Source organism: Nomascus leucogenys, chromosome 3 (genome assembly GCF_006542625.1).
Source record: "Nomascus leucogenys isolate Asia chromosome 3, Asia_NLE_v1, whole genome shotgun sequence".
In the NCBI taxonomy this organism is placed as follows: domain Eukaryota; kingdom Metazoa; phylum Chordata; class Mammalia; order Primates; family Hylobatidae; genus Nomascus; species Nomascus leucogenys.
Window position 1 is genome coordinate 111,129,220 of NC_044383.1, and position 278,450 is coordinate 111,407,669.

General features: G+C 37.7%; 1 protein-coding gene and 1 long non-coding RNA gene across 2 annotated transcripts; one reads left to right on the plus strand and one right to left on the minus strand.

The window, feature by feature from the left end:
* Positions 1-32,223: 32,223 nt before the first annotated feature.
* Positions 32,224-87,531, minus strand: LOC105739559. Its single transcript, XR_004029345.1, has 7 exons — positions 87,327-87,531; positions 72,506-72,673; positions 69,892-70,032; positions 58,991-59,100; positions 55,705-55,747; positions 44,198-44,258; positions 32,224-36,839 (listed from the first exon to the last, which is right to left on the minus strand). It is a non-coding gene; the product is annotated as an uncharacterized LOC105739559 (long non-coding RNA).
* RNF217 (ring finger protein 217) lies at positions 86,971-223,376 on the plus strand. Its single transcript, XM_030809632.1, has 6 exons — positions 86,971-87,930; positions 173,358-173,591; positions 185,910-186,074; positions 207,396-207,597; positions 212,169-212,240; positions 213,592-223,376. Exons 1-6 carry the CDS (start codon positions 87,049-87,051, stop codon positions 213,663-213,665), a joined length of 1,629 nt encoding a protein of 542 aa, XP_030665492.1. The 5' UTR covers positions 86,971-87,048; the 3' UTR covers positions 213,666-223,376.
* Positions 223,377-278,450: the final 55,074 nt, after the last annotated feature.

Consider the following 278,450-nt stretch of genomic DNA (forward strand, 5'->3'; position numbering starts at 1 on the left):
AGAAAATACAGTCTATCAATATCATAAGAGCCTTTTGATATGACCTAGTAAAGCACTGATGGTGATCAATATACAAAGCAACCAATGCAGCCACTTAAAGCTGTTAGCATTCATAAGTGGTTGTGTCTGCAAGACCTCTGTTTCATTTTGAAAATGGAATTATATGTTATGTGGAATGCTGAATCGCAGTTATGACTATCTTATAAAATCTAAAAGATAAGCAATGAATCATATCCCTCAATTGGCAAGGAAGAGTCAGAAAGGTCCTGAAGACGTTTGGAAAATGTTGCAGACAGACACAACCTTGGCACAGTGGGAAGAGTATGGGCATTAGGGTCAGGCAGAATTTTCTTCCAGTCCCTGTACTTGGCAATTTACAAACTGGTAACCTTGGGCAAGTTGCTTAACTTCTCTGGACCTTAGTTTTCATAAGTTTAACATGTGGATAATTAGAAGGACATATAATACATTTTCTGAATCAAGATTCTTCAAAGAGTGAAATAGGGGAGAGGGGTACTGTTAATAACTAAACCAACACAACAAGACTGACCAAGACTGTGAGAGAGAGGCAAGCCAGGATGCATGGCCATCCTATCAGGATCATTAAAAGTTGGTGCCTACACTGACAACACTAAATGCTGGTAAGGATGTGGAACAACAGAAACTCTCATTCATTGCTGATAGGAATGCAAAATGGTGCAGTCACTTTGGAAGACAGTTTGGCAGTTTCTTGCAAAAGTGAACACAATTTTACCTGAAGACCTGAAGATCCAGCAATTGTGCCCTTTGGTATTTATCCAAATAAATCGAAAACTTATGTCCATATAAAAATATGCACATTGATGTTTATAGTAGCTTCATTCATAATTGCCAAAACTTAGAAACAACTAAGATGTCCTTCAGTAGATGGGTGGGTAAACTTTGGTACATCCAGACAACAGATTATTCAGCATTAAAAAGAAATGAGGTATCAAGCCATAAGAAGACGTGGAAGGAACTTAAATTCATATGACTCAGTGAAAGAAACCAATCTGTAAGAGCTACATGCTGTATGAATCCAAATATATGACATTCTGGGGAAAGACGAAACTATGGAGACAGTAAAAACATCAGTAGTTGCCAGGGATTAAAAGCCAGGAAACAATGAGTAGGCGGAGCACATGCATTTTTTAGGACAGTGAAACTACTGTTTGATACTATAATAGTAATTACATGTCATTATAAATTTGGCCAACCCCATAGAATGTACAATACCAAGAGTGAACACTATGTAAACTACGGACTTCCAGTGATTATGTGTCAATGTAGGCTCATCAATTGTAACAAATGTACCATTTTGGTGGAGGATGTTGATAGTGGGGAAGGTTGTACATATGTAGGGGGAGGGAGTATATATATGTATATACACATATATATATACACACATATATATACGTATATATATGTATATACACATATATATACGTATATATATACATATATACACACATATATATATACGTATATATACACGTATATACATATATATGTATATATACATATATACACGTATATATACACATATATACATATATATGTATATATACATATATACACGTATATATACACATATATACATATATATGTATATATACATATATACATATATATGTATATATACATATATACATATATATATGTATATACACATATATATACACACATATATATACGTATATATATGTATATACACATATATACACACACATATATACGTATATATATACATATATACACACATATATATACGTATATATATACATATATATACACACATATATATACGTATATATATACATATATATACACACATATATATACGTATATATATACATATATACATATATACATATATGTATATATACATATATACATATATGTATATATACATATATACATATATACATATATACATATATGTATATATACATATATACATATATATGTATATATACATATATATGTGTGTATATATATATGTGTATATACATATATATACCTTCTTCTTAGTTTTGCTGTGAACCCAAAATCGCTCCAAGAAATAACATCTATTAATTTTTAAAAAGGAGGAAAGAAAAAAGTAAATGCCTAATACCATGAGGTTGTTGTGACAACTAATATAAACAAAATACATAAACACTTAGCATATAGTCGACACTAAATAAAAATTAATCTGTTTCTTTCCCTCTCTTTTGACCTTGAAAAACACAAATAAGAACACAATTTTAGTACTTATAACAATGAAGAGATTATGTAACATGTAACAGTATTTATAACTCAATTTGCCCATTAAAATATTATAAATTAGAATCTATTTTAACAATGTATACTCTACAATCCACAAATTTAATCATGCTTGTTAAATGAGTGACTGAATAAATAAGTCACAAACTCTTTTCTACAACACTCTTTTTGCACTTGACTCTGCTGTTCTTCATGTACTAGTGGACAGAGGACAGGACCTTGATGTCTGAATTTACCAGCTACATGAGCTTGGGAAAGTCACTTAAACTGTTTGTACCTCAATTTTCTCATTTGTCAAACCAGAAATCATTAAACTCTTTGAGATAATGGCTGGGGAATACATAGTACTTTGCTTAACATATAACTACCTGATAACATTACCTTCCTTCTTTCTTCTATCCTTATGATGTTTCCATTTGACCCCTAAAATTTTGTCTCCTAAATATAAGAATTTTTTAGAGGTTTCTGGTACATACAAATTGTCCCTGGTTATCACACATTGTTTTTCAGGTAAACTGGTTAATCACTAATTATCAAAAGTAATAAATTACAGTTACATTTCAGAAAGTTAATTGTAAAAATATGGATGTAGGAATTCTGACCTAATCTTGGAATCCATTGATTAAAAACCCAGGATTTCCCATATCTACCAGTAAGCAGAAGAGGGAGCTCTAAGCCTGGAATTCAAGCTCCAGCTTTCTTAAAGCTAAAACTTGATCAAATTTTTGAACCTGTATAAACAAACTCTAAACCAAAAATACCTAAACTATATAAATTCAAGAAGACAGTAAAAAATTCTGATCCATCATCCAAGGATTTAAATATGGAATAATTTATCTTTTGTCCCAAACTCAATATAAACTCCTTTAATGCCATTAACATGAAATGCTTGCTTTCAAGGCATGTTTATTTTTAAAAGTCCACTGATATATTTAAATACATACAAGTATTTGTAAGCTTTTCCTATGTATGATAATATAGCCTTTTTGTGTATAAAAATGTTCGAGAATTCGTAAAGAATGGGGTCATTTTTCTCTTTGTTACAACTTTCTTCTAGTCTAATTCTCCATGTTGCTAAAACTTACAGACACATTCCTAAGGCTATACAAATGTCGAATCTCTATGATTCTTGGCAGAATTAGTCTTTTATCCATTTATGGCCAAATCTGACTGGTTCTTATTGTTTTTAACAGCTATATTTATCCTTCTCTCTCTCTCTCTATAATTTTATCAGTTCAGACCTCACAATCTATATATTAGTAATTTTTCAGACATTACCAGAAACTATGAAAACCGTAATTATTTCACAACTTAATTCCAGCATAGTTACATACAAAAGAGAAGGAGTAAAGGATTAGAGCATGTACTACTTCAGTCAATTACATTATCTGAAGCACCAAGAAAAGAAAAAATCCATCTCCGTTCAATCAATATTATGGCTTAATCACATTTTCTATAAGGATGTAAAAATGAGGGACTGGGGATTTGAAAATGGCTCTGTCACTATCTTTGTGACACTTGAAACAGAATTTTGCTTATCTTTTTAATGAGAAGAATAATTACTATTCTACAAGGCTGTTGGGCAGATTAAATGAGATAATACATGTGTACAAGTTTCTTACACAGTGCCTGTAACACAGCTGCTCCGTATAAATGACTGTCTTCTTTTCGAATTTTTTAAAGCCTCTATCATTAAAGTTTGTGCTTTAATACAAACCAGGCTGGGTGCGATGGCTCACGCCTGTAATCCCAACACTTTGGGAGGCCAAGGCGGGCAGATCATGAGGTCAGAAGTTCAAGACCAGCCTGGCCAACATGGTGACACCCCATCTCTACTAAAAATATAAAAATAAGTCAGGGGTGATGGCACGTGCCTGTAGTCCCAGCTACTCGGGAGGCTGAGGTAGGAGAATTGCTTGAACCCAGGAGGCAGAGGTTGCAGTGAGCTGAGATCGCACCGCTGCACTCCAGCCTGGGCAACAGAGCAAGACTCCGTCTTGAAAAATAAATAAATAAATAAAAATATACAAACCACATACAGAAAACTATCAGAAGATTTCCATATCAAGGCTTTCTCATACATAGATTGGTGGTTGATTATATAATGATAGCACCAAGGCAATGTCAAATGCTAACAAAACCTAAAACTTTTTGGAGCACTAACTGCCTATGGGGCATTGTATATCACAGGCTATAGTTAATTTAATCTTCATTATTATCCTTCGATATACGTCCTGTTATTGTCATCCACTTACCCATGAAGGCATGGAGAGGCTACTTAAGTGTCTCAAAACCTCACAGCTACTGCTCAACAAAGCAAATGTGTTTGACCACAAAACCAGAATTCTTAAACCATTGCCCCTCACTGCTCAAGAATCTTCTGAAACAGGAGGTTTGCGTACACATGATTTGCATAGGGTTTCAACTCTCAATACATTTTAACAAGCTCCTAGGCAAATTTATTGCATATATGTTCCAACCCTGCTAATCTGACTAATCTATACATCACAATCTCCAGCCCCATTATTTTAGATAGATTCCTATACCATTACCTACTACGATTTTGTCCTACCAAACAGAAAATCTAGTAAGTAGAAGTAAATTAATAGTAAAGTTCTAAATGTATTGATACTGACACAGCATGTTAATGTATAAATGAGTGAATATATCCTTTTCATTCATTAATGCTTAAAACTCAACAGATATTACTTGCAAAAATGTTCATTCTGTTTGAATAATACTGAAAATGAAATTATGTTGGCCAGTGATCACCTCCCTAAAACCATCATTAACTCTAGCAGTTTGCTCCTTACTCTTCTCAAGAATAACCTAGTAACTACCTCCAAAGCAGGTAATTTATTTCATTTATTCTCTAAAAATAATTATACTTTAATGATCTACTTTTCAGGGTAAGATGCTCATTTATTGCAGTGTATCAAAAGCTTTTATGTAACTGAACCATTAGGCTGCACCTTATCATACGGTCCTCTTAAAAGTCTGGGCAAAAACAAATACTTTTAATACTGATTTATATCTACTCCATGTTTGGCTTGAGTTGGTTGTCTCTAAATCAATCCTTCTGACATGTAGGTGTAAATTTCTGCTCTTCCACTTCAGGAAAGTTTCCACCACGTTTCTGGGCTTTAGTTTTCTTCTCTGTAAAACTAGGTCTTTCCAGTGTGTTGCTCGTCCCTGAAGCCCAGGTTCATAAACATAACTGAATACTGTGCATCATACTGAAATTTTCTGCAGATACCTCAAATTCCCAATGTCTTCCAACATAAAGATCTCACACCCACTGTCAATCCCCTCTCTCACAATTCCCACATACCTTGCATAATCAAACTCTAAATTCTACCAGTGTCTTGAATCCATTCTCTTCTTCCTGTTCTTTAATTACAGCTTTTATCGTCTCTTATTTTTTTTGTTTTTACAGTTTCCATGTCCTTATCTTTCTGTACTACATTCTGGTCCATTTCCTCATATCTCTCATCTAGTCATTAAATTTATCTTGAGTTTTTTTGATCTTCTATTTTAACCTCTTCACAAAATTCTTTATTAGATACACTTTTATAGCTATACTTTCTAGTTGGTTCTTTTTTCAATCCTCCTGATATTTTTCCAGAATATTCTTGTCATTGATTTATGGCTTTTTTCCCACCATTTCCTAAAAAATTTTAGATGGACAAGTTTGACAGGTTCTTTTCAAATTCTTCCATCTTGAATAATTGGATGTGAACCTCAAACGTATTGCATCTTCTGACATTCTTTTGTAGTGGTTCATTTTCTCATGAGCCTTACAGTTTTAAACATGCAGTCCTTTTCAGCAGTGTTATGGAGCTCTCATGAATGGGGTTATGCTCTTAAGAAGGAGATCCCAGAGAGCTATCTCCCTACTTCTGCCATGTGAGGACGTGGCTAGAAGATGCCATCTGTGAACCAGAAAGCAGGCCCTCACCAGACACCAAATCTGCCAGTGCACTGATCTTGAACTTCTTAGACTGTAAAATTATGAGAAATAAACTTCTGTTGTTTATAAATCACTCAATGGAAGGTATTTTGTTATAGCAACTTGAATGGCCCAAGACAGAGTTGTTTTCATGAGCTAAGAGTGTGAAGGGGCTTCTTATTGGAAGCATTTCTATACAGTAGCTTCTCACTTTTCTCTGCCAAGGTGCTACTGGTTTTGCCAGTGCAGGCCAATTTTTTAAACTGACATTCTTATTGAGATAATTATAGATCCATGTGCAGTTTTAATTATACTGACAGATCCTCTGTACATTTTACCCAGTTTCTCTCAATGGTAACATCTTGCAAAATAATAATATAGTTTCACAACCAGGATACTAATATTGTACAATTCACTGAGTTTGCTAAGATTTCCCCAATTACTATTCTCATTACTGAATGTGTTTTATATATTATTTACATATATATGCTTATATATTTAGTTTTTAAATTGTATCTATTACATTTAGGTCCATTTTAATTTAAGTTTTGTATGAAGTGTGAGGTTTAGGTAGAGATTCATTGTTTGTCTGTGGATGGTCAATTGCTTCAACACCATTTGTTGAAAAGGCCATCCTTCCTTCACTTAATTGTTTTTGCACCTTTGTCAAAAACAAGTTAAGGACATTTGTGAGTCGATTTGTAGTTTCTCCACTCCCTTCTATTGATCTGTGTCTATCCCTCTGGCAACTCACTATCTTGATTACTGTAGCTCTATAGTGAGCATAATCGTTAGGTTGGGTAAGTCCTTCTACATATTCTTTGTAAAGATTATTTTAGCTATTCTAGGCCCTGCATCTCTCCATATAAATTTTAGAATATACTTGTATGTGCCTAAAAAATATGTCACTGTAAAATGTAAAACCCAAGGCTATAAAATCCCCCAAAGACAACCTAGGCAATATCATTCTGGACTCAGGAAAGGGCAAAGAACGAAGATGGCAAAAGCAATTGCAATAAAAAAAAAATTGACAAGTGGAATCTAATTAAAGAGTCCCAGCACAAAAAGGAAGCTATCAACAGAGTGAATAGACAACCTACAGAATGGGAGAATATTTTTGCAAACTGTGCACCTGACAAAGGTCTAGTATCCAACATCTATAAGGAACTTAAACAAGTTTATGAGAAAAACATAAAAAACTCCATTAAAAAATGGGCAAAGGATATGAACAGACCACTTTTCCAAAGAAGACATACATGTGGCAAACAATCACATGAGAAAAAAAGCTCAGCATCACTGATCATTGGAGAAATGCAAATCAAAACCACATGAGATACCATCTCACACCAAATTGGCTATTATTAAAAAGTAAAAAATAACAGATGCTGGCAAGGTTGTGGAGAAAAAGGAATACTTATACACTGTTGGTGGGAGTGTAAATTAGTTCAACCATTGTGGAAGACAATATGGTGATTCCTCAAAGACCTAAAGAGAGAAATACCATTCAACCTAGCAATCCCATTACTGGGTATATACCCAAGGAAATATAAATTATTATATTATAAAGACATAAGTACTTGTATGTTCATTGCAGCACTATTTACAATAACAAAGACATGAAATCAACATAAATGCCCATCAGTGACAGACTGGATTAAAAAATGTGGTGCATATATACATAAAATACTATGCAGCCATGAAAAAGAATGAGATCATGCTCTTTGTGGTGATGTGGATGAAGCTCGAGGCCACTATCCTTCACAAACTAACACAGACACAGAAAACCAAACACTGCATGTTCTCACTTATAAGTGGGAGCTAAATGATGAGAACACATGGAGACATGTAGGGGAGCAACACACACTGGTGCCTGTTGGAGGGTGGAAGATGGGAGGAGGAGAAGAATCAGAAAAAATAACTAATAGGTAGTAGGCTTAATACCCAGGCAATGAAATAATCTGTACAACAAACCCTCATGACACAAGTTTACCTATATAACAAACCTGCACATGTACCCCTGAACTTAAAGTAGAAATTAAAAAATAAAAAATAAATAAATTTAAAAATACAATAATGTCACTGGAATTTTTATTGAAATTGTAATGAATCTGTACAAGGATTTGAAGAAAACTGCCATATTTTACTGTGTTGAGCCCTTCAATCCACAAATGGAATATGTCCATTATTTAGGTCTTCTTTGAGTCCTTTCATTAACAATTTTAAAAATTTCCATCATATGGATACTTTACATGTTTCATTAAGTATATACCTAAGTATTTAGTTTTCTCTTGGGTGTTTATAAATGTGGTTTTTATTTTTTTCTGTATCTTCATGCATGTGGAAATTCCATTAATTTTTGTGTGTTTTTCTTGTATCCTACAACCTTGTTGAACTCACTTATTAATTCTAGCAGGGATTTTTTGATGTTTTGTAGATTCATTGGCATTTTCTACATGGACAATTATTTTATCTTCATACAGATAGAAACCACTTTATTTCTTCATTTCTAATCTGTATGCATTTTATCTGTTTCTTGTTTTATTATTGTGTCTGGAATTTCCATTACTATTTTGAATTAAGAGTCAGAATAAAGGGCACCTTTGCCTTGTTTCCCATCTTATTCAGTCTTTGAAATTAAGTGTGAAGTTAGGTATGGGTTTTTTTTGTATGTATTCCTTAACAAGTTGAGGTAATTTTCTTCTAATCCTAATAGTTAGATTTTTTTTTATCATGAACAACTGTTAGTGTGTGTGGGACTCACACTTCTGCCATGGACCTTTGCAACCCTAGGCTTGGGAGAACCCCTGTGACTACCACCTCCCCACCCCCTCAGGCCTTCAGACTGACAGGGAGAGCTACATGGAGTCTGGACAGAGCCACCATTCAGGCACATGAGAAGTCTTTCGAGCCTTGGATCCCTGGGCATCCTGGCACCAGCAGCTGCAGCTCTGGAGCCAGGGGAGGCCAGGCTCCCTCACACAACCCGATAGGGGCTGAATCCATGGGGCTGAGCAGCAGAATCCATAGGCCTAGCCTCCACTGTACTTCATCAGGTAAGGCCCAGTGGCCTGGGACTCTACTGTGGCCACCCCAGCCCTGCCTGAGATTTCTGGCCAGAAGCAGCTCTGCATTTCCCTGGGATGGAGCTCCCAGATGTAGCAGTCAGGGTGCCATTTTTTCTGCTCCACAGCCCTAGCTCCTGTTACCCTCAGGCTCTAGAAGGAACGCAGTGATTAGAGACTAATATGGGTTCCCAGCACAGAGCAGCTGCCTTACAGAAAAGTGGCCAGACTGCTTTACATGCGGGTCCCCACCCCACTACTCCTCAATGGACAGGGTCTCTTGACCTGGGCCCCTCATCACAACCACCTTGCCCTAGCCTGAACATTTCAGTTGGTGGCAGCTCTGTGTTTCTCTGGGGAGGAAATCCCAGAGACAGCCCACAGCCCTCTGCCTTTGCAGCTGCAGTGACTGCCCTTATTGCCCTCGAGCTGGGGAGAGAACTAAGAGCCTGGTCGCTATGCTGGCACCTCCAGCATGCCACAGCCACTGTGTGGAAAGAAACCCAGTCTCTCTTCTCTGTGAGTCCCCAGCCCCCACTAGATATGAATCATTCTACCATAAAGACAACGTATGTGTGTATTCATCCCAGCACTACTCACAATAGCAAAGACATGGAATCAACCTAAATGCCCATCAACAGTAGACTGGATAAAGAAAATGTGGCACATACACACCATGGAATACTATACAGTCATAAAAGAAGAATATGATTATGTCCTTTGCAGCAACATGGATGGAGTTGGAGGCCATTATCCTAAGGAAACTAACACAGGAACAGAAAACCAAATACTGCATGTTCTTACTTATAAGTGGGTGCTAAACATTGAGAACCCGTGGACACTAAGAAAGGAACAAGAGACACTAGGATGTACTTGAAGGTAGAGGATGGGAGGAGGAAAAGAACTGAAAAACTACCTATTGAGTACTATGCTTATTACCTGGATGACAAAATAATCTGTACACCAAATCCTCATGACATGCAATTTACCTGTATAACAAACCTACACATGTATCTTTGAACCTAAAAGTTTAAAAAATAAATTAAATTAAATTAAATTAATGGACACAGGATGAATCATTCAATAAATATTTCTAGAAAAAAATATTTTCTGGCCTTATTCTTACAGCTTGAGCAGCCTTAATAGCTTCTAGCTTTATAGAGATAGCTTAATTTTGGCTCTCTATGTGCACATGTCTTGAAGCTTTGCTTCTTCATCTCTTTATTTCATATTATTATACCAATAATATATAATAAATAATATTATTACACCAATAATATGTAATATAGCCGAGCTGAAAGAAATCCATAAATGAAAAGCAATGATGCATACCACATGGTTCATGTTCTCTGAATCTTGAAGATTGCATACCAGACTCTTACCAGGAAAATCTATCTCTGACATTAGAAGACCTGAGGACTGGAGGTCAGCCATTAGAATCAGTTGCTATTATGAAAATGTCTTGAGGATAGAGACCATACCTTAGTACCTCCAATGCATGCAACATTTATGTTATTAAAGGTGAGGATAAAAGAAATGGACAGGACAGTTCATTCAGTCTTTTCTTTTTATCCAAGAATAACAATGTTCTCTTTCATCCAAAGCTCCTGCTGAAAGCATCCGATTTATTCATTTGCTTATTCATTCATTCATGCTCTCCTTCAATAAATATTATATGATTAGGGTTCCTACCTTAGGCAGGCAGTGTCCTATGTGCCTGAGACAGAGAAAGAGCAAAGCAAAAAACATCCTTTCTTAGGTAACATGCCCATGTCCCCCTCCTTAGAAGTAAAGTCTCCTGAAGTGTAAGTTGAACACATTAGGACTGTAATTTCTCCTGTTTTTGCTTTTGCTTAATGCAAAGCCTTATTAGTCCATCAAAGAATTCAACTAACTTTCAAACATCTTAAATATCTCTTAGGTTAAAGGTCAAGATCCTCAGTCAAAAGAACAAGGAAGAATTACGGTCTTTAAAACTTTGAACTCTGTGATATAATCTTAAGTTATCATGTTCAAACTTTCTAAGTGACAAAAACAGCAAACTTGGCTATAGAAGGAGAGAATCAGATTTGGGAAATGCAAAACTGGCTGGCCTTCTTTACAAAGAAAAGCAACTTGAGAGTGAGTCACATTTGAATACCCAGTAGCCAATATAGACAAATTCATATAATATAAAAAGGCATCATTTTCTATCCCTGAACTACAATAGTAATACTTCCTTCCATGCAAATTTGAACTACAGCAATTGATTAATTTGCTAATTCTTTATTCCCAGGTGACAATAAATGGCCCCTATCCTGCCCAAGGATGGAGTAGGTTATAGGGTGAACATAAATGGTTGAAAGTTATTGGAGAATAGGTATGCTGTGAGATTACCATTTACAGAACTGACTCACTGTTTCTTAGACATCCTGAATAGGTTCCCTACTTATCACATGGGGTTCATAGAACTTGTAGGTAAAAATATATGGACCTTCATGTAAAATTTAGTACATGGCATCTAACACTCACACAGTAATCATATTATTATCCAAATTGGAATTGACTTTGTGACAGATTCCAAATAGCAGAGTCCTGCAAAGCAATTGCAACACGTCTGCGCATTCCTAGCAAATCTGAAAGCACATTCAAAATACTGATGCATCTGGTTTTCCCTCATGCAACAGCTGCAGCTGCTCAAGTTTGCTGGAGAGTCTGAAGTGACAGCCCCCTCCTGGCTGGCAGCATCGCTGTCATTCAGAAGAGAGATCACAGAGCCTATATCATTTCTGCCTTTGATGTGCATCTCCTAGACATCAGCAGGAGACCAGACAGCTTGTCAGGAATGAGATTAGAAACTTGCAAAGCAAGAACCTTCTCCTAGGTATGGAGATTTTTCAACTATCCCTTTGTTACTGGACAGACTCAGGAAAGAGAGAAAAATGCATCTGAAATCTCTACCTTCTAAGGCTTTCGTTGAGAAGAAGAAAGCAAGCCCAAATGTATGAGTCTTTGTGCTGAAATCTATGTGAAAGAAAAAGGTAAGAAAAGAAAGAAAGAAACAAAAAAAAAGAGAAAGGAAGGAAGGAAGAAAGGAGAGAGAAAGAAAGAAAGAGAAAGAAAAGAAAAGAAAAGAAAAGAAAAGAAAAGAGAGATTGTATCTTAAATGGCTCCAGGGTGGGGCAGGAGAAGTTTAAGAAAACATAAGCAGGCTACACTTTTCCCCTCTTTTTTCAGCGACTTTTTTCTGCACAGGATTTCCTGGTCACATCATGAGGAACTATGTAAATATGCCCTCTTTGACTCAGTGGAAATAATCATTTCCTGTCAAGTTCTTTCAAGGAAGGAAAAAGACCCCCAAACAGCCAAAAACAGAAAAGTACAAATTGTCAAATGACATTTCATAAGGGACAGTTTTCAAGTGAGTCAAGCATTATTCTGTAATTTGTTCTTAACTTGGTTGCCTTTGTTTTGTATCGTTTTGTTGGTCAAATACATTACTTACATTGTGAAATACCCTGGCATCTCATCTCGTAATCATTGCTCAAAATAAAGTTCACTTCTTGAAAGGTTTGGACTTTATACCAAGCCTGTAGTGATTCACGGTTCAAAAACACTTCCTCTTTCTGTCCATTCTCATCCTCACACTGTTTTGTTTATTGTGAAAGTGGTACATACAGGTGTGAGTGTCTAGCTTACGACAGGAAAATTTTTCCACACTAGAACAAAACAAAATTAACTCATGGAAATAGATTGATCATTTGCCTTTTCATCTAGACAATTATCTTTCTCTCTTTCTCTCTTACTCTACCACTAACTTAGAACATTTAATACTTTCATATCTGTGCTACTCAAATCTTTTGAGCAGTAGCCTGAGGGAGTCAGCCATTTCCACCTTCTTGAAGTGTACATAGTATTTCTTTGCATATCATTGGCAAACAGAGGTAATTTGACATTCTCTTTTCCTATTTGGATGCCTTTTGTTTCTCTTGCTTGATTGCTCTGGCTAGGATTTCCAGTACTATGTTAAAAAGGCGTGGTGAAAGTGGACATCCTTGTCTTGGACATAAAGATGGAAACAACAGACACTGGGGACTCCAAAAGGGTGGAAGGAGGGAGAGGGACAAAGGTGGAAAAACTACCTGCTGGGTACTATGTTCACTATTTGGGGCTCAATAGAAGCCCCAAACTCAGCAGCATGCACTATACCCATGTAAAAAACCTGACAAGTACCTCCTGAATCTTAAAAAAAAAAAAAAAAAAAATCCTGGCCAGGTGTGGTGTGTGGTGTGTGGTGGCTCACACCTGTAATCCCAGCACTTTGGGACGCCGAGGCGGGCGGATCATGAGGTCAAGAGATCAAGACCATCCTGGCCAACATGATGAAACCCCATCTCTACTAAAAATACAAAAATTAGCTGGGTATGGTAGCACACGCCTGTGGTTCTAGCTACTCGAGAGGCTAAGACATGAGAATCGCTTGAGCCTGGCAGGCAGAGGTTGCAGTGAGGCAAGATTGTATCACTGCACTCCAGCCTAGCAACAGAGTGAGACTCCATCTCAAAAAAAAAAACAAAACAAAAAAAATCCTTATAGCCGTTCACTGCTCCCTTAGGTAAATGGTCTCTCTCTCTCTCTCTCTTTCTCTGTTTCTCCCTTTCCATCACATCCTGGGAAGCTGTCTCTTATATTGGCACTCACCTGGATATAAATTATAGAGGCACTTACTCTTCTGTCATCCCCTGATTTAAAAGAAAAAAAATTTAAAAAAAAAAGATTCAGGCAAGCTGATATTCCACAGCGCTTTAAAAAAAAAACAAAAAAAAAAAAAAAAAAAAAAAAAAAAACAAAAAAAAAACGACAACAGAGAGATTTTTAAAAAATGTCTTTGAAGAATATTCATTCATAGCCTGGCTAGCAAAAATGAGAAGATAGAGGCTGCAAACTTAGTCTTTATACACATTTGCTTGACAGAAAATGTTACAACTGGTATAATATGTAGTGTAGTTGTAGGGAACTAAGTTCTTATAAAGCTCCTAATTTAGAACACCATTTCTCAGTGTTTTGTTAAACAACAGTACCCCTAGATACATTACAACAGAGAGAGAAGAGGCTCTTGTCAAGAAAATTTAAACTGCTTTATACCACATACATCTCTTGGAGATTTATAATGCACATTCGGGTAGGAAAAACAATACTAGAAAAGCCACCTTAATTCTTTTTAACCACATTTTTCCCAAATTTGACAATGAAATTCTTTTTAACATAAATCTTACTAATATTCTACAGAATCTGTGTTTTATTAAACTCCCCTTTAGGAATCACAAATTTAGAACACATCTAAACTGCACTAGAAGAAAACAGTCTAATCAGATTGAAAGCATTTGGCATTCATTTCTAAGATTATAAATTATGTATATTTTTCCCAATTAATCTAATCCCCTTGGCTTGCTATAATGCTTGCTACTAAAGTAAATGATATCCAGAGGCTTTATTGTTCTTCCATACATATTCTTCCACTGAAGTAACTGAATGATTCCACCACCGCAAGTGATCCAAAACATAAGGTGTATGCCTTATTAGATAATGAGACACCAAAAACTAGCTCACTCTGGTTGAACTGTTGAAGTCAACTGTACATCAGCTATTTGAAAAATGGAAACACTAGAGCGAATTCTTTGGAGACATAAACAAACCCTGCTAGTTTGCTTACTCATCCTTAGCCTGTCCTCATACCTCAGCCCTTTTCCAATTCACCTCACACCAATCCTATAGTCATTTCTTTCTTTGGCAGCCAGCGGGTTTATAGATTAAATGATGTTTGGTATTAAAATATTTGGAGGCTGTCACCCAACCACAGAGATTATTCAGGCAGGATCCTTTACCTCAATGAGCTTAAAAACTAGAAGCACAGAAAATGCATAAACAATGAATGGAGTAATACCCATTACGGTAGGAGTTTCTAGGAAGTTCCCTGCAAGCCCAGTAGAAAGTGGTTCAGTGTTATGAACTGAATGTTTGTGTCTCCCCAAACTTCACATGTTGATATCCTAACCCCTAGTGCAATGATATTAAGAGGTGGGGCCTGTCAGGCCTCTGAGCCCAAGCTAAGCCATCATATCCCCTGTGACCTGCAGGTACACATCCAGATGGCCGGTTCCTGCCTTAACTGATGACATTCCACCACAAAAGAAGTGAAAATGGACTGTTCCTGCCTTAACTCATGACATTGTCTTGTGAAATTCCTTCTCCTGGCTCATCCTGGCTCAGAAGCTCCCCCACTGAGTACCTTGTGAACTCCTGCCCACCAGAGAACAATCCCCCTTTTTCCTTTACCTACCCAAATCCTATAAAACGGCCCCACCCCAGCTCCCTTTGCTGACTCTCTTCGGACTCAGCCCGCCTGCACCCAGGTGATTCAAAACTTTATTGCTCACACAAATCCTGTTTGGTGGTCTCTTCACATGGACGGACGCGCATGAAATTTGGTGCCATGACTCGGATCAGGGGACCTCCCTTGGGAGATCAATCCCCTGTCCTCCTGCTCTTTGCTCCGTGAAAAAGATCCACCTACGACCTCAGGTCCTCAGACCGACCAGCCCAAGGAACATCTCACCAATTTTAAATCGGGTAAGCGGCCTCTTCTTACTCTCTTCTCCAACCTCTCTCACTATCCCTCAACCACTTTCTCCTTTCCACTCTTCAATCTCTCCCTTCTTATTTTCCATTCCTTTCATTTCCTGGTAGAGACAAAGGAGACATGTTTTATCCATGGACCCAAAACTCCGGCACCAGTCACGGACTGGGAAGGCAGCCTTCCCTTGGTGTTTAACGATTGCAGGGACGCCTCTCTGCTTATTCACCCATGTTTCAGAGGTGTCAGACCACGCAGGGACACCTGCCTTGGTCCTTCACCCTTAGTGGCAAGTCCCGCTTTTCTGGGGGAGGGACAAGTACCCCAACCCCTTCTCTCCATGTCTCTATCCCTTCTCCACCTTTCTGGGGGGCAAGAAACCCCCAACCCCTTCTCCTTCACCCTGAGAGGCAAGTCCCGCTTTTCTGGGGGAGGGGAAGTACCCCAACCTCGTATCTCTGTGCCCCAATCCCTTATTCCCACACCCCGACCTCGTATCTCTGTGCCCTGACCCCTTCTCTGCTTTTCTGGAGGGTAAGAACCCCCCACCCCTTCTCCGTGTCTCTCTACTCTTTCCTCTGGGCTTGCCTCCTTCACTATGGGCAAGCTTCCACCCTCCATTCCTCCTTCTTCTCCCTTAGCCCGTGTTCTTAAGAACTTATAAACCTCTTTAACTCTCACCTGACCTAAAATCTAAGCATCTTATTTTGTTCTGCAATGCCGCTTGACCCCAATACAAACTTGACAATAGTTCCAAACAGCCGGAAAACGGCACTTTCAATTTTTCTATCCTACAAGATCTAAATAATTCTTGTCATAACATGGGCAAATGGTCTGAGGTGCCTGACGTCCAGGCATTCTTTTACACATCGGTCCCTCTCTACTCTCTGTTCCCAATGCAACTCATCCCAAATCTTACTTCTTTCCCTCCTACCTGTCCCCTCAGTCCCAACCCCAAGTGTCACTGAGTCTTTCTAATCTTCCTTTTCTGCAGACCCATCTGACCTCTCCCCTCCTCCCCAGGCTGCTCCTCGCCAGGCCGAGCTAGGTCCCAATTCTTCCTCAGCCTCCGCTCCTCCACCCTATAATCCTTTTATCACCTCGCCTCCTCACACCTGGTCCAGCTTACAGTTTCCTTCCATGACTAGCCCTCCCCCACCTGCCCAGCAATTTCCTCTTAAAAAGGTGGCTGGAGCTAAAGGCATAGTCAAGGTTAATGCTCCTTTTTCTTTATCCCAAATCAGATAGCGTTTAGGCTCTTTTTCATCAAATATAAAAATCCAGCCCAGTTCATGACTCGTTTGGCAGCAACCCTGAGACACTTTACAGCCCTAGACCCTAAAATGTCAAAAGGCCGTCTTATTCTCAAAATACATTTTATTACCCAATCTGCTCCCGACGTTACATAAAACTCCAAAAATTAAATTCTGGCCCCCAAACACCACAACAGGATTTAATTAACCTCGCCTTCGAGGTGTACAATAATAGAAAAACGTTGCAATTCCTTGCCTCCACTGTGAGACAAACCCCAGCCACATCTCCAGCACACAAGAACTTCCAAACGCTGAACCGCAGCAGCCAAGCATTCCTCCAGAACCTCCTCCCCCAGGAGCTTGCTACAAGTGCCAGAAATCTGACCACCAGGCCAAGGTATGCCTGCAGCCAGGATTCCTCCCAAGCCATGTCCCATCTGTGCGGGAACCCATTGGAAATCGGACTTTGCAACTCACCTGGCAGCCACTCCCAGAGCCCCTGGAACTCTGGTCCAAGGCTCTCTGACTCCTTCCCAGATCTTCTTGGCTTAGCGGCTGAAGACTGACGCTGCACGATCGCCTCGGAAGCCCCCCCAGACCATCACGGACGCCGAGCTTCGGGTAACTCTCACAGTGGAGGGTAAGTCCGTCCCCTTCTTAATCAATACGGAGGCTACCCACTCCACATTACCTTATTTTCAAGGGCCTGTTTCCCTTGCCTCCATAACTGTTGGGGGTATTGACAGCCAGGCTTCTAAACCTCTTAAAACTCCCCAACTCTGGTGCCAACTTAGACAATACTCTTTTAAGCACTCCTTTTAGTTATCCCCACCTGCCCAGTTCCCTTATTAGGCCGAGACACTTTAACTAAATTATCTGCTTCCCTGACTATTCCTGGATTACAGCTACATCTCATTGCTGCCCTTCTTCCCAATCCAAAGCCTCCTTTGCGTCCTCCTCTTGTATTCCCCCACCTTAACCCACAAGCATAAGATACCTCTACTCCCTCCTTGGCCACCGATCATGCACCCCTTACCATCTCATTAAAACCTAATCACCCTTACCCTGATCAATGCCAATATCCCATCCCACAGCATGCTTTGAAAGGATTAAAGTTTGTTATCACTCGCCTGCTACAGCATGGCCTTTTAAAGCCTACAAACTCTCCTTACAATTCCCCCATTTTACCTGTCCTAAAAGACAAGCCTTACAAGTTAGTTCAGGATCTATGCCTTATCGACAAAATTGTTTTGCCTATCCACCCCATAGTGCCAAACCCGTATACTCTCCTATCCTCAATACCTCCTTCCACAATCCATTATTCTGTTCTGGATCTCAAACACGCTTTCTTTACTATTCCTTTGCACTCGTCATCCCAGCCTCTCTTCGCTTTCACTTGGACTGACCCTGACACCCATCAGGCTCAGCAAATCACCTGGGCTATACTGCCGCAAACCTTCACAGACAGCTCCCATTACTTCAGTCAAGCCCAAATTTCATCCTCATCTGTTACCTATCTCAGCATAATTCTCATAAAAACACACGTGCTCTCCCTGCTGATCGTGTCCAATTAATCTCCCAAACCTCAATCCCTTACGAAACAACAACTCCTTTCCTTCCTAGGCATGGTTAGTGTGGTCAGAATTCTTACACAAGAGCCAGGACCGCACCCTGTAGCCTTTCTGTGGAAACAACTTGACCTTACTGTTTTAGCCTAGCCCTCATGTCTGCGTGCAGTGGCTGCCGCTGCTTTAATACTTTTACAGCCCCTAAAAAGTCACAAACTATGCTCAATTCTCCCTCTACAGCTCTCATAATTTCTAAAATCTGTTTTCTTACTCACACCTGATGCATATACTTTCTGCTCCCTGGCTCCTTCAGCTGTACTCACTCTTTGTTAAGTCTTCACAATTACCGTTGTTCGTGCCCCGGACTTCAATCCAGCCTCCCACATTATTCCAGATACCACACCTGACCCCCATGACTGCATCTCTCTGATCCACCTGATGTTCACCCCATTTCCCCACATTTCCTTCTTCCCTATTGCTCACCCTGATCACACTTAGTTTATTGATGGCGGTTCCACCAGGCCTAATCGCCACACACCAGCAAAGGCAGGCTATGCTATAATACAAGCCACTAGCCTGCCTCTTAGAACCTCTCATTTCCTTTCCATTGTGGAAATCTATCCTCAAGGAAATAACTTCTCAGTGTTCCATCTGCTATTCTACTACTCCTCATGGATTATTCAGGCCCCCTCCCTTCCCTACACATCAAGCTTGAAGATTTGCTCCCACCCAGGACTGGCAAATTAGCTTTACTCAACATGCCCCGAGTCAGAAAACTAAAATACCTCTTAGTCTAGGTAGACACTTTCACTGGATAAGTAGAGTCCTTTCCTACAGGGTCTGAGAAGGCCACTGCAGTCATTTCTTCCCTTCTGTCAGACATAATTCTTCAGTTTAGCCTTGTCGTTCCCTTCTGTCAGACATAATTCCTCAGTTTAGCCTTCCCACCTCTATAGTCTGATAACAGACCAGCCTTTATTAGTCAAATCAGCCAAGCATTTTTTCAGGCTCTTAGTATTCAGTGGCAGACTAATGGTCTATTAAAAACACACCTCACCAAGCTCAGCCACCAACTTAAAAAGGACTGGACAATACTTTTACCATTTTCGCTTCTCAGAATTCAGGCCTGTCCTCAGAATGCTACAAGATACAGCCCGTTTAAGCTCCTGTATAGACACTCCTTTTCATTAGGCCCCAGTCTCATTCCAGACACCAGACCAACTTAGACTGTGCCCCCTAAAACTTGTCATCCCTACTATCTTCTGTCTAGTCATACTCCTATTCACCATTCTCAACTACTCATACATGCCCTGCTCTTGTTTACACTGCCGGTTTACACTGTTTCTCCAAGCCATCACAGCTGGTATCTTCTGGGGCTATCCCCAAACTGCCACTCTTAACTCTTAAATAAATAATCTTTGCTGGCAAGGCTATTCTGAACCTCCTTAGGCATGCTCTAATTAGATGTCCTAGGTCTTCCCAATTCTTAGTCCGTTAATACCTGTTTTTCTCGTTCTCTTATTCTGTTTAGTTTTTCAATTCATACAAAACTGTATCCAGGCCATCACCAATAATTCTAAATCACAAATGTTTCTTCTAACAACCCCACAATATCACCCCTTACCACAAAATCTTCCTTCAGCTTAATCGCTCCCACTTTAGGTTCCCACACTGCCCCTAATCCCACTTGAAGCAGCCCTGAGAAACATCACCCATTATCTCTCCATACCATCCCCCAAAATTTTCGCCATCCCAACACTGTACCACTATTTCATTTTATTATTCTTATTAATATAAGAAGACAGGAATGTCAGGCCTCTGAGCCCAAGCTAAGCCATCATATCCCCTGTGACCTGCACATACACATCCAGATGTCCGGTTCCTGCCTTAACTGATGACATTCCACCACAAAAGAAGTGAAAATGGCCTGTTCCTGCCTTAACTGATGACATTGTCTTGTGAAATTCCTTCTCCTGGCTCATCCTGGCTCAAAAGCTCCCCCACTGAGTACCTTGTGACCCCCACTCCTGCCCACCAGAGAACAACCCCCCTTTTTCCTTTACCTACACAAATCCTATAAAACGGCCCCACCCCAGCTCCCTTTGCTGACTCTCTTTTCTGACTCAGCCCGCCTGCACCCAGGTGATTAAAAACTTTATTGCTCCCACAACGCCTGTTTGGTGGTCTCTTCACAGGGACGCCCGTGAAAGGGCCTTTGGGAGATCATTTAGATCATGAAGCTACAGCCCTAAAACAATGGGATTTGTGCCTTCTAAAAGGGACTCCAGAGTACTCTCTTGCTCTCTTTCTGCCTGAGGAACCAAGAACAAGTCAGTCTGCAGCCTGGAACAGGGCCCTCAGCAGACCCTGACTATGCGGGCACACTGATCTCAGACTTCTAGCCTCTAGAAATGGGAGGAGTAAATTTCTGTTGTTTATAAACCACCCAATCTATGATATTTTTTATAGCAGCCCTAATTGGCTAAGATTCTCAGCCTCGGCAGGGTGCAGTGGCTCACGCCTGTAATCCCAGCACTTTGGGAGACCCAGGTGGGCGGATCACGAGGTCAGGAGATTGAGACCATCCTGGATAACACGGTGAAACCCCGTCTCTACTAAAAATACAAAAAAATTAGCTGGGCGTGGTGGCGGGCTCCTGTAGTCCCAGCTACTCGGGAGGCTGAGGCAGGAGGATGGTGTGAACCTGGGAGGCGGAGCTTGCAGTGAGCTGAGATGGTGCCACTGGACTCCAACCTGGGCAACAGAGCCAGACTCCATCTCGGGAAAAAAAAAAAAAAGATTCTCAGCCTCAGCCTCAGCCTCAGGGAGGTCCAGAAGATTCACAAGGAGGTGAAATTAGATGTGGATCTTGAAGAATGAGTAAGAGTTTGCCAAACAGAATACAGGGAGAAGGCTCCAGACAATGCGAACTGTGTATTGCATACAGAGGCATCAAACACAATTGTGCATTTGGAGCTTTGCATTTGGAGTTTTCCGCATGGTTGAAATGGAGAGTACATGTTAAAACTGGCAGATGATGAGACTAGAAAGATAAGCTGGGGGCAGCCAATGAGGGACATCCCTTTGCAAGCTAAGCAATCTAGACTTTCCAGGAGGAGGTAAGAGCCGCAGGAAACCTTTAACCAGAAAACTGACATGAGGAGGCTGTCCACCTTCTTTAAATTGTTTGTAAAGGCTTTCCCTTAGTTTATCTTTTTAGAATCTTAAATCAGACTTATTGCCTCTGACTCCCCTTTTACATTCTCTAATGCACACAGCAGAAACAGAAATTTTAAAAAGTTGCTAATTCATGTCTCCAATGAGAAAACTGCTCTTGATTAAAGCTCTCAAATAAGAATTGCTGCTCTGTTTTACTCTTAAAGTAATGTACTTCTCTCAACACTTTTTGTTTTTTTGTGGGAGTTACTAGTAAGGTACAGCTTCATCTACATAAAATTTTACTTTAATACCCCAAACCTTGTTGCTAGCAGTAGGGGCTGGAACTTCTCATATACTTCTATGACAAAACAGCCTTGGTAACATTAGAAAGACACAAAATCTACCCTGGCATAAGGTACCTCCAATAGGTTTAAGCTAAAATATAAACCAATTTTGTGACACAGAAACCTTAAGTGTTAGTACTTTGGAAACCTCTCATTTCTATTTTTTTCAGGCCAAGGATGAAATTTTAGAGTATTACATAGTTCTAGGGCAAATAGATTTTGGTCTGCAAAATTGCTGGTGGGTCCAAAAAAACCAGACAGGTGTAAGCTTGTTGCTGTAAGAAAAACATGTTACACAATCCCTAAATACAGCCTAAGGCCTGTGGAAATAATACAGGAGTGCTGGGAAGGGAAGAGCGTGGTCCCTTTAAATAATACGGAAGTGGGGAAGGGAAGTGCCGGCTAGAGGAGGGCATGGTCCCTGGGTAGGGCTCCAGCCCCGTGGACCTAGGTAAGGACGGGCACTCCTGCCTTCGTGCCAAAATGTTGCATTTCCCAAGACCATCCTGGGCTGCCACACCCCCCATCCTGTGCCCATAAAAGCCCCTGGAGACGCTAGCAGGCAGATACACAGGAGGCCAGACGTCAAGAGCGGCACATTGGCAGAAGAAGATTCAAGAGGCTGGTTGTCTAGAGTGGGCATCCAGAAGAGCACGCTTGTCAGCACCAGCATGCAGTCAGGCCATCCACCAGTGGGATGAGGTAGAGTTTGGCCAGGGCAGTCAGAGGAGAGCTGGGGCCCAACTCCACAGGAAGACCATCTCCCTTGTGGATCCCCCATTGGCTAAGAGCTACTTCCACTCAATGAAACTTTACACTCATTCTCCAAGCCCACGAGTGATCCAATTCTACCGGCACACTAAGGCAAGAACCCCAGGATCAGAAATCCTTCTTGTCATTGTGATAAGGAGGGGGATCTAATTGAGCTGGTTAACACAAGCTGCCTATAGATTGGCAAACTAAGAGAGCACCCTGTAACACACGCTCACTGGGGCTTCAGAAGCTGTAAACATTCACCCCTAGACACTGCTGTGGGGTTGGAGCCCCACATTCTGCCTGCCTGTATGTTCACCTAGAAGTTTGAGCAGCGGGGTACTAAAGAAGTGAGCCACATCCCCAACACATACCCTGCGAGGGGGACAAGGGAATCTTTCCTGTTTCAGAAAGAAGGACTGAAAGGACTACAGAAGATAAAGCTGACATTTAGCTTGTTGTCTGTTGCTTCCTGTTATACCCAGACAAATAATAATCTTCTTACCTCAGTTCATTCACTGACCATCTGTGAAATGGGAGTGAGAGTAGTGCCTTCTTCACAGGCTGCATGTTAGAGCTTAAATAAGATAATATGCTCCAGGAAAAGACCTCTGGAAACAATAAGTACTTTACAAGTTTTAGTTCTTACTGAATAACTAAATGTATGCCTCAGCTCTTTTAAACTCTGGCTTAATCATTGAACCATATACCCTCTGATGTCACCTCACAAATTTGTGTGCATATCTTTCTTATATGAAAAGTCCCATTTCCAGAATTTTCTATCTGGTTCACCATATTTTAGGGCCGAAGTATTTCTTGCCTTCATATTCAAGCACTAAGAGAAAAGTTTTCAGTGAGGTAGTTAAAGTTACAGATCTACTTATTTTCTATTTTTATCTCAAAGTTTTTTTCTACCCATGGTTCTCTGTGTTCCTTTCCCCTAAGATCTTCCTACTAACTTTCAGAAGTGTCTGTCTTCTGGGCGTTTCACACCTTACTGACACTTTCTTTTGCATTCCTTTTAACCTTGCTTTTCTTTCCTCTCACTGAGCAGAGGGTCCCTTCAAACAAGGATTCTGTTGATTTTCTTCCTTCCTTGAGAAAATCCATCTGTTTCAGGTCTTTTGCTTTCTTTTTTGGTGAATGATTTACTCACTGACCCCTGGCTGCACCAAATCCCACATTTCTTCCTGTTTTCTGATGGTGACACACTCTAAACCACCCTCTCAGTTGAAAAGCATGAACACTCAAGTGTCTGTTTCCTCTTAAGTTTTCACCAGTCACGAAAAGGACACTTCTCAATTGCACTAGCTCTGCAGAATTACCTCTCCTTTCTCTTCTGTCTTCTAGGAGCTTTTGTTTCCTTATCACATTTAATCAGTTACCATATTTGGTTGTTATTTCCTCTGTATTATCTCGGAGGTCTGCCTCTTCCTCTCAATGCTCAGAGGAATACCTGAATCAGATTTTCTCATCTTTGACTAAATAGTCTCTCGTTTTCTGATGAGCCACGAGTCCTCATTTTCAAGGTTTCCAATTTTTTTTAAGTTATCCCTATCAGCTTTTCTACCTTCTTATTTGTTCACATTTTCCTGCAACCTTTCTTTTCACTCTGCAGTCAGTTCCCAGTCATTTATTCGTACGTGGTTTGGAGATCTCTCTCCAAAGCAATCTGCAAACACTATCTGTTTTCTTCATACCCTTTTCCTTTACAATCTCACTGAGAGAACTTTCTCGACTACATCATACCTAACTCAATTTGTAGCCTGAAGATAACATCAATGTTTGTAATTCCACAGCTAAGATTGGGTTAGATCAATGATGTCCAGTAAAACTTTCTCAATGATGCAAATGTCCCATATTTGTGCTCTTCAATATGGTAGGCACTAACCCTCACTGGACACTTGAAATGTGGCTACTGCATCTGGGGAACTGAATTTTTAATTTTCATTAATTTAAATTTAAATAGCTGTATGTGGCTAGTCGATACTCCATTGAACAACAAAGCATAAGTCTAGGCCCTAGAATATCAAATTATACTGTAAGAATTGAGCCCATTGTATGTAATATAAACTTTTCAAGGACCTAGGAAAATATATGAGATCTGAAAATAATATTATTGCAAAATTTAAACAAGTCTCAGATTCACAAATAATAAATATTTTGATATAACATAATTAAATATTATTAAGCATGTTCTGTCAGTTTTAAATATTTTTAATATTTTTTTTTGAGGCAGAGTCTCACTCTGTCTCCCTAGAGGGCAGTGGTGTGATCTCAGCTCACTGCAGCCTCGACCTCCCGGGTGCCAGCAATTCTCATGCCTTAGCCTCCTGAGTAGCTGGGATTACAGGCATGGCCCACCATGCCCCAGCTATTTATTTTATTTTATTTTATTTTATTATTTTTAGTAGACATGTGGTTTCACTATGTTGACCAGGCTGGTCTCGAACTCCTGACCTCAAGTGATCTGCCCACCTCAGCCTCCCAAAGTGCTGGGATTACAGGCACCAGCCACCATTCCTGGTCATATTTTTAATTTAAAAAATTGAACAAATTACATTGTTTCCAAATAATTTGTTGGTTATATTTTTCCTTTTCTAAAGAATTTCCAAGTATACATAATAATTGCAAAAAAAAATCAAATCATAAATTAAATGAGAGTTTCTCATTGCCAAATTTGAGCAAGAACAAAACTACAAAGATGTCTCAAAATTTTTATAGCAAAAATTAACATTTACTGTGGTATATTTTTGATGTTTGATGTGATGTGAGGTGAGATGTCTACAAAGGTGCCTAGTCAATGTTTGACTATAACTTACTGTTCTTCTCCATTGTAAATAGGCGTAAACTTAGCACCCAGTCATCCTTTTATTCAGGCCTACTTTTTTTTTTTTTTTGAGACAAGGTCTCACTCTGTTGCCCAGGCTGGAGTGCAGTGACATGATCTCACCTCACTGCAACCTGTGCCTCCCAACCTCAAGGGATCCTACTACCTCAGCCTCCCAAGTAGCTGAGATTACAGGCACCTGCCACCACACCAGGATAATTTTTGTATTTTTTGTAGAGACAAGGTTTCACTATGTTGCCCAGGTTGGTCTCGAAGTGTTAGACTCAAGCAATCCACCTACCTGGAGGCCTTCTCTTAACATTTGCAGGAAAAGGCAAAAATATAAATTCAGCCTCCTGCCCCATGCCCACCTTCCTTCCCATCCCACTTCATCCCGGACAAAGAAAAGCCTTGCACTAGTATCTATGTACAGCTCAGTCCAGCCTCCCTGCTTTGCCAACAGTCCTGGGAGTGTTCACCCTTGTGGCTCTTGGCCCCAGGGAGGCTTTGTAAGCAGGGGTGTGACAGCAGGGTAACAGTGGAGCCCTTTAAAGTACGAGGCCTGAGTAGTACCACTCTAACATTTGTATATTTCTATTATAGGATTTACTACTATCTAAAGTATTATTTTGCTTGTTTTATCTACTTTTAAAAAGATTTCTTACCACTGCACTAAAAGAAGACTATTGTACCTAGAATTACAGGGATTCTGATGCTAGAAGAGCATCTCCCTTATAGCAGATACTAAGTAAATATTTTTTGAAAAAAATAATTATTTTGATATGATTTTCTTATGAAATGATGGCATTCATATTGGAAAGAATAAAGGCTTTGCAACTGAATAAACTTTAATTCCATCTCATCCCATTATTAGCCATGATTTTAGTACATGGGGACAAAATTAAAATCCAGCCAGAGGATTTTTTTATTTTCTCCAAATTTCTATCTTTCAAAATTTTCCTGCCTTAGCTTGCTCTGTATATCAAACTGTGGTTTGCCACCTGATAGTGTGTTGTCAAAACAACTTGTAGTTCCCAAAGTGTGGTCTATGGGGCCCTGGGGGTCCCAAGACTTTTCAGGAAATCTATGAAGTCAAAACTGTCATAATAATATTAAGATGCGAGTTGCCTTTTCCACTATGCTGACATTTGCACTAATGGTGGTACCACACTGTACCAAGTATTGATTCTTCACTGCTGTAATTCACAGTTTCAAAGAAAAATGACTTTCACTTTAAAATGTCCTTAAAAAAACAGAAAATGTATTATTATTAATCTCAAACTTTGGTATGTATCTTTCTAATATTCTTTGTGACAAAATGGGAATAGTGAAGTACGATTTTATCTTGAGAGAAATTATTCCATTCAGCTGCAAGCTGAACTAGGTACTTTTTTTGGTAGAACACCATTTTTACTTTCAAGAATGACTGACACTGTTATGCAGACTAGGATATTTGGCTGATATTTTCTTTAACATGAACAAAGTTATTTTGTATCATTTTTGCCCACGAGAAAGTTTAAGTTTCAAGGAAAACTGGAACTTCAGAAACCTTGTATCCAACACTGTGAGCTTGACAGCTTCCCAAAAACTTAATGACTCTTTGGAAGAGATAGATCATTAACCAATGTGATTTTTAACTATTATATAATGAAGTTTGCAAATATTTGGAAAATCATAACTCAGTGAACCAGTATTTTCCAAATGACCAATGCATGATAATCCAAAATCATACATGGGTAAAAGATACATTCACAGTATAAGATAAGCCAATGAACTTTAATGAAAATGTACTTAAAGTTTATTGACACAGTTTTAGATTCGATGCTGCAAGTAACTTTTAAGAAAGCTTTTTATGGTCCTCAGCAATTTTTCAGTGAGTAGAGTTCCTGAGATCAAAATGCTTGAGAATAACTGATTTAATGAATTGTGACCAGGATTTTGAAAATGAAGTACAAAATAACATTGTATTTTAATACTATTAAGGTCATATTTTAAGTTTAGCTTATGTTTTATATTATTATATATTGCATGGGTAAATATAGTTTTTTTGAAACCTTTGTTACAGTTATGCAAACACAAACATACACATGTGGGTACTAGGGCACAAGATAAAATTTAGCTTTTACTCTTGCAGTAAAAAGTTTGAAAAAAAATATATAGATGCCAAGACCAGCTCGGTCGGGGAGACCCTAACCCAGTAGCGCTAGAGGAATTAAAGACACACACACAGAAATATGGAGGTGTGAAGTGGGAAATCGGGGTCTCGCAGCCTTCAGAGCTGAGAGTCCCGAACAGAGATTTACCCACGTATTTATTAACAGCAAACCAGTCATTAGCACTGTTTCTATAGATATTAAATTAACTAAAAGTATCCCTTATGGGAAATGAAGGGATGGGCCGAATTAAAGGAGTAGATTGGGCTAGTTAACTGCAGCAGGAGCATGTTCTTAAGGCACAGATCGCTCATGCTATTGTTTGTGGCTTAAGAATGCCTTTAAGCGGTTTTCCGCCCTGGGCAGGCCAGGTGTTCCTTGCCCTCATTCCCGTAAACCCACAATCTTCCAGCTTGGGCGTTAGCGCCATTATGAACATGTTACAGTGCTGCAAAGATTTTGTTTATGGCCAGTTTTGGGTCCAGTTTATGGCCAGATTTTGGGGGGCCTGCTCCCAACATATAGATCATCTGCTTTTTTAATCTTTCTATGCCAAGATACTTAGCACTATGTCTGATACATATATTGACTCAATAAATATAGAATAAACTGCCTCTTATCTCTCATTTTCCACATCTTGTATTAGCATATCCTATCACCTCTGGCTTCAAAACCTTCATTCAACTTTCCCCCTATAGTCTATTCTTTTTTTTTTCTTTTTTCAGACGGAGTCTCGCTCTGTCTCCCAGGCTGGAGTGCAATGGCGCAATCTCGGCTCACCGCCTCCCGGGTTCACTCCATTCTCCTGCCTGGAGTCCATTCTTAACACATACACTCGAGTGATCCTGTTACCTCTCTTTATTTAGAAGTTTACCTATTTTTGATATCAATTTACATCTTCTTTCCATTTGCTCATTCCTTTCTGTCTACCCTGGCCTACCCCTTGTTCATAGAACATACGGGCCTATCACTAGGACTTAGATTTCATTATCATAAATTCTCCATTTGTATCAAGAACAACCAATTACCACCCCATGCCATTGCTGCCTTTATCACCTGCTTCTGTATACCACACTTTCCATCAGTGACGCCATGTCTTTTCATGAGTCCTTCCACTATTCCCTTGAACTCTACATTGCCATCTGTATTCATCTTAGTACTGAATCAATGGTAATAATCATGCTTCTCATGAATCACCTCAACTAAATGCTAATGAGAGGTTGGCAGAAAGCAGTTAAGAAACTGCTTGCATCTGGATATTGTCTGTAAATCAGCTCTCAATATACATCAAGAGGGAAGTTTAGCTGAAATAATATGAAATTCAGTAATAGGCCAAATACTATTTTCTGGTATGAAAAGCAAAATTCTTCAGATGCACCAGTTCTAAAACAGACAATAGGAAAGTTAGAAATGTGAATCAAGATTTTAAGGAAACAATTTTAACAAATTATTCTGTGTCTAAATTGAGTGAGCTCTGAGATTGTTGATAAACTGATGCTAGAAAAAAAAATGGTTAGGCACAGAGAGGTGCTGTCTCTCTATTCTTTCTATCACATCAACCAAGTTCTTAAAGTTCTTATTATTAATATTGTAAAAGCAACTGTATTAGGGTGTTCTTGCATTGCTATAAATAAATACCTGAGACTGGATAATTTATAAAGAAAGGTTTAATTGGCTCACCGTTCTGCAGGCTGTACAAGAAACATAGCAGCATCTGCTTCTGGGAGGCCTCAAGAAGCTTCCAATCACGGCAGAAGGCAAAGAGGGAGCAGGACATCACATGGCAAAAGCAGGAGCAGGGTGGAGGGGTTGCACCACATTGTACAACAACCAGATCTTGCTCGAGCTCTCTCACTATCACAAGGACAGCATCAAAGGAATGGCGCTAAACCATTCATGAGAACTTCACCCAGATGATCCAATCACCTCCCATCAGGCCCCACTTCCAACATTGAGGATTACACTTCAACACGAGCTTTGGGTGGGGCAACTATATCAGCAACTTTGAGTTTAGATGTTAAATTGTCTGACCAACTAGTGTTAAAATAATTTTTTTAATTATACTTCTATATTCTCTGAATTTATATATATCCTTCTGCCAAGAGGAGATAATAGAACAGCTGCTTTTCCTGGAATTAATATATAATCCTAAATTTAATTTCTGTGATAATAGAAAGCTGTTAAATAATTAAAAGCTAGTATTACTACAGTATTTTTTTAAAAAATCTTTTCAATATTGAAAGTAAATTTTGCTTTCAAAACTACCATAATTCTTTATTGCAAAATAGCCAGAAAATCACAGAGAATAGATTTAATAGTTATTTCCCAGATTGCAGCAAATGAAATGCTTTTTTATACATGACTAACTAGTAGTCCTATTCCAACCCCCAAATGATTATAAATCACATCCGATTTCTGCAATGTTTATTTCACATAATACTATAATTGTACTTTATGAATACTTTTAAAGGCTTGGTTATGATTATAAATCACATCAGATTTCTGCAACATTTATTTCACATAATATTGTAATTGTACTTTATGAATACTTTTATAGGCTTGGAGGAACAGAAAATAATGGTAGAAGAAAATTTTACCTTATTTATGAGAAAGGAAATGACCAAAAAAGAGAAAGTGGTGGGGGGGGAGAAAAATGAACAATCAGAATTAATATAAATTAATGTAAAAAAAATACTGATTAAGATGGTTTAAGATAAAGCAAGATCATCATAGAAAAAAAAGACCAGTTTTCAAAGAAGTCTGGTACCCACTGACGTCACCTTAAGCCCACAACTTAGTCCTTCATTCTTAGTATGTTAATTGTTCCACCTCACTCTAGAATATCACCGAAGTGTTCTCTTACCACCTTTAATCAATCCCTGGGGTAGTCTGGAATTTTTGTTTATTTGTTTGTTTTTTTTAAATGGACTCTCGCTCTGTCGCCCAGGCTGGAGTGCAGTGGCATGATCTCAGCTCACTGCAAGCTCCATCTCCCGGTTCACGCCATTCTCCTGCTTCAGCGTCCTGAGTAGCTGGGACTACAGGCGCCCGCCACCTCGCCTGGCTAATTTTTTTTGTATTTTTAGTAGAGACGGGGTTTCACCGTGTTAGCCAGGATGGTCTCCATCTCCTGACCTCGTGATCTGCCCGCCTTGGCTTCCCAAAGTGCTTGGAATGTTCTTAATCAACACAGGCAATATAACTAAAATTATAACACAGAATTATAACTAAAAGTAAATCTGTTTTCATAGAAACAGAGATATTGGGCCTGGGATAAAGGGATGCCCAAAATTGTGGCATTATTGCTCTAAGGCCCTTAGACAACACTTTTTTTTTTTTTTTTTTTTGAGATGGAGTCTCGCTCTTTCACCCAGGCTGGAGTGCAGTGGCGCAATCTCGGCTCACTGCAGGCTCTGCCCCCCGGGGTTCACGCCATTCTCCTGCCTCAGCCTCCCACGTAGCTGGGACTACAGGCCCCCGCCACCTCGCCCGGCTAATTTTTTGTATTTTTAGTAGAGACGGGGTTTCACCCTGTTAGCCAGGATGGTCTCGATCTCCTGACCTCGTGATCTGCCCGCCTCGGCCTCCCAAAGTGCTGGGATTACAGGCGTGAGCCACTGCGCCCGGTCAGTTTTTGTGTTTTTTGTAGAGACAGAGTCTTGCCATGTTGCTCAGGCTGGTCTTGAACTCCTGAGCTCAAGTAATCCTCCTGCTTTGGCCTCCCAAAGTACTGAGATTAGAGGCATGAGCCACTGTGCTTGGCCCAAAATTTTCAATCACCACCGAGCACTGAGACATACCCACCTGGTGTTTGTCTTCCATGAGTTGACTCATTTAAGGAAGATGACTCTGCTTAAGTGAGATGATGCTACAATATTATAGTCACCTATCCCTAAAAGAGGATGCATTTTGGAATCAGGAATGATATGGGGCTGTACCACATGAGCAAGCTGTTTGGTTTCCAAGTGGCTGACTCTGAATCCCTACTATTGTATTACAAACTAGAGTCTCCCTGCCATCTTCAGATGAGGCAGGACATTAAAAATATGGTATCTTTCTTGCCTGTGTCAGCGAATCTTCAGATAGGAAATTGTTTTTAATTTCCTTGGCCTAAAAGGAAGAATTAGTTTCCTCATCTGGAATGAGTATCATTATGAAATTATTACTAGCTTTGCTTTAGTAAATTATCTATAAAATATGAGAGAGAAGATTTGACTATAAAGCTAGTTTCAGCACACAGATTCAACTATGGCATCTTTTTAATAGCTTTATTGAGATATAATTTGCGTACCATACAATTAAACCATTTAAAGTATACAACTCTTTGGTTTTTAGTATATTCATAGTTATACAACCATCACCACAATCAATTTTAAAACATTTTCATCACACTGAAAAGACATCATGTATCTATTAGCAGTCACTCTCCATTTCCTTCCAGAATCTTCCTGGCCAGGCCTGGCTAGGCACTATTCTACTTTCTGTCTCTATAGAGTTCCCTGTTCTGGATATATCACATAAAAGGCAGTACACAATATATGGCTTTTGTGAGTGGCTTCTTTAACTTAGCATAATGTTTGCAAGATTTATTCACTTTGTAGAATCCATGTTGTTGAAGCATCAGTACTACATTCATTTTCAGACAGAATAATATTTCTGTGTATTGAATATATAATATTTTGTTTATCAATTGATAGACTTTGCGTTGTTTTCACATTTTGCCTATTATGAATAACGCTGCTATGAAGATTTATGAACAAGTTTTTATTTGAGCATATGTTTTGCTTTCTCTTGGGTATATACCTAGGAGTGGAATTACTGGACCACATGGTTACTCTTTTTAACATCTGAAGGAAGTACAAGCTGTTTTCCAAAGTGGCTGTCCAAGTTTACCTTTCCACAAGCAATGTATAAAAATTCTAATTTCTCTACACCTTTGCCAACCCTTGTTATTATTGGTCTTTTTTATTATAGTCATTTTAGTGAATATAAATTGGTAACTCATTGTGGCTTTGATTTTTATTTTTCTAATGACTGATGATGTTGAGCATCTTTTCATGGGCTTTTTGTCATTTGTATGTCTTCTTTAGAAAAATGTCTATTCAGATTATTTGCCTATTTTTTAATTGGGTTGTCTTTTTATTGTTGAGTTCTCGGTGTTCTTTTATATTCTAAATTCAAATCCCTTATCAGATGTCATGATTTGCAAATATTTTCTTTCTGTTTCTCTTCACTCTCTTGGTATTGTCCTTTGAAGCACAAAGGTTTTTTATTTTTAATAAATCTAATGTATCTATTTTTTTTGTTTTATTCCTTGTGTGTTTGGTGTCATATTTAAGAAATCATTGCCTAACAACAGGTCACAAAGATTTATGCCTATATTTTCTTCTAAGAGTTTTCTAGTTTTAGCTGTGACATTAGAGTCTTTGATCTATTTTAAGTTGATTTTTTTATATGGTGTGAGCTAGAAGTCCAACTTCATTCTTTTGCAGGTTGATACCCAGTTGTCCCAGCATCATTTGTTGAAAAGAATATTCTTCCTCCATTAAATTGCTTTGATGTCCTTGTTGAAAATCAGTAAGTCATAAATGGGAGGCTATCTTTTTGGCTCTCACTTCTATTCCATTCATCTATATGTCAAATTTTATGACAGTTTCATAATGTCTTGATGATTGTAGCTTTGCTGCACATTTGAAATTGCAAAGTGTGAGTATTCCAACTTTTTTCTCTTTCAAGACTGTTTTGATTATTATGGGTTTTTTCAATTCCCATACAAATTTTAGAGTCGGTTCATCAATTTCTGCAAAAATGTGAGCTAAGATTTTGATAGGGGTAGTAATGAATCTGTAGATCAATTTGGAAAGTATTATCTTCTTAAAATATTGAGTCCTTCAATCCATGAACATGATACATCTTCCCAGTTATTTAGGTCTGTTAACATTTCTTTCAGCATTATAAATGAGAATATAAGTTTTGCACTTCTTTTGTAAAATTTATTTCTGTTTTATTATTTTGGATGCTATTGTAAATAGAATTGTTTTCTTAATTTTATTTTCAGATTGTTCATTACCATCGCATGAAAATATCGCTGATTTTTGTATATTGTATATTGATTTTTGTATTTTGTTTAGTTATCTTATACTTCACTGAACCTATTAGTTCTACATGTTTTTGGTATCTCAATGCAACAGTTTTTATTCTTTGTGTAACCCTATGGAAATAATTTTATTTTTCTTTTGGAACTACAATACATGGTTGGTTTCATTTGCTAAGTAAAATTTTTTATGAAATTGGAGCAGCATATGTTAGGACTTGAAAATCTGCATCCAAATATTTGAAAAGCTGCTGTAGATATAGGCTGCATACTGGGCATCAGTGTGGGCCTTAGTGTGCATTTTACAGAGTTTTAAAATGCAAACTATTTTTTAATCTAAAAAAAGTACTTTTATGTAAAGGATTTCATTAATTCTTAAGTACTTGTTAAGGAAAGAACTTGGTTAAAATGATAGTACAATTAGATCAAATATATATTTAGAAAATAATTAAGACCATTTAGTTTCACTGAACAATGAACAGCCAGCTTATTGTTATTTCTCTATTAGTTCTTTTACCTATTTGACCATTCAGTGATAACCTATTATGTGCCTACAACTCTAGTTAGAGAAGCAGAGATGAGACAATGTTCTTTTCCTCAAAGATCTTACAGTCTAGTGTCTGGTTGTAACTGGAAACCCCAAATTACTGTAGCTAATAAGTTTCTAATAAGCATAAATAATTATTAATAAGCTTGCTATTTAATACTTCTTAATCTTTCAAATACTATACAGAATACCTAAGAATAATATCTCTCAGCACAATTTCCCAGACATTTGAGGCAGTGATTTGGTGAACAAAATCTATATATAAGAAAAAAGTTTAAAAAGTATATAGCACAATTTTATAGTTTTGGGGTTGTGATAGCATGGCCATTCTGCAAATTTCGACTGCTCCATTTTTTAGAATAAAAGAATCAGAAATAATAAGAGGATCATTCCACAGGACCATCTAAAAGTAGAAATAGCCTCTGAAAAAGGTAAATCTAGTATCATTTGCAGTTTAGCATAACCCAGGAAGTGACCACTAAAAGATCCTTTTGAAATTTCCTGAACCTTTGCTCCTGCCCGACATATTATTTCTGTTTGTTTTTCTATAGTGAATATCAATAAAACCCTTAAAATGGAAAGAATCACCAGGGAAGGGAGATCTGAGAGATACGTGCTTTTGTATGGCTGACCCTGGAGAGACAGGAGCCACAACGGAGAGGGCAAAGACCTTGGACTGAGGAGTCTGTTGAGGAGTCCCTTTAAAAGAGGTCTCTAGGCTGGGTGTGGTGGCTCATGCCTGTAATCCCAGCATTTTGGGAGACTGAGGCAGGCAGATCACAAGGTCAAGAGTTCGAGACCATCCTGGCCAACATGGTGAAACTCCATCTCTACTAAAAATACAAAAATTAGCTGGGTGTGGTGGTATGCACTGTAATCCCAGCTACTTGGGAGGCTGAGGCAGGACAATTCCTTGAACCCAGGAGGCGGAGGTTGCAGTGGGCAGAGATGCTGCCACTGCACTCCAGCCTGGTGACAGAGCGAGAATCCATCTCAAAAAAAAAAAAAAAAAAAGTCTCTAGGGCAGTGGTCCATGACCTTTTTGACACCAGGGACTGCCTTCATGGAAGACAATTTTTCCATGGACGGGGTGGTGAGTGGAATGTTTTCACCTCAGATCATCAGGCATTAGATTATCTTAAGGAACACACAACCTGGATCCCTCGCATGCACAGTTCCCAATAGTGTTCATGCTTCTATAAGAATCTAATGCCACTGCTGATCTCACAGGAGGTGGAGCTCAGGTAGTAATGTTAACTTGCCCACCACTCACCTCCTGCTTTGCGGCTGGGCTCCTAATAGGCCACAGACTGGGGTTGGGTACCCCTGCTCTAGAGGATTACTCCAGCTCCTGTGCCCCTACTTATTTCTTTTCATATGTGTTTCCATCTCTCAGGGGAAAATATTTATTTTTTTCTTCAAGACTGTATTTCCATGAAACCCCTGCCTTGTGTTCTGATGAATTCAGGAAAAGCAAACAAAAAACAAATTCATTTTTTCCTTATGGAATAGATCACTTTGGATTACATAGAAAAGACTAACATTGATAGACTGCATATCCCATGCCAGACACTCTATATTTGCTATTTCACTGAATCTCCTAGGAGCTCTATGGCGTATGGTATGTCCTGCAGTTACACTCAATTTGCAGAAGACAGAAGTGAATTGTTTAGTGTCCTTGGTCATACAACTACTGAGTGCTATGGCTAGGAATCAAAGGCTTCATAATCTTAAAACATAACTGCCTTGAAGCTTCTTTCAAGCCCCTTCTTAATCCTGTTTTTCTAATGGCTGTCTTGTTTACTGAATTCATCAGTACTTTGCTTTCTTGGCTAATATGATTTGCCCAAGTAGTACACAGACTGTAAACCTCCCAGCTTCTGTTAAAGCAGTAATGCCAAGGGACTTACTGCCTCAGAGAACAGCTGTGTTATCTTCTCAAGTCACGATATTCCCCCAGGTCTCCACATCTTTGTCTGTGAAACTCAGGAGTTAGATTTGATTATCTTTGAGCTCAAGGATTCTGTTGCTGATTTTCCGTTCTGGGAAAAATTATAGACGTCACAAATGCTTCCAGAGTATAATTGATTAAATCTCACTAGATCATTTTTGTTCCAGAACAAGGTCCAGAACGACCTTGTTCATCAAGAGAAAATTTTAAGGTCATTAAGAGAAAAATTTTTCTTATCAAATCTTCTTATTAGGCAGCTAGGAAAATAAAAAATGTAAGCCTGAAAAAAAAATCAAAATTTTTGTAGTAAAATATACAAAACATAAAATGGGCATGTTAAGCATTAGGCACACGGTTCTTTGTCACTAAATACATTTACATTATTTTGAAACCATCACTATCATCCATCTTCTGCCATCGTCTTCTCCACTGAAACTGTACCCATTAAACACTAACTTCTGATTTCTCCCTCCTCCCAGCCCCTGACAGCCATATTTGATTTTTTGTCTCTATGAATTTGACTCCTCTAGGAACCTCATATAAAAAAATGCAATCTTTCTCTTTTTGTGACTGGCTTATTTTACTTACCATAGTGTTTTCAAGTTTCATCTGTATTGTAGCTTGTGTCAGAATTTTCTTCCCTTTTAAGGCTGAATCATATTCCATTGTACAGCACATATACATACCAAATTTTGCTTATTCATTCATCTGTTGATAGACACTAGGGTCGCTTCCATTTTAGTTATTGTGAATAATGCTGCTACGAACATGGGTGTACAAATATCTGTTTGAGTGCCCGCTTTCATGTTTTAAGGGTATATATCCATGTGGCATTTATATTTTGCGATAATTCTATGCTAAATTTTTTGAGGAACTGCCATACCATTTTCCACAGTGCTACACTGTTTACATTTCCACCAACAATGCAGAAGGGTCCCAATTTCTCCACATCCTTGCCAATACTTGTTACTTTCTGTATTTGTTTTGTTTTGGTTTTGATAATAGCTATCCTAATGGGTGTAACATGGTATCCCATTGCGGTTTTGATTTGCATTTCCCTAATGACTAGTGATGTTGAGCATCTTTTTATCGGATTGCTATTTGTATATCTTTTTTGGAGAAATGTCTATTTACGTCCTTTGCCCATTTTTAATTGGGTTATTTGGTTTCTTGTTCTTGAGTTGTTAAAAACTACTATAGTTTGAATGTCTCCCCTCCAAAATCCATGTTGAAACTCAATTCCCATTTTGGCGGCGTTAAGAGGTGGGGCCTTTTGGAAAGTGACGAAGTCATGAAGGATCCACCTTCAAGAATGGATCCGTGTCTTATAAAAGTGCTGGAGGAAAGTAGTTTAGGCCTTTTGTTCTCTTGTTCTTTCACCACCTGAAGATACATACACAGCATCATGCATGAGAAATGGGCCTTCACTGCTTGCTCTTGATCTTGGACTTCCCAGCCTTCAGAACTGTGACAAATAAATTTATGTTCTTTATGAATTACCCAGCTTGTGGCATTTGGTTACAGTAACACAAATGGACTAAGACAGTAAGACAGGAGTTTTTTTAAAAAACTTATCTTTTTTAAAAAGATATATCTTTTTTTAAAAAGATATTCTTGATGTTAATCCTTTATCAGATATATGACTTGCAAGTATTTTTTCCCATTCTGTGGGTTGCATTTTTCACTCTGTTGTTAGTATCCTTTTATGTACAGAAAGTTTTAATTTTGATGAAGTCCAATTTATCTGCTTTTTAAATTTTGTTTCTTGTGTTTTGGTGTCATATCCAAAAAGTCATTGCCAAATTCAATATTATGAAGGATTTTTAAATTTTTCTTCTATGAGTTTTATAATTTTTATCAGTTATATTTAAGTCTTTGACTCATTTTGAGCTCATTTTTGTATATGGTGTAAGATAAGCCTCCAACTAAGTTTTTTTCTTTCTTTCTTTCTTTCTTTCTTTCTTTCTTTTTGCATGTGGATATTCTGTGTTCTCAGCATCATTTATTGAAAATATTGTCTTTTTCCCATTGAATGGTCTTGGCCCACTTGTCAAATATATGCAAGCTTGTCAAATATATGCTTGTGAAATATACACTTGACCATACATGCAAGATTTTACTTCTGGTCTGTCTATTCTACTCCATTCCTCTATGTGTCTGTCTTTATGGCAGAACCACACTATATTGATTACCATGGCTTTATAGTAAATTTAAAAATCAGAAAGTATGGGATCTCCAAACTTGTTCTGAGTCGATTGGTTATTCGGGAAAAGTTAATTTTTTCATGTGAAAGTAAACGAACTTACAATATGATTAAAATAAACATTTTATCACAGGAATACAATTACATATTTTATTCATGAATGAATGGGAACTTGTTGTCAAGGACCTATTTCTTTGGTGGGGGAGATGTGTTCTAAATGAGATACAAAGTAAACGTGAAGTAAAAGAAACTAATAACCAAGCAAATTTCAAAGAAGTAAGAAATTATTTCTGCTGAAGATTAACAAAGAACATTTCCTTGAGGAGGAAGTGAAATTTGAACTCGGTACAAAAAACTTAGAAAGCCAAGTGGGGTAGGGGTATATTTGTTAATTAATTTGTTATTCTACTTTCTACTTCTACTTTAGTTCTATATGCAATGTTGGATACTTCTAATCTGTTTTTACATTATTTTTAAAGCTGTGGTTAAAAAAGAAAGCTCAAATAGCTACTTACATAGTATCTATAATTTGTCTCTTCATGTACTTTTCCAACTTTGAAAAATAATTCCACAAATGTTTTCAACATGCTTTCAGAATTAATGATTTTTAAAGTCTCATTTAAAAAGACTTATTTTGAGTTTCTATTTGGGGTGATAGAAGAGTTCTAGACATAGATAGTGGTGATGATTACACACATTTTAAATGTATGTATTGCCACTGAATTTAAAACTTTAAAATGGTTAAAATGATACATTTTGTTATATCTATTTTACCACTATTTTTATAGAGACTAATTCACTGTCTCAGATATAATAATATTTTATGAAATGAAAACTTCTTTAGATGTTGTCCAGAATAAAAAGAAACTATTATGTGTGTAGTTGACTACCTATGGGAAGTTTGAAACTTATTATAGGGAACATGGAAATATTGATAATTTCTGCTTTTATGGGTGGATTTATGCTTCAAGGTAGGGAAACTGATGATGTGGCACTACAAATAAATAAAAGGGCATCCAAGAAATTCTGGAAAGTAAACTGGAAGATTTTTGTTTGTTTGTTTGTTTGTTTGTTTGTTTGTTTTGTTTGAGACAGAGTTTCGCTCTCGTTGCTTGGGCTGGAGTGCAATGGCATGATCTCGGCTCACCACAACCTCAACTGGAAGATTTTTATGTAAATGATACATTTAAAAGCAACTTAAGAGGAAAATGATTATTTAATTTCTCCAGATAAATACTAGAAGATATATACCCAAGTTGGAAAGTCAAGTAGATTGAGTAATTTTTCAAATGAAAATGAAGAGTCAGTACCTTGTGCCTAGTCAAGATTTTTTGCCCCAAAAATGCAGAGGGCTTGAAGAGAGAAGTCAATCCAGGCCTGGTGACCAACCAGAAAAGACCCCAGAGATCTTTGGCTTTTCCTCAACTCTATGAATTCTCTCTCCCTTGTGGGTTCTTTCAAAGATAAATCATAATCCTGAACATCAGATCCCCTTTTCTTGGTAGTCTCCAAGCAAGCATTCTAGATCAAAATGTCAGAAAGACCTAGAAAGAATTATTCAGCTCTTTAAAACAACGGCAGATTGCCTGAGATGAATAAGGCTGAGGCACTCCTTCTACTCCACAGTCAGCCTTTAGAATGTGCTCCTTTCAAATGTCTTATGTAGAAGTAAAGGGTAGCTCTACGTTTGACTAGATTAGGAGCATGCCTGTGTCTATGAAATATTGGTTAAGGCCTACTTTGTGTGATGTAGAGAAAAAAAATGAGTGAGACAAGGAGGCCACTGTCTTCAAGGAGCTTTGAGGAAGAAAAAAAGGAGACAAACTGACATAATAAATATTTGCAAAGCAGTTCAATAAGTATTAGACTCATGGTGTATTCATTCATTCAGTGCTCACTGATTAAGCGTCTTCCATGAACTGTCACTGGTTCTAGGATATGGGCTGATATAAATGGGTAACATGCACTTGTGCAACTACATATAGAACACTGAAAGTGCGCTGCAACCAGAGAAGTGAAAAGGAGCAACAGCCCTGGATAACTAACATGCAGCATTTATTGAACCTTTTCCATATTTCAGTCACTTTACTAAGTACTTTTCTTTTAACTCATCTATTCCTCATCAAATTTTTTGAAATAGGAATTAACATCCTCACTTTATAGTTGAGGACACTAAGGCTTAAAGAGTTTAAGTAATTCACTCACATAATTGCATAATTTTCAGAAGTATTTTTGTCAAACAAATATAATCTGGTTTTTGTTGTTTTTAAAATTAGTATCTACATGACAGAAAAAAGAAGATATATGAAAAAAGTTCATAGGGACATACTGTAAATATGGTTTTGCCTGGGCAATAAAACTGAAAGAGAAAATAGATGATCAGTTTTTACTGTTTGTTTCTGATATAGTTGGGTTATTTTTCCCCACCCAAAGCTCACGTTGAATTGTAATCCCCAATGCCAGAGGTAGAGCCTAGTGGGAGGTGTTTGGATCATGGCAGTGGATCTCTCATGGCTTTGTGCTGTCTTTGCAAATGAGTGAGTTTTCACAAGATCTGGTCATTTAAAAGTGTGTGGCACCTCCCCCACCCCACTTTCTCTCTCTCTCTGGCTCCTGCTTTGTCCCTGTGATGTACCTGCTTCCACTTTGCCTTCTGTCATGAATAAAATCTCCTTAAGGCCTTCCCAGAAGCTGAGCAGATGCTGGAGTTATGCTTTCAGCCTACAGCCTGCAGAACTGTGAGCCCATTAAACCTCTTTTCTTTATAAATTACCCACTCTCAGGTATTTCTTTTTAGTAATGCAAGAATGACTTAATACAATTTCTTAGTGATGTTTTGAATATTTTTATTACAACTGTCATACATTATTTTGTAGTAAAAAATGTTTTGCTTTAAAAAATGGGGAGGTGGGGAGTTCTCTAAAGTCACACGACAAGAGTTATTCAAACTCTGGGTTTTTTTACTGCAAATATTATATCATTAGGCACCACATTGTTTTGCATCCAAACTCCAGTATAAAATATGTATAAGCCTCTACCTCCTTTACCTTCTGTAGGACAGTTCTCTGGGTGCCCCTTTGGACAAACCCAGTTCTTCTGCCTTCCTCCCTTTTAGTTCTCAAGAATAACTGTAGAATATGCTGGGATAAGGGGGAGCTAGTCCAAATAGCTCTGGCTTGTTCTAACCACCCCCGGAGAGGATGTTCATTAATACTGTAGTTCAGCGTGTCATGATGCCCTGGGGCATTAAACCAGGGAAGGCTGTTTTCTGGGGTTTCTCAACTGCCTTGGGCAACTTTCCTGAGCCTTGAAGAACAGGCTCACAATGAATCCCAGGTTTCTGTAAACTTTTATCTATAATAAAATATCTAAATATAACTTGTGTGAGGGGTATTCTGTCTCACTAGATTCAGACAAGTTGGTAATCAATGCACAGTGAACCTGTTTCACAACCCTTTTTGAATAATTCATCAGATATAGTTCTAGAGGCCCTGTTTGATGATAATAAAACTTTGTTAATTGAAAGAAAATTAAAAAGCTCTTACTATATTAAAACATGTTCAAACATTCCTACTAAGTCTTTAGAGGCTGCTAATAGCAGTCCCTTAGGAGGCCTGAGTTGCAGAGATTTTGCCTTGTGAGAGACATAGAGCAGACATTATGCTCAAAGAGTGCACAAGAAGTTCTGTGGCATTCTTTAGTTGTTACTTTGGTTTCGGTTTTGTTTTCCTGACAGCAATTAATCTATATAATTCTCCAGGAATTATTTACTACCACTTCCATAATGAAGAAGGAAGCGAATGTGGCAAGAGTCTTTTACATTTATGAATTTATATTCTCTGTAGAAAAATAAAAGTCTATTTCTTTTGTCTCCTCCATCTAAGCTAGGTTAGAGTTATCTTCTCTTAGAAATCAAAATAATGGGAAAATGAAACAATTGGCATTCAATTGAAGCAAAAAAAATAAATACATGAGTATTAAGTTTGAGAAGCTTGTTGTTCATTGGGTCTAACCACGAAGTGATTAGCTTTCTATATTTAGTTGTCAGAAGAGGGATTTTCACTGGATACAAATATTTAAATGGCTTATTAATGGAAAAAACCAAACTAGAGATTTCAGGATTTGGGATGTGACTTCAAAATAGCAGTAAGAACATTTATTAAATGGTCAACTTTTTAAAGCACAATTAAGCTTAGAATTAGAATACTGTAGTATAACTTCTCTTGAGTGTCCTTGTTGCACTTGAGTACAAGCAATCATCACTGCATCCATTTTCATTTTCCCTTGAGCTTGCTTTCCCTAATTAAGAGAGTTAGTAATGGCACTTACATTTCATCTAATCTGGCTTTAAGTAATTATGGTTCATTGCAGCAATTACAAGTTACATTTATAATGAACAATAAAGGGGAAAACCTTTCAAATGCAGTTTATTAGGCTTTGAAAACCTGCTACAGAATAGACACTCAATATATATTTACTAGGTAATCAAATACTTTAGTGAGAATATGAATTAAGACTAAGAAATTCACATCCATGACTCTCTTTAAACTGTGACTCCAAACCCATTTCCTCCACAGTACTCTCCTAACACCAGAACAGCACAGCCACTCTAATGCTTCTTCAGCATTGCATATAGACAACCCATAATATTAATTAACAGTCCATAAAATATGGTTCTTTTAAATATTTCATGTTTTCTTTTCTGTTTATAGTCTTTTCATTTATACATAAGTTCCATGAGGACAGAAATCATCATCTCTATTTATTTTGCTTCTTTTGGCAGCTCCTATGCAAAGTCTGCCTTGTGCCTTCCTTTCTCCTCACATTTCATTTAAACTCCCCTCCCACTTGGTCATCTTAATATCCTACTAGGGCCCTATTCTTTTGATACGGCCTTCCTGACCATTCTAAAACTGGTTCCTTACTCTATTGATTGCCTACAACATTTTCCACATCTACTACTTTGATTCTTATATTAGTCTGTTCTCATGCTGCTAATAAAGACATACCCAAGACTGGGTAATTTATAAAGAAAAAGAGGTTTAATGGACTTACAGTTCCACATGGCTGGGGAGGCCTCACAATCATGGCAGAAGGCAAAGGAAGAGCAAAGGCACATCTTACATGGGAGCAGGCAAGAAAGCATGTGCAGGGCAACTGCCCTTTCTAAAACTGTCAGATCTCATGAGACTTATTCACTGTTACAAGAACATCATGGGAAAAACCTGCCCCCTTGATCCAATTACCTCCTACCTGGTTCTTCCCATGACACATGGGAATTATGAGTGCTGCAATACAATATGAGATTTGGGTGGGGACACAGCCAAACCATATCATTCCACTTCTGGCCCCTCCCAAATCTCATGTCCTTACATTTCAAAAATAATCATGCCTTCCCAACAATCCCCCGAAGTCTTAACTCATTCTAGCATTACCTCAAAAGTCCACAGTCCAAAGTCTCATCTGAGACAAGGCAAATCCCTTCTGCCTATAACCCTGTAAAATCAAAAGCAAGTTAGTTACTTCCTAGATACAATGGGGGTAGGGTACAGGCATTGGGTAAATGCACCCATTCCAAATTGGGGAAATTGGCCAAAATGAAGGACTACAGGCCCCAGGCAAGTCTGAAATCCAGCAGGGCAGTCAAATGGTAAAACTCCAAAAGGACCTCCTTTGACTTCATGTCTCACATCCAGATCATGCTGATGCAAGAGGTGGGCACCCACAGCCTTGGGCAGCTCCATCCCTGTGGCTTCTCAGGGTACAGCCCCCCTCCTGGCTGCTTTCACAGGCTGGCATTGAGTGTCTATGGCCTTTCCAGATGCACGATGCAAGCTGTTGGTGGATCTACTACTCTGGGTTCTAGGGAATGGTGGCCCTCTTTTCACAGCTCCACTATGCAGTGCCCCAGTGGAGACTCTGTGTAGGGGCTTCCACACCACATTTCCCTTCTGCACTGCCCTAGCAGAGGTTCTTTGTGAGGGCTCCAACTCTGCTGCAAACTTCTGCCTGGACATCCATGCATTTCTATACATTCTCTGAAATCTAGGTGAAGATTCCCAAACCTTACTTCTTGACTTCTGTGCACCCACAGGCTCAACACCACGTGGAAGCAGCCAAGGCTTGGGGCTTGCACCATCTGAAGCAATGGCCTGAGCTGTACGCTGGCCCTTTTAGCCACTGCTGGGACACAGGGCACCAAGTCCAGGGGACTTCACAAAGCACCAAGGCCCTGGGCCTGGCCCACAAAACCATATTTTTCCTCCTAAGCCTCCTGGCTTGTGATGGGAGGGGCTGCCCTGAAGATGTCTGGCATGCCCTGGAGACATTTTCCCTAGTGTCTTGGTGATTAACATTTGGCTTCTTGTTACTTATGCAAATTTCTGTAACTGGCTTGTATTTCTCCTCAGGAAATGGAATTTTCCATTCTATTGCATTATCAGGCTGCAAATTTTCCAAAATTTTATGCTCTGCTTCCCTTTTAAATATAAGTTCCAATTCCAAACCACATATTTGTAAATACATAAAACTAGATGTTTTTTTTAACAGCACCCAAGTTACCTCTTGAATGCTTTGCTGCTTATAAATTTTTTCCACCAAACACGCTAAATCATCTCTCTCAAGTTCAAAGTTCCACAGATCTCTAGGCCAGGGGCAAGAACATAGCAAGAGTCACCTTTATTCCAGTTCCCAAGAAGTTCCTGATCTCCACCCAAGACCCCCTCAGCCTGGCCTTTATTGTCCATATCATTATCAGCATTTTGGTTGAAGCCATTCAACAAATCTCTAGGAAGTTCCAAACTTTCTCACATCTCCCTGTCTTCTGAGACCTCCAAGTCTCTAGGAAGTTCCAAAGTTTCCTACATTTTCCTGTCTTTTTCTGAGCCCTCTAAACTGTTCCAACCTCTGCCTCTTACCAGTTCCAAAGTCATTTCCACATTTTCAGGTATCCTTGTAGCAATATCCCACTCTATTGGCACAAATTTACTGTATTAGTCTGTTCTCACACTGCTGATAAAGACATACCTGATACTGGGTAATTATTAAAGAAAAAGAGGTTTAATTGATGCACAGTTCCACATGGATGGGAAAACCTCACAATCATGGCAGAAGGTGAAAGAGGAACAAAGGCATGTCTTACATGGCAGCAGGCAGGCAAATGTGTGCAGGAGAACTGTTATTTATAAAACCATCAGATCTCATGAGACTTATTGACTATCGTGAGAACGGCATGGGAAAAATCTGCCCCCGTGATTCAATTACTTCCCACCATGTCCCTCTGATTACACATGGGGATTACGGGAGCTGCAATTCAAGATGAGATTCGTGTGGGGACACAGCCAAACCATATCAATTCCTATAATATATTGTCTTATATTATTAAGGATTGTTAACTCCTAAAGGAGAAAAAAAATACTGGCCTATCTGCCCTGTCATGTGTTATGAAACCTTGTCCATTCATTCAAAGAGTATTTATTAATTTTTTGTTTCAATCTTGAGCCCTCATCCTTTCCATCTGGACTTTCTCTGTAGCATAATCATATATACTTGCAGGTCTTTAACTACCATCTACAGGCTATTAACTTCCAATAACTCCAACTCAGACCTCTCTTGAGAGATCAAGGCACGTATATCTAGTTTTCTCTCGATATCTCCAATCAAATATTTCATGGACACTTAAAATTCAACCGATCTAAAACTGAAGTCATCATCTCTCCCCCCACCCTAAACATCCCCTTCGTTGTTCAAGCTAGAAGCCTCATACCACCTGCCCTCTTTTATTACATCCAAATCTGACTGACCTTTTTCAACCATACCTGTTGTTCTTTGCATCTGCCACTAGTTTAGCCTATGGATATCTCTCAGCAAACTATTATCATAAGTTCCTAACTGTTCTGCCATGGAAAGCTGTAAATAAGACCAGCATTTTTTTTCTGAGACAGAGTCTCACTCTGTTGCCCAGCATGAAGTGCAGTGGTGTGACCTCAGCTCACTGCTACCTCAGCCTCCTGGGTTCAAGCAATTCTGATGTCTCAGCCTCCCAAGTCTCTGGGATTACAGGCATGTGCCAACATGCTCAGTTAATTTTTTCTACTTTTAGTAGAGATGTGGTTTCACCATGTTGGCCAGGCTAGTCTCAAACTCCTAGACTCAAGTGATCCACCCACCTCGGCCTCCCAAAGTGCTAGGATTACAGGTGTGAGCCACCTTGCCTGGCCTAGAACCAGACTTTTTTTAAATGTCCTACAAAACTCAGATGATCACACCCTTCACTACCTTTCTAACCCATCTTCTGTCATTCCACCTTGCTAACTATGGTCTAACCACTTGAGACTCCTTTCATTTCCTCTAATACATCAGGTTCTTCCCATATCAGCCTTATACATGCTATTTCCATACCTGGAATGTCCTTCTTTCCCCCATCCATCAAGCTGACTCCTCTGTCAGTTCTCAGCTTCACCTTCTCACAAACTAGGTTATACCATCACTAAACACTGAATACCCTTTCATAATACCTATCACATTCAATATTATCTTTGTGTATTTTCCTCTTTCCCACTAGGGACAAAAACACTGCTGTCTTTCTCACTACTATATTCCCTGGACCTCAAAAAGTGTCTGGCAAGTAATAGGGGCTCAATAAGTATTTGTTGAGTGAGTAGTTAATAATTTAACCAACTATTTCATAATTTCATACTATGTCTGCTGTAGACTAAGTGAGTCCCCAAAAATGCATGTGTTAAAACTTAATTGACTTTGTAATGGTAATAACAGGTGGGGCCTTAGGTGACTAAGTCATGAGGGTACAACCCTAATGAATGGGATTCATGACCTTATAAAAGGTGAGAAAAAGCTGTTCACCACTACATTCTTTGCCCTTCTATTTCTTCTACTATGTGAGGATACCTAGATGATGTCATCTATGAGGAACGGGCCCTCACCAGACACCAAACATGGCTGCACTTGATCTTGGGCTTCCTCACTTCCAGAACTGTGAAGAATAAATTTCTGTTGTTTATTAATTACCCAGTCTCAGATATTTTTAAATAGCAGTATAAACAGACTAAGACAATATACTTGTATATGTTTCTTTTCTCAGTGCCTGAGTTTCCTCATCTATAAAATGCAGCCATAAACAATACCTATGTTAGAGGGTTGTGGTTAGAATTAAATGAGTTAAGGTATGTAAAGAGTCAAACAATATCTGACCTATAGTAAGTGCGATATGCTTTAGTTAATATTATACTGTTATTGTTTATTTTTTAAAATCATCATGTAAAACAAAGCTGTTATAAGTGTATTTTGCTGAACTTCGTTACTTTTTAGACAGCTAAATGATGCACATCTTCCAATTTTCTATCCACAGATGGAAGATTGATTGCATAGAGAGGATTCTTTACAAAATTTTCTCCAAGTCCAGGTATTTTCAGTACTTTTTCCTGTTAAGAACATTTAACATGAGATCTATCCTTTTAGCAAATTTTTAAGAGTGCAATACAGTATTGTCAACTACAGGTACAATGCTGTACAGCAGAACTCCAAACTTAATCATCTTGCATAAGTTAAACTTTATTCTCATTGTTAAAAGATAAACTTTGGCATAAACTTTTAAAGAGTTTATTTGAGCAGACAGGATTCATAAATTGGGCAGCTTCAAACTAGAAGCAGTTCTGGGGCTCTATCCAGGGGCATGAGGAGAATGCTTTTATAGGGTAAAGATGGAAGCAAGCCAAAGAAAATATTTGATTGGTTAAAGAGGAGCGGTATCCTTATTTGGATCATTCCAGTGGAAAGTCCGTATTTAGAGGTGAGTTGGTGCTTTCTGATTGGTTAAGACAATTTATGCAGAGTTGGGCTTCAGTTTGCTTACACAGGAACCCAGGGCACTGGAGCCATCTGAGTCTGCCAGCCACACAATTAATTATTTTAAACCATTTAATAGCAGCTCCCCTTCCTCGCCACTCTCACCTCCTGGTAGCTTCCACTCTACTCTCTTTCTGTGAGTTTGAATATTTTAGATATCTCATATAAATGAAGTCATGCCGTATTCATCCTTCTGTGTCTGACTTATTTCAGTACAATGTCCTTCAAGTTCATCCATGTAGTCACATATAGCAGAATTTCTTTCTTCTTTCTTTTCTCCCTTTTTGCAGAGAAAAGGGTCTCTCTGCGTTGCCCAGGCAGGTGTCGAATTCCTGGGCTGAAGTAATCTATCCACCTGCTTCTGTCTGCCTCCCTAAGGGCTAGGTTTACAAGTGTGAACCACTACACTCAGCCAGAATTAATTTCTTTCTTTCGTTTTCTTTCTTTCTTTTCTTCCTTGCTTCCTTCTTCTTCTTTTTTTTTTTTTTTTTGACGGAGTCCCGCTCTGTCGCCCAGGCTGGAGTGCAGTGGTGCAATCTCGGCTCACTGCAAGCTCCGCCTCCCGGGTTCACGCCATTCTCCTGCCTCAGCCTCCCAAGTAGCTGGGACTACAGGCGCCCGCCACCACGCCCTACTAATTTTTTGTATTTTTAGTAGAGGCGGTGTTTCACCGTGTTAGCCATCTCCTGACCTTGTGATCCGCCCGCCTCCGCCTCTCAAACTGCTGGGATTAGAGGCGTGAGTCACCGCGCTTGGCCTCTTTCCACTGTATTCCATTGTTTACATATACCATATTTCCTTTATCCAAAATTTTAGTTAAATTTTTGAGTTACAAATGTAAACTCAAAAGTGAAGTATATATTAATAAAAATTCCTTTAAGTGTTTCTTCTATTATTTTTCAAATGCCTCTTACAATTGATACGGTAAAATTTTAAATCGTTCTACTAAATTTGTTCTTCAGTATATTAAGTCACTGTTGTGTTATCATGAAAAATATAACTTAGTAAATTCTGCCTCTGCTACACGTTCTGTTGTCAAAATATTGCTTGTTATTTTTAACATTATGTAAACCTTAGGGAAAGATGGATTTTTTCCCATCTCTTTGAGGAAAAAAATCTTTGATGTTGGAATTTGAAAATAAGATAATTATTACATTTTCTCACCCTCACATGCCAAGAACTCATCAAAATCTTGTCACTTGGCATAAAGTCTCTAACCACTTATCAAGGATGTTAAATCATACTTATAATATAGTTTTATTATGGCTGCTGCTTATAGAGTGAAGGGTATCCGAATATGCCACCCATAATATGTCACTTTGGCAGAGGCAATTGAGAATCATCAGATGCACAAAGAAGTTTCCCTTATCTGACTAATAGCAGCATATTCTGAGAAATAGGGCTACCATAAATTTCCTCTGCAAGATGGATGTAACCTTAGAAGGGAGAAGGTGAATAAAACCTACATCAAATCCCCTCTCTAGTGAAGTTTTATGGCCCTGAAAGAGAGGAAAAGACTATTCAAACCTATACAGACAAATATTATCACGTTCTTCTTCCATTTCTTCTCCTAAAAAGAGAAGATCTATTTATCTTTCCCATATATGCCTTTTGTCCCCACTCCCTTTCTCCTACTAAGGTAGGTATATGAGTCTCTAACCATTTAAGGAGCTGTCTTTCATTGGCTCCCATGTGCATACAGAAAAATTATTTCTCTTGTTAATCTGTCTGTTGTCCATTTAATTCACAGACCCCAGGAAATAAACATAGCAGAATAGAAGAAAAGTTTTTTCTTCTCCTACAAGGTTTAAATTGTATATTCCCAAATAACAAAATTAAATAATAGACTAATAATCATGCTGACCTTTAAGTTCTGGCCATGTGACTGCCTTTTGGAAGAAATCACTTAGAAACCAAATTAATCTATTTGATACATTAACACAGCACTTTGCTGGATGAGATCCAACATTGATTTGAGTGAGATCAAAGTCTATTCAGTGCAGGTAGTGCTAACACACAAGCCTCATGTCACTTTTAAAAAGGACAGTCTCCATATTGGCCATGCTCATGCTTAGGGAAGGAATCGTCCTGGCTAGCAACCCCTACTGTCCATGCAGCTCATGGCCAATCGTGTTTTTGCTGTTTGGCCCCTCTTCTAACACACTGTCAAGTGTCCTCTGTTCCTATGTCCATTGTCATCTACGATTTTTCTTTTAAATATTTAGGGCCCTGCAGACACAACCCCAGACATCTGATACATAAAATGTACCCTTTATATATATTTCATTTTCAACTCATCTGGGCTTTAAAGTTAACAGTGTGAAGGATTTTGCAAATAGATAAGGGAGAACATTTTTCCTTCTAGTTGTAGGTAGCATTTCTTACTCTCATCCTGTCTGAAAGGGAAAATGTATAGCAATAAACATGTTAGCTTCTTCTTTTTACTTGGGCTTTTTTTTTTTTTTTTTTTTTTTTTTTTTTTTTTTTTTGAGATGGAGTCTTGCTCTGTCGCCCAAGCTGGAGTGCAGTACAGTGGCGCCATCTCGGCTCACTGCAAGCTCCGCCTCCTGGGTTCACGCCATTCCCCTGCCTCAGCCTCCCGAGTAGCTGGGACTACAGGCACCCGCCACCATGCCTGGCTAATTTTTTTGTATTTTTTTTTAGTAGAGACAGGGTTTCACCATGTTAGCCAGGATGGTCTCGATGATCTGATCTTGTGATCCACCCGCCTTGGCCTCCCAAAGTGCTGGGATTACAGGAATGAGCCACTGCGCCCGGCCACTTAGGCCTTTTTTTACTCTCTGAAATGTAGTGCTTCAAACACTAAGTATTTGGCTTTAAAGTTAGCTTGTTTTGTAATATTAAAAGGACAGAAGCAAAATTAAGTATGAGAGGCTACTAAATACAGAGCTCCAGAAAAGCTACATGAATGTGTTTTGCCCCATTAAACCCCAATAATGTAGTAATGTTGTTAATGGCTTGGAACTGCTGTTGGGCTATGACTCCAATAGGACTCGTTTGATCAGCAAATTATGTCAAAGAACACAAACAAGTGACTTGAATAAATGGAACATCTTTAAACCTTTTAATTGCTTGTGAAACTGAAGTCTGGAAGCAGTAAAATTGTAACCAAAAATACACAACAATTTTAGTCACTTTTCTGCTTTCAAAGAAATAAAATAGTTGTCTCATACCTACCTCACACAACAAAGCTTTCTGTTGATCATCTAGCGAGAATCTTTCTGTTTTCAGTTAATAAGAAGCAGTAGTGTTTAGAATTATTCCTTAAGGGTCTGACTGCCAGTTCTACTTAGAAGAAGGACATGAAATTGGAGAGTCTTGTTCAGTATTGACCATAAAAGCCCTTTGTTCCCCATGAATTAAGGTTCCAGGAGTCATCAATAGTCATCCGATGAGCTTTACATGTACCTTGCTGGACACTAGTACACACACCAGTCTGGAAGACACTCTCCATTCTATAAAATCCCATCTTATCTAACTTAGGACACGCCTATATAATAGACCTATTTGTGCATTTTGAATCCATTGGCCTTATAAATCTATTTAAATTGAATAGCATTGAGACCTTTCAAACAAAGTATGCCTGCAGTAAATGCTGTAGAAGTAAAATAAGTGGTCACACATGCAATTGCCTGTATTCTACAATGTAGAACAGTGAAGGAGAGCAGGCCCAGCATTGCTGAGGCATAGCAGAGCTTACAATGGGGTTTCTTTCGAGAATGTGTGAGCTGTTTCTTGTGCTGCACTCTAAATACCATGCAGAATGTCAGGATTTAATTTGCCAGCCTTCCATTGAAGGGTAATTTGAAGCCTGCTTCTTATAGTCTCCCCTCCCCCAATGTGATGAAATTTAGCCCATAGAACATATTTCCACGAGAAAGAGGCATCTGTAGTTCTGCCATTACACAGGCGTCACCTCAGCATTCCTTTCTACCTACAAAAAACTTTTGGAAAAAGGGATTCATTTAATCTCCTTTTTAATGTGACCCAATGTGTTTTCACAAATGGGAGATTTTCTCAAATGTGGCATTCATAACACTCTGTGTGGGTTTATGTGGCATGAGTAAATCAAACAGGAACCTCACCATTTTGACAGTCTGATTTAACTGGACCATTTTAAAGCACTAAAGCAGCCAAGAGCAAACACAGACAAGCCAACCAAGGAATTTTTAAGCTGGTCCAATTGAACCACATGTTTATTCACACAGACAACCTCCATCACCTGAAAAACTCCGAATTTAATTATGTTCCATGGTTTTAAGGATTTCATTAGAGATTTTAAAGACAAGAGTTACTCTGTATCCTACCTATCAAAAGAAATATTTGTGGTTAGCAGAGCTGCGCCTGCATGGTCTAGACCCATCATTGCCACTCTTAATCACTACATCATCATCGAAAAATCCCGAGAGCATGCTTGGGCCAGTACTAGACATAATTGTTTGGTTAATTCCATAGGAAGCTTGATTCACTGAATTTAATTGGAGCCAATCTATGCTATTGGTTTTCTCTTTAAGCACCAAGAGGCAAATGAGCCCATTGTGTTTCATGTAGAATAATCAGCTTATAATCTGTTCATTTAAGCAGAAGGCTGACTTAGACAGACTAGCTTTGACCAGACTTACTCAACCACGATGAATTCAACTTCCATCCCAGTTCTACAATGTGGTGACTTTGTATCTGATACCGCAGTGTTTGTGTTGCCAGTGCTTAGTCCTCTGAAGATATACTTCAGTCTACTTGAGGATCCCAAAGAGATGACCAAGAAAACAAGCTCACTTAAGAACAGTTAGCAATTTTCCAGCTACTTAAGAGATAAAAGAAATTCTCTCATACCTTTCAGTCAGCTCTTAAGTTTCATGGTCCATGTAAAGGGAGGAATTGGTTACTGAGAAATCAAAGGATCTCTTTACTGCCAGTGCAACTATGTAGAACTAGGAAATCTATAACCAAAATGAATTATGATACAGAAACACAGATCTTTTGTTCTCTGAACTCCACAAAAACGCTGAACAACAAAAAAAGAAACTTCGGACAAAAAAAAAAAACAAAAAACTAAGTATAGGTTAAAAGGGGGCAGAATTTATTTGGCCAAAGGGAAGAAAAGAAAAACTGACTCCAAGAATACTTGATACATGAAGAGTTCCTTCTTTGTGGTATCTTAGTTATTAACCTTAATGAACCAAGAAGCCAGGGAATGAAGAGCTCTTAAAACATTTTCCACTTCTAAGAATCCAAAATTCTATATTCAAACATGATGATATAATAGACTTGAAAATAGTATAAACAATTTTGTGCATCAATTTAGCAAACACAGTGATGTGTTGCTTAACAATGGGGATACATCCTGAGAAATGCATCGTTAAGTGAATTCATTGTGCAAACATCATGGAGTGTACTTACAGAAAGTAGATACAGAACCTACTACACAGATAGGCTATACAGTATGGCCTATTCTCCTAGGCTACCAACCTGTGCAGCGTGTTACTGTACTGAATACTTATAGGCAATTGTAACACAATACTAAGTATTTGCATCTCTAACCATATCTAAAGATAGAAAAGGTACAGTAAAAAAAAAACTATAAAAGATAAAAAAATGACGCACCTGCATAGGGTACTTAAATGGAGCTAGCAGGATGGGAAGTTGCTCTAGGTGAGTCAGTGAGTGAATGTGAGGACCTAGGACTCTAGACTTTATAAACACTGTACACTTAAGCTATACACATTTACTTAAAATATTTTTCCAACAATATATGAACCTTAGCTTACTGTTACTTCTTTACTTCATAAACTTTTAAATTTTGTAACTTTTTGACTATTTTCTAATCACACAGCTTAAAACACAAACACAGTACAGCTGTACAAAAATATTTTTTTCTTTATATCCTTATTAATATAGTGTGGACATTTGTCCCCTCCAAATCTCATGTTGAAATGTAATCCTCAATGTTGGAGGCAGGGCCTGGTGGGAGGTGTTTGAATCAGATTCCTCATGAATGGCTTGGGCCATCCCCTTGGTGATAAGTGAGCTCTAACTCTAAGTTCACATGAGATCTGGTCGTTTAAAAGTGTGTGGTATCTCCCACATGCCCTACTCTCTCTCTCGCTCCTGCTTTCACCATGTGACATGATTGCTGCCGCTTCACTTTCTGCCATGATTGTAAGCTTCCTGAGGTCTTGCTAGAAGCTGAGGAGATCTAAGGGCCATGCTTCCTGTAAAGTCTGCAGAACTGTGGGCCAATTAAACCTCTTTTCTTATAAATTAGCCAGTCACAGGCATTTCCTTATAGCAATGTAAGAATGGCCTAATACACTTATTCTATAAGCTTTTTTCTATTAATTTTTTTTTTTTTTACTATTTAAACTTTTTTCTTAAAAATTAAAACACAAACCACACATATTAGCTTAGGCCTACACAGGTCAAGATCATCAATATCACTGTCCTCCGCCTCCACAATTTGTCCCACTGTGAGGTCTTCAATGGCAATAACATGCATGGAGCTGTTATCTGCTGTGATAACAATGCCTTCTTCTGGAATTCCTCCTGAAGAACCCGCCTAAGGCTGTTTTACAGTTACTTTTTTTTTCATAATCAGAAGGAGTACACTCTAAAATAACAAGTATAATATAGTAAATACATAGAGTCATTTATTATCATTATCAAGTATTATGTACTGTACATAATTGTGTGTGCTATGCTTTTATACGGCTGACAGCACAGTAGGTTCATTTGAGCCAGCATCACCACAAACACGTGAGTAATGAGTTGCGCTGTGATGTTAAGATGGCTACAACATCACTAGGTGATAGAAATTTTTCAGCTCCAATAAAACTACCATCACATATGTGGTTCGTCATTGACCAAAATGCTGTCATGCAGTGCAAACTTTATTTTTAAGAGCTTATTACATATTCAGCTATGTTAATCTTCAACAATGTAATATTTTATTTAGTGTTCTGTAAAAATTGTCTTTGTAATTCTAGTCCTTGAGAGTCATGATACCTGCATTCTGCCTTAGCTCTTTCACTTTGTATATATGAGTATTTATGTCACTTACATGCCGTAAAATCCCATTTCTTATATTCTTTTCAGCTCAGGACCTAAAGCCAAAAAGACCTAAGTTTGAATCCTGTCCCAGATATGTAATAACTGTAATAAAATAACACATTTTAAACATCTAGAAGCTTCAATTTCCCCACGTGCAAATGATGATGATAATAGTATTTTCCTAATAAGGTTAGTGTGAAGACTAAATGAAACAATGCATGTAAAAGAACTTATAATGCAGAAGTCATAGTAAATGTAAAAGAAATCTTACTATTCTTATATAAGTGAAAACACATATGTTTTTGCAAAGTATTAATTTCTGCCCTTATAGATGTTATATCCTCATGGGGGAGGCAGGCAATAGATAATATAATTCCAGATAGTGGTAAGTGCTGGGCAGGAAAATAAAACAGGAGAAAAATGTCAGACAGTGTGTGGAAGGTTGTTCTAGACAGGGAAGACCACTCTGCTGGGGCAACATGTGCACAGAGATCTGCATGGTGCACAGACATCAGCCATGCTTACATCTGGAGGCAAAGTCCAAAAGGCCCCAAGAAAAGTATTTAGGCCCCAAGGGGGGAATTAACTTGGGGAAAAGGGAAAATATCTATGGTGGAGTTGGAGGAGAGCAGGGTCACCTAAGTGGAGTCAGGCCAACCTTACAGGCCATAGGAAGGACTTTCTATTGAACTTAACTTTGGAAAGCCATTGAGCAATTTTGAGCAACAGCAGAACTTGATCTCATTTATTTTTAAAGATCATTCCAGTGGCTGCCTTCAGTTACTCTATTACAAATCAGAGCTGTACTTTTTGGTATTCTTTCTATCTTTCTTGTACTTTTGTGTCATTTTACCCAAACATCAATTTTCTTTCTGAAAAGGCTCCTGGGTCTGTCTCAAAACATCACCAGGAGAAAAATAAGTTTATATTTCTGACTGGGAAATAGGCTCGGTTTTAGCACGTCTTAGGATAAAATGGTATTTTTTGGAATGGAATATGCTACACTGACATTTTAAGATAAACTCTATCATTTTAGTTATGCCAATACAGCTTTTAAATAAGTTTTCTTCATATTGTTATCAATATTTATAGTATTTCTCAAATATTCATATGAGTGTATTCATTTGGAAATTTTGGGGAGCTAATTACCACAATTATACATGTAAAAACTTGTATGTTCTCTAATCACAATGCTGCAAGTTTATAACTATTTTTAACATTAGTGTTTATATAATTTATTTTTAAGGTATAATTTCATATTCTCTGGTTTATTTAGCACTTGATCAAGACCCAAGGAGTCAGTTTAACTGACTATGTGACAGCAAATTTCTTAACCATTTATGACTGGTTTCCTCATCTACAAAATAAGGATACTAGATTGAAAGTGATGGGGTTATTTTTCCTTCCACAAATGTTATTGTAAGCATTCAACCGAGCAATTATATATAAATTGTATGCCATTTATTAATTTACTCGGCTAGTCTTTTCATTTAGTCTGGCTTTCCAATACTTCCCTTAACTTATTGATATTTTAACTTTTTATATAGCCTCTTCTTTCTTAGTATCTGACTAGCTCCATATAGAGTAAAAATAAATTTAAAAATTTTTATTTATGTGCTGGTTTTTCTTACATTCCCCAAAATTAGCTTTCTTAATTTCCCTATATGACAATATATTGCCCATAGATTATCAATTGAAAATTAAATCTTAAATAAGTCCTTGGGAAATAATGTAATTACTGAATAAACCAATTTTGCCTAAAATTGGCTCCTAAACATTATGATTTTGGACCTAAACCAAGTCTTAGGCTCTGAAATGGCACTCCCTCCAAAGCTACTCGGATGGTCTAGATTCTAGACTAAGAAAAGAATGGAAGAGAAGAGAATACTCCAAATGCTGCTGTGTTTCTCTGCCCCTATTTTAGGAGCCTAGATCTAAAGATTTCTTAATTTCTCTTCTACTTCTATGATAAGGTACCTACAAAAGCTGGAGTTAATCCAAAGAAAAGCAATCATTGGTAACAGATTTAGTAAAAGGAGAACTTAAAAGGCTAACTACTCAATAGTAACAAAAAAGGGGAAATTAAGCAATGCTCACTACCTGTCTGGAAAATATTAAATGATGCAGAACAATGGGAAATTTAGATAGGGTATAAAAGCATAAATCAGGAGTCAATGAAAGGGATATATAAGCAGACTAGATTCTGGACGAGCATTTCTCAACTCTCACATGCTGTGTCTCATGGTGTTGCTGGGAATGTTCTCGGAACTGTGGAATTTTTCAGTGTGAAAAACTCATTTCTGTTAGAAATGCAGCTACATAATATTACAATGTGAGCACTTAGAGTAGACTTGACAAAGTGGGATACAGCTAGCACTAAGGAAAAGATAAGAAGGCATAATGTCCAAACGATATTAAAGAAAAGTTATGTATTTACAAGACTAGACAAGAAATTGGCTTTGTGACTGTAAGACAGAATGTAGAACAGCAAAGAGTTTTTCTCAAAGGCACAGTTCAGAAAAGCAATCAAATAAATAATGTGCTGTCCATGGATGCTTCTCAAAAGTCTGTGGGATCTTGTTATATGCAGGAGTGTTTTTATTGTAAATTTTTCTGATTTGTTTTGAGACTTTCAACTGTTACAAATTTTCAGCAACAGTTGTATTCAAAAGGGTGTCCCACATACAAAAAGATTGTCTACCAATTACATAGAAGAGTGATTTTAATTCAGGGTGGGGGAGATAAGCATCACCACATCCCTAGTTTCTTATATATAGCCCAAGCGACCAGGCCTCCGTGATTTTCCCCAGAATTATTGATGTGTTGAAGCAAAAAAATTAATTAATTAATTTTTTTTTTTTTGAGCCGGAATCTCACTCTGTCGCCCAGGTTGGAGTGCAGTGGCGCAATCTCGGCTCACTGCAAGCTCCGCCTCCCAGGTTAACGTCATTCTCCTGCCTCAGCCTCCCCAGTAGCTGGGAGTACAGGCACCCGCCACCACGCCCAGCTAATTTTTTGTATTGTTTTTAGTAGAGACGGGGTTTCACCATGTTAACCAGGATGGCCTCGATCCCCTGACCTCGTGATCCACCCACCTCAGATTCCCAAAATGCTGGGATTACAGGCGTGAGCCACCGTGCCCAGCCAATTAAATTTTTTTAAGTTTGAGAAAAATGTGCTCTAAAAAATATTTCTAACATTGTAATCAATCTGTGTATTAGTCCTTTCTCACACTGCTATAAAGAGTACTACCTGAGACTGGGTAATTATAAAGGAAAGAGGTTTAACTGACTCACAGTTCTGCAGACTGAACATGAAGCATGGCTAGGAGGCCTCAGGAAACTTACAATCATGCAGAAGGTGAAGGGGAAGCAGGAGCCTTCTTCACAAGGCAACAGGAAGGAGTCTGTGCAAGAACAAGGAAGTGCAACACTTTAAAACCATCAGCTTTCATGAGAACTCACTCACTATCAGAACCGCATGGGGGAAACTGCCCCCATAATGCAATCACCTCCCACCTGATCCCTCCACTGACACATAGGTATTACAATTCAAGATGACATTTGGGTAGGAACACAGAGCCAAACCATATCAATCTGTGATTACCTGACTAGCTTTTAAAAAAAAAAACACATCGTGAAATTATTTAAAACGAAATTTAAGGGATCTGTAGACCATATGCCCTGGCAATTAAACTGTTCATAAGAAATAGTAATGAGTCTATCAACTATAAGTTTTTTCCTTATTATTCAAAGATAATATAATTTTGCATTTAGTTATGTCACTTTAGGCGCTAACTTTAACTTATTGAAATGTAACTTTATTTGAAGAGCCATATTACAATTTGCACAGAAGCTTTAAAGGATAAAGTGAATTTTTTTTTTTTTTTTTTTTGAGAGGGAGTCTCGCTCTGTTGCCCAGGCTGGAGTGCAGTGGCGTGACCTCGGCTCACTGTAAGCTCCTCCTTCCAGGTTCACGCCATTCTCCTGCCTCGGCCTCCTGAGTAGCTGGGACTAAAGGTGCCCACCACCATGCCCGGCTAATTTTTTGTATTTTCACTAGAGACAGGGTTTCACTGTGTTAGCCAGGATGGTCTCGATCTCCTGACCTCATGATCCACCCGCCTTGGCCTCCCAAAGTGCCAAAGTGCTGGGATTACAAGTGTGAGCCACCACGCCAGGCCAGGATAAAGTGAATTTTTTTAGGAAGCAAATAGATTATATGAGATAAGATGATAAAGGAAGTTTTATTTTACCTACTCATATAAGAGTCCTCTTTTTAATCTAATTCTGAAGGAGAATTTTGCCTGAAGAAAACACATGTAATTAAATGGTAAATTTAAGCCATCTCAGGTGCCCATACATATTGACCATATTTAATTGCTTAATTTGATTACATTCTAGAATACTTTTAAAATTTTTAATATTGTGAAACATTCTGAATGATGAAAAGAGGTTTTATAATATTGCTACTATAAAGACACATGCACACGTATGTTTATTGCGGCACTATTCACAATAGCAAAGACTTGGAACCAACCCAAATGTCCAACAAAGATAGACTGGATTAAGAAAATGTGGCACATATACACCATGGAATACTATGCAGCCATAAAAAATGATGAGTTCGTGTCCTTTGTAGGGACATGGATGAAACTGGAAAACATCATTCTCAGTAAACTATCGCAAGGACAAAAAACCAAACACCGCATGTTCTCTCTCATAGGTGGGAATTGAACAATGAGAACTCATGGACACAGGAAGGGGAACATCACACTCTGGGGACTGTTGTGGGGTGGGGGGAGGGGGGAGGGACAGCATTAGGAGATACACCTAATGCTAAATGACGAGTTAATGGGTGCAGGAAATCAACATGGCACATGGATACATATGTAACAAACCTGCACATTGTGCACATGTACCCTAAAACCCTTAAGTATAATAAAAAAAAAAAGATTAAAAATAATAATAATAATAATCCCAAAAGGAAATGCAATTTCAGAAAGAAAAAAGGAAAAAAAAAAAAAAAATAATAATAATAATAATATTGCTACTCTTAATGAATGTTTTACACATGTTCAATGCTTAATAAGGTTTCAGGTAAGAAAAAAATACAAGGGAAATGATAAGAATAGCTGTTCTGTTGAGAATTATACAATATCTAATTTGGATAACACAATGACAGTCTTAATTTGTTTCAACATTCACTTGTATATTAGAATGAACAACTGGTTAATTTAATAACTTCTGTTATAATTCATTTGCTTCTTTGTTATAATTTTTGTCTGCTTGTTGTTTGTCATTTAATACCATGGAAATATTTAATTCTTAATATAAATATAACATTTAAAAATTGCACAAATATTTCCTTCTTCATGAAACAAAAAAAAATGTTTCTAGTATTTGGATTATTCTCATGTGATTGTAGCTCTCAATAAATTGAATTCTCATTTCTGACTTCTCCTAAAACTTTTCCAAAGAACATAAAATTGGACAAAATTATTTCATTCTGATTCCACAATTCTACTACTAAAATTAGGTTCTTATTTATTTGTTCATTTTAGTTATGACATAAAGTCAAGATGACCTATTTGTGAAAGTTTCTTCCATTTCTTTCCCAAAGCAGGCCATTATGGATAACAATAGTTTCTCTCGTCTCTTTATTTTTTTAAGGTCTCTGATGAAATTCTGTTGCTTTTATAACTAAATTCTTGAAGCACAAAGTCCTCTGTGCCAGAAAGCATTTACAGGAGTAAGTATAACACTTCAAACATTATTATATGGGATGGAACTGTTAGGTACATAGAAGAGGCCTCGTTAACTGGATCTGCAGTTCAATCAATGCACTATAATCCAACTGTTTCAAATTATTAATGGGAGACTTTAAAAACCATAGTTTATTAGAAAGGTGCATATGAGACCTGAGACATATTTCCTCTAACTACTGATCTGTAGCTTGGTATCTTAATTTCTTGTACCAATAAAATCATGAATGCCTATGTAAAGCAATTGTTGAATAAAATAATATGTTATTGGCTATCATAATATTGTTCATCTACTAAGCAAATTAATATCTATAATAGGCAGTAGATTAATATCTTCAATACACCTCAACCAGTAAGTAGAAAAATCACCAAAGATTATGATTAGGACTCTTCTCTCTTTCTCTCTCTCTCTTTTCTCTCTCGGCTTGTGGGCCTAAATAAAGAAAACATGCTTCTGTCTATACCATATCATATTATTTATGGAAATTCTTTTTTATCCTATCCTGACAGTAACCAAAATCATTGCCTCAACTCTCCCTTCTGTTTTGACTGTGAGGTTTTGGTTTTTAACAATAAGTATAACTTAAGAATTAACCAAGTTGGAAAATTTTTATTTGGCATTTATCTTCTCTTTTAGTTTTTGAAAATTCTGCTAAATGTGTTCTGTGTTTTGTTTATTTAGTAGTAAAGAAAAATTGCATAATTTTTAAATGGAAATAATTGAGAAATTCCAAAATCATTAAGGGATTTCAAAATGTGGAAACTTTAAGAACAGAAATGTTGTTCTGGACTAAATATCTAAACAGGAAAGCTAACAAACTGATGTTTTCCATTTCTGTATTTTATTATTATTTTTTTTTTATATTCAAGTTGTCTTCTGTGAAGGATGGCAGAATGTTAGATCTCAGCGAGATCTTAGAGGCCACCTAGTTCAGCCTCTCATCACTCAAACATGAGAACTGAAATCATGAAAGCTAGATAACTTGATTCAATTATATAACCAATTGATGACCAATTTGGCACTAGAACACCGTGTTCTTTCCACTCAACCCCAACTTGAATGAACTATTTAACTTCTTTGAAAAGAGTTATAATTCTATTTGCTTTTATACACTCGTCCCAAGGGTCTAATGTTCCAAGAAAGCTTGCTCTCCTCCCAGTTACCTTTACAAGACACCTTGGGTAGATCTTCAGTAGACACATCCTTCTTCCCTTCTTAAGGTAAGAATGGAAGGGTGGAATTGTTATCTACTATATCCTACCTTTTTATCTATAGACATTGTGCCTTCTCTGAGATCTCTTCAATATATTCCAATGAACTAGCATCACCACCAGGCATTTTAAAATGACTTTCAGCGTGGTGCAGAGGCAAGATGATAGCAAAAGAGAAGGTACTGAAACGTAGGAGGTTATCAGGAAATAAAATGAAATGCAGATAAATGGAGAACATCCAGATACAATTACATTTGAAACCAATAAATCTAAGGTAATAGAAATACATTTGTGTGGATGTTCCATCTGGCAAATTAGGTCAAACCATTTAGTCCATTAAATCACAATAATTTATCCAATATTTTGCTTGCTAAGGAAGTAAGGAAGGAATTTTTAATGCCAAATACATGGCTAAATACTCTCTTCCAGAACATTTTGTAATCATGTTTTGATTGCACAGTTTCAGAGAAACTGCTTTTCCTATCCAAATCCACTGCTGTTAACTCCTTAAAATTATACCCTGTTTCTATCCTAATAACTTCCCCACTCCCACCTTCCCCCCTCCTCTAAGTGAATACGCTCCTGTTTTGCTTCTGCCTTTCCTAATTTATCTCACAGAGTTCCTTGCCAGGATCTTCTGCTCCTCTTGGTACTCAACTGGTAGTGAGAATTTTACCTCACAGTTTCATCCCCATGTTAGTGAATCCCAATTTGAGTACCTTGTTTCTTTTTTTAAATTTTTTTTTTTTAATTTCAGTAGTTTTGGGGAAACAGGTGTTTTTTAGTTACATGGATAAATTCCTTAGTGGCAATTTCTGAGATTCTGGTGTGCCTGTCACCCAAGCAGTGTACACTGTACCCAATGTGTGGTCTTTTATCCCTCAACCCCCTCCCATCCTTCCCCCTGAGTCCCCCAAAGTCCATTATATTATTCTTATGCTTTTTTACTCTCGTAGTTTAGCTCCCACTTATAAGTGAGAACATACGATATTTGGTTTTCCATTCCTGCGTTACTTTCCATAGAATAATGGTCTCCAACTTGACCCAGGTTGCTGCAAATGCCATTATTTCATTCTTTTTATTAGCTGAGTAGTATTCCATGGTGTATATATACCATATTTTCTTAATCCACTCTTTGGTTGATGGGCATTTAGGCTGTTTCCATATTTTTCCTATTGTGAATTAGTACCCTGTTTCTTACTACAGAGTATTTCTATATTTCCAGCTGCCTAAAGAGCATCTTCTCTTGGAAGGGCAACCATTAAACAATCAACACACAAGGCCAGGTGCAGTGGCTCATGCCTGTAATCCCAGCACTTTGGGAGGCCAAGGCTGGCAAATCACTTGAGGTCAGGATTTCAAGACCAGTCTGGCCAACATGGTGAAACCCCATCTCCATTAAAAATACAAAAATTAGCCAGGCGTGGTGACGGGCGCCTGTAATCCAAGGTACTCAGGAGGCTGAGGCAGGAGAATCATTTAAACCCAGGAGGCCGAAGTTGCAGTGAGCCGAGATCACACCGCTATACTCCAGCCTGGGTGACAGAGTGAGACTCCATCTCAAAAAACAACAACAAAAAAAATCAACACAATCACTACTGAGGAGACAACGGTCAGAATTTTAAAGAAAAATAAGAAAAAAGCCCTAACCTCAAAGTACTTAAAATTATCTGTAGATCACAATAGATGGACTAACAGAGAAACAGAAAATAAGAAGAAATTAGTGGGTGATAATATTTGAAAGCTAAGTGAGGTTGCAGGCTGCAAATGTTCTCAAGACTCCAAAAATCAGTGTAAATATCAACAGGTGATGAGAGAAGACTGTCTTCTGTCTTTAGTCATTCATTAAACAAATATTTTGAGGCATATAAGGCCTAAATATCAAGCCTTCTTCTAAACACTGGGGCAGATTTTACGGTAGTGAAAAACTGTCACAGAGTTCTATTTCATATGGAGCCTTCATTCAAATGAAAAGTCAACAAATAAATAAGCGAAATAAATAAAAAAGATAATTTCATCTGGTGATAAATGCTATGAACAAAATAACTCTGGGTGATGTGACAGAATAACTGAATAACTGTGGAGGTTATATTTCGGCTGAGACCTGGATTCGGAGAAGGAAACAGCTATGCCTAAATTGGGCTGAATGGGGGTGGGGAAAGTACATTCTAAGCAAGGGAAATAGCAGGTGCAAAGGCCCTGAGATAGAAATAAGCTTGGCATATACAGGAGTGTCATAGGTATACAGCATAGTGTGAGAAAGTGAGAACATGATGGGATGAAGTCGAGAAAGTAAAATGAGCCAGATCATGTTTTTGCCCAAATAAGAGGTTTCAATATTCATTCTGACTGTTCATGAAAACAATAAATTGATAGCACTTCATTTTACAACATAAACAAATCTACTGAATATGTCATTAGAAATAGGATAACTAGCAAATAAAGCACATATTCAGAAACATAATATCTGTTAGTGTTTTAACCAGTATTGTTTAAGGCTCAGAGACATGAAGATGGTCACTAGAGAAATACGTTATTTGCAGACTAGGGATGCTTCAACAGAAGCTAGGTTAAATATATACACAAGCCATCTTTTGCTTAAAGCTTCAGTTTTTCACATACTTTGACACCAGGAAGGGAGATGTCCTAGAGAAAGACTTTAGCAATTTGGTACTTGAGAGAGCCTCTTGGAAATTGGTCTTTGGATCAAATTATAAATTAATACATTGATATTTACTTTGTTCTTCTTTTGTGGAACTCTACTTTGAATTTTTTTAGCTGTATTTCATCATGTAGGAAACTAGTTAGACCTGAGTGAATTAACAAAGTCTATTCATTTATTCTACAACAAACATTGTGTTCTGACCACATAACTGATCCGATGCTGTAAGCTTCAGTTATAAGATGTACAAATGATGGCCCTACCTTCAAGGAGTAGATGGTCATGGGGAAGAGAGATGAGCAAACAAATAATTACATGACAGTGAAATAACTGCTGTGTTGGAGGTAAGCAGTAGACCATGTGTGTAGAATATTGATACCCAGGAATAACTTCAAATCAAGCCAGAAAAGACAGGAAAGGAAAAATGAGGGAACCACTTGCTTAAAGACACAAATATTCTAAGTCACTAAACATTTATTTTTTAAAAAACTAAGAACATGGTGGTGTTGATAACCAATAAAATACAGTGCAAGACAATGAAAATTTTTATTTAAAAATGTGTATTTGGAGAAAGAAAATCTACCTAAAATCAGTAGGTAGATTTAATGAATGTTAGATTAACTTAAAATATTTGTCTGAAAATATTCCATGAGAAAAGCCGTACCTTCTGTGATTGCTCACACATACGATGCATGTCATAGGACTATGCCATCTGTTTAGCAAATCATTTATTGTCTTCTGGTTCAAGGGTAATTGTGAGATAGCGTACTGATAGCTGGAAAGTCTCTTTTCAAAGTAGTCTGGAAGAGATGCACAGGTGCAACAATTTACAATAATATTTTTAAAACAGAATATATTTCACTCTTTCATGTCTAAATTCCTATAGAGAGCCAAAGAGAGCAAGAAGATATTTGTTAATGGACAATGTCTTTGAGGGACTTGGAGCTTATTCCTATCAGGCCACGTTTCTCCCAGAAACCATCTTCTCTAGTTTTCACTCTGGATTAAATCTGAATTTCTGTATAAAACAATTAGACTTAGTTTGTGCTTTTCTCTCCTTTTCGTGAATAATTTAGTTTATCTGTAAATTACTAATTGGGTTATTGATAATTTTAGATTAATATCATTAGAATTACATTTTAAGATTATAAAGATTAATATGGAATTGAAATTTCCCCTGATGCTTATTTAATTGAATGGGGCACAAAGAAGCTTTCTAAAACATCTTCAAGCAAACCCAACAAGAGTTTTAAATAAGATTACATTTTAGTCATTCTCACAAATAGTTCTGATTTTGTTCCAACATTTTAACAATTTTAAATTGTTTCAACAATTTTATGAAAAGTTTTAAACGTAAAGAAAATTGGAAAGAATATTATGGTAAACACTCACATACCCACCACCTAAATACTACCATGAATATTTAACTATGTTTATTTTTCATTATCTATTCATCTATCCATCTTTCCATTCATTAATCCATCTGATGTTTTTGATATAATTCCAAATAAATTGCTGACATCTGTACTCTTCCTTTAAATACTTGAGCATGCATATTTAGAGTATTTTTTAAATTTATAAGCATTGGCAAATGTATGTATTGATATAACCCAACCCTGTACCAAGACTTTATCATCCCCTCAGAAAGTTCTCTCACTCTCCTTCCCAAGGAATCCCTTCCTCTACTGCCAAAGGCAACTATTGTTCTGATTCTTTCTCCTATGTTTTATATTGACCTGTTTTTAAAACTTCATATAAATGGGATAATATCGTAGGTGCTTTTTTGTAAGGTATCTCTCACTTAGTATAATCTTTTAAAAATGTATCATGTTAATGTGTGTATCACTTGCTTATTCTTTTTTTATTGCTGGATAATATTACATTATGTAAGTATACTACAGGTTTTCAAATACATTTCCCTATACTTCCAGGTTTTGACCATTATGCATAAAATGCTTGTTTTTGTTTTCCTTGGGTAAATAGGTAGAATTGGAATTATTGTGTTATAGGGTAGGTATGTTTAGTTTATATTCAATTGTTAGATCTTTTCATGTATGAGAATTCTACTTGCTCTGCATCCTTAACAATATTTGATATTACTAGTCTTTTTAATTCTACTCATTTTGACGGATGTGTAGCCCCTTGAGGTTTTAAAATGTATTCTTCTGATGACTAATGATGTGCATTTCTTTGTGCGTGTCATTCATCCATATATCCTTTTTGTGAATTTCTCTTTTCAAATCTTTTACTTATTTTTTATTGGATTGTTTAACTTTTTTAGTATTGAGTCATAGGAATTACTTACATAACCTGGCTACCAGTCTTTTTTTTTTTTTTTTCTGAGACGGAGTCTCGCTCTGTCGCCAGGCTGGAGTGCAGTGGTGTGATCTCAGCTCACTGCAACCTTTGCCTCCCAGTTTTAAGCGATTCTCCTGCCTTAGCCTCCTGAGTAGCTGGGACTACAAGCGTGCACCACCATGCCCAGCTAATTTTTGTATTTTTAGTAGAGACTGGGTTTCACCATGTTGGCCAGGATGGTCTTGATCTCTTGACCTTGTGATCCACCCACCTCAGCCTCCCAAAGTGCTGGGATTACATGCGTGAGCCACCGCACCCAGCCAACTTATGTAACCTGGATACCAGTCTTTTATTATCAGATATATGTTTTTAAAATATTTTCTCCCAGACTTCAACTTCATGGTTCATGTGTTCTTTTGATGAGCAGCTTTTAAGTTTAACAAATTGATAATTTATAATTTTCATTACAGTTATTACTTTCCATAATCTAAGACATTTTTGACTATGCCCAAGTCATAAAGATATTATTTTTTGATTTCCTTAAAATCCCAATGATTTAGGCTTTTATATTTAGGCCTATAAGACATTGCAAGTTGATTATTATATATGGAATAAGGTTCAGATGTACTGTCATTTTTTTCAAGATTAGTATCTAGATATTTCAGCACCATTTATTGAAAATACCTTATTCTTCATAGTATTGCTTAGAGACCACTGTCAAAGGTCAAATGGCTGTGTAAAGCATGTGCTTATTTCTGTGATATTTATTCTGTTCCATTACTCTATTGGTTGAACCTTATGCCAGTATCACATTGTCTGGATTAGTGAGAGATTTACAGCGAGTCATGAAGTTAGGTAATATGTTCTCCAACTTTGTTCTTTTCCAAGACTGCTTTGTGTATATCCAGGTCGTTTGCATTTCCATGTAAATTTTTAAATTAACTGGTCATTTTTTACCAAAAGAAAAAAGTCTTTGCAGTGTGTTAAATCTACGCATGTATTAGGGAGAATCAACATCTTTACAATAATGAGTCTTTCAATTCATAAACATACTATATCTCTATTTATTTAACTCTTATTTTATTTCCCTCAGCAATATCTTGTAATTTTCAGTATAGGAGTCTTCTATATTTTTCTTAAATGTACTGCCATGTATTTTAGTTTTTGATACTGTTATAAAATTTTCAGTTTCATTTTATGATTGCTTATTGCTTATATTTGAAAATACAATAAAGTTTGCATATTAACTTTGTAATCTATGGCATTGCTAAATGCACCCATTATTTCTAAAAACTTTTCCATAGATTTTGTAGGATTTTCTTTGTAAACAATTATGTCATCTATGATTTAAAAAAAAGCAGACTAACTTCTTCGTTTCTTCTAATATCACTATTTTTTTCTTGTTGCACTGGCTAAGACCTCCAATATAATGTTGAATATAGATGGTGAGAGTGAACATCCTTCCCTTGTAAGGTAGGGCATTTTAAAACTGAAAAAAAGAAGGGAATAAACTCAGAATAAAAAAATAATTCCCAGAAAGCATTGTTATAACTATTGCTTTAAAGACTATGTAATTTAAATAAATTGAAAATAAAACATTTTATATTTAAATAATACAATATTTAACATTTCTGACCCTCTTAATATTTTAGGATAACAATTTCTTTCTGGTGTCATTTCTATTCAGCCTGAAGAACTTTCTTTAGCACTACTCTAGTAGAGGTAGGTTTATTAGTGATGATTTATCTTAGTTTTCTTTGATCTGAAATGTCTTTACTTCACCTTTACTCTTGAAGGATATGTTCATTGAGTGTATAATTCAAAGTTGACAGTTGTATGTTCTTGTTGTTTTACACTTTAAAAATGTTATTCCAATACATTTTGGCTTCCATAGTTTCAGATAAAAAGGTCAGTAATAATTTGAAGCAGTGGTCTCCTTTATGTAATGTATAAGTTTTCTCTGGTTGCTCTAAAAATGTTACTTATATTTGGTTTTCAGCAACTAGACTATGATAAGCAAATACTAAATTTTCTTTATATTTATCCTGCTTGAAGTTTGTCAAAATCCTTGATTACTAAATTAGGGAAAACTTGAGATATTATTTTCTTAAATATTTTTCACTCCATGATCTCTCTCCTTTCCTTCTGAGACTCTAGTCACTTGCATATGAGATATTTTTCTCTTCCCTTACTGGCTCCTGGGGCTTTTGCTATTTTAAAAAATGTTATCCTCATTTTCAGATTAAATAATTTATATTTACCTGTCTTCAAATTTTATTGGCTCTTTCCTCTGTCATCAACATTCTGCTGTCATTCCCAGGAAATGAATTATTAAATTTCACATATTGTCTTCTTCTGCTAGAATTTTTATTTGGTTCTTTTTTCAAGTATCTGTAGTTTTGCTGAAATTTTAAAATTTATTATGAGATTTTCCTTCAACTCACTGAGTATAATTAAAATATCTGCTTTAAGCATTTGTCTGCTAATCCCAACCACTGGGTTATCTTGTGGTTGCTCTCTGTTGATTATTTTGCTTTCTGAAAACGAATCACGTTTACCATGTTGCTAATGTCAAAGAATTTTGGATTGTATCCTGAATATTGGAAATACCATGTTGTAAAAACTCAATTCTTTATATTTCTCCAAATTGTTGATATTTGCTGCTTTATCAAGCAATTAACTTGGCTAGATTCCAACTATCAGTGCTGTCTCTTTGTAGCAGCTTGCATTTCAGTTTAATTATTTTATTATTAGCTTGGCTGGCTGTAGTGTGACCCGTGCTTCTGTGTTTCAGGGTCAGGCAGGGATTTTGGCAGAATTAATACATAGAATTTATGGTTTACCCTTCTGGCTCTCTCTTTCTGGGATTTTCTCTTCATTTTCTGGCAGTTGATGTTGCCCTAAACTTTGTCCTCTGGGAATGCAAACCCGATTTTTCTATCAAGGTTTCTGCCACCCTGTACGGTGTAGACCATGGCCAGTTCCTAGGTAAAAGTCATGTAAGTACAAGACTCATTATGAGCCAGTTACTTCTTTATGAGCTACTTACTTCTAGAATATGCCTGCTTTTGTACACTATCCAGAGCTTTCAGGTAGTGTGTGTGTGTGTGTGTGTGTGTGTGTGGTTTCTACTTGTTTTATTTTTGGTTTTGATTCACTACGTAGTTGTTGCATGGGGAGGGTCAATCTACTAGGAGCTCACATGGCCATGAAAGCCAAATTTGGTTGTCATTTTTGGAATTTTAAAAACCTATAGAATTGTTAAGTCTCTAGAAGAAAAATGTCAATCGCAGTGTCTTAAATGTCAAGGAAAATATATATGTATTATAGAAGTCTTATTTTCTCTTGAACTAGCTCCCAGTTTACTTTCATAGCCTTCAGAAGAGTCAAAGTCATGATACGACCCCCTTGCAACATTTTATTGTAACAGTATACTTTAGACCTAGAAGGAACAGTTATCTACAGTTGAGCTAGTGTTGACATTTCAGAGACACAAATTCTGTAGAAATGGAATAGATTCAAGTGACACAGGTAAACCTTCTAATTTTACAGATGAGAAATTGAAGACCAAATGATTACGTGATTTAAACATTAGCATACATCAGAATCAGCTAAAGTTCACTGATGTCGCACATCCAATAAGAGCTATTTGGAACATATCTTAGAAATTTTACTTCCATAATATATCACTACATATTACTATCTCTCTTTTGGGTGTATTTACAGCTGTATTATTTTATGAGCTGCTAAGATTATCACGGGGGGTCTTGAGTGGTTGGTATACATAGGACAATAAAATCAAAAGGCATCTAGCTCTTCACCTATATGTAGCTTTGTCTCTGTCTCCTCATCTTTTAAAGAGAATTATAACACGAATCCAGGGGTAGGAAAACTTTATCTGTAAAGTGGCAGATAGTGACTATTTTAGATTTTGTGAACAACATTTCATTGTATATTATTTGTTCAACAGACCCTTAGAAATGTGAAAATCATTCTTAGCTTTAGAGCTGTACAAAAACAGGTGGTAGACTATAGTTTGCCAACTTTTGCACATTAGAATTCCTGCTGTAAAATGTTGAAGCATCAGATGAGGTAACACAGATAGAAAACATTGTAAATCATGTTATTCATATGTGTGATATTATTAATGGTAATAGTTACCCATTGTCATTTGGAGGGCAGTACAAAGGCCTGAGGGAATTGAACAGAGATAAGGTAGGTTTTCATAGGGGAATGAGGTAGGAAAATTCTAGAAAAATGGTGGCAGATACTATTTTCCAAGGAGTGGCATGATCCCTGCACTTATACCATGAGCAAGGTAAGGTAGGAAACACCCACACACATGTTGATTATTTCACAATATTTTTGTAAACCCAACCTTAGCAAAAAGAATCTGGTTGCTTTGGAATTAGAGAAGAATGGCTAAAATCAGCCATCTTATCATCTCTAGCCAAGAATATGCCATAACTTGACTGTCTCATAATTTCTTTTAATGTATTTTTTCAACAAACTTTTGAATTTCTCTCTCAGTTCCTGTTTTTAACTTTTATTTCATAGTCTTTCAAATGAGTATTGTAAATTTAAAGATGATCATGTGCTTGAATTTTCACTACTGCCTTTTAATGAACATAAAATAATTTTGTCTAGAGGATATAAAAATACTTTATGAATCATGATTTTCTGGGAGAAACAAGCAAGTTTTCTCAAGAATGAATTCTTAAGTCAAGTTCATTGACATTTATTACTGATAACATTAAAAATTACCCTAATTTTATTTATTTTTTTCTATGACCTTAAAAAGACTATTCTTAAAATAATAACATAGCATATTTTCTAGAGCAAGGGACTGAGAATTCTTACAGATCTGTTACCCACCATAATAACTGGAGATTAGCAGATCACGACCCCATATGCCTGTAGAATTTCATGCACACATGCCATTTTGAGAAAAACTGGCACCATGATGGACGGTCTCTTAGTTGCGAAAAGCCTGTGCTGTAAATCATTGTTGAGTTGTAATTTCACGATATCTCTCAGTCATGCCTAAAATTAGAAGTAAATAATCAAATAACAAATATCACGCATCACAGAACAAGCTGAATAATCATGTTAAACATATTGACTAATTCTTGAACTTAACTATTTGATGAAAAGAGGGGAGCATTGAATCAACTGATGAGGCATATGAATAATAAGACTATTACATGAGCTATGGGGAAAAAAAGCCCTAGAACTCCCAGCCACAACCCACAGACAGAACAGAATAGTATCAATAGAATCTGCTAATAGAATAACAGAATACAAATCAGAAGCACAATCTCAAAAATGTGTTTATGAGTCACAACCTACTCACATTTCTCATTGGAATTACTGATTTCTATGACTAACCTTGCGACTTTTAAAATGATACTGGAAATGACAAAATTACCCTTCAAAATGTAAAATACAAAAATAACTGGGTTAGCTCTTGTTTTAAAAGAAAGGCATAAAAATTACTTCTATGCAATCAGGTTAACCCAAGAGGAAAAACAACAACAAAAAGAAACCCTTGGAGTCATTTAATTCCTTCTCTGTCACTCTTTTTACTATATTACAGCTATCGCCATATTCGACAGATTCTACCTCTAATGGTGACTACCACCTGATAAATGTCTATCAAATACTTACTCTGTGTCAGGCACAGTTCTATCAACTGGGGCATAATAGGAGCGAAAAAGTCCCATTCTCATGGAGGTTAAAATCTAATGGGAGGTGGAGGTAAGACAATTAACAAATGAAAACATAAATACATACTACATCAGTCGGATGAGTACCATGAGGAAAAATAAGATAAAGGGATAGAGGTGACTGAGGATGAGGTGTTGGGGGTGGTGGTGACATTTTATTTAGGTTGTTTAAGGAAGGCTTTTCTGACAAAGGGATATATTGAACAGTGACCTGAAGAAAGTGGGGGAGTGGAAAAGCAACCTATGCAACATTGTGAGACCCTGTCTTTAAAAAAATAATAAAATTAGCTGAGTATAATGGCGCACACCTATAGTCCCAGCTACTCAGGAGGCTGAGATAGGAGGATGGCTTGAGTCTGACAGACTAAGGCCGCAGTGAGCTGTGATCATGCCACTGTACTCCAGTCTGGGTGACAGAGCAAGACGCTGTCTCAGAAAAAAATAAAATAAAATAAATAAAACGTGTGGGTGGGTGCATATGACAAGCAGCAAGGGCACTCCAGGTAGAGGGAACACAGATCAAGGCCCTCTGGTGAAAGCATGAATGGGACATTTGAAGAAGGTGGCAGTGAAAGTCTGTGAAATGATTGGGTGTGAGGGTGTGGCATGAAGGGTGTGTGTGGCGAAAAGATGGCACCATATAAAAGGCCTGAAGGAAGACTTTGGATTTTAACTTAGGAAGCCACTGGTGCCCCTTCCCACTTCATACCCTATTCATGTCTCAACATAGCAATGCAGCATAACAATTGGCATAACAATAACATAACACAGCATAACAATAACCTCATGTCTTGCCTCCTGGATCTCCTCCCTCTAGTGCATATTTTACTTTGCCACAATATCTGTTTGTTTTTTAACTCAGAACCGATTATGACTCTTCTATTAGGAATAGACAAAGTTTGGGTTTCGAATAAGAGAGAGCACAGTAACCTGAGATTAACAACCCTGGGAAGTTTTCATCCCCTGAAATGGGTTGAACTGTGTCCCCACAAAAGATATGTAAAGTCATAACCCCAAGTACTTCAGAATGTGATCTTTGGAAATAAGATTGTTGCAGAAGTAATTATTTCAGATAAGGTCATACTGGAGTAGGATGGGCTCAATCCAACATGACTGGTGTTTTTATGAGACGAGAAGAAGAAACACAGAGATAAGCACACAGGGAGAAGATGGCGGAGATTAGAGTGATGCAGCCACAAGCTGAGGAACACCGAGGATTGCCAGCAAGCACCAACAGCTAGAAGAGGCAAGGAAGGGCTATTCCCTACAGGTTTCAGAGGGAGCTTGGCCCTGTCAACGACTTGATTATAGAACTATGAGAAAATAAATTTTTGTTGTTTTAACGTATCCAGTTTATGGTACTTTGTTATAGCAGTCCTAGGAAACTAATACAACTCCCTTTGGCCCAAAGGGAGAAACTTTCAGAACCCAGATATGGTAGCACCTATGGCCTTCAATACAGCATACAGGTAAATGGCAGATTGAGAGCTGAAAAAATAAACATCCTCAGTCCTCTGATTACCTGCAGTTACCTTTCATTTGTTGAACTAAATTGAAAGACAGAGGGTAATTGAAGCCATTGATGTGTGCCTCTGTGGATCAGCCTCCAGGGGCACAGAGGGAGGACAAGGGAAGAAAGACAACCTAGAAGAAAATAGAACTATCTTGCACGAAGTCCCTGATATGGTTTGGCTGTGCCCCACCCAAATCTCATCTTGAATTGTAGTTTCCATAATGTGTTGTGGGAGGGACCCAGTGGGAGGTGATGGAATCATGGAGGAGGTTACCTCCATGCTGTTCTAGTGATAGTGAATGAGTTCCCACGAGATCTGATGGTTTTGTAAGGGGCTTTCCCCTGACTTTGCTCTCATTCCTCTCCTTGTTAGTCCCATGTGAAGAAGGGTGCATTTGCTTCCCCTCTGCCATGATTGTAAGTTTATTGAGGCCTCCCCAGCCATGCAGAATTATGAGTCAATGAAACCTCTATCCTTTATGAATTACTCTAGGGTATATCTTTATTAGCAGCACAAGAACGGACTAATACAGTCCCTAAAAAACTTTGTGTCAGCTTATCTTTCCTGCCTCGTCTCTTGTTCTTTCTTAACAAATAACGTGTAATCAGATACACAGGACCATTCGTACAATCAAGACATCAAGGACCAGTGCCACTCAAGGCACTCTATATGTTCTGCTATCATGTAGATTGCTTATATAGTCCATCTTCTAAAATACTTACTGTATTTTCCACCTTCTCCATCTGTAAAAATCTGACTCATCTTCCAGGCCCTCCATGAAGCATTCTAAGATCCCCCTAGGAAGAAATGACCCCTGCATTGCAACTCCCAGAGTCCTGAGTTTACAGTTCTCTAATTGTATCCATCAAAATCTGTCTGATATTATAGTTAAGGATCTGTCTTCTTTATGTAATTGCAAGATTCCTCAGGGCTTGAATTGACCATTTATAGGCCCTATGTGTACCACAACAATGTACACAAGTAGTGATTCATATGCATTAAGTTGAAAGTGATAATTTTAGTATTGAAATGAACCCTAGAGTCATCCAGTTCAATCTGCCCAATTTATAGAAGTAAAACATGAGGCCCAAAAAAGTGCAGGCAAATGGACAATTAATGGAACAATCGAAGTAGGATAAAGATATTTACTTGTATGGTCTGGTATCTTTCCCATACAAATATGGAACAAACATCATTGTCATAAAGCTCTTAATAGAAGCTCCAAAGTCTTACAAAGATAAGAAAAAATAATATGTAAACGAGTTAGGAATATGTAAGTAAAAAGCTTTTTAACATACTTGCATGTTGGGAAATTTTTAGAAAGTATTTGAGAAAATATTTTGAGCTTTATTGATAACACAATCTTTGTAAAACAGCTTGTGGTATTTAACATCCTGCAAAGGATGGCAGCTGGGTTCTCCCATTCCAACTTGGTAGCAGTGTCTTAAAAGATAAATAGATAAAATTATTTGCCATATTTTAAAATAAATACTACTGTATCACTTAAGCTGTCAGTTTCAAAACTTTCAGAATCATTTAATACTCTTGTTGATTTTGTCATGCAAAATGTCAAAACCAATTTCATGTAGCTCATAAATAAAAATGGCAGGTTTCTTATCTATATTACCTGATAAAATGAACTTTCTTGTATGACAAGATTGGGTATTTTTTATATTAAACTCATTCTTACATTAATGGATGCTATACCTTCTCAATGACATCTTTCTGCTGGGGAAAAAAAAATCACAAATGAAAACCTATAAAAGTTAATGATGTAGTGGTTAGTCAGTGGTAGTCAGGAGCTTCCAAGACTACTCTCAAGTTCAATACTGCTATAGAAGGACTCACAGAATTCAGCAAAGCTGTTTACCCACAATTATAGTTTATTACAGTGAAAGGACACAGATTAAAATCAACACCAAGAAAAGGCACATAAAGCATGGTCCAGGAGAGACCAGACAGAGTTAACAGTGGTCTTCTCCTGGTGGAGCTGTGCAAGCAATGCTTATTTCTCCTAGCAATAATGTGTGACTATGTGCATTGAGTATTGCCAACCAGGAAACTCACCTGAGCCTTGGCGTCTGGGGTTTTTATTGGGGGATAACCACCCACATAGCTGACCTTAGTTTCTAGCACCTCCAGAGGTCAAGCCTATACTGCCTGACTCAGGCCCCCACCATAAATCACATTGTTAGCACAGACTATGTGGCATGGCTCAAGGACCCCAAGTCAAATAAAGACACTCCTCTGGCTGGCCATTCCAAAACCTTCGAGGTTACCTCTCAGGAGCTGGGGGCAAGAGGCAAACCTTTCTTTAGGCGAGGTTGATCCTTTACTATACAAGTGTGCCTTGCAAATTTAAAATATAAATTTCCAGAGAATAGGGTCCCCATCCTGTTGTTTCTACCCTGTACCTGAAGTGTCCAACCCAAGGTTCCAAACTGTCTTGATTTATGGTGCTCTTCTCTTATTTTTCATGGTGCCTTTTAGGCCAAAAGAAATTCCTAATAGTAATTGGGTCCAAACAACATAACAGTAGCATTTGCATGTGTTGATAGGTAATGCTGTGATTCCCTCAAGAATTTTTAATGTTCCATGTGATCTTATGGGTTTGCTGCAGTGCTTCAGAACACCTCAACCCATAATTTGGAAAGTTCAGCTCCATATGATGCTTTAAGTTACTACAGAATAGAATTATTATATTGTTTCTTTCCTTTAAAAATGCTTTTTTGGGATCGAAATATGTGCAGAATGCCAGGAGCTGGGCTTCCATATACAGGCAAAATCTGCTCTGGAATGTTTGAAGTGTTTCATAGATGTTATAAAGTTAATAATAAAGGGAAATCTGGAGAAAGGATTATTTTCTCTATTAAACAAGTTAGTAAACTAAATTTTCCAGAGCTTGATGCATGATATAACAGACATCCAGGAAAAGTTTCAATTGTAAATTCAATTGTAACACAAAAAACGAAGACTTGCTTACCTTACTCTGTCTTGGATGTGCATGCAAATAGTAGCTTTTAACACCAAGCTTATTTCTCCGTTCATTGGGATGAAGATTTCACTCAAACAACAACAACAACAACAACAAGAACAACAACTTTCTCTTTCTTGTTCATTATAAAAGCAGAAATAGGAATTAGCATCAAAAATTAAGAAATATTAACTATGACCAAGTTTAATTTATTAGAACACTCTTGCCATTGGAAGAAGTAACAAGAAAATTCAAAAAAGATGAGGAAGGGAAACTGTCAGAACCTCACCTGAGAAAGAAAACCATAGCAGGTAATGCAAATTTGTAAGTACAGAAGGGGATTAACAGTTAATATTTAATTTTGCCCTTTTCATTTAAAAGAATATGCCCATTGATTTCAAAGTGTGATGTTATATATAGTTTTTTTAAATTCTAAAAAATCTCTTTAGAATGATGAAGGAATTCGATTCTGTCACATTCACACTATCTGATGGGATTATAAATTGGTGATAAGTTTCTGTGATAATGTGTGCCAAAAGCCTTGAAAATACATCCACCCTTTCTGCATCAATTTAATTCTTAGGACTTCATCCTGTGATATATTAGGAATGCATATAAAAATCGTTATATGTTAATATAATATATTCATTATATATACGATATATTAACATATATTTTATTAAAATAATGAATGATATATTTTTAATATAATGGAATTAGTTAAATTATGACATAACTATATAGTAAAACACTGTATGGCTGCGAATCATGATAATGTAAAGATGTATTAGTTGCATGAAAAATGTTGAGGATACATTACTAATTAACAAAAGCAGGAAAGGAGTGTTATTATTTTATTTTGGCAATAGTGCCACTTATTAATATATATTTTATACACACAAATGCAAACACTAGAAGGAAATATACCAATGTGTTAAAGTGGTTATTTTGGGTAATAAGTTATAAGTGAAGACCTTTTATCCTTCCTGCCTGACCGCCCGCCTTCCTCCCTTCTCCTCTCTTTCCTTCCTTCCCTTATTTCCTTCCTCCTTTTCTCCTCTTCTTGGTTTCCTCTGTGTTCTAAGCATTTGGGTTTTTATTACTTTTAAAATTTAAGCAAATTATACTGTTTTGCTTTATTTTTAACTTTATCTCATACAAGTTGGCTATTTGGATTTTTCCTTAGGGGATTTAGGTGGAAAAAGAAAGTGAAATGATTGTATTCCTCTCTTTTCCACATGATGAACCCTTTCTTTCATGATTCCAAATTCTCTTCCTCCACATATAAGAGGGAAGAAATAGGAAAGGCAGGATGAACATCACACTGCAACTTTCAGAAGCAGACGTAGAAAAAATTCCACCGCAGACACTGTTTTTTAGGAATTGTTTTTTTAATTAAATTATTTCTATATTTTATACCTATTTTGATAATTGAGAGATTGGTAGAAAAACAAGTCAGGTATTTGCTGTAATTGTTTCATGGCATTTAAATATTATGTATTTCTTCTCCACAATAGTTCAGAAGAAATTAGTTTTGGCTTTGATATGTAAAACTAAAATGAGTCATAGTTTTTCGGATATAACATTTTTAATGAGTTAATAAATCTCAACTCTTTAACGTCTCGATAAAAAATTTCGGACAGTTCAAAATGGCTAACCAGAGGCATCCAGCACTCATCTCCTCCACAGAGAAGGAGGAAAAGAGTAAGTAGATAAACATAGATTGAATACAGCATCGAAGAGAGAACACTGGAATTCAGCAAGGAAGTGACATGGAATATCTGAGGCATGGAAGGAGAGAGAAACAAGGCAGCTGGCCCAGCTGGGATCTGAGAGGAGCCAAAAGAGGCTCCCCACTGTGGGGAAAGGGTAAGGGAGAGATCCCTAGAAGTAGACTCCTGCAGTCCTGAGAACTGAGAATAGTATACGGAGCTGCCTGGGGTCCTTGCAACACAACTGTTCCAGAGGGGAGCTCTTGCTGGGTCTAACACATTCCCCAGACCCAAGCAGCGTGGTGCTATTTTGAGAGCCCCCACTAGCCTACATCCTGCCCTGTGGCCCAAAAGCCCTGCATCTTCACATTCCCGGAACGCTGCCAATATTGATAATCCCCCATGACAACCCAGAGCGCTGCAACACGGAGACGCTGGCTGAACCTAATGGTGCTGCTGCGTTCCAAGCCCTCTAGCCCATGCAGAGTCTTACATCCCAGGGAACAGACAGTGCAGCACACTGGGGAGGATGCACCCAGGAAGAAGTAAGGCAAAATGTGCACTCCCCAGAGCCTGAAGAACACCACTGCCACTGACAGCCAGCCCAGTCACCCCAGCAGAAGGGGCACCATGCACATGTACATGCCTTCAGTGGACCTGGTGACTGGTCCACGCAGATGTCATCCAAGGGCCTGAGGACAGGCCAACCTTGCTCACTGCTGCTATCACCCAAGCACAACAGCTGAAGGCTTGGGGACCAACCCACCCTGCCTGCTGCTTCTGCTATATGAATGCGTTATCAGGGGGCCTAACAGCAGACCCAGTCTACCTACCACTGGTGCCTAGGCAGGCTGCCTGGGACACTGGGGATTGCCCTGCCTCACACACTACAGCCTGTGCACACGTACACTATCGGGGACCCAAGGACAGGCCTGCCATGCTTGGCATCATGCTTGCCAGTGCTCGGGTATGCCATCTGAAGTCCTGAAGACTCACCTGCCCTGACTGAACCATTGGCATATGCACACAACATCAGTAGGTTTGTCATTGCCAGCTGGGCCTAACAACAGACACAGCCTGCCTGCCAATCGTGCCAAAGCATGCTCTCTGGGGGCCTTGGAATTGACGCACCTCATTTGCTGCCACCAGTGCCTATGCATGCCTTCCAGAGGCCTGAGGACAGGCCTTCCCAGCCTGCCAACACCTGTGCAAATAAACTGGGAGTCTGAGAATTGAACAGTCCCACCCACCACAGCCTGCACCCACGTGTAACACCTGGGGCCTGAGGACAGAACAGTCCTTCCTGGTGCCAGGCCTGTCAGTGCTTGCACGTGTCATCTGGGGGCCTAGGGATTGATTACACAGTCTGCCATTACTGATGTCTGTGCAATTCTCCTGGGGGCTTGAGGATGGGCCCTCCCAGCCTGCCACTACCATAAAGGCTGCCACCCACCAACGTGCAACCACAAGTAGTGCATGAGGGCCTGAGTATTGGCCTGCCACTGTTACTGTCATTGTCCATACCACACATGCCACCAAGGGGCCTATGGACATGCCCACTTGCTCGACCCACCTCTGCCACTGTTGGAACCTAAGCAAGCTGCCTGGCTGCCTGCCTGGACCTGCAAACACCAGTGACAGCATATACACCTGGGGGCCCAAGGATGGGTCCAATTGTCCTGCCACCGCCATTACCATCAGAGCTCAATAACCAACCCAACTGGTGTCTCCCATCCCAAAATAGCCTCACCACATCCTCCATTAACAATTGCAACCTAAGCCACTGAGGAAAACTCAAAGATACCACTGATGCTGATTATAGCTGAAGAAATCATACAGAAACTACACACACCCAGAATCAAAGCTAAAGTGCCCTACCCAACCAACACCATAGATACATCTATAGGAAAAAGTCTTTCCTTACAAAAGCCAATCCAAAAAATTAAGAAGTGATTGTTACATGACATGTGCACATATCAATGCAAGGATGCAAGAAACATGAAAAGGCAAGGAAACATGACACTTCCAAAGGAACACAATAATTCTCCAGCAACAGATTCCAACAAAAAAGAAATCAATTGACTGAAAAAGAATTCAAAATAATGAAATTAGAGAAGCTCGGTGAGATGCAAAAGGACATAGATTTAAAAACACAAACAAATCAGAAAAAAACAGTTCATGATCTGAATGAAAAACTCAACAAAGAGATATCATAGAAAAAGACCAACAGAAATCCTAAAACTGAGTAAGTCAATGAATGAAATAAGAAATACAATGTAGAGCTTCAAAATCCACCAAGTCAAGCAGAAAAAAGAAATTCTGAACTTGAAGACCCCTTTTGTGATAATCCCATCAGACAAAAAACAAAAAAGAATAAAAAAGAACAAAGCCTAGATAACATATGAGACAAAAAAGTGACCAAATATTCAAATTTTGGGTGTTCCTGAAGGACAAGAGATGAGTAAAGGCATCAAAGAAACTCCTAGTTATGATAGATAAATTCAGCAAAGTTATAGGATACAAAACCAACATATACAAATCAGTAGCGCTTCTGTACAACAATAATGAACTAGCTGAGAAAGAAATCAAGAAGATAATCCTGTTTGCAATATTTAAAAATAAATAAATAAATAAATAACCTATGAATACATTTAACCAAGAAGGTAAAAGATCTCTAGAAAAAAATCTGTGAAACACTGATGAAAGAAACTAAAGAGGACACAAACAAATGGACAGACATCCCATGCTCATGGATAAGGAGAACAAACATCGTTAAAATGACCATATTACCTAAAGCGATCTACAAATTCAATGCAATCTCTATCAAAATACTAATGTCATTTTTCATGGAAATAAAGAAAAAAATATAAAATTCAAATGGAACAAAAAAAGAGCCCAAGTATCCAAAGCAATGCTGAGCAAAAAGAACAAAGCCGAAAGCATCACACTACCTGACTTCAAATTATATTACAATGCCATAGCAACCAAACCAGCATGGTGGTGTTATAAACACAGACTCCAGACCAATGAAGCAGAATAGAGATCCAGAAATAAGTCTGCATATTTACAGCCAACTGATTTTTCAACAAAGGCACTAAGAATAAACACTGCGGAAAGGACACCCTCTTCAATAAATGGTGCTGAGAAAACTGGAAATCCATATACAGAATAATAAAACTAGATGCCTATCACTCACCATATACAAAAATCAACTCAAAAAGGATTAAATACAAATGTAAATCCTGAAATTAGAAAACTACTACAAGAAGCCATAAGGGAAATGCTGTAGGAGATTGGTCTAGGCAATAATTTTATGACTAAGACTGCAAAAACAAAGGCAACAAAGGGAAAAATAGACAAAAGGGATTACAGCAAACTAAAACACTTCTGCACAGCAAAGGAAACAATCAAGAGAGCAAAGACACAAACTACAGAATGGGAGGAAATATTTGCAAACTATTCATCCCACATGGGACTAATATCCAGAATATACAAGGAATTCCAAAAACTCAACAGTATAATATATATAATAATTGCACTAAAAATTGGGCAAAGGACATTAATAGACATTTCTTGTCTGTATAAAAGAAAGTCTGTATAAAACCAGAGAGACTCATAGACCAATAAAACAAAATAGAGAATCCAGAAATATTAGTAAGTCCACATATTTATGGCCAACTAATTTCCAACAAAGGTGCCAAGAATAAACATTGGGGAAAAGACATTCTCTTCAATAAATGATGCGGAGAAAACTGGAAATCCCTATGCATAAGAATGAAACTAGACACCTATCACTCACACAGTTGATCACAAAAATCAACTCAAAAGACTTTCTTTTATATAGACTTTCTTTCTCAAAAGAAGTCATACAAATGGCTAACAAGTTTATTTAAAAAATGCCCAGCATCATCAATCATCAGAGAAATGCTAATCAAAACCACAGTGAGACATCATCTTACCACAGTTAGAATGACTATTATCAAAAAGACAAAAAATAACAAATGGTGGCCGGGATGCATAGAAGAGGGAAATTTTATACACTATTGATGGGAACATAAATATGTATAGTCATTATAGAAAATAGTATGGAAGTTTCTCAAAAAATTAAAAATATAACTATCATATGATCCAGCAATCTCATTACTGGGTATTTATCCAGTAGCAGGAAAGGAAATCAGTAAATAAAAGTGACATCTGCACCCCTATATTTATTATAGCACTATTCACAATAGGTTGATATGGAATCAACCTAAGTGTCTATCAACAGATGAATGGATAAAGAAAATATGGTATGTATATTCAATAAAATACTATTTAGCCATAAAAAATGAAATTTTGTCATTTATAGCAACATGGATGGCACTAGAGATCATTATGTTAAGTGAAATAAGGCAGGCACAGAAAGACAAATATCACATGTTCTTGATATATGGGAGTTTAAAAAGTTGATCTCATGAAACTAGAGAGGATAATGATAGTTCCCAGAGGCTGGAAACATAGGGGCAGATGAAGAGAAGTTGGTTATATGTATACAAACATATAGTTAGATAGAAGGACTAAGTTCTAGTGTTCAATAGCACAGCAGGCTGACTATAGCTATATATTGTATATTTCAAAATAGCTAGAAGAGAATATTTGAAATGTTTCCAGCACAAAGAAATGATAACTGTTCGAGGTGATGAATATCCTGTGTACCTTTATTTGATCATTACACATTGTATGCATGTATCAAAATATCACATATAATCCCACAAATATGTTCAAATATTATGCATTAATAAAAATGATAAAAAAAATTCAAGGGAGCCAAAAACAAGTCATGTTTTAATGCCAGGATAAGAAAGGCAATAATAGAAAAAACAGCATTCTAAAACTGACATAGTTTTCTGATATTGAAGTCTGGATTTTAGGGAAGGTACACAGTTTACTGCAGATTAGGACATTTTGAAGCTTTACATTAGTAGGAGCGGAATATTAGTGATAGTACTTACGTTGTATCAACAGTTGTTTACAACCTGAGGTGGAGCAGATGGTTTGAGTTTTGAGAATATTAAGCTTGTGGCAGATAAATGGAATTTTTGCTAAAATATTAAATATTGGTTAATAAAATATTTTCAACCAATCCTTCTTTAAAAATTAATCCCATCAACGCAATCATTACTGGTGCTTCATGCACTTCAGAGAAAATTCATGGTGGAACCACCATGTTAACTTTCCAATTTAATTCATTTCCATGCTGCTGGAGTCCCATGAGCGCTAGATTGAATGCCAGGGGTGGTGGGTCAAGGATTCAGGCAAGTTTGGCCCAATGTGGAGGGTGGAAATAGGGAACCACATATTCTATTTTCACAAAGGCCAGATGAATTCTGTAGGTAAGAAGTCATGGCAAAATAAAGGGCTGCAGTTTTAAGCAGTAGAGATATGGGCGGCCAGCAGGGACTTCTAATGGGTTTGGTGTAGAGGACAGCCACTTCCAGTAAGCTGGAACCTAAGGGATAAGGCATAAAATGGTAAACACTGGAAGAACAAGTTCTCAGAATATGAGTGAAAAATGTGTGTGAGGAGGGCTTCCCAAAACTATAAGAGGACTTTAAGGGGTTTTATTCCAATAGACGCTGTGGGAATATACTTTTTGGCATCCATTATTGTTACTCTGGTCTTAGCCTGTTGTCACCTGGAAAACGCAGATTACTTTTATATCTCTGGAAAGAATAGTGGCGTGGTCATCAGATGGCACACTCAAAAGGCACATATAAGTAGGTTTCTTGTCTCTGTCTTTAAAACAATAAGCACTTAAAGTATCATTTGGAGAAAACAGCAGTTACCAGGAAATCACTTAGCTGAGATAAAAAAGAAAAGAATCCTCGAATAGCATTTAATCTTCAAAATAAGAATTTTCCATTATTGGGTCAGACCGATAGATGACATGGTATTTAGACATCGAATTCATACCTTTGCTTGCAACTGAGCCTCAGACACACATATATGATGGAAATGTTCTTTGGCATTACACTGCTTTCTTAGTTTGCATCGCTAGTCACCTTTGTATCATTTGCATCTGATTTGGAAAATATTTTAGAACAACCCAATAACAACTTCGAGATTAAAAAATAAAATTCTACACACTTTACAGTTCCTTGCTATCACATGAATGTGTAAATTGAATTCCCTCTCAGGAGAAAAAAACAAGGGCTGGCTTCCCAAAAATGTTTTCACTGGCTTTAGGGAACTAAAACACACCAGTGTCTGGGTGAGTAATACTTCCTGTAAAATAAAGATAGATCAACACATAATTAAGTCCTGGCTCACATATAATTGTTGTTTTGGAAACAGTTTTGAGGATAAATATGGTTATGCTAATGAAACTGCCCATGATTTCCACTAATGATCCAGTTTATTAATTAGGCCAGGACATTTTTCCACCTTGTGCTATCCATTTTGGAATGCTGAAAAGGGTTAAAAAAAAAAAACTTCTAAGAGAATACTGTAGGCGAAGAAAAAGAGACAAATCTTAAATTAGTTATCAACTCTTGTAAGGATTCCAGTTGGAGGAGTAGATCGAAAGTGCTTTTTCGATTATTTATGGGTTTCAAAGATTCTTCCTACTCCACTAGGCAGAAAAACAGAGTTGTAATATACAGCATTTAGAATTCATAATCCTTAGCATTATTTCTCTGAACTCGACATCTTAAATAGCCATCGTTTTCTAATTCCAGAGCTGAGTGTAGTTTTGTAGGAAGTTCTACTGAATGCGGAGACCAAAGGGGAGCCTGCCTGCTCTGAGGGTTTTGTTGAGGCTGAGTGTGAACTCCGGGCGAGAAAGCGCATCTCAGCTCTCAGATCACACCCACTCAGGGTGTGCGTGTGTGTGTGCGCGGGTGTCCGCGCGCGTGTGTACGTGTGGGGAGGTGTGCGCCAAAGGGGTGGGGTGAGGGGCGGCGAGGAGGGCTCTAGGTGAAGCGCGGGGAGAGGGAGGTCGCCGGCTCCGGCCTCTCCCCCAGGGGCCCTGCGGCTGGCCAGCGCTCCGGCTGCACCTCCTGGTGCGCGCCGCGGCGGCGCCACAGGCCCCTCGACCGTTTGACCACCGCCCTCCGGCCGCGCGTCCGGCAGCCGGGACCGGTGATGGCGCGGGACTGACGGCCGTCTCCTCCCAGACCCTTCTGTCCCGCCTGGGGCTGCGGCGCCGCCCCGAGCTGCATGTGGGGCGGGCGCGCCCGAGCCCAGAGCGAGCGGCCCTCGGCGCCCCCGAAGCAGTGCCCCGCCGCGCCAGAGTACGAGGAGGAGCAGCGGGCCGGGCCAGGCTCCCCACGCGCCGCAGCCCCGGAGCACGGGCTCCCCGGAGGGGACTTGGGGCGTCCCAGCCCAGGAGGAAGGACCCGGAAGCAGAAGCGGAGCTGCGCGTGGAGCCTAGACACTGCCCCCGCTGCCCGCCGGCGCCGGGTGGGGGTCCCGGCGGCTGGATGGGCAGCGGCGGCGCGGGCCGCGGGCGGCGATGGGCGAGGAGCAGAGCACGGTGAGCGGCGGCGGCGGGCCCCAGGAGTCGCAGACCCTGGCCAGTGGCACTGCGGGCCACCCTGAGCCCTCGAGGCCTCAGGAGGACAGCGCCCGGGCGCCCCCGCTGCGCGCCGCCTCCGCGGAGCCGAGCGGCGGTGGCTGCGGAAGCGACTGGGGCTGCGTGGACACCAGCGCCCCGGAGCCCGCGAGGAGCCTGGGGGCCCCGGGCTGGAGTAAGAGCCGAGCACCGGCGCAGCCTGCGGGAGTGGCACTCACCGGGCCTCTCAATCCCCAGACCTTGCAACTGCAGTTGGAGCTGGAGGAGGAAGAGGAGGAAGCTGGGGATCGAAAAGAGGGAGGGGATGAACAGCAGGAGGCGCCCCCCGGCGAAGAGCTGGAGCCCAGGACCCGCGCGGGGGCCGCCGACGGACTGGTCCTGGACGTGCTGGGTCAGCGGCGCCCGCCCCTCGCCAAGAGACAAGTCTTTTGCTCCGTGTACTGCGTGGAGAGCGACCTGCCCGAGGCCCCCGCCTCGGAGCAGCTCTCGCCGCCCGCGTCGCCACCTGGGACTCCGCCAGTGCTGAACCCTCCCAGCTCCCGCTCTTCCTTCCCTAGCCCCCGACTGTCCCTCCCAACGGATTCCCTCTCCCCCGACGGCGGCAGCATCGAGCTGGAGTTCTACCTGGCGCCCGAGCCGTTCTCCATGCCCAGCCTGTTGGGAGCTCCACCCTACTCTGGCCTGGGCGGTGTAGGGGATCCCTATGCGCCCCTCATGGTGCTGATGTGCCGGGTGTGCCTGGAAGACAAGCCCATCAAGCCCCTGCCTTGCTGCAAGAAGGCCGTGTGCGAGGAGTGCCTCAAAGTCTACCTGAGCGCCCAGGTAACTTCACCCCCTTCTCTTCCCCATTTATCATTCCAAATCACTGGCGAGGTGGTCCTGCTGTCGATCTGAACTCCCTGCTCGCGCGAAGAGGTGACCGACACACTTACTGAGGATCTCTGTTAGTTTCTCACGTCTCAGTTGTTATTTAAGTGTATTTTGACCTCACTGGTTTACTTAACTGGAATGTAACTTTGCTGTGAACTTCAGGCTATGGTTGGCAGGTGTAGAAGGCACAAGATACAAGTTGTTGCCCTCCTCTTATTTCTTATACAGGATTGCAAGCACAAGCTTGCTCAAAGGAGGAGAGCAAGAGACTGCCTCATCGGCCTGGTATCCCAGAAACTAACAAGCAGTGGGCATAGAATAAATATTTATGGAGCTGGTGGAGAAAAGAATTGAAATAAGTATTTCAGACCCATAATACATGAATTTGTAATTTTGCTTCATTTATATATTCCAGGAAAGAGTGAATGTTTAAAAAAATGTATCCCTTGGCCTTTGCCTACTTTTCAGTTTCCTTTTTCCACAGTAAAGTTGAAGTACTTTTTTTTTCACTGAGGTTTTAAGCCAGCACTCTTTAAGAGGGAGGCAAAACAGAAAGAGCAAAACAAAGCAAAGAGAGGCTAAGAGGTTTCTCAAAACAAGCACTGGTGAAACTTTCTTCTTCTGCTTTTATTTGAAAGCTTGGTTTTTTTCTTGGAAAGCTTGAGAGTGCACCAGACCAGCTTTCCTTCACTGACAGTGAATGCGTTCTTCCAGCAGTTCTCAATCTGTGATGTTTCTGCCAGTGTTTTGCACAATCCTGGATGCCCTTTGATCCTGTGTCCAATTGTCCTAGGCCTATTCATCTTTCAAAACCCTGTGTGTTCAGGTGCCAACTCTTCTGTGAAGCGTTGCCTCACCCTCCAAGTCACTGCTTATATACTTTCACAGTATCTTATATTATCTTACATGCACTGAAGTTGTTTCTTTCGTGTCTGCTTGTCTTGTTAGACTGTCTGGACAATGTCTTAGAGTCCCATACGTGGTAGCTTCATGTTGAGTCCCTTGCATATCATAGTGTTTTTAATAACATTGGCTGAGGCAAACTGAACAGGGCTCCATACCATGTGATTCCTCTATGTTTTGTGGCTAACTCATGCTTGGGTCTAGACTGAAAGTGTGTACAGTCCCTAACTGAAAATGCAAACAGAGACTTAAAACGATACGTTACATAAACAGTAAGTTGGCTAAAATAGTTGAGATTATTTAAAAGCCTCTGAGAGACTGTTGTTTCTTTCATGCTTTATCTACAGAGATTCTTAAAACAGGAGGAATGTCTGCTGCTGGTTGTGGTAATTTCTGTATCATCATCCTCAAACAGATTTCACTGCCCTGTGATGGGATTTAGACATTTCCAAAATATAAGCCGGGCTCCAGGGAAGTCACTGTGAGAGCAGATGTGTACATAAGAACAATACAACGTAGCATGGGATGAGATGTCAATAGAGTAACAATTCCAGATAGCACTTCCTGTTAAATGCTGGATACACATACCAGAAATTCAAGGGAGGTAGTCATTGTGGCTTGGGGTACTTTACCTAGCAGTTTGATTTCCTTATGGTGGGCCCTTTCCCCAAAGCAGTTTTCTTTTTCTTTATTAAACCTCATAAGTTAGTTTTAGGAAGTTTTAGTAATGGTAGTAGGGAGACAGAGGGACATAGTCAAGTGGTCATTGCAGTGTACAGTACAACCACTAAAAACTCCTCTGCAGTGACACAGTATCTGAAGCTTGTCTGCAGCATTTCTGGTTGTATGTATGTTCCTGACCTTCTTCCAAAGTATTTGCTGGGACTTTCAATAAAGAATAATGTACATTATTGGCTGGGTGTGGTGGCTCACGCCTGTAATCCCAGCACTTTGGGAGGGCTGCGGTGGGCGGATCACCTGAGATCGGGAGTTCAAGACCAGCCTGACCAACATGGTGAAACCCCATCTCTACTAAAAATCCAAAATTAGCTGGGCGTGATGGCGCATGCCTGTAATCCCTGCTACTCGGAAGGCTGAGGCAGGAGAATCTCTTGAACCCGGGAAGCGGAGGTTGTAGTGAGCCGAGATCACACCATTGCACTCCAGCCTGGGTGACACAGTGAGACTCTGTCTCAAAAAAAAAAAAAAAAAAGAAGAATATACATTATTTAAAATAATAAACAGCAACAAAAAGATGAGTCATAGATACCGGGCATGCTTTCACCTCAGGGCTTTTGTACTTGGTTTTACCTGTTCCAGGAAGGTTCCCTCCATGGCCCTCTTATCTGCTCACTGCACTCCTTTTCAGGGCTATATTCAAATGTCATCCCCTGTGACTTTCACTGACCACCCTTTTAAAAATTGAGCCTCACCCCACACTCTCTCTCTTTTTTCTTGCTTTTTATTTTCTCCATAGCACTAACATACTCTGTCTTACATTTAAGTAATTAAGTCAAGACAGAAGTTTTCACATGATTTGTACATGTCTGTATCTTTAGCATCTACAGCGTTGTCTGGTATATAACAGATGGGCAACCAAAGCCTACTGAATTTATGAAAATTAAACAAAAATTTAGTGTTTTTAATAACATTGGCTGAGGCAAACTGAACAGGGCTCCATACCATGTGATTCCTCTATGTTTTGTGGCTAACTCATGCTTGGGTCTAGACTGAAAGTGTGTACAGTCCCTAACTGAAAATGCAAACAGAGACTTAAAACGGTACGTTACATAAACAGTAAGTTGGCTAAAATAGTTGAGATTATTTAAAAGCCTCTGAGAGACTGTTGTTATGAGATTGCCCCAGAAACCAAGGCTAGGAAGTGGTGTTCTGCATTGGCACTAAATTCTATTCTGAGCTTCTTGATACTTAAGACAAAAGACAAAGGCTTAAAGCGGACAAAAGTAACAGGTTTGCTAAGTTTGTTATTAAACTTAGAATTGAAGAGCTTAGTTAAACTTTTAGCTTATACATAAAATAGCCTTTTTCAGTTGGGTAAAAATACAGGATTGTGGTTGTAATATTTTTGATCTGTGTCAATTCTATGGTCCCTTCTACTCAAAGGTTGTGTTTCTCTGTCACTTAACCTCTCTATGCCTTAATTTCCTCATCAATGAAATGTAATTGCAGACAATCTGTAATAACCCACCAGTTCCAAAGCAAAACAAAATCAAACTGCATGGTTATTTTGTTGCCCTACTGAACCACATCAAAAGGGCATAGTGAGTGCTTTCTTTCTCATCTTAAAAGGTCTCTTAGGTTTGACAGAAGCAAATGTGTCAAGCCTAAACTTTCAGGGTTCTTAAGACCTTTTGAAAAAAATGATGTATTGAGATAAAGAGTTATTAGTGACTTTTTTCCACCATTTCTTTTAGTTTGTGCCACATAATGCATTATTTAACAACATTTAAGAAAATAAGAGTCCCTATTAAACATTTTATGCCAACATTAAAATGCATATTAAATGTGAGTTGGACTGTTGCCTGGTTAACTGAATATTTTTGTAAAAGGAGATGCAGAGTTCTTTGAAAGAAGATGTGAACTTGGAAAATAGGAATATGGATTTTTAGACAGTATGTTTTCAGCAGTGCCATGGACTAATCTGTGACAAAGGCCAATTGGTAGGTGTCGTCAATATTTCAATATAGACATAGCAAATTCGATGGTGACTTAAATACCTCTATGCTGTGTATAAAATTATAGTTTTGTTTTTCAAAACATAGTTCTTCTCCAGTTATTGCCATGACTGTGGCTAGGGAGCCCTTCTTGGTGGAATAACTTTACAGTGCAGTAGCTGCCATCCAGTTTCTGATTGCCATGGTGAAGGGGTGAACTGATAGATTATAAATCTTTAGCACTACAGTAGATGTTGATTTAGAGGCTCTAGAGCTCCAGGGCAGAAATAGTTATATTATTCATATTATATTGCTCATGTACATAAATCTGGAACATTCATTTCAGAAGTACATTTCCCAGTGACCTGTGTATGCATGTGTGAATATGGCTAAAGTACGTAGTCCCAGGAATGTCTGCAATATCCTGCAGGTTCCTTAACCCTCCTAAGTATTGGCCTTCTCAGCTGACTTGGCCTTTACCACATTTTCCTAGGAGGAAATACTATCTGTTGCCTTCTTTGTTTCATAGAATGATACTATGTTCATTTCAGAAATCTTCCACCAATATTTTTCTTTCATGATTTGGTTTAGACAGCAAAATCTGCCATAAATATGAAATACTAATATTTAGTACTTTAGATGAAGAAAGGAAGAGAAATGAGGATGCCAAAGGGGCTTGCTGAAGGTGACAGCTGTTGTGGATTCCACCACTCTGCCTAAAAGTGCTAGAGATTGGCAGATGCATATAACTTGGAATGTATACACCTGTCCAATGAGTATTAATAGATACAAGCAACACATTTCTTCTACAGATTGTGAATAAAACAGCTGCTAGATGACTGTCTTCTGTAGTCACCCTAGAATCAGTGACCCAGAGGTGAAAGCTTATATGTCCTATTATTAAATTATGAGTCATCCAAATCTTCATGGGTAAAAGTGTAACGTAACATAATTTTTTTTTTTTTTCTTTGAGAGAGTGTCACTCTTGTCGCCCAGGCTGGAGTGCAATGGCTCGATCTCGGCTCACTGCAACCTTTGCCTCCCAGGTTCAAGTGATTCTCCTGCTTCAGCCTCCCGAGTAGCTGGGATTACAGGTGCATGCCATCAAACTCAGCTAATTTTTTGTATTTTTAGTAGAGACGGGGTTTCACCGTGTTGGCCAGGCTGGTCTCGAACTCCTGACCTCAGACGATCCACCCGCCTCGCACTCTCAAAGTGCTGGGGGATTACAGGCATGAGCCACCGCGCCTGGCCCCATAAATTCATTTCTTTTAAACCTTAAAGCACCCTGCATATTTTTGGAAACCATTGTCTTCAGTGTTGAGTTTGAATGCAGTTGTCTTCACACAGGTGAATTTATAGAACCTGTCATGCTGGCGTGATTTTGATAGTCCTGAAAATGTGAAGAATAGTATGAGACTGAAATCTGTTTTGAGGTCACTCTAAAAATTTGAAAAGTGGGAATTAAGGCATATTTAAACTTATCCTTCTGTGTGCAAAATGTGTGTGTGTGTGGGGGGGTGCAGTAACATTTGCTTTTATGCCTTATTCCATTATTTTCCTCCACTCTCTACATCATTTCTCTTTAATAATTTTTCTTTTTTCTTTTCCTTGTTCTTTTACTTTTTGAAATCTGATTTTAACCGGCATTTGATTTCTCTAGAGGAATCCTCTGTCAAGTGCTAAGCCCTGGGGCCAGCAGGACTTTTTCCGAGGCATGCTGCATGGGTATTTCCTTTCTCTTCCAGCTGTCTGGAGATGAGGCTACACAGAGAAACCTTGCATTGCGTTCCACTGCCTAAAATATCTCAAATAACATTGCAAGTACTACTGACCTAAGGCATGAGCTGATACCTTTAGAGTGTGATTTTTCCCTCCTAGAGCAGAGCTCAGCTTTTATACCTGAAGGCTCTTCCTTAACTCCTGATACAGAAGACATAAAAAAGAGATAATTAGAATTTAAACTCTCAGCTTTTTATTAAGGGTTTGTGATGGACAAAGTAGGCATACCTGAGCGGTAATTTCTTATAATTATTCATTTATCAGTGTACTATTTGTGCATTTAACAAACATTTATTGGGGTACCTGTATGGCAAGCACCATGAGATACTCTATAAATAATGTATTAAATGCCCTAAAGGAACCATCTTTTAGCCTTGTTGGCAGTATTTTCCCCAGCTTTATCTGATGGCATAAATAAGCTTTTTTTAGAAAAAGTTACTAGACAGCTATGGATCTGCTTTCTCTCTGGGAGATTTTTATTAAGCCAGTTCTGGGACACCAGCTAACTTTTTATTAATCTCATTTACTATTCCTTCTGTTATGTTTAATCCAAAGCTATAAATATGTTACTCATTTCTTAATATAAATATTTCTCAGCTATGTTTGATTGCTGGAAATATATTAGTAAATATAAAGATATACGTATTTTGTTCATTTCAAAATATTTTCTGCCTTTATATAAAAGAAAACACAATTTTGCTCAGTTTGTTTTGGATCATTCGTGACATACTTAAAAATGTTTATTTTTTTCAAATTCAGTTTGTCAGAAGGGTTTTACATTATAAACAAAATGAACCTTCCCAAATTGAATTTTTGCTTTAAAAATTCAATGTGTATGGGAGAATGACTCCTAGTTTATAATGTTCTCTATCAACTTTATCACTACTATTTGCCCCACCAATTTTGGGATAATTGCACTTGAATTTGCAAGTTTTTACAAATAGTAAGAAAAATCATTTATTGAACATCTATCTTGTAAACATTCTTACACGTATTTTTATTTAATTCTAATTCACTTACGTATTAAATACTTATTACATACAAGGCACTGTTTTAGGCTCTGGGGATACAAGAAACTAAAACATTTAAAGCTCCTGACTTCATGGAATTATATGCTAGGCTGTGGAAATGGAAAATGAGATAAGTAAGTTATTTAGCATATTAGGAGATAATAAGGGCTATGGAGAAGGAGAAACGAGGGAAGAGTGATACTGGGGAGGGATTTTCCTTGATAACTCTATAGTTTTGGGGGGAGTTGTCAGGGAGGATATGTTTTACGAAGGGATTTTTGAGAAGAGATCTTCGTGATGCCAATGAAGGAACAAACCATGAGGATATCTAATAGAATAATAAGGTGTAAAGTTCCAAAGGTAGGAGCATACGTGTGAGTTTCCAGGAATTGCAAGGAGATCTGCGTGGCTGAAGCATAGAGAATGAAGTGAGTAGTGCTAAAAAGAAGACAGCAGGAGGAGTGGAGAAAGCTGGTCGGGCAGGGATTAAGCCCATCAAGTATCTTCATTTCCCTAAAGTAAGATGTTGTAAGAAGATACTGAGCAAAAGACTAAACCAGATATGCCTTTCCCTTTAAAAGAGATTACTCCATCTCTTTGTGGAAAATATACTGTAGGAGTCAAGAGTGGAAGTAAAAAGATCAGTTAGAAGACTATGGAATAAATCAAAGGAGAGACAATACAGTTCAGACTAGAGTGATACAGGCGAACGCAGTTTGAACTGGTTGAATTTGGAATATATTGTGAAGTTAGAACTGACAGAATGCCAATGATTGCACATGGGATGAGAGAAAAAGAGTCAAGCATGAGTCAGGTTCTGAGCTCAAGCAATTAGAAAACTGGGGTTGCCGTTTAATAAGATGAGGAATAGTGTAGGAGGACTAGGTTTAGGGAGAATGAGAAATTTGATGTGCCATTTAGACATTCACGAAGGGATGTTGAGTAGGCAGTTGATGTCTGGCATTCAGAAGAGAGATCTGAGCAGAAGATATAAATTTGAATGTGGATGGCATATAGATGGTATTTAAAGCTATTAGACTGGATGAGGTCACCTGTGGAGTGTCAGTAGCTAGAGAAGAAGGATTGGAGATTGAGTCTGAGCATACCAGTGTTCACAAATATGGAGTCTGGGACATCAGAAAGAACAAGCAAAGAGTCTAAAAGGGAGTGGGCTAATTAGGCAAGAAGAGTACTGAGAGTACTTACCCAAAAGCCAAAGACAGTGTTTTAAAAGGGATAATCACCTGTGTCTAATGCTTCTGATAGTTCCAGCAGGGTGAGGTTTGAAATTGACCATCAGATTTCCCAACAAGGAGTTTATTGGTAAGTGTGAGCAGTGCTGTTTTCATTGGCAGCCATGGGATGGTTTTCAGGTTAGAGCAGGTTCAAAAGAACAGGAACAACTCTGTTTTTGTACTGCAGGTAGTAGAATGTTATATGAGGGAACTCAAGGTTAGAGAGATTAAATAACTTGCCCAAACTCTCAAAGCAAGGGAATGGCAAAGGTGGAAGTGAAATTCAGATGTTTGGCTCTAAAACCTATGGCTTTTTTACATTCTTTAAATTGATTATCTCATTTGTAAGGTAAACTTATATTTTTATTTTTCTTTTAAGTTGACACATATATTGTACAAAAAGCACAAGTCTTCCAATCCAAGAAGGAGAAGACACTTAATTACACGTTTTGAGGAAGCGAAAGGCTGCCGCTCAAACTTAGATCTAGCGATTACAGCTAAACTCAGCCTCATCTACATTTAAGGAAATCAAGAGGAATTTGGCTTAGGAAAGCTATGATTTGATTTGATTTACTGTTAAGTTTTGTTTGTTTGTTTGTTTTGAGACGGAGTCTCACTCTGTCGCCAGGCTGGAGTGCAGTGGCATGATCTCAGCTCACTGAAACCTCCACCTCCCGGGTTCAAGGGATTCTCCTGCCTCAGCCTTCCGAGTAGTTGGGACTACAGGTGCGTGCCAACATGCTCCGCTAATTTTTGTATTTTTAGTAGAGACGGGGTTTCACTATGTTGGCCAGGATGGTCTTGATCTCTTAACCTGGTGATCCTCCCACCTCAGCCTCCCGAAGTGCTGAGATTACAGGCGTGAGCCACGGCGCCCGGCCGATTTACTGTTAAGTTTTAATGGCAACATACTCTCCTGTTTTCTTCCGAAGTTTCTGGTCATTCCTTTTGTCAGAACTTTCTTGTATTTTATCATCTCTTAATGTTGGTGTCTGTGTGGTCCTGAGCTAAACCTCTTCTCTTCTCACTTTGTATACTGTTAGTGGGGCCATCTTACCCACTCTCATGGTTTCAAGTAACACCTACCTGTTGTTGATTCCCAAATCTTTGTCTGTATCCCCAGTCAACAGTGTCATATAGCCATCTCTCTCCTGAACAATTGTAGTGGATGTCCTATACATAGCCACCTTAAACTTAACTTCTCAAAACTAAATCCCCCTTTCCTCTTCTTGTTTGCCACGTGCTCAAAGCCTTGCTTCTTTTTTGAGATTCCCTGTTTCCATTAGTTGTACTCAGGTCAGAAGCTTGGGGGGTCATCATTGAGCTATTCTCCCTTATCTCCCACATCTAATTAATCACCAGGTCCTTTCAATTCTTCATCTTTAAAATATATCTGTATTCTTCTATGCTGATTCTATTTCTGCTGTCATTTCCCTCGCTCAGGCCTCTACCATTTCTCTCCTGGATTCTTACGAGAGCTTCCTACTTGGTCCCAGTGATGCTGTCTTGGCTGTCTCCAACTTACTCTCCACACATATGCCAGAGGGGTCTTTATAAAATGCTGGACCAGTCTTGGCACTCTCCTTCTTAGCCTTTCAACACCTGCTTCTTGCTAATAGATTAGAATTTAAACTTTATAACAGTATCTCATGTCCCTGTGCATTCTGACTCCTGTGTGTCCCTCTGAGCTTTCTTTCTCAACTGTCCCACTACACCTATAGAGATATTAAATTTTTCCTTCTTTCAATGCTCCATGACTCTGAATTATGAGCCTTTGCCTTTAGTGACATGAAGTTCTGTCTTAGGGGAATCCTCTTTCTTTGCTTGCTGCCCTAACTCTCTTTGCCCCATTCACACCCATTCTTCTAGTTCAGCTTAGACGTTCTTCTGAGAGAATCTTCTTGACCCCCTATATCTAAATTAAGCATCCTTCCTATATTCTTTGATAACCCTCTTTACTTAAGGTTATCAAACTATATAGGAATCTTCTATACAATTATTCTTGTTTCACTATATTTAAATCGCCTGTTTCCTGCTCTGTGCTTCCATTAGACTGCAAAGCTTGATGCATGTAAAGACATTATTAATCTGTTTTTTACTAACTAATTTCCTAACACTTTGTGTGTTATATATACTCTATAAGTAGAGTGGATGTTTAAATTTATTCCACAAATAATTAATACACTAGGAGCTAATATTGTCAATATGTAAACTATTTGAATAGATAGGCAAAGTGATATTTTTAAATGAAAATTTCAATATTTCATTTTCTTGTTTAAAAACCTGTAAGACCTCCTCATTGCTTCACATAGAGATCCCAGCTCATAACACTGTGGATAAGATTTGGCCTCTGCACCCTCTTCAGTCCCTTCTTCTATCACTCCAGCTCTCCTCCTTCCAGCCATGGAGTGTTCTTCTCATGGTTAATTTCGCTTCACTGACTCAGTCTTCCTTATATCACCAGCCTGAGTTAGTCCTGCTGTTAAGGTTCTTAGAGTCCTTTTTACTCTGCCACCACTGTATTTACCTCTTTTTATAATTATATGGTATGTGATAATTTGATGTTTATTACCTTGATGCTCCCCCATTATTCTTTGAGCTACTTTCATAACTAGCACCTAGCACAGAGCCCAGAAGAGAATAGGTGCTCAATAAATATTTGTTAACGCCTGAATGAATGATTGAAAATAAATTATAATATGTTTGCTATAAAAAGTAAGGTAACTATTTGAATCTGAACTTTTGACATCTTATTCCACAATTCATTTATTTAGATTGGTGCAAAAGTCATGGCAGAAACCGCAATGACTTTTGCATCAATCCAGTGAACTACTGTGGCCTGAGTCTTTATGCTAGCATCCCATCTATCACTGAGGTGTGTCTTCCTTAATTACAATACCTGTTCTGGTTCCTGGCTCCTGTTTAACAGATTCTTCCAGAACCTAAGAACATTAAAAAAAAAAAGAATGATTTTATTTTGATGATGACATTGTGGGTCAGGAATTTTGGAAGGCCTCAGCCAGTCAGTTCACTTTTGGGGTTTGTCATTCGGTTGTAGTCAGATGTCAGGTCACTCACTTGGCTGGCAGCTGATGCTGGCCGTTGTCAGTGAGCTCAGCTGTGGCTGTCTACCGAGTGCCCACACATGGCCTTGATAACATGGCAGCCTCAGGGCTTCTTACTTGCAGGCTGGCCTTCCCTGGAGCCAGCATCCCAAGGGATGTGGAAGCTGCATGACATTTTCTGCCCTAAGTTTGGCCCTCAGCATCACTTTGGTGAGGCAGTCGTAAGCCTGCCCAGATTCAAGGGGAAGGGACACTGACCTCAACTTATTTTGGGCAAGTGTCAGAGTATTTGGGGCCATATTTTAAAACCTCCACTACTTAAGAGAAAAATCAAGAATGTGGTGAATTAGCTTTTGAGCCTGAATTTTAATTAAAAAAAAATTTTATGTCTTTTCAATCATTTAATTAAATATTTCCAATTCATATCATTCTATTGGTAAATACTTTGGTGGTGTGTTTTTTGTGCTTTATCTTTAAATAATTTAATAATACAGATTCACTTAGTTTTAAAGAAAACTTATGTGAAAGCTATTATCTTTTAAAATTGAATATTTTGGGTAGTTCCACTATAATTGAAATACGTCAAGGTGTCAGGGTCAGCTTCCAATAATTCTGATTAACAACACTTAATATTATTCTGTATAGCATAATTTCCTTTCCATTAGAGTATATCAAAATTACAGCTTCAGCTGTAGTTAAAATATTTGAAAAACTTAGGAATATCTTTGTTAATAAAAGGAGTTCATGTAACAGATTTATTTTTGTAGTCTAGATATATTCTGTATAGGAATAGTGTTGTATCTAATGACACTGCAGAATTAACCATCCTAGTCAATCTTTGTGAAATTGGCCTACAGTTTGTTTGTGGTATTCTAGTTTGTGTGGGTGATGTTATCATGTGATTTGTATCTTCTTGAATAGATGGCTGTTTATATTTCCAGAAGCATAGATGTTGTCCTCGAGTTTCTTCCTGTTAGAGATCTGTATTCTCTGGAACAGAAGAGGCATATTGCTTTTATTATGTTTGCCCCACTCCACCTTTGCCCCCTGGCTCAGGTAACTAAATTCTGGGCTTTTTCATTCATGTGAATGACTAATCCCTTTTTAAATCTTTCTAAGCTATTTGCCTCAATAATATTCTCTACTGTAAGATTCAAAAGCTAATTATAGGCTACCTGGCAAATTGCTTCCTTTTTTGTGGTATTGATTCTTGCTTTATTTACTCACATGATTATTGGCCATACTCAGTGTTCATGAAACTCATGAGCTCTGAGTTGTATGTGGCAAGTTTAATCACCACAGCTTTCCCCCGGTTGCTTAACAATTTAAAACAGCAGGAAAAATGAAGCAATTGCTTGTAAGCCATTTTTCGTAATGTTTAGAGTTTAGCGTATTATTAATTTATGTTAGTCTAAGTAGAGCTATTGGGTGAAATCACAAGTGACTCTGATACGGCCAGATTGTAGCCCATCTTTTTCAAAGTAATTAATTAATGAATTATTCATTCATTCATTGAGACAGTGTCTCACTCTATTGCCTGGGCGGGAGTGCAGTGGCTCAATCATGGTTCACTGCAGCCTCTAATTCCCAGACTTAAGCAATCTTCCCACCTCAGCCTCTCGAATAGCTGGGACTATAAGCGTGCACCACCATGCCTGGCTAATTATTTTTTGTTTGTTTTTAGTAGAGATAGAGTTTTACCATGTTGCTCAGGCTGGTCTTATACTTCTGGGCTCGAGCGATCTAACCACCTGGGCCTCCCAAAGTGCTGGGGTTACATGTGTGAGCCACTGCAATCAGTACAGTTTTTTCATATGAATATATAACCAAAGTGGGAAAAGTGACTTCGATTCTCTCTTGGTGGAAAACAATAGGTGCAATCCCAAAATTCTCATTTAATCCTACTTTTAACTAGTTTTACTCTTAACTTCAGTGTTTTATTTTTGCTGTTATCATTTTTCCACCTCAAGATTTTTTAAAAATATTTTTCCTATGTTATCATTTTTCTTCCTCCAGATATTTTTTAAAACAAACACTTTGAAAACAGTAGGCTCCTAAAATTAAAGAAAGAAGTATATTCCATGTGTCTTCAAGTGTTGGTGCTTTATGTTAAACTTATATGGTATATGTGTATGTGTGTATATATGTATACATAGACATATGTATACATACTGTTTGTCAAGTTCTCACGGTTATTTTTGTGTCACAAGGGGAATATTTGCTGATCTTAATTTTTAAAAATCTAAGCCTAGTCATTTCCAGTTAATTTCATGTATTACAGGTGTAGTTTCTTCCCTCCCTCACTTGCTCCCTCCCTCCTTCCCTCCCTTTCTCCCTTCCTCCCTTCCTCACACTGTCGCCTGGGCTGGAGTGCAGTGATGTAATCTTGGCTCACTGCAACCTCCACCTCCTGGGTTCAAGCAATTCTCCTGCCTCAGCCTCCCGAGTAGCTGGGATTACAGGTGCCCACCACCATGCCCAGCTAATTTTTTGTATTTTTAGTAGAGACGGGGTTTCACTGTGTTGGCCAGGCTGCTCTCAAACTCCTGACCTCATGATCCACCTGCCTCGGCCTCCCAAAGTGCTGGGATTATAGGTGTGAGCCACCACGCTTGGCCTATTTATTTATTTTTTTAGATAGATTCTTCATAGTGATTCTCTTGCCTCAGCCTCCTGAGTAGCTGGGATTACAGGTGTGTGCCACCACACCCAGCTAATTTTTTGTGTGTGCTTTTTGTAGAGATAGGGTTTCACCATGTTGACCAGGCTGGTTTCAAACTCCTGGCCTCAGGTGATCCACCTGCCTGGGCCTCCCAAAGTGCTGGGATTACAGGTCTGAGCCAATGTATCTGGCCTCAGGTGTAGCTTAAATCAACCAGAATAGAAAACCCTTGGGTTTACCTTTCTTTTGTTCTTAGTTTTTATTATGTCACCTTTTGAATCATTGAGGCTTTTCCTTCGAGATGAAGGGAAAGCTTTGAAGGAATGCTAAGCAGGAAAACCCTGAAAGGATAGTAATTTTTTCCTGATACTTTGCTCGTTTTTTTGTTTGTTCTCAAGATTTTTGAAAACAAACTGTTCATACATGCTTTTCTCTTTAAAATCACTAGTATATCTACAAACTAAAAACTTGGAATCAGAATTTTCCATCCAGCTTAAAAATCATCCAAATGAAAGCTTCAGAGAGAGTTATTAGCCCTTTTTAAAAATAATATATGGGCCACATTTTCTTAATCCAGTCTATCGTTGTTGGACATTTGGGTTGGTTCCAAGTCTTTGCTATTGTGAATAGTGCCGCAATAAACATACGTGTGCATGTCTCTTTAATAGCAGCATGATTTATAGTCCTTTGGGTATATATCCAGTAATGGGATGGCTGGGTCAAATGGTATTTCTAGTTCTAGATCCCTGAGGAATCGCCACACTGACTTCCACAATGGTTGAACTAGTTTAGAGTCCCACCAACAGTGTAAAAGTGTTCCTATTTCTCCACATCCTCTCCAGCACATGTTGTTTCCTGACTTTTTAAGGATGGCCATTCTAACTGGTGTGAGATGGTATCTCATTGTGGTTTTGATTTGCATTTCTCTGATGGCCAGTGATGATGAGCATTTTTTCATGTGTTTTTTGGCTGCATAAATGTCTTCTTTTGAGAAGTGTCTGTTCATGTCCTTCGCCCACTTTTTGATGGGGTTGTTTGTTTTTTTCTTGTAAATTTGTTTGAGTTCATTGTAGATTCTGGGTATTAGCCCTTGGAATACTATGCAGCCATAAAAAATGATGAGTTCATGTCCTTTGTAGGGACATGGATGAAACTGGAAATCATCATTCTCAGTAAACTATCGCAAGGACAGAAAACCAAACACCGCATGTTCTCACTCATAGGTGGGAATTGAACAATGAGAACACATGGACACAGGAAGGGGAACATCAGACACGGGGGCCTGTTGTGGGGTGGGGGGAGGGGGGAGGGATAGCATTAGGAGATATACCTAATGCTAAATGATGAGTTAATGGGTGCAGCACACCAACATGGCACATGTATACATATGTAACAAACGTGCACATTGTGCACATGTACCCTAAAACTTAAAGCATAATAATAATAAAATAAAATAAAATAAAAAGTTTCAGGCCGGGCGCGGTAGCTCACGCCTGTAATCCCAGCACTTTGGGAGGCCGAGGCGGGTGGATCACAAGGTCAAGAGATCGAGACCATCCTGGCTAACATGGTGAAACCCTGTCTCTACTAAAAATACAAAAAAAAAAATTAGCCGGGCACGGTGGCAGGTGCCTGTAGTCCCAGCTATTCAGGAGGCTGAGGCAGGAGAATGGCGTGAACCCAGGAGGCGGAGCTTGCAGTGAGCCAAGATAGCGCCCCTGCAGTCCAGCCTGGGCGAAAGGGCGAGACTCCATCTCAAAAAAAAAAAAAAAAAAAGTTTCAAATTTTTATAAAGGGATTATCATTTTTCTGACCACACTTCCAAGTAGTTTTCTTTCTACTCTTTAAAAATACAATGACTAAAATATCAATGTTGAATAATAAGATGAAAATTTTGAATTTCATTAATTTTACACTAAACACAATGTTGTCCCATCACTATTAAGAGAAACATATGTAGAACTTGTAGAATTGACTTTGAAAGATGTGTTGATGCTCAAATTCAGTGAAAACCTTCATAACCAATATGGCAGTCTAGGAAATGAGTATGATAGTGTAAGTTTAGAAAAATAACTTTTGATTTAAGAAACTGTTTTAATTTTTCTTACAAAAGGAGAACAGAATCTCTCCTTTTATTTTAGAGATAATAAAGCAACTAGAAGGAAATGAAACATCCATACTGTAACTTGACTTTATTATCTTTACATGAATAAAAATTATACTAGTAAAAAAATAAAAAGATAAAAACAAAAATAATATAAAACATTAACACTTTCTGACTAGTTGCAAGATTGACATCAGGGAAAGTATAAATGTACTAGCTGAATTTCAGCCACAACCTTTGCATAATTGATAGATGAGACACCAAAGTAAGTATAATGATTTAGAAAGCACAAGCAGCAGTGCGTACTTGTGCATCTCTTTGCCTGTATGAGGTGTCTTTTCAGTTATAATAGTTGTTAAAACAAAGTATTAAAATAAATTGAACATAGACCTTAGAAGCTTAGGATCACTAAATGCTGAACAAAGATTATAAAATAATGAAGCCAGTTCTAAAACATTGCTTTCACAATTACTGGTGACAGCAAAATGTTTTATATCATTAATTCATGTATTAAAATTAAGATGCTGAAAAAATCATGAGAGCATTTAGATTGCTCTGTTCTAATATGCTTTTGGCTTATTACAATCTAAATGGATTTGACAGAGCTCTGTTGGTTTGCTTAGGGTGGTAAGGAGGTCAAGGTCAAGCAGGCGGTCTCCTCACAGCCTCGTTAACAGCATGCTGACCTGTGGCCATAAATTACCCTTAACCGTGCACAGTCATATCATAAAGTGTCTGCTTCTGGTCATAAGACTGTGACTGAAACAAGATGGAGAAATTACTGTTAATCTCATCACCTCTTCTGAAAAAACAAATTGAAGCACATGTTCAGGTTATTAGTGAGTTGCAGAGATTTTACATAGAGAAATCTTTTCTTCCACTGGCTAAGACATTCCTTCTTTTTACTGTGGTCAAACCTTGGTAGATCTGTTCTCTAGTATACAGTTGGTTTAAGAGAATCAAAAGGGAGGAGAGCTGGCATATTCTTATTCTGTTAAAGATAAAATGATAAAAACATTAAAAAAGTAAATACTGAGCACAAAATATTTGCTTAGCACCATGCTAATCATTATGATAAAAATAAACAATGTGTCCCTATAGAGTAGTCCATAGTCCAGCTTCTTAGGAAGGTCAGAGCTTTAGTAGGTTAAAATAAAGCTCTCCAGGCAAATATTGGGCCATGTATATGAATAAATTGTGTTACAGGATTCCTTCTGTGCTGATTCACCAGTCAGAAATCTCTTTGGCCACTGCTGCCTCTGCCTGGGCCTCACTCAGGGACTTCTGGGCTTGCTCCACCTGCTTAGCCTGGCAGGCTGCATTCCACTTGTGCCCCAGACCAGATCCTGTGCCCACTGTGGCTCTGCGCTCAGCCCATGGATCAACTAGACATGCTGTTAGCGGCTTCCGCCTTGGGTGCCAGCAACTAGATGAGGGGAATGTGGTGGCGCCTGATAACTCAGAGATGCTAGCTGTTGTGGAGCCCCAAGGGGTGTTACAGTTCTTGCTTGTGGAGTCCCAAGGTCTGAGTCCCCAAGAAATGTTACAGCTCTTCACTCCCATAGCTCATTGAGTGGGAACATGTTACAGCTTTCTTTTTCCCATAGTCTGACAAGCGGGACTGTGCTACAGCTCCTTTATTATTGTCGCCCACAGCTCAGTGGGCAGAAGGGAGGGTTACAGATCATTCGTTCCTGGTGCCTGCAGCTCAGTGAATGGGAGGGTTACAGCTCATTTGTTCTCACTGCCCACAGCTTGGCAAGTCTGGGCTGTTGTCCTGTGACCAAGAGGTATAAGATACTTGGACACCAGAGAGTGAGTAAGGCAGAGAATAATTTTATTGAGCAACAGAAGCAAAGCTGTCAGCGGAGAGGGGACCCTGAAAGCAGATCCCCTTTCTGCCTGTGTGGCTGAGTCCAAGGTTTTTATGGGCTTGGAATGGGGGAATGCATGCTGATTGGTCCATGGGTGGTCTTTGGAAAAAGCACCATTTGATTGGCTAACAGGTATCATCCAGAAGAAACCAATAGAGAGAAAGAGTGTGATGGTGATAGAAGTTCTCATTCTGGTCATTGACTATCCAGAGCTGGCAGTTTTGTTTTCAGGCTTCAGACTGTCTTGGCTTGAAGGTCAGGGTTCACCAGGGACCTGACCCTGTCTGCATACAAATTTGTCTGTCTCCTGTTATTATCAATTGTGTGATGCTGATTGTTGACTTAAGGTGTTCTAGGAAGAGAAAGCTGTCTTTGTAGGAGTAGAAAAAGTTAGAACTTGGCTATTGTCTAAAAAATGGTTGTTGCTGCACAGGGAGGGCAGGAGAAAGGAGTTAGGGGTGGTGGGCAGCTCTCTAAGTGAGCAAGCATGTGGAAATAGAGAAGGTGTGGAAGTGACCATGACTGGAGAGGGGTTCAGAAAGACAATGTGGCAAATACAGGTAGAGAGATGAGAGTGGAATGGTGACAGCAAGAGTCAGTAGAACAAAGATACCAGCACGGCATAGAGCACCAAAGGCAGAGGGACCTGAGCAAGTGTGCAAAGCCTGGGGTTGGCATAGGCATGGCATGTTTTAAGAACTGAAGGAGGCAATGAGGCTGCAGCAGCACAGAGAGCAGAGGGGAACCTGAAAGAGATGACTTACAAAGGTAATATGAGGGTCAGTTAGTATAGATCCTCCATGGAAATTATACTTTATTTCAACTATGATGGTAAATCTTCGGACGGTTTGCTTGAGCTGTAACATGACAATTAGTGCTTTAAGAAGATTCTAGCTTCTGTATGGAGAATGAATTGTGTTTAAGGGTTGAGTTGGCAAGAGTAGAAGCAGGGAAATGGGTTAGGAGGCAATTGCAGTAGTCAGAGGTGACAGTGGTTTGCACTAGTGTACAAGTGGTGGAGATGGCTCTGTCTCGTGTCCTATCACTTACTGGATCTTTGCCTTTAAAAAGTGTTGGAAGTGCATTGTCTTTAGTGTAGCAGAACGTCCTTGCAGCCTTTCTGTTGAGACATCCCAGGTTTTACAACTCTGTGTATCAGCTGCAGTTTTTATCTTTCAAGCAACGTAGGATTAGCCTCTGTTCAACTTGATTCTCTTGTATTTTACCCATCTTGGAGGAATTTTTTGTTTGTTTGTTTTTAATATTTGGTTTCAGAGACATGTAAAAAGTCACTGGCCAAAAAATTTGGAAACATCTTTTGCGAAGATGTCCATAATTATTTCACTGATTGTCAGAATCAGTTTTTTCAAAAAAGTTGAGCCATCATCTGCTTCTCAATATTTTGCAATTTGCTTTTTTTAGTCTTTCATTAATTTGATGCTCAACAGTTTATCTTCATTACTTTTTAAAACAAATAGGAACTACCACCCTTCCCTTCCCAGAAATAACAAAGGTCTTACTGGCCAACCTTCAGTTCTAAGGAATGTTATTGGAATTTTTTGGTAATTCTATTTAGTTCTTGTTTTTAGTTTGTTGAATTATTTTGGATAACTCATTTGCTTCCCCAGTTAATTCCTATTTAATTACACATATTCCTCTCTTCCTTCTAATTCTTTTTTTAGATAACAGTGTTCCCTTCTGGTGTGAGTTCCACATCCTCTACCTTTAATGGCAAAGGCCTTGGGGTCATGGCTTAACCATACAATAGCTGTTTTGATCGTGCCTGTCCTTTTCTTTGTTTTTGGTTAGAGTGATAAAGTAACAACTTAAAGATTTTTTGTTGATTTTATGCTGAATGACTGAGTTGCCCCTCCCTCCATGCTTTGATTTGTTAATTTCATAGAGTCCTGAAATTTCCCTCTAATTACACTCTATATTGATCATAAAACCAGTAGTATTTCAGTGGGAGGTAGTAAAATGTCAATGTGATTTTAAAAAAATTTATGAGAAAGCCTCAAGTATTTATCTTTAAAATAGAATATGTTCCATGTGCATGTTGTCTGTATTTTAGAAGAACATAAACTCTGTACGTTTGTTTAATTACTGATTTCTCAGTTTTCTCTGCATATCTGGATAGATGCAATTTAAGGAGCAGTAATTTACTCAATTTAAAATATTTTCAAATTAGATGGTGTGAGCAGTCACAGACACTATATGGTGCTTAAGAATATTGTTTATAATGTTTGTGAAAAGATTGATAAAAATTAAAGTAATTAAAAAATTGATTTTATATTTTATGTTTAAAACATTCATTGAATTTGTAATATCTCATTTAACTGGATATTACATAACTAGAATTTTTCCCCATGTGAACACAAAATATCCGAGACGGGTTTCAATTAATTTAGAAAGTTTATTTTGCAAAAGTTAAGGATGCACTGTGGCATATCCCCAGGAGGTCCTGACAATAGATGTGTCCAAGGTGGTCAGGGTACAGCTTGCTTTTATACATTTTAGGAAGACATGAGACATCAATCAGTATGTGACCAAACACTGGTTTGGTGGTGGCGGGGGGGGGGGGGGGGGGTGACTTCCAGGCCATAGGTAGATAAGAAACAAAAGATTACATTCTTTTGAGTCCTTGATCAGCCATTCACTGAATATACAATTTAGTGTGGCTCAGTGAATCTGCCTTTTTACATAAACAGCAAGGCAGAGAAAGCAATCAGATATGCATTTGCCTCAGTTGAGCAGAGGGGTGACTTTCTGTCCTGGACTTGTGAAGATACGGTATCATATATTGCCAGGGTGAAAATCAACACAGCTGTTTAACATACAGTAAAGATCTTGGTCGGGGGGTGGTGACTCACACCTGTAATCCCAGCACTTTGGGAGGCCCAGGCGGGCAGATCACTAGGTCAAGAGATAGAGACCATCCTGGCGAACATGGTGAAACCCTGTCTCTACTAAAAATACGAAAAAAAAAAAAAATTTAGCCGGGTGTGGTTATGGGCACCTGTAGGCCCAGCTGTTCCGGGGGCTGAGGCAGAAAAATCGCTTGAACCCGGGAGGCGGAGGTTGCAGGGAACTGAGATCGCGCCACTGCACTCCAGCCTGGCAACAGAGGGAGACTCCGTCTCAAAAAAAAAAAAAAAGATCTCGAGGCCCACAGGGAATTTCCTTGTGGGCAAATTGTGAGGGAGGTATGTAGCTATGTCGCATTTTTTATTTTTGTAGCTATCTTATTCAGGAATAAAAGGGGAAGCAGGTTTGCCTGATGTAGTTTCCAGCTTGACTATTCCCTTGGCTTAGTGATTTTTGGGGTCCTGAGATTTATTTTCCTTTCACACTCATATTAATCTTTCTGTCAAGAATCAACTCACTTCAAAGTAAATTCAATGTTTGCAAGAAGTTTTTCTGTAAATGGGATGGGATTTAATTTTTGGATCATGACAGTTTAGCATTTTTCCTCAAAAGTACCAACTTTATTGAAAATAGAAGATATTTCATAAGGTAATACAAGATACTTTTTCAATATTTATCTCACTTTCCAGATACTTGGATATTTTCTATAGCAAAAATGTGGTCATTTGTACCTCATTTATGGGAAAATCCTGTAGTCTAATCCCCACCCCCAGCCTCCACAAAAAAAAAAAAGGATTCCTGCATTGAATTTTGTTTCAGTAACACATTTTGCTTGATAACTTATAATCAATGCCATTTTGTAGATAATTTATTAATAATATATTTACATATGAGTCTATGCTAGATCTTGCCTGAAAACAAACTATTAATAAACAATTGCTTTATGCACCTACCCTCTAAAGGCATTTGGTTTCTAGATGATATGCAAACACTGGTTTCTCAAGTCATCTTTGGTATATAATTGATACATTTATAAAGTAAAATATGTCAAAAGTTGATGACTTTATGGTATGTGAATGTAATTTACTCACTTACTGGTGAGAAGAATAGGAATGGGGTTACATTATTCACCTGTGTTAGTTACCTTTGATGAATATATTGAAGAGCTGTGAAGGGAATTCATTCATCTTTCCTTGGCTAGCAGGTTTGCTGCTGGTTCATGAAAGGGAAAGAAAAGGGAAGAAGCACGTATAGGTGTCACAATAAAAGGATCACTTCATAGAGTAATTTGTTTTAAGGAAAAGCTTTCTATATATTTCTTCTTCAACGCTCCCCCCCAACCACAAATAGAGGTTCTTGAGAGTCTATTTGTTTATGTATTGTCTTCAGAAGGGTCATAAATGCTCTGAAATTTTATGTAAAATCAATTTTTATCTTATGAGTGGGCCCATAACATTTATTAAGTCTTTGGACCATTACCCAAAAAGGTTTAGAGCCACTGGTTTTAAAAGGCTTTTGTGTCTTGTGATGTAGAGACAATCAGATTCTGGCGATTATTTGGTTTTCATGGTAACTAAGATGTGGGATAGAACTCTGACTGTGTACTTTATTTAGTATACAGAGGAGGACACAAATATGAGAAGATTAAGGTAGAGAGTGAAATATGGTCAGGACAAATGTAAATTTAGAGCCTGAGTGGTGGTTTAGTGGATTTATGTCCTTACTTGTCACTAATGAAAAGGACCTTAGAGGTTATATAATTAAAGGTAGATACTAAATACTGAAACTAATACCAGTCATTCTATTCCATCTTCTGTGGTAGCCTTCGCTTTCATAAGGGGGTGGGGGAGATACATAATGATGTTTTCACCCCTAGTAAAATTGATTAATTGATAATTTCCTGTGGTGCTTTGTGGCTATATTTCAAATGCAGTATTTGCTTACTGGCTCAGTAGGAAGAGGCTTGGCGTTACATGATTTGGGTTTAATCTTTGCCCTGTAATAACTATAAGACTCTTGGAAAAGATATTTAATGGGTTAGTGTCTTAGTCTGTGCTGCTACAACAAAATACTGAGACTGGGTAATTTATAAACAACAGAAATTTATTGCTCACAATTCTGTAAGCTGAGAGTTCAGCATCAAGGCACCAGAAGATTCAGTGTCTGGTGAGGGTCTGTTCCTCATGCATGGCACCTTCTGTGCATCCTCACATGACAGAAGGGGCAACACAAGCTCTCTGAAGGCTCTTTTGTAAAGATATTTATCCCGTTTATTAGGGCAGAGCCCTCAGTAACCTCCCAAAAGCCCCACTTCTTAATACCATTCACCTTGGGTGTTAGGTTTCAACATGAATTTTAGGGAGAAGCAAACATTCACACCACAGCAATAAGTTAAATCATTTTGTATTTTTATAGGTACAAACAAATTACTGGAACAGGGAAAAGTGCTAATAATGAGACGCACTTGTGTATGGGAACTTGGGACATAATTGTGATTGTGCTATAGTCAATAAAATAGAGTGGCCAGGCACAGTGGCTCATGCCTGTAATTCCAGCACTTTGGGAAGGCAAGATGGGCGATCATTTGAGCCCAAGTGTTCGAGACCAACCCGGGCAACATACAGAAACCCTGTCTGTACAGAAAATACAAAAAAGTAACCAGGTGTGGTGGTGCATTCCTGTAGTCCCAGCTACTAGGGAGACTTGTGGTGTGGGAATCACCTGAGACCATGAGGTCAAGGCTGCAGTGAGTTGTGATCACACCTCCAGCCTGGAAAACAGACTGAGACCCTTTCTCAGAAAAAAAAAAGAAAGAAAGAAAGAAAAGAAAATAGAGTGGAGGGGAGGGGACATTTCAATAAAGGTGCAAGGATGGTAGGCTTTCCATATAAAAAATTAGGTTTTCTTAATCTCATCATATGGAGAAATGAAGTCCAGATATGTTAAAGACCTAGATGTGTAATCAAATTTTAAGTGTAGTAATAGAATTGATTTTCTGATGTCTCTGTAACTTTAGTGTGGAGAAATATTTCTTAGAACCTGAGAAATACAACTCTGAAAGGAAATGAGTAAGCTTTATTCCCTCTAAGCAAAGAATTCTTGCAGGGGGAAAATGATACTATAAACTGAGACAAAAGACAATTCACATCTGGGAAAATAGTTTTATAATATATGTAAGACATAAAAGGTTATTATCCAAAGTATATACAAACTCATACGAATCAGTAAGCAAAAGACAAAGCACCCAATAGAAAAGAAATGCAAAGTTTAATGACATTAATGGCCAATAAGTGTATACAAAAAAGCTCATACTCATTCTTAGGTCACATGATCCATACTAATAGGATAATGCAAGTCAGCAAAACCAGATAGTGTCCCACACTTAAAAGTGCAAGATCCAAAAGTCTGGTGTGTACCAAGTGCTGGTTAGGATAGGGGAAAAAGGGATGTTTACACACTGTTCCCAGAAAAACTCCTGGACGTGTGTAAGATGTATGTATGAGAATATACATTCCAACATTATTGGAAACAAATTTGTTTTTCTTTTTTTTATTTTCAATTTTGGTGGACACATAATAGGTATATATGTTTATGGGTTATATGAGATGTTTTCATACAGGCATGTAATACTTAATAATCACATCATGGAAAATGGTATATTCATCCACTCAAGAATTTATTCTTTGTGATACAAATAATCCAATTATACTTTATTTGTTATTTTGGAAGTGAATTTCTATAATTAGGAAATGGATGAGAGAACTCTGATATATTCATAAAGTAGAATATTCAACTGCACATAATCTTAACTAAATCTCTACATATTAACATGAATATATGTATTGAAAATACAATATTAAGGAAAAGAAGATCAAGTTTCAGAATTTAAGCAGTTTCAAAGCAGTGAGATTTTAAGAACACATAAAGCCACAATATATTGTTCAGAGAAATGTGTATAGTATAGTAAAAAAAACATAAATCAGATTTATGAGTATCTAGCTCTGGGAAAGAAGAGAGATATAGCAAGGAATTATATTCTTTATCTCTAAGGTTGTACTTTTTATATAAAAAACCAGGAAGCAGAATGATAAAATATTAACATTTATTAATAAAGGGGTGTTGTGAACATGTTTATGTTACATTAATCAACTTTTTGGTATTTCTTTGATTTTTGGAAAATAAGTGCTGCTAAGATCTGAATGTTTGTTTCCTCCCAAAATTCATGTGTTGAAACTCAGCCATCAATGCAATAGTGTTAAGAGATGAGGTGGGTCTTTGGGAGGTGATATAGGTCATGAAAGCTAATTTTTTTCATTGCATTTTAAAATGAATTCTAGATATGTCACAAAGGCAGAAATGATCTTCTCCATTAGAGGAGTATAATTCAGATTGCATTCCTCAATTACCCTTCCAAGTACAAATAATGCATTTGTTTTCTCTGCCAGGCTGGCATTAGTCTTGATTTGTAACTTTTCCTATTTACAAAGCCAAAGATTGCTATTTCTATAAATGCCTTACCTTCTTTTGTGACCTTGTTTTTGGTGATTGTCAGGTTGACCCTTTTCCCCCCACATCGAGAAAGTTTTGTGGTTAGAAGAAAGGGAGGGCAGCCATCAGGCAACAGACTTCCTTTGATGTCATATTCAAGTACTGATCTTAAGCTGTCCTTTGGGTTTTTACAAAGATACTCTAATGCATAGCTTCCATCTGATCCCTTCCTCCAGTTGTCTTCAGCCTTTGCTTTAATGTATTTTGATTATTGTGTGCCTTATCTTCATGTTAGTAATCATGCCTAATCATTTCAAATAGACTTTTTAAAAGTTGAATTAAACCAGTCATTGGTGCAATGGCTTTCTTTTTGTGTCTATTCAAAAGAATTTCATAAGATCTATCTCTTCTCTGTCTTATGTCAAAGGCTGGCAAACATTTTCTGTAAAGGGCCAGATAGTACATATTTTAGGTTTTGTAGGCCAAGAGGCAAAATGAAGAATATTATGTAGGTACTTGTAACACAAGAGAAAAGACAAATTTCCACATATTTTATTGAGAAAATTGAAAATGTAATAGTATTAGTAATAATAACAAAGTATCTTGAAATTTGTAATATAGATTTACTAATGTGAATAATAGAATTATTTCTTTTGAGATAATGTTTTGCTTGCCTGGGGTTGAACATTAATGTTTCCTGTCATCAGTATTAATTGTAAATATTCATCTGTCATACTGATCTGTGTTGAAATGTTACATATTTTATATTTAAAACACCTTTTCACACATACAGGTTTCACCGAATATAGATGTTAGTCTACTAGCATGTATGTACATTCATAATTGGAAGTTTTTTATACGATTCTTTAGATTCATCTCTTGATATTTGCCTTTTAGAATTTCATTACAGTGCAAAATACTTCCAATTGAAGATTAGGTGGAAACTCCTCAGTTGCAGTCAAATGGATTTTTAAAAAATTCCTTATTGAAATATGTTTCACGTATCATATAGTTCACATATTTAAAGTGTATAATTATTATTTAGTATATTTGCAGGATATGAGACCAGTATCACTACCTAATTTTGAAACACTTTTTTATTCCCCCTAAGAGAAGTCCCATACCCATTATTCATCATTCCCTGCCCTCACCCCAGGCCTCCTATCCCCATCCTAAGAAACCATGAATCTAGTTTCTGTTTCTATAGAATTGCTTTTTCTGGACATTTTATATAAATAGAATCATGCAATATGTGGTCTTTTGTAACTGACAAACGGATTTTGCAATAAGGAAATTCCTGTGCACTGCATCAAGGTCCAAAAAATGCTGTTGGAAAGTTAAAATCATAAATTGAGCTCAGAAAATGTATCTACTGCAAATTAGTGTGAAAACAGAGATCTTGCTTCTTGTTTTCTTAAATTATTATTTGCTTATTTTTAGAGATAGAGTCTGGCTATGTTGTCCAGGCTGGCTTTGAACTCCTAGGCTCAAGTGATCCTCCTGCCTCAGCCTGTGGAATAGCTGGGACTATACCTTGCCTGGCTCTTATTTTAATTTTTGACAGGATGAGAAGTTGATATAGCAGCTCAACACTTGAATCTTGTGATTCAAATATTAGTTGTTACAATGGTTTTACTGCAATATTAACTTATACATTCTGCGGTTAGTTGTGATTTTAGATTGGATTAATTAATTTACGTTAGAAAGTCTGCAGCAAAAGCTAATTTCCAAAGCCGTTAGATTAAGTGTCCCCAACCCAGGGATCAATCCCTGGACCGTTAGGAACCAGGCCACGTAGGAGGAGGTAATGCTCGGGTGAGCGAGCATTACTACCTGAGCTCCGCCTCCTACCAGGTCAGCGAAGGCATCAGATTCTCATGGGAGTGTTAACTGTATTGTGAACTGCACATGCAAGAGATCTGGGTTGCATGCTCCTTGTGAGAATCTAATGCCCGATGATCTGAAATGGAACAGTTTCATCCCAAAACCATCGCCCCTGACCCCCATCCATGGAAGAGTTGTCTTCCATGATACCAGTCCCTAGTGCCAAAAAGGTTGGGGACCACTGCATTAAATGGTCTATGGCAGTTTTTCATATTCTGAAAAGTTCCACCCTAAGCTCAAAATACTGCAATAAAACTTTACGACTGCTAACCCATCAAATTACTGGGTAAGGCACATCAGGATATTCAGCTTCTACTCATGACAGAATTCACAGAATGATTGTTAAATCCATGAAAGCAAATGAATTTTATAAGTGACACGTTGGTTCAATAACACCTGATAGATTTGAGTATTTTTCACAAAGTACTTGCTGATAAGTAATACAGTGAATAACCACAACCGTTAAAAACCTTAAAATGTTCACTAGCTTTTTAAATTTGTCAAACTAAGCCTTTTTCTATCCTACACATTTTTGCCACCATCCATTGTAACACATTTTAGCAGATTCTACTTGAGATTGTACTGAATTTGTGTTTTCTCAATTTGTTTAACCTTTAAACTTCTCTAATTAAAGTTCTTTAATCGTTAACACCTTTAATCTTTGCCTGTAGTTATTCCACAGAGAATGTTCATTCATAGAGACTGATTTTCCAGGTCACTTCAAACTCAGCATTGACTCCTCAAATAAACAATAACAGTTAAACCGTATCTGTATGTCAGTTGACATGTAAAGAGCCAAGGAAAACAACTTGAAATCATTTGCCTTGTTTTTAAATTGCATGTTAATGTTACTTCCAAGTTTCGCAGCTCTTTGGACAGGGGTATCACCAAAATGCTAATAGTCTTAAACCAGTTTTTTTTTTTGTAAGCATATTATCTGCTACAGTATAATTTAATTACCTTGCCATTGGTAAATAGCTTTCTTTGCTTGTCTAACAAATGTGCCATTTGAAAAGTTACTTTGGTGCAGCTTCATTTTTCATGTTTACATTTCGTGAAGTTCTGTGTGATGGAATTTTTTTTTAATTTACTATTTTTTAAACCATCACTTTACTGTTAGTTGGTAATATTTTGATGAGCACTTATGCTAGTAATGTTGTCATGTATTCTTTTAGTATAACTACAGTCTCACTGCATAAAAACAAAGTTATTTGCCATGTAAATACATAGCAAAATAATCCACACTCCATTGTGCCTTCAAAGCATGACACTTGAAGTTTATTTATCTTCTTTCTTCTTTTGACATATGCAATAGTAATGAAAAAAGTAATGCAAGAGTCATGGTAAGGTAATATGCATGGTACTCCAAATGCTGTCAAGTTTTAACTGTCACTGTGATTCATAGTGAGCTGAGCGATGGTGGGAATCAATGAGAATGTCACCTATGATCTCCGTCACCACTCAGCTCTGCCATTGTCACACAAAAGCAGCCATAAACAGTGGATAAATGATGAGCATGGCTATGTTCCAATAAAGCTTTATTTGTAGACACTTAAATTTGAGTTTGATATAATTTTCATGTTATCAATTGTTATTATTATTTTCATTTTTCTATTTAGCCATTTAGAAAGGTAGAAATCATTCACAGCTCGTAGGCTGTACCAAACAGGCAGCAGGTTAGATTTGGCCCATGGACCAAATAGTTTACTGAACTCTGTCCTGTATTATTGATTTTTCTCTTTATTGGATCTTTCTTATTAGCATACAAACCAGCTGTTATTGTTCTCTTCTTAAAAAAAAAAAACCAACAAAATAAAGACAACAAAACCCCCCTTGTATGGCTCCATTTTTCCTTGCAGCTAGTGTTCCTCTTGTGTGCTTTCTTTATAATGTTTTGCAAAAGTTGTCTCCACTCCCATCTCTTATTTCCTTTCTTTCCATTTTCTCTTGAACCCATTTCAATCAAGCTTTGCCTCTGCCTCTCCACTGTAACTGCTTTTGTAAGTATCTGACACAATTTATCACTCTATCGTCCTTGAAATACTTTCTTCACTTGACTTCAAGGACACCATAGTCTTCATTTTTTTCCTTCCACACTGGATATTTATTTAATGATTTGTCGTTAATTAATCTCCTCCTGAGTTACTTCTTAACTTTTGTTTTAACTCTTATAAGTCTTGGTCCTTTTATCTTCTCTATGTATGCTCACTGCTGTTATTATCTTATCCAATTTCTGGTAAGTATTCTGTATCTGCCACTGGCTTTCTAATTTATATCCCGAGCTCAGGCAATTTCATGGAACTCCAGTCTTGTTTATACATCTATGTAATACATCTCCAATTGATTTTATAAGAGATATCTCAAATTTGACATCTCAAAAACTCAGTTCTTTATATTTCCCTGTAAACCTGTTTTATTTATCATTTTCACCTTTTCAGTTGATGGCCATTCCATTTTTCCAGTTGCTTAGACCAGAACTTTGGAATCACCTCTGATTCTTCTTTCTGTCATAGCACATTCTTATTTTTCATGTGTGATTGTTAGATCTACCTTTAAAATATAACCAGAATTGAGCCACTTCTCACCATTTCCCCTGCTACCACTGTGAACCACGCTGCCATCATTCTCACCAGGAATCTAGCAGTAAAATCTTAACTATTCTCCCTGCCCTAGTACCTTTGTAGAGTGATCTCAAGAGTGAAGCTGAATTGAGCACGGTGGCTCACGTCTATAATCCCAGCACTTTGAGAGGCTGAGGTGGGAGGATTACTTGAGGCCAGGAGTTCGAGACCAGCCTGAGCAACAAAGCAAGACCCCATCTCTACAAAAATAAAAATAAATAATTAGCTGGGCACAGTAGCTCATTCCTGTAGTCCTAGCTACCTGAGAGGGAGGTGGGAAGATCACTTGAGCCCAGGATTTTGAGGTTGCAGTGAGCCAAGATCACACCACTGCAAAGCCTGAGTGACACAGTGAAGCCAGAGAGATCATTTAGAAATGTAAGACCTGACATATTGCTCTTTTACAATGGCTCCTCAGAGTAAAGGCCAAAGATCTCGCAGTGGCCTGCAATTCCCTATGTGATCCATGACTCTGTTCCCCCACGCTGTTTCCGTTCTGACCTCCCTGACTCCATTTTCTATTCCACCTGCCGTTGCTCACTCAGAACCAGCTTCTCGGTTTGCACTTTCTCATATCACACCCATGTCCACATTAGGACCTTTCCAGTAGCTGTTCATCTTTCCCCTAATATTTACATGGCTAGCTCTCAATCTGTTTCCAGTCTGTGCTCAAATATCAATTTCTCCTAGTGGCCTTCTTTTAGCACCCCATGTATAAATGCTACCAACCCTCATCCCCCCCATACCAGCATTCTTCTTCTTTGTTTAATCTGTTGTATTTTTTATGGCTTTATTATCTTCTAATAATGATGTGTTTTATTTATTATATTCATTTTTGTTGTCTTTTTCTCCCTGCAAGGCTGTAGGCCATGAGGATAAGAATTTTGTTTGGTTTTGTTCATTCATGAGGACTGAGTGCTTGACATGTAGTAGGTGATCAACAGACATTTGTTTTAAATAGTATCTTGAAAACAATTTTGTAAATCATTTTTTCTATATCTAAAATTGTAGGATTTTAGAGCTGGAAGGGATTTTATGTTATAGTTTCTAAACCTGTGCTAATAGCCACATGGTACTATTCAAATATAAATTAAAATTAAGTAAAGATTTAGTTCCTCAGTCCTAGTAGCAACTTTTAAGGGCTCTTGTGTTCAGTGGCTGCTGTATTTGACCACTCAGGTATAGCACTTTTCTGTTATACCAGAAAGCTCTATTGGACAGCCCTGGGCCCATGGATTCCCCAAGGTCATACAGGTCATTAGTCCATGACTGATATTGAATCCAGGGGACTCAAATGATTTATGAAAATTACAGAGTATTCCTTCTCATATAAATGCCCTGGGGATCTTGTTAACATTGCAAATTCTGATTTACTAAGTCTGAGATGGGGCCTACACTTTTACAATTCAAACAAGCTACAAAGTAATGCCAGTAATGCTGACCTGCAGCATGACACTTTGAGTAGCAAGGCTGTAGAATGCTCTAAAATATTAAGGAATAACTCCTTTTAAATTTTAACTAGGACATGTATTCATTTTTACCGCAAAGGTATGTTTTGTAATTAGAATAATGTTTCCTAATAAAACTAGTTGAAACCTTAAATACTGGTTTTGTACAAAGCCACATATATTAAAACATGTTCTCTATTCCCAAATGAAAACTTGATAAATAATAGTCAAGCAGGAGAAAACAAGAAACTAAGAGGCTATAGAACATTGATTTTAAGAATGTACTTGACATAGGCTGGTTTGTGGTTTACATTTCTAATGCTGTGTAGATGTAATGGCTATTCTGCTAATGTCTATAGCAAGATACTGGATTCGGTTAGCTCATTCTAGTGTATTATATAATAAAAGTTTAGAATAGTGAGAAGAGGGGAGGTTTTTCCTGTTGAAATTAACTTGTTCCATTTTGTTTCAGAATGTGGATTTGATTTTGCAAAGTATGGTACTATCTTTTGAATGATAAAAGTACATTGAATTTTTCTGTTCCAAATTTTGTAAAGAATAATTCTTTAGCAGAACATTCTTTGTTGCAGTGATTTTTTTTGTCAAATTCTAATTGTAAAGTAATTGGGTTACTTTAATAAATTACTAGTTAGTAAATGTAATAAGTTTACTTTAAATAAATTTAATAAATTTATCCTTAGTTGCTTATACAGATGACCACCCATCTTTTACCTAAAACGATTTATGTCTTTGATGATGTTACATTTAGATATCAGAAAAAGACATTGCCATGAAGCTGTCTAAATTTTCCAGTGTAATAGAATATTTGTTCATTTTATAGACTGAGAAACAACTGTCAGTGGTCCTGCCTACAGTAGTATTATTGGAAAATTTATAGAGCATAATCAAATAATACATATTTTGTAATAATTGAGTTCAAATTGTAAAATGTACTTGATATATGAACTTTCTTTTGGTCTCTACTGCTGGCCAGTTATGCCTAAAGTTGACTTACTATCAGCAACGCATGAGGCATCTATTAAAAAATAGATTCCTGAGGTCTTGCCCCAAGAAACTCTGATTTAGTAATTCTGGGATGTGTCCCAGGAATCTGTATTTTTAACAAGTATCTTGGGTTTTCTGACTAAGTGAACAATATAAATAGAGTGCTTAGAACAATAACTGGCAGATAGTAATTACAAGTAAATATTAGATCTTCTCCTCCCCTCCCCTCCTTTCCACTAAAATTATTATCATTAGCCCATCTGTTAACCAAAATTTGGTTAGGTTTTCCTTTCTTTGATGAAGAGGCTTAAGAAATATGAGAGAATAAGATCATTCCTCAGTTGCGCAAATATTCACTGAGGGCTTTCTAGTTGCGGCACGCACTATTCCAGATCTTGGCAGTGCAAAGGTGAACCTGACATGTTTTTAAGTCAGGGAATTGTAGCCTATTCGGGTAGATATATAAGTAAAATCACTTGTCTTACAGTGTAATTGGTGCTACATTAGAGCTGGGTGCAGGTGCTGGGCGGCACATAGGAAGGCCAGGTAGGCTGGCTGTTTGTCAAAGAGTTTTGTAAGGAATAGTGAGGCCTCAGATGAGATCTAAGGGTAAGTAGGAGTTAGCCAGTTAAAGAAGGGGCTGCGTAAAGAGTGTGTCAGGGCTAAGAGCACCACAGCTGAAAGAGCATACTTCTTCAGTGAATTGCAGTGGCTTAGTAGAAGCAGGGGATCCTCTGGAGAGGTGAGTAGGAATTTGAGCCATTAATCTATGACAGGGAATTGAGGCCCTTATTCTGCAGGTAGTGGGCAGTGATTGAAAGTCATTGAAACAACATTTTGCATTTGAGAAAACAAATTACTCTGGCTGGAGTGTGGAGAAGGGAATGGAAAGAGGGAAGGGGTCATGATGGAAGGAAGAGGAAAAAGCAAGTTCAGAAGAAGATGGAATTTTAAAATATTAGCCTAGAGAAAAAAATATATATAGGGGATGTGTGTGTATCTTTTTGTTTTATAAATGTTTAAACATATTTTTTAAATATAGGCAGAATAGTCTAACCCCATGTGCCTGTCACACAAGCACAACAATTAGTGACTTATGAGCTATTTTGTTGCATCTCTATTCCCACTCACTTCCCCTTTCCTTTCTTATTTTGAAGCAACATCCTGATGTGATTTCATCTGCAAATCTTTCAGTATGTATCTCTCTAAAGTAAGGACTTATTCTTTTGAACGGAAACATAATTCCACCTAAATAGTAATCATTTCTTAATATCATTATATATCTAGTCAGTGTTCAAATTTCCAGTTGCCTCATGAATGGTAGACTTCACAAACTTGTAAGTGAAATAACTAAGACTGTCCAGACTTCTGACTGCAGATGTGTGAATCTGTTTTCTCCCATACACAGCTGCTTTGCTGCTCCCAAATTGGAGAAAAAAAAGTTAGTTACTAGCATGATGTTAGGTAGATGCAAAAGTTTCTACAACCTGCTTTTTGTATATATCCTGAAACTACTACATCCTGAGCTGCCCAAGTGTTTTCTTTGGTGCTAATAAGTGCTACATTAGGCAGTTGTATGGCATTATATTTCCAACTATGCTTTCATCTTTTTTAGGAGTAAGAATTATACTTGAAAAACTGTACACCTGTTACTTGAGCCTGAATTTTATAGCTCCATGGCTGACTGTTGGCAGGCTCAGGGATTTGGAGCTTACTATCTAAAAGAGAGTACTGAGAAAGTTGAGGATATACTACAAGAATTTTTTATGATCCAGGAATAGACAACTTTGTAAATTCAGGCTACTAATGTTGTGTAAAAATGGGATGTTATGTATCCAAATATTAACCTATGGATAACTTATAGTTTCTATTAAGAAAAATTAAAACAAGATTATTTCTTGTTGTTGACTATATTTGTACCCTTGAGTAGGGAGATGTTTGTGGTTTGTCAGTTATTTATACCACCACCATCTTCATCCATATTTTATTAAAAGTTAGTGTACTTTTATTGCCCCTAAACTCTTTTACAAATTTTATTTTGTGAAATATTACACATACAAAAGAGTATAACACATGGTTATAGTTTTAAAAACAATAATAAAATGAAAGTTCACATAAAAAATGAATAGTAACAATATTAAAGGCCATCCTGGTGCCATCCAAAACGCAGTGTGCACTCTGATTCAGAGCTGAACAATGTCCTGGATTTTACCGAATTATTTGTTAATTTAGTTTCATTACAAATGTATGCATCCCTATACACTGTTGCTTAGTTGTACACATTTTTAATCACTTTTATAAAAATGAAAACATTCTTTGTATGTTTTTATAAAAATTTTACTTTATTCAAAGTTAACATTTTGAGATTATTTTATGTTGTTTTGGAGTTTGTTGTATGAATATAACCCAATTTACTTATACTTTGCCTATTGAAAAACATTTGGAGGGCGGGTGCTGTGGCTCATGCCTGTAATCCCAGCACTTTGGGAGGTCGAGGTGGGTGGATCACCTGAGGTCAGGAGTTCGAGACCAGCCTGACCAACATGGCAAAACCCCATCTCTACTAAAATTACAAAAATTAGCTGGGCGTGGTGATGGACATCTGTAATCCCAGCTACTTGGGAAGCTGAGCTAGGAGAATCACGTGAACCCAGGGGGTGGAAGTTGCAGTAAGCCAAGATCGTGTCATTGCACTCCAGCCTGGGTGATGAGCAAGACTCTGTCACAAAAAAGAAAAAGAATCAAGAAAAGAAAAACATTTGGAATATTTCTGGTTTTTTTTTCTATTTCTCTTATAGACTATGTACATGTATAAGAATTTTTCCAGATTTTTTTAATCTGAGAAAAGTATCGTTGCTTCACAAGGCCGTGAATCTTTAACCTCGCTTGGTATTGCCAAATTGTTTTCCAGAGTGGTTGTGCCAGTTGATACTCGCTCCCACAGCTGATGAAAGTTCCCATTGCTCCATAATCTCAACAGTACTTCGCAGTATATTTAAGTGTTTTGCCAGTCTGCAGGGTATGAATAAACATCTCGTGATTTTATGTATTCATTACCCTCATTTATAATTAGCTTGAGCTTTTTTTATTTTTGAAGATTTTTAATTTTGAAGATTTTTTTAATTTTTGAAAATCATTTATGTTTTCTCTGATGTGCTTCTTCTTATCTTTAGCCCATTTTTCTGTTTCTCTCTTGGGTTGTCTCTTACTGATTCATAGGAGTTCTATTTTTTATACCCTTAATACTAATCTTTTGTTAGTTAAATGTGTTGTGGATATCTTCTACCAATTCATGGTTTTCTTTTTCTATATTTATGATGTCTTTTTATGAAGAGTTTTAATTATCTTTAATCCATTGCAATCTGAATTCTGTACCCACAGCTCTATTGACATTGGCTCTTGAAGGCAAACTTCATAATGAGGGGAAGAGTAAAGTTTTGTGTAACCTGAAGCATATACAGTATGAGCATACTCTTTAAGACTAAGTTATAAATATAAAGTTAGATGCAGAAGTAAATGATTAGAATGAGGCTATAAATCACAGCAATTACAAATTTTAAAAGCTACCAAATACTACAGATATTGCACAGTTTTAAAATATAACATTCCTCTTAACTGCCTTGTATATCTTTATATTACTTATCTATTTTTTACTATATAAAGCCTGATTGCCTTTGTGTAATGAAAATTTTGTAATGTAATTTTGAAAGTTGGAATATAAAAATGATCCATATTTTCTTTAAATCATCTTATTATGGTTTAGTATTGACAGTTGAGATGCATAAAATATGTTCCTTTTCACAGAGACTTGTTTGTAGCACTCCTGCAAATTTATGTTCTACAAACATGGACGTGCTGGTAGATTCTATTTTTTCATCATTTCTGTCAAAAAAGAATTTGTTTTCTGTTTTGGTCCGGTGTGTTTTCATTTGTTAAACTGATGAGAAGAGAATTTCTGTTTTGACCAGGCATAGAAAAGAGAAGCCTCTGTTTAAAATGTTCTGTTTGATGATTGAAAGGATTTTTCTATAGAAGAGTTCATGGCTCCATATATTTCCATGTATGGCTGCTTCACTACTCGCATGTTCATGTTCCCCACCTTGAGCTTTATAGAACATGTTGTATTACAATCCTGGTGCTTAAGTCATGACTCCAGGTAAGTCAGCACAAAAGGATGGAAGATATTCCTGGAAATCATTCCTACCCTAAGGCTCTGCCAATTACTTAACCATACTCAAAAGTGACTGTAAATCACATAGACAGGTTCGCACAACTCAAGAGTTAATATATTCCGAACTCAAATGCTTCTTAGGCAAATCCGAAAAATGACCACTCATAGCTGTAGTAATGACAGCAGACACATTGATGGAGGGGAAGTCAGAGTGGAAAGTGACAGGGGTCTTAACCAATTGCAGTTAAATCTCTCACTCCTGCAAAAACATCTGACGCGTTAAACACATTCCTAGGTCCTTGGCAACAGCCTGTGGCGATGAGATACCCGGACACTAGTTTCAGGGTAAATCCTGCATCTTTAATCTGCTCACTCTCTCTACAGCCCTGAACACTTTCCCTTGCTTGTTTTCTTTACTTTCTCACCTTTAGTTGTCTCTCCCTCAAAGGCTTCTCTAGACTCTTCTAACTTAATGTATTTCTCCAATATCTGCCTTGCTTTTAATTTTTCCATCCTGTAAGTATCCCTTTGACCTTACGGATCCCACCGCTTGAACTGTCCTTATCTGTTCTTATGTGAGGGTGACTCCAAAATTTCCATGTTGAATCCTGGTATGTCTCCCAGACTCTGGCGTCCCTTTTCTGATTGTGAGCAAGGGGCATCTCCTAATTGACATGGCTCCTCAGATGCCTCAGATTATATATGTTCAGAGCAAAGTTTTAATATTTCTTCCAGACCATTCACCACTTCATCCTTCCATGTTCCAGTCATTTCTATTCTCAGCTCTGGTCATTTTCATTCTTTCAGTCATGTAGCCTCAAATCTTCATCATCTCTATTACCTCATTTTTTCACACTTTACTTCCCTCATTTTGCCCCTCTATTCTCCTGTCCTATGGATTCACCTTATATGTCATTTACATCTGCCTTTTTTCTTCCCTCAACTCCTTTCCCCCATTTCAGATTCTCTAACAGAGGTACAAACTGCTGTGAGATATGGACAAGGGGGAGTGAAGACAAATCCAACTTTTCCTAAAGTCTTATGTAAATCCATCTGCTTATCTCCATCTTCACTTTGTCCATGATCCCCAAATTCAGAATTTCTTTACCACTTTTCTATATACATTATTTTTATATTGGTCATAACATTTAAAGACTGTGTAGAAGGCCAGGTGCCGTAGCTCAAACCTGTAATCCCAACACTTTAGGAGGCCAAGGTGGGCGGATCTTGAGGTCAGGAGCTCGAGACCATCCTGGCCAACATGGTGAAACCCCATCTCTAACTAAAATTACAAAAAAATAGCAAAGCATGGTGGCATGCACCTGTAGTCCCACCTACTCAGGAGGCCCAGGCAGGAGAATCGCTTGAACCTGGGAGGCAGAGGCTGCAGTGAGCCGAGATCGCACCACTGCACTCCAGCCTGGGTGACAGAGTGAGACTCTGTCTCAAAAAAACAAAAATTGTGTAGTACTATTTTGTCGACATAAGATTATAAGCACCTGTATGGTTATAAACATGTAGTGGGCAAGGAATCTATTCTCACTTTGGTCCAGAACAATGCCTTACATGTAATAGGCCCTGAAAAAGTACATGTGGAATTGACTCCTTCAAAAGTGCCTTTTGCTGCCACTTTTTGTTTTCAAAAATAGATACATGTGTTTATACCTTTACATATAGTATAGAGCTTGCAGTTGAGTTATAGCAATGTTTGACTTAAAACACAACTTCTTTCTCAAGGTGACTTTGTGCCTCTAAAAAGCGTACTAGGAAAAACATACTGTGTATTATGCTGAAGACAAACAAGGCCTAGTGGCCCCTAGTCCAGTTCTGAGACTGGCTGGTCTTTGGGATCTTTCATTTTAAATTTCCTCTTGTAGGAATGCCATTCCATTTTTAGTCTGCCCGTGACATGAGTGGCTAACCGCAGGTGCACAGGGAAGTTGGCACTTCGAGCTGGCAGGGATTCATTTCTTCCTTAGCTGATGCCCCAGCAGATCCCTTCTCCAGTTTCACTGCATGCTTTCTGTCTTGTGAATTCCTGTATCTCTTCTCTCATCTTTCCCACTTCTTTTAGAAAAAGAGCAAATACAATTGGTCTTTACCTTTTTTTTTTCAAGCTTTAAAATTGTGGTTCAAACTTATTGTTATGTTTAGTGTGATCTTGTAGAAAATGCACTGTACTTTAGGCTCATAGACTGTAGTTCTGCCAGAGCCTAAAGTATAACTACAGTCAAGCCAGGTGATCTATCTGTGCCACATTTGCTCAATCTTGAAAGTGAGGGTGAGCCTTAGGGCTGTTCTCTGGATCAAATAAAATGATGAAAACTGCTTTGAAAAGCTTGGAGCATAATTTTTCAACATTGAGAAATGTTCAGACGACTTTTAAAGGAAAAAATTATCATGGAACCCTAGTGTTGACTTAGCACTGTAACGTTAAAAAAAAAAAAAATCCAGTTGTACTTTTCACATACTTTATACTTACTTATTTCTCTTATACAGATAAACAGCTATTAAACTATTAAATAAATTTACGAAAAAGGTCCCAGAACAGTTATACAACCAATAGCTTATTTACAAATTGACAAGATCAGTTTAATGAACAATATTGTTGTTTTTGCTGCTGTTTGCTGAAACTAAATTAGTGTAATTGAGCATTGTACTGATTACTGCCACTGGTCATGTAATGATTCAGTTCTCTCAAGCTATATCTCTGTTTAAGCTAGAGAAACCTTGGCTTATGGAATGCAGTCCCATTATTTAATATTTGCTTTCTGAATTTACATCTCTGTTTATTTTTCTTTAGTGCTTGGCAAATAGTATTAATAGTATAAAACCTTGCCACATCATACCATTATTTTGAATTTAAATTGGTGTTTTAGTTTATTTGTGATTCTAGAAACTAAAAATGTATTCTATTGAATGGTATTATAACATGAATTATTACTTAAAAATTTGTCTTAAAGCTGATTAAAGCAAGACTCTTACTATAGTGATAGTTGCTGTATATTAGGTTACGCTTCGAGAAACACACATAATGTTATATGATATGTTATATATAATACACGTGTGTAAATGTAAGGGGGCATTATAGGTATCAGACAATAGTTGTAAATTGTTCAGCCATTTTTATATGATATAACATTCTATAAAGAAAAATTATTTTTTGAAAACAACTACTGATTCATTCTCAAATATTTATTATTTTATAATTTACTAGGGAAATTTTGGTCCTCACATTAATCAGGTATTCTAGGAAAATATGGTACATTTCAGATTTGTGTGCATATTAGAGAAATAGAGACCCTAGAATATATTTTATCTCAATATATTGGCTGAAATACATGAGTATCTACCTGCCTACATTTTAAGGAAGTTTTCCATATTCCTGTTTCTACTAAGTTCATAGTCTAGCAGTGTGCCATATCACTGGAAGGGGTAGTCCTAAGTGGACAACTGTAGTAAAAAGATTTTTTAAAAAATAAAATAAGCTTTACTCCCTAGAATTCAAGCATAACATGCATACCACAGGGATTTTTTATTCTTTCTTTTATATTTAATGCCATGGATATTTCAAAAGTATGGAAGTATGATGTATGAGAAATGTCTTTCAATTACATATAGTGAAAACATTCTAAAATGACCTTGGAATATAGAGTCTGAAATATCCAATCACCAGCTCAAAGATTACCTTTTACTTATTGATTTGGCATTTTGCAAAATATTAATTTTTAGATTGTTCTTTGATTTTTCTATTGATTAATACCACCTACTGCTGATTTATGAGGCTTTTCTTATAAGGGAAATAAAAGAAGTCAAGTTTTTTGAAGATTGGAGTTAGTTATATTAGGGAATGTTGAATTTAGTATTTATGTGAAATTCTATGTAAGTTTTCTTGTATTTTTAATGTGTTTTCTCTTGTTATCAGTTTTTGTGTGTTTGTTCTCCCTTGCCTACCCCCCCCATTCTTAGAGGCTATGCTTTTTGGGTCAGTAGTAAATGGAGTTGTCTCTTCTAGATTTGTTGGACTTAATTTGAGAACGGTACAATGAAGGAACTAGTGAAGTCTGGGGCACAGAGAATCCCGTAGTAATGTTATCACCTGTCTTATAACATGGCAGGTAAAGATGTAATGATATGTTTTGTCAACTAGTAATTAAAATGTGACAGTTGAAATAATTGAGTAAACTTCCTGATAATTCCTAGAAGTATGGTGTTTTAGTGATAAAATATAAAGTTAAAATTTGAGTCACAGTTGTTAAAATTAGGGATTATTGCTTACTAATCCAGAGTTCACACACTTGTCTTGGTCTTTCCCTTTAAGTTTGCAATTTTGAACAAAGTATAGGATTTCTCCCTTGTGTGATAGGAACACATTGTAATGAAATCCTTCATGCATCACTGCATTGATTTTGTATTATTTGTGCTGAGAGTGGGAAACAAAATGATTATTTTCTAATGCTGAGTGCAATGATTCAAAGCAAAGATAAGTGAAAAAATGCATAGCAGCTGGAGAACAAATGTTACTCCCATCAATTATTCCCTGACAGATGAGGGAGTATTCTCAGGCAGACCTCTAGAATCACTGTTTCCATCTAGGCAGGGTGTACTAAAATAATTTCTCCACGTGTATTTTAGGTGCTGTTTTATTCTCCATATGAAATAAGATCTTTAGTTACAGATCTTTTTATGAACCCCAATCTCCTAATGGATGGTATGCATTGAATTATTTTCGTATTGTTAGAGCATAAAATACTGGACAGAATAATAATCTCCAGAACGGCCTACTTCGATGAGCCTAGCCAGGACATCTTTGTCTTGTTGTTAGCTTCTAAATGAAATGCCTTTCTGTCTGGTCTGTTGTTACTGAGTGTGAGGAATCTTGTTTGGCTGCTGAAGAATTTAGCTGCCACTTTCCAGGCACCGGAACAATGTGCCCATTCGTGGATTAAGGAAACCATGACCTCAAGCCTCCTAATCCTCCTCGTCACAAGCTTCATGATCTTTAACTGGCCCAAGTTACTTTTAATTACTGCCCCACTTCTGCTTCCATTTCTGTATCCAAATGCTGTCGTGCCCCCTGCACGCCCCTATCCCCATCTTCCCTTGAGACTTAAGAGAATTGCTTGCTTCTCTATGCTTTGTTTTGATTTCATTTCCTTATTTACTTCCAACCTGAATACCTTCCTTGACTTTCATCCCCAAAGAATTTTTGTAACCTTATTATCTACGACCACAGCCACCCTGTTTTCTTCTTCTTGCTTTTAATTGTCAGTGTCACGCTGGCCCCATATGTTCCTGTTTGAAGTCTTACTAGGTCTCTCTCCTCCTTTCTGCTTTCTGATAGTGTCTGCGTGATTTTTGTGTTGGCTTATCAAACTTCATATCCCTTATATGGAAACTTTTCCCCATTACACTATTTTTGTAACTAAGTACTTACTGTGTATCGTGGAATCTATTATAGCTAGATGAAGGAGAGACTCTTGCAGACTTTATTAGACAGAGGAGGCTACTTGGTATATTGTAATAGTTCTGGGTCTACAACATAAGGCAATTATATCATATAAATTCGAGCAACTAGGATGCTGTGGAGTCAGGAAATCTTGTTATTATCCTAATAATGAGAAAGTATAAAAAATTGACTGCATATTAAAAGGACTGATTTAGTAATAATAGTGGTAGCCAAAGATTAAATGGCCTACCTTAGTAAGTAGTGAGGCCCTTGTCATTTTGAACACACACACACACATACACACACACACACCCCGATTCACCTTCAGATTTGTAAAGGGGGCTAAAAATCAGATATGTGGGTGAGTAGAAGAGATTTAACATTTGATTTTCAACATAGGATCATAGGATTTAGTGATTAGCAGAATCGAGAGGCTGTATGGTTGTACAATCACTGATAAGATAGTGAAGTAAGCATATCACAGTGGAAAATAACACTGGCTCTGGAGTCAGACCAATAGGGATTAAAATCCCAGCACTGCTGGTTTTTGGCTTGTGACCTTGGAAAAGTTAGTTAACTTCCTTAAGCCTCAGTGTCTTCATGTTACAATGGTGATACAGTAACTACTACATAATAAATACTGAGAAATTATTAGATAGCAACATCATCATCATCATCATCATCCAAAGATGAGTGTAGCAATAAACTTTAGAGATGCACTGCACAGCATGGTGACTGTAGTTAATTTATATTTCAAAATTGCTAAAAGAATAGATTTTAAATATTCATAAACATATGAGGTCATGGATTTGTTAATTAGCTTGATTTAATCATTCCACAATATATACCTATATTAAAATATCATATTATACCTTATAAATATGTATATATAATTATTTGTCAATTTTAAAAATACAGGTAGTTATAGCAAAGGAAATACCCAATGTGATTTTTTTATTGTCTTTATCTATTATCAGAGCTCATACCATAAGAAGCTCATAGCTTCTTGTAGTCCTCATAATCTCCTTGTTAGGTACGTGGTTTTGAAGGAGAAATTGAGGTTCAGATATGTTAGGGAAGGCCTATCATGGGAACTCAGAACTAATTGATCAACATCTGTGTTTAAGCTTGTTGTCCAGTAGCCAAATGATGTCAAGTGCTGCAAAAATCTGCACCTAAAACACACTTTTTGGATTAGACTTTTTAATTCTAATCTTTTTTTAAACAAGGGATTAGTTTTTTTCTTTAAAATTCATCAATCAAATAAGATTGCCTTTCTTAGAGGCAGCTTTGAAATAAAATCTAAAAGGAAATATTAGACAAATGTTAAATTATATTAAAGAAAACAGGGCTTGCCAGTTATATTTCCCCTTTTGTTGTAAGGCACACACCTAATCCTTACCCTGTTACTGAGTTACAGTTTGATTATGACCACAAAAGTAATCACAGTCAACAGGAATGGCTGGCACAGGAACAGCTGGCATCAGGTACAACTTTCTCTCTCCTGCATCCTAGTTAAGTGCCATTACTTATGCCCTTACTCTTGGATTGTACCAGCACTGTCTAGCCAAGATAGTTTTCCTGTGGCTGATGAATGACGTGGTAAGAGGGATGAGGGTGGAAGTTGAGGGAAGATAAGCAGAGCAGTGAAGATCCTAGCCCTGGGGAGAATAACTGTCTGGAAAATTTAAGATAATGAGAATGACTTTCTTCCCTGCCTAGGAAATTGCCTCCAAAGGTAGGTACAGAGTGTTCTAAGTTGGGATTAGTATCACTGGGAGAAGAACAAGGCTTTTAGTAAAGTGCCATGAAGGCCTAAGTCTTTTTAAATGATCCTGTGTTTCACTTGTTGTTGAAAGGGAAAGTTAAAATTATAAATGCCTAAATATATGCACAAAGGACAAGAACCACAGCTCGTGTGTAAATATAAATTCTGGTGTGTTTCTTAGAAAGTCTCACTACTTTATATTAATAATTACACAAACTATACAGGTTTGTTTCAGTAGTTGACAAAAGGAAATAAAGGCACTTTCTAAAGGCTTTGTCTTAGTCCATTTTTTGCTGCTATAGCAGAATACCACTAACTGGGTAATTTATAAAGAAAAGAGATTGATTTGGCTTATGGTTCTGGAGGCTGGGAAGTCCAAGTGTATGGTGCTGGCGTCTAGTGAAGGCTTTCGTGCTGTGTTAATTCCATGACAGAAGGGCAAGCCAGGGTGCCAGGCAGAAAAGAAAAGGAGACAGAACTCCCAGGATAACAGCATTAATCTATTCATGAGGGCATAACCCTCGTGACCTAATCACCTCTTAAAGCCCCACCTCCCCATAATGTTGCAATGGTAATTAAATTTCAACATGAGTTTCAGAGGGGATGTTCAAACCATAACAGGCCTGTATGTTAGGTTTATAACTACGATGGAAAGGACTGATGTAAACTCAGCCTCAAACTTGGCATCTCAGGTCAGTCAGGAAAGTGCCTAAAGCTTCTTCACTCTGAAATATCAGCACATTGAGACATCAAAGGATAAAAAGTTCTGTGCAAAATGTTGACTCTGCAACTTAAAGACAAATATGGCTTGCATAACATAAGGGTACAAGGTGAAACTCTTTAATCATGATGAGAAAGCAGAAAGACATTGTATTTTGCAGGCAAGAGAATAAACTTGATCTCTGCAGGAAAGTCATGATAAAAACAGGTATGTTTGGATTGGGTTTTCAGTCATCAACTGGTCATCACTGAAGCTTCCTATAACAGCTCTTTAAAGTTTCCTTTGAAAATCTTTTGAAAGAACTTTTTTCTTAAATCCGTACCTTTGAAATCTTGAAGGAGCACTCAATTTTTAAGAATCTTTAAGATGTAATGCTAGAAATTCATGTACCATATTGCATTCTAAATATGATTTCATGTGGTTATTTATTCTGTTATTCTCTTAAATAAAACTGTATGCAATAGAAAGCTTTCAAATGTAGACTTGTTTAATTAAATATGGTTTTATATAGAACATAAGGTATTAGAGCATAGTTAGGAATTATGGCAAATTATTATTATTTATACTGGAAATTCAGGCTTGATTTATGTCACACTCTAAGAATAGTATTTAAAATTCAGATAAAAATCATTTATACTGTGCCAGCCTTGAGGAATAGGTCAGAAAAGGTGTTTGTTTTAAGAACTTGGTATTGGGCTGTTAAATAATTAAATAGTTTTTGAGGCACGCTGCCAGGCCCAGGAAAGTGCTTTCAAAGTCTGTACTGTTTCCATAGCTCCTGCAAATGATAAGAGGCTTGAGGATACTTCCCAGGAACTCCTGCTTTTTCTGAGGTGACTCTGTCAGTTAAAGTGTGAATGAAGAGTGGAGCATAAAAGTAGAGTATCCCTTTATGTTGGAGATGTTTATGTTGCAATAAATGAAGAGAAAAGAGTTATGAACTTTTGACTCAAGTTTCCAAAATTCACATTATAATTGTGATGCAGGAGTTGAGAAATTTCCATTAAAAGAGTTATTCAATGCAGGTGATTAATAATACTCAACTCCTAACCACAGGGCTACAGAAAAGTTAAAATTGTTTAATCTCACTTTCCTAGCACAGTTACTATTATAATGTTATTTTACTTGTATTCATTTTTTCTATTATGTTATACAGTTATAATTATTCCATAGAAATTTACAGCATGCTTTTTTAAACTTAGATTTATTTAACATTTTCCAATTTGCTTCATAAACTTCATAATTAATTTCAACGAAAGCATACTATTCTGAGCGAATATATAACAACCTAATAGTCTCCTATCAGTGGACATTAAAAATTATTTCTGAGTTTTGATTGTTATTATTAAAGTTGAATGCATGGGCTGGACGTGGTGGCTCACGCCTGTAATCCCAACACTTTGGGAGGCCAAGGTGGGTGGATCACCTGAGGTCAGGAGTTCAAGACCAGCCTGGCCAACATGGTGAAACCCCATCTCTACTAAAAATACAAAAATTAGCTGGGTGTGGTGGTGCATGCCTGTAATCCCAACTACTCGGGAGGCTGAGGCAGGAGACTCACTTGAACCTGGGAGGCGGAGGTTGCAATGAGCCGAGTTCGCGCCATTGCACTCCAGCCTGGGCGACAAGAGCAAAACTCCATCTCAAAAGAGAAAAAAAGAATGCATGATAGACATCTTTGTGTATATAGCTTTATCTGTTTTTTATTTGTTCTGTTACAGTAATTATTAAATATGTAAATAAAGTTCTAGACAATTAATTCTGAGATTTGTTATCCAGTTCACAAATTTTGTCTTCATCTGTATCTAGTCTATAAATCAACTTGTCAATTGAATTATTTCAATGAATGTGCTTCTTATCTAGAATTTGTATTGTTTACATCATTTTTTCATGCAGCCTTCTGCTTGCTAATGGTTTCTATTCTTCCTTTTTTCACTTTGAGCATTTTTTTTTTTTTAGATGGAGTTTCCCTCTTGTTGCCTAGGCTGGTGTGCAGTGGCGCGATCTCGGCTCACCGCGACCTCCGCCTCCTGGGTTCAAGCGACTCTCTTGCCTCAGCCTCCCAAGTAGCTGGAATTACAGGCATGTGCCACCATGCCCGGCTAATTTTTTGTATTTTGAGTGGAGACAGGTTTTCTCCATGTTGGTCAGGCTGGTCTCAAACTCCCAACCTCAGGTGATCCACCTGCCTCAGCCTCCCAAAGTGCTGGGATTACAGGCATGAGCCACTGCTCCTGGCTGACTTTGAGCATTTTAAACATAGTTATTTTAAAGCATCTTCCCATTTGTTCTGTTTTCTTCAGTGTTTGGGGTGCAAACATCTTTTGTTTGTGGTGACTAATGCTTCTAACATCTGTTTTCTTGTTCTTCACTTTGGCTTGCACTGTCTTATAGTCATCTTTACTGGGGGGAAACTAACTATTTTCCACAGACGTCCCTTATACTTCAGTTTAGAGAACCAGACAGTAGTTAGTACCTTTTTTGAAGGGGGCATACGTTCCAAGACCCCCAGTGGATACCTAAAATCATGGATAGTACTGAACACTATATATACTATTTTTTAATACATACATACCTGTTATAAAGTGTAATTTATAAATCAGGCAGAATAAGAGATCAATAACTACTAATAAAATTTAAAAGTTGTAAAAATATGCTATAATAAAAGTTATGTGGCCGGGCATGGTGGCTCATGTCTGTAATCCCAGCACTTTGGGAGGCCAAGGCGGGTGGATCACGAGGTCAGGAGATGGAGACCATCCTGGCTGACTTGGTGAAACTCCGTCTTTCCTAAAAATACAAAAAATTAGCCGGGCCTGGTGGCAGGCACCTGTAGTCCCAACTACTCGGGAGGCTGAGGCAGGAGAATGGCGTGAACCCAGGAGGCAGAGCTTGCAGTGAGCTGAGATGGCACCACTGCACTCCATCCTGGGTGACAGAGTAAGACTCTGTCTCAAAAAAAAAAAGAGTTATGTGAATGTGGTCTCTCTCAAAATATCTTACAGTAGTACTCACCTATTTTGGGACCATAGTTGACCACGAGTAAGTGAAATCATGGAAGGCAAAAAAAACCATAGATGAAGTGGGACTTCTCTACTTAGAAAGAAGTTAAGCATTAACTAATCCTGGACCTACCATCCTACCTCTTTTCTGCTCAGGGTCCATGAATCACATGCATACTGTGAGTCTGAATATCCCAGTCATCAGCACAGCGCAGGCCTTGGTTTCCAACTTCTTGGAGTGATTCTTTCTCTACCCAGTCAAGCTGATGAAAAGCCTTGTGCCCTTGACAAAGTGCTGATTAGTCCTGCAAATGTAGCAGCCCTCCATGGCTTTGTGCATTAAGGTCAGGTCAAGATTTCCTTGTGACTATATCATTTCTCATCCTTTGATTGCCCTCAGCCCCAGCTTGTATCTGTCTGGTCCTTTCCCAGGGGGTACCTTTTTTTTTTTTTTTTTTTTATCCTGTAGGTTTCCTTCTCTTTGTTTCAAGCTTAATTAGGTAGTAAAAATGTTGTGTTTAATACTTTTATGTGTGTGTTGCTGGTAGAGAGATTTTCCTTATCAGCTCAATTCCCCATATTGAACTGAAATCACCAAATTACTTTACTATGCTACCAGCAACATGTGAGTATTAGTTTCTCCATGCTGACATTAGCATTGTTATCATAAAATGTGTTTCCCCTGGTTTAATGGTTGAAAATGATATATTATTACATGAAATTTTATACCTCATTACATATAATTTTATATCACTGGTTCATAGAGAACAAGGAAGTAGATAGAATGTGCTTTCCTGAACAGACGTGTTAGAAATGTATTTATAAAGGGATTTGTTCTTTGACCTTTTGCCATTTTTTCTCTTCTCATATTCATAGGTCCATTGCTGGCACTTGAGTAAAGATAAAGAGTAGGAGAATCAAAGCTGTTGTATAATTAGTTCTCTTCTCATCCATACCCATAAACCAGTTCAAGAAAGGGATGAAGGTAAAGTACATAGATGAAGAAGCCACATTTATTTGTGCTGCAGTAGCCCTTGTAATCTCTTCAAAACACCTCCTATGAAGCCCTCTCACAGACATACAGCCTGGAAGAGTAGATTTTTTCACTTTCCTTGAGTATAAGTGATTTTCTTTCAGATGGTGCCATCTCTTTCTAGAAAGAATGTAAGAAGGCAGGAAAAAAAAAAAAAGAAAAACAGAGACTATTTACCATGGAGAGCTATATCCATGTAATCATTTATTATGATGATAGGATGTTGGTGCCTGGCAGCTGACTACTCTATTGCATTATAATTATAGGCTCTTTTTTCCTTCCTTTCCCTCTCTTTCTCCCTCCTGCCCTTCCTTCCTTTTCTATTTTTTTAACCTCTGTTGTATGATCCCTCTGAAAACGTAGACAGATATCAAAGTTTTGCTCTCCTAACTAGTATCAGAGATAAACTGCTGACAAGCTGCGTTCTATCTCCGTGCACATTCGTTGGGAGAACTTTCAGCAAAAACTATTTATATCCTCTCAATTTTATTTCCAGTTAACCTGACCCATGTTATATTACACAATCTTTAAAAATGTTCAGATTCCCATATTGCTTCAGCTATTTTAGGCTAGTTTCAGAAAATAGTTTTTTGGTTCATGCTTGTCGTTTTCGGTTCCCTTTTGCTAATGTGAATTGAAGACAGCTTAGCATTCTTTTTTTTTTTTTTACTAAATCTGAGGGTCAGACAGGTCTTCAGACAGCAGATTTGGCTTTCACAGAGAAAAGGGGAAGAGAAGACTGCAGTTGGCCAGCACCTTCAGGGTGTACTGCCTATTCTCTGCATTTGATCCATTTCATCTAACTGAAATGAACGTTTTCTTACATTATGCTCGTTCAGTATTTTGCTCTAAAGGAATGAAGATAGTGTTATTAAGGTGCAGATACTGGGCTGCTCAGTGTGACTGGTAATTATTTCCTCTTAAGAATTGCCAGAGTATAATAATTTACCATGTTTTTGTCTATTTTATTCTCGTTTGTTAGTGATCAAATATGTTCAATTTTAGTTTCAATTGATTCTTCTCATTATAATGTGCTTTTTGGGTATAATGCATGAAGTGACTTGATGTAAGAAGTTATAATAAGATTAGATATCTGCCTTACTGTAATTCTCTTCTAAACAAGCAATTCATGAAATAGCTCAAAGGAACATTGTGTTTGGCAGATTTGAGTGTCTATACCAATTTCCGCTTCTTCTGATGCAAACAATTTGACGTTAAATCTCCAGGAAATTTTGTTTAAATGTGCTTCAGTTTAAACAAGCTTAAGTTTATTTTATGCAATAAAAATAGTTCGTTGTGTTAAAAAAAAATAGATCTTTACAATTTACTAATAAACTACATATTCTACTTAATGCTTTAGGCAAAATTTACACAGAGGGTACTTTTTTGCTTCTTTGTGCCTAGTACCCTATTACCCACAGGTTAAACCAGGGACTCTGGGGTTCATGTGCATTTAGTAGTCTCCCTGATGCTGCTGTGCCTGGGTGTAGCAGAGAGAGCTGAGGAATGATCTAAGGTCTGCCAGCTCCAAAGTCCAGCCCTCCCAGGTCTACCATGGTACCTAAAATTCTGCAGTTATACTCAAAATTTCAGTTATGATGTACCTTCAAAAAGACAGGGGGTTGAATTCAGTTATAACCTGAGAAGGTTGACACACTAAGCCACTGGCATGCCAGACACATTAGCACTGACTCTTTAGATTTCTTAAATCACTTTGGAAAGCAATATTTTTGAAGGTAGTATGGTGGTGGTATAGGGTACCAAGAATGTTAAGAAAAGAAATGGAGCTGTTAAAAGGGAAAAAAGAAGAACGCCAAAGACAAGTTTTTCTTCTTTTAAAGTTTTGTCTAAGGCTGACTCCATAATAATTTTAACCTTTAGGGACAATAGAAAGCTAAATCTGAAAGGAAATAAATATTACGTGTAATTGGCTCTCACCTCCAATGATATAGGTAATAATATTATTACCTATAGTATTATTTCTTTCATGGAATTTTCCCATCTAGTTCTTTACTTTCCATTGCATTTCATTTTTCTTTTCTTTGCTCATTTTCCTCTGTGTCTACTTTGATCAGCTGTGATGTTTAAAGAAACTCTTCTTGGTGAGATAATAACTGCCAGCCCTAGCTTTTGGTGCTGAGTTCTTGACTCTTTCCTCTGTCTTCATATGCATTTTAGTGTGATTTGGAGTCCCCACCAGGAGGGGCTGGCCAGATGCACCTTTAAAATCAAAAGCCACTTTCTACTTTTAAAAGGATACTCATTGAACAAATATATACTGAATCTAATTAAAAGCCTTAGATTAAATAAAAGAGATAGTCAGAGGTAGTTTGATATGTAGTCTCGCAAAAGAAAAAGATACTTATAAAGAAACAATAAGAAACTACCAAGGAATAAGAAACTATGAGGGAATAGGAAGGAATTGAAGCACTTTAAATGTTTCCAAATATTTAAAATATAGCATATACAATACTAAAAATGAAAGCATTGCTAAGAGCTATCCTGGTAAGCACAAAAGAATGACTATTTTTCAGTTTGAATAGCTTATATGACAGAATTTGGATAATTTTTGCAAATTAACATTTACTGATGAATTTGAGATGTGTACCATGGATACTTTAAAGGTACTCCGTCATGTCTACAGTGTGTTTTTATGTATACCCATTTTATATATGCCCACTGAATATACCCATTATTGGGTAATGGTTCACAATTGTTTATACTACTTTGGATCTTCTGTTTAAAATATATTTGCATGATTATAATTTAACATGAACCTCATTGATAATGATGGATTTGTAACCAGAGTATTTGACATATTCCTAGAAAGCATTAGTTTTGTGTTTTGCAGAAATTTATTCTGTGCAGAATTTTCATGAATTTGTTCCTATGTTTTCCTTTGGTGCTCCTTAGCGTAATGTGGTAGCAGACAGCCTTGGGAGTTAAAGTTATATTTTACTTTTGTAATGTGCAAGTGTCACTAATATTTGAATAAAGTAGATGTGATGCTTTAATTTGATTCAATTTTTGGCTTTGTTAGCAAATCTATGTTCATCTTTGAATTTCTTATTTATATGCTTATGTTTTGATCACTATATTCCACTTCCTTTTCAAATCCTTATTTCATAACTCCTTAAATTGAAGGTATCTTTTCAGAACTTCTAGTAAAATATCTTTGAACAACCCAGTCTTTTTCATGGGTAGTTTTTCAGATATAGAATAGTAAATGTTTATTTCCAGAAAGTTAGCATTTCTATCTTGATTCTTCTTAAATGCCCATAAGAAGAAAAGAATTGAAACATACTTGAAATCATTGATATTTAGTTCTGATTTTTTTCATTGTTTCAGTATGAAGCAATATATTCACCTATTCATGTATTGTAAACTGTTCATGGTTCTGGGGATATAGCAGTTAACCAAAATGAGTCCCTGTTTTTTGGAGATTATAATTTAGTGAGAAGAAACAGGTTATAAACAAATATATGTAACAGGACAGGGGTGATAATGGTTAATATTACCAGAAGAACAAAGCTAACATAAGAGGAAGGGTAGGAATAGGCCAAAAAGAAGGGTAGGTGCTTGCGTGTTGTGTGTGTGTGTGTGTGTGTGTGTGTGTGTGTGCTGTTTTTGAGAGCGTGGTCATGGAACGGTTCTTGGATGAGGGGATGTTCATAAGAGACCTGAATGATGCAAGAGAATGAGTCATGAAACACCTAGAGGAGGAGCTTTCCAGGGAGAAGGTCAAGCAGGTACCACAGCCCTGAGGCCAGAATATGTCTGGGAAAAAAAAAAATAGTCTGAAAGCTTTGGCTGTTTTCTTTTAGTAAAGACTTATACAGTTCATATTCAGCTACCATATCTAATTCATGTTAAATAATACAGTAAAAGAGAAGTATGTGAATTCTGAGAAAATGGATATATAATAGCAAGAATACTCCATATATATCAATTACATCCTAATCATTCATTGTGTCATCTCACTGAGTGGTAACCAGAAAGAGCACAAGATTTTTAGTCTAGCAGATCTATTTCCAAATCCACATTCTTCTGTCATGTACCTACTGGGTGATGTTTCTAAGGTAAAGGACATGTAACAGCAGCAACAAATAAAAGCAGTTCTTATTTATTAACTTATGAAATGTGTTAACATAAATCCTAGAAACATAATGCCCCGCCGACTACATGTGCAAGTTATACTGTCATCCTGTCTCTGTTTATAAAAGAAATTTATTTTATTTAAGATTTTTATTTGTTTGCCTGTTGTTCTCTAAATGGGAACTGACTCTGGATTTCATTCAGGGCTAGTGTGTACACACATCCAGAGGATGCTGTTTGCTTAGACAGCTTCAGGTAGCACCATTTACATTGCTTTCCCTGGAGTTGGTCAGAATGGATGGTCATTAACTAAACCAAGTGATCCTGGAATAGACTGAAAGCTCTTGCATGCCTTTATCAAAATACCACCATAGAGTAGATGGGAAGAGATTTTGGAAATAATGATAGCAATCACTCACAGTTATTGAGTTTGTACTGCATTCCAGGCTGTACTCTAAATGGCTTGCATGGATTAGCTCACCACAGCCTCGGTACAATTCTTTGAGGTATATGTAGATGAGGAAACTGAATTACAGAGAGAAAAATCAAATTATAATTGATATCAAGCTCTGCTTTCCTCTTATTTAATGTTATCATTAAGTTATTTGGTACAGCTATTATTCAAACAGTGTATATGCCTTTCTGATGCAGGAAATGAGCTATGAATCCATCTCTGTGATGATTGCATCATCTCACTGTAGCTGGAGTAATCAGCCTCCAGAGATAACTGAATCTTTTAGCCAATTATGGTCAGAAGCAGTTCAAAATCACACACACTAAAACCAAACTTTTCTCATGGGTTAGAGTCTTAACATTCTGATAGTATGAAAACTTCCTTCTCCCAGTGATTCGTTCATTTACCTGGGATACAATCTTCCCATGAACTCATTTTTGTGATGAAAGGAAGTTACTTTTTAAAATAAAAATTAATACCATTTAATGTCAATATATCTCTTTTGTACTTTAGTGTAGTATTGTTAGGGACTCAGTCATGCATGTGCTTGACTGAATTTTTAAGCAAACCCAAAGCCCCTTCCTAATAAACCATGTTGACCCTGCTTAAACTCCTCTTCAGGCCACCTGTGCACTGAGATGAAGTGGTCCTGTGATTGTATAAATACATTTAAATATGTGTTCTTATTTTGCCAGAAAGCCAGCAACATTGCCATTTAGCTACTTCATGTCTGAAGTATATAGACTTCCACCTAACACTTAGCAATCACTTAGCAGTTTCCTTGATACCAATGTGTATGCTATCTGGTTTTTATCTGAAAGTCACCTAAAATAGTTGATATTCCAGAAAAGGAAGCAAAGGAACATATTATATAGTTTGAAGTCACATCTTCAGAAAGCTGTACACCTAAACTCTATTACTTTACACCTCTGTAAAAAAATCTCTTCATTAGATGTGTTGATTTAAAAAAATGGCTATATATTGGTTTTTTAAGACATCTTTTTTAAAGTTCACACTTGTAAAGTCAGCAGTAAGTTTTTCTATGAAAATAACCAGAAATGCCCACAAACAAATACACTAGGATATTCATCACTACAATATAGTAGAGAAAACATGGAAAACTCTAAACACTGAATGATAGAGATCAGTTACATAAATAGTAGGATGCCTGTATATGGAGGAACTTTAAGCTATTTTAGAAAAGAAAAGCGGTTATGATATAATAAACATAAATGCCAAGTTATGATAGTATGTAGAGTATGATCGCTATTTTACTTAAATTTTAATATATATACATTATAATTGTATATATATTGGTACTGCTACATCCAGTATATTTTCTCTATTTTCTACATTTTCACATGCTCTGAAAGAAAATAGTAATGTAAAAAGAGACATGACTTCTCAAAACTCAAGAATTTTACTTCTAATTCACACACGTAACATGTAAAGGGGCATTCATTGCTGTACTATTTCTAAGAACTAACATTTGGAAACAACTTCAAAGTCCAGCAATTAGAGATTAGATTAATAAAATATGGTATATTCATAGGATAGAATATAAGGTAGCATTGCAGCAAAAAAAATTAAATTTTTGTTCACCAGCATAAGTAGATCTTTAAAAATGTAGTGTGAAGAAAGCACAATACAGAGCAGTATGTGTCCACTGTTATGTCAATGGATTCACTGGTACATAAAAATATAAGGAGGCCCACAAATCTAATGACACTGGATACCAACTAGAAGAAGAAATGAGAATATAAGGGGAAAGGGTCTGGTTAAAAGAGACTTCAATAAATGGATAGATGAAGTCTGTAAGCAAACAAAACAACTTAATAACAGCTAGAGGTATATGGTTCTTTCATTATTTTTGTACTTTTCCAGGCTTTAAGAAATTTCTCAAAAAATTAAACACCTAATTGTAGGCAAGAAAGTAAAGAAAATTTAGAGCACTCAAATTTTACAGGGAAGGAGAGAAGAGAAAAACATCAGAAGCTTAGGAATACATTGTCGATAGATTTTTTTAAAAGGTGGGATATACTAAAGCTGTGTTTTGAATTGAGTCATGACTCTTTGATGGGATATGAACTCAATATAGTGGGTCATTATTGACCATTCCATTATTTTAGTCCATTATTTAATGGTTCCTCCATTATTTTTAATGGAATCTGTGCAGAAAAGAGTTAACAGGGTTGGGACTGCTGTCCTTAGAAAGTTCTCTTTGTAAGTTTGACACTTGGCTGATGTATGGGAACATGACTACTAAGGCTTTTCCTACCCTGATATAAAACTTTCCCTAAATGATAAGAGTGGCTCACAGTGCCTAAATTGTTGGTGCAACACAGTAATGCTGAAAACATGCCTTTCTTCTGGAATTCTGGAGTTTTAGTGCTTGCCAGACAGAGGAAGCCTATGTGAGCAGTTTCCAGGAAAAACCTTGAGTTGCAAGTCTCTAATGAACTTCCCTGATAGACGACACATCACACATGCAGGCACATTCTGTGTGACTTCACTGGGAGAAGACTCTTGGAAACTTGAGCCTGGTTTCCTGTGGACTTCGCCCCATGCACTTTTTCTCTTTGCTTCTTTTCCCTTTTGCTGTAGTAAATCGTAGCTGTGAGTACAACTTAAAATTTTTAAAAAGACATGGTCATATGAAAATATGTTTTGAAAACTTTTTATGACACTGCCTTTCAATATACTTTATGTAAATAGTCATATGAATTTTCTTAGAATTTTATGTATGGAAAACTTCCTCTAGCCCAATGAGTCACTGTGTTTTTCTTTATTGAACAAAAACAGTTATACACCATATTGTATTTTTCATTTGCCTTTTCACTGGGAAATTGTTAAATGTGGGGATTAATTGGTAGTTGTCCCAAGCAAGGTTTTTGAATCAGCAGTATTAGCTCTTTGATGAACTGGCAGGTGTTCCTTCCCGTCTTTGGTAGCTTTATTTGTGTCTATTGTCACAAGCTGCCTTGAGGTTGTTCTGTGGAATTATAAATTAGGTATACAAAACAAGTGTATGAATGGCTAAAATAACAAGGATAACCTATCTTGGGGAAGGAAGACTTCTGTATAGGTAATCTTATTATGAGAAGTGTTCACATTTCTCTGCGCTTGGTACTAGGATCATCTGTTCTATAGGCCTTTAAGCTCAAGTCTGTATAACCCTATCATTAAAATTTTGCTAGACTAAAAGCTCAAGTCTGTATAACCCTATCATTAAAATTAAAATAAAATTATCTTAATTATGTATATTTAAATTCCATTGACTTTGGAAGGTTATTATTACATATTAACTGAGTGTATATTTTTATTGTGGGCACTAGTCATTTTAATCTTTCTATTCAAACTGTGTTCAGTAGTTATTCTGATACAAGCATAGCATAATAAATGGGTTAACATATGCAGTGGTGAAAGGTCAAAATGAAACATAGCATTGCCAATACTAAGGGAAAGAATTCACTTTATGAAAGAGGGTATCACATATTTTCATGAATCACATTTTCTGATGCGTTTAAAATATTTTGGGTTACATCCAGTCTTCTAGTAGCACATAATCAATTGACTTAGAGTTTTTATAACAACTATCCATTTCTAACACTAGCTATTCAATAATTTGTTGTAGGGTAACATGGAATTGTTTAAGAAAAGTTGTATGTTTTTTATAGAGACATGGTATGAGGGCTCCTTACTTTCAAATTAGCATTAATTAGAGGTAGTGTAGAATCATATAATGCCACTGTTTTATATCTGTATTTTGTACAGTGTTTTAAGTAATTTCTTACTTAAGCCTTCCCCCTTTCATTTGAGGAAAGTTAACAATTATCTTTATTTTTTTAAGCTCAGGTGACTAATGGAAATCCAGGGGGCACTAGTATTGAGCAAAAAAATAGAATTATTTCTAGTATTTTCTTCAGAATTTGGCTTTAGTTATGCCACAGAATGATCTCATTTTATTTAAGGGACAGTTCTCTTTGAGCATAAGATTTTTGGTGAAAACATAGCATCTTGTTTGTTTTTGTTGAAGACTTTTCAAACACATTAGCATTTATAAAATTTGAGCTTTAACTCAAAGACAGTGAGAGAAAAGGAAAAGCCAACAGTGAACCAGAAATCAGATTTATTTTTAGGGGAAAAAAAAAGGATAGATGGATAAATTGGCTTAGCAAATCTGTTTGTTAACTTAGACGATTAAAAAAGGAATATCAACAATAAAGAGGCTAGTGTGCACCAGTGAATCTCAGAAAGTCTTTGGTAAAGATGGTAGTAGGACTAGTTGAAAACCTAAATAAGGAAGAGGAATGCTACCCTCCTCACCTCTCTTGACTATAACTAGGTGACTGCCCCTCTCCCAGAGTAATGAAGACTGGAGGGGTGCACTGGAGATACTGCAGTGTGGTGAGATAGAGGCACCATACTGAAAGTAGGGAATCTATGGAGAATCCATATAAAGGGTGGTAAATCTCCCTGGACTCCGTTTGGCCACATGTTCCAGCACTGGCAGCTGGACATACACCTCCAGGCATAAAACTCGAAGATTCTTCTCTGGGGAAAGTGTATAGCCCCAAGGAAAAGACCCTAGGTTACTACTGCTTGGGACACTTGATCTCCCAGTAAAAAAGCCTGCTTGCCTCTGATCACAGTGATGCAATTAGCCAATGAAGCTGGCTCACAGATCTTCCAGTTAGCTTCCTACTGCCTCTCTCTTAAATGCAGATTTCATGACACCTCCACGAGGATCTTCTCCATCAAAAAAGGAGACATGAAGCAAGAGGGCAGGCAACATGGAATCCAGGAGGCCAAGGGCTTCAGTGTTGGAGAAAAGTAGCAGGCCTAGCACCAGTAGGTGTTGGAGAGACGGAGGGCACCAGAAAGTGTGCTCTACGAAGGAAAAAAATGGAACTTGAGAAACTAAATTATTCGTCTAATTTGGTGGAAAATGATCTTCAGAGAGGTTTATAATTCAAGTGAAGAGTAAAAGGTAATAAGGATTAGAAATTAATTTGTAATTAGTATAGAAAGCTAAAAAATAAAAAGGGAAAAATTTAGGTTTAGGAATGTAATAGTCATGAGAATAACATATATATTGTTAGACTCAGCAATAAAAAGTGTTGCTTATATAGTCACAATATTCTAAATGTAGATTATTAATTAACAAAAAACTGTACTATAGCTATTGAGAGGATGGATGGAGGTGGGTAAAATGGTAAGAAAGACAGCAGAGTTGTAAGTTCTAATCTTTTGTAATAGGAAGTCAATCTCTAATATAGGAGCATAAGTATATTTGGAAACATTAAGGTAATACCAAAATAAATAGCTAAGATTGGAAAACTCTTTGCCTCTGAGGAATAAGGGTGAGGGTTGGATCTCTCTCTTTATTACCCACCTTGTAAGAATCATTCACTTTTAAAAAATAACATACATGTATAATATTGATAAAAATAGAGTAGGCAATACATGTAGGTGACTTACCTAACTGTGAATTTTAAATTTCTTAGACATGATTTTATTGCTCTGTGACTTTGAGAATGTTACTTACCTTCTGAAAGGTTTTAGTTTCATTACTTGCAAAAACAAGGGTAATAATAAAAAATACAACAATAAAATAACCTCAAATGAATATTATGAAGAGAAAACAAAACGATGCTTACAAAAGCAGTTGGTATCATGTTTGGAACATATTATCAATATTGGGTATTATTAACATTGTTTTGATATTTTACTACAAATGTATTTGACTATCAAATCTGTTAAGTTTTTGATAAGCTGTGAGAAATCAGATTGCATCTGAATAGCACTTTGGCTTTACTTTATTACCTTTAAAGTCAGAAATGATTGCATCTGGATGTTTAAGGAATTTCCAATTGAAGGTCATATCACTGAAAACATTGGTACTTCTAAGGCCAGAGTTATTTACTAGAACTCTTTGTTTGGAGTTTTCCCTTTTAAAGTGAAGCTTTAGCTTGTATTCTCTATTTTAAAGTGAGCCTTACCATTGACTTTCTTCACAGAATTAGAAAAACTACTTTAAATTTCATATGGAACCAAAAAAGAGCCTGTATAGCCAAGACAATCCTAAGCAAAAAGAACAAAGCTGGAGGTATCATGCTACGCGACTTCAAACTATACTACCAGGCTGCAGTCACCAAAATAGCATGGTACTGGTACCAAAACAGAAATACAGACAAATGGAACAGAACAGAGGCCTCAGAAATAATGCTACACATCTACAACCATGTGATTTTTGACAAACCTGACAAAAACAAACAATGGGGAAATGATTCCCTATTTAATAAATGGTGTTGGGAAAACTGGGTGGCCATACGCATAAAACTGAAACTGGACCCCTTCCTTACACCTTATACAAAAATTAGCTCAAGATAGATTAAAGAATTAAACAAAAGACCTAAAACTATAAAAACCCTAGAAGAAAACCTAGGCAATACTATTCAGGACATAGGCATGGGCAACAACTTCATGACTAAACACCAAAAGCAATGGCAACAAAAGCCAAAATTGACAAATGGGATCTAATTAAACTAAAGAGCTTCTGCACATCAAAAGAAACTATCATCAGAGTGAACAGGCAACCTACAGAGTGGGAGAAAATTTTTGCAATCTATCCATCTGACAAAGGGCTAATATCCAGAATCTACAAAGAACTTAAACAAATTTACAAGAAAAAAACAACCCCATCAAAAAGTGGGTGAAGGATATGAACAGACACTTCTGAAAAGAAGACATTTATGCGGCCCAACGAACATATGAGAAAAAGCTCATCATCACTGGTCGTTAGAGAAATGCAAATCAAAACCACAATGAGATACCATCTCACGCCAGTTAGAATGGCGATCATTAAAAAGTCAGGAAATGACAGATGCTGGAGAGGATGTGGAGAAATAGGAAGGCTTTTACACTGTTGGTGGGAGTGTAAATTAGTTCAACCATTGTGTAAGACAGTGTGGCAATTCCTTAAGGATCTAGAACTAGAAATACCATTTGACCCAGAAATCACGTTACTGGTTATACACCCAAAGGATTATATATCATTCTACTATAAAGACACATGCACACATATGTTTATTGCAGCACTATTCACAAGTGCAAAGACTTGGAACCAACCCAAATGCCCATCAATGATAGACTGGATTAAGAAAATGTGGCACATAAACACCATGGAATACTGTGCAGCCATAAAAAAAGGATGAGTTCGTGTCCTTTGTAGGGACATGGATAAAGCTGGAAACCATCATTCTCTGCAAACTAACACAGGAACAGAAAACCAAACACCACCTGTTCTCACTCATAAGTGGGAGTTGAACAATGACAACACGTGGACACAGGGAGGGGAACATCACACACCAGGGCCTGTCAGGGGGTGGGGGGCAAGGGGAGGGATAACATTAGGTAATACCTAATGTAGATAATGGGTTGATGGGTGCAGCAAACCGCCATGGCACATGTATACCTATGTAACAAACCTGCACGTTCTGCACATGTATCACATAAAGTATAATAAAAAAAGAAATAGTGGGAAATTAGAATCAATAAGGAAGTGTATAAAAAATAATGGTGTATTTTCCATGGGATACTACGTAGCCATAAAAATGAATGAGATCATATCCTTTGCTGAGACATGGATGAAGCTGGAAGCCATCATCCTCAGCAAACTAACACAAGATCAGAAAACCAAACACCAAACATGTTGTCACTTGTAAGTGAGTGAGAGTTCAACTCCCAATAAGTGGATATTGAACGATGAGAACACATGGACACAGGGAGGGGAACAACACACCAGGACCTGTTAGGGGGTTGGGGACAAAGGGAGGGAACTTAGAGGATAGGTCAATAGGTGCAGCAAACCACTGTGGCACACGTATACCTATGTAACAAACCTGCACATTCTGTACGTATATCTTGGAACCTAAAGTAAAATAAAAATATTTAAAATAAAATACACTTAAAAATTTAAAAAGCGAGCTTTTAGCTTATACCTACTTATGTTGCTAAACATTTCTAAAATTTGGTTCTAAGGCAGGTTTTCATGGTTTCCAGTGTTTTCTATGTAATAGCTCCTTGTTCTTCTCAAGTGCATGGCACATTGTTAGTGCTCATTTGATGGTTGAGAATAAATGCACATAATGACTACCATTTGTGTTAGAATTGAAAATTTTCTTCAGTTAGAAAAAAAATCTTGCTGTACTATGTATTTGGTAATGCAAAGCTTTGGAAGTTTATAGATTATTAAATTCCATGCATGATTAATCCGATTGTCAAATTCTGTCTCTAAATAACTCTTACAGATGTGCTAGAGAAGACCACCAGAATGTTTACTGACAGTATGTGTATTTTCTGTACTACTTCTGGCACCAATATTCTGCCTGGTACTCTTTAGCTAACTTTTATGTGAGAATTATTTATCTCTTCAATTAGATTAAAATACTTTAGGGCAAAATGAAAGAAAAATAGGAATATATGAACCTGTTTGCTTATTTTTCAAGAAGAAACATGAAAAGGATAAACTAGAAACAATGAAAGAGTTACCTATAGAGGTGAGTGGGAATGCTATGGAAGAGATAGTGTGTAGTAAAAATACTCTGAGTATACCTTTCTAAGTACAAATACTGAGTGAAAATACTCCTAGTATACTTTCCATGTAGTTTTGGCATTTGGACCATATTAATTTTTACTTAGCAAAAATGAAATTAAATCAAAAAGGATTTTTTTTTTTAGAAAGCAAGCCTGAAAAAAGAATAGGAACAGAAACCAAGGAACTAAGCTATTTATCAAATTGATTGCATAATCACACAGAAAAATTCATTCAGGCAATTTTTAAACACAGTTTTCTGACTATGTCTGAGTAGAAAAAGAATTTCAAAAAATCTTGGTCTGTATGTAGTCGTTTGTTGGTGCCAATTTGTTGGTACAGTACTTAGGAAACTTCTGTATATATTAGAAGATAAAGCAAGTTAATAAGTAAGTTCATATCTGTATTCTCACTGTGAGAGAAGAGAGTTACAAATATAGAATGAGGGAAGATGAAGGAGAACTCTTGTAGTATTGGATTAGAATTTGAGGCATCAGTGTGAAATCATGATTTAAAACAAAGGGAAGAAATCTGTATACAACTGATAAATGACTGATCACCGAAAGAGCCTACAGGCAATGATATTCTAGTAGAAATAAATGCATCTGAAGTGTGGACCTTGGCTTCAAAATATCATTCTCCACTAAAAGAAACAGGACTCTGGAGAATCAGCTGATCTGGGCTGCAGGAGAAGGAATCATTCAAGACTTAATGCAGACCCATCAGAAGGATCATGAGTTAAAGAGATCTCCACTGGCCAGATTGGGACAGTTTGAAAGAGAGTAATGGATTATAACATACGGAATAAAAAAAGATATTCTAAGTTTATGGTGATATTTTTTAAAAAGTGGCATGAAAATGCTTTTTTAAACAGAAGAATGTGAGCTAATAAATGTAGAAGGAATAATAGAACTAGAAAAATCACCATTTTGTAACCACCCATGCAGTGTTTGATTCAGGTCATCAGTGGATGGTGAAACCACTGGGTAAAGTGTTGTTGGGGAACAAAATATAGTCGCATGGTTAAGTGTCAACTACAGATTACATGCACATCACCAAAAATGATTAAATAGACTTTTATTTCAAGGAAATAATTGAAAAATTCAGATTGTGGCACATTCTACAAAACATGCCTATTTCAAATTTTTAATTACAGGTTATTTTTTATAAAGTGGAAGGATTAAAACAGATGAAAGAGAAATGACAGTTAAATGGATTGTGTGATCCTTGATTGGGTACTAAATATTTTTTTAAATAAGCCATAAAAAACGTTTGAGAACAATTGGAAAAATATGAATATGAAGTTTATATGAGGTTAAAACTACTTTATTTGTGCCAAGTTTCCTGATGAGATGATTATATTTTGATTAAATAAAAGAATGCTGCTAACTCTTAATGGTTATGCATAAAAGGAAAAAAAAAGGAGGGTTTGTGTATAGAGAGACAGAAAGAGGGCAAAAAAGACTTAAAATGTTTCAAAATAGAAAGCTGGAAATAAATAATTTGAGGCCATAAATATTATGGCCACATATGCATTTTTTTAAGTGCTTTAGTAAATTCTTTGCGAATTCAGGGACTTGGTGAAGAGTTTGAAGTTTTGATTTGACAAAACTCTTCACCTAAAATGGAATTGAAGGCAATCAACAGTTTTCCTAAAATGTGGGCTAGATGTTAGTTAAATGTTTTGAAAATATGTGATCCAATAGCATCGAGGCATTAGAATGAAAATCAAGGTTGCCACTTCAGTTGTACACCCTTTGAAAATCCCTTCCTTTGAAAATCACCTGTCATCATCTGTTTTTTTTTGCGGGGGAGAGTGAAAAAATCCTCTATTAAAATAATTTATATTAAAATAGCATGTTGCCATTTTTGCCCAACAGATTAAAGTTGCTGTTTGCCTCTTAGCTTAGTCAGCTTTGTGGAGAAGAGCACAGTAACCCTGGGCGAGGGACTCCAGGTGCTGTGAAGGCGTCCAGCCTGTCTCAAGGGGCCAGGTGCTGGTCTCTCTTTGTGCCACTTTTCCCATGCAGCGCTGCTGGCGTGAGTTCCCTGTGCCAGACTTCCCACCCTCAGCAGAACTTCAGACAGAGCTGTTCATGAGAATGATAAACAGCTACCAGTGCAATTCGCAGACACCCGCTGGCTTGGGCTCAGATGTCTGCCAAAGTCTTGATTATTCTATTTTAGTGTATTTCAACAAACAAATACTAAGTGCTTACTGTATGCAGGGCAGGGTCCTGGTGTTCCCCAAGATGCCAAGACAAATAAAATGTGGTATGTGCCTATAAGAAGTATATGATCCGGAGAAAGAGGGCTTGAGACAAATCAATATCTGTTATTAAAAGGGTAGAGAATGTGAAATGATTTGAGAGGCAGACAAACAATATTCTGTGAGCATCTGGCATTCACAAGTCCGCCTAGTTTTTACTACTATCATGCAGGTCTTTCTCAGAATGACGGGCTGGAGCCTAGTCATCCAGATGGTTTGGGACTTTGTAGAACCATGATTCATGGATGTGAGATCTGGCTGTTGTTGCCTTTTTTTTTTAATTGCCCTGCTTTCTGATGTTAATTACTGCAACTGGGCTGCCAAGTAAACATCTGTTCAGGGTAGGATTCTAGATAAAGGCTTGTTACTTTGGCTTGTCTTGTTGGAAACTATTTTTACTTCACATAGAATATTATATAATCTCCATGAATACTGTATACTCTGTATGGACTATTACAGGTCAACACATGCCTAGAAAATTCACAGAAGAGGGGAAAACAACAAATAAATACTCTAACATATATTAAAGCTTACAATTAGTAAGATACACACAAGCATTAAAATAATAAATATTGCCATTTTTGCTTATCAAATTAAAGGCAAAAGTTTTGGAGGGTTTTTGCATTTTTTTATTTGAATGCTTATTTTTCTAAATGATAGAACTCATCATGGCAAGTTGTATTTACTATCATGGAATGTAAATAAATATGGCTTTTAGAAAGCAGTTTGGCAGTATGTGTTAAAAGTCTTACAATAATCAGATGCTTTAACCCAATATTTTCAGTTCTGGGAATCTACCCTAAGGAAACACAGAATGAACTTTATGCAAAAGTTATTCATCCCACATTATTTATAACAGCATTAAGTTGGAGACAGCCTCCATGTGGAGTTTAACTGTGGTTCCTCTACTCTCTGAAGTATTATACAATGTTCAGAAACAATGATTATAGGCAGTAATAACATGGAAAAAGCTTTTTTTTTTTTTTGAGACGGAGTCTTCATCTGTCACCAAGGCTGGAGTGCAGTGGCACTATCTTGGCTCACTGCAACCTGCACCTCCCAGATTCAAGCAATTCTCTGCCTCAGCCTCCCAAGTAGCTGGGATTACAGGTGCCCGCCACCACATCCAGCTAATTTTTTGTATTTTTAGTAGAGATGAGATTTCACCATCTTGGCCAGGCTGATCTTGAACTCCTGACCTTGTGATCCACCCGCCTCGGCCTCCCAAAGTGCTGGGATTACAGGCATGAGCCACCGCACCTGGCCGGAAAATGCTTACCTTATGTTACATGGAAAAGCAAGTTACCAAGTTGAATTCAGAGTACATGTAGAATAAATATAATATATTCTACAAGGAATTATATGAAAATGTTGATATTGGCAGTATTAGGATGGTAAGACAAAGCCTGATTTTTTTCCCCATTTTTCTGTTTTCCCAGTTTCCTTTATAAAATCATTTATCAGCTGCACAAACACAGGTGACCTTACTTTCCTTGTATAACTGAAAAATTGACTAGGAAGATCAGACATTGTGCTCTTCGATAAGTAAGACCACCCACTCCCAGGATTGTCATTAAACATTTTCCCACGCCTTCCCCCCTTTTTTTGAGATGGAGTCTCACTCTGTCACCCAGGCTGGAGTGCACTGGCATGATCTCGGCTCACTGCAACCTCTGCCTCCCAGGTTCAAGCCATTCTCCTGCCTCAGCCTCCCAAGTAGCTGGGACTACAAGAACGCACCACCACGCCTGGCTAATTTGTGTTATTTTTAGTAGAGATGGGGTTTCACCACGTTGGCCAGGCTGCTCTCGAACTCCTTACCTTAGGTTACCACCTACCTCGGCCTCCCAAAGTGCTGGGATTACAGGCCTGCACCACCATGCCTGGCCTGTTTTCCTACTGGTTCTAGCAAGTGAGGCTCACAGCAGATCTATTTGGTTTACAGGAGAAAATAGATTTCTATTCTCCCTCAAAACATGAAGAGATTATTCAACAGTCACGTAAAATTTATATAGCTCCATTATATACAGTACGAATTCAGTAAAATTTTAGGCAGTAACAGTTTTGAAAATTAGCACACTAACAAAAATAAGTAACAATTAATGTTCTTTAACCTGAGCAGCCTAGGAAACTCTGGGGAAGTTAGACTAGGAAGGATGAGCAGACTGACAGGGCCAGAAGGGTTTTCCTTCTCTACATCTCTGCCCTTTTTCTTTCAATTAGCACATTGAGTGCAACAGCTGAACTGCAGCCAGCCAGGGGTGTGGTTGTTCCTTTAAGGGAGGCTGGGCTTCTGGCCTACATGTGGCCTCTGCCCTGGTAGTTAAGACTGAACATTTTTATCTTCTTATAAACCAGTGATCAAGGCCAATTTGGCTGTCATCTCTCCCCACCCCATGAACCCCTTAAAATAGTCCAGAACAGGATGCTGATTTTTCTACATACAATTACACGTTACACACTAGACAAAACAAACATACGCAATCACACTTCCTTCCCTTTAATTTATGTCCCCTGGACTAGTGGCCTGGTGCTCTCCTTTGTCACCTATGTCCCTGCTTGACCTTGAGTTTTCTGTAGCTAGAGATCACTATTTAGAAAAACCTCACACTATTTCTATTAATCTCTTTTTGAATTTCAACAATTATTTCTTAAGCACCTACTTTATGTCAGGTTAGCAAGCAAGGTATTAGAGATGCAAGAAAAAACAAGGCACAGTTTCTGCCCTCAAAGAATTTATAGGTTAATAGGGAAAACAAAGAATTTTGCTAGAATAGGATAAGTAAAAATGACAGGAATAAGCACAGATTGCTACAGGAGCAAGTCCTGTTAAGGATCACCTGTTACAGTTTTGAGGGATTACAAAAGGCTTCCAAAAGAACTTGATGTCTGAGGTAAGACCTGAAGGATTTAAGCAAGAAAAATATGTGTAAAGTATGTCCTGGGTAGAACAAAAGCATGCGGAGGACCCCAGAGGCAAAATCAAATATGATTGAGGCATACATAGCCTGCGATGGGGCAAAAGGGAGTCCAGAAAAGTCACATTTTCACATGGAGGGAGTTTTCACTTTATCCTGAACACAAGGGCATTATTGAAGTATTTTAACTAGTGGAGTTATTATGATCAGACTTGTGTTTTAAAAAGAGTGCTCCAGAGAAGAGGGCACCCTTGTATACTGTTGGTGGGAATGTAAAGTAGTACAGCCATTACAGAAGACAATATGGAGGATCCTCAAAAAACTTAAAATAGAACTGCCAGATGATCCAGAATCTCACTATTGCATCTATATCTCAAGGAAATGAAATTAGTATGTTGAAGAGATATCTGTACTTCCATGCTCATTGTGCCCTGTTCACAGTAGCCAAGATATGGAAACCACCTAAGTGTCCATTGATAGATGAGTGGATAAAGAATATCTAGTATATTTAACAATGGGATATTAATCAGTCTTTAGAAAGAAGGAAATATTGTCATTTGCAGCAATATGGATGAACCTGGAGGACACTATGTTGAGTAGGATAAACCAGGCTCAGAAAGACAAATGCCACATGGTCCCACTTATATATGGAATCTTAAAAAGTCAAACTCATAGAAGCAGAAAGTAGAATGTTGGTTACCAGGGGATAGGCATGGGGGGAAAAGGACTAAGGAGATGTTGTTCAAAACATGCAAAATTTCCGTTAGTAGGAATAAGTTCAAGCAACCTATTGTACAACATGGTGACTATAGTTAGTAGCAATGCATTGTATACTTGAAAATTGCCAAGAGAGTAGATTTTAAGTACTTTCACTGGAAATAAATAAATATGTGAGGTAAACAAAATGAAACAAAGAGTACTCCAGAGGCTGGACTAACTTAGTAGCATTGGAGATCAAAAGATGTAAATGATTGTTTGAAGAATTAATAAAGTAGGATTTTGTTGATGCATGAGGGAGAGAGGAAGCAGAAGAAAAGTCGGGAGGGGATATTACTTTGCTTTCTGTGCTGTTTTCATGATAAGGAACATGAAGGAGGCTGGGCGCGGTGGCTCACGCCTGTAATCCCAGCACTTTGGGAGGCTGAGGCAGGCGGATCACCTGAGTTCAGGAGTTCGAGACCACCCTGAGCAACACGGTAAAACCCCGTCTCCACTAAAATACCAAAAATTAGCCAGGTGTGATGGCGCACGCCTGTAATCCCAGCTACTTGGGAGGCTGAGGCACGAGAGAATCGCTTGAGCCCGGGAGGCAGAGGTCACAGTGAGCCGAGATCATGCCACTGCACTCCAGCCTGGGTGACAGAGTGAGACTCTGTCTCAAAAAAAAATGAAAGTGGGCAGTCGGGGACATGGGAAGTGATGAGTTTGTTTTTAGACTGTTGAGTTTGAGGTATTTGACTGAAGACATCAAGTAGGGAATTAAACGTAGATATCAGAAGCTTAGTATAGAGATCTGGACTGGTGTTTTAACATGTGGAAGCTTTCACTGTATATATATGTGGAGTTGAAACCATGGGAGTGGAAGAATAGCTAACCCTCAGAACAATTAACCAATGAGAACAATCTATTATAAATGCAACCTCAGAGACTCAGGAAGCCTTAAAGGATAGATGCAGGGAAAATCCACAAAGGAGGATACAGGGGACAGAAAGAAGTCAGGAAAATCAAGAATGTGCTAGAGGTCAAGAAAGAAACAGAACTCAACAGTGTCAGATGCTGCAAAGGAGGCAGTGAGGTAAGGATTCAAATGGACATTTAGTAACCAGAAGGGGATTGATAGTTTTGTAGAGAATGACTGAAAGTCATTTCAAGGAGGAGGTGAGACAGATAGCAGTGGGTTTTTAAATGTGGACATGAACACAAGAACATTAAATAATCTTTCATTTGGCTTGGCTGCAAATGGAAAGAGGATAAGGAGTGGAGACCAAGGCACACAATCCTAATGAGTTTTTTGTTTTCTTTTGCTTTTATATTGGGAGAAACTTGAGCATGCTTATCAGCTTGAGTGTCTGAAGTTAGCAGAGGGAGGTGATAGTCCTGACAAAGCAGGTGGAAATAATCATCCTAGAAATTTTGCAAAGTCCTGCTTTCTACCGAGGAGGGAGGGAGGGAGGAAGGAAGGGAGGAAGGAAGGGATATTTCCGAAGGAAGGAAGGAAGAAAGGAAGGAAGGAAGGAAGGAAGGAAGGAGGAAGGAAGGAAGGAAGAAAGGGAAGGAAGGAAGAAAGGGAAGGAAGGAAGGAAGGAAGGAAGGAAGGAAGGAAGGAAGGAAGGAAGGAAGGAAGGAAGGAAGGGATATTTCCGAAGGAAGGAAGGAAGGGAGGGAGGGAGGGAGGGAGGGATATTTACAAATGTACTCCCTTATGAGTGGGGAACAGAAAGTTGAAGGTGTTCTTAGCTGATCCTGTTGGATTTTTATTCCGTCAAGTACAAGGTGAAGTTTTTGACTGTGTGCGTATTGGTCAGTTGAAAGGAAAAGTTAAGGGTACGGCCTTGAAGAGGGAGGTGAAATGGTTCATGGGTAAGGAAGAAGCACCCCAGAGGGTCCAGAGAAGGCTGCTGCTCAGAGATGATAGCCCATATGAGCATGGAGACCATCTGCTTGTCCACAGCACTGAGGGAGATGAAAGTTAGACTGCTTATACTTTTCAAAGTATCACATCCAAAAATGTATTAACTGCCTTTGATGAAGTACTTAAGAATTCTCAGTGGCTGCAAGCAACATGGCATTATTATTCTAAGCAGCCAGTTTTGCAAAACCTGGGTAGACATCTGCAGTGACACAGTGGCAATGTGTCCAGGCTTTGGCAGTGACTAGCCTTGAATTAAAGCTTTAGTACTTTCTTTCTGGGTGACCTTGGGCAAACTAATTCTGAACTTGTGATCCTGGTAGGGTCTTTATCAGGAATAACTGAGGTTAATCAATGGAAAATGCTTAGAATAGTGCCTGGCACATATTAAACACTCAACAAATGTTAGCTGCTGCTATCATCATCATCGTCATCATTATCATTAAGTTTATTGTGATAATAGCATAAATTTCTAGGATGATACAATTCAAGCCTTTACTTTAGAGCGCTGAGAGTGTAAATGTGTCATCAGTACTCCACATTTCTGTGTAGAAAGAATGACAAAAGATATTCCTGTTTTGGGGAAGATAACTTTGAAGCAAGTATTTAAAACATTTCTCTGAAAGAAAAATAGGAAATCAAAGTTAGGTGCTATACAAGTCAGCTTTTTTTAAGTAGGGAAGGTTGCATATTCAGTCCTTAAACTCTGCATGAATTGTACTGCTTCCCTGGGTGACTCTTGACCCTGTGGAAGACAAGTGGGGTGTGAAATCTGCCCAAATCATCTCCCTTACTGGATGAAAAAAAATGAAAACAAATAAAAATGAACCATGATATACTAGTTATAGAGTAGTATTATTTTCACATGTAAAGAGTAATTGTGTTTTAGATATAGTAAATATTTATTAATATTAGATATATTAATGTTTATTGTTTTATTTGTTGAATGAACATGACATAATTTGTACTGTTCTTTTTTTAATTTTTTAAATTTTTTTAACATTTTTGTGGGTACGTAGTAGGTGTATATATTTATGGAATACATGAGCTGTTTTGATGTAAGCATGCAATGTGAGACAAGCACATCATGGAGAATGAGGTATCCATCCCCTCAAGTATTTATCCTTTGAGTTACAAAAAATCCAATTACATTCTTTAAGTTATTTTAAAATACACAGTTAAGTTATCATTGACTGTAGTGATCCTATTGTGCTATCAAATAGTAGGTCTTATTCATTCTTCCTGGGCTTTTTTGTACCCATTAACCATCCCTACCTCCCCGCCAACCCCCAACTACCCTTCCCAGCCTCTAGTAACCATCTGTCTACTCTCTATGTCCATGTGTTCAATTGATGTGATTTTCAGATCCCAAAAATAAATGAGAACATGCAATGTTTGTCTTTCTTTGCTTGGCTTATTTCACCTAACAGAATGATCTGCGGTTTCCTCCATATGTTGCAAGTGACAGGATGTCATTCTTTTTTATGGCTGAATAGTACTCCATTGTGTATATGTACCACATTTTCTTTACCATTTGTCTGTTGATGGACACTTAGGTTGCTTCGAAATCTTAGCTGTTGTAAACAGAGCTGCAACAAACGGAAGTGTAGAGATCTCTTCGATATACTGATTTCCTCTCTTTTGGGTATATACCCAGCAGTGGGATTGCTGGATCATATGGTAACTCAATTTTCATTTTTTTGAGGAACCTCCAAACTGTTGTCCGTAGTGGTTGTACTAATTTACATTCCCACCAAAAGTGTACAAAAGTTCCCTTTTCTCCATATCCTCGCCAGTATTTGTTGTTGCATGTCTTTTGGATACAAGCTGTTTTAACTGGGGTGAGATGGTATCTCTTGTAGTTTCGATTTGCATTTCTCTGACATCAGTGATGTTGAGCATCTTTTCATATGCCTGTTCACCATTTTTATGTGTTCTTTTGAGAAATGTCTATTCAAATCATTGCCCATTTTTTAATCGGATTATTAGATTTTTTCCTATAGGGTTGTTTGGACTCCTTATATATTCTGGTGATTAATCTCTTGTCAGAGGAGTAGTTTGAAAATACTTTCTCCCATTCTGTGGGTTGTCTCTTCACTTTGTTGGTGATATCCTTTGCTGTGTAGAAGCTTTTTAACTTAATGTGATCCCATTTGTCCAGGTTTGCTTTGGTTGCCTGTGTGTCCTATTCTTAATGCCAGATATAGTTTGTTAGTTTATCTTAATCCCCCTTTTTTGGTTCAGTACCCCTTTAAATATATGACAAAATCTAGGAGTATGTACTCCCAAAAATACACAAGTGAACAACATACAAAGATAATTTGAGGACCCCAAGTTAGGAGCACCTTTTCATATGCCTGTTTGCCATTTGTAGGTCTTCTTTTGAGAAATGTCTATTCATATCTTTTGCCCATTTTTTATTAGTTTATTATATATTTCTTTTGGAACTACACTGAGTGTATATAGTGTATACAGTGTATATTTTGGAACTATACTGAGTGAATATAGTGCAAAATTTCTTTTGGAACTACACTGAGTTTCTCAGTGTATATATTTAGTGTAGTTCCAAAAGAAATATGTTTCTAGAATATATATTATGGCAAAATGTATTATAATTCAGTATTAAAAAGTGGAAAGAGCATAAAATAAAACTGGAAATAATAACTAATGCAAAATTGCACTATATGAAAATGCTTAAATTATGCAATTATTCTCTTTTTACACTTGTACCTGTGTTTCACTTAAAAGAGAATGGTGTAAGAGCTTTTTAAAATAAGTTTTTTGTTTTTTTTTTAGTTTTACTTATTATTTACTCTGTTAAATTACTGTGATGTGTTCCACTGGGCTTTTTTTACTGCTTATGTAAGTCTTCTGATGTGCTGTCTTACTGCCTTTTTATATATTTTATCTTAGCTAGTTTTCTTAAGTACATTATTTCAATCAAACTTCATATTTGATCTATCTCAGTTGTAACATGTGAGATAATATTTACCTGGATGACCAATAGCAAAATCAAGAAGTTTTAACTGTATTGCAATTACCCAAAGAAATTAGAAAGCTCAGTTGAAGCAGAACAAGATTCTCTAAAATGTACTTTCAATAACAAGACATTTAAAACTGAATATTCCAATCCCTTTTCAACCTAATTACAAACTTTGCAGTAAGAGTTTGGAGTATATTCTTTCAGCATGGAAGTCTTTTTTGGACACTTCTCTAATCCAGTAATATTTTTAAGAAACACTGTTATACTAGAATAAGTTTTCTCCCTATTTTGAAGGTATTAAACATCAAAAGCAAAGACAGCTTTTTAAAAACATATATATTCTTTTCTTTTTTCATATTCAAATACACTTTGATTTAGTTCCTGGGGGGATGTAAAGGAAAATATGGTTCCTCTATACTAAATAGCATTTTATATTTGGAAGTAATGAATAGAAGCCAGGAAGGAGGAAATTATTTCTTTCTTTATTGAATCTAAAAACTCCAGGTAATGAACAGACCATTCGTAGAACTGGATGGATGGTGCACAAAGATACTTTGTTTTGGCATGAAAAGGCTCCGTTGAAATTTCTGTTAAAGAACTATGTTAACTTGGTTTAACATCTAAGAAGGCATTGATACTTGCCAATTTTGAAAGACCAAAATCTGTAGGGGGGAAAAAGTGTAAATGTTGTTGGTAAAAATGTAGAACATGCATTTTTTAAAGTGTCAAACATTGATTACCTCCAGGTTTGCAGTTATTATCATAAGAAATGATCTTGTTGTTGTATCTGTTAAGTAGTTTTGAAGAGGAAAAGTTTTGGAATAAAAAAAATTTTTTGAAATCAGCTACGTAAAAGGAACATTGCTTTCTGTGAATTAGCTGAGATGACGACAGCACTGTGTAGGGTGGGATTCACATAGGACTTAGTTTACTTGGGACATAGCTGCTTTGTTACTCCGTTTTCATGCTGCTGACAAAGACATACCCGAGACTGGGAAGAAAAAGAATATATTGGACTTAAGAGTTACACATGGCTGGGGAGGCCTCAGAATCATGGCGGGAGGTGAAAGGCACTTCTTACATGGTAGCAGCAAGAGAAAATGAAGAAGAAGCAAAAGTAGAAACCCCTGATAAACCCATCAGATCTCGTGAGACTTATTCACTATCACAAGAATAGCATGGGAAAGACCGGCCCCCATGATTCAGTTACCTCCCCCTGGGTCTCTCCCACAACACGTAGGAATTCTGAGAGATACAATTCAGGTTGATATTTCAGTGGGGGCACAGCCAAACCATATCATTCTGCCCCTGGCCCCTCTAAATCTCATGTCCTCACATTTCAAAAGCAGTCATGCCTTCCCAACAGTCCCCCAAAGTCTTAACTCATTTCAGCATTAACCCAAAAGTCCAGAGTCCAAAGTCCCATCTGAGACAAGGCAGCTCCCTTCCGCCTAAGAGTCTGTAAAATCAAAAGCAAGCTAGTTACTTCCTAGATACAGCGGGAATACAGGTATTGGGTAAATACAGTCATTCTAAATGGGAGATATTGGCCAAAACAAAGGGTTTACAGGGCCCATGCAAGTCCAAAATCCAGGGGGCAGTCAAATTTTAAAGTTCCAAAATGATCTCCTTTGACTCCAGGTCTCACAACCAGGTCACGCTGATGCAAGAGGTGGGTTCCCATGGTCTTGGGCAGTTCTGCATCTGTGGCTTTGCAGGGTACGGTCTCCCTCCTGGCTGTTTTCATGGGCTGGCATTGAGTGTCTGCGGCTTTTCCAGGCACACAGTGCAAGCTGTCAGTGGATGTACCATTCTGGGGTCTGGAGGACAGTGGCCCTCTTCTCGCAGCTCCACTAGACAGTGCCCCAGTAGGGACACTGTGTAGGGGCTCCGACCCCACATTTTCCTCCCGCACTGCCCTAGCAGAGGTTCTACATGAGGGCCCTGCCCCTGCAGCACACTTTTGCCTGGGCATCCGGGCGTTTCCGTACATCTTCTGAAATGTAGGTGGATGTTTCCAAACCTCAGTTCTTGACTTCTTTGCACGTGCAGGCTGAACACCACATGGAAGCTGCCAAGCTTTGGAGCTTCCACCCTCTGAAGCCACAGCCCGAGCTGTACATTGGTCCCCTTCAGCCATCGCTGGAGCAGCTGGGACACAGGGCACCAAGTCCCTCAGCTGCACACACCCCGGGGACTGTGGGCCTAGCCCATGAAACCACTTTTTCCTCCAGCGCCTCCAGACCTGTGATGCGAGGGGCTGCCATGAAGGTCTCTGACATGGCCTGGAGACATTTTGCTCGTGATCTTGGGGATTAACGTTAGGCTCCTTGCTATGTATGCGAATTTCTGCAGCTGACTTGAATTTCTCTATCACATTGTTAGGCTTCAAATTTTCCAAATTTTATGCTGTTTCGCTTTTAAAACTGAATGCTTTTAACAACACCCAAGTTACGTCTTAAATGCTTTTCACCAGATAGTCTAAATCATCTCTCTCAGGTTCAAAGTTCCACAAATCTCTAGGGCAGGGGCAAAATGCTGCCAGTTTCTTTGCTGAATCATAATGAGAGTCACCTTTGCTTCAATTCCCAAGTTTCTCATCACCATCTGAGACCACCTCAGCCTGGACCTTATTGTTCATATCACTATAAGCATTTTCATTAAAGCCATTCAACCAGTCTCTAGGAAGTTCCAAACTTTCCCACATTTTCCTACCTTCTTCTGAGCCCTCCAAGCTGTTCCAACCTCTGCTTGTTACCTAGTTCCAAAGTTGGTTCCACATTTTCGGGTATCTTTTCAGCAATGCCCCACTCTACTGGTACCAATTTACTACATTAGTCCATTTTCATGCTGCTGACAAAGACCTACACAAGACTGGGAAGAAAAAGAGGTTTAATTGGACTTACAGTTCCACATGTCTGGGGACGCCTCAGAATCATGGTGGGAGGTGAAAGGCACTCCTTACATGGCAGCAGCAAGAGAAAATGAGGAAGATGCAAAAGTGGAAACCCATCAGATCTCGTGAGACTTTTTCATTATCACAGGAATAGCATGGGAAAGACTGGCCCCCGCATGATTCAGTTACCTCCCTCTGGGTCCCTCCCACAAGTGAGAATTCTTGAGAAATACAATTCAAGTTGAGATTTGGGTGGGGACACAGCCAAACCATATCAGCTGCTTTCTCCACTACACAGTAAAGAGGGTTAGGAGAAAACCCATAATTCATTAGTGCAAAGATATGGGATAGAAACTGAGACTAGCAAATGTATTCAGAAACAAACTTCAAATTCCTAATTCAATTTTGATAGGTAGAACTCTATACCCGTAATTCTCAGTAATCTGTCTTATTTTCAAGACCAATGCAAAGATTTGGTTTTACTGTCAGTTCTGCATCTAATATCTACCATAGTTAGGAAACACTTATGCCAAATACACACACACATATATATATATATATATATAATCTCCAAAATATTTTGTCAAGTAAAGAAAGCTAGGTGAATATTATTTGCTAACATTTGGGTTAAATATTCAAGTTAAAAAAGGACAAAATATGTATATTTGTATTTCATGTATATGCTTTAAAAGTTTCTGGAAGGAAACGACAACCATTTTGTGGGGTGAATGGAGAAAAGAGGACAGTTGTAAGAGATAATTGCATGTCTACTTTATACTTTTTGGTTTATGAACCATGATTATTTTTGAACTTATTTTGGAAACTGAATTAAAAATTTAAAAATTTGCATAAGAGGCTAAGGGAGCATGAACATTCAGATAGTAAGGAGGGAAGAAAAGTTTAAGTAATGTAAAAAAGATGGTTGTAGAAAAGTACATTTGGACTGGTTTCATAAAACATTAATATCTCATTAATTGTACAGTTATTATTTTAACTGAAATATTAAACATTGTTTTGGGGAACCTTAAAGTACTATGATAACTCTTTCCAAATTACATGTGAGTGTGGTTTTATTATACTTTTCCCTGATGACTCATGAAGTTGAATACATTTTCATATGCTCACTGGCCATTTGGACATTGTCTTTTGTGAAGTACCCATAAAGTCTCGACTGTTTTTCTTATGGGTTTGTTGTCTGCATGTTTCTCATTGCTTTGGAGTTCTTTATATGTTCTGGATATACAAAACTTTTCATTTATGTATTCCAAATCTCTTCTCACACTTTTGTTTGCATTTCTTCTCTCTTAACAATATCAATTGGTAAGCAAAGATTTAAATTATAATCAATCCAGCTTATCAAAATGTTATGGTGTTTTTAATGTCATATGTAAGAAATCTTACTCTTTCCCAAAGTCATGAAGATATTCTTTTTGATTATCTTTAGAAGCTTTTTCGTTTGCCTTTTATATTTACAGTTACAGTCTACCTGGCTTGAGGTAAAAGTCAAGACTGATTTGTGTTTTTTTTGTTTTTGTTTGTTTGTTTTTTTGCAGCTCCTCATCTGTTGAAGTTTTTTTAATTTTATTTATTTATTTATTTATTATATTTTAAGTTCTGGGATACATGTGCAGAATGTGCAGGATTGTTACATAAGTATACATGTGCCATGGTGATTTGCTGCACCAATCAACCTGTCATCTAGGTTTTAAGCCACACATGCATTAGTTATTTCTCCTAATGCTATCCCTCCCCTTGCCCCCTACCCCCTGACAGGCCTCGGTGTGTGATGTTCCCCTCCCTGTGTCCGTGTGTTCTAATCATTTGACTCCCACTTATGAGTGAGAACACGCAGTGTTTGGTTTACTGTTCCTGTGTTAGTTTGCTGAGAATGATGGTTTCCAGCTTCATCCATGTCCCTGCAAAGGACATGAACTCATTCTTTTTTATGGCTGCATAGTATTCCATGCTGTATATGTGCCACATTTTCTTTATCCAGTCTATCATTGATGGGCATTTGGGTTGGTTCCAAGTCTTTGCTATTGTGAATAATGCTGCAATAAACATACATGTCTATGTGTCTTTATAGTAGAATGATTTATAATCCTTTGGGTATATACCCAGTGATGGGATTTCTGGGTCAAATGGTATTCCTGGTTCCAGATCCAAAAGGAATCGCAACAAAAGCCAAAGTTGACAAAGGGGTCTAATTAAACTAAAGAGCTTCTGCACAGCAAAAGAAACTATCATCAGAGTGAACAGGCAGCCTACAGAGTGGGAGAAAATTTTTTCAATCTATCCATCTGACAAAGGGCTAATATCCAGAATCTACAAGTAACTTAAACAAATTTACAAGAAAAAAAAAACATCAAAAAGTGGGTGAAGGGTATGAACAGACACTTCTCAAAAGAAAACATTTATGCAGCCAACAAACATGAAAAAATGCTCATCATCACTGATCATTAGAGAAATGCAAATGAAAACCACAATGAGATACCATCTCATGCCACTTAGGATGGCGATTAAAAAGCCAGGAAATAACAGATGCTGTAGAGGAAGTGGAGAAATATGAACGCTTTTACCCTGTTGGTGGGAGTGTAAATTAGTTCAACCATTGTGAAAGTCAGGGTGGCGATTCTTCAAGACTGATTTTTTTAATGGGTATTAAACCAACAGCACAATTTATTGAAAAAAAAAAAAAACACCCTCCCCACTGCCCTGTAGTGTTCATATGGAAGTGGTTTTGTTCTATTCTCTTTTCTGTTCCATTGTTCTATTATCTATCCTTGTGCCACTGTCACACTAATGTAAATCCTGTAGCTTTATGATCAGTCTTATTTCTGGCAGAAAAAGTTTTACAACTTTATTTTTCTAGATCAAGAGTATTAGTCTATTTAGGCTGTTGTATCAAAATACCAGAAACTGAGTAGCTTTTGAACAACAATGTACCAGCAAGGCACTTGAGGCTGAAGTCTTCTACTTGGGAATATGCCTTTTTCTCTGGTTGCTTCTTGTTACTGTGTGTTTGGTATTGATCACTTTTACTTGATGTACTTAAATGTGGTTTTCTTTGTACTGTATTTATCTTGCTTAGAGTCAAGAGATTTCTGGAATTTTTGGCTTGATTTTTTAAGTCGTTTTTAGAAAAATTCAAAGGTATCTAGCACTAAGCCCTGTAGTTGCTGCTGAATAAACAAAAAACCGTATGTGTCAGTAGAGCAGGCACCTTCCCATAATCACTGATGAGTAAAGTGATGGGGACATCAGTGAGTCTGAAATCAATCTGCCCTGATGGTGCACCTCAAAGTAATTAATCGACACAAACTACCTGGAGCTGTGCTTTGCTTGTAGTAGATCTATGTATATTTTGTGATTATCGTTACTGCTTTCATTGCAATATTCTCTTCTCTCTGCCATATTAACATATTTCCATTTTTCAAAACAGAGGAAATATGAAATTCCCTAGTATCAAGTGAGCAAAATCCAAAGCACCTTGTAAACTATCATGACCAACACTTAAAACCATGATCAGAGTCATAAACTACACATTTGATAAATAGAGCAATGAGGCCCAAGATTTGTACTTTTTCCCGTCCTTTTCTATGGAAAATTTAATTAATTAGTCTGCCACTTTTCCAGAGGTCTTCATCACCTGAGTCATTAAATTACTTTTGAGTTCTCCCAGGTGGCAAATTAGCCATGTAGCTTGAACGTTAAGTGGATAATAGTGTCTCTTAATGATGCCTTGTAGATTCCTTTAGAGTTAAGCAATTTTTTCCTTTCAAGCATGGAAATGTTTTTGTTCAGAAAAACTGAAGAGCATCTTTTTCAGTGATGTAAATAGTTGTATTAGCATTGAACATATGGAACAGCAAAATATCTTTAAGTACCTTAAGTAGATAAAATCCGGTAAACAGAAGTTAGATGACATGTTATTTAGAATGTTAACTTGATACTAAAAAATTGATATTTTTGGAGATATATGGTATTATGGTTATGGTTTTAAAAAGACTTCTTAATTTTTTAGCCCCATGCTGAAATATTTATGAATGAAATGACATGATATCTGGTATTTTTTTCAAAATAACATGGGAGGGCCGTATTACTCAGGGTATAGAAGAAATAAGATTGGCTCTAAGTTGACAATGTAAGCTAGAGGATGGCTATTTAAGGATTCATAATACCAATCTGCCAACCTTCACATATACTTTTAATTATCCCTAATAAAAAGTTTGTTGAACTATTGGGTAAATATTAAATGAATTAATACCAACAAATCCCAAGTTGCTAGAATACTATCAATGCCAATTTAATTGCTACATTCTCAAGGTCTATGAAGGCAGGATTCACGGCTTAATTCACTTTATACTATGGACTTTTTCTATCACCTATCCTATTGTTAGGAGCTTGGTATGAGTTTTTTTGGGTGTATTAATGATCTTCTTTTTTCTAATTTAATTTTTAAGTTCTGTGATACATATGCAGCATGTGTAGGTTTGTTGCACAGGTAAACGTGTATCACGGTGTATCAACCCATCACCTGGGTACTAAGCCCCCACATGCATTAGCTATTTTTCCTAATGCTCTCCCTCCCTCTACCCCATCCCCTGACAAGCCCCAGTGTGTGTTGTTCCCACCCGCCGTTGTCCCTGCTGCGTCCATGTGTTCTTGTTGTTCAACTCCCACTTATAAGTGAGAACATGTGATGTTTGGTTTTCTGTTCCTGCTTTAGTTTGCTGAGGATAATGGCTTCCAGCTCCATCCATGTCCCTGTAAAGGACATGGCCTCATTCCTTTTTATGGCTGCATAGTATTCCATGGTGCATATGTACCACATTTTTTTTTCTTTTTTAAAAAAATTTTACTTTAAGTTCCAGGATACATGTACCGAAGCAAGGGGTGCAATCCTAGTCTCTGATTAAACAGACCTTAAACCAACAAAGATCAAAAAAGACAAAGAAGGGCATTACGTAGTGGTAAAGGGATCAACGCAACAAGAAGAGCTAACTGTCCTAAATATATATGCACCCAATACAGGAGCACCCAGATTCATAAAACGAGTTCTTAGAGACCTACAAAGAGACTTAGACTCTCACACAATAGTAGTGGGAGACTTTAACACCCCATTTTCAATATTAGACAGATCAACAAGACAAAATTAACAAGGACATTCAGGACTTGAACTCAGCTCTGGATCAAGTAGACCTAATAGACATCTACAGAACTCTCTACCCTAAATCAACAGAATATACATTCGTCTCAGTGCCACATGGCACTTATTCTAAAATCAACCACATAAATGGAAGTAAAACACTCCTCAGCAAATGCAAAAGAACTGAAATCATAACAGACAGTCTCTCAGACTACAGTGCAATCAAATTAAAATTTAAACTCACTCAAAACCACACAACTACATAGAAATTGAACAACCTGCTCCTGAATGACTCCTGGGTAAATAACGAAATTAAAGCAGAAATGAAGAAGTTCTTTGAAACCAATAAGGACAAAGAGACAACATACCAGAATCTCTGGGACACAGCTTAAGCAATGTTAAGAGGGAAATTTAGAGCACTAAATGCCCACATCAGAAAGCTAGAAAGATCTGAAATCAACACCCTAACATCGCAACTGTAGAGAAGCAAGAGCAAACAAATTCAAAAGCTAACAGAAGACAAGAAATAACTAAGATCAGAGCAGAATTGAAGGAGATAGAGACACGAAAAAACCTTCAAAAAATCAGTGAATCCAGGAGCTGTGTTTTTGAAAAAATTAACAAAATAGATAGACTACTAGCTAGACTAATAAAGAAGAAAAGAGAGGAGAATCAAATAGACACAATAAAAATGATAATTGGGGTATCACCACCGATCCCACAGCAATAGAAACTACCATCAGAGAATACTGTAACACCTCTACACAAATAAACCAGAAAATCTAGAAGAAATGGATAAATCCCTGGACACATACACCCTCCCAAGACTAAACCAGGAAGAAGTCGAATCCCTGAATAGACCAATAACAAGTTCTGAAATTGAGGCAGTAATTAATAGCCTACCACCCAAAAAATGCCCAGGACCAGACGGATTCACTGCTTAATTCTACCAGAGGTACAGAGGAGCTAATATCATTCTTTCTGAAACTATTCCAAACAATTGAAAAGGAGGGACTCCTCCCTAATTCATTTTATGATGCCAACATCATCCTGATTCCAAAACCTGGCAGAGACACAACAAAAAAGGAAAACTTCAGGCCAAAATCCCTCATGAATATCGATGCAAAAATCCTCAATAAAATACTGGCAAACCAAATCCAGCAGCGTATCAAAAAGCTTATCCACCACGATCAAGTCGGCGTCATCCCTGGGATGCAAGACTGATTCAACATATGCAAATCAATAAACATAATCACATAAACAGAATCAGTGACAAAAACCACGTGATTATCTCAATAGATGCAGAAAAGGCGTTTGATAAAATTCAACATTCCTTCATGTTAACTCTCAATAAATTAGGTATTGATGGAATATATCTCAAAATAATAAGAACTGTTTATGACAAACCCATAGCCAATATCATACTGAATGGGCAAAAGCTGGAAACATTCCCTTTGAAAATCAGCACAAGACAAGGATGCTCTCTCTCACCACTCCTATTAATGATCTTTGTTCTTCTGTTAAAAATGAGCAGTGAAGCAATGCATTTATTAATTAGCTTGATTAATATATATTGATCTGTACGTATAAAAACATCATGTTGTATCCCATAAATACATAAAATTTTTGTCAATTTAAAAAATCTCATTGATTCCACTTCCAAAATACACCCTTTATCTTGTTACCTCTCAGTCATCTATCATCTACTGCCTATAACAGCTAGACATCACTTGTGGGAAGAGCCATTGAATCCAGACTTCCAGAATTCTCCCAACCTTCACTTTTATTCCTCTACCATCTCTTCTCCAAGACGAGCATGTCAGTCCTCTTCATAAAACCAGTGATTCGTATTGTCTTTATGTAATACAGACTTTTTACCATGGCCAACAAGGCCCATGAGATCTATCTTCTGCCTAATTCTCCAACTTCATCTCATACTGTTCTCTCTCTCCTTTAGTATATATTTTTGTCACTGAGTTCTGTGCTCTGATCAGAGGCACATCAGACCCCTTCTGGCTGGAGCCAATGTTCTTGTTTCCTTTGTTTGCTGTCTCTTCCCCATGTTCTCTGCATGGCAGGCCTTTCATTTCTCAACTCAGGTTGTCATTTCCTTAGAGATTGCTTCCATGATGTGTAGTTCATTCATAACACAGGTGACAATCTGCCTTGTTTATTTGCTTGTTTATTATTCATTTCCTCCAGTAGAAACCCTGTGTTTCTCTCTCCTCTTATCTCTCCAGAAGTCGGTCACACTACCTAGCCCATAAAAACCACATTTCACTGAAATCTAAGATGTGATCAATTGTAGGATGCAGTATTCGGTTATGTACCACCAAGAAAGTAAAAACACTGCAAATTAAACTATCGTACAATATTAATTTCTTTTGATTATAAAAAACTTGACTTTTGAGAAATTAAAATATGCTTTTAAAGTGCATTCTTGAATTGGTGAAATACATATCTTGTTGAACACATGAAAAAGTGTACTTCACTTAATCATAATTAGTTGTTTGCTAGTGATCTTTTGAGGAAAATTTTCTGAAGAGAATGTATGTAGAGGCCAAGAGATTGCATAGGTGATGAGTAACCCTATATTATGAAAAAGAGGATATTGTTAGTATGAAGAAGTATGAGTAATCAAAGGATTGTATGAGTAGCTGTTCCAAACTGCCAATTACTGGCTTGTCAACAATGATTCCAATTCTGTAGGTCTTGAGTGGGCCAGGAAACTGGAATGCCCAACAGACACTTCAAGAGACTCATATCCATTGTTCTGGAAATAGATTCAGCCCTCTACAGAGGGAAGACAGAAAACAGAGATGTAAATTGCTAGAGCTGGTAGTGGGTAGGTATGGGAATATGCATCTGATTGCCTCGATGTGTTCAATAAAATATGAGGTCTTTGGTTCAGTGTAGTAGGATAGGGATATTGGAGCCTTGAGAAAGAAGGGAAGGTAAAGAATAGTCAATGCAGAGAGTATGAAAGCAAGAGGAAGTAATGTATTCTACGGAGATTGAATAGATTTGCAGATTTGAGAAATACTGCAGTAGAAAAGAAGGTGTTTGATTGGATATTGGATGGTATCCCGATGTGGTTGAGTAATAAATACCCACTGCTGAAGGAGTATCAAGACAATCTGCCCTCTTTAGCTGCCTTGGATTGTTCTAGCCCCTAAACTGCATTCAGTTTCCATAACACCTGGCCATTCCTGAGTGGCTGTGAAATTGCTGCTTCCATTGTTCTCATTTATATAGTTAAAATAAAATAAACTCCTAGGTGAAGAAGGCTGGATTCAAACACTGACCTGAGAGTAAAAAATTCAGGCTCTTAATAACAGAAATGTACTGCTTCCCAGTAACAAGTGCCTCTCGAGGTGGCCCAAGTAAGGCCCTTTTCTGTGGACTTGAAAGAAACTCTTTCACATTCTGAAAAACTGCATAGTTTTCTATTTAAATAGAAAAACATCTAGACTCCTAAGATGGCTTCATGCTCTGCCCTTGTGCTCTGGTCCTAGCTGGTTCATCTTTGCTTACAGCCTCATCTTTCCTTACTCACACTTTGTGGTTCAGTCTGCTGCTCATCTTTAAGAGCCGTCCCAAGGCTGTGATCTTTAAGTTCAGATGCATGTGCATTTGGGCACTATACAAGTTGATCTAATTGGGGTATGCTAGTGCTGTGTCCTCTTTTCTTCAGGCCTTTGCCCAAGTTGTCTCTTTGGTCTGCTTGGAACCCCTTCTCACCTTTGTTTGGCTAAATCCTGGTAGTCTGAAGCTCTCACTTGAAACCTCACTTCTTCCAAGAAACCTCTTCTGATCCCCCCAGGTCTGAGATTACTATACTTCTCCTGACACCTCGTACTCACCATTTTGCCCCCTGATTGCCTCTTTACTGACATGCACCTGCAAAGTTTCAGTACCTAGCCCGTACCTGCCTCAGAATCGTGCTTGATAAATGTCTACAGAATATTAAGAGAGGAAACATTTAATCATTTTTTAATGTTTAAGTTATATACTTCGTTAAGCTAGGTTCTTAGTTTGTTACACGGGGTTTTTGTCTACACAAAAATCTGAGAATTTTTGTCTTGAGGCAGAACAAAATAATTTATTCTAAAACAATTTGAATTATAATAGCATCGTAACACTGTAACATGAATAATAAAATCTGATTGGGACTGTGAGCAGACTTATCAGAAAAAATAGAAAAAAGTGGTCACATGTTTTTAAATCCTCTCTGGGCCATGTTTTGTACAATAGTAGCATAAAATTATGCAACAATTTATACTTTTAACAGGTCAATACTAATAAGGAGAATTATCCAAAGCCAGTCTCTTTCATTTTGCTTTCCGCTTAGCTCATGTCCTTTTCTGGTATTCAACATGTCACCCCATGCATCCTTCAGCCTGCAACTTCTTAACTACCTTCCCTCAAGTTTGTGCCAGATAAATAGCAATGTTAAAAGTTACTATTAATTTAGTTTTTTTTTTAATTGCTCTTTGTGGTGATGTTTTTCTTCCCCTAAACTGCGTGGCTTTCTCCCATTCCTACCCGAGTCTTCATAGCGTGCTTTTCTACTCCAAGTGCGTATGTTTTGCTTTCTGAGAATGTCAGATTCACCCAAATAAAAAAGAAAGAGTTTGGTGGTGTTTGTCATTTGGAGTTTTTAGTGCCTCCCTGTACTACATTAGGATGGACAAAAGAGATTGTAATGCCATGAATATAAAGAGTTATTGTTCACTACTTACGAAAAATGCTCTAGCTACTCACATTATTTCAAAGTAGTTTATTTTAATCATTTAAAAATTAGTTGTGTCCACACTTTTTGCTTTAATCTTTTGTTGTAATTTTTAATGCTAAACATATCTAGTACTCCATAACACATGCTAAATGTCGCGTTTTGATGTATCCTCCCTTCTCTCCTAATCTAGCTTCGTAGTCCTTTGAATACATTAATTTTGTAAATTACCTCAGTAGCAGCCAGATTTCATAAGGATTTTTTACACTGTTGTAGCTGGTTTCATTTTCTTACTTGTTCCTATGATTCTCATTATATAGGAACTACTTACTTTATGTTCTTAACACAGAAGGGTCAGAGGAAACAGTTACTTTTTGTAACAATTTTTAAACTATTAGGCATTATACATTACAAAATCTTTTATCCTTTTAAAATAGTAAAATGTGCCCAGAGTTTAGTGCTGAAGTATTCTGCAGTGATGTTGAAAAATGTGAAACACCTTTTAGTTGGCATGTTGTCTAAATGCTGCCTGACCCTGCAGTTCTTGCAGTTGGTGCATCATCTGAATGCTGTCTAACCCTGCAGTTTCCAGAAACATGAGATGATAATTTGCTTCTTTGGTGAGCCTATGGCCTAGGTCCATTTCTTTTCACAAAAAAGAATGATCAGAGAAGACTTAAATGCCCTATAAGTCATTTCAGAAACGTTATGTAGTGATTATTTTGGTATTGCCTAAAGCAGGTATCAAGGTAATTAACATTCATTATGTTGTCTTAAAAATTACACACAATCCTTTATTGCAATCATGAAATAAGTAATACTGTATACAAAAAAAAATGAAAGAAAATAACCAGTGACGTTTTTTTCCTTCCATCTGCTCTTCCATCATGCAGGTACAACTTGGCCAAGTAGAAATCAAATGCCCCATCACAGAGTGTTTTGAATTCTTGGAAGAAACAACTGTTGTCTATAACTTAACGCATGAAGACTCCATCAAGTATAAGTACTTCTTGGAACTTGGCCGTATTGATTCCAGCACCAAGCCATGTCCTCAGTGCAAGCACTTTACAACCTTCAAGAAAAAAGGACATATTCCCACCCCTTCCAGATCAGAAAGCAAATACAAAGTAAGCATTTTCACCAGAGCTGTGGGTTAGATGTCACATGGCAGAAGCAGCCAGATTAGATCTACTTGTGGTGGGCATTAAGGGGGCGTCTTTCCTTTACGGAGCTGCAGGTGAGCATATATTGGCCATCATTCTGAAAGCATATGGTTTGGGGAGGCTGATGATAAGAGAGCGCTCTTAAGGAGTTAATTACAGTTTTGTCTTTGACTTTAACCATGTTGAAAATTAATCTAGTAACCTTATAGGAAGGCTGATCTTTAATAATAGTTACTACTACCAAATACTAAATAAATACTAAGGCTTTTTCTTTATTATTATGGACTTGATTTTTTTTCAGTGGTCCCAATGTAAGTCTCCTCTTGTTCTGTCTATAATAGGTAAAAATAGTATAAATGGTATTCATTCATTTTTTCAGCAAATACAGAATGCTGTATATGCTAGGTGGTGTGCTAAGTTTGGGGGCTATAGAGCAAATGTGATATAGTCCCTGCTTCAAAAAAAGTCGAAGATGGGAGAGACATGTGTTCTAAAAATGACAGTCCAATATGATTAGAAAAAAACACAAAACTGTGTACATCTAGGGTGCTTTGAGGACACTTGAAGGAGGGTTAGGCTCTAGGATGTCAGGAATGGCTTCACAGAGGAGGTGCAGTTCTCCAGACAGATAAACATGGTGAGCATTTCAGAGCAAGGGATGAGTAAGTGCACGGCCCCTGAGGCTAAGGCCAGGCTTGTTGTAATCAAGTGCTTCTAGAGCTGGTGGAGAGTCAGGAGAGGCAGCTGATTGGGCAGATAAGAGCAGATCATGTTGAGTCTTGTGCAGTTTGCGCAGAAGTTTGGATTTAACTCTGTAAGCATTAGAGAAATGTCATCTGGCAGCATTCATAGAAGCCATCACAAGAGGACCAGACAGAAGCCTGGGAAACCAAGGCCACAACTGTGGCAGCAGAGCATTGATTCACAGCCCTGATTGTATATTAGAATCACCTGAGAACTTTCATGACACACCAGTGCCCCAGGCCCACCCCAGAACAATTGTCTTCCAAATTTTTAAGCCTCACCGGGTGACTAATCGACAGCAGAGAATCTTTGCAGTAAATGAAGCAGAAAACCAGTGAGGCTGTGGCAGTAGTTTTCATCCTTGTCATTGCAGCAAAATGGCAGGATGAAGTGGTTTCAAAGGCTGTTTGAAGTCATCTCCATTTAAGGTAAGTTTCTGGTCATGTTCCGTTTCTTGAGAGCAGTGGTTACATTATTCATTTTGTAGCTTTGAGGGGACCATGGTTTAGCAGGTAGTTTCCTCTGCTGTTGCAGTTATAAGCTACAGTATTTGTAGGTTAGTCAAAGCTTCTTCATGAGTCGTTGTTCTTTGAAACTGCTTGGCTCTCATAGTTAATTTATTTCCTGTTTTTATGCAGGCCATTCTCTATCAGGTATAACTGTTAGAAAAAAATCCTTTTTTTCCCTTCTATAGAAAGCATTATTTTTGAGGTTACAAAATTGTATAACTAAAGTACTGCCCTACAGTGGTGTTGAAGGCTAACTGAACATTAATAGAATACTTTTATTTCATGCTATATATCCTTAGATTATTTTAAGTTATTTTCATTGCAATTATATGTTATTGTATAAGATCAGGAAATCACTAGTTTTAGAAGGACTTGTAATTCCATAAATTACGATATTCAATTTTTTTCTAATATATGTTTGGAATTGGATCTATAGAAACTCAGACTATACTAATTTTTAAAATTGCAGTAATTAAAACGTGTACAAAATTGAATTAGAGTGGGAATAACTGAGTAATTTTTAAATGTGTTGTTTTTATGAAATGGGTAAAGGAGTTATAATTTAAGTCACAATTATGGCAACAGTGAAACGTTTTACGTCTCATTTCATCTAAAATCACCAAAATCATGTTGTGATGAGCATAATGTATCACATTACACATGTATTGAGAGTGAAATATGTAAAAATTGACAAATAGAAGATTCTATATTTGTGTAATTTTGAGTGAGCCCATGGTATTCTGATAACATTTCCCAGAGGTCAGGCTTCTCCAATGTCTATCGATTTGTTGTAGGTAAGAAGAGAAGCAGGGGCAAATGGATCAACATCGTAAATTTATTAAACTCAATTGATTCCTTTTGATTAGTAGAGGAAAAGAAAATTTGCTTTTGTTTGAGGAGGAATTCAACAACACAATAAATGTTGATTATGAAGCAGTAAAGATCCTCAGCGGTGGGTGTGGGGTGGAAATCTCATTACACTATAAAATGAAACTTAAGCAAATTTCAAGAGAGTAAAACTACTACAGAATTTGAGGATGATTATTTTTGTTACTCTTCTTTACTAGTGTAGAAAAGAAGATCGATAACAGAAGAAGTTAATAATCTCCTTGATCTATGTTGTACAAAGTTCTAGCAATGATTCAAATAATTCCTGAAGCAATAATTTTTACTTCTTTTAGTATAAAGTTTATATAACATTTTTCATCATTAAACTCTGTGGTTTATGTTAACATTAACTACCTGGTTTACATGCCCATACCTGTCTGGGTATTATAGGTAAGGAGAGCACTGACATGGATACCCCAGCCAACCAATCATGAGATTCATGGCCACAGTATGGCACCCTGTACTGAGACTAAGATCTTTGTTCTTTGTGATGAACAGGTGAACATTTTTTATTTTGCGGTATTTTTAAAAACTCAGTTTCCTTAATAAAATAAGGTAGTTCCAAATTGGTGTCATTTATTGTCACTTTAAGAGGAGTGAATTCAAGTACTCACACACAATACATTGCATCATAAGGCAACAGAAATAGGAAAAAAAAAAGGTTGCTGCTAATGTCTAGAATTTCTGTGCAATTTAACATCTCTTTATAATAATGTTTACAGGCTTAAGTAGGTTTGTATCTATTGATAAAACCCTTGTAATGTTTATTTTAACCTTATTCTGAGTCATTGATTCACAGTATCTTCATCCAAGATGTCATTCTTTGAACATTTATTATGGCTTTTGCTGTCAATTCAGCTGTTTGAAAATATTATAGCTATTTTATAGCTGAGTAAGTGCTTCTCACATGAAGTTTGAGACCTAAAATATCATATTTGGGGGTTTTAATTTTTGTAAAGACCACTTGTTAAATTGTTTGTACTCAGCAGGTGGATAAAGGGTAAAAAGGATATAACAATAAGCAGTAACTAGAACTCTTACCTGTCCATTTATCCTTCCAGGCCCAACACCCAACAATTCCCTTCTGGCAAAAATTTGAGTAAATAGAGCTTTATATTATGTTCTGAACATTGTCAAACTCATACTATATCAAATAGAACAAGTGCATTCGTGATTTGAGAGATTGACATTCAGACAACCTTGCCTTTTGTCAAATCCAGTCTCACTTTTTCATCCATAGTATTTCTGTCTTCTTCTCCCTAAAACTCTTGTCATGATGCCAGAAAGGCTTACCATTCCATTTCTACAAGGTTGACTTCAATTTCCAACTAGAAATCTAATTTCTAACCTGAATAGTTCCCATAATTTATCAGTGCAACAGCAACCGCATATCAATATAGAGAACAAGTTAATGATGGAGAAATAAAAAAATGTTGAAGTTGTTACTAATGTCCTCATGTTATGCCTGGAGATAGACACATCACCCACACCCAAAGCTTTTCACCATAGCAATTATCACCTGGGATTTTATGATATATATGTGTGGTTATTTGCTTTAAGTTTCTCTTTCTAACTGGTCTCTGGGAGTCCAGGTCCAAGTTTACTTCATTCACTGCTGATAACCTGTGTCAAGCGCTATGTCTGGTAGAGGGTGCACTCGAAATATATTTGTTGAAGGATTCATTTAAGAGTAAACACATTAAGCCTTGAGATGTTGGATTTACCAAGGTGGAAAAGGCAGGTCAGAGCACTGCTTTCAAACTGGAATTAAACTCTCAGCCTGTCACACACTAGCTCTGTCACCTTGAGTATCGTTTCCACGTCTTTAACTGGGGATAGTAGTAGTACCTATGTCATAAGAATGTAGTAAGAATTAAATGAAATCACACATATAAATTACTTAGCACCACATGTGACACATACTGGAAAATATTATGATTGTTATTATTATTAGGCAAAGAGAGCAGAATGAGCAACCCTGGGTATTGAGAAGGGCATGGGGGAGTAAAAAAGAACATAGTTGAAATAAAACATGGGGTGAGTGGTGGACAATGGGCAGAAAGGAGGGGTAAAATTGACTATGCCTGGAAGAGGAGGGGCAGGTTTGGGAAATGGAAAATTAATTCAGTTTGAAATATGTTGATAGTGTTAAGTTTGAAGACCCTTTAGGGCATCAAAGAGATGTCCAGAAAACATGACTCAGGAGTGATTTGGTGGAAGTCATCAATATTGGGGGCAGTGAAGGGGATTGTCATTGAATTTACAAAAATGAAAAAAATATTCTTTAGGAGGTAGAGGAGGTGATAGCAGTTCTTTATGGAAGAGAGGAGAGATGTGTAAAGGATTAAAAGTAGTTATTTTACTCATACAAGTTTTACTGAGGTAGGTGCAATTCTAGGTTTCGTTCTTATTCCAAGTGTAGACTTAAGAAATGATCCCCCTTTTCATATAGATTTGGAGAAAGAGTTGAAAGTCATGCTTATCAACATGTTAGAGAACATGTTAGAGGTAATTCTTTTGATGGTTTTCTTCAGACAAGACTAATAATAATCCCCACTCTTCTTCCCACAAACGTTAAGCAGAATCTTGATAATTTATACAATGGCACTTTTGACGCATCTTTCACCCCTGGTGAAGGAAAAAAGCCAATAAAATTCCCTGGAGAAACTCTGTCTGTGTGCTTACCTTATCTCTCTAGCTGTCTTTTTTTCTTGCTTATAAACCCTCTGAGTAGAAATTACATTTTATAAACACTACACAAATATTTTCTCCTGTGGTAAAAGAATTTTCTAAGGGCTTTAAGAATACAGTCAAAACCGGTTGTTGTGAACTAGTGTACTTTAAAACGTGCTTAACCTTCCTTCTGGTAAAGATAACTTGAGAACTGTTTCCCATATGTAAGAATGTGTAAAGCTTTCCCGTGAATGTGTAATGAGTATGCCGCTTTGTTCTGGTTTTCCCTGACACCATCACTTTAAGTTGACAGTGTTTACAAATGGAGAATCTAGTTGTGCATCTTCCCTGCAAGGTTAGGGTAGCTTACAACACACACTGATTTCTCTTGGGATTAATGTATCACTCATGTCAGGAGCCCATAGAAAAAAAGTGTAGTTTCTTAAATTGTTGTTGGCATAGATTTATGAGACAGTTAAAGTCGTCTAGCCCTGTTGATAGACGCCAGTGTAAACAAAGTGTGTATTACATACATTACCCTTGAAAAAATGTGTAACACTCAGCTATGATGCAAGCCTACTAAATTATATTAGCATTTCTTTCTTCAGTTACTAATGAAGTGTTTTTGCTGAGGCTGTTCTTTGTTTGCTTTTTTGATGCATAAATTAGACACAATATTTTTAGAGGTTTTTAACTTGGGCTTGAACTTCTAACAGCCAAATGTTGGAATTTATCTTATATTTTAGCCTACACTTCACCTTAAAAAAAAAACTATAGTAATAATCAAATCTTGCAGCTAGGATAAATTGACCTGCACTGGTACCAAGAACTGTTTTCCCTTTATCCTATTGTCATTGGGTCTTTAGCACAATGAACAAGTGAAGAATCGTCTCTCTCTGATGGCCCCCGAGATAGTGTGTGAAAGTAGGCCAAGTGTGGTGTTCATTATAAAATGGTCTGGAAGATATTCTGAAAGAAGTGAAGACCTTACATTTCTTATCAGTGACCCTCTCCACTACTATCTTTCCATATTTACCTACTTAGATTTGTAAGAGAATCTACTGGGGCTGTCTACACAGTGCACGGATCCCCTCTACAATATGCCTACCGGTTGGCCATGCAGACTCTGAACACTGCTTTTGTTAAGGAACTTGTTAATAGAATCATTCCTTTCCGTTTTCAAAAACCTCAGATTTGAAATAATTCATTGTTACCTTTAGGCTGAGGTATACTTCCCTCCTGCCTTCACTTATTGGTCACAGAGAATATTCCCATTTCCTTTTGTACACTGTAACACAATGGACCTCTTGCTACTTTATGTGAGTACCTCTTGTGAGATGTTATCCTGATTCTGTTGTGTTCAGAACAGGACATCTTGTTCAAAACAGGATGATACCACATTTTTCTGGCCAGGACTTTGGGCTATGCAAATCAGGGAAGAATTTTCCAGTACCCTTTGTGTTCACCAGTGAAGAAGTGGGTCCTCAGACAAGAAATAGACCCAGACAAATACTTCTCTGGGCTTTGCTCTCTGGATTCACAGGAAGAGTCTGTAAATGCTTAAGGTGTTTCCAGGTGGTAGGAGCAAGATGGACTGATATGAAACAGGGATTTTCAAATTAGGGAGAGAGTACTTTTTCAAACGACCCCCATCCTCAAGTTCTGACATGCTGTCCAAGAAAAGCATGAGTCCAGCTTGAACATAAAAGCTAGTATTGAGGTGAATGCATTGTGCAATAAATAATTGTGTTGCATATGTAAAAGGAAACCAATGTTGAGGGAGTTCAGTAAGGTTATTTATATAAATAAGCACCATGTCTCAATATAGCTTACCTTGTCATGCGTTTTGTGTGTGTGTATGTGTGTGTGTGGTTTTATTTGTTTTGTTTTGTTTTGTTTTGGTCTGCTGTTGGTCCTCAGCCTTTAGGAAAGTTTCTCTTTCCCTTTCCAGCTTAGTTTTAGCTGTGCTGTGAGAAACTAAGGCAAGGATCACTTGGCCACATTTGGACTGTGTTCAAGGGTGCAGTGCCTCATGAAGACTGCATGTTACTGGCATTTCCATGCAGGGAGAGATCCCCAAGTAGGCAGTGAAGTCTCAGGGAGTAAGATTAAAAACAAGAAATCAAAACATGTTTTCCCATATGGAGAATTTCTTTCCATTGCCACCACTCTGGCTTTAGGATTTGATGTTATAAGGGAGCAAACAGTGCTTCCTTGAAAGTATTTGAAGCCGTGCATCAAGACTCATTTTCTCCCCTCTATAACGTGCTGTACCTCTCCACATCTCATCTTCAAGAAAAGCATCTTCAGTTTTTAAAACATTTTTATAACTACAAGATTTCCCAATTATTTACCATTTTGGTTAGTTTCTTTAGGACATACCCGAATCTGACAGCTGTGATTTTTACATGTTTCCTATGCAGAGTTTCTGGACCATGGTATATTTGGGGGGACAGGCCAGGATTATAGGAACTTACTGGCTCCGTTTATTGTACACTTAGCAAGGATCAGGGTTGAGCTAGCTGAAGGGACATCTCTGTTCAGGCTACGTTAGAACACTTGCTGTTTCCCCAATATATCATGTGCTCTTGGGCCTCTGTGTGGTGGCTCAGGATGGACCCTCTACTTAAAGTGTTACCTCATCACTTGTCCCAGTAACATTCTACTCATTGTTGAAGGCCACATTCTCTCTGAACGCTTATGTTCCAGCTTCACTGAAGCCTCTTTCCATGGCACCCACTTATTCCAGCTTCTATTCTAGCAGTTACTATATGCCTTTATAGCTCTTTTGGTTTATATCTGTCAGACCCCAGTAAGTTCCTTAAGGACAAGTATTTTCATTTTTTTCTGCGTACAATCAACATAGGCAGTTCCTGCTACTTGAAGTTGCCCAATAAATATTTGTTGGATGGGAAAATGAATTGATAAATGTGCTTCATTATTGAGAATCTGAACCTGAGTAAAGCAAATCCTTTTTGGAAAACTGAATCAGCTCTTATATTTGCAGTGCTACTTTACACATGGATGTTGTCTAATATTTTGAATTTGGTAAGTAATGATTTTGTGATTTATTTAAAATAATGATGTGTATAGGGGTATCTAGAATTTAGGCAGGAAAATAATAATCTGGGGTTTTTTTGGTTTTAGACACTGTTTTTATTTTGTGGGTTGTTTCCTTATTCGACTTGATGAAGTATCAGGAGAAAATGCCATTTTCTTAGGGCAGGTGAGTCGGTGTACTTTCATCTCAGTATAGCACAGATTTCTGGTAAAACTAAGGGTATTCAAAAGTCAAAAATCTAATGTAAAGTTCTTTTATCTTTCGTGGGTTCTGGAGAAAGCTAATTAAGATTCTTAGCTCTGATAACTTTATTCTTGAAGCACCTGAAGCCCTGCTTGCCTCTTTCAGAAGAGTTTGTGCATTGATCATAGTGCTCAGTAAAAGTTCATTAGGACAATGTATTAAGTAAACATCATCTGATAATATAGGAATTAGTAATACCATCTCAGCCACTAATCATAAATTGGATATGTTGGTTTTTCTTTGAATTCATTTAATGTTAACTGATACGTGATACCTAAACTGTGTGCAAAATCGTTCATTTTACATGAGACAAAGCCTTTGACAAACACAGTTCACTGAAGAGTGAACCTGTGGGCTGTTGGAGAGATTAGACATCTACATCCCTAATGGAAGTTCCATAAGAAAGGTACTGAATCTGGTTGCAAGAAATAGGGAAGACATCTTGAAGAAAGGAGCATTTGATCAAGATAAGATTTTAATAGATTTAATTCACTGGACTCTTCCAGTTACCAGAAGCAGAAATGTACTGTTTCTTGGGCTACCTCAATTAGTGAGGTTTACTGTAAGGCTCCATGGGGAGTAGGAAGGGCAGGAAAATACTCTCCGCAGCTGCCCAGGCAGGCCTCATAGAGAATCAAACACAAGCTCTGGTAGTGTGAGAGCCCTTCTGTCATCTCACCAGAAGTCAGTGTCTGTGTCCTTCTCCAGTGGTCTGCACTGTAGTCATTTAGCTCTTCCCTGTCTTTGCCTCCATGAAGGCATCCTTTGTATCTCCATGACACTCCTCAAGGAGAAAAATCTATCTTGGCTAATCTCCATTCAACAATGTGCTCCCCTGCTACACAAAGCTCATGCCACTGCTTAGGCAGCTTGCCAACTAGTGAATACATGTTTTTGGCTTAGGGACTCATTCCTGGTCCAACAAATTGTGGCCTGGGCGATGCAGTCACATGGCATAGAGCAGTGCCTCTCAAACTTTAGGATGCGTATGAATCACCTTCGGACCTTGTGAAAATGTGCACTTTTGGCTCTAAGGTCTAAGGATTCATGAATTCTGTGTTTCCAACAAGTTCTCAGATGATGCTGATGTTTCTGGCCCTGCAACCACACTTTGAGCCACAAGGACAGGGCATGATGATTTCTGTGTGACTAATTACTAAGAAAGCAGGCACTCCATATGGTGGGTCTGTGGTTGTGAGATAGCATTACATGTGGAAGAATAACTGTAAATAAAAGAGTGGAGGAAGATGCAGTGTTGATGTCTGTATGTGTTTGTGTAAGGCCAATTTTGAATATGGTTAAGTTCAAAATGAATGAGGCATCTTCAGAACAAAAAATCTGGGACAATTTCAGATGTAGTCTTCTAATACCAAAGTTGTTGGAGTTGGCTATTAGTCCTTTCATGGTTTTAATCCAAAACAAATGAAGAGTGATTCTGATGTTTTCAGTGAGAGATAGTAAGCAATCCAGTATGAATTTAACTTACTCATATTCACTTGGGAGCCTGCCCCATAACTCTGGTCACAGTTTCCCACTAAGTCTGTGCTGTTGGTGAGGATTTGCAGTAGGATCTGCAGTAGGACTTGGTTGTTTATTTTAAACCAGAATCCCTGGTTTGGACACGAAGTGTCAGATTCTTTATTATTCTGATGCCTTAGGAGAATCATGCATTGCAATAATTGTCTTCATTAGAGATTCACAAATGTGATAGTTCAGCACTTAATCACAAAGATCTTTGAGCCATTAAATGTCTGACATTTATAGAGCGAATCCCAGTTTCAAAGCATCTTTACATTCATTCTAATATTTCATAAATATAATCTAAGACTGATTAAAAACTAGAGAGATCTTTTCAAAAAGTTTATTTAATGATGCTGGAATCTAGAGATTCAGAATTTTGAATAATGTCCAATAGAAGATAACTGAATTAACTATTCAGGTCTTCTGACTTAATGTTAGATGCATAAAGAAAAGCAATTTTTTTCCTTCTTTCCTCATTTCATTCATTATATTGGAAAGGAAGGCTCCATGTGATATTTACATCTAGTCTTCATTGCTCAATGGCAAATGGAAGTAAACATTTTATATTGTTTTCTTAGCTGAATCTCATTTACTTCAACTTGTTTTCTTTTAAAAAGATGTATTTTAATTGTAATGATTAAAAAGGAAAAAACAGTTATTTTAAATAACTAAAGAGTAACATCCTTTTTTTCTTTTTTCATTTTTTCACTTAAACCAAGTAGTTTCTCAATTTATATAGAGTAGATCTTGAAAAGAATTTTCAAAGTTCACCTTATCTTGGTAATCGTATGGAATTCTGACTTATTGAATAGTTTAATGATATGACCATCTTTGACTACTACATTTTAAGTTGTCAATTGTCAAAGAACAAATGCCGTTTAGTATAAGACGTATAGTGAAAAGTATGCTAAACTTGGAGCCAGACAAACTTACGTTTAAATTCCTTCTTAACACATATGTGCTGTGTTGCCTTCAGCAAGTTATTTAATCTATCTGCGTCTCATTTTCATCATCTGTAAACTGATGATGTTCATATCTACCTTCCAGCATTATTTTGAGGATGAAAATAAATAATGCATGTAATATATTCAACACAGATACTACCATTGAACAGAATTTTAATAAATAAATAAACATGAAAATCTTTTAAGCCTTATGACAGAATACCATTTTTATGTAAAGTTAATGACAAAAGTACTTTTACTTCATATTTGCACAAGAGGAGCATTATCCATTCTTGACATAAGTGAAAATTCAGTGCTTTGAGTTATTAACAGAAGAGCTGTGATTGTAATTGCCATTCAGCTAATTAATCTATATAGTAGAACCTCCATTGTCAAAAAAGTTGTTTTCCAAAAAGGAAATTCTAACCAACCTTTAAAATGTAGTCAGTAAATTCACACGTGCTGCAGTGACTTGACATAGAGGAGCAAAGAGAGTGGTCAGTTATAAATATCATTCATAATGAGACATTTTATTAATCCATTGTAATCACATGGGCCTCTGTAAGTCAGGTTATACCCATATGCTTTTAGAGAGTTAGGAGTGGAAATAATGTGTATGAGTGGAATATTCCACTATCATTCAAAATAAAGGAAGTCAGATAAAATATCCTCCATGTCAAGTGGAAGACAGATATTCTTATTAAACTTACACGTGCACTGTCATATACCCCTCCACATAGTGAAATATGAAGGCCCATTTCTGATGGTTTTCTAAGTACAGGCCACAGGGCTGCTATATTGATATATTTCTAATAATAGAATGCTTTGCATTGTTTTTATAATTAGCCTGCCTTACATTGGTAGCAAACCAGGAGTATCCATTATTTTAGATGCTGCTTCATAGCAAATGCTGTTCTAGCAGTTTGTTTGTTACCGTGTTTTTATTGTTGTTGTTGTTTTGAGATGGTCTCTGTCGCCCAGGCTGGAGTGCAGTGGCACAATCTCGGCTCAACTGCAACCTCTGCCTCCTGGGTTCAAGTGATTCTCATGTCTCGTGTCATCCTCCTGAGTAGCTGGGATTACAAGCGTGCACCAACATGCCCACCTAATTTTTGTATTTTTAGTAGAAATGGGGTTTCACCATGTTGGCCAGGCTGGTCTTTAACTCCTGACCTCAAGTGATCTACCTGCCTCAGCCTCCCAAAATGCTAGGATTACAGGCATAAGCCACCACACCCAGACTGCTACTGTGTTTTTTATTTGATGAAGCATCTGTGGGGCTTAAAAATAAAATGAAATAAGCCATTCTTAAGAAGACAATGTAAATGGCTGGGTAATTCGTTCAAGGGAAAGGTGAATTAAAGGGCAGCCTGAGTGTGTGGATTTGGGGCCTTGTGAGCCTTCAGGTTCAATCTGGGAGACTGCACTTAAATCTGGGAGATTTTCTTAAAGCTAAATTGGTTTCCAGAACCAAATGTTTAACTCCAGTACAGCCTACAAATAGCCAAGTCATCCTTGCCAAAGCAGTTCTTTCCTGTAGTAACAGAGTATTTATATCTTAGTGTAGTTTGGGTCTTATAGAGGGGGAGGTATTTTAAATTATAAACTTTTAGCTAATTTCCCCAAGCATCACCTTCTTATCCTTTTAGACACTTTCAGTATATCCACTAGTAATTAATATGATTTTTTTCTTACACAGATCCAGTGCCCTACCTGCCAATTCATCTGGTGTTTTAAGTGCCACTCTCCTTGGCATGAAGGTGTTAACTGCAAGGAGTACAAAAAAGGAGACAAATTGTTGCGTCACTGGGCCAGCGAAATTGAGCATGGGCAGAGGAATGCCCAGAAGTGTCCAAAGTGCAAGGTGAGATAACTTTTAGGATGAAAAGAAAAAACATGTACATCTGGATATGACTGAACAATATTTACAATATTGAAGTGAATTATAACTGTCTTAATGCAGGTATGTAGAAAAAGAGTATTTGCTCTTTTATTTTAGAAAAGTAATTATATAATTAAACTGAAAATGTTTATAGATAAACAATGTATATTCTTATTATTTGCATTACTCTTCAAAATTTAATGAGGCCACACAATGTCATATATTGACTTAAGACATTGAAGTCCTTATATTACATTTAAAAATGAGGATGTACTTTATGGGAAAAAATAGCATAAAAGTGATATAAAAGTATAAGTTCTAGTCTTCCACGTGTACTATAATTACTTCTCAATTATATAGGCTTTGAATCCTTGCAATCTTTTGCTTTTCTTTCCTTGCTGACATTGTTGATCACTTAGAAATTACGTTAAATTGAATACCATTTGACGCAGCCATTCCATTACTGGGTATATACCCAAAGGACTATAAATCATGCCACTGTAAAGACACATGCACACGTATGTTTATTGCGGCACTATTCACAATAGCAAAGACTTGGAACCAACCCAAATGTCCAACAACGATAGACTGGATTAAGAAAATGTGACACATATACACCATGGAATACTATGCAGCCATAAAAAATGATGAGTTCATGTCCTTTGTAGGGACATGGATGAAACTTGGAATCATCATTCTCAGTAAACTGTCACAAGGACAAAAAACCAAACACCGCATGTTCTCACTCATAGGTGGGAATTGAACAATGAGAACACATGGACACAGGAAGGGGAGCATCACACTCTGGGGACTGTTGTGGGGTGGGGGGAGGGGGGAGGGATAGCATTAGGAGATATACCTAATGCTAAATGACGAGTTAATGGGTGCAGCACACCAACATGGCACATGGATACATATGTAACAAACCTGCACATTGTGCACATGTACCCTAAAACTTAAAAGTATAATAATAATAAAATAATATAAATTACATTAAATTGAACTGATTATTTTGCTTTTTTGCAAATCTGGTGAAATAAAAGCTCATAGCTAAAATCAGGACTTAGGGATTTTATGAATCCCACTTTTCATCTTTCTTTGATAATCATGCAAGTAATCAAGACCTAGCAGGCAATTTGAGCTCAGACCTAGATGTGTTGACAGTTAGCCAAGCAAACAGCCAGGGAAGACTCTCCTATGGGAGGTCAGCCAGTAAATTCAACCAGAAAACTTTGGATTTGATGTCTGTAGTATAGGGATCTGTTGAAGTTTGAAAGTTTTAAAAGATCTTACTTTAGAAAATCATATGTGTGTGTACACTTTGCCTTATGTGGTTTCTACCCTTTGCCAAATTTATTTTTGGAAATAATCTCTAAATTGGCCTAATTATCTTTTAAGCACAATTCTGCAATTACTTCTTGGAGACTTAGCACCAGATAAATGGAACTTGAATTGCCAGAAAATGTTTAAAATTTAATAATTATGAATACAATTGGAAGTAAAAGTATATTCTAAGGCTATAAATGAGCATATAGTAAATGTACAGATTTACTATACCAAATTCACATACTAGTTTATAAATATAGTAAGGAAAAGTATTGTATGAAATAACTTGTTGCATTTTTAGCAATTGGAAGAAATTTTTGAAATAGTTTAGATGACCTGGCTTTCTAACAGAAGTGATGTCTAAAGATATTTGGCCTAAAGTTTTCTTTGTTTTCCTTGTAGGAGGCAAATTCATCCACAGTCACCCATCTTGTTTTAGGGCCATTTCAGATCACTGCATCGGTTGCTCAGTACAGCTATTTTTCATTCCACTAAAGAACAACTAGAAAACGAGGCCTTTCCCCACTTTCTCTTGCCTTTTTAGTTTATTCAAAGCTACTGCTCAGTTTCAAACAAAACAAAGACCAGTAGGAACTTAAGAGTACTGTTAAGTTATTCTACTTAACAGTTATTCATAAGTGCACTTTATATCCTTTGGAAAGCTGTAAAAACAATTCCAAGTTAGCCTGGTTCTACAACTGGATTTGGAATGAGCACCACTGCAGCATTATACGTTGGGGAAATTCCGAATAAACTGATGTAACACAAAATACATACATTTATTACTGTAATCTCTTAACCCAACCTTAAATGGACTATAATGTAAAGGAAGAAAAAGAAGCTGACCACGGGGAATTTACTGAATGCTCTAACAACTTCCCACAGTTGTAACAAATGTAGATAAACTGTTAAGAGAAAGCATAAATGCTGGTTCCCTTTTGAGGTAATAGCTAAAAGGTCAGGGCTTTAAAAGGGATTACCTTTTAAATAGCTTAAAGGAAAAGAACCATGGAATCAGTTGACATTATTACATTGTAGCAAAGAGCCTACTTTCTGGTGGGATTTGGGTTTTGTGAAGTTTCTGTCTGTTTAAGTCATATTTTATGATTTGTTTGGAGTATAAATGGTTTCATTTTTCTTTCTCTTTTAAGCATGACTTTAAAACTTTACCTTTTTTGTTGGACCTTTAAATTATGTTTTGCCCCATGAAACATTCCTATTATTACAACAGAAACCCATGAGGAGATATTACTGAGTGAATTAATATTTGTTTTATACTGTAAGGCTTTCTTTTCATAAATATATCTTTCACCGTTTATAAATATAAAATAGGAAGATGGTAGGAATTTGTGAAAAAGAAATGAAGAATTTCTCACATAATGCCTCCAGGTAAACAATTATCACATATTTTCATATAAATGCTTTCAATCATGATAACTAAATGTATTTAAAATTTTGTTGTGAAAGTATATATGTGTATATATATACACACACACACACACACACACACACACACACATATATTTGTACCCTACTATAGGTATATGTTTTAATTAGTTCATAATTTTAGTAAATATTGTTATTTATTTATTTATTTTGAGACAGAGCCTCGCTCTGTTCCCCAGCCTGGAGTACAATGGCACGATCTCGGCTCACTGCAACCTTCGCCTCCCAGGCTCAAGCAATTCTCATGCCTCAGCCTCCCAAGTAGCTGGGATTACAGGCATGAGCCACCATGCCCGAGTAATTTTTGTTTTTTCAGTAGAGACAGGGTTTCACCATGTTGGCCAGGTTGGTCTCAAACTCCTGACCTCAAGTGGTCCACCTGCCTCAGCCTCCCAAAGTGCTGGGATTACAGGTATGAGCCACCACGCCCAACCATATTTTGATTTCCAAATGATTTGTTTATCAGGGTGATATAACATCAGATAGAAATTTGGAAAAGAGAGGGAAAATATTCACCCAGAATTCTGCCGCTCCAGTATACTTACTCCTAACATCTTATTGTGTGCCCTTGGTCTTTCACCCTATTTAAATGGCTTTTTAAAAAGTTTTAGTCACGATGTTCAAATAATTTAATATCATTACTATTTTCACCTAACATTGCAAACATTTCTCATATTACTAAGTAGTTTTCAAAACATTTATTTCATTAACCATGAACTGTGTAACACTTGCTTAAATATTCCTCCACTGTTGGATACCAAGGCTTGCTTGGTTTGTTCTGGGATTTAAAAAAATTGTGTATTATAAATAATGTATTGATAATATTCATCTAGAATTTTTTTTCCATATTTTATACCTTTGAAAGCATATATTTATAAAGGTAGAATGACTGGGTTAAAGAATATCTAAGTTTTTAGTATTTAGCACATATTGGCAATTTGCTTTCTAAAAGGAATGAATCAATTTATAATTCCACCTAGAAAGTTTGAGGACCTGTTTCAGTATGAGCATTTGTTGGCATTTTAAGTATTTTTTAAATATTAATTTAATGATTTTAAAATATTTTTTCTTGTATTTTATATTTTCCTGTTTGCTTGTAAACTGAATATAAATTCATGTATTTTTGAGTTTATAATGCCCCCTTTTAAAATTTTCTGTTCATACCCTTTACCCATTGATGTGGGACAGATTGGGACATATTTTTATTATCAAATTGTATGAGCTCTTTATTTCGATATTTAAACTCCACTTCTGGCATTATTGTCTCCACATTTTCCCTGTTTTCTATTTCTTCCTTTTTATTTGAGTGGTAGTTGTTTTTTTTTTTTACTTAATTGATTTGCATATGTATTGTTTAATTTTTTTATTTTTGTTTGACTAAATATATTATTCTCTTTGTGGTCAAATACACAAGCACATATGTCATATGAACACATATTTTTATATATTTACATATCTCTGTATATCTTTTGTAAATATGTTGCTTCTAAATTTAAAAAATCATTTATTCAGAAGTTTGATTAAAAGTTCAATTTTCTTCCTTTAACTATTTGATTTTTTAATATTTTAACTCTTTAATCCAACCATAATTTATTTTAGTGTTTATTATGCATTGGGTACCTGAAGTAATATTTTTTCCAAATTGAAACCATCTAACCCAACTGTGTTTATGGGATGACTTTCCCCTCATCAATTGATTTGTAATTTCTCTCTAAATTATACCTTAAATTACATCTTAAATTACAATATCTTAAATTATAATACATAACAGTCTCTTTTCTTGCTGCTGATTTTTAAAGAAAATTCTGTATTTACACTGGTGAGTTTTAAATGATTATACCTTTGTTAAATTTGCTAATCTAAGCAAGGTTTGATAATCTATTAATTCATCATTTTAATTAGTATTCTAAATGAAACAAAATTTTATCTTACTTATTTATAAATATTACTTCTCTCTTAGTGAGTTTTTACCTTTTTCTCAAATGGATAGCCCAATTTAATACATGACATAGTATTATGAAGCGATTCGACTTGTGCTTAGAAATCAAAATTTTTATTTATAATTGTATTTTGGCAGGTAATCAGGATGAACATTAAAATTTTTTTCCTCATGATCAAGATACTTACAAGTATGATTTTTATAGTAAGATAAAAATATACAAACATATCTAGAATTAATGTATAGAATATTTTTATGAAAACATAACCCACCACATTAAGAGCAACTTTACTTAGCCATTTTTATTTGAATCTTATTATTCCTTTTTTTTTATTTTTTTTTTTGTTTTTTTGAGATGGAGTCTCGCTCTTGTCACCCAGGGTGGAGTGCAAGGTGCTATCTCAGCTCACTGCAATCTTCGCCTCCCGGGCTCAAGAGATTCTCGTGCATCAGTCTCCCGAGTAGCTGGGATTACAGGTGCCCACCACCAAGCCCGGCTAATTTTGTATTTTTAGTAGGGACGAGGTTTCACCATGTTGACCAGGCTGATCTCGAACTCCTAATCTCAGGTGATCCGCCCGCCTCAGCCTCCCAAAGTGTTGGATTACAGGCGTGAGCCACTGCCTCATTGCCTCTTAATGCAAAGTATTTTTCAGTCACTTATGAAACACCATTTTTTATCTTAACAATGAGTTTTCTGCTTAATGTAAATTCTTAGCCTATGCAAAATATGTGCTAATTTTCAAATGTCTTCTTTAGTTATCTTAGTTATCACAAAAATAAATCTAGTTTGTAGACTTAGTCATTACAAAACCAAGTCTATTTCGTAATAGTTTTAATATTAAATTTAAAGCAAGTAGGCAAACTAAATTTTGTTGGAGGTATCAGAATATTTGTTCAATGTCATGCAAAAATTCATTTTACACTGTTTATACCACAGATTAGATACTAAAGTCTGAGTTAAGAAGAAAAGTTTCTAAGTCAAAAATTAAAAGTGATGGGATGTATCTCAAAATAATAAGAGCTATCTATGACAAACCCACAGCCAATATCATACTGAATGGGCAAAAACTGGAAGCATTCCCTTTGAAAACTGGCACAAGACAGGGATGCCCTCTCTCAGCACTCCTATTCAACATAGTGTTAGAAGTTCTGGCCAGGGCAATCAGGCAGGAGAAGGAAATAAAGGGTATTCAATTAGGAAAAGAGGAAGTCAAACTGTCCCTGTTTGCAGATGACATGATTGTATATCTAGAAAACCCCATTGTCTCAGCCCAAAATCTCCTCAAGCTGATAAGCAACTTCAGCAAAGTCTCAGGATACAAAATCAATGTACAAAACTCACAAGCATTCTTGTACACCAATCACAGACAAACAGAGAGCCTAATCATGAGTGAACTCCCATTCACAATTGCTTCAAAGAGAATAAAATACCTAGGAATCCAACTTACAAGGGATGTGAAGGACCTCTTCAAGAACTACAGACCACTGCTCAATGAAATAAAAGAGGATACAAACAAATGGAAGAACATTCCATGCTCTTGGGTTGGAAGAATCAATATTGTGAAAATGGCCATACTGCCCAAGGTAATTTATAGATTCAATGCCATCCCCATCAAGCTACCAATGACTTTCTTCACAGAATTGGAAAAAACTACTTTAAAGTTCATATGGAATTAAAAAAGAGCCCGCATCACCAAGTCAATCCCAAGCCAAAAGAACAAAGCTGGAGGCATCACACTACGTGACTTCAAACTATACTACAAGGCTACAGTAACCAAAACAGCATGGTACTGGTACCAAAACAGAGACATAGATCAATGGAACAGAACAGAGCCCTCAGAAATAATGCCACATATCTACAACTATCTGATCTTTGACAAACCTGACGAAAACAAGCAATGGGGAAAGGATTCCCTATTTAATAAATGGTGTTGGGAAAATTGGCTAGCCATATGGAGAAAGCTGAAACTGTATCCCTTCCTTACACCTTATACAAAAATTAATTCAAGATGGATTAAAGACTTAAATGTTAGACCTAAACCCATAAAAACCCTACAAGAAAACCTAGGCAATACCATTTAGGACATAGGCATGGGCAAGGACTTCATGTCTGAAACATCAAAAGCAATGGCAACAAAAGCCAAAATTGACAAATGGGATCTAATTAAACTAAAGAGCTTCTGCACAGCAAAAGAGACTACCATCAGAGTGAACAGGCAACCTACAAAATGGGAGAAAATTTTTGCAACCTACTCATCTGACAAAGGGCTAATATCCAGAATCTACAATGAACTCAAACAAATTTACAAGAAAAAAACAACCCCATCAAAATGTGGGCGAAGGACATGAACAGACACTTCTCAAAAGAAGACATTTATGCAGCCAAAAAACACATGAAAAAATGCTCATCATCACTGGCCATCAGAGAAATGCAAATCAAAACCACAATGAGATACCATCTCACACCAGTTAGAATGACGATCATTAAAAAGTCAGGAAACAACAGGTGCTGGAGAGGATGTGGAGAAATAGGAACACTTTTACACTGTTGGTGGGACTGTAAACTAGTTCAACCATTGTGGAAGTCAGTGTGGTGATTCCTCAGGGATCTAGAACTAGAAATACCATTTGACCCAGCCATCCCATTACTGGATATATACCCAAAGGACTATAAATCATGCTGCTATAAAGACACATACACACATATGTTTATTGCGGCACTATTCACAATAGCAAAGAGTTGGAACCAACCCAAATGTCCAACAACGATAGACTGGATTAAGAAAATGTGGCACGTATACACCATGGAATACTATGCAGCCATAAAAAATGATGAGTGCATGTCCTTTGTAGGGACATGGATGAAACTGGAAACCATCATTCTCAGTAAACTATCGCAAGGACAAAAAACCAAACACCGCATGTTCTCACTCATAGGTGGGAATTGAACAATGAGAACACATAGACACAGGAAGGGGAACATCACACTCTGGGGACTGTTGTGGCGTGGGGAAGGGGGGAGGGAGAGCATTAGGAGGTATACCTAATGCTAAATGACGAGTTAATGGGTGCAGCACACCAACATGGCACATGGATACATATGTAGTAAACCTGCACATTGTGCACATGTACCCTAAAACTTAAAGTATAATAATAATAATAATAAAAATAAATGAAGTTTGACAAGAAAAAAATTAAAAGTGAGATGCATGCTAAAAATAAACACAGGATTATACATTATAAAAGCAAATAAACAGTTAATAAGCACTATCATACATACATACACTAAATTGTAATTTATTTTATTCTAAAGTCAACATATTCATTATTTCTAGATGACAGAAAGTTACTTTTATGTTTTCAAAAGAAATATCAAATGTGCATAGTCATTTCTGGATTCTGATATGCCGTCTCTATACAAAGTACCTTTGTCCGGTGGTCTTTGTTTGTGGTGTTATCACAGTAATAATAACACTAACATGTACTGACATTTATTGCATTTCAGTCTCCTTTGTAGTTACTGTAAATATATTGTCTCATCCAAACTTCAGATGTGATACTAAGGTTCTGATTTTCAGTGTACCACTCAGATCATCACTATTAAGTGATTTGATAAAACTTTTAAGGTTTTGCACAATAATTAAATAATTATAACATAACAGGATTGGTAGTATGTAAGTTACATTTGTTGTCTCAATTCTCAAAAGAAAGTTGTAAACAAGAGGTGATTACCACCATTTCAAGATGCAGAACCAGTTTCAGAGAGTTTAAGTAATGACCAAAAAAGCAAGCAGAAAAAAAGTGAATTGTATTTATTCATAATTTGTTATAAATTTGGAATTAGAGGGATTTACTTGTCATGGTATTTCCCTTTAGATACTTTATTCTCTTCAATCCTATCATAGAATGCTTTGGGCAAGAATGTATTGATGCAAAGAAAATGAATAATTTTCCCCTGTTCACATAAGATCAACACAAAAGCCATTTTTTTGGTCTCTTATATCTGTGGCTATGTAACTTGCAGTTGCTGAAATAAGAATCTGAAGTATTAATGTTGCATCTTATAGGTATCCTGCAATTCCTTAGTACTTCGTATATCACTACAAAAGCACATTCAGAGGCTGATGACTACTTTCAAATATTGCCCATTCAGGATAAAATAGCTTTCCCCTAACTACTGATAAACCATTTTTAACTCTCCAGATTGCTGGAAATCACTAAATCTGGAGCAGGGGTTATCATTGGCACTGTTTTTATGGTATGCCAAGCTCTAGACCTCAGTTGTTAGAAGCATGATTGTTTGATGGCACATACTTTGTAGGATATTAACTTGTATCCAATGCCCTGTTTTTATGACAACTAATGTTAGTACTTGCTTACTATCCTGAGATTAAATATAATGTGACTACCTATAATATTTTATTTTAAAAATCAATATGTTGTCTTAGTTATAAAATAGAAATAAGTGAAAATATCATAATGAAATAATGCATATTTTAACATATAAATACTCAGATATCATGACATTTTATGGTACCTAAAATGAAGAAGTAAAAGAAGAAATGAAGAAATAATGAAGCAGTCAAATTTGTGCATGCATTTAGATTTAAGAAACCTTGAAGTGAAATTTGAATGTTATCAATACCTATCCTTTATATTTAATATTTTAAAATGAGGACAAAATATGTGTATATATTATTTATATATATATTGCATGTCATCTATACTTGTATGCATATACACATACATATTTATGTGTGTGTATGTACGTGTATATATATATATAGTTAAGGTACTAGAAAATGTAGTGTACATTAAAACCATGCAAACATATTTTGGGCTTATATATAAAGTAGAATTAGGTTCTAAATATAACCAATCTCATCAATTTACACAGTAGTTATATAACTGAAAAATTCATTGTATATTAAAACTATCTCGCCTGTAATCCCAGCACTTTGGGAGGCCAAGGCGGGCAGATCATGAGGTCGGGAGATCGAGATCATCCTGGCTAACACAGTGAAACTCCGTCTCTATAAGTAAAAAATTTAAAAAAAAATTAGCCAGACGTGGTGACAGTCGCCTGTAGTCCCAGCTACTTGGGAGGCTGAGGCAGGAGAATGGCTTGAACCCAGAAGGCGGAGGTTGCAGTGAGCTGAGATCATACCACTGCACTCCAGCCTTGGCAGCAAAGTGAGATTCCATCTCAAAAAACAAAAAAAGCCATTCAAGTGTTATTTTGTGTTTATATATAAAATAGAGTTTGGTTCTAACTTAAGATATTTCAAACAGAGTTTTACCAATATGAATGTCCGATGCATTTAAAAATTACATGAGAAAAGCTTAATTCTGTATTGTGCAGGATATTCTAAGCATTGCAGGACATCCATAAATGCCAGCCCCACCATCTCTGTGACAACTAGACACCCCAACAACAACTAAATACTGAAGCGTCTCCTGGGGCATGAGAGCACCTGTTGAGAGCTCTGTTATAGATGATGAGGGCTTCTGCAAAGGATGAAATCCAGTGATCTATGTAAACAGGAAATTGAGTAAAAAGCTGCCCATTTTCCATGTGGGTGCTGATGGAGACATTTTTGCTAAAGGATCTAAAGCTTTCTTAATGTAATTCATTAGTTTCCATTTTCATTTCCTTTCAGGTTTTAAGAGTTGCGTTCTCTTTCTACAGCAAACCACACATCGAATTAAAAACGGCACATATTTTGTTGTTGGCTTAGTCGGTAGGCAAATCGTAAAGTTTTGGGGAACTGTGAGAAAAGCTATATATCCAAATAGCTACTCAACATCTTCAACCGGATCTAATAGACTTCTCCAATGCAGTATGTTCTCTTCTTCCCAAAATGGTTCTTCTCATAGCTTCTCTGTCTCAGTAAATGGCCACTCCAGTCTTCCAGCTGCTCAGGCCAAGAACTTTAGGTTATCCCAGACTCTGCTTCTTTCATTTCCCATGTCCGGTGAGTCATTAAGTTTTGTAGATTGTGCCACTAAAATGTATTTAGAATCTGACCACATCACAGTACCCCCACTATCACTAACCCGGGGCAAGGCATCGTCTTTCTCTCTCCAGGATTTTTATGTACCTCCTAACTGGTGTCTCATTCTTCACAATGTTCTTAACCCAACAGCTAGAATGATGCCGTTAAACATAACGCAAATTACATCACTCTGCTCAAAATTGTCTGTGGTTCCTACTTCACCCAGAGCAAAAGTTAGTCCTATGATGACCATAGAACCCGTCACCCTCTGGACATGTCCCCACTCTGTGACTCCTCTAGTCTCATCTTTCCTTCCTTCACCCTGCTACAGTCAAATTTCACTACTGGCTATGCTTTGAAACAGCAGGTATTCTCCCTTCTCAGGGTCTCAGACTTGCCTTGTCCCTCTGTCTGGAATGTTCTTGCCACAGATGTGTGCACCGCCAGCTCTCTCCCTTCTTACATGTTTTTGAGGAAAATTCAGCTTCTCAGTAAAACTTCCCTTGGTCACCTTATCTATAATTTCAAACCACCATTCCCTATCTCAGTAGGTACTATCCCCTCCCATATGCCTTATTTTTTCTCCATAGTATTATATTACTTATCACTACTTAAAATAATGAACATATTTTGCAGCCATGAGAGCAGAGATTTGATCTATTTTATTCTCTGAGTTACCTCTCGTATTTAGAGCTGCTGCCAGGCTTTGGATAGCACTAAATAATAGATAATGGCTGAATAAATAAATGAATATACTTTTTCATCCTACCTTATATGGACTTTTAATGAGAATTTGTTGTGTGCCCTGTAGGATGTGGTTCTTTTTCTTGTGGAACTTGCAGAAGGGGAGACATAGTCTTAGACTGACAATGATAAGCACTATTGCACTTAAGTGGAACGTTGCAGGGAGTATTATACGAGGGTTCATGGCGAAAGGACTCAACACCATCTTGAGGAATCCAAGGGAGCTAGGTTGTGGAGGATTGTTGGATGGATTATGGCATGATGAAAGGTATCCAGAAGAGGGAGATTACAATTAAAACTGCAAAGGCACAGAGCCAGGAAGTGTTTGATGTCTCTGGGAGCCACAGGCACTTTGTGGTTAACTTAGCGTAAGGTTTATGCAAGGAAGTGGTGAGAGGTGGGGCTGGAGAAGCTAACAAAAGCTGGGACTTTGCAAACAACATTAAGATAGTTGGGTTTTATCCTCCAGACTATAGGACCCATTGAAAAATAAAAGCAGGGGAGTAGTGGTATCAGATTTATATTTTAGGTTGGCTGCTTGTTGATTTTATGGTGCTAACTGTAGACATCTGAAAGAAAATAATGACAATGTGAACTAGGCTAGTTGTCAAAGGGCTGGAGGAGAAAAGAACTAGATAAATATTATGGGGCTAAAACTATCTGACCTTGATGGAAAGTTGAATGTGGGAAGTAAAAACAGGATAACCACCAAATATTTAGTATTGGTATCTAAATGGATGGTGAGACCATAAACTAAAATAAAATAATGGAGACAGAGTTAGATTTATTAATTTTTTGTTGCAGTGGTGAGCCATGAAATGATGATGAGTTTGGTTTTGTTCACTTGACTTTGAAATGGCTGTGAGGGATATAGGTATATCTGACTAGCAAACAGTTACTATGCGAAACAGAAGCTCAGGAGCCAGGTCCTCAGTAGAAATAAAGATCCACCTTTGTTGGAATAAAGTTGAAACCATTTGAATGTGGAAGTGATCACCCAAGAAGCAAATGCAAAGTGGTGAGTCCTGGATGGAATTAAGGGCTTGGTGAAGGAACAGGAACCTCAGAGAGGAGAGGAGAAGCTGGAAAAAAGATGTCACTGAAGCAAGAGTGTATCAAAGGTCAGGAAGGAGGTACTGAGCGACTGATTAAATGACACAGAGCTACAATAAGATAAAAATTTAAAACATGTTCGTTATATTTGGCAGATGGGGGTCATGGATAATATTCATGTGTTTTTTTAAAAAGTATTTATCAAGAACATGCTGTGTGTTGGTACTGTGCACAGCTCTTTAATGAGATAATGAAAAAGAAGTACATGATCTGGGCCCCTGTAGATTTTATAGACTGGAAGAGTAGAGAGTCTGAATGGAGGGATACAGATAATTAGAGTTTTAAAATGTAGAGTGAGGAATGCTGCAACAGGGCTAGTGCAGGGTGCTTCTCAATTAGTAGATACAATGCCATAAATATGCTGTATTTAGAATTCTCTCCCTACCTTTAAGTCTCCTTAACTGGAGAACTGCTACTTGTCCTTCGTTTCTTAGATCAAATGTCATTTTCTTAGAGAAACCTCCTCTGACCCTTACACCAGATCAAGCTCGTCTATTAAGTACTGTCTTCATACTTCCTACTTTCCCTTCACAGCATTTGGCATAGCTTATGAATATATATTTGTTAGTATAATTGATTACTCTCTGTCTACACCTATAAGCTCCTTAAGGGCAGGAGCCATGTCAGACTTTATCAGTGAGAAAATATTTTTTCATGCATTTGGCATAGCTTATGCATATATATTTGTTTATACAATTGGTTAATGTCTGTATACATGTATAAGCTCTTTAAAGGCAGGAGCCCTGTCAGGTTTTATCAGTGAACAAAGTAATTATTTGTCGAATGAATAAATGAATGAAAGACAGCTAGATGTTTCAAGAACATGGGATTGCAGTCAGCTTAGGAGGAATTGAGATGCAAGTAAGAACAGTGAGTAGAGTATTCTTTGGAAAAATTTGGTAAATATGAAAAGGTGAAGGTAATCATTGGGTAGAGGGCCAGGTGGAATGAAAGGAAGGATTTAGTAGGATGGGATGTATAATCATAGAGAGGAGAGGTGAAGATGAAGCTGAAGGAGGGGAAAACTGGCATCTGAAGATTTCTGAGAACATGGGGCAGTGGGATCAAGGGAAGTGGTGTGGTAAAGAAGAAGGAAGAAAACTAGACTCATTTATTGTATGCCTCTACCCTGAGGAATAAGATTTGGACAGTATACTGCACTTTAATGAATTCTTGTCATTATAAATTAATTATAAGATTTAACTTGAAACATGAAATTTTCTATAACAAAAAAAGAACTCAGTACATTGGAGACAATTAATGCTATCAGAGTGTTGGCCTTAAAAAGCTGACATTATAGCAAGAGACACCAAATAATTTTGAAATCAGCATCTTATTTATTTTTGCAACATAGTCTACTGTGATAGAAGCAACTGTTTCTTGTTCATTTGGAGTTTTATACCTGATAATTACCTCTAAATAGTAGTCTTTTACACCCAGTCCTTGATATTGTCTATTGACTCCCTGACATGGCAGTTGAGGATTCATTTTACTTACTTGAATTTAGCTGCATTCATATTGCTGCAAAGGATGTGATTTCATTCTTTTTTATGGCTCAGTAATATTCCATGATCTATATATACCACATTTTCTTTATTCAATCCACTGTTGATGGGCACCTAGGTTGATTCATTTTGTTTGCTATTGTGAATAGTGCTACAATGAACATGCAAGTGCATCTTTTTCGTGAACTATTTTCTTTTGGGTATATACCCAGTGATAGGACTCCTGGCTCCAACTGTAGTTCTAAGTTCTTTGAGAAATCTCCAAACTGCTTTCCACAGTGACTGAACTAATGCACATTCCCAGCAATAGTGTATAAGCATTCCCTTTTCTCTGCAGCCTCACCAGCATCTGTTGTTTTTTGACTTTTCAGTAATACCCATTCTGACTGGTGTGAAATCTCAGGGGATTTTTTTTATTTCAATAGTTTTTGGGGTACAGTTGGTTTTTGGTTACATGGGTAAATTCTTTAGTGGTGATTTCTGAGATTATAGTGCACCCATTATCCGAGCAGTGTACACTGTACCCAGTACGTTATGCCTCATCCCTTTCCCACTGTTACCCCCTATTCCTAGTTCCCAAACTTCATGAGATCATCTTATACCTTTGCATCCCCATAGCTTAGCTCCCACTTATAATTGAGACCATATGACATTTAGTTTTCCATTCCTGAGTTACTGCACTTATAGTAATGGCCTCCAGCTCCATCCAAGTTTCTGCAAAAGACATTATTTCATTTCTTTTATGCTCCTGAGTAGTATTCCATGGTGTATATATAGCATGTTTTCTTTATCCACTCATTGATTGATGGGTACTTAGATTGGTTCCACATCTTTGCAGTTGTGAATTGTGTTGCTATAAACTTGCGTGCACATGTATTTTTCATATAATGATGTCTGTTCTTTTGGATAGATACTCAGCAGCAGGATTGCTGGATCCAATGATAGCTTTACTTTTAGTTCTTCGAGGAATCTGTTTTCCATAGTGATTGTACTAACTTGCAGTTCCACAAACGTAAAAGTGTTTTCTTTTCACCACATTCACACCAACATCTATTGTTTTTTGACTTTTTAATTATGGCCATTCTTGTAGGTGTAAGGTGGTATCTCATTGTGTTTTTAATTTGCATTTCCCTGATAATTAGTGATGCTGAGCATTTTTTCATATGTTTGTTAACTGTTGGTATATCTTCTTTTGAGAAACATCTATTCATGTCCTTTGTCCACTTTTTTATGGGATTTGTTTGAGTTTCAGGAAATTCTTTTTAAAGCTTTCCTTGTAACTTTTGTTTCTAATTAATTCTTCCAGGTATCAAAAGTCATTGAAGGAAATACATATATAAAAATACTTTTAAAAATAAATTAGAGGTTAGGATTTTATCTAGAGTAAAATATTTGTTGGGGGCAGTAATACATAACAGTCAATTTAATTATCAAATGCTGCTTAAACAATAAAGTAAGCCTTCATTTCTTGGTGAAACTGGAGACAAATACTTGTGGGCAGATGTATATTGATTTAGTCATAAAACATTGTAGGTTTAGCAGTTCATTTATTGTTGTTCTTCTACCTTATGATTAGGTAGAACCTTGTTTGAAAATAAAAGGCCACAATCCAGTTCTATTTTCTTAGGTACTTTGTGGGCATTTTATTGAACTAAATGTAAACAACTTGAGGAGGACAGTTACTATTTTCTTCATGCAGATGGTTCCCAAGTTAGGATGGTCTGACATGATTTCGACTTTTCTTATCATTTTTCAACTTTTCCATGATGTGAAAGTAACATGCATTTGGTAGAAACCATACTTCAAATTTTGAATTTTGATCTTTTCCCAGGCTCACAGTAAGCTGGGCAGTGGCAGCAAGCTGTGCAGCTGGCAGTCACGCCCGCCGTCATGAGGGTGAACAACCGATACTCACAGTGGACTGGGTGGCCAGCATTTTTTGCATATTGTGTTTTGTTTTTTTCACATCCCATGTCTACAAATTGCCCATTTTCAAGCTATGATATTTTCAACTTGGAGCATCTGCCTACACACACACACACGTATATATATATAAATCTCTTATTGCAGGTTCTAATCCATCCTGTGAAGAATATCCTAGGCATAAAAATGGCTCCTTGTGTCATTTCCATCTACTACAATGTGGACTTAATATCAAACTCTTATAAGGGAATATCTAGCTTATTCTGAACATTTCATCTTATAACCTTAAGAATAGAAAGATATAAGTAATGCTTGGTGCCTAAATATTCAATTCCTTAAATGTCAGTCATCCTTATTTGTTACAGATAGAAGAAACTATGAGTACTAACAAATCAAATGTAATTCGTGGTTTATGAGTGGTCAATTTTATCTAATGGATTAGGATTACCTAGTCTTTCTCCATCTTTTAAGTAAAAAGAGAATTTTGATACTAAATTTTAGCCACTTGGGCAATTAGTTTATTTTTTAGCAGAACTAAACTGATGAATATTTTTGGAGCTATAATAAAAAATAAAAACAGCTTCATTGAGAACAAAATGAACTTTCTGTAAATATAATTTAAACCTATGTTTTAAGGCTTTATGTTTTCAAAGATGACACTGTTAAAGTGAGACTGATAAAGGTGTACTTGGGGAATTCATTAGCATAAGAAAAGTATTATCCCCTAGTGGTATGAGTTTAAAATTACAAGTTGCTTAGCAAATGTGAAAAATAATGTCTCCTGTTGCAGATTGCATTTTGCTAGTTTATTTCTCTGTTAGTGTCAAATAATAACTTGCATTTTGTTAATTTCTCTGTTAGTGTCAAATAAAATATTCATATCTAATCAAGATATATTCATAATAATATTAAAGGCAGCACTGTGTACTTGACAGTTGGTAAATGATGAAACAATTTTTTCCATGATTATGTGTATAAAATACTCAAATTAATCTATGGAGCCATATAGTCCCAAAATGTATAAGGTTACTATAGAGCTTATAATTTTACCACTTCCTGTACAGAAATATTATTTGACCAACAGTATTTTAGTTGCCTGCTGCGTTTGGAATATAATAATACTAATAAGGAAAGACTGTTAAAAGAGAAAGCCTAGAAATTGCAAACCTAATTATTTAAATGAAATAATAAATAGGCCACATAAAGATTTTAGAACCCAATGAAGCAATATTACAAACAGATATAAAATTACAGTGAAAATTATATGTGAAATATGAGGCAAAACTTACTAGAACAAGTTTTTCTGTCAGGAAAAGTGATGCCATTTGAAGGAAGAATGGCACAGAATGGCAAAAACAAGAAGACATAGATATACCTTGTGGAGGGAGAGCTGACATGTTTGTCTGACTGGTTGGCAAATAATATGATTGATCTTCTGGTGTTACCTTTTAAGTTCATAATAAGAGGCTACTTAGCATAATAAAGAAACAGACATGAATTCAAAATCTTTCTCACTCACGAGGATTATCACTCAGGCAGATTACTTTTCTGACCTCTGGTTATGAAAAAGATGCCAATCTCATGGTGCGGTTATAAGGCTTAAAAGTGCTAATCTGTGTACAATGCTTGGCACATAATAGGCTCTACGCAAAAATTAGTGCTCCTTCCTTGGTAGATCACCCACGACACTGCTATCAGTGTCAAATCAGGAAATTTGTTAAGTCGTATTATCTCCACTTTAAGATCAAACACAATATATAGTCAAAAAGTTGAGTGTACGGTGCTTTGGGTTTTCAGCAGTTGTCTTCGAACATGTCCTAGTGCTCATGTGGTTTAAATAAGGATCAGAAATGATTCAGAGGTCCAGTAGGGCTGTTGGCCTGTGGTATTCCTAATGCCATTTACTGTGCTAAATGGATGTGGCTACAGTAACCATTAATAAACATGAACAACAGAGGGTAAGTGCTGGACTAGGGGCTGACTTACAGAAAGCTAAAGGGCTTAAGCTTCAAAGACCTTCACCTGCACAGGCCCCTTCTTAGGCCTTGTATCTAATTTGTATTTGTAAGTTGGATTATTTTGCTCAAAGAAGGCTTCTCAAATTAAACAATCTACAGGCCTTGGAAAACCTGATTCACTGCTACTGGTCTGTCATGTAAAAGGAGAAAAAATCACTATGACTAAAAAAGTTAGATAAGGCAACCCATAGCAAGAAACATGAGTTTTGCTTTTCTTGCCCAAATCGTGATTTGTTGGTAACCCTTGACCCTAAGTGCTTATATGCCCTTGACCACACCCTTGCCTATCTAGGAAAGCACTCTCTAGTCCAGCATCAGCCTAAGAATTGCCCATATGTAGAAGTAAGAAAGGGGACTGCCTGGCAGTCCAGGAACTTGCAGTTAAATTACCCAGGTATTTGATTTCTGGCATTTTTAGGTGGGTAAAGGGGAACAAGTAGATGGAAAACAACTTTATATTGACCTGACTCCATATGTGCCAAAACGAGTTGGGCACTGTGCATAGGTTGTCACATTTTACACTGGTTGGTAAGGAATATTATCTAACTTGACGCTTGGGAGAGATAAAGTAACTTCTTTTTAAACAGCTAGTGGAGCTAGAATTCAAACACAGGGCTTTGTGAAGTCAAAGCTCATGTTCTTTCCAACCTCCCTGTAAGGCTGAAGCTTACCTGCCAAGTGTCAGTCAGCCACTGGAAAGGAATGGACATTTCACCTCCCAGTTCACCTAATGATTTTGAGTACATAAAGTCCTGCCAGCCAATTGACAAACTTTTCTTTCTTGGTCCCTTCATTTCCCCATGTATGAAGTGCCCGCCTGTAATATGCCGTGTTCCACTTAATTATTACTTCTTCAAAATGATCACGGTCACCAAGAAACTCTCCAGTTAGGTAGGTAGGTAGACAGAAGATAGATAGATAGATAGATAGATAGATAGATAGATAGATAGATAGATAGATACATAGATACATAGATAGATAGATAAATAGATAGATAGAGGTGGGAGGAAGGGGGAGAGAGAGGTGTTATCTTTTAACTTTTACAATTACTATGATTAATGGCCATTATTAGTTTACAAGCAGCCTCATGAGTTCTTTTGAAATTCATATTGTTCCTTTAAATTGCAGTTTTATATTTTAGTTATTTAATCCCTAAAACTGAAATACTGCACATAATTTGGAGTTAGGAACTTCAAAAACTTTTTATTCCTAAAAGCTATACAACAAGGTTTTATTTTAAAGTAAAGAAAAATTTTCATCTCTCAACCTTTTCATTTCTCCTTTCACAGAACTCTTCTCTTTTTCCTGGATGATTTTATCCCACCTCCATAATCATTGACCAGTTTTTTTAATGCAGTTATAACTACACTACTTCAGACATTCAAATAAATACACTGTATTAGGCGAAGGAAAGGATAATTTTAAAGGAAATATGCAAAGTTGTGGCTTATGGCTAAGGCTTGACTGACAAGAGTCAAACAACTACTGAAGGATTTGACACACTTGTTAATTGTAAAACTCCCAGTTGCATTAAAATATTCACTGACAGTCTAGTCCCGAAACAACACAATGAATAGAAGCCTCTACTAATCAAAATGGTATCGGGAGCATTTTCAATAAAATTTCTAAGCAAAGAACTCACATATGAATGAATAAAGATGTGACTTGAGCAAGTACCTACTCCAAGTGCAAGCTTGTCCAACCTGTGGGCCGCTTGCTGCCCAGGACAGCTTTGAATGCAGCCCAACACAAATTTGTAAACTTTATTAAAACATTATGAGATGGTTTTTGCAATTTTTTTTTTGCTCATCAGCTATCATTAGTGTTAGTGTATTTTATGTGTGGCCCAAGACAATTCTTCTTCTTCTAGTGTGGTCAAAAGATTGGACACCCCTGCCATAGTGAAATAGACTATTTTTAGGAGGTCTCATTTTAGTAACAGGAGAACTGGGCAATTGTATTAGTCCATTATCATACTGCTATGAAGAAATACCTGAGACTGGGTAATTTATGAAGAAAAGAGGTTTAATTGACTCATGGTTCTGCATGCCTGGGGAGGCCTCAGGAAACTTACAATCATGGCAGAAGGCACATCTTCACAGGGCGGCAGGAGAGAGAATGAATGCAAGCAGGGGAAATGCCAGATGCTTACAAAACTATAAGAACTTCTGAGACTCACTCATTATCACAAGGGCAGCATGAAGGAAACTGCCTCCATGATCCAATTCCCTCCACTTGACCCTGCCCTTGACATGTGGGGATTGTTACAATTCAAGGTGAGATTTAGATGGGAATACAGAGCCAAACCATATCAGCAATGTAACCAAAATATTATGTATTTTGATTAAATAATGTTACGTTAAACTGTGTTGTCTTTTATGATTATTCATGCAACAAAGTATGCACAAAGATGGCTCTAATTTATATACAATATCTTTCCATGAGGATTCTGAGTTGAGTTTCCAATTTTATCTCAAAGAGTAAAGTCTTGATTATAACATGGTCTCAGTGCTTGAGGCGGTGACTACCACACTGTATGTTATATATGGTGTATGTATATATACCATACCACCACTGTATGGTATATATGGTATACATATATATGTATATATGGTGAACTAGCCAAAAATGAAATCCTTGTTACATGATGGGTGAAGCTGTGTTTACATGTAACTTGACTGCAACAATAGAGGAAGATGCTTAGTTGCACAGATGGTATTGTACAAACAGTTGTACAAACAACACATTTATAAATAATATTAGAGCTGAAAACTAAAATGGTATTGCAAATACATTTATATCTGCTATAATTTCCTTCAACAAAGAGACCTCTGCTTTTTGGTATTTATTCACAAAAACTTTTATGTAATCCTTTCTTTTAAGGAATACTCTTTATCTCTGCTTATTCCCCCAAGTTGGATCATTCTTGCTGATCATAGCATAAACAAAATATACTTTCAAAGCATTTTAAATTGCCTCCTAACCATTTAATTAGGTGTATGTCTGGAAAGATAAATGTGTCTTCCTTGGAATGTGTTTGCTTTTATATTGGTCAAGATAAGCCAACAGCTTGAGTACCTGAAATATTATCAAGCTTTGCACACATGGAAGTATTTGGTAAAAGGATAATCTTGGAGGGTATGATTATAAGCAAATTCACAGCCTCAGGAGTGCTATGAGAGACTTTTATTTTGGTGAAACTGGTAAGTGTTGTTTCATAAAATATGTGATTTTACTTTTTAAAAACTCGACTAACTCTTTCCTTCTCTTTCCCTCTCTTGCTGATACAGATCCACATCCAGCGAACTGAAGGATGTGACCATATGACCTGCTCACAATGTAACACTAATTTTTGTTACCGATGTGGTGAGAGATACCGCCAGCTCCGATTTTTTGGAGACCACACATCAAACCTCAGTATATTTGGATGCAAATATCGCTACCTCCCAGAGAGACCTCATTTAAGGAGATTAGTGCGAGGGTCAGTCTGTGGTGAGTGTCTGACATGCTTATGGGAATCTTCCCTGGGAATTAAGTAGTGAAAATAGAACTTGGAAATGTGCAGCCATGGTAATTCAGAGCACCTGCCATGTGCCCAGTATTCAAAGGAGGATATTCTCTCACCCTTTAAGATTAAAATTTAAAACTTAAATTTTCTTACCAGGACACTACTTATATGAGCAAGTAGATTTTGTTTGAAAAAGCAACTTATTAATCACATGCAGAAATCTGAAGTTATTTGCCTCTTAAATGTCTGAAACCCTGTCGTAAGCCGCTTAACAAGAGGGGCAGTGTCATGTATATTTTTGTAATGGGCAATAGCCAGCAGCAGGTCGTACACATATCCTCCACTCATTCGTGGAGGACATGCAATACAGTATAGCATGGAGCGTAGCCTAGGAAGGCAGGGGAAAAAGTCTACCTTTTAGAGCCCTGTAATAGAGTTCCATTATATCCATATAAGTGATAAGTCGTATATATTTTTCATTGTTTTAATTATTAATAGGTAACAGTTAATAAGTATCAAATGCCCTCAGTGCATACAAACCCAAGTTTAATTATCCAATTGAAAATGCTTTTGTGGATTTGACTTTTTACCCCCCTTCCTCAATAACACATAGTAGCCTCATACACAACCCCTTCCCACACTGGTACACAAGTATGCAAATAGAAACACAGACACCTGCCCATAAACAAATCACCCTGACCAAATGCCACTGCCTTGGGATAATACAGGGTTCTTTGACGGAATATTTCTTCTTCTGCTCCTCTGGAATGTATTCCATTCCCTGCTGCTCTGTAATGTAACCATGTGAGATTTCTTCCCCTTTTTCATCACGTGGATATCTGTTAGAATTCCTTTTCTGGCCGTGTTTCTCATTTGTAGGCAATACTTTTTATCATCTTCCACATTTCCATTTTCCTTCCTACTTTTGCCTAGTTACTTTATGAAAATCTTTATATTTCTCCTTAGCCCTTCGTCACTTCATGACTGTTGTGAACTATTTTCCTCCTTAGAAGCATATGATACCTGATCAGAACAAAGCTGATGTTAGTGATAGATTTCTATCAGGTAAAAGATAGAACATATATATGCAAATGCACTTTCACATATGGAAACCAATGCCGTCATTTTCTAAAATCTATGTGACCTCTATAAAAATATTCTTCCTGAGGCTAATGGAACATAATTTTCCACAGCCAATAGCATTCAATAGTCAAGACTGCTTTTAATGATTTTCCAGTGTGTGCCGCTTCTTAATTTGCAAATATGGTGGATGTTATAATTATATAACCAATATATATGTATTAGTTAAACAGATATTGGAGGGATAACTAGGGAATCTAACCTTAACCTCCAATACCATGAGAAAATCAGTTGCAAATTTAGTTTTGAGATAGAAGCTATTTGCAAATCTATATCTGCAGAGAGCAACATGAAAACACAAAATCACTGTATTTTCTGCATTGTTATTTTATTTTCTACTTCAGTGCCACCTTTAATTTTGTCGTGGCAGCGTGTTTCCATCCATTCTTTATTTTAAATAGAGAAGACATTTATTTGGCTCATGGTTCTGGAGGCTGAGCAGTCCAAGATGGAGTGGCTGCATCTGGTGAGGGCCTTTGTGCTGCATCATAGCATGGCAGAAGGGCCAGCAAGCCCATGAAACAGAGAAAATGGGAGCCGAACTTACCCTTTTGTCAGGAACCCACTCCTTTGATAACTGCACATTCCTATGATAGTGGTATTAATCCAGTCATAAGGGCTCTGCTCTCAAGACCTAATCACCTCTTAAAGGCCCAACCTCCCAACCTCCTTTTTGGCCTGTCTTTTGTGGGTGCAGGTGCATGTGTGCACATAAAATCACATCAGGTTAAACCTGTTAAAGTAGGGAGCAGCTGGCTTTAAGATAAACTCTCTCATCCACACTTATTTTCCCCACCCCAAGCACAGCTGCCTCTTAATTGCTGTTGGACCATAACTCCAAGTGAAGTGGTCCTCCCTCCCCCATCTCCACAAAAAGCAGGAAAAGTAATGTTGTAATATACAAAGTTACTTACTCCCTGCCATTTCAGAGAGAAGATGGAGTATAGGAAAGCCCTCCCACCCACTGTCCTTGTGTGATGTAATACAGCTTGCTCCCTCAGTCTTGGAATACAGCCTCATGTGGTCCTTGGCCAGAGGCAGAGAAAGGGCCTTCATCTCTCTCACAGCTGAAGGGTGGGAAACATGGTCTTCATTCCGTGTAACCACGTGCTCAGCTAGAGATCAGAGGTTCTGCTCATACATTATAAAGGAGAAGAGAGATTTGGGGATGATTAGCAGCCTCTGACATAGAGGCATCTCCCCCAGTGAGGCATGGGCAGATTATTAAAGGAATGGTACTGGGAATAAAAGTGGCTGAGGAGAAATTTTAAATTCTCATATTACTTCTTACAAAAATTCTAAGTTTTAAATCAAGTCATATAATTTTTAAGAATAGGTCTTCAATTGATTTCTAGATGGCAAATAATTTATATAAATGAAAACAATGGAGCCTTCTCCAAAAATGAATTCTCAATTAAAAAAAAAAAAAAGACAAGCCTGGAGCCAGAATTGAAGAAATACAAATAGCCAATACATATGTTTAAAAATATTCAGTATTATTAGCTGTCAGAGAAATGTAAATTGGCAGTCTCAAAATGAGATACTTTGAGTATTAAGTATTAACTTGATAAAACATCTGCTAACTATTGATTAGCAAATGTTTTATCAAGTTAATACTTAATATTGGACTTTCATACTTAATTGAAAATTTTGTACAATTCTTTTGCAAAGAAATTTGATACTAATGTGAAGGACATTTTAAAACATGATAAATCCGGATAGACTGAAAATGGTTTATGTGCAAGTATAATTTAAAATAGGGAAAAGAAACAAAAAATTAAGTATAGGAATATTTAAATAAAATATGATATATGGATATGATAGCAATTGAAAATGATGTTTTAGAGCAATGTTACTAACCTAGGAATAAGAGATAGTATGCCTAGTCCCTTAAGACAGTTTCAAAAGTAGATGTAAACATGTTTTGAACATGGATTACATAATTGGAATAAGTTTATTTCCTGTCTCGTTCCTTGAATTCTGTGTGATATTTGCGAGGAAAAAGAAAATCAATGCTGTTACTTTTTAGTCATGTTTTATTACTATTAGGAAAATATACTGGTAATTATTTAAAAAGGAAATATGAATGAACAGACTGAGCTATGCGCATAGGAGAAAAACACATTCTTTTAAAATGTATGTGCTTATATATTCTAAACTCTTAAGCATCACTTTAAGAGTGTACTAAATGTAATTGTTCAATGGGACTTATTACTTACTTGGATTCTGTCATTGGCAAAAAATGTAAATAAAACCCATGTCTAGACATGGTGCTAATTGAATGGGGATCTTTTTAAATTAGATATTCAAAACAGTATTGTATACATGTTTGGTCATCTGGTTCCAAAGATCATTTCTTAAGAATAAAAAAGTTAATATGTTTTGACAAACTTCCAACAAATGGCTGTATTAGTTTCCTTTTTAATGTAATTGATTATTCTAAATTACTGTCCTTTAATTTATAGAATGATATTGCTGTTTCATTCTTAAATTGCCATGTGAGTCTACTGCAAAGTTTCTCTCTTTCTCATCTCTTGTTGCATTTGAGTTGTGCAGCTCTGAAGCTGTGTCGCATGCCGTAAGGTTTAAAATACAATAACAACATGTATTTACTAGCCTCTTTTTTGTGGCTGTGTCTTTCAAATTTAGTGGGATTCTGATGTTGGACTCTGCTATGTATACTTATGGCTAGAGTTTATCATCACTGCTTAATGATTCATTTAGAAAAGAAAATGCTGGCTGATACCACTTGACATCCTTACTAGCACTTTGCCTTTTTATTTTATAAGTGCTTCCTTTTTCAATTCGTTAAAATGATTCACTTGAGTGACTTTCAACGTACTGTATATTTATTCATAGTTTTCTCTAACATCTTGAAATGTCCCGTTTGTAGTTCAGTCTGTTAGGCGTTCATATTATTAGTTTTCTTTGGACCCAGGATGTAAATAAACCACTTCTTTAGATGTGGGCTTGGACAGAAGCCCTCTGTAGGACCTACCAGCTCTCCATGTTATGAGGTAACAAGATTTTCTCCTACCAGCTCAAAATGTGCCACTTCTTTCTTAATCTTTTAGCATTGCGAACATTGAAAATGGAAAGGATCTTAAGGAAAAGCACAAAGATGAACTGTCCTGGTAGAATACAGTAAGCCAGTTGCTTTGGAATGTTTTTGGTTAGAAAGGATAAGTGATTTATGCCTGACGCACGTGCTCAGGACTTTGGTGAAGTTACTAAACTTATATGTGTATATCTGTTCTATACCTAATCCTGATACATTTCTTAGATATATACAGCCTTAAGTGTAATCAGATTACTTAAAATATAATATACACTGTGGTATTTAAAAAGCATCACTGTAATTATTTGGCAGGTTAGTTTTAAGACTCCTTAAATAATTTTGCCTTTTGTTTTCCAGCTGGAAAATTGTTCATTGCACCTCTAATTATGGTTTTGGGATTGGCACTAGGGGCCATAGCGGTTGTAATCGGTAAGAAACACTTCATGTATCTGAGATTAGAATTATCTGAGGGCCATAGAGAGAATATGAGTGTAAATGTAATAATATGAATCAGTTATTAAGTGGACATAATTTCTATTGTATGCCTGCTTTATAGATTACCAGCATATCATTTAAAAGATCAGAGGAGCGTGTTTCCTGTAGGATATGTTAGTATGAATTTTTCAGTCTATGAATGCTGTGATTCATGTATCTTATAAAGCATTATTAACCCTTTTATAACACAAAGTTAATAGAATTAGTATCCTTCGGGAAAAAGGCAAGAGGAATAGAACCCAAATGTTCTAATTCCGAGTTCAGGTTGAAGCATCAAGGAAAAGAAGTCCTAGTGCACCTTGTGTGTTTTATTTGGTCCAGTAAAAGATGCCATGGATACAAACAGATAATGTCAGTGTGTACAGGAACATATACCCAACATACACTTGAGCACTGACAAATAGAAAACCTTGCAGTGATTTACATAGTTTTATTTATGCAAGTATATTAAAATATGTATTTTAAAGCAGTGGTTCTCAGACTCTAGCATGCTTTAGAATATCCTCAAGGGCTGGATAAAACACAGATTGCTGGTTTTGGTCTGCAGTTTCTGACTCAGTATATGGGAAAAGTCCATTGATTTTTATTTTTAAAAAGTTCCCAGGTGATGCTCATGCAGCTGGTTCAGGGACCATACTTTGAGAACTATTGCTTTAATAATTTTAAGCTAAATGCTATAGATAAAGGCTGCTTTGATCATTGTTCCATATATTAGATGGGGTTTTTTTGCTAAATAAAATGATTTTCATATGTCAACTTGTGTTTAGCAAGTAATAAATGTGCAGGACAGATAGAATTATAAAGTATCTGACATTTAAGTTCTTGCAATGTGAGTTAGGACATTATGAAATAGATATTATTATCTGTATTATACAGTTGAGGAAATTAAGACTTACTAGAACCTCATAAGTGGTAGAACCAGGAATCAAACCCAACATTTGGCTCCACAGCCTGTGTTAAGTGATATGCTATACTGCCTGAAACAAGTGTGAGTATCATAGTGTGCAAATGATATGACTGGACAATGAAGAAGATTTAAACCAAAGTTTTGATATTTTGATAGAAATCAGTGTTATTAAACTGGTATCACTGAGGGTGCTAAAGGGGAGAAAAGCTAAAGGGAAATATTAAAGAATGAAATATTGTAGAAGTAAATACATTTCATAGTGTAGATGCCTTCCTCTTTGTATGTTCATACATTGCAAATAAATAAACATAGATATTTTAAAATAGGAAAACCTAAATGCCTCTCATCCTAACTAACTTTAATTTTTTTTATCCCTAGGTTTATTTGTATTTCCTATCTATTGCCTTTGTAAAAAACAGAGAAAACGATCACGGACAGGTATGCACTGGTAACATGCAGATGATTTCATCCAGCTAAGCTGGTTGGAGTAGGAGCGATACCGAAGGGTACACCCATCTGTGAGTCACATCTTGAAAAACACTGAGAGGAACCTTCTACCATCTCATCTCCCAGTGATTCTCCGTGGGCCACAATGCCTCTAGCTATGGTGCACTCCCAACATGGTATCCTGTCCTTTCCCTAAACAAATTGCTGCTGCTTTTAAAAAATGGTCACTTTCATAAACTATAAACATCTATATCATAACTCTGACCTTTGTGGTTCTTGGAAGAAGATACTTTAAGAACCAGTTATCCTAAGAATTCTGAGCACGCCTCTTCTAAGAATTGCTTGGACTGTCTTTGAACTCTGCACCTCCTTCCAGGCCATCTTGTGAGACTTGGTGTGAATAGCTGAAGTCCTATCTGTACCAACAAGCAAGGCCACTTTTCAGAACATAAGAGTTCACTGAATGCACCTGTTATAATCTGTGGCCCCAGCAGTATAATTGTTTTATCTTTCAAATGTTATAATTGCTAAAGTCTCAATGTCCAAAAGGGAATGAGTGAAACTAAATTAATGAGAAGAATACTAAGTTACTGAAGTGTATATGTGTAGGAGTGTGAATGTGTGTGTATATAAATATGTATTAAAACTAGGCCCAATAACCTTGTATTTACCCAGTTCCATGCCGCTACACTAGTTTTCCACATTTTCATAGACCTATTGAAAGATGATGGTTCCTTTGTGGACATAATTTGGCAATGTATTAAATTAAAGTCAATGTAGACAACAGGCTATTTCGATGCTGAACTTTTCTATTTCTTGCTCTTTCTTTTTGTCACACAAACACAGAAATTTGTGCAATGTCACCCCAAGGAGTATTAAGCTTTGTAAACTGACAAAACTGGCTGCTTTTAGGAAATTCTCAAGACCCAAATACTCAGTCTTTTAAAAATTCTTCTATTTTGGAAAACATGCTTCACTCTATAGATAAATCCTTCACAGTGGGATTATTTAATCCCAAAAACAAGTTTGCTGTAGAGAACTGCTTAAGCCTTTAAAAAATTCCTATTCTGCTAAATTTTTAACCAACTTGTAATTATAGATAATTCTGCTTTAGGCCAAGGTCTTACATCATTTAATATCCTAACCCTGTTATCTCTTGCCTCCTCCTCCTCTCTGTTTTTATTTGTTTTCAAGGTTTTTCATAAAAACAAATACTAGTTTTGAAGGACTTTTTCTTACATTTAACTGCTCAAACATAATATTTTGGGGGGCATCTTCTTATGGAGGAGTTAGTTTGAAAACTTTTTATGTTCTTGAGTTTGTCCAATATCAGCTGCTTTTGGAGAAGGAAACAAAAAAGTGAAGGAAATATTTTCAGGAAGTTTTTCTCAACCTACAAAAGCTTTAAAAATAAGAAATTGACAAGTAACTAGACTATAATATGCCTTTGTTTTCATCACAAAAGTTCATCAGCAAACAGGAAAAAAAAAAAAGACCCCTAAAAAGCCTAAAGCTTTGAATTGTCTCCAAATTCTTAAAATTAGTCATCTATCTTACATGTACATTTATTTGTCAGCAACCTTGTCTGATTTGAAATAGATGATATGATAAAACATGCATTAACATGAGTAGTTTATTTTTGTTGGGCTCCAGAGTGTAAGAATATTTTATTTTTGTTTGACATAAAAAGTGAAGTTGACTTGCGTGAATAACAATCCAGCATACTTTCATTCTTTCTGAATAACACAGAATAACTGTACTACAGCTTCTGGATTAGTTGTCTATTTCCAGTTAGAGGAGTGTGTGACATTTATGGTTTGGGAATAGCATATTTCTAAAGCATAATATAATACAAGAAATAGTGATGCTCTGTTTTCACAAATTTATCTTTTCATTCACCCATCCATCCATTTAACAGATATTTATTGAGTGCCTATCTTAGGTGTAATAGTATTAAGACTGAAAGAAGGAGAATTTCTAACCTGTCATATGAGTATTTAGGTTTTGTAAATTCATCTTTCCTGAACTTAGGCATTAGTTTGGCAATATGTGAATATGATGAACTCTAAACCTAGCTGATCTGTATACGTGTGATGTATATATGTCATATGTATGGTATATATGAAATATTCCCATAACTGCATATGAACACATATGCCATATACATATGTACCAACTGGCTGACTAACATACTCTTTGGTCTTGGATAATCTGTTTTCTAGGTTATGTATCTGTTATCTTTGGCCTACTCAGGGATTTTTATTTCTTTCTTTAAATAACTTATCTTTTGGACATATTTTTATATTATTTGGAAAACTTTCCAATGTTCCTGTTACAAAGTGGTGTCTGTTTTCAGTGATGGCTATTTCATCAGTGCTTGAAAGAGTGTGCACTGTGTTGCACAGGCTTTTCATTTTTCTAGTGAGTAGATATTTTTAAATTAACATATACATTTTTCTCTTTAAAGGGTCATATCTATTAGGCCTTTCCCTGCTGGTAACTTAAAATGATTATTTGTGAATTTTTTACTAAGTTTCATCAAGATCTTAAAAAGAGAGAAGAAAATAAAAAGTATTATTTATATGTCAGTGCCAACTTTGAAGGTAAACAATAGTAGTAACTTTTGGGAGAAATTCTAAAAACTACTTTAAAAAGAAGCGTGCACATAAAATAAATATCTTTCTATCCAAGGCTTGTCATTTTATATGCTTTTATTGTAAATTTAATATATACTACTTTAAAAAATTGAACCTTACAGAATTTATAAAATACAACTTTCTCTGCTTACCCCACCCCTTATTTTCTAGGGGTAACCACTGTTAATGGTTTGGTATGTGTCCTTGCAGACACTTTCTACAAATATACAAATAAGTGTGTTTGTGTATGTGTCTGTGTGTGTGTTCATTTTATACAAATAGAAAAATATTCTTACTGTGCTGTGACTCTTTGTCATTTTATTATGTATTAGTAGATACCTTTCCATAAGCATTTAAATAGATTTACCTCATTCTTTTATAAATTACTGCATAATCCATTGTAGGGGTATACTTTAATTTATTGAATTAGTCCCCTGTTGAATGGACTACAAGATTATTTTCACTTCTCTATTACAAAGAAAGCAAGAGTGAAGACCCTTTTGCATATATTTTTGTCACCTTGCGTGAACATATCCATAAGATTGTACATTTGTTTTTTACAAGATCTTTGTAATAAACATTTTAATGTAATTTCAGGAGATGAGGTCATAGAGATAATATGAGACCCTTTTTGGGATAAAAAGAAAGATTGTACAGGAGTGCATAATTTTGAAAGAAAATCGTCTTTTGAAGGATAATTTCCTTTCTGCCTGATTAGCTAAATAAAATACCTTGCCAAAACTTACAATAGGAAATCTTTTTTCAATAAAAATAAAATTTGAGGAGATGTCTGTCAGATAATGGGAGAAAGATGAATTGACTTTTGGATTGCCTCATTTTAAAACTTGAGGGATTTAAATCAAATACTCAAGCCAAATTGGTGATACTTTTCACATTTTTAGTAACACTATCCATTTTTGTGTATGTTGCTTGACAGAGGAACTTAATTATGCCATTGTGAAAAGTAGGAAAGAATATGTTGGCAATTATAAATGCCCACAGCAATTCCCAGAAAAATAAATTAGATTATATACGATTTAGAGATTTGGTGGGATAATTATAAATCATGGGATAATGTATATATGTGGAGTAAGAAGAGAGGGGTCAAACCTTTTGGTACAAGCAACATGTTGTTGCCACCACCTTGATTTTCTCATAGGTGCTATTGTATCCTAAGAGTAGAACAGACAAGAAAACAAAGATAATTAAACACAAGTCAGGTTACAACATGATATCTTTAATTGTACTTTCTCTGCTGTGGTGTCAAGATTCAGTGGTGCTTGTCAGAAAATACCTTGTTCTGTGACACTGACTATCTCTTGAGTCCCAAGGCTCCAATTGAGCCTTTATCTTTCAATCTTACCACCCAAATATATGACCAACTGCTCTCCTAAAATACCTGCGAACCACTGTAATCATTTCCAGTCCCTGATGCCCCTCTTCAACCGCATTTTTCTCCATACCTCTGCTATTCTAACTATTCCTCTTCACTGAAGGAGAAGAGGAGAGACAGGAGGGGCCAAAAAACTCACTCTGGTATGTGCGAAACATTAGTATTCCTTCCTGACCTTGTCAAATGAGGGCACATCTGCGAAGACATCAATCCAGCTGCTCCCTTGTTAAATGAAATTGTTTTTAACATTACACTTTTACACTGGCTGTTACATTAGAATTACAAAAAAGTTAGTGGCCTCTATAACCTTAATTGGCATACTTTATTATAAAAATAAGAAAATTTATGCCAAAAAACATTTTTAGATTTTAATTTTATAAGCAAGCTGCACATAAGCCTTAATGTGAGTCTTCACATTGGATTATATTTTTATTCTTCCATATTTGTGGCTGAAATCTCTCCCAACTATTGAAAGTGATCTTTCCCATGGTCTGCTTTATTGTTTTGTGTTAATATCTGTTATAAATATAGCCTTAAAATTTTGTAATGCACTTTAAAATATTTGTGCCATTTAAATAATGACAAAGCAATCAATGCGTACATTTCAATGGAGACAGTATAAAAAGTTAAAGCAACTGATACATATATTTCAATGGAGACAGTAGGATAACAGTGTTAGCAAATACGTGTCATCTCTTTAAATTTGGGAGGATCAGAAGCTAAAGATTTAAAAGAAATAAAACATACCTGAAGAAAAGTAGCGATTTCTGAAATTATAGTAATCTTGGAATGGTTATCAAAGCTAGCAAATAATACTTAATAAGTGTTACATAATATACCTAATTGGAATGTTTGTTTAAAATATTAAGTTAATTTCTACTGAAAGTTTTAACTGCAATTTCATAATTCATGAATTCTGTAAGTCTCCCTGACTAAAAATATGATCAATCAAAACTACTAGTTTTGCATACCAATCCCGTTTAATCATATTTTGTATTTAAAGTTATAATTTAATTATGATACTGTCCCCCTAATATGGAAAATAAGTTGCAAAATTCTTTTTTTTTTTTTTTTTTTTTTTTTGAGGCAGGGGTTCTCTCCATGTTGCCCAGGCTGGTCTTGAACTCTTGGGCTCAAGCGATCCTCCCTCCTCTGCCTTTGGAGTAGCTGGGATTACAAGCATGTGCCTACTATGCCTGTCTTCAAAATCACATTGTTAATTTTTATAGCCACAATTATTAATTTGATAAAGCAAATAATTTTATAGAAGTATTAAAGTACTATCAGAACAAAATCAGAGTTCCAAAATTTGGGGAGTATTTTAAGATTGTGAAATGTTACCTTTTGGATGCAAACCAATGATACAAACCTTTAAGAGAGAATTACAGTGGGATTCCTTTGTAACTTTGATTTTGAAAATGGAACAAATGCACATTTCATAGCCAAACATTGTGTGGGACTTCTATTGTTACTAATTGTAAGGCTGGAACTTTAGTTGACTTCATCCAAATCCAAGAAACAGTGTCACAGTAGTGAGACTATTCTCATTGCTTCTTTGGAGCATTAGCTGAAGCTTTACTATATCACATACCTTACAAAATCCCTCTACATATTGCCAGTTTTAAAAGAATGTAATTATGCATGTTACAAACTATATATATATCTTTTTGGCTAAAGAAGTGACTATTTTAGAATAACAGTATGAATGTAAAAGGCAATAATTTTTTTAAAATACACAAAACATTGTCATTGCCCTTTTTTGTCACTTCCTTTTTTCTTCTAAAAATTTTCATTTGGTGTATCTAACTTTGTATCACTTAAGTTATTCAGACTTACTAACATAAAAAATACTTTTTTTCAGTTCTGTGCTATATTGTGTCACTCTATTCCATTATTAATACTAAGTGACTTTCCTTGTGAAATGATACCCACATACTTCCACATCAAGCTCCTTTTTCTCTTAAATTTCCTAATTATCTTGATTTTTGCCTCTGCGGTCTTCCCATCTTGGCCAAGTGTGGGATAAATTCTGTCTCGCCCGTAACTCCTTTCACTGTAATGAAATGAATTCAACACTGAACACACTCTAGAATTTAGCTCTGGTAGTGAGCATAATTTACCTTGGCTTATTTTGTCTGTAAATGGAAATGTATCAGGAGTGCCTGGAACACTTTTCCCTCTTGATAGGAGTTGGAGAACACTGCCTAGCCTTCTGCCAAGAAGTAAGTCAAGCAAATGAAGATACCAGTTGGATCAGAGGGCCTAATAGTACTCTAAAACGAAGCTTCAGCAATTGCTTCGTGACTGTTGTAAGATCAATATTGTGTTTGCATATTAGTTGGACAGAAAGCATGTGTGGACATTCATCCAACCTGACCCCAGGTCATTCATTCTTCATCCAAAAAGGGTTATAGGTATGGTTTATGGTCTTTGTTTCAGCAAAATGTCCTACAGCTTGGATTTGGGGTGGATTTATATAGTGTAGCATTTGTATATAAGATTCAATCATGGATTCATACTCTGTGAACATTGTTAGATTTTTGATAATCTAAAGTAGATCACATTGAATGTAATTGATATTAACCCTATTCTAGAGAAAGCATTTGTCATTTGCAAGTGTTTGACTTTTTAATTGATATGATTTAGATATGTCACACTCAATATATTTAGTATAGATTCAGTACATAACAGAAAAGAACAAGGGAGAGACAGACTTGAGTGTTAAAGGACCCCAGAAATTGCTTAAATGTCCTTTTAGATTCTTGTGGCTGGCAAGCTATGCAGTCGTTGGTTCTCTGCGAATTTGTGATGTGTTCACCTCACCATGCCCCAGCTTGGGAAATATTCTTAGTAATCCAATCAAATTCTTAAAAATAGCATTTTTGTGAATGTATTACTTCTGCAATATCCCCATATATTTGTATTGTTTCAAGCCACTAGTATCTAAATATTTGATATAAATATCTAAATTCTTTCATTTTATAGAAAATTAGCATGCTTTATGTTTCTTTATAATGAAAAGTCTAGATAAAGTATCATAATTTCATTATCAGCTGACAACAAACGCTTCTAAGACCCATTTTTTTTAAGTGTCATATGGCAACTCCTCAATAGCTTACTTTTATTATTTGATCATTTTCATCACAATTACAATCCTCTAGAGGGTATTTTAAAAAGTAGACCAACCTTATATTTCACATGAAACATAGTATAATAATTAGTTTGTATATAGATATAAAACCATTTACCTTGACAAGGACAATCTGTTACAGATTTTTAATATGAAAATTAATTGACAATTTTGTTGCTTTTAGAAGCAATTATTAACATAGTAATTAGTAAATTCTGAGAGATGACAGAAATGATTTTCTGTAGAAGGAACACAACAGTGATGTCAAAATGTCAACAAAGAACCAGTTGTTTTGATTCTATTTTAAACAAAATTGTAAGGCAATTTTATGAAACAAACATTTATATCAATGTATATCTATTTCAAAACTGTGGGACAGTTATTCATTCTTTTCCCAAATAGAGTAAAATATTAAAGAGAAAAAAATTTGAGTGTTTATCTATTATCACTGTATATTCAGAAGTTACAGTTCCAAGGAATTATTGTCTTCTATTTAAGTATCAGAATATATTCCATTTTAATTATATTCTCCTTAACAATAGAAAATTAGAAGAAATTTCTTGATTATAAGATGAATAGTAATTTGTACCAGATCTTGTCCATCATTTCATTAGATTGCATATTTTTAGTTTTCTATAGAATTTGCAGCCATTTTCCAAATAAAGTAAGTTATAATATTTTTCAAGTTTAAAATGGGCCTGGTTGAAAAGTGGTTTCATTGATTCTTTTTAATGATATTGGAAAATATTTATGCAATTTTATTTTTTAACCTTTTCTCCATTTCATTAGTTACACTATTAACTTTGATAATCACAAAACTATGTGGAAGAAATCACTCTGAATATATTTTATGAAAGAGAGGGGTAGAGTAAATTTTTTTTAATTGGACAATGTTGATATGCAGAAATCTCTCAAAAGAAATTGCAAAGGAAAAATTACGTTGAGATGAAATGTTGAGAAATAAGGAGTATCTTAAAAACCTAATTTCTTACACTTTTTAGAGCAATCAACTTCTTATTTCCAAATGATTATTTCATGCTGTTGGTTCCATGAATTGTGTTTTTAGCACAGTATATACTTTTCTACCACATTAGCATTTACACTCTAATTACTGAAAATAAAGGAAGAAGTTGGTGAATAAAAGCCAGGGAAACTGGGTTTATTCTCATTTTCCGATAGCACTAATATATAATCCCTTTAACCTTCCATATGGTGCTTTGTGTGATGAGTATATAACATTTATATACGTTATTAGTGCCTTATTTTTTTCACTTGACTTTATTTCTTATCTAAAGAGCCATATATTTTTTGTGAGTGTTCTTTGGTCCCTCTATTTAAAGTGCTAAGGAGAAAGCATATCTTTAGGGATGTATATAGGCTGCATTTGCTACCTTAATCTACTGTATTATCTCTAGAACAACAGGTTAGCCAATGTATTTTTCTTAAATTCATTGTAATTTTTAAGCTAACCTATACAAATGGATATTAAACACCAGAAATTAAAGCCATTAAAATTGAACTGAACTTTAAAACCATAAAAAATGCTAATTAAGTTCAGAACAGGAGTTGAAATGACTCTCAGTTTTATCTAGAGCTCCAATTAGGACAAAAATACCAAAAGCATTAAAAATAAAAGTAACTGTATGGTACTTCAGGAATTTGACCAATTCTTACAAGTTACTCTTGGCAATATTTTGTCAGTAATATACTTTCATACAGATGCTGGAGAACCATGGTGTCTGCTATTTACATGTTATTCATTCCCAGTGAGATTTATCAACATCAAGCCTTTTTGTATAATACGTTATTTTGCTCTTCTTGATCTGTGCCTTTTGTTTTAGCTTTATACAAAATGCTGGGTTTGTTATATTCTTTATGTATCATAATATATAATTCAGCTTTTCCTGATGAATGTATGCTGAATAATCAAACTAAACCATGTGCTTAGAAAAGACAAAGACAGGTTGTATATGCAGATATGTGTAAATATTTGACAAAGAAAAAAAAAGGAAAAGAATCTTCCTGCCAACAGGTAGGTCCTGCTGGACGGGACCTGAAAATTAAGAGATTTTTTTTTTAAGCAGTGAAATTTAAAAATCTTTTACCTCAAGAATTTTCAGTCAATGTGTCAAGGTACTGCTCCTTCTTAGTAAGTACAGTCTCACGTGCTGCTGGCGGTAAAAGCAACCCAAGTGTCAGATCACACAAATTTTGGGGACAAGTCTGTCAAAAGACGGACACCTTGTGATATTTCGGAGTCTAATTTCGGACTTTTCGTAATGTCCCAATGATCTTTTGTTGTGGTTGGGCTTTTATAAAAAATTATTTTTGGTTGGTTGTTGTGGAATGGAAGAGTAATCTTAATTATGAAATCAGATTGCATGGAACAATATAAAGACACTCACTCGGATGAAAACTATAATGGTTTCCAAGCTATTTTGATTGTCATTGTACGAGCTATTGTATGGATTATTGTGGTGTGCTGTTTACCGCATGTGTGCAATACATCGTGCAATGTTATTTAGCAATGCGTAATAAAAGTTTTTAAAAGAGAAAATTCTTGTATTTTTTTCCAATAGATTTGGATTTTTAAAAAATTAAAAAATAAAACTTCACAGCAACAAAACTATTGTGCCTAGAGTTACTGGAGTAATTTCTACATTGGATTCTAGAAATGGAGGAGCAGGAATGAACAGAAATTCAAGGGTGTGCTTTTGGGAAGGTGGATTGTGTTGTGTTGCTGTGGCATGTTTTGGGGAAAGAGCACAGAATAGTGAAGATCAGTGCAAACATTCTGCATGAGGCATGAAAAAGAAGCAGATGGTGTGGAAGTAAGAGATTAGCTTAGGGTGGTCATTACTCTCTAGACCAAGGGGCCTATACAGGGGTGGGAAAGCAGAAACCACTAAACTGCTAAAGCCAAATATATATGCCTACTCTATAACCTAGCAATTATTTTCCTAGATCTGTCACTAAGGAAACGGTGGCCTTTGTTGACCAAAGGGTAAGTACAAGAATTTTCCTCAACAGTAAAATCATGAATATACTGTGATATATTCATAGAATGGAATATTATAGAACAATTAGAATGAAAATAATTTTGAAAAATTACAGAGCAATCCATGCAAAAATACAGTTGACTCTCACAGATACTATGTTGAGCAGATGAAGCCAGGCACAATAGAGTATATATTGTAGGATCACATTTATATGATGATCAAAAACAGACAAAACTGATCAATGATAATAGAAGTCGGAACAGTGATTACTTTTGGGGTGGGTATTATTGGCTGGTAAGGGGAATAAAAAATCTACGATTATAGAAATAGTCTGTTACTTCATGAGGGTGTTATTTGGGAGGCTGAGGCAGACAGATCATGAGGTCAGGGGATCAAGGCCATCCTGGCTAACATGGTGAGACCCTGTCTCTCCTCAAAATACAAAAAAATTAGCCGGGTGTGGTGGCGGGCGCCTGTTAGTCCCAGCTACTCGGGAGACTGAGACAGGAGAATCGCTTGAACCCAGGAGGTGGAGGTTGCAGTAAGCCAAGATTGCGCCACTGCACTCCAGCCTAGGTGACAGAGCGAGACTCTGTCTCAAAAAAAAAAAGAAAAATTCTGGATCAGGCGCAGTGGCTCAAGCCTGTAATCCCAGCACTTTGGGAGGCAGAAGCAAGCGGATCACCTGAGCTCAGGAGTTCAAGTCTGGCCAACATGGGGAACATGTCTGTACTAAAAATACAAAAATTAGCCAGGCGTGGGGCGGACTCCTGTAATCCCAGCTACTCGGGAGGCTGAGGCAGGAGAGTCGCTTGAACCCAGGAGGCAGAGATTGCAGTGAGCGGAGATTGCACCACTGCACTGCAGCATGGACAACAGGGAGAAACTCTGTCAAAAAAAAAAAAACTGTAATGTATTTTATACTTCCATTTTAAAAATTAGTGGAGCAAAAAAGATACTATATTGTCTTTCTTGGGTCGCTAAAATCCTTTGAAAACATGATGTTTAACCTTTCAAATGGCATATATTTTAGCTATTTATAGTTTCCTGCTATCAGCAGACTACAGTGAAAATTCTTGAACAAAAACCTTCAGATAAACCCTTAGTAATGGACTTGCAAGTCGAATTCTAAAAACGGTTATGAAGCACGTGCTCCCACATATACCCAAATGATACCATTTCAAGTTGATGCCAATTTATGTTCCCATCACCAGTTTACAAGAGTATTTATTTCATTTTCACAAAAACTATTTTATCTCTTTTTAAAAAATATTTGCCAATTTGACAGACAAAAAATGGCATCTAATATTTTTAAATCAAACACACACACACACATACACACACACACACACACACACACAGTGCCAAATGTGTTTTCTAAATTAACTTTTCCTTAAATCCATTTGCATTTAGTTCCTTTCATGGTAATAAGCCCTCATAATTTCCTTCTGTTTTCCTATATTTCCAAGCCCCAAGCTGCTATGTTTAAAGACAAAAATGGTGATATCTTTTTATTATAGCTACAGTTGCCAACACACACATACATAAAACAGCAGAGACGTATTTAACTTACACAATTTACCACAAATGTGTGTCATGACATATGCTCCAACATAAACATGAGATGGGAACCATGAATCCCCTGTTTCTTCTGGCATTCTGGTTGCAGAGTACCACTTCCAGTGTTGAGCAGGCCAAATGTGATTCTGGCATTTAATAGTGTTTATCAAACTGCACACCCCCTTATTTTGAGCCAATTATGTCATCTGGCACTCAATGATTTTTTTTTAATGCCTTTAATGTAGCCGGGATAGTCCATTGAAAGTTGATGAGTCAGTCACCAATGGAGCCCCTGCTTAGGGAGTTTCTTACTCACCCTTGCCCAATATTGTGCTCCACATATTTGTTAATTAAATGTATATTTCAATAAGGTACTGTTAGGAGACTGGTATTGAAAATGAAATGATTAGATTATTAGAAATGAAACTCCTGGTAGGCCCAGTTTTCACTCTCAAATCACAATTGAGGAAGGTTTGTGAAGAAGGTAAGAGCGCTGACGCTAGGCTCCTGTATTTAAACCCCAAGTTGGCTTCTTTCAGGCTATATAACCTTGGGTATGTTGCTTAACCTCTGTGTGACTCAGTTTTCTGTAAATTGGGAATAACAGTACATGCCTCCAAGGTTAGTTGTGAGGATTAACTGAGTTTTAATACATGCTTAAGCACTTAAAATAGTGCCTTGCTCTTAACAAGCTTTCAGCAAATGTTAGTTCTTATTATTGTTAGTGACCATGCTTCATTTTAAACATGTTGGCCAACACAAAATGATTCATTGATGTCAGTTACAAGTAGCACAGAATACTAGCTTAGCATCACTCCTAGACGTTGTGTCAGGGCTGTGATTGGAAACATTCTAAAAGGCAAATTATTTTAATGGGTAATGCTTAACATGCACATTTCTACAGTAGCATATTGGTAAATATAAAGTTTTGCTCAAAGAGTCAATTATCATGTTAGCTGACATCTATTGTTTTGTCCTCTGAGTAATTCTGTCTCACTCACCCAACCATGTTGTTCATTAGGGAGCTGCCATCTTTTCTCATGCTCCCCACCATCAATGAAACCAGCTGGTTCACAGAGGGACACCCAAGTCAAGTTAAGCCAATTAATCCCCTCCCTAGGATTTTTGAACTTGAGAAAATAAAGAGCCTGTCCCTGTCCCCTTTTAATGATGTAGCTGTGAAATGTGAACTTGCAAGCTTCCAGAAGCTATGTTTCTGCCACCTAAAAGAGATGGTCATCTGACTAAAGTGATTCACTTAAAGCCAAAGAATGACGAAGATTGCCAACAAACACCAGAAACTGGAAGAGACGGGAGGATTCTCCTCTAGAACTGTCAGAAAAAGCATCTTCTGCCAATATCTTGATTTCAGACTTCTAGCCTGTAGAACTGTGAGACAATACATTTCTCTTCTTTCAACCCCCTCAGTTTAGAATGAAGCTGTTGACAGAGAGAAAGTGAGATGAAGCTGGAACAATCTGGGCAGCATTCTCAGGAATCTCCATCATCCCAGAGACCTCATTTTTCCTCTGTTTTTTCCAAGCATTTGTTTATGTGAGCTAGGGCCTGGGTTCTTTTTCCCATAGTCTTAACAACAAGCTTCTCTGGCCTTCTACCAATATGGTAGCTGAATTCTGACAACAACATCCCAAATAGACTGGAAATTGAAGCTACCATTTTCTTTTCTTTTTTTTTTTTCTTTTTATTTATTTTTTTTGAGGCGGAGCCGTGCTCTGTTGCCCAGGCTGGAGTGCAGTGGTGCGATCTCAGCTCACTGCAAGCTCCGCCTCCTGGGTTCACACCATTCTCCTGCCTCAGCCTCCAGAGTAGCTGGGACTACAGGTGCCCACCTCCACACCTGTCTAATTTTTTTTTTTTTTTTTTTTTTTTTTTAGTAGAGATGAGGTTTCACCACGTTAGCCAGGATGGTCTCCATCTCCTGACCTTGTGATCCGCCCGCCTCGGCCTCCCAAAGTGCTGGGATTACAGGCATGACCCACTGTGCCCAGCGGAAGCTACCATTTTCTTAAAGCCTGGGCCCCAAAACTGGTACCACACCATGGAAACAGTCGCAGCAGGTCATGAAACTTGTCCCTGTCTCCTGGCCTAAAGAGATTGACTGTCTGAGGCACAGTTGCCATTTATTCATGCAACAAATATTTTTTGAGTACCTACTACATGCCAGACACTGTTACAAGTCATGGTTATAGATTAGTGAAGAAGAGGCAAAAAATGTCTGCCATAGGAAGGTTATGTTCTAGTATAGGAATCAGACAAATAAGCAAAATGAGTAAATTATAGAAGTGAAAGGGAGAAAAACAAAGCAGAGGAAAGTGATAGATAGTGAGGGTAAAAGGGCATGGGCTTTTGGGAAGGTAAAGTTTGAGCAAAAGTATGAGAGGTGAGAGAGCTGTATCGATGAGCTAACAGGGCATTCTAGGCAAAGCAAACAGCAGAGACAAGGGCTCAGAAAGGCAAGACTCCAGAGTAGCTGGAATAGAAGGAGAGGAGATGAGTATAAAAAGAGTGGTGGGGGCATTGCTGCAAATGTAGGTGGGTAACTGTAGTGCGTTTGCATTCAGTTTGAGTGAGACGAAAAGTCCACTGAAGTTTGTAGACAGAAGGGTGATATGGCCATCCCTAGGTCCCAACAGGATCATTCTGGCTGCTGCAATGAGACTAGAGTGAAGCAAATGGACAAAAGAAAAAGGTACAGATCAGCTGGCTAGAAGGACGGCTCCAAAATGAATAATGGCCCTATTCTTCTTCACACAGCTGGACTTCTTGCCATCTTTGCTAATGAAAACCAAATCACTTCATTGGTAATAGTTTACTTTTTCTCTGTATTCATTCAATAAATAGCTATTGAGCACCCACAGGAGGATGCCCATGTTATCATGGATCTCCAAAAGAGAATGGCATATCTCTATCTGAGAGTCAAACTCACAATTTTTTTCAAAATTCTCAAAAGTTGGTCCAGAAAAAAAGTTACACAGCTATTTTACGCTTGGCCAAAAATATTTTAGTGGACTTCGGCATTCAGACCTTCAGATATATAAGGGTGAGAATTGCAGCCTTTGGGGCATGGATTTGAGATGCCCAAGACAAAAACCTGGAGTTCGTCCTGTCTGGCTATCTTTCACCCAACCTAGCTCAGTCTGTCATCAGCCCTCTCAATTATATCTCCTAAATAACCTCTCTATTCATACCTTCACCCTTTAATTCAGATTGTCCTTCTTATTCAGATAATAGCAACCATTGGGATTCTTGCCTTCAGGCTTCCCCTCTGTTTTGCCCATGCCTGTGATGTGACTGGCCATAAGCACTGTCCACTGCATCCTTCACAGTGCTATTAGGGTGATGCTACAAAAACACAATCTGATTTTATCACTTCTGTCTCAGGATGGGGTTTTCTGAGAAGCAGGTTCCTAGATGGAAATTTGCATGCAAGAGGCTTATTGCTAAGGTTTACTGCACATCTATGAAGGAGTGAAATAAACAGGATTGGGCAGGGAGAGAAACTAGACTGCATTGAAGTCCCCACACAGGCCTGAGCTCATCAGCCATAGCCTATCAGCCGGAAGCTGGGAAGGCTCTGCAGAGAGTTGTCCCAAATTGAAATGAGAGTAAGCCTTAACACTCTGCATAGATCAGTCATCGAATGGGAGCTGCCCTTGGAAGCATGACTTTGGGAGGAGGTGACCCTTTCAGCTGAGAACACTCCAGAGTGGGTTCAGCTTAGAACTGTCAGTCATCAACACTCTCAGGCTGGGCAGTGAACGAATCAGCCCCGGGAGTGGGTGGGTGGGATGAGACAGAGTAGCTTGGGGCAGGAGGAGAGGTGTGGGGAAAGGTGAGGGGTGGAGGTGGAACCTGGATAGAACGTTCCAAGTTAACCTCTCCAGTCCTTGCTCACTGTTGAGACATTGGGATCCCCCCCAACCCCCGACATTAAACAGAACTCTTCCTTCCACCATGCTCTATTAATATAATCACCAACAGATTGGTTATTTATTTTTGCTTATATTATGCATGAGGCCCTCTAGCAAGAACGTGAATTCCATGAGGTCAGGGATCATGTTCTATTCATTTTTGGGTCCCCTGCACCGTCTATGGTACCTGGCAGGTACATCATAGGCATTGAAACATTTGAGGAACAAATTACAAAACTATAAAACAAAAAAGTTTTATAAGAGATGTGCCCAAGACGCCTCAACTTCAGAATGGTGAAGCCAGGGATTCCAACTAGGCCTCCCTTCTCCAGAGTTGTAAGTGCCTAGGTTAAAATCAGTGGAGGAGCAGGAAATGGGAAGAACACGAAGCTGGAAATGGGAAACCTTAGTTCCAGCCTTGGTTTTCATCCTCCAACTGGCATGCTAACTGGCCCTCTCTGGGCTTCCTAGGTCTCTTATTCCTTATATTGGAGGTGTTGTTATAGATAATTTCCAAGCAAATATTTATCTAGCGCCTACTATGTGTTCACATAGTCTGTTCACGTGTATGTAATCCTTACAACCCCTCTGTGGTGTTATTAGTATCCTCATTTTATAAACAATGTGGGAAATAAAACAACAAAGCTAAACCCAGCTAAACTAAAAAATAAAAATTAAAATTAAAAAATACAGTTCAATGGTTTGTTTGAGGTCACATAGCAAAGGCTCAACTGAAACTCAGGTCTCCTGCTTGCCAGTCTGCGGTTCCTGCCATGGGGGAATTCTATTATCTTTTAAGAAAATAATAAGTAAGGGAAGAGAGAGATGCCCTTTCACAACTGCAAAATTCTCTCCTCCCCAATTTTCAGCTCCCATCACCAACAACGAAAACAAAAACAAATCCGGATTGCCTTTGTCCACAGTATAGAGGGCGAAGGCGAAGGCGAGGGCGTCGGCGGGGCTGCAGCCTCCACGCAGAGACCGCTGATGGCTCCGCGCCGCTCAGTTGATCCCTTCCCAGCGCACGGAGCAGGAGACTAAAGGCCCACTGCCCACGGCTGCGAAAACCTTCCTTCGCGAACGCGGAGCTGGTGCACGCGGGCATCTTCTTCCCCCGCAGTCCCGGCACGCAGAGGCCGGCGGCCCGTGGCGCGGGGCAGTTGTGCTGGTTGCCGAGCGGCGGCTGCTCTGGGTCTGGGTGCACCGAGAGGAGCGCGGAGTGAAGCGCACGGTGCACACTGTGGGGCGCTGCTCGTCACCTCCCTGCCCCTGCCTCTGCCCTCCCTCGCTGTCCGGAGCACAGTCCCTGGAGGGCAGATGTCCCCTGGGAAGATGCGCGAGGAGAGCGACTGGGAGGCAGCAAGCAGCATCTGCATGTGGGCAACACGACCCCAGGCTGTCTCCATTGCCTGCGTGCTGAACGCATAAAAGCTTTTTTTTTTTCTTTTTTTGAGGAAGTAAATGTATAAATTAAATTAAATTACTTTGGTGGGGGTTAGAAAACAGTTTTCCTCAGTGTCCTGGTGACATCTTCCAGCTGCCAGGTCACTTTTCATAAACCTGCTGATACATTTTCTACATCTCATTAAAAAGGTAACCCAAAAGAAAAGTAACAGAGGGAGAAGGAGATGAAAGGGAGAGAGAAAGGAAAGACAAAATGAAGAGAAAGTTAAAAAAAAATAGACTAGGAAAGAGGGCCCACCAGGAACCAGGAGGAGCCCTGGGGATGGGGTCGGGACGAAAGCTGGCAAGAACTTCGGCTGACTGAGTTCCTTTGATGAGTAGAAACGTGCGGGGTTGTGTGCGATTTTCCCGGAAAATCCTCACAACCCTATGAGTTAAACATTATTCCCATTTCAGAGATGAGGAAAGTGAAGTCAGGAAAGAGTTGCATCATCAATCTGATTTGAATACCAAGGGCAAGTTTTTTCCCACTACATCAGGGTATCCTGATCCGTTTTAAACGATTAGAATCACCGTTGTTGCATTATTTATTAGCCTTGACAGAGACTGAATAACCTCCCCCCATCACAGAGTCTGCAAGGACAGAGGTGTGATCTAAACCTGGGCCTGGGAGCCCTGAGCTATCAAGCTAGACTGCTTCTCAGAGCCCTTCTCTTGTTAACCAGGGACTCTGAGGCAGGGTACCCAAACTGTCCTTTGACATCCACAACTCTAAAAGAGTGATTGGAAATTGGGGAATAATAACACAACAAATAGAAGTTTTTGTTCCCATCAAATGAGACAGTGTATATGAAAGTACATGGTATAATATCAGTTATTTTCTTTCTGACATTCAATTCATTGAAAGTTTATTCAGTATTACTTATTCAGTTTATTAGTAGTAGTAGTAGTAGTAAGCATCTTTAGGGCCCCCCCTGTGTTATTAGACATACCCTGTATGTGCATCTTGGTGAAGGCTGGGCTCCAATCCTGGTCTTGTGGAGAGTACCAGGCAAAGATTTAGAACAAATGGATTCCTATCTTGAATTCTTACATTAATTTGCTCTGCCATATTGGCATAGCCACATACCTTCCCAGACTTTGGTCTAAAATCAAGGAGTGCAAGGGTAATCTCTAAGATGTCTTTCAACAATTAAATGTGGGTCCATGTAACCTATATTTAAAGTTAGTTCCAACTGTTCAGTTCTATTATTTCTCTAACCCAGACAGGCCTTGTCAAGCAGCTGTGCATCTGCATACTCCCATAGACTGGGTCTCTACCTCCTCCTCCTCCTCCTCCTCCTCCTCCTCCTCCTCCTCTTCCTCCTAACTCCTACTTCTCCCCAGCATTTCCTACTTCAGCCCCAGCATTTTCTCCTGCTAGGTGCCATCCTGCCTGTACCATCCAGGGTGCATCACCATGGCCCCCTCTGTTAAGGACTCTTTGTAAATCACCACTGAACAAGGCACTTGTATTAGTTTTCTAGGGTAGAAGTAGCAAAATACCACAAACTGGGTGGGTTACAACAACAAACTTATTCTCTCATAGAGAGACCTGAAGTCTGAAATCAAAGTGTCAGCAGCACTGTTTCCTTCTGGAGGCTCTGAAGGAGAATCTGTTTTTTGTCTCTCTCTTCGCTTCTGGTGGTTGCCAGCAATCCTTGGCATTCTTTGACTTGCTGTGTCTTCACTTCACTTCAGTCATTGGATTTCAGACCCAACCTTATCCAGTGTCATCTTTGGGGCAGAAATGTGTTCTCTCTAAATTCATGTTGAAGTCCTAATCCCCATAGTCTCAGGCTGTGACTGTATTTGGAGATAGAATATTGACAGAGGTAATTAAGGTAGAATGAGGTCATAAAGGTGGGCCCTAACCCAATATGACTGGCATCCTCATAAGAGGAGACTGGGACACAGGCATACACAGAGGAAAGGTTATGCTGAAGACATAAAGAAAAGATGGCCAACTGCAAGCCAAGGAGAGAGGCCTCAGAGGAAATCAACCCTGCTTACACCTTGATCTTAGACCTCTAGCCTCCAGAACTGTGAGAAAATAACTTTCTATTGTTTAAGTCCCTCCCACTCTGGGTCTGTGGTACCTTGTTATGACAGCCCTAACAAAGAAATACAGACCTTCACTTAAATACTACAATTACATCCACAAACACCCTATTTCAAATAAAGTCACATTCTGAGGTTCCAAGAGGACATTAACTTTTGGGAAGACACCATTCAACCTATTACAGCACTTTTCACAGTTTCCTTCAGGTCTTTGTGTTCTCCAAGGCAGGGACAATTATCTCCAACAGGGCACAAGTCCTGGCCCTTAATATGTGCTCTACAAAGGGAGAAGGAAGAAAGGAAGTAAAAAGTAGAAGAAAAGAAAGAGAGTAATAACAGAAAAGAGAGAGGAAGGAAAAGGGGAAAAAAAGGAAGGAAAGCTGCATGCTTTCCTAGTTTCCTTGTTTCAATAACATCCTTCAAAACAAAATACTGTTCTTCTTGAACAAAAGATTTCTTAAAGCATCTTTGAATTTCTGTGTGTATGCAATTTACTTTGAAACATGCAAAGGAAAGAAATAAGGGAAACGTGATAATATCCTGTTGCCTCATTGCTGGCCCTGAAAAACACTTCCAAGGGGTTACCTGATTAAATATAATACGCTCAGTTAAATTTTAATTTCAGATAGACAAGCAGTAATTTTTAGTATAAGTATGTCCTAAATGTGATATATATGTGTGTGTGTATATATATATGTGTGTGTATGTGTGTGTATATATATATACACACATATATATATATATATACACGTGTACACTAGACATGATAGAAAGAACATAGACATTGGGCCCATACAAATTTAGGCTCCAGTTTTTACTACCTTTTAGCTCAGGGACCTGCGGCAAGATACTTAATCTCTTTGTCAGATTCTTCATCTATAAAATTATAATAGACTTATGGGAAAGGGTTGTCGTGACTTTAAAATGTCTGGTATGCGGTGCTTCCGTAACTAGAACAGTGTCTAACCCATAGTAATCAATGACTCAACAAATATTTTTGAAGGAATGAAAGAACACATTCCCTTCTTCCCTATATAGAATTCCCTGGAGGATTGGGACAGCCAACCCGACAATAGCAGGGGCCCTAGGACAGGCCACAGCACAGTCCAGGGAGCACCCCAGCCTTCCATGTTAGAAAACCCACTCCACATCCACTGTTCCTCAGAATAATCTGGTTTTAATATGCAGGGGACATACAACCAATTTGATACAGGCAGAGTTTTCCTTCTAGAAAATGTGTGTGTTTTTATTACAGAACAAAGGCAACAACATTTTACACTAAAATTCAAAAGTCTGTAAACCTTAGAGATCCTATTTCCATATGTATTGCATTGAATTTAAAGGCACACTCCTATTTGTGAAGGTGATTCTAACTAATTTAAATGGACCTAAATAGTTTTTAAATAGCAATACAAGCAGATTCTATCTTATTAGAAAATCATTTGAGCAGCACATTTATTTCCTAGAGCTGGAATCAAATCGTTCTGTCTCCTTCTACAGTACACATTTTTATGTAATCAATTGGTAATAGTGAAAAATATCTTAAAAGTGCATTGTTTCTTGACAGAAGGCTATTTCTTTTCAGAAATAAAAATCATTGTAAAAGAAGATATTTATTCTTAATGCTACAATTGAAACTAGGGGTTTTGTTATTGACTTGCTTCCTAATCAAGAAACTTACATCACATAAGTAAGGTGGTCTGGGTAGTGAAATGAGCATTGATTCAGGAGTCGAAAAACCTGGTTTCTGTTGCCTCCTCCTGGGTGCTGCAGCCTCAGACCAGGTGCTTCAACCCTGTAGCCAAATTTCCTTCCCTTGACTCTGAGGGGAACCAGCTCTCTCACATACTTATACCATATTATATAACCAATAATATGCAATAAAATCAAACTACAGCAATTATAATCCTCTTTTACAAGTTCATGAAGTTAAATTTTGCTTTAACAACTATACAATGGGAATAAGTGTACTTTGGATACCGTTCGTTTAGGAAGCCCAAAGTAGTATTCAATGAATGGAAACTCCCTTCCCCCTTCCCTCAGGCAAATCACCCTTAACCCAGAAAATGTTATTGACAACTGCTGGGTTATAATTGTGAACCCCCCCCAGAATTAATTTGCTTCCCATTCTGGCCATTAATTCAACATTGAATGAACACATATTAACTTGCCAACTTAGAATGTTGTTTTGCTCAGTTAGACATGATTTCATACCTTATCTTTTTTAGCCTATCTACTATTTAAATTGGGTACAGGAAGTGCCAGTTTAAAGAGGACAGCCCCAAGAAATGGTCCAGGCATTTCATGAAGGAGATTGGATGATTTTTCCCTCAACCAGCGGCACAGAGGCCCTTTCAATGCCTAGAAATAGATCTCCTATTGAGCCTCTGTTTATCTCCTCTGACCATAAAAAGCAGCTGGCTCTGCAGGAAAGACTGGCGGCTGCAATTAACTCCAGGAGGCCAGAAGCCGGAATCCTGTGCAACATGAATAAAGGCTACTCAAAGAACTTGTGGAGTCATGTTGCTAGCTCATTGCTAGAACCATTCAGTCTTCTGAGGAAGAAATCTGTGAGCTAAACACCACACACATCACTGTAAAATTTCCCGTAACCACCAGTGGCACTCCAAATCATTCCATTATTCTCAGAGTTGCTTCATAGTGACTGGGTATTAAATCTGCTGTGTGGCTAAATGCTGACAGCGTTTTGTTAAATGAAAAGCATTTTAAAGAGGATTGGTTGACCCAATTGTTCTCATATTCTATTACTTTGCATTCAAACTTAACTCAGTATTAGACTAACAGTAATGATGAAAATAAAAAAAAGCAGAATCTGATTTTTTTAAGTCCACTGGAGGCAATAAGAAGTTTCTATTGGAACACTTCACATGTTATTAAACAATTACCAGATTATTAGAAAACACTTTCAAATACCTCTTATATCTTTGCTAAGAGCCCTGAAGAACATTTTTCTTACTGCTTATATTCCCCACAGATAAAATACAAAGACCTGGAAAATAGCAATAATCTAATTATTAGGCATATGTCCAGGAACAAAAGTGAGAAGTAGTAAAGGCAATCAAATGTTCATCTGAAACCTATCCCAGATGAACGGTTCAACTTAACTTGGTGCTGTTATTCTTTTTTTTTTTTTTTTTTTTTTTGAGGTGGAATTTCACTCTTGTTGCCCGGGCTGGAGTGCAACAGCACGATCTCCGCTCACCGCAACCTCTGCCTCCCAGTTTCAAGCAATTCTCCTGCCTCAGCATCCCAAGTAGCTGGGATTACAGGCATGTGCCACCATGCCCAGCTAATTTTGTATTTTTAGTAGAGACGGGGTTTTTCCATGTTGGTCAGGCTGGTTTTGAACTGCCAACCTCAGGTGATCTGCCTGCCTCAGCCTCCCAAAGTGCTGGGATTACAGGCGTGAGCCACTGTGCCTGGCCGGTGCTGTTATTCTTAAACCAAAAAAAAAAAAGACTCCAAATCTTCAACCCAAAAAATTTCTTTAAGGCTGAACAAATGTGTTTAAAGCTATAGGTAACCATAAGGTAACCAGAAATCTGAGGAAAGGTGTTGACTGATTACAGTTGCTAGCAACTGATTGCCTTTACATGGCTGAAGTAAAAGGATGGACCTAGGAGGTATCAATACAGGGTGGTTGGGATAAGTATAACAATAAAGGTAAATAAGGCTTTTTTTTTTTTTTTTGAGACAGGGTCTCCCCCTGTAGCCCAGGCTGGAGTCCAGTGATGCAATCATAGCTCACTGCAGCCTTGAATTCCTGGGCCCAAGTAATCCTCTCTCCTCAGCCTCTCATGTAGCTGAGACTATAGGGATGCACCACCAACCCCAACTAATTTTTTAGGTTTTGTAGAGACAGAGTCTTGCTATGTTGCTCAGAGTGGTCTCAAACTCCTGGTCTCAAGTGATTCTCCAGCTCCAGCCTCCCAAAGTGCTGGAATTACAGGTGTAAGCCACTATGCCTGGACCATAAGACAATTTTGTAGATATTTTAGGCAAAATAATTACGTTAGCCTCCAATACACACACACACACACACACACACACACACGCATGCACATACACACCCCAGACATAAGTCGTGTGTATGTGCATGTTCTAGAGCTTGCTTCTGTCGGTTTGTGAGAGTCAACTATGAGATTCTCTTCTAGAGTATGTTCAGTAACATCAAGTTGGCAGTTTGAAATTGGCAAAGATGAGAGTACGCTTCTAAAACTGGCCAACTGTGCAAACCAGAGGGTTGTCTTTTCTTTTGTCCACTTACTGGCTTATTTCAAAAGATTTGTCTTCAAGTTCAAAAAGTATGTCTCCCTCTTGATCTAACCTGTTGTTGAAGCTCTCAATTATATTTTTTATTCATTTATTGAATTATTTAGCTCCAAGACTTGTTTGATTCTTTTTCATATTTATTTCTTTGTTGGATTTATCCTTCAGATCATAAATTTTTTTTTGAGACTGTGTCTCACTCTGTCACCCAGGCTGGAGTGCATTGGTGCGATCTTGGCTTACTGCAACCTCTGCCTCCCAGGTTCAAGCAGTTCTTCTGCCTCAGCTCCCAAGTAGCTGGGATTACAGGCGTATGCCACCACATCTGGCTAATTTTTGTATTTTTAGTAGAGATGGGGTTTCACCATTTTGGCCAGGCTTGACTCAAACTCCTGACCTCAAGTGATCCACCTGCCTCGGCTTCCCAAAGTATGGGGATTACAGGCATAAGCCACTGCACCTGGCCATAAATTGTTTTCTTAATTCCATTGAATTGTGTGCCTGTGTTCTCTTCTATCTTACTGAGTTTCCTTAAGATTATATGAATCCCTTCTCAGATATTTCATAAATGTCTTTTTCTTTGGGATCTGTTACTTGAGGCCTATTTGAGTTTTGGGAGTGTCATGTTTTCTTCCTTTTTCATGTTTCTTGTGTTTCTATGTTGATATATGCACATCTAGTATAAAAGTCACTTTTTTCAATTTTTTGAAGGAGCTTTTGAGTGAGAAACTTTTTCCTCTAGGTGAGTTTTAGGATGCCGGTTGGCTGTAGAGAGTTGGATTTGGTTCTGAGTGAACTCGGTAGTGTGGTCTCTGTGTAGTTTCTTCCATTGTAATCCTTGTCAGATATGTCTGTGATTGCCTCAATGGCCTAGGCTGCTGGTGTTTGTAATGGTGTGGTTTTGCTGAAGATGGGGGCACCAGGCTGGATGTTGAGCCAGAAAAGTGTATTTGTGGAGGATTGACAGGTAGTTCAGTGGGCTCTTTGAGGAAGCAGTGGCAGCTGCTTGGCTGGCCGTCAGAGGCCAGGCATGGGCACTCATGGGTGCAATGGGGCCAGGCGGTTATGCAGTAGTCTGTTCAGGGGTCAGGGTTACTGCCAGGCCTGCGGTAAGAGGCCAGGTAGGGGTGCTAGTGGGTGCATTGGGTGCATTCAAGACCAGGTAGCTCTGTGGTAGCTTGTCCAGAGGGATGAGGTTACTGCAGAACCAGCTGTCAGGCTGTGCATGGGTATTCATGGGCACAGTGGAGCTGGGCAGGATGCAGCAGTATATCCTGCAGGTCAGGCTGCCACAGGACCAGCTGTCAGGCCAGGTGGGAGCCTACAAAGCTTGGTGGATTTGCTGGCTGTGCAGTGTGGGTGTGTGCAGGCCTGGTGGCTGATAGGCTGTTCAGCAGCTTCTCCTGTATGCAGTTCCACCAGTTCTCGAGGGGGTGACATGCTGTATGGGTTCATATGCTGGGTTCTTGGCCATTCCATCTGGTTTGTACTCTAGACAGCTGGAACCATAGTGTTGCAGGCCCTTGTGTGAACATGGTGGCACAACAGTAGGGCCTCAGCAATGGAATCAGTTGCTAGTGACCGTAGAGCAGGACACACTCTAATAGTAGTCCCAGTTTCAAGATGGCACCAAACTATAACAGTGCAGGTTGTGGTGGAGAGGCATGCTCAAGAAGGGTCTTACTATGAGACAGTGCAGCTGCACAGACTCCCAGCTACACTCCAGACTTGATTCAGAGCCTGTGAGGACTGAGGTGCTGTCCTGTAGCAAGGACTGTGAGCATATGTGGAAGCAATGGAGGCCACTAGGGTTCTCCAGCTCACCTTTTCCTTGTAGAAAGAAGTTCCCTCTGACTCCAAGTTGATCTCTGTGTGGGAGACAGTGTGACAGACAGTGTGGCAGAGGGAGGATGCCTTGCTTTCCTGTCTATGGTACTCTTCTGGGTTTTTGTACTCCACATAATTGTTGCTGTTCCCCTGGTGCTCTCAGCATTCTTCCTCGGTCACTCTAGTTGAAATATAGTTGTTTATTCATTGTTTTTCTCCTGTGAGGAAGATGAAATCCAGATAACTCTAACTGGCCATCTTGCTGATGTCACCCTCAGATGTTATGTATTTAATGCACATGAAGATGCAGAAAGAGATAAAGGGAGAGAATTTATTCTGAGATCCTTGAAAGGTCATTTGCCTTAGTGAAATACGAGGATTGAGGATTTAGCTTCAGACAGGATTGTCTCTGTGAATAACTGCCTTACCATGTACTTTTGAGCAAATTAATTAATCTCTCTAAGCTTCAGTGTCTTCATCTACAAACAAGGAATGCAATATACCATAACTCACAGGGTTACTGCAAATTATAACTGAGGTCATTTACATTGATGCCTTAGCACAGTGCATTGAACAATGTTAAATGCAAAAAGCAAATTGAAACAAAAACAAAACAATGAAACATTGTTATTATCTGAAATAATCTCATTTATAGAATGGAGATAATAATAGTTACTTTGAATATTGTGAGAAGAAAATGAGTTTATATATGTAAATTGCCTAACAAAGTGCTTAAAACAAAATAGCTAATCAAGAAATTATAGTTATTATCATCATTGAATTTACCATTGAAATAAAGTCATCTTTAACATGCTTATGTCTTAAAGTGTTTATGATTTGGCGCCCTCTGATGTTCATCATGGGCCCTGCAATTTTGAATCAGTTGATAAGTGTTAATAATGTAATCAGTTAGTGATGATCATTTACATGCTATTTTGCCATATCCAAATAAGCTGTTTTTATTTTAAATTTCTATTTAAGTTGGCTTGCTTCTTAAGATAAACTCAATATATTACACAAGCTAATTTTAATCATTATGATAGAAAACCATTATGTTTTAATACACGCTAAAATAAATACATAACTATTAACATTAAAAATTCTTCATTTGAGTACCAACTAGAATCATACCTCATACAACATTGTGGAAAAGCTAATTTTATATAAATAGGTTTTATGGTATGAGGGGTCAGGGAAGCTGTCACAAAAAAGTTATTTTTCAAAATGGAAGCAAGAATGATGAGAAGTTAGTTTGATAGGCAAGGAGACAAAGAACTTTCCCAAGAGAGACTAAAGTACATGTGAATGCAAAGACTTGTGGAAACACTTGCCTCTTGGGGAAACTGCAATTTGTTATAAATGGCTGGGCCCCAGAGTGCAATGAATGATTGGCACATCATTCATTGGCACATCATGGCAATGCAGGGAGAGAAGTGGGCAGTGGCCCCACTGGGCAAGGCCTCCTGTGTCATGCAGAAGACTGTGGATTTGCTTACTGTAGATTCATCATTTCCGCAAAAATAGAGGCTCATGAAATTTTAAGAAATGTTCCCACCACCACTGAAATATGTGTATTTGTGGTGTGTGTGTTTGTGTGTGTGTGTGTGTGTGTGTGTAGTCAACTTTGGGAAATGCTGAGTTAATCCAAATTAAGCAGAATTTTGTTTTTAATTATAGAAATTGTTATAATAAAATTATAAGAGGGAGTGATAATATGAATATTTGAATATTTCACAATGTGTTTGAACTTGAAATCTGTTTACTTTTAAAAATGTTATCTGATTTGTTTTTATTTATTTTAGAAGCAATATAGATAACATCAGGTAGATAAAATTTTGAGAAATGCCCTTGGGTTATGGAGAGTTTTTTTTTTAATTTATGAAGATAGTAATAACATGATTAGATTTGTGATAGTAATAACATTATTAGATCATGGATAACAATATGATTGTGATTTTCAGAGGGAAAAAACTAGAGGCTGCCAAATAAGCTAGATGATGGTTGATCACCCCTAATCCACATGTAGAAAATGTAATACACTCACTGTGTATGTCATGAATTTTAAACTATGAGAGCATAAAAACGGATTTAGGGTATAGTAAATTCAAGGGCAGTAGTTTATGCTCTTCAAAAAACAGACTCATTAAATAAAGCAATGGTGCTTGTTGGAAGAAATGATACTACCCAAGAGACAAAAAGAACTGGCAGACTTCACAGAAAGATATATAAATATTACATGCCAAGGAGAAATTAGTACAACATTAAGCAAATTTGAGTAACAGCAAATAAATAATTGTTATGATAGAATCAAACCTAATAAATGCTCCACAGCAATGCATAAATTACAGAATATAATAACTATAATTATTATAAATAAATAATGTATGTCAATATTCTGCTGCTTTTATTGAAAACAATAGATCTAGGTGGATCACTCTAGCTTATGAATTGTAGAAATCAGTTGTGACTATTATCATTGTGAGTTATTGAAACCAAATGAGGGAGTGAATGTGTGTGTGTGTGTGTGTGTGTGTTAGTGCAGGTAAGCTAGAAATGGGAGAGGAGGATGGAGAAAAGATAATAACGTAGAAAGCACAATTCCTTGAATATTTGAGTTAAAAGGGAAGAATACTTTTTTCTACAGGCCATTGAATTATGCAAGCGGTTTGATGGATCTTGTTTGCTCTCAGATTGATTTTCTTCACCAGCATTTAGAGTGGCTGCTATATTCATGTGACAGTTATGAGGAATAATTATGTATTTTCCTTACTGAAATGGTTTAAAATGTCACATCGCATGAAAGTTCCTACAGCTTGTCAAATTGTGTTAATTTTCTTCATTTTTCTAGTGAATGCTTTAAACTGTTGACCCAGCTCATGAGTAGAGCAGCCCTTTTCTTCCTCCTCTGAAAAAAGAGATGATTGTTTAACAGATACCATTAGATATGCAGAAAATGAAGCATTCTGGTATAGTTGGAGGTCAATATATTTAAGAGGAAGTTGCATATTTTTATCTTTTTTCAAGTTTGTCCACCAATATGGTGCAACATTTACTTCAAGTAAATTTAATCCACTAACCTTCGTTGTTAATTTGTATTTTCACTGGATATTCGCTAATGTTTTTTAAAAGGATGCACTGTGATAGTAATTATTTAAGTGTTTCCAGGAATGGAGAGAAAGAAAACTAGAAATTGGAGGCAATGTGGGCCGGGCGCGGTGGCTCACGCTTGTAATCCCAGCACTTTGGGAGGCTGGGGCGGGCGGATCACCAGGTCAGGAGATCGAGACCACGGTGAAACCCCGTCTCTACTAAAAATACAAAAAAATTAGCCGGGCGTGGTGGCGGGCGCCTGTAGTCCCAGCTACTCGGAGAGGCTGAGGCAGGAGAATGGTGTGAACCCGGGAGGCGGAGCTTGCAGTGAGCCGAGATCGCGCCACTGCACTCCAGCCTGGATGACAGAGCAAGACTCCGTCTCAAAAAAAAAAAAAAAGAAAAAAAGAAAAAACAAATTGGAGGCAATGTGGCATAATGGTTAAGAACGAAGGCTGAGGAGTTCATCTGGATTTATATCCCATCTCCACTGTTATTAGCTGTTTGATCCAAGCCAGTCGAATAATCTAAGACTCAGTTTCTTCATCTGTAAAATGGGGATAATAATACCAACCTCCAAAGAGATGTTACACACACACGCTCACACACACACACACACACAAATGTGTATGCGTGTGTGTATATGATGATTATTTTAGCACAGTCAAAATAAAATTGCTAATATTTACTTAAACTAGTATAATTACTTTGGTTTTTCCTTTCAAAATGAAAATTGGAACATAAATTCTAATACTATTGGTAATAGAACCATCAGGCTTTCCAGATTCTCTGTGGGTTCCACTTACCCACATACCTATCCAACCTTATCTATAATTAATTCTCAGAAGTAACCCCTCATTTCAGTGGGGCTGGCCTTATTAACCAGCCTTCCTCCACCTCTGCCATTCTTGTATCTGTCTCATACTTCTTTCCAACTCCTTAGAAAGCCTTTCCAGCCGGGCGCGGTGGCTCATGCCTGTAATCCCAGCACTTTGGGAGGCCGAGGCGGGCAGATCACGAGGTCAGGAGATCGAGACCATCCTGGCTAACACAGTGAAACCCTGTCTCTACTAAAAATACAAAAAATTAGCCGGGCGAGATGGCGGGCGCCTGTAGTCCCAGCTATTCGGGAGGCTGAGGCAGGAGAATGGCGTGAACCCCGGGGGGCGGAGCCTGCAGTGAGCCGAGATCGCGCCACTGCACTCCAGCCTGGGCGACAGCGAGACTCTGTCTCAAAAAAAAAAAAAAAAGAAAGCCTTTCCTTCTCCCCATCAACCATCTCACTACACAAATTTGATGGCATGATGTCTTCCTCGAAGTCTACTTACTTGTTCTTGAATACTGCTTGATATTGTTATTAAACTTACTGATTCTGAAATTTTTGAAATCCCAATCATCATCCTTAACATTTGCAAATTTTTTTTACAAGTATAACCATCATATTATAAATGATGAAAGATATCTCAAAAGTTTTTTTTAACATTCCTTGAACACTCTTTGGAACTATCTTTCTTGCTTTCAATAAATTCTATTCTCTAGACACTCCAAATGAACCCTCACTTTGAAATGACACACTGTTTTTATTTTTCTCAATCCAACTTACCAAGTTCAAGTCCCTAATTCTTTTTTTTGAGGTATTAGCATACAGAGGTGTGAAAATGGGGTAGAAAATGAGAAATTACTTAATGAGTAAATATATGTTATTCAGGTGATGGATACTATAAAAACCTTTGAGTTGACCACTACACAATCTATGCATGTACAAAATTGCATTTGTATCCCATAAATTTATACAAAGCATGCATTAACATATGACAATGAATTAATATATCACCAATTTGTAAGAACATATTTGGTTTTTAACAACTGTCTTCCAGGTACCCAGAGTAGTGACTCACAGGAAGATTTCAAGCATCATCTTAAGAGTCAGGAGTTATTCTTGGCAAAGAGCTGTATTGACACCTCATTAACATGCCAAGGCGATGTGTGTCTGCTTTGTTCCTCTTTCAGTGCATCCTAGTTCCATAGGGTAAGATTTGAAGATAACAACTATTACTTCTTCAATGTCTAGGGAATAAGAAAGGAAAAACTAGGAATGAGAAAACATTGTATTAGTATAGTAAATTTGAATTTTACAAATGAACATTTTAAATTCTTTAATTCTGACAATATGATAGACTAGACAGCCTGATACCATTCCACTAAATACAAATGTAAATATACTTAAATTGTTGAAAATGTTAAATATACTTTTTATAAAAAGAGATAAGACTAAAAAATAGTAAAGTAAATATGAGGACCGAGAGAACTGTCAGCGGGTATCTGGAGAGATAAGGATCCTTGCAGGCATACACAGTTTCCTATTTCCATGATGAGAGAAATAAGAGGCGGGGGGAAGTCTTGGAATTACAAAGGGTGAAAAGCCAAATGGGAGAATATCCTTAATAAAGTTTCAACTCAAAAAGAACTATAACCTCAGATAAAGGAATTGTTAAATCAAGTTTAGCGTAAAGCTTCCTCCCTACATATTTTAAGTTAGGCCTAAAGGTGTTTCTGTACATCATAAACTATAGCAAGTGAAGGTGTAAACAGACCGTAGCCTACACCTGTGCCAATCACCAAGTTCTGGCCAATCAAATGTAGCCAACTGTTTGAACCTGTTCAAATAAAGCAAACACCGAGCTATAACCAATCTAGCTGTTTCTTTACCTCTCTTCAATTTTCTACATGTCACTTTCCTTTTTCTGTCCATAAATCTACCATGTGGCTGCTCTGGAGTCTCAGAGACTACTCTGGCTGTGAAGGCTGCCCAATTCATGAATCATTCATTAAATTAGTTAACAATTGTAACAATTTGGCTGAAGCTTTTCTTTTTTTTTTTTTTTTTTTTTTTTTGGGACAGAGTCTAGCTCTGTTGCCCAGGCTGGAGTGCAGTGGTGCGATCTCGGCTCACTGCAACCTCCGCCTCCCGGGTTCATGCCATTCTCCTGCCTCAGCCTCCCGAGTAGCTGGGACTACAGGTGCCCGCCACCAGGCCCGGCTAATTTTTTGTATTTTTAGTAGAGATGGGGTTTTGCAGTGTTAACCAGGATGGTCTTGATCTCCTGACCTTATGATCTGCCTGCCTTGGCCTCCCAAAGTGCTGGGATTACAGGCATGAGCCACCGCACCCAGCCCAGCTTTTCTTTTATTAGATAGCAACAAGGATGGGATCCGAAGTAGAGCTTCCAACGACCCTCAGGAGCGCTGAGCGACCAGGTAAAGTACCTACAGGACCCATTTGTGTCCACTGATCTATTGGAGCAGCTGAGGATTGTGGTAAGTTCTCTCTGGCATTTCAGAGCTCCACAGGTTTGTGTTTTGAGCTCTCTGAGTTTCTCTGAGCAAATTTCTGATCCAAACTGGCTTTGGAAGTCATGACAGAAACTGGACTGGGTCCAGGATCAGGTTTGACCCAGTAATTAACTGACTTGGATCCAGTTAGAGGCCTCACACATCTGACTGGGTCTAAAAGAAACTGGTAGTAAATAGTAATATTGCAGGGGGTGTAAAAATTTGACTTTTGAAAATTCAAAGGGATTTTTGTGTTCTACCTTTTTTTTTTTTTTTCCACTTTTCTTGTGTGCTTAGGTAGGAAAAAAAAATCATTGACTAAGTCAATCAAGGGAAACTGAAAAAAAAACAATATTTTAGGTAAAAAATGGGATCCTTAATTTTTGAAAAACTGAGTTCCCTCCAGCTTATACCTGCGTAAGTGTTAGGCCCCAGAAGTAGTGAAGTCTTAGAGTAATAGTGAAATCTTACTAAAGATAACTTACGGTGGAATGTTCCAAATGAACAAAACTGCACTAAAGTGCATTTGAAAATGAGGGCTCCCAAATTAGTCTCCTGTAGGCATGCCTATCGATATGCAGAAGCTTCTAAAAAGATTTCAGTATTTTTATTTAAAGACTTTACAAAAGGCAAATAAAAAACTTAAGCAACTAATTGATTTTAAAAAATTAAATCTGCCTTGCACTTTTTGCTGACAGCTATGGGCGACAGGATTAGGCATGTATAGGATCATTGGACATAGGGAGCTTTTTTTCTTTCCAAAGCGAGAAACATGAGAGCTGATGGGACTGCTGGAAAAGATCCCTTGGCGACTGACAAGCAACTGCCTGAACTTTTGATTCAGCATCGCTGGGATGGGTGGGTCTTTCTCTGGCTTCCCTGAGCTCCTGCCTTCCCCACTCTGCCACAGGCAATGCTTTTCTTTCTCTCTCTCTCTCTCTCTCTTTTCCCTTTCTTATCTTTTCTGCTACTCGGTGCAACCATCTCCCCCAGAGACCACATGTTGAAACTCTTTTAATCCACTTTAAATGGATTAAAGATGACAGGGCCCATATAGGGCCAAGTTTGAGACTTGCCAATTTGATATTGGGTGCTAAGCAGAGTGGCTAATGTCTATGCTTTGTCACATGTATTTTGCTCTGGCTGGAATGAAAAATGTATATTCAGTTCTGCTGGTTGGGCAGCAACTTGCAAAATTGAGAGGTTTTTGCCTGTGGTTCCAAGATTTTCCTTTATGACGCGGCTTGGCCCCCAGAGCTATGGTGTGGTAAGCAGGGTCACTAAGGCCACTCAGGGAAAGAGAACCCAGAAACCTGACATGCCAGCAAAAGGGTAAGAATTTCTTACCAGTCAGACTTCTGGCCTCTTTCTCTCTATGCAAACTGGCTGAATGAATGGTAAAAATCACTATTTATCTCCTCTGTAAAGTTTTGATTAATGGGAAAAAGGATTTGTGAGGCTAGCCATGAGCTACAGTGAATCTGTTGTACTTTGTGCTATGAATGTCTTTCTGTATCTTTCTGTCAGAAAGAGGGGTGCCTTAGGATAAAACACGAGCTTAGGACCCCATTAGCCTGTTGTTCAAGATGGCTCAGAAAACTGGTCAATAATGTTCTTGGGAGTTTAATCTTGTAACCACGTGGTGGTACTTTCTCTTTGTCTCCACCATCCAGAGGACAGGAATTTTGGAGATCATGTTTTTACCCGTGGAAGGTATCCAAGTTACTGGCAGCAAATCCGTATAGGTCTGCAGCAACCTCGATTCTTGCATCTCAGAAGAATGAATTCGACTGAGGGACGTAAGGCAGAAAAAGAGACTGGGGCAAGTTTCAGAGCAGGAGTGGAAATTTTATATTTAAAAGGTTTTAGAACGGGAGAGGAAAGAAAGGAAGATATGTTTGGAAGAGACCCAAGTGGGCAATGAGGTCAAGTGTAGTATTTAGACTTGACCCTAGGACTTACAGGTTGGCCCCTTTCCCACGATTCTTCCCTTAGGGTGAGCTGCCCACATGTGCAGGGCCCTCCTTACACTTGCAAGGTGAGCATGTGTAGTGTGTTTAGCAAGTTGTACGCGTGACCATCTGAGGCTTTCTTCCCTTTTCCAGTGGAGTGTACCCAGAAGATCATACTCCGCCATTTTTTCTCTTAATGCACATGCCTGGGCTGACTTGCAAAATACCTGAGGTTTTATTGGAAGCCCCTTTTTGCTTCTCCGTGGCATCTGCATTCAATTAACACTTTAATGCAACAGGTGTGGACCATCAGGAAATGGCCTCTGCCTGGTGCTGGCTGCCAATTTATCACTTTTAGAGAGGCAATGTGATCATTTCTGAGCCATCAACCAACATTCTTAGTGGGTAGGGAGAGCCCTCTCCTGCCCTGCTCATGCCTGTCTAACTACTTATAACAATGTCATAGTTAGCTCTAAAAATTATCTTGAGTAGTTAAAAGCCATTGCAAGCTAAAAATGGACTGCTGTAGACTCCTTCTGGGAAGGGCAATGGAAACTGCCCAATGCTGTAACTCGGCAGCTAAGGCTTTGCCATTTTACAATGGCAGCTTGGGTTCAATCCTGGCTTAGGGAACGAGTACTTTTTGGTTGATAGCTGTGCGACCTTACCATTTGTGGATTCTCTTCCCCTCTATGAACAACTTCTGGCTTCCCTTGTTGAATTTTCCTTTCTCTAAGCACCTGGGAGGTTATCTTTGGTAAAGTTCAAAAGCCAGAAATACTGACCATTTGGCTTAGCTAGGGTCTAGTAACAAATTTAAAAGGATTGTTTTTTTTTTGTTTTTTGTTTTTTAGAGTGCTATGGTTAAAAGTCAGTTTAATTAAAAGTGGGTATTCAAGCTCTAGGAGCCTGGGACTCCTTGGAGAAAACAGAGGAGGTACCACCTGTTTTTGGAAGAACATCTGATTTCCTCATGAAACCCCAGGAACTGGAGCCAGATAGACCCCTCTCAAAATTTAAGGCTCTGCTCTGTTTTGCATTGCATTCTCTGACATTTTTGACTTTGGGGGGGTATCAGAAATTACTTCTCATTATGAGAACGCTTTGGTGTTCAATACCTAGGTAGGAAATATACTTTAGTAATGGCCAATGGCAGTTATGAGGGAATACTTTGCTTTCGCACCTTTGGATCAGAGAAGCATGCTCTTGGCCACCTAGAAAGTATGAAACTCCTCACTGAGATAAGACTCCCATGGGAGATGGGTTAATCACAGAATGGGCTGATTGGCTGATTGACTTTGGGTTGCTTTGCAATAAAATGTATAGTGAAAGCATTGCACTGTCTTATTCCATAGCATTTCCTTCTTTTTGGGGATCCAGGATGTGATATAAAAATGAGACTCTTAATTTTGGAGATCTACTTTCGCCTTCCAACTGTGCCTGCCTGTTAGGCCTTAGAAACTGTATTGTTTTCCTACCCTGTTCCTCCAAGGACTCCACCCTAAAGCCGGTAATCCAATTAAGAAAATTACACACTGGCAAATGAAAAATCCTACAACCACTAGATCTTCTATCTGTCTGTATAGTTATATATGTGTTGTGTGTGTAATGTTTATATAAAAGAGCTCTAATTAATTGGCTTAAAGAAAAATAAGTGCTTAAATATTTTGAAAGAAAAATAAAAGCTATAATTCCTTTTAGTTTATGTGACTTTAGTCATCTTTAGGAAATAAAAACAGCTTTAAAGATCATTGGTAAAATATAGACATTTGGTCCAAATTAGGCAGGTCAGATATTAGGTTTACTAAATGCTTTAAGGTTGTAAACTGCTTTGACTTTTGAAAATTGTTCAACTTGCCTGCTTTACAGCTAGGTAAGGCCTGGGTATGTGTGGGGTTAGCCATGCCCCCTAGCTATGATGGAAAGAGTCAGACCTCATCTGCACTTCCATCTGATGTCCTAGGCTCAATCCTAATACATAATTAAAATTGCTTACTGACCAGGTTTTTCAACAAAACTTGCTAAGAGTTAACAGTATAACATGTACTTGAGACTTCTAAAAAAATAGTTTTACATGCCAGATGTGTGAAGAAAATGAAATGTGCCTTTAGTAAAAGATTATAAGAAGACATGGGAATGTACATTTCTGCCTAGTTTAGAGGGTTAAAGGATTGTTTTAAATTAAATAGGATAGGAGAGAGATCATCATGGCAGATGGGAGGCAGGACTAGATTGCAGCTCCAGACCGAGCAGCTTGTGACAGCTCGCATTGTACATTTTGGCTCCGGATTGACTGCAAGAACAAACCAGCAATCCCGAGAGGACCCGCAGACCCTCTGAAGGAAGTGGGCTGCTCCTACAGGACCCGGGAGACACCCCAAATACCGTGAGGGACCTAACTACAGAAGTGGAAAAGTGAGACCCTCCTCTCCTGAACATACACCCCCACTGGAGAAGCTGAAGGTCTGTTTGCAGAAATTTCTGACCTTACCTGGAGCTGAGCCAATTTAGAGAGCCAAGTGAAATACAGGGGTAGAGGAAGCAGCAGAAAAGCCCTGGGAGCTCGCTGGGTCCCCTGGCAGGCCATTCCTGCCTGGCACCACAGGGACCCATCAGGTGGGTGACCAGAGGATCAGGGGGTAAAACTACACAGGGAGAAGAAAATCTCTAGCTGAACTTTGTAACAATTTGAATGGGGAGAGAAACTTCCTTGCCAGAACTTGGGGGAGGGTGCAAATCTGTGCAGACTCCACAGGTTGGGGGAGAACCAAGCCCTTTCCTCTCACAGCTGGGAGGTGGGTAGCCCGGGGCAAGTATTCAACCCCATCATGCCCTCTGCCTGGAAACAGACTCGTGGCTGTCTGCGGAGGGGGCACAGTGTTAGTGAGACCGGCCCTTCATTTTGCATGGGAGCTGGGTGAGGCCTGTGGCTGCCAGCTTTCCCCCACTTCCCTGACAACCTGCATGACTCAGCAGAGCCAGCCATAATCCTCCTAGGTACACAGCTCCAGTGACCAGGGAGAGTCATCCTCATCCCCCACAGCAGCCACAACAAGACCCGCCCAAGGAGAGTCTGATCTCAGACATGCCTAGCTCTGCCCACACCTGATGGTCCTTCCCTACACACCCTGGTAGCAGAAGACAAAGGGCATATACTCATGGGAGTTCTAGGGCCCTGCCCACTGCTGGTCCCTCTCTATACTTCTACAGCTGATGCTTTCTGGATAGCACCACCTCCTGGGAGGAGACCAACCAGCACAAAAATAGAATATTAAAACACCAAAGCTAAGAACCCTCACAGAGTCCATTGCACACTGCCCTCCACCCCCTCACCCTTGTCTCCACCAGAACAGGCACTGGTATCCATGACTAAGGGACCCATAGATGGTTCACATCACAGGACTCTGTGCAGACATCCTCCAGTACTAGCCCAGAGCCAGATAGACTCACTGGGTGGTTAGACGCAGAAGACAGACAATAATCACTGAAGTTAAGCTCACAGGAAGCCATATCCATAGGAAAAGGAGGAGAGTATGACATCAAGGGAACACACCATGGGACAAAAGAATCTGAACAACAGCCTTCAGCCCTAGACCTTCCCTCTGACAGAGCCTACCCAAATGAGAAGGAAGCAGAAAACCAACGCTGGTAATACGACAAAACAAATCTCTTCAACACTCCCAAAAAATCATCACACTAGTTCACCAGCAATGGATCCAAACAAAGAAGAAATCCATGATTCACCTGAAAAAGAATTCAGTAGGTTAGTTATTAAGCTAATCAGGGAGGGACCAGAGAAAGGCAAAGCCCAATGCAAGGAAATCCAAAAAAAAAAGATACAAAAGTAAAGGGAGAACTATTCAAGGAAATAGATAGCTTAGAGAAAAAACAATAAAAAATTCAGGAAAATTTGGAAACACTTTTAGAAATGCTAAATGCTCTGGAAAGTCTCAGCATTAGAATTGAACAAGTAGAATAAAGAAATTCAGAACTTGAAGACAAGGTCTTTGAATTAACCCAATCCAACAAAGACAAAGCACAAAGAATAAGAAAATATGAACCAAGTCTCCAAGAAGTCTGGGATTATGTTAAACTACCAAAATTAAGAATAATCAGTTTTCCTAAGGAAGAAGAGAATTCCAAAAGCTTGGAAAACATATTTAGGGGAAGAATCAAGGAAAACTTTCCCAGCATTGCTAGAGATCTAGACATCCAAATACAAGAAGCACAAACAACACCTGGAAAATTAATCGTAAAAAGATCTTTGCCTAGGCACATTGTCATAAGGCTATCCAAAGTTAAGATGGAGGAAAGAATCTTAAGAGCTGTGAGACAGAAGCACCAGGTAACCTATAAAGGAAAATCTATCAGATTAACAGCAGGTTTCTCAGCAGAAACCCTACAAGCCTTTGGCCCTATCTTTAGCCTCCTCAAACAAAACAATTATCAGCCAAGAATTTTGTATCCAGTGAAACTAAGCATCAAATATGAAGGAAAGATACAGTCTTTTTTCAGACAAACAAATGCTGAAAGAATTCACATTACCAAGCTGCTACTACAAGAACTGCTAAAAGGAGCTCTAAATCTTGAAACAAATCCTGGAAACACATCAAAACAGAACCTCTTTAAAGCATAAATCACACAAGACCCATAAAACAAAACTACAAGTTAAAAAACAAAAACAGTGAAAACAAAGTACACGGTCAACAAAAAGCATGATGAATGCAACAGTACCTCACATTTCAATATGGACATTGAATGTAAATGGCCTAAATGCGCCACTTAAAAGATACAGAACCGCAGAATGGATAGGAACTCACCAATCAACTATCTGCTGCCTTCAGGAAACTCATCTAACACAGAAGGACTCACGTAAACTTAAAGAAAAGGGATGGAAAAAGGCATTTCATGCAAATGGACACCAAAAGCCAGCAGGGGTAGCTATTCTAATATCAGACAAAACAAAATTTAAAGCAACAGCAGTTAAAAGAGACAAAGAGGGACATTATCTAATGGTAAAAGGCCTTGTCCAACAGGAAAATATCACAATCTTAAAGTCCTAAGACTTTAAGGAAACACTATGTCCCAGAATGAACCAGGTTTGCTTTTCTCCTGTAAACAACACTTCAGCATAAAGAGGTACCCTCTACTCAGCCCTTGTTTCTACCTTGCAAAACATTGTTCTATTGTTTCCCACTGGGTTTCAACACCAATGGTGATAGTGACATCAATTACTGAACTTTTGGTCAATCTCTCAAAATTAAAATGACCAAAAAGGAGGAACTGTTAAATCAAGTTCAGCTTAAAGCTGCCTCCCTACATATTTTAAATTAAGCCTAAAGATTTTTCTGGGCCAGGCGCAGTGGCTCATGCCTGTAATCTCAGCACCTTGGGAGGCTGAGAAGGGCAGATCACTTGAGTTCAGGAGTTTGAGACCAGCCTGGCCAACGTGGTGAAACCCCATCTCTACTAAAAATACAAAAATTAGCTAGGCAGGGAGGGGGGCACCTGTAATCCCAGCTACTAAGGAGGCTGAGGCAGGAGAATCACTTGAACCCGGGAGGTGGTGGTTGCAGTGAGCTGAGATTGTGCCACTGCAATCCAGCCTGGGTGACAGAGCAAGACTCCATCTCAACGCAACAACAACAACAACAACAAAACAAACAAACAAGGTTTTCCTGTATATCATGAACTATAACAAGTGGAGGTGTAAACAGACTGTAGCCTATACCGGTGCTGATCACTGAGTTTTGGCCAAACAAATGTAGCCAACTGTTTGAATCATGTTCAAATAAGGCAAATGCTGAGCTGTAACCAATCCAGCTGTTTCTGTACCTCGCTGACATTTTCTATATGCCACTCTCCTTTTTCTGCCTATGGGCAGAAACTTTGGCTGGGAAGGCTGCCTGATTCTCTAATCGTTCATTGCTCAATTAAACTTCTTTAAATTTAATTAGGCTGAAGTTTCTCTTTTATCAGAATATTTGAATAAATTCTAAGCCTCAGAAGTACACAACAAAACTCAGCTCTGTCCATGGCTGAAGGTTAAAACGCTTTTCCCAAGAATGTATTCACAATGACTGGTCATCATTTGGGTCTGAGGACTGAATTAACACCATTTGCATGGTTCAAAAAAAAAAATAAAACCACTAGCCTGGAATTGTAACTTAAAGTGGATCTTCAGTGTCTGGCAGAAGCAAAGGCAATTTTTTTCAAGATGAACAAATGCTCCTCCTAAGGCATAAACATACTACAGATAGAGTTTCAGGAAACATGGAATCAAAATGAAAAATCACAAAACATAAAATGAAATAGACACCACTAAGAGTCAACAGAATCAATGACTTCTATTAGAATGACTAGACACAATGCAAAGTATGTTTACTACATTTAAAAAAGTTAAAAGGAGAATTAAATCATGATTGTGGTAGGCTGAATAATGACCCCTCAAAAGATAGCTGTATTATAATCTCTGGTATGAATGTTACTATATATGGCCAAAAAATGGCTTTGCAAATGTGATTCAGTTAAAGATTTTGAGATGCGACTATTCTGGGTTAGCCAGGTGAGCCCTAGATGCCATCACATGTATCTGTCTAAGAGGGAGACAGAGGAGGATCTGACACAGGAAGGCAGAAGAGAAGAGAAAAAGGTAATACGACCTCAAAGACAAGATGAGAGTAATGCGACTGCAGAAGTTAGAAGAGGCAAAGAACAGATTGTTTCCTAGTGTCTCTGGAGAAAATACAGCCCTGCCAACAGCTGCATTTCAACTCAGTGATACTAATTTTAGACTTCTGACCTCTAGAACTATGAAAGTATAAATTTCTTCATTTTAAGCTGCCAAATTTGTGGCAATTTACCGCAGCCATAGGCAACAAATACAATGATTAAATAGCATGAGACAATAAAAATAAGAGACTTTTTTTAAAAGAACAAAATTAAACTTTTACAAATTAAAAGTGATACTTATATTAAATGTAAATATTGTGGCCATATAAAGTATACAATAAATTAAAATTATATAATAATATAAATATGTAAATTATATTAAATGTAAGAAATAAAGAAGACCAAACACCACTAAAGAGAGAATTGTTTACTGGAAAGTATAACTAGATAAATGTTATAGATAAAAAGGATGTGAAACAAATAAATGAAATATATGAAAGAAAGCTTTAAAGCGTATGTAAGCTTGATCATAAAGATTACTATATGTTACACCAGAATTATATAAAGAGGTGGCAAAGAGAATAGAAGAAAAACAGTATTCAAAATGATTAAAGATTTTTCAGACTTGATGGAAGTGCAGCATAGCAAAACCAAGCATAAAATATAAAGAAATTCGGCCGGGCGTGGTGGCTCACGCTTGTAATCCCAGCACTTTGGGAGGCCGAGGCGGGCGGATCACGAGGTCAGGAGATGGAGACCACGGTGAAACCTCGTCTCTACTAAAAATACAAAAAACTAGCCGGGCGTGGTGGCGGGCGCCTGTAGTCCCAGCTACTTGGAGAGGCTGAGGCAGGAGAATGGTGTGAACCCGGGAGGCAGAGCTTGCAGTGAGCCGAGACTGCGCCACTGCACTCCAGCCTGGGCGACAGAGCAAGACTCTGTCTCAAAAAAAAAAAATAAATAAATAAAATAAAATAAAATAAAGAAATTCAAACACAGACAAATGTTAAAAGAACTGCAGAGTAAAACACCAAGGAAGCAGAGAGTATCTTAAAAGTAGCTGGAAGAAAAACCAGAGATTATTTACAAATAAAAAGCATTATTTTATTTTATTAATAGCTAACTTTTCAACTGCAATGATTAAAGGCATAAGGCAGTGTAATAATATTTTTAAATTCTGAAAGAAATCCATTTTTAACCTAGAATTAAGTAACAATCTTTCAGAAACAAATGAGAAAGCAATTTCTAAAAGTTGTACATTACTACAAAGTTAAATGTTCCCAGAAGATCTGAAATGCAGGAGAGTGAATTTTTAATACGACAGAGCTAAGTTAATGGACACAATTATATATAAGATGGGGAAGAAATGGTTGGTGTTAAATGTTTCTTAAATACTTTGTATTATGCAGGAAGAGATAAAGATATTACCTAACTTGAGACTTTTTTTTTTTTTTCCAGAGACAGAGTCTTGCTCTGTTACCCATGCTAGAATGTAGAGGTATGATTATAAGTCACTGCAGCCTCAAGTTCTTAGGCTCAAGCTCTCACTTCAGCCTCCCAAGGAGCTGGGACTACAAGGGCGCACCACCATACCCAGCTAATTTTGAAATTTTCTGTAGAGACGGGACCTTGCTATGTGGCCCAAACTGGTCTCAAACTCCTAGCTTCAAGTGATATGCCTAGCCTCAAGTGATCCTCCCGCCTCAGCCTACCAAAGTGCTGAGATTATGGGCATGAACCACAATGTCTGGCCCTAACTTTAGACTTTCTTAAATGTGCATGTTAAAATATAAAGGGCAATCACTAGAAGAATATAATTATTGCGTATATAATCAAACAGAGAAATAAATGGAATAAGAAAAAAGACAAGATTTGGGAAAAAGTAAACTTTAGAGAGAAGGAAATGCATACAATAAGATGGTAAAAATAAATTCATACATATAAATAGTTACAATTGATGTTGAAGGAATAGATTGTCAGACTGCATAAAAGAAATAAAAATCCAGTGCTATTTTTTTTCATAAGAGACAACACAGAAAAATTTAAACTAAATCTTGGCAATAGTTATATCAAGTAACTATAAACCCAAAGAAATGCAGTATACCTATATTAATACTTGTTAAAACAGATTTTTGACCGTTTTAAATAAGAGGAACTAAGCTATTTAATAGAAACCTTTAACACACAATTCTTAGCAATTGATTGTACAGAAAAATATCAGTAAGAATATTGAAGATGTTTAAACATAATGAACAAGTTTGATCTAAAAAACATACACATATCTGTAAGTGGCAGTATACAGATTTCCTTCAAACATAAGTGAAACACATAAAAACTGATCATCTATTAGTATGTCTCAACAAATTTCAGAGAAATACTATCCTAGAGACCACATTTATTAAACACAATAAAATTAAACTGGAGCCAGTCATGGTGGTTCATGCCTGTAATTCCAGCACTTTGGGGACCCGAGGAGGGCGGATCACTTGAGGTCAGAAGTTCGAGACCAGCGTGGCCAACATGGTGAAACTCCATCTCTACTAAAAATGCAAAAATTAGCCAGGTGTGGTGGTGCCCACCTGTAATCCCAGCTACTCGGGAGGCTGAGTCAGGAGAATTGCTTGAACCCGGGAGGCAGAGGTTGCAGTGAGCTGAAATCATGCCACTTCACTCCAGCCAGGGTAACAGAGTGAGACACCATCTCAAAAAAAACATTAATTAAATTGGAAATAAAAACACACAAAAAGAATTGTACCCCAACAATATCCCACATATTTAGAAAATTAAAACAATTCTCAAACAATTATTAGATCAAAAATGAAGTAAAAATAAAAATTTAAAATTACTTACAACTGCTTCATAATAAAAACATTACATGGCAAAGCTCAGAAGGTATATATAAAACACTCTATGTATAAAAAAAAGACCAGTCTAGGCAACATAGTGAGACCCGACCTTTACAAAAAAATTTTAAAAATTAGCTGGACGTGGTAGCACACCTGTAGTCCCTGCTACTTGGGTGGCTAAGGTGGGAGGATTGCTTAAGCCCAGGAATTTGAGATTACAGTGAGCCATAATTGCACCACTGCACTCCAGCCTGGGCAACAGATGGAGACCTTGTCTCAAAAAATAAAAATCAAAAACGTAACAAAAAATAAAGAAGTCAGAAAAATAACAAAGGAATAATCTAAAGAATGTAGAAGAGAGGCATAATAATAATAAAAGCAGGAATTAATAAAAGAGAAAAAATAGAAGATTGATAATTTGATGCCAATAAATTTGAAAATTGCAAAGAAATCAACAAATTCCTAAAAAATCCAGCCCACTGAAATTGATCAAAAAGAAATACACTAAAATTGCCCTATAAACAACTAACGAAATTGAACTAGCAGTTCAAAGTCTGTCTACAAGAAAACTTCCGGCCCAAATGATTTTACATGTGTGTTCTACTACAGTCAATAAAGAAATAATTCCAAACTTATACAACCATGCTGACGTATATAAGTAGAGAACTCTACCCATCTGATTCTAGGAGACTAATATAACCTTGATATTAATTACTGATGAGGACAATATGATAAAAGAAATACAGACTGTTCTGAATGGACATTGCCTATTGACACTTTGCATCCGTACAAAAATACTTTTATATCAGTAATTGGAAGGGAAAAAAAGTTGTGTTTGAAAATTATATAATTATTTACCAAGAAAACTCAAAGGAATCTACAAAAATAATTGAGAGCTTAGCACATTTAGTAAATAAAAAATCAATATTAAATCAATATTAACATTTCTAAACATCGAAAGGCTAGAGATGGTTATTTAAAGGGCCTCTATTATTAATAGCAACAAAATATACAAGGAGCTTAGGGATGAGTATAACAAAACATATATAAAGTCTTTATTAAGAATATGATACAATTCTATTGAAAGACATTAAAAAAGACTTAAATAAATAGGGTTACTCTGTTTATGAATGGGAAATTCAAATTTCTTTAAATTTACCTGTAGATTCCATAAAATTTAGATAAAAATCCTAATTGTAGAATTTGTCTTGCTAATTCTAACACGTGTGTGAAAGGATAAGGGCCATCAAGAGCCAAGACACATTTGAAGGAGAAGTATAAGCTGGAAGACATTCTTAAGCAGATATTAAAATTTAGTATAAAGCTTTATTAATTAAGATGTTGTAATATTAACCTAGCGGTAAACAAATTGACCAGTGAAACAGAATAGATATTTCAGAAATAAAATCATATATGTGGAATTGTGATATATGATTGAGTTGGTATTACAAATCTCAGCGGAAAAATTATACTATTAATAGAATTGTACCGGGCCTACATACGGGAGAATGAACTTGGACCCCTTCCTCACGCTATAAGCAAAATTAAATTTACTTACATTGGAAGAAAATTTTATTTAAATAAGAAAGGCAAAATATTAAGACTTTTAGGAGAAAATACAATAAGAATATATTTGTAACTCCAGGGTAATGAATGTTTTCCCTTGCTAAACACAAAAGTACAAAAAGTAAGTGAAAACTGATCAGTTTATCATATTAAAATGAGAATGCCTTTTAATGAAAGATATAGAAAAAAAGGGAAAAATCACAAAGTGGAGATAACTTTTGCAATCCATGTAACTGACAAAGAACATACACGTAGAATATGTGAAGAACTCCCAAAAGCCAACCAGAAAATGCCAGCAATCCACTAGAAAAGTGAACAAGAGACATGAACATATATTACAAAATAGGAAACAGAACAGTCAAATAATCATATGAAAAGATACTCAATCTCATTATTATTCTGGGAAATCCATATTAGGAGTAGAATATAATGCAATTTTATACCTACTAGATTGACAACACTTAAGGAACTTTCCATTTTTTTTAAATGTTTATAAAAATAAGCACACATTGATGAAGTGTGTGCAGATAATAATGAAGAACAATATTGATTATATTTGTCCATTCTATTTGTACAGCATTTACAATTTATAAAATATGTTTACATGTCAGGAAGGACATGGGGCAAGAGAAATTCTTACAGTATGCGGCCAAGAAAGTATGAATGGGAATGCAAATAATTTAAAAACTAATTTGGAATTATATCATAAAATTGAATAATATATGCACTCCCTTTAATTCAGCAATTCCACTTTTGAGTATACCTGTTAACAGAAACGTTGTACAATTACACCAGAATGTATTTACAAGAATGTTTATAGTAGCCCTGGTTTATGATAGCACAAAACTGGAAATAACTCAAAGGACATTTAAGAGATGAATGGATACATAAATTGTGTTGCATATTTAGCCCAACCAAAATTACACGTGTTTATTTTCTTAAGGAAATTTTAAAGTTTTAAAGTTTTCATTTTGTTCATTGGAAAAGTAGAGGACATCTAAACAAGAACCAGAAAAACTCAGAAATCAAATCATACTTCCATAACTCAAACAGCTATAACTCAATATAACAAAAATGTTATCTTTCCTTCAGTCTTCATTTCATTTCATTTCATTTCATTTCATTTCAATTTCATTTCATTTTGAGACAGAGTCTCGCTCTGTCGCCCAGGCTGGAGTGCAGTGGCTGGATCTCGGCTCACTGCAGGCTCCGCCCCCCCAGGGTTCACGCCATTCTCCTGCCTCAGCCTCCCGAGTAGCTGGGACCACAGGCACCTGCCACCACACCCGGCTAATTTTTTGTATTTTTAGTAGAGACATGGTTTCACCGTGTTAGCCAGGATGGTCTCCATCTCCTGACCTTGTGATCCTTCCACCTTGGCCTCCCGAAGTGCTGGATTACAGGCGTGAGCCACTGCGCCCGGCCTTTCCTTCAGTCTTTTAAAAACATATGTTTTCTGCCTTGAAATGTGGTGGAAATACATTTTTCTATATAATTTTTAACTTGTTTTTTTTAATTTGAAAAACATTATATCATATCCGTTTTCATGATACCATCTATTTTTCATTCATCTCTCTTTGAAATCATAATTTTAAAGAACACTTAATGTTTCTCTAAGTAAATATTTCAATTTATTTAGGAATTCTCCCACAGTTGGAATTTTTGAGTTTTTGCAAATTTTTATGATAGTAAGTCTCTATAAATATGATTTTGTGCATAAAGTTTTTTCTGCACTTAAAAATGATTTTAAGATAGATTAGTATAAGTGGAATTACTGGGACAATTCCAACGTGATTTTGTGCATAAAGTTTTTCGGCACCTAGAAATGATTTTAGGCGAGATGATTATGAATGGGATTACTGAGACAATTCTAAACGTCCCAGCCAAGGTTAAATGTTAATGCTAAACGTAGAAAGGGTTGCACCAATTTACTCTCCCTCATTTCCCATTTTGCAGAGTGTTAACCTCATGTTTGAAAATGGGATCATACATGAAATTATAGTTTGGATGTTGTCTCCAGTCTGTGAATGATACCATCTTCCAACCAGTTGTGCAAGCCTGCAGAGTGAATCCCATGACACTTTCATTTCCTTCATCCCCCATACATAATCCATACCACATCTTACATCTTATTGTTTTTATCTTCCAAGTACTTCTCACATCCCTCCACTTCTTTCCATTTTCACAAATGTCACCCCTGTCTGTTCTGAGCTATTTCTACCCCTGCAACTATCTTTTTAAAACTTTCATTTAATTATAAAATATATAAAGATAGTACTGTAAAATAAATCCTGTGTGCTTACTACCTAATTCTATCCAATTCTTACATTTTTACCAATGTTGTGTCAGATTTTAAAAATAAAACACTGCTGAAATTGTTGAAGCCCTGTGTGCTTCTACTTGATTCCATTCTCTTCCCTTCCTTCCATATTATTATGAACTTGCTATATTTCATTCCTGGAAATCTTTTATGCTATTGATAAACATGTCATATCCATTAGTATTATAAAGCATTGTTTCACATATTTTTAAACTTTATAGAAAAGGAGAGTACAGTAAATACTTTATAAGTTGCTTTTTTTTTTGCTCATCATTATGTTTTTGAGATTTAACCATAGTAATACTTGTAACTCCAATTAGTTTATTTCAACTTATTTGTTGTATTTCGTAGAAATATACACTTATTTATCCATTGTCTGGTTGCTAGACATTTAGGCTGCTTAAAACATTTTGCAATTACAACCAATATAGCAATCAGTATCTGTGCATATCTTATGCGTGTGGGCAAGAGTTTCTTTAAGTCTGGGATGTAGACCTGCCTCTTCAACTTTACTAGGTATTGCCAAATTGTCCTCCCATGCTGTCATCTAAATTTACACTTCCTCCAATAATGGGTGAGAATTTATAATTCTCCTTATTCCCACCCACACGATTGTTAGTTTTTTTTACCTTTTAAAAATTGATGAATGTGCAATATTATCTTATGATGTGAATTTGCATTTCTTAGATTTCCAGTGAATTTGAGTACTTTACATCAATTTATGGACCATCGATATTTCTTCTTGAATCACGTTTTCATTACTGTGTTAGGCCATTCTTGCATTGCTATAAAGAAATACCCGAGGCTGGGTAATTTATAAAGAAAGGGGCTTTATTTTTCTATGGGTCTGCAGGCCCTCGTCTATACAAAGCATGGCACTGGCATCTGCATGGCTTCTGGTGAGGGCCCCAGGGAGCTTTTATTCATGGCAGAAGATAAACGGGGAGCAGACATCTCAGATGGTGAGAATAAGAGCAAGAGAGAGAGTGAGGGGGTGGTACCACATTTTACAACAAGCGGAGCTCATGAGAACTCACTCACTATCCACATACAGCAAAAGCCTTGAGGGATCCAACTCCATCATCCAAACACCTCCCACCAGGCCCCACCTCAAACATTGGAGATTACATCTCAGCGTAAGATTTGGGCAGAGACAAGTATCTAAACTATCTCACTTACCTTTGATCACTTTTATTAGGTTAATATCTATTTGTCTTGATTTGTAAGTGATTAAAACATTTATCCTTGACTTATGAAATTATAACATTAAATGGTGGTTTTACATTCTTTCCAGACAATCCAGGATTCTTAGAGCACTTTAACTCCTGACATAGATGCAATTATACCATTTTCCTTGTCTTTCTCTAGATCTTTCAAAACTCACACCTAATGCTCTAGAGATATGTGTCCATTGTGCTTCCTTCCTTCCCCCCCACCTCCTACAGCATTAAAATGTTTCATTCTCCTTGATCAATTACATGCCCAGTTGATTCTTAAGCGCTGCTCACAGTATTCAAACTTGAAACTCCAGGCTGGGGTGTCCAATCTTTTGGCTTCTCTGGGCCACATTGGAAGAATAATTGTCTTGAGCCATACATAAAATACACTAACACTAAAAAATAGCTGCTGAGCTAAAAAAAAAAAAAAAAAAAAAAAAAATCGCAAAAGAATCTCACAGTGTTTTAAGAACGTTCACGAATTTGTGTTGGGCCGCATTCAAAGCCTTCCTGGGCAGCATGCGGCCTGCCAGTGCGCGTTGGACAAGCTTGCTATGGGCAATCCAATTCAATCCTTCCCCGATTAAGAAAAAAAAAAAAAAAAAAGAAGCAGAAGAAAAAGCACACAAATAAACAAAACCTTCAAAACACAACTGGAATTCATTGCTTAATGTCCAGGTCTTTGTTCTGTGTATCACTTTAAGAGTTGGTGCATGGGCTCTGTGCCGTTTATTTTATTTTATTTATTTATTTTTTTTAATTTTTTTTTTTTGAGACGGAGTCTTGCTCTGTCACCCAGGCTGGAGTGCAGTGGTGCAATCTCGGCTCACTGCAAGCTCCACCTCCCGGGTTCACGCCATTCTCCTGCCTCAGCCTCTCCGAGTAGCTGGGACTACAGGCGCCCGCCACCACGCCCGGCTAATTTTTTTGTATTTTTAGTAGAGACGGGGTTTCACTGTGGTCTCGATCTCCTGACCTCGTGATCTGCCCGCCTCGGCCTCCCAAAGTGCTGGGATTACAAGCGTGAGCCACCGCGCCTGGCCACTGTGCCGTATATTTTAATTCCTGCATATTTTAAACCACAAAATGATACTATTGTTAATTGTATTATGCAGTCTGTTTATTTTGCTTTACTCCTCATTTACCATTTCAATTGCTTTTCATTTCATTCTGTATTTTTTACCTTTCATCCAGATTCATTTTCTTCTTGCCTGAATAAAATCCTTATACATTTTATTTGAAAATTTGACAGATTTCATCAGACAGTATAAGCTGGCTCCAATACTCCACTGCTTTCATTGCTACATTTTCTAGAGTTGAAACCATCCATTGATTCCTCAGTTCAACCACACACACACACATGCACACACACACTTAATACACTATGGAATTTGAATTGCCTTAATTTTATTTAGAACATTTGCAATGATAGTAATAATTTTTCATAATGTCTTTCCTAAGACTGTTCTTGTTGGGTTTTGGCATCAAGGCTATAGCTATACAAGGTCTTTTAGAGTCTAGAGAATTTAGCCCATTTTCTATTGATGAAGTTTAGGACATAACATCCCAAAATATGGCTCTAGAATATAAGAATAGGCCATTCCCAAATATGCCACTTTGGCATACTGATTACTTTGAGCTAAAAATAACTGAGAGCCAGCCAAAGCAAGAAAAGCTCTTTCTCTCCTTCAACTTCCTAAAATAAAACATAAAAATTCCCTTGTGTGCAGGAATTTACACCCATAAAGGAAATTTTCATTAGTAAAGATATGTGAAAATTGTATCACCTGAGAGACTTTTACTTGCATAACAAGGCAACCTCAATTTGTAATACATTTCCTCCACTTGCCCTCCCATAATTTGCCTCTACCATTACCTAGAATCCCTAAACTCCTATTCCTTTCTTTAGGTCAGGATGATATGTAAGTTTAAATTATCTGGTGAGTCTTACATTTTTGTTGAACTCCTCTATGGACATAATTAAAATTGTTTTTCTCCTATTGATCTTTCTTATGTCAGTTTAATCCATAGACCAGCCAAAGAACCTGGAAGGATAGCTGGAAATATTTTTTTGTCCTCCACATCTTTTTATTAAATTATTTTTTAATTTGCTAATTTTGGTCATTTTTGATGGACAGAATTTTTAATTTTTGAAGCCACACATGTTAATCTTTCCCTTTATGATTTCTCTCTATCACTTTTGAACTCTGAAAGTACTACTCACACCTTAAAACTTAATACTCAATTATATTCTATTCTAGTTTTTCTACATTTTAAAAATATTCAATATTGTAATTTCTATGGAATTAATTTTGATGTGTGGAGTGAAATGAATGTATAAATTGATTTTTTTCAAAGTTCCAAATCAGAACCTTAAATGAATGATGAAAATTATTGGATTCTTTTTCTCATTTTTAAATAAAATTTATAAATTTTTTGTTTAGTCTTATTAAAAGTAACTCACAGATTTTCACTAGAGAATGTGATTGTTTTATGCTTAAACAATTGTTTAAAGTTTTGAAATTAATAAACTAATGTAACAATTCTGTAAACATGAGCAACAAAATAAAACTTAGAGTTCTTTTTACATAGATTGCATGATTGATTGGAATTAGTGAATGTAAAATGTAGATAATTCCTGAATTAATTAGTAATGTAGGGGAGGCAAAGGTGTGACACCTTTCCTCACCCATCATAAGGGTCACAGCCAACATTCCTATAACAAAAGACAAGTTAACAAGACAAAAGCACAACAAATTTATGTAATCAAAGTTTATCGTGGGCCGGGCGCGGTGGCTTACGCTTGTAATCCCAGCACTTTGGGAGGCCGAGGTGGGCCACTGAACTCCAGCCTGGGCGACAGAGCAAGACTCCATCTCAAAAAAAAAAAAAGTTTATCGTGACACAGGATACTTCAGAAACAAAGACCCAGGTAAAACAGTCCATTTTAATGCTTATAATGCTTATATTCATTGAAGAATAGACAGCTATGTAGAAATGTGACTGGACAAAAGGGAATGACCTTACGGTAATAGGCTGAGGAGGGAAACCCAGCAAGGCCTGGCTGCTCAGATTCCTCTCTGTCTTTCTGTGTGGCATTCCTTCCTCCAGGGTATGAAGCAGGGCCCCTCTGGAATGAGAGTCTTCTGATCTACTATCAGACAAGGTAGATGAGACATTTTCCTTATGGCCAACTGGTATACTGAAAGGTAGGTTAAGGTTAGAATAATGTTCCTAGGTTTTATGGCTGCCTTTGGGATTGAGGGGTTCTAGTTTCTATGACCCACTGATGTGGTTTGGCTTCATCCCCACCCAAATCTCATCTTGAATTTTAATCCCTATAATCCCCATGTGTCATGGAAGGGACCTGGTGGGAGGCAATTGAATCATGGGGGCAGTTTCCCCCATGCTGTTCTCATGATAGTGAGTGAGTTTTCACATGATCTGATGGTTTTATTTTTTTATTTTTAATTTTTTGAGATGGAGTTTCGCTCTTGTTGCCCAAACTGGATTGCAATGGTTTGATCTCGGCTCAATCCTGCCTCAGCCTCCCGAGTAGCTGGGATTACAGGCAAGTGCCACCATGCCCAGCTAATTTTTTGTATTTTTAGTAGAAACAGGGTTTCACCATATTACCCAGGCTGGTCTCAAACTCCTGACCTCAGGTGATCTGCCCACCTTGGCCTCCCAAAGTGCTGGGATTACAGGTGTGAACCACCACGCCCAGCCCTGATGGTTTTATAAGTGTGGCATTTCCCCTGCAGTCACTCATTCTCTCTCCTGCTGCACTGAGAAGAGGTGTCTTCTGCTGTGATTGTAAGTCTCCTGAGGCCTCCCCAGCCATGTGGAACTGTGAGTCAATCAAACCTCTTTTCTTATAAATTACCCAGTCTCAGGTATCTCTTCATAGCAGTGTGAGAACAGACGAATACACTCACCATGGGGAAGAGGAATTCTGGTTTCTATAACTTGCTTTGGGTGAGAAAAAGGAGTGGGAGACAGGAGGGTAGGGAGAAGGTCAGAGGGAGACTGCATCTGAGGCTGCTTCTGAGCCTTTCCAGTACTTCCTTCTTTCGTTCAAAGTACTCAGCATGCCAAAGTGCCACTCTTTGGGGTATTGTTCTCTGAGCCCCAACAGTATTATATGAGATATATTTGACTTCTAATTTTTCTGATATAAATTTGCTTCATAAACTGATTGTAGAAATATTCCCTGAAAAATTGTTCTGTGCTTCAGCTGTTACTCATGAGAAGGAACTTACCACCAAAAAACAGCAACTCCTAAGAGATAGCTCATGAAAATGTTTTTCTCTGCACAATTTTGTAAGTGCATTTTCTTTGCTGGCTTTTATTCAAAAGTTTAATAATAGAATATTTGAAGAACTGAATTTTGTAGTGCTTATAAGAATTTATAAATTCCAAAATGATTCTTTAAATAATTATTAATGCTAGACATTTTTCCTTCTTCCACAATATGCTGAAACATTGGGTAATATGCAGTAATTCAAATTCAAGTTTAAATTGTTTAATTCTATTTTATGGTTTGCCAAATCAAAAATTAATTCACTTATTTACATCTCTAACAGAGCTGACTTTCTCGCTGTGTCTTAACTGAGACAAAGCCTACCTACTAGACCAGGTCCTTGAATTTGACATCAGCTAGTGTAACAGAGCTTACTGTGCCATGTTCCTATTGACCTACTACGTAGATTTATTTTTTATTTTTATATTGTCCATCATGTTTATTTAAGATCCAGTTTAGGCTACGTCAACATGTGAAAGTCACATTGAAGATTTAGAAACTCGCTATTGTTGTCACTAAGCAATTATTTGCGGTTTGCAGTGTTGTCTATGATCTACTCTGTGATCACGAACAATAGATGTGTTTGCCATGATCAAGCTATCACCCAGATTTCTGCTTACCAAAATTAATGAGCCTTCGGGGTCCTTTAAGTTTCCCTAAGGACGTTATCAATAATCTTCGTGACATTCTACTTAACCTTTCTTTAATTTTTCTATGTCACCTGTAAACAATGAGTCCAGAAGTGCACATTTGTGTTTGAAAAGAACCTGATGACACACGACTTTCTGTTTTTATTTTATGAGAATGGTATAGTAATATTCGTTTACTTAGAGGTCAAACTATGCAAGAGGAGTCATGGAAAACATTGCCACCAACTTAATAATCCTCTAATCAGCAAAAAGCCATCCTGGAGCTATAAAGAAAAAAAAAAGCATCTTTGAATAAATCAGTAGAAAAACTTCTTCTTCTTCTTCTTTTTTTTTTGATATGAAATCTTGCTGTGCCATCCAAGCTGGAGTGAAGTGGCACGATCTTGGCTCACTGCAACATTTGCCTCATGGGTTCAAGCAGTTCTCCTGCCTCAGTCTCCCGAGTAGCTGGGACTACAGGCGTGTGCCACCACGCCTGGCTAATTTTTGTATTTTTAGTAGAGACAGGGTTTCACCATGTTGGCCAGGCTGGTCTCGAACTCCTGACCTCAGGTAATCCACCTGCCTCAGCATCCCAAAGTGCTGGGATTACAGGCGTGAGCCAACACGTCTGGCCAATAAGTAAAAAATCTTCTAAGGAATTAAAAAAAAGTAATTGACTGCATCGTGAGGCCTTTGGCTTTTTATTCTGTCTTTTTGTGTCTTCCTTGGAGCTCTCTTGTTTCCATTTTCCTTGCCTTATTCCATATTGGCCTAGGCCTAGTAGATAACACATTCATGTTCTTTCTTCCCTTAGTGCTACTGAAAGAACTGAACATTTTTTAAAAGAAGCTTAATAAAAACTAAGCAGAAAAAAATACTAAAAAACAAACAAAAGAGATGCAAGCAGCATGAAAGTAACCAATTTTGCCAAGTACAGGTTTTGGAATATAAGAAACCAAATGTTAACCATAGAATGATTGGTGCAGGCCTGGGTTCCTTTCCTCCTAGCATCTCAGATTCTTTTTCTCTGATTTTCACATCCCAACCTGAAGGCCCATATAAGTCACGTTTTCCTAGTCCTCTTTGTTGCTCCTCTCTCAAAAAAAGAAATTGGGTCAGAAAACAGGTCAGTCTAAGGTCAGATGAATCCCTGGGCAGAACTAATGTAAATCAGTTCAACACCAAGAAAGAGAAGGAACTTTTAGTACTATCCTAATGCAGAGTTACAGAGCAATAGCCGTATCAGTCATTTGTCTCTTGCTTTTCTCCTCTGTCAGTAGAAAACAGGCAAAGCCTCTCTTAATGATGCAAGAATTTTCCTTCACCCTTCATCCGACTTGCAATGGAGGTGTCCCATTTATTTGGCCCACGGTGCTCAACCTCTTGCAGGAGGGAGAGGTGAGCAAGTGAGAGAGGGATCCATCCGGCCACTTTGGGTGCCAGCAGTAGCAAGCTCCATGCAGGCCCCACAGCGGCACCCAGGTGGGGGTGCCTGTGACCCCAAAGCCCCAAAGGGCATGTTACAGGGCTCTCTTAGCTCTGCCTTCCATGAACAGTGGTGTGTTATCAGCTCAGTGGGCCCCTTGCCTCATCAAATGAGGCAGTTGCCCTCTGCTAGTGAGAGCAAAGGGCCGGTGTGACAGCCTTTTTTGGGTACTGCCTACTACCTACACTCAGTGGGTCCTGAGCTCTTGTCTGGTGTCCAAGAAGAATTAGGTCGCATGGACACTTGAAGGATGGTGGAGGTGCAGAATTTTATTTAGCAATGAAAGGGGCTGTCAGTGGAGAGGGGAGCTGGAGAGGGGATGAGAAGGGCAGATAATCTTCCCTGAAGTCTGGCCATCTTTGGTTGGCTCTTCCCTGTAGTCAAGTAGCCTCACTGATGTTAAGCTGTCTCCCTTTGAAGTCCAGCTGTCCCTCTGAAGTCAAGTTCCCTCTCTCCAGTCAAGCTGCTTCTCCCCCTACCGACTGAGTCTGGGGTCTTTGTAGGCACAGGATGGGGAGTTGGGTGGGCCATAAGTAGTTTTGGAAAAGGCAACATTTGATTGGTAAAAGGACATTATTCAGAAAGAGCCAATCGGAAGAGAGCACGCAAACAGGATAGAAGTTCTCACTTTGGGCTGCAGGTTTCAGGCTTTTCGGCTTGGAGGTGGGGTTTTGCCAGGGACCTTTCCCTGTCTGCCTAGAATTTCTCTGCCTCCTGCGTCTATCATTAAGACCTTTCTTGGACAATGATGTTGGGGCTCAGAACACAATACCTCAATATATGGCACTTTGGCATGCTGATTACTTTGAACTAAAGAAGATTGGAAGGCCTCAGAAGCAAGTTTTCTTTGACCTTCTTCTGCTCTCCTGCATCCTGCCCCTTTGTTTTCCCCAAAGAGAGTCAAAGAAACTAAAATTCTTTTTCCCCAATGTAGGTCATAGATTCTAGAATCCCTGTCCCAGAAAGCAAGCCTTAAAATCCCCAAAAGTCTCCCTTCTTTCTTCTCCCTCTCTTTCCAGAGGGATCCTGCCTGCCACCTGGAAAGAAGGAATGTCATACAGAGAAGCCTAGAAGAATTCAAATAGACAGGGCCTTGCTGGATTTCCCCCATCAGTCTATTACCAATAACTTATACCCTTTTATCCAATTACATTTCCTCACAGCTATCCATTCTTCATTGAACTTAAGCCTAAAAACAGTTTCCCCTGGATTCTAGGGTCTTCATTTCTGAAGGCTCACATGTAACCCAAATCTTTGATTACATAAATTTGTTATGGTTTGAATTGTTGTGATGGTTAATACTGAGTGTCAACTTGACTGGGTTGAAGGATGCCAAGTATTGATCCTGGGTGTGTCTGTGAGGGTGTTGCCAAAGGAGATTAATATTTGAGTCAGTAGGCTGGGAAAGGCAGGCCCACCCTTATTCTTGGTGCCCACCATCTAATCAGCTGCCAGCACAACTGGAATATAAAGCAGTGAAAAACATGAAAACACTGGACTGGCCTAGCCTCCCAGCGCTTCCTGCACTTGAACATCAGATTCCAAGTTCTTCAATTCTGGGACTCAGACTGGCTCTCCTTGCTCCTCGGCTTGCAGATGGCCTATTGTGGGAGATCGTGTGAGTTAATACTTAATAAACTCCCATATATATATGTATATATATAATATATATTAGTTCTATCGCTCTGAGAACTCATTAATACACTTGCTAACCTATCTTTTGTTGTAGGAGTTTTAGCCATGACCCTTATGAGGAAAGGTATCACTCCTTTCCCTTCCTGTGGTGGCATCTGTTAAGGAAGCAGGTCAACAATGACTAACAACAACAGAGGGAAAAAGGAAAACTCCAAGAGTGGTTGTTTGTGGAAATGAGGGACAAAAATCTCCACCCCTGCCTAGGCTCAGAGGGCATTCCTTCAGTGTAGGGATCCCCGTATTGTACAGGGTAATAACTTTTACTTGTAATGATTCTGAGTTGTCAAGAAAAAGGTACTGCTGTGTTTCTCGCCTGAGAGTGATTTTGCCCTCCAGGAGACATGTGGCAATGTAGGGAGACTTCTTTTGATCGTCATGAGCGTGGGGCTACTACTCTCTACCTCTAGTAGGTAGAGGCCAGTGATGTTCCTAAACATCGTATAGCACAACAAAGAATTATCCAAGAAAAATGTCGATAGTGCCAATGTTGAGAAACCCTGCATTAAAATCTCAGAGATCTAATAAATTTTAAATGCATTTTAGAGATTGTTAGTAAAAGCAATTATATATTTCTCAAAAAGTTTTAAAGTGTAAAAGAATAAGCTTTAGTATATGGGAACCTCCGGATACAATTAAATAATATGTCTTTTTATAATGAAAATAAGCACCTTTATCCTCCAAGTTCTCTGAATATCCATGCATTATTTACAGATCCAGTGAATATGTCTAGAAACTTTAGTGGAATGTAGAAAAGACAAAATTTATTCATTAAGCTTTGTGTAAAGCATTTCATGTAATGCATTCAATTTGTTGGGAAGCTACAAATTTTTGAGGGATAAACATGAAATGTTTGTACTTTATGAAATAATTGTTCTTTCAACTGGCTGAATAGGGGCTCTCTTTCAGGCATCTGGTCAAGATTTATTAATTTTTGTTAGTTTTTAGTAATTAGAACAGTCTCATATTGGTATATGATCTATATGATTTAGTCTTCTCAATGTCAAAGTAAATCTTTTTTTTTTTTCTTTTTTTTTTGAGGTAGAGTCTTGCTCTGTCACCAAGGGTGGAGTGCAATGGCACAATCTTGGCTCACTGCAACCTCTGCCTCCCAAGTTCAAGCAATTCTCCTGCCTTAGCTTCCCAAGTAATTGAGATTACAGGTGCCCACCACATGCCCGGCTGATTTTTGTATTTGTAGTAGAGACGGGGTTTTGCCATGCTGATCAGGCTGGTCTCGAACTCCTGACCTCAAATGATCCACCCACCTCGGCCTCCCAAAGTGCAAAGTAAATCTTATAGGGGAGGAAAAGTTTCCTCAAACCTCCTAGGGCTCCTGGCTCAGTCTGAAATAAAAACCGACAAAGAGATTAACAGGAGAAAAGCATATTTATTTAACCAAAAGCAACTTATTTAATCAAAGCTTTATGTGACAGGGAGCCTTCATAAATGAAGACCTAAAGACCCAATAAAACTCTATTTTTATGCTTAATTTTATGTTCAATGAAGAATGGACAGCCATGAGGAAATGTGATTGAATAGAAGGGCTATGATCTAATGGTCATAGGTTGAGAGGGGAAACCCAGTGATACGGTTTGGATCTGTGTTCCCACCGAACCTCATGTTGAAATGTAATACCCAGTGTTGGAGGTAGGGTGCAATGCGAGGTCCTTGGCTCACGGGAGCGGCTCCCTCATGAATGGCTTAGCACCATCCCCTTTCTGATAAGTGAGTTCGCGGAAGATTTGGTTGTTTAAAAGTGTGGGGCACCTCCTACTCTCTCTCTCTCGCCTCTCTCTTGCCATGTGACATGCCGACTCCTGCTTCACCTTCTACCATGAGTGAAAGCTCCCTGTGACCTCCTCGGAAGCCAAGCAGATGCTGAAGGCATGCTTCCTGTGCAGTCTGCAGGACTGAGAGTCAATTAAACTTCTTTTTAAAATAAACTACCCAGTCCCAAGTATTTAAAGCAATGCAAGAACAGCCTAACACACCGAGCAAGGCTTCGCTGTTGGATGCTTCTTGGCCTCTTGGTGTGGCGCTCCTCCCTCCAGGGTGTGGGGCGGAACCACTCTAGAATGAGGGTCTTGTGACCTACTATCAGTCAAAGTAGGCCAAACAATTTATGGCCAGCTCCTACACAGAAAGGTGGGGCAAGGTTAGAGGAATGTATTTGAATGCTTTGAACTGAAGGAAAGGGACCTAGTATTTGGCGTGCCAATGTGCCGTACTTTGGCGTATAGTGTTCTGAGCCTAAGCAATCTCTTTTCCTCTCTTCTCTCAGCACTGCTTGGAAAATGTGTGTGTGTGTGTGTGTGTGTGTGTGTGTGTGTGTGTGTGTTGGAAGGTTATGATGCAAAAGTTAGTTTTTGGGTGTCTATGGACCCTGTCACTTCTGGGTACCAGCTCCTCTTCACTAAATGTGTGGGATGGGAATTGAGAGGAAGGGGAAAAGAAAACCCAAATGACCCCATATCCAGATGGATGAGGTTGACAGCGTGTTCGCTCACCAGCAGCTCCCGCAGGCCCTGGTGGAACCTAGCCAGGCCTTGTGCTGCACCTCTCTGATGTTCACTTCACCTCTAGCTTTCTGCTTCAGTGCTCCTGGCTAGTCTTCAGCCAACTAATCTCCCCTGGCCTCCTCCAAAGCCAACTCTCTGGTGGGTAGACTCCACTTTCCAAGTTTCCTGAGAACTAGGAAGTTGGTAGAGGTGGGAAAAAGGTGGTGCTGGCCCCTTTTCTGAGCAATCAAACTATCTCTCCTCATTCCTTTTGCCCAGCTTAGTAGTATGATGTGGGGTGAGGTCAGTAAGTCCTCCAGCTAGGCTGAGTTATGAGTGCCTCTCCCTTTGTGCAGCGCCCCCTACCCTCATGAAAGAGTCTGTTGCACCCTTTTCTTCATGTGGCTTCAAGGAAATGGAAGCTGCCTTTCTCCAGCCTCCTGGGGGTATTGGCTTACTAGCTAGTTCTCTCTCCCTACTAACTTCCACACCCTACCTGGGGCTTCAAGGAAACTCCTCTCTGGCTTCCTCTACTACTTGAGAGGGTGAAAAATTCAAAGTGACAAAGAGCACTTGTTCTATCCCTAAGGTTTCTCAAAACTATCTGGCCATCAGAGTTCTCAATGCAATTGTCGAGGCCAGGTCCTCTTTGCTCTCATAGGAGTAGGGAGAGGAAGGGTGAAATCTGTAGGCAGAGCCACGTCCAAATCTTTCATACTTCTTTGCCCTCCCCAACGTTTTTTTCCTCTCCAACTCCCCTGGAATTAGGGGTAAAAATTCTTGTGCTGCCTGCTCATATTTCTTTTTCATTATTTTCTGTTTACTTGGGTGACAACGTTTTAATTTAAAAGCTGAGAATATAGAACCTTTTATCTTTGTTGTGGACAGTTTCTGAAATGGTCATTGTCAATCTTGGAAGCACATCAGTATCACCGAGAGAGATTTCAAAAAACAAATCAGAATACTTGTGGGGCAGAACCCAGGTATCAGAAATGTTTAAAAGCCACTCATGTGGTGCTGATGTAGAAGACGACTGGGAACCACTGCTTTAAAAGCACAGGTGCCCAGTGGGATAGGAGGGAAAGAACACGCCCATTAATACCTCGTATAGCATCCTGACACAAATACAGAAAGCCAGGCACAGAGAGGCTGAGACACTTCCTTTAGGTGATACAGCTGGAAGTTTTCAGAGTGGGAATCTAATGGAGCCCCAAAGCTCATGTTCTCTTTCAATGTATTTGTAAGGTTCATAGGCCAGAGCAGCACACTTCACCTGTCCTTTCTACTCCTTCCTCTCATTTCTGTGCCCTGTCCACCTCCCAAGATGCCTTCAGACCCATACATTACAAGTGACCGGGAACTGGTGTAAGAGAAAACTGTTGAATACACTTTTCCTTTGGACAGTTGAGATTTCTACTGCATTTCACCCCTACAGAATGATCAACTTTCTAAACAAACTTCATTCTTATGAGTTATAGTGCTGTTGGTAGAGACCTGAGCTGATAGTTCTTACTCCTTGTCATGCTTTCTAATCGCATGACCAGGCAAGCCTTGGAACAGGACTGTGAGTTTCTAGTCTTGTCTGAAAACATGACTGTCTCATGTTAATGTTAATGTCAACACCAATGTTAAAGTTAAAGCAACAAAATACATTAAGTAAGGTATTTTTAAACAGAATTTCATTGATTCAATCAAACACTTGCCCAGCATTTTGCATGTGGAATGGCCATAGAGACAAAGGAGGGGGTGAAGGTGGCTATTTCACTAAGCTTTAAAGAAGTTAAGAAAGTTCACCATCTTAAGTGACAAGGAAAAGACAAAGACAGAAAAGACAAAATAGAAAAATCTTCATTTTTATAATATGTTAACTTCAATAATAGTCTTCTTTGGCTAAACCATTATTTGAGGGATAACACAAACTTACCTGGCTAATTCCTTTACTCTTTTTTTTTTTTCTTTTTTTGAGACGGAGTCTCGCTGTGTCACCCAGGCACCCAGGCTGGAGTGCAGTGGTGCGATCTTGGCTCACTGCAAGCTCCGCCTCCTGGAGTCACGCCATTCTCCTGCCTCAGCCTCTCCGAGTAGCTGGGACTACAGGCGCCCGCCACCACGCCCGGCTAATTTTTTTTGTGTATTTTTAGTAGAGACGGGGTTTCACCGTGGTCTCGATCTCCTGACCTCGTGATCCACCTGCCTTGGCCTCCCAAAGTGCTGGGATTACAAGCGTGAGCCACCGCGCCCGGACTCCTTTACTCTTAAGACACAGCTGAAGCAAGCATTTTGAAAGAAACATTTCTGTATCTTCTCACCAGCCTGAGTTAGGAGGCTTCCCTCAGTGCTCACAGACGCACTGGGCTTACCCTCTATGCACAGTGCTTACCACGAGGCGCTGCTTTATAAAAAACCTGTTTATCCCTCCTTCTCACCAGATCATGAACTCCCTGGTAAGGAAGGAGTATGTCCTTAACCCACACCCTTAGCATCTATCACAGTTCCTGGCATATAGATGTTCAATAACTATTTTGGAATGAATACCAATATTTTATTATTATAAATAATGATTGAAAAATTAAAAGGGTAGCAACTTAAAATGTTATAAATCAGAAAAATGAGTCAGAGTATAGATGAAGGTTAGATGACTCAAGCTGGTAAGTCATTAACTATTTTTAGCTCGTTTTAGCAGCTGAGAGTCAACCCTAACCTGGTGTTTAATTTCCAGGGTATAGAAGACCAGAACAACTGAATAGACTCTAAAAGTGATTTAATCACTGATTCTTCACTTCATGCATCCCTGGTCACTATTGCCAAAAGTGATTTAAAAGCCCTATGCCTAGTGTTCTACATTGTAATTTTAATGGCAGTGATTACAAATCAGTGAGACCTTCAACATAACAAAAACCACACTGAGGTGCTTGTACATGTGCCAGGAAACCATGAGTAGTATTCCTTCTTTCAATAAAAAAAAGTAAGACTCCATTTGTGTTTATTAGTCTATACTGTGCAAACTTGGGCATGGATAAAATATAACCTACTGGTTAGTTAATTGTTTATTGAATAAATCTTTTTGAGCTATGAAATTTTTGTAAGACTTTTTGTCAGGAATTATGGGAGGTTTAACATAATATCCACAGTCAACCCTGACAGACTTTACCATCTATTTTAAGAAAGGAAGAGGAAACAAAAACCCAAATGGGAAACTATTCAAGACCAAATGTAAATAAGTAGCACATTGTATTTTACAGATGAAGATTGTGTAGATGTTGAGAAAAAGGGGAGATCTGTAACACCCAAAAGCCAGAGGAGTAGAGATGGGAGCTGATATTTCTTACTCCTTGTCATGCTTTCTAATCTCATTACCAGGCAAGCCTTGGAACAGGGCTGTGAATTTCTAGTCCTGTCTGAAAACATGACTGTCTCATCAACCTGCAAGTACAACCTACAGGGACTCATGGACAGAGACCCCAGAAGACTCAAGTTTCCTGCTGAGGAAAAGCAAGGCAACTTTGCCTTCTTGTTTCATCTCTCCAGTCCATAAACAAACCTTTTTTTTTTTTGGTGATTCTTCTGGTCCCCAAAGCATTGTAATTGTAAGCTTGATAGCACTGAAGTACTGTCTAGTGTTCCTAGGTGCAAGAAGGTTGTGATGTGCCTTAGAGAGAAAATATATATGTTAAATAAGCTTAATAAACTTGATTCTGGTATGAGTTTTAGTGCTGTTGGCTGTTAGCTCAATGTTAATGAAACAACAATATACATGATACACATGAAATAAGGTGTCTTTAAACTAAAATATATAAAGAAACAAAATTGTGTATTGATCAATTGACAAAAATGTTGGAACCACGGCCTGTGGAAACCTACCTTCGTATCTCCACTAAGAGTGATGGCTCAGTATTGTAAAACCATGTTCTCTTCCGTCCAGGGCATAGTATCAGACCTTTACAGGCACACCTCGTCTTATTGTGCTTCTCTTCACTGTGCTTCACAGGTACTGCATTTTTTTTTTATGGAGTCTCTCTCTGTTGCCCAAGCTAATCTCAGCTCACTGCAACCTCTGCCTCCCAGGTTCAAGCAATTCTCCTGCCTCAGCCTCCTGAGTAGCTGGGACTACAGGCACGTGCCACCACGACCGGCCAATTTTTTGTATTTTTAGTAAAGACGGGGTTTCACCATGTTAGCCAGGAAGGTCTTGATCTCCTGACCTCATGATCTGCCCACCTTGGCCTCTCAAAGTGCTGGGATTACAGGCATGAGCTATTGCGTTTTTAACAAATTGGAGGTTTGTGGCAGCCCCATGTTGAGCAAATCTATTGGTGCCATGTTTCTAATGCCATGTGCTCACTTGATGTCTCTGTGTCACATTTTGGTAATTCTCAGGATATTTCAACCTTTTTCATTATATTATATCTGTTATGGTGATCTGCGATGAGTGATCTTTGATGTCACCATCATAATTATTTTGGGGAACCGTGATCCATGCCTATATAAGACAGCAAATTCAATCAATAAATCTTGTGTGTGTTCTGACTCCTCCACCAGCCAGCCATTTACCCATCTCTCTCCCTCTTCTTAGGCCTCTCCATTCTCTGAGACACAACAATATTGTAGTTACGCTCATTAATAACCCTACAATTGCCTCCAAATATTCACATGAAAGGAAGAGTCACATGTCTCTCACCTTAAATCAAAAGCTTGACATGATTAAATTTAGTGAGGAAGGCATGTTGAAAGCTGAGATAGGCCAAAAGCTAGGTCTCTTGTGCGAGTTATTCAAGCTGTGAATGCAAAAGAAAACTCCTTGAGGGGGAGTAGAAGTGCTACTCCAGTGAACACACAAATGATAAGGAAGTGAAGCAGTCTTCTTGCCGATATGGGGAAAGTTTGAGTGGTCTGGATCAAACCCGATCAAAGCAGTCACAACATTCTCTTAACCACAGCCTAATCCAGGGCAAAGCCCTAACTCTTTTCAATTCTGTAAAGCCTGAGAGAAGTGAGGAATCTGTAGAAGAAAAGTTGGAAGCTAGCAGAGACTGGCTCATGAAGTTTAAGGAAAGAAGTCATCTCCATAACATGAATGTGAGGTGAAGCAGCAAAGGCTGATGCCAAAGCTGCAGCAAGTTCTCCAGAAGATCTGGCTAAGATCATTGATGAAGGTAGCTACACTAAACAACGCATTTTCAGTACAGATGAAACAGCCTTATACTAGAAGAAGATGCTACCAAGGACTTTTATAGCTACAAAGAAGTCAATACCTGGTTTCAAGGCTTCAAAGGACAAACTGACTCTCTTGCTAGGGGCAAAAGTAGCTGGTGACTTTACATTGAAGCCAAAGCTCATTTACCATTCTGAAAATTTTAGATCCCTTAAGAATTATGCTAAATATATTCCGCCTGTGCTCTATAAGTGGAACAACAAAACTTGAATGACAGTACATCTGTTTACAGCATGGTTTATTGAATATTTTAAGCCCCCTATTAAGAGCTACTGCTCAAAAAATGTTTCTTTCTAAATATTATTGCTGGTTAATAATATACTTTGTCATTCAACAGTTGATGGAGATGTACGAAGAGATTAATGTTGTTTTCATGCCTGGCAAAACAACATTCATCTTGCAGCCCATGGATAAAGGAGTAATTTTGACTTTCAAGCCTTATTATTTAAGAAATAAATTTTGTAAGGATATAGCTGCCATAGATAGTCATTCTTCTGTTGGATGTGGGCAAAGTAAATTGAAAACCTTCTGGAAAAGATTCACCATTCTAGATGCCATTAAGAACATTCATAATTCATGGGAGGAGGTCAAAAAGTCAACATTAACAGGAGTTTGGAAAAAGTTGATTCCCACCCTCCTGAATGACTTTGAGATTTCAGGACTTCAAAGCAGGAAGTAACTGCAGATATGGTAGAAA

Excerpts from the sequence above, each read along its gene's own strand:
- RNF217 (XM_030809632.1), top strand. The coding sequence starts at position 87,049 with ATGGGCGAGGAGCAGAGCACGGTGAGCGGCGGCGGCGGGCCCCAGGAG. Across the intron at positions 87,931-173,357 it reads AAGTCTACCTGAGCGCCCAG|GTACAACTTGGCCAAGTAGA; the intron begins GTAACTTCACCC and ends TCCATCATGCAG. Across the intron at positions 212,241-213,591 it reads GGCCATAGCGGTTGTAATCG|GTTTATTTGTATTTCCTATC; the intron begins GTAAGAAACACT and ends TTTTATCCCTAG.